This window comes from Mustela putorius, unplaced genomic scaffold (assembly GCF_011764305.1).
Source record: "Mustela putorius furo isolate JIRA1106 unplaced genomic scaffold, ASM1176430v1.1 tig00001012_pilon_pilon_pilon, whole genome shotgun sequence".
Lineage (NCBI taxonomy): Eukaryota > Metazoa > Chordata > Mammalia > Carnivora > Mustelidae > Mustela > Mustela putorius.
In genome coordinates, this window is record NW_025421531.1 from 4,955,834 (window position 1) to 5,199,626 (window position 243,793).

Sequence of the window (243,793 nt, forward strand, 5' to 3'; positions counted from 1 at the left end):
AACAAATTATTATCAGCTGAGGCAGTCTTTAATGAGATTTTAACAAAAGAAATCTAGCCGCATTCCTCCGGGGCAAAGAGATTTTTATTATGATGTGAATGATGAAGCAGGTAAGCCGCCCTCCCTCGGCGCTTCGAGAAAATATGTGTGAGCCCTGTGTCCTAGCACTCTGAGGGCTCCTGTTCCAGATGAAAAACTCTTGGAGAAAAGGACCCACAGCGCATACTGTTCCACGGGAAGTTTCAGTTTGGTCCCCGGCCTGGTGAGCCAAGCAAGACTTTTTAGGAAATATGCCCTGGGCCTGTGTGTTGTGATTCCAATACTTCGTTGTGGCTTTGGTTAGCCTCAAGGGCATCCTGACATCCTCCAGAGCTTCGTGAGTCAGAAGGCGTAGAGCACTCATTCGGAAGAACAAGCAGGCGGGCTAGAGTCGGACCCTGTGGAAACAAGGGGGTTTCAGAAACCAAGGCGCCGTGAGTCTCGGGGTTCAAGAGAGGAAGGAGAAGAGGCTGCACAGAGTAGGTTAGAAGGAGGGAGGAAACAGGCAGTTCTGGGAAGGCAGCGGGCTCTGCTCAGATGTGCGGGACCACTTGCATGGAGTGAATTTTTCTTTGTACTTGTTAATTTCTTCTTACTTCATGTAGCCACTATATGCAAACTTACAGGCCGTCCGAAATGTCAGGGAGGGGGTCGCAGATCCTGAAGGAGAGTGATGGAATGATGTCTGGACTATGAAACAGCGCCATTCCTTAGGAAAGGGCCATGGGCACCTAGAAGGATGGTGAAGGAAAGGTGAGGAGGTGGTCTCCCTCTCACAAGGATTCTTTTCTGATCAAATTTAGTCAGGCTCCTGGACCTTCTCCAAGGCCCATCTGTGCACTTCCTGGTAACATTCAGTTTTAGCAAGAACCCCTGACCCTTGTTATCTGATCAGGTTCCTCATCCTCTAGCATCCCCCAGGCGAAGTCCGATCGCTGGGAGCTTTCTTCAGCAGGAAACCTGTAAGGTCATTGGGTCAGAATCCCCCAGCCCCTGATGTTTCTGTTAGTAATTTTCCATCCACCCACTCTGACCCTGATCCTAAATTTCCCACTTGCCTCTGCTGTATTTGGAATTGAGCCTGGTCCTGTATGGAGGTCCCTTTCTCTTTTTGTAACAATCCTGAATAAACTCTGTCTGGACCACTTGAACTGGACCACTGTTCAGCTCTGGTTTTCCTCACGGCCTGACGATGAGTCAGGGGGACTGGTCCCTCAGCAGCTGGGGCCTGATGTAAGACTGTGTCACCTTTTGTGGCAGAATGACAACCAGAATGGCTGTGGACGTTGCTAGTCATACTCCCATTGGGACCAATGGCAGACTCTGGCTGTTAAACTATTCAGTGTCGGATATATATGATGAATGAACAAGAAGTACAGTAGCACTTCCCTTAATGGCTCCCACTGTAGGAAAGAAATTTAACAGAATTGAGGATGAACTTTAAAATGACATGGAAGATAAATCTCAGGAACATATGTCTTTGGGATAGATAGCTCATTTTGTTAGGCTACAGCACTCACTATTATTGCTATTAGCTGACATTTATTAAGCATTTACTAAGTGCCAGGTGCTTTTTTAAGTTCTTCCCATATTGTCTGTGATGACGTGTTGGTATGTTTTTAAATTTCCTATCTGTCATGGACAAATGCTTTTGTAAAAATCAATAAAAATTAATTACTAGGAAAGTTAAATTTCAAAAATAAAAGCAAAATTCAAGGTCAGGTGTTTGATTTTTTTTTTTAAACTTTTGGTTTGCTTTTTGTTTTGTTTTGTTTTTCCTGTTAGGGTTAACAGATTTAAAATGACTCTAGGAAATGGCCATAAAGCTTCTAAATGATTTTTCTTAATTGCTCTACTTGTCTCCCCATGGACCAGTAACAAACTTTCACAGCCTGACATTTACGAACCATATACTGAGGAGTTGTATTACTTCATTTAGCCCTCATAAAAATCCTAGGATGCAGTTAATGCCTCCATTCTGCAGATAAAGAAACTGAGGCACAGAGCAGTTATCTTACTAATGAGGCCAAATGAGATCCTTTAGCAGTCCATTAGCTTTGCAACAGAAGCATCTCTATTTTAGGACCATGGAAGTATAGCCCATCTATCTAGTCCTGGTAAAATCATTAGTAGCTTAAGAAAAGCCAGCCTTGATGAGAAAGTATGGAGACCTCTGTTGGGAAAACTATTAAAGAAATGGGCGAAACAGGAGTGTCATCTTTGCTATAGTGAGGTATTTAAGAGTGGGGTTAGGGGTGAGACTGCCTGTGTTGTTTGCTGTGTATTGCCTGCGTTTTTGCTCTGTAAACTTCTTAGTTCCTACCTAAAAGGATGGTTGGGAGGAATAACTATGTTAATATATATAAAGTACTTAGAGAACTATTTAGCACCTAGTATGTGCTCAGTAAATATTAGCTATTATTTTTTGCTTTTGAAAACCAATCTACTGAAAAAACTTTGGGCTCTCTAAATGGCTTCATCTATAACGGCCTGACTTCAGACTGTCAGTCCTCCCTGCCTTAAACTAAACCTCCTGGTAGAACCCAAAAGTGCTATGGTAGTCACTGCCCTGACTCTCTTGCTACTTCTCCATTCCTGGCCAGCCCTCAGCATTGCCCACCTAGGACACTGGGAGAGGCTTCTCCTTGGACCAGCAGGCTCCAGGCTCTCCCGAGGCCCATCATTGTACACATTAATGTCACATTCTTGTCCTCAAACAGCACTCGACCCAGGGCTCAAGTCACTCTTGAATCCCTCACTATTCCCCATCACAAAATCTAAACTAAGTGTCACCCTCTCTCCCTGCTCCCCACTACGCAGCCCCCCTCTTCCCCTGTCTATCTTCCTAATCTTCATACTACATGTTGCTTCTTGTCCCTTTTTAAACTAAAATGCAATTTCTTGTGCACATCCTGTTCTTTTCTGTCTCCGCCCTTGGCTCCAGCTCTTCATCTCCCTGGGACTCCCTTCCTAAATCCGCATAAATCTTACTTCGACCCGTCCTTCAAGACATGCTTCACTTCCTTCATGAAGTCAAATCTCATCCTCCTGGTTAATGTGTGTTCAATCTCTCTCTGTCTCATCTCTGAGCTCCTATAACACTGTATTTATATCTATGTAGGCATTTATATCTTTCTACCTTGCATCATAAATATCTGTGTACTTAATTTATTTCCCTCAGCAGACTGGAGTCTCCTTAAAGGCCCAATATGCACAGGTTGATTTATCTTTGTGTTTTCCATGGGGCCTAGTACAATAAATATTTATCTGGCATATATAGGCCACATAAATGACATTAACCGTCTACTTATTTATCCTTCGTAGGACTTCTATCTACTTATTTATCAAATTAAATTTGACAGTGGTTAAAAAAAAACAAAACCTAGCATACCATAGCAGCACAAAGAGAGTCCCTATGACAACACAGATTCATAAAAGAAGCACATGTACATCAGGAGTGGGTGTCATATGAACAGCTTCACATGTGCGTGTGCACGTGTGAAATCATACAGGACTGGTTTCCTACCCTAGCTCTCACCCTTGATAGCTATGGACCTTGGATGACTTATTTTGCATATCTTCTTTTCTTCACTTGCAAAATAGAGATAAACCATACTTTATCATGTTCCTAAGAGCATCATTTATTCATTTCATGAATAAACATTTTACTGAGTCTTCACTATTTGCCAGGTTCTTAGGAGAAAGAAAGTAATATCCATATATTTACCAGAGGGCCTGGCACATTAAATACTTTGGTATGTTTGGTATGTAGCCTTAGAACAATTAGAGGACTATTAGAGCAGCTACACTCCTGCACATACCTGTGCATATGGCTAGAGAAAGCTATAGGTTCCAACTAAGAATCTTCATTTTTCTGGACAGAGGGTGTACAGTTTCATTCTTTAGCCAGAATTTTTTCTTCCCCTGTTAGTTTGAATATGTTTTTTTCTCTTAGTATCCATACCTATAGAAAAATCAAGAGACATTAGTAATGCCCTTTGTCAAGGGCCTACTATTTGCTATCGTCTTTTTTTTTTAAGTAGGCGCCACACCCAACTTGGAACGCAACCCGCAACCCGTTATAAGTGAACTCACGATCCTGAGTTGTGACCTGAGACCTCAAGCGGACATCAAGAGTCATGTGTTTAAGTAACTAAGCCCCTCTGGTGCTCCTGTTTGCCATGACTCTCCCAATAGCTCTCTAAGGAAGACAGCTGATTTGCATTTTATCAGTGAAGAAACAGAGAAGGTAGTAGCTTCCAAGGGGAACACAGCCTGTGAATAGTGGAGTCCTCCTCCAAATACCACCCTTTCCACCTGCTCAGGGTTCTGCTGGGGAGGCGTCCTAAATACTAGGCCAGGCTGAGGAACCATGACTGGGACTATCAATTTCCCAGAAGTTCTATCATTACTTCTTCTGGGTTCGGAGTTCTCAGAAATTTTGAAACCAACATTGTTTCAAATTCTGTCTAAAGAGAAAACAACCTTTTCTGTTGGAGGGGAAGTTCATTTGACTCTCCCTACGTTCTCATCTGCTCCTAGAGGAGGACATCCACCACCTGTCCGAGTCTCTTCTTTCTGCTAATTCCTTCCCAGTGAGGGAAAAATGATTAATTCCTGACTTTTCGTGGGGAGCAGGGTTACGGGCTTCAAAAGGAGGAATAGGCGCACTAGGTCATCTGGCGTCGGTTCCACATCTTTCTTCCTTCTGGGTGAGGGAGAGCCCATTGCATTTCCCTTGTCTGCATGGTGAGGAGAACCGGGTTTACCCTGGTCATGATGGTGTGTGTGATCTCCAGTGTTCAACCCTGTAGCAGTTTGTTGAGTGAGCGCCCTTCAACCCAAGTCCCTATCCTATCCCTGGGATGGCTCGTCCTGAGGCCCAGATTCCAGCGTGGAGGTGAGAGGCCCCACTCTGACATCAGGTCTCAACAGATTTCTCTTTTCTAAGTTGTACCATAGATCTTCACTCTTGACAAGCCACTAATAAAGTTGGTATTTTTGTTTCCTTTTGCCTAGAGGTTCCTATAAGTATATATTATTTAACGGTCAGAATCCAGAAGGAGAAAAAAGGTCATTTTAGGGCCAGAACACTGGCTCCATTACTAGGTCAGGGGCTTTCTGCATCACTTTCTGCTTCTTTGTTCTCCATCAAAGCTAACCTTATTTTCAAAGATCAGCTAACCTGCAGGACTCCTCAGGGCTTTTAAGCTATGTACACAAATACCGTTTTACAACCTACAGAAGATGGCCTGTCACTGGAAGCTTATTCATTTTACAGTTGACAAGGAGTAAGACATGGTGATATTTGCTTAAGAGTCCAGAATTCAAAACTGAAACTGCTTATTCTAATTTTGTCAGAAATAGCTCATACACGTTAACCAAGTTAATTCTGACAAAAGTCAATCTAGGCATTTTTCCTTACATCTCTATTCACCTTCTTAAATATAAAGTTTTAGCCCCAACCCCACCACCGAAGTCCTGCAACTTGGACAATGTCTTCTTCTGGGCCTCAATTTCCTCATCTGAATAGTGGGTGTTCTAATCCAGACCATTTTCTGACGCTCTTCCTTCTCCCACATTCTACATATAGTTAGTATTTGGGCCTGGGTTGCCTTCAGGGTGTATTGTGGGTTCTGAGAGGTTTGGGGGGAATGAGTGAGTTTAGAGGAAAAATCTAATAAATAAAAAGGGAGAAACTTGCCAGATGCAAAATGGGAGTTTATTCCAGGCATATTAAATTATCATGAAACACATCCATCTACACTTATTAAGAACAGAAAACTCATCTCTGCTTGCCTAAAGCCCTCATTTCCAAAGCATTAACAAATTATTCATTTCCTTCATAAGTTTGTTAGTCCTTGGGGTATTTAACACTAGGAGTTTGACCATATTATCACTTATCCTCATAACACGTGATAAAGATGATGCTAAATATTTTACACAAATGAGAGTGGATATGGCTTATGGATCCTCATTAATTTCTTTTGCTTTTAGCATTAATAGCTTAATACTTTACCATAGACCTTTTTTCACCCAAACAGAACAGATATGTCTCAGATTTGCAGTATTTTTCATAGATAGGTACCACTGACCACATAACAAAAAAATTATTTCATCCAAATATGTGTCAAGGACAATTGAAATAAGAAAGTTTTACTGTCTCAGCTCCTTAAAAAACAAGAGCTGAAATCAGGCCATATCACTATTTAGCTGTATTCTCTGTCTTAGTCTTCTAACGTTGCTGTGTAACATACTACCACAAAAATCACTCAAAGCAACGATCCTGTTATTAGCTCCTACTTCTGTAGGTGAGGGTCTGTGTGATCTCTACAGATTTTTCCACACAACAAGGCCCAAAATCAAGGGACCTGGGCAAGAATCTGCTTCTAAGCTCTTTAGGTTGTTGGCAGGATTTGGTTCTCATTGTTGCAAGACTTGGGTCCAATTTCGTTGCTGTCTGTTGGTGAGGAGAAGCTCTTAGTTCCCTAATGTTGTCCACATCCTTGACAGATGGACCTTTCCTTCTTCAAGCCAGCAATGGTATGTCAAATCCTCTTTATGTTCTGAATCTCTGGTATCTTCTTTTGCAGCTAGCTAGAGAAAACTCTTGGCTTCATCTTTTGGGTCAGACCCACCTGGATAAGTTTCATATGTCAAGGTCAACTGACTTGGGGATTTTAATTACATATGCAAAATTCTTTCTTAGCACTACCAAAATTAGTATTTGAATGAATAACCAGGAGGCAAGAATCTTGAGGAGCCCTTTTTAGAATTTTGTCTACCACATATTCTAACACAATTAAGCAAGTTACTTAACCTCCAGAGGCCTGAGGTTTTTTAGAATCCTACTCTGAGAGCTTTGATGACTAGACCTACCAAGGAATTATACTTACTATAACTTTATAGAACCAGCCAATTAAAAACAAAACAAAACAAAACTACAATCAAAAAAACCCTCTCTTGGGGTGCCTGGGTGGCTCAGTGGGTTAAAGCCTCTGCCTTCGGCTCAGGTCATGATCCCAGGGTCCTGGGATCGAGCCCCGCATCGGGCTCTCTGCTCAACGAGTAGCCTGCTTCCCTTCCTCTCTCTCTGCCTGCCTCTCTGCCTGCTTGTGATCTCTGTCTGTCAAAATAAATAAATAAAATCTTTATAAAAAAAAAAACCCTCTCTTGTAACTGGGTCTACAAGATAGCTAAACATACACATGAAAAAGAGTCAGATTTGATTATTATTGGTTAGCTCATTGGTATTTCCCCAGCCCTTACAATAGCAGCCGGCACAAAGTAGGTCCTCATTAAATATAGAGTTTGCTGAATGAATGCATATAAAGCACTAATCAGAGCCCTTTAGTTAATTCTTTATCAGATGCTTTACTGCACACAATACATTTGTGCTAAGTTCAGTGAAGAATACAAAGACTCATAAAACTCCATCTTCTATGATTGATATTATGTGCCAACTTAGCCAAGCTTCGGTGCCTAGTTGTTAGTCAAACACCGTTTTAAAAGGTTGCTGAAAGTGAAAGTATTTTTTAGATGTGACGAGCATTTGAATCAAAAAAGACTGAGAAAAGCAGATTACTCTGCATGACATGCGTGGGTCTCATCTAATCAGCTGGAGGCCTTAGGAGAAAAGACAGGAGTCCCCAAAGGAAGAAAAAGTTCTGTTGCCAGGCTGCCTTCAGACTCAACACTACAACATAAAGAGACAGAAAGAGCGAGACTATAATATCAACTCTGCAGAGTTGGCCCTGAAGAACTGAGACTTGCTAGCCCCACAAATTCCGTGAGCCAGTTCTTTAAAATAAATCTCTTTCCATGTATCTATATTTATATATCCGTAACTATATGTATATCTGTATCTACACACACATATCCTATTGCTTCTCTTTCTCTGGAGATCCCTGACTAATAATACCACCTTTAAGAGGTTAGAATGGGAATGGGAAGATTAAACTGTGTACAAAGGGAAACAATGAATAGCAGGTGATTACTCATAAACGGAGAGGAATAAACTGTTTTGGACTTAATGAAGATGCAGATCAAAGGAGGCTTTATGAGCATAGCGGGGTTTAATCTGGAGCTTAAAGAATAGACGAGCACAGGCAGAAAACAGAAAACATAAGCAGACTTTGGGAGGTAGGCAGAGAATGTTATGTTGTGTTTACAGTGGGGAGAACAGCCCAGCTGAAGAGCCCTAAGGGCAAGCTCTCGGCTCTCCATCTTCATTCCCATCTCAGAGCCACTGCACTCGTCCCCTCTGCCCAGAAGGACCTTGCCCCGGGTCTTCATATGCTGGAGCCTCTTGTCCCAGACACTGGCTCAGTTCTAGTTTCTCTGAGAGGCCTTCCCTGACCACCAGCTCAAACAGTGCCTCCTCCAAACCTATCCTATTGCCTTGATTTATTTTCTCCAGAGCACTAAGTAACGAGTAGAATGATTCTATTGTTCTTCCTCCTCAGTTGCTTGTCCCCGCCAAGAGAATGTGGTCTAAGTTCCATTCGGGATTCATTCACTCACGGGACTCATTCACTCTTTGTCTCTGGCCCCTTGAACAGTGAGGAGTACATACCAGGCACTGTCTCTGTAAACACGAACTGAATGAATAAAGGTTGACTTTAAGACTTGTTCTGTCCTTGCTGAGTCACCGAAAGCAGAAAAGAGACCGAGAAAAACAAAGAGGCCATTCATGAAGTACAGCAGAGATGCCTACAGCTGTCCTGTCCGGTCCCAGAGACTTGCTCGTTGTCTTCTTTCCCTTTCTCTCCAAAGCAGCGGCCTCTCCGGTGCTCTAGTGAGGTACCAGTCTTGCAGGATAAAGAGCCCCTCACTCAGATTCCCCACCACATCAGTTTCCAACCAAACTCCTCCCCCAAAGACGAACCCTTGGGCTCCTCTCCTCAGATTTCCCTCTTACCAGAGAAACGGCAGGCCGTCTAAGATGAGCTGCTTCCCTGGCCTCGCTTTAGTTGGCTGTCCTTGCTCATCAACGGTGTTTGGTTTTTATTTTTTGTCAATAGAGTTTTATTGGAACATCGCTATGCCCACTCATTACCAGTCGTCACGGCCGCTTTCACGATGCAATAACAGAGTTGAGAAGTTTTGACAGACCATATCACCTGCAAAGCCTCAAGGGTTTACTGCATTTACAGAAGATTGTGAGAAAAAAAGTTGGCAGAAAACTTTGCAGAACAAGTTGGCAAAACTCAGAAGGTTCATCCACAAAGAAGTTAAAGTTGAGGGGTTTTTTACTGCATTTATTTACCACCAACTCTTCATTTTTCCCTTCCTGCTTTAATAGAAGATGCGTTCTACCTCCATTCAGAGATTTCCTTCTTCATTTGTTCTGCTCACCCCTTCCCCGGTGGCCTTTCCCTGCTTCCCACGTCCTTCACATGGCTGTCCAAGGATCCTCACGGAGCCACATCTTGTGTGGCTTTCTTGTTCTAACCCCATCCCTGGCTCCTCGAGCTCAGATTCCTGAATGTGGCATTCAAGATCGTCCTGGTAAGCAAGGTCAGCTTTCTTCTTCCCTCTGCTTTCTTCTGCCTCCCAGGCTTACACCGGTCTCAAGGCGTGGAGGATATAAGTCATCGCCCGAAGTTTTAATGGAGTGAAGCAGCTGGCCTGCAGCTGTGACCATGAGACAGGTGACCACAGGGAATGTGATGTAAAGGCATCTGGCTGAGCGAGGTCCACCACGCCAGTGCTCTTATGTTCTGGGTATGTGACTGCATTACTGAGAATATAAAGCCTTTTGAATCAGGGACTTGGAATTTCAGAACTGTCAGTTATTCTGTTTCAGCCTGAGCCCCTGTCCCTGCATTAGCATGGGTAACTGGAAGCCAGATAAGTGTTAGAGGGGCACAAGGTGAGAAATTCATTCAACAAACGTTGAACAAATACTTAAGTATGTAATGTATGCTCCAGAGAGTAGCAGAGAATGCCACTTTTGTGTATTGATTATATTGAGCCAGAGAGTTTTTTTAAAAAAACCAATAGACACGGAGCACCGGGGTGGCTCAGTTGGTTAAGCAGCTGCCTTCAGCTCAGGTCATGATTCCAGGATCCTGGGATAAAGTCCTACATGGTGTCAGGCTTTCTGCTTAGCGGGGAGCCTGCCTCTCCCTGTCCTCCAGCCTGTGCTCTCTCTTCCTCTCTCTCTCAAATAAATAAAATCTTTAAAACAACAACAACAACAACCGACACAGGAAGAGAGCACTCTGACTTCCCCTTCCCTTTCTGAAAGCAGGAAATCAAGTGTGCATGTGGAAGCTGCGTCCCCTATAGGAGAAGGAAAAGAACATTCTTATCACCAGAGATGGGGAGTTGAAGCCAAGAGAAATCTGTGCAACGGAACTTTTCAAAACCTTATCTTCCTGTACCCTTCCCATATATTTTTGTTACTTTGCCACAATTACTACTCTTAGTTTAATCTAGTACATAAACACTTAGACCTAACTGCTTTTTGGGTCTTCATTTTCCTGTGAAGTCTCATGTATGTAAAAATAATACAAGTTGTATGCCTTTCTCCTCTTCGTCTGTCCTATATCAACTTAATTCTTGGGTCTAGCCAGAGACCCTAAGAGGATATAGGTAACATTCTGCCTCTTCTACCCTATGTTGAGACACTCATAAGAAGGGAGTGAAAACATGTACATGCTATTATATCAGAAGAAGAGCTGCTATAAAGGCTTCTGCCGTATCATCCACAGGGAGGGAACAGAGAGATGATGCCTCTTTCAGAGTGTAAAGAGGACAGGGAAGGCCAGGTGGTGCCAGGACACAGAGGGTGTGAATCTGAAGCAAGGCTAGAAAGGGAAGTAGGTTTTCCAGATTTCAACTGTATTAGCAATATAGTTTGGGTAGTGTTTTAAAACTTCACAGCAGAACACAGTTTTTAGTGCATTAGTTTGGTCGTTCCAAAGGATCATTGCATGCTTTTCTCTTCCTTTGATCTAAGTGTCAACAGAAGTTTGCAAGCAGGGGCGCCTGGGTGGCTCAGTCCGTTAAGCCTCTGCCTTTGCCTCAGGTCATGATGTCAGGGTCCTGGAATTGAGCCCCACATTGGGCTTTCTGCTCAGCGGGGAGCCTGCTCGCCTCCCCACCCCGCCTCTCTGCCTACTTGTGATCTCTCTCTGTGTCAAATAAATAAAAAATAAATAAATAAATAAGTAAGTAAGTAATCTTCAAAAAACAAAAGGAAGTTCGCAAGCAGCAGCTGAAGAACGAGCTGCAGGGTATTAGGGTATGAGGATGGAGTTTTGACTTTGAGGCTTCCAAGCTGTGCTGAACATGGCAGTCTTGGAAGGCAGTAGCTGCACTTTTGCTAAAGCTGCGAGACAAAGAGAAGGAATCATGGCAGGGCGAACGGAAGGGAAGGGCCCAGAACACACCTCATGCTAGAGAGTTGTAGGACTGATGCCAGAGCCCTTCAGGGGATTTTTAAATAGCAGATCCATCATGATATTTCTGGAAAAGCACATAATTCAACTGAGAGAGCCCAGATACTTATTATAAGGCTAAGTGATTAGCCACATAGACAAGGAGCTAGAGGAAAGGTACGTCCTGTTAGAGGTTGGCTGCATAACTCCCGTGTAGCAAAATGCCTCCTGGTTCATTTGCAGGACTCAGGGCAAAGAGTGAGAACAACAACACACCAGGCATGGCATTCTGGGTCAGACAATTTTGTTGCCAAAGGACAACATCAGGAGTAACTGCCCCGAAGATTAGCGTCTCGGGTGGTAGAGGTATCCTGTACATTCCTAACGTCTGGCTGTACATTTCAAGTTTAAAGTATTGAACCAAAAGAAGTAAGCATTTAACCCATTTTTGATAGCCTTCCCATATTGCTTTTCAGAAGGGCTGACTGTATTGGTTCACCAGGCCACCGGCAGCAGGCAGACTGACCGCAGCCTCAACTGCACTTAGCAGAAGTAAATTACTGAGTGAATAATTGATGGTCAAGCATATTTAAACATTGGCTTAAAACACACTTCTTTGATTACTGGAGTTCTCTCCTTAGGCTGGCACAAAGCCACTAACAGGTTTTCAAGAGGAGATAAGGGCATTTCCATTTGAATGGGGTGTCTGTTTAATGATTTCTGCCTTTACTTCATCCTCCAGAGGAATCAACACATGAAGTCACTGAGTTGTTTTTTTTTTTTTTTCCAAATTCCAATTAGTTAATGTAGAGTGTAATATCAATGTCAGGTGTACAATTTAGTGATCAGTGTTTCCATACAACTCCTGGTGCTCATCCCAACCAGTGCCCTCCTTAATCCCCATCACCTGTTTAACCCACCCCCCCCCAATCCATCCCCTCTGGTAACCATCCATTTATTCTGTAGGGTTAAGAGTCTGTTTCTTGGTTCTCCACTCACTTTTTTCCCTATGAGAGTTTGTTTTATTGCTTAAATTCCACATACGAGTGAAATCTTATCCTATTTGTTTTTTCTCAGACAGACTTATTTTGCTTAGCAAAATTCTCTCTAGCTCCATCCATGTCATTACAAATGGCAAGATTTCATTGTTTTTAGGGCTGAGTAATATTCCATTGTGATATATATATATATATATATATATATATAATCAATAGATCTCACATCTTTCTCCATTCATCCGTTGATGGACACTTGGGCTGTTTCCAGAATTTGGGATTGTACATAATGCCGCTGTAAACTTTGGGGTGCATGTATCCCTTTGAATTAATATTTTCATATTCTTTCATAAATACCTAGTAGTGCAATTACTGGATCATAGGGTAGTTCTATTTTTAACTTTTTGAGGAACTGCCATACCGTTTTCCACAGTGGCTCATTGAGTTCTTTTTATTCTTTATTTCAAAGGACTTTTAACACCTGTTCATCCCATCTCTCTTTTATTCCTGCTAATACCATCAGTACAGTTCAGGTCTTTAAAACTTAAATTCCATGCTACCACAAGTGTCTCCCATGGGTCTCCCATCTTTCCTATGGTAATAATCATAACCCATCATGGAACAGCTATTATGAGTTAGACTGCTAGGAGTTTTATAGACTTTATCCCGAAGGCAACCCCATAAGGTGGATATGATTAACTCCATTGTACAGACAAGGAAACTGAGACATAGAAAATTAAGATAATCAGCACACTTCAGAACCACTAAGCAGAAGAGCATACATTTTTTTTTTTAAAGATTTAGGTATTTACCTGAGATAGCAAGATCAAGAGAGCAAGAGCACGGAGGAAGAGTGAGAGCACAGAGAGAGAGGGAAGCTGACTCCCCGCTGAGCGGAGAGCCCCAAGCAGGGCTCCATCCCAGAACCCCGAGATCATGACCTGAGCCAAAGACAGCTGCTTAGCCAACTAAGCTACCCAGGCACCCCCCAAAAGCCAAAGCTTTAACCTGAACCTGATTCCAGAACCAATGTCCACATTGGCACACTTTTCTCAGAAGTCTTTTTGTATACATTTCTGTACTTGTTACCGAGTCATTATTTCTGAGTTCCAGACCTACCCTTTTATGCTCTGCTGCGTGGTGCTGGGGCTGGGAATTCTGCAAACCGTATGCTGTTTGGCCGGCTGGCCCTGCGTTGGGCTTCATCAAACGGGCAGTAGGGGGTTCAGAACCCCAGGCTGGATGAGGGAGGAGCGACTGTCCCCCTCCCACAGCAAGTCCTTACGTGCACCAGCCTCATGGCGCTTCTCCACCCCAGCAGCGGATCCTTCTCACAACAGCAGCTAAATTCATTTGGCAGTTTTCCCAGCACTTAGAGAAACAAGTTTATCATATCCCCCCTCAAAGACTCCAGCATCAGCAAGCAAGCTCCCCTTTTGTGAGGTTTGGGTCCCAGCCCCACAGAAGCCCTCTTCCCAACTCAGAGGCCCAAAGCAGTGTCCCCTTCTCACAGTCCGAGCTTTAGATGCTCAGAGTGGCTCCTCTTCAGCTTCTAAGATTTAATGACCCTGACCTCTGGCATTTGCTCCTTTAGCCCTCGGGCAATGCCGATTCGGGCTGTGGCTAACTCCGTGATACCGCAGAGTTCTCTTTCACTCCTTTAGGTACCTACCTAGCAAACAACTTTACACCTTTTAGCTCGGGAGAGGCTCTGGCCGGGGAGAGCTTACTGTAGGAAGCAAGTGAGCCTGAGTGACCCAAGGAGGAAACATGAGCGTTGGTTCTCCCAGATCGCCTCTTTGGGGCCAAAGCTAGGATCTAGCAGAGGCCAGGAATATCTGCAGCTGACCTCGCAGACCTGTGTGCCCCAGGGAAAGAGCCTTCAGCTGCAGGGAACGGGCATGCCCAAGTCTCCATCACTTGCTAGAGCTGGCTCATGCCCATGACTGGCTGAATGAGGGCATGTAAAGGCCAGCCCTCCTTGCCTCCCTGGAGGATCAGCTGAATCTTCTGGAGCTACCTCATCGTGGGAAGCTTTCTCCCTCCGCTCCATCCTGCTTTCCTCAGTTTCTTCAAGGTATGTCTCTCTAATACTTTGAATAAACATCCTGGAGGCAACTGTCCATCTCAGTTTTTCTATAAGGTATTCCCCATATGCCAACCTAAATTAATGATGCCTGGCTCTAGGGTCTACAGGAGCTCAGGTGGGCACCACCATTGAGCTTGGAGTGGTGGAGTGCAAATACTGAGAAGAAACTATAGCTCGAGGGTCCTCTCTGACCTGCACTGCCATAAACCCAAAGTAAAACAAAAACAGAGTATAGGATTACAATGCATAAGAAACACCCAGTGTGCATGGAGTGTGTGGAGGTTTCACACTCCAGCCCTGAGGGGCTTCTTTTTCGGCTTTAAGAAGTCAAATTGTGGGGGCCCCTGGGCTGGGTAAGCAACTGCCTTCGGCTCAGGTCATGATCCTGGAGCCCTGGGATTGAGTCCCACATTGGGAGTCTGCTTCTCTGTCTGACCTCTCCCCTCTCATTCTCTCTCTCTCTCAAATAAATAAATAAAATCTTAAAAAAAAAATAAAAAAAGGAAGAAGTCAAATTGCCTCCCTTCCCTGAGGCCTGCCCAGAACACAAATGCCAAATTGGCCCCCCCAAACGGCACATCTTATTTTTCTTTTCCACTGCTGATATTTCCATAAAAGAGAAAACAATGCATGAAATCGCAATTTATTTTCAATTTACATTATATAGAAAAACATTAACTTCTGGTGAGAAGGAATCATTTTAAATTATTAAAGCCCTAAAAATGCTAATGAACAAAATAGTCATCTCAATAACATTGAGTATTTTGGGAAGTTGCTACTTGAGTTTTTCAAAGCCTTGTTCATGGATTGATTTTCTTAGTCTGCAAATAAATGTAAGTGTTCATAAATGACATTAAAATTATATCCTCTGGTTTTGAAATGCTATCCAATTAGTTTTTAATGAAAGGAAATTTATACAAAGAGGATAAAAAAATTCTCCAATTAATAGTATGAACGATAGTTCAACGATGAATAAAGCCTCCTTGGGACACTTCGACCAAGAGAATGCACATATTAATTTTATTTCATTTTTTATAAGGATTTATTTATTTATTTATTTGAGAGACAGGAGTGGGGCGGGGGGGCGGCAGAGGGAGAGACCCCTCAAGCAGATTCTCCGCTCAGCACAGAACCTGATGCGGGGCTCAATTTCATGACCCATGAGACCATGACCCAAGCCAAAAACCAAGAGACACTCAACTGACTGAGCCACTCAGGTGCCCCTAGTTTATTTTAAATATCATTATAAGTTATAACTACATTTTGTTTCAGAGAGATAAAAGCTTATAGCAACTAAGTGTCTGGTTGAGAGAAGTGTGGTTATCTGACCAAATTAAGGATGAGGAATATCTAAAAATATCACTTAAAATGAAGAACTTATTGGGACAAAGTCTCAACTAAATCCCAGATATAATGACAAATTCCATGTGTTAACCCAAGGTACTATGACTAGAGCCTTCCTTAAGGCTTTAAAATAGTGCCAGGAAACAGTCTAATCTGGGGGGCCTGGCTGGCCCAGTCAGTAGAGCATGCGATTTTGGAGCTTGGGATTATAAGTTTGAGCCCCATGTTGAGTGTAGCGATTACTTAAAAATAAAATCTTAAAAAAAGAATCTAGTCTAGTCTGCTTTTTTTTTTTTTTTTAATAAAATATGGCTCCGTTGGTTAAATATCCAGCTCTTGATTTTGGCTCAGGTCATGATCTCAGGGTGGTGGGATCAAACCCCAACATGGGCTCCACACTGAATGTGGAGCCTACTTAAGATTCTCTCTCTCCCTCGTCCTCTGCCCTCCCACCCCCAACACATACATGTGTGCACACATGTGTCTGCTTACTCTCAAAGAAAATCTGCATTTTATTGGAATGTATTTTATGTGTGCTTATTTATACCAATGCTCTGGAACTTTCCATTTCAAATTTGATTGTAAGTGTCCTCCCAGTCATACTTTCTTGATTTTCTTCTTTTCCATTGTTTTCCATTTTCTCTTCGCGATAACCGCTCACTCCCTTGCCTTTGTGGACCGTACAGACAGGAGGACTATAAAGTGTGGGGGGAGGAAGGAGTCCAGGCAGAGGCACAGTGGCCAGTGGAGTATATTTCCTGCCATTTAGTGTCTTCACCACCTTTGAGAAAGGTGTGGGAAGGCAGCTACTCTTTCAGAGAAGGTTGACTCCATATTAGCACAGTTTCATATTTTAACCCCACGAACCGAAGCTTCATATTTTAACTATAGTTTCATATTTTAGCCCAGTGAAAACTGAATATATATGCATACACAAGATTAATATGATTACTTGTTAATAGGCCCCATGGCAATTTAATTAAAGTAGTATGATTACTTGTTAAAATGCTACATAGCAACTAGGCCTCCTTAGCAACCTGCTAAGAAGTACATACAAGTAACTTGTTTGAACGGTGTTGATTCCTTGAACTATGCTTAAGGTATATTGCATGTGTCTGTATTTTTACTGCCTCAGTCTACAGTAGATTTGAGGACCTTTTCCAGAATCATATATACAATGGCAGGACGAGGTTGAATTAAACAAACAGTATGCTGGCGTTTGCGGGCTGATAGCACCCAGTCCCCTCTAAATGGCTATATGGGTATAACACATGGGTATAATAATATCTATGTGGTTTTGGGTGTTGAATGATGCAGTACATGCTAGGTGTTCAATAAATGATAACTATTATTATACTCAACTAAAAAATAAGCGTATCACAGCGTATCGCAACCCCCCTTCCCCAGGCCCCAGGAAGGACTATGACCAACAGGAGGGATAAGGTCTCATGGTTACTCTGGTTGTCATTAGTAAGTCTCTTGCCGTGGAATTTGGGGACGAGCACTATAGGGCCAATGAGTATGATGTGAAGCTTTTCTAATATTTTATCCATGTCTCACAGAATACAGCTGCACACATTTGGAAGACAGATTGTCAAAATCCCCTGTGACTACACAGTAGGGTAGTTTTGGTTCATTATTTCCATGGCAAAACATCTTATTTGTAGATCTTTTATTTATATGCATATTTGCTGGAGAGCTGTGGATGTTAGCAGAATGAGGAGGAGAGGGGATTATCAGCACTGATGCACTTTTGTTTGTTCCTCCTGCTGTCATAGTATAAATCGCTAAGGAAGAAAGACAAAGGCGCACTTCCAAGAAGAGTCTCTTAATTTTCAGTTGTGTGGTGTGATAACAGGTTGCAGAATATTCAGGTAATTAGAAAAATCTTTGTCCACAGGGAGCATCCCTTTATGATGTATGTTGCAATGACGATTAGCCCCCAAGTATTCGCTCCCCTCTCCTCATCATGGGATTTTTCAAGAATTTCTTTTGTAAAATGTATAGGGTGATTAAGTTCATGAGAAGAACTTTAAAAAATATCAATATTTTAGGGTGCCTGGGTGGCTCAGTGGGTTAAGCCGCTGCCTTCGGCTCAGGTCATGATCTCAGGGTCCTGGGATCGAGTCCCGCATCGGGCTCTCTGCTCAGCAGGGAGCCTGCTTCCTCCTCTCTCTCTCTGCCTACTTGTAATCTCTCTCTGTCAAATAAATAAATAAAATCTTAAAAAAAAATCAATATTTTAGAGAAAATCCCCAGAAAAAGAAAACTCATAAAGAGAACTGAGAAGTGGCAAGCCTGCTGAAGCAGCCCATTCCAGTGTTTAGGAACTAGCCCAGTTGCCACCCACAAGGAGTTATTCCCTCTTCCTCTCCTGCCTGCTAGGGAATCATTAGACTTCACGTTTGGTATGCTCATTTATAGATATATTATACCTGGAAAGGGAAGAACGAGATTTAACCTTGAAAAAGCTGCAAGAACTCACTGGTATATACTGGCAGGTGCCAGGGTGCTTGATTAAAGAAGCCAGGAGCGCCTGGGTGACTCAGTTGGTTGAGCAATTGTCTTCAGCTCAGGTCATAGTCCCGGAGTCCCAGGATCAAGTCCCTTATCGGGCTCCCAGCTCCATGGGAAGTCTGCTTCTTCCTCTGACCTTCTCACCTCTCATGTTCTCTCTCACTGTCTCTCTCTCAAATAAATAAATAAAATCTTTAAAAAAAAATAAAGAAGCCAGAAAACAAGACTGGGCAAGCAAGAATTCATTGGCTTGGGGACATTTCTCAGTGGCAGAAAGTTGGTTCTTAGACACCTGGAGAAAGAGGTAGTTCATACATAGAGAAGTTGAAATGTCCGAGTGGCCATGGCAGAAAGTGACAAGAGGGATTTAAAGGCTCAGGAAGGTGAGCATGTTGGCAAATACATATTATTGAAGCCAGAAGACCCACCAGAGAATTATGTTCTAGAGGAGGGCCAAGAAGCCACATCATTTACCAAACTATCAGGAATGTGCTAATGAGACAGGCACCAGACTCGCCAAGATGAGTCCTGGCTCTTCTCTGTAGGCCAGGGCTGATGGTGGGTGATGCAGTCATAGGACAGAGCTCATCAGTAGCAGTGGGGCTGATGGGGTTCTGAAACAGCTGAAGCCAGTTGGTGGCCCTTTGCAGCCAGAAGCCAGAGAAAACAATTATGGTAATGACCAGTAAATATGGAGACAAAGCTGAGGAGACTCAAACAACAAAGGAGCTATGGAGATGATTAAGTGAACAGGGCATCCTTAGAGACAGGGTAAATGGGAAACCAACAAGGATGTTGCTCCATACAATCAGAAGAAGGCAAGAATGGGTGAGCTGAAGGCTGAGGGCAGTTGCCCCAATAAAAAGTTGTGATCCCTTGCTCAATTCCTAAGCCAACTGAGCCTATGTCAATTTTCAGACCCCAAATCTTTTGATAGAAAATGTGAATAGGTCCCCAGGAAAAATATATAGTAACGATTCTTCTAGTCCATCACCAAAGGGCCTTTAGGCATTTACTCAGAGAAAGGAGAATGCCCAGACATTTTGGGGGATTACTGGAGATAGGAAGTTAACCTGGGAACCTAAAGTGTCTTTGTGGCCCTCCACTGTGGCATAGCCAGACTCATCAACATGCATTCAACATGGAAGGGACACTGAACAACCTAGTAGACAAAATGACTTGGCCAGTTGACCTTAGCCAGTCTCTATTGTCAGGAACCTCAGAACTGGCACAATGTACACATGAACAGAGTGATAATGGTTTAAGATAGAGTTTATGCATGAAGTCAAGAACATGCAGTCCTACTTACCAAAGCCTATCTAACAGCTACTGCTTCTGAATGTCCAACCTGCCAGCAACAGAGAGTGGTATTGAGCTTACAGTATGGCTCCATTTTTTGAGAGACCAATTTGCCACTCAGTTTAATATGTACCATACTGGGCCAGTAATTCATTCTTACAGGAAAAGAAATTTATTACAGTTATGAATTTGCCTTTTCTGCCTACAGAGCTTCAGCCAGCACCATTATGACATTCCTTATGGAGTCCCCAATTCACAAGCATGGAATTGCTCAGGTTATCCATGTGACTGGGAGTCAACTACATTATCTGACCAGGGGATTCACAGCAAAAGAGCTGCAGGAGGATGGGGGAGCCATGACTTTGGATCTACTGGTCACTTCGCTTATTGCACCATCCAGAAGTAGCAGGTTTGAGAGAGCACTGAATGACCTGCTGAAGTCAAACTGAGTGCCAGTTTGGAAAAATATTTTAGAAGGATGAAGTATACGTACTATAAGACATAATATATGTCCTCACTTACACTGAATCAGGTTTCCATATATGGCTTGGGAACCATGAAGTGGAAGTGTGAGTGGCTCCATTTACCACCATTTCTAAAGACCCACTGGGGAGCTTTGTGATTCCTGTCCCCACAGTTCTGGGTTCTGCAGGGTTATAGGTTTTGGTCCTGAAAGAGGAAGCATTCCTGCTAATTTGAACCACAACCTAAAACTGCTACTGGCTACTGTGGACTCCAGTGTTCAGGGATAAGCAAGAGAAAAGAGAGTCACCATCTTGTGAGGGGTTTCAAATGGACACACCAATGGTGAGGCCTTCCCGGCTTGTGTGTTTTTATGACTCAAGTTAATAAATCTTCTTTTAAAAAAAGTTCTTTTACCTTTTTTCTTTTAAAAAGAATCAAGTTTATGTGTACATATTTAAAAAGTGGAACAGTCCTACAAGTTTTGTAATAAAAAGCAGCACCCTTTGAATTCTCTCCCACGATTTCTTCCTTCTAATAGTCATTTATTTCCCCTTGTTTACCTGATTATTTTGGTGTCTCTCTCCACGTCTCCAAATAACATGGTTGTATTGTTGTTACTTACTTAATTTTTCCATTTTAGTCATGATCTATTCCACAATAGATGATTAGGACTTCCATCCCCAACTCTTACCACTCATACGCACACTTTCCATAGTTTTTATACTCCAAAAGTGTTAAATTATACTCTGGTTAGATCAATATTCAGTGTTTACTTGTGATGAATATGTGATTGCTCTTCAGAGTTAAGCATTGTAGTGACTATGATTCCATTTATTTCCCTACAAATTGAAATTAATCATTGCTTTTTTAAAAAAGATTTTTTTAACTTATTTATTTGACAGAGAGATCATAAGTAGGCAGAGAGCAGGTAGAGAGAGAGGGGAAAGCAGGCTCCCTGCTGAGAAGAGAGTCTGATGAGGGGCTCGATCCCAGGACCCTGAGACCATGACCTGAGCCTAAGGCAGAGGCTTTAACCCACTGAGCCACCCTGGAGCCCCTGTTTTTTTTTGTTTTGGTTTTTTTTTTTTTTTTTTTTTTTTTTTGTTTTAAATCTTTTTAGTTCTTTATATACCCATCACTAATTCAAGCCCATGTATCTAACTACCCTCTTAGGTGCCTGGGTCGCTCAGTCAGTTGAGCGTCTGACTCTTGGTTTCAGTTCAGGTCATGATATCAGAGTTGTGAGATCAAACCCTGAATCAGGCTCCACACTCAGCATGGAGTCTGCTTAAGATTCTCTCTCTTTCTTGCCCGTCTAGCACGTCTTGCTAATGTGCTCTCATGCGCATGCTCGCTCTCAAAAAAAAAAAAAGATACTCTCTTAAGATGCTGAGGCACATTATGTGTTCTATCACATTCATTTTCATGAAGAAGTCTTTCTCTTGGAGCCTTCTGACTTGGCTTATTAGAACTCATCACCTTCTAAGCATGGGGGTCCAGATGTTCCCCGGCTCTTCCCTTAACATCTTCCTGGGACTCCCAAGAATTTCTCTTACATGTTCAAGCTCCTATTTCCTATAACCTGTTGTCTTTCCCTTTTTTGGTTTCTACAGTTAGTGCATTGGAAAACGTTTTCAAATAACTTTTTGAAAAAGGGTGCATAGGAAGTGAGATGTTGGGACGCCTGGGTGGCTCAGTTGGTTAAGCAGCTGCCTTTGGCTCAGGTCATGATCCCAGCATCCTGGGATCGAGTCCTACATCGGGCTCCTTGCTCCTCAAGGAGCCTGCTTCTCCCTCTGACTCTGCCTGCCACTCTGCCTGTGCTCGCTCTTGCTTTCTCTCTCTCACAAATAAATAAATAAAATCTTTAAAAAAAAAAAAAAAGAACAAGAGGAAAAAAAAAAGGAAGTGAGATGTTTCTGAGACCATAGATGTCTGAAATTGTCTTTATTCTATCTTTTCATTTTACTTTTAACTTGGTTGGATATAGAAGTTTGAAATTAATTTTCCTACAGAATTCTGAAGGCATTACCTTATTGCCTTCTAGTTTATAGTTTATGGAGCAACTGTTATGTATCAGATTGTGCCATATTTATCCTTGTGATATATCTGATATCTGATCTTCTTGCCATCAGGTATTCTAAAAAGTCATGAACTGTATTTTGGTGTACAGGGCATTCAATTATACTAGGGCATTTGAGTACTCCTTCAATCTGGAAAGTCTTGGCCTTCAAATATGGGAAATCTTCTAGATTTTTTAAATGATTTCTACTCTTCTTCTATTTTTATGCAACTCTGTTTATTTGTATGCTGGAACTTTTGTGTTACCTTATCTTCTTTCCCTATTTTCTACGTCTTGGTCATTTTACCCAGTTTTCTGGGAGATGTCTTCAACTGTATCAGCCCTTATATTGAATCTTAAACTTATATTCTTTTTAATTTAAAAAATCTTTTTTTGTATACTCTAAATGTTCCTTTTCATCTTGTTCTTGTTTCACCGTTGAAATATCTTCTTTTATCTCAGGACTAAGTTAAGACTGGGACTAGGGCAGCTCTGGAGATGTTGGTGTCAAGTGCTCTACCCTAAGATGATTGGTTCCAACTCTGGTGGTCTTTTGTTTTCTCAGTTCAAATGACAGAAAGTGGTTGTCTGGGATTGATTGGTCCATCAATTAGACCCAATCATTAAGTATACTACACTTGACTATACCATACTTGACTACACCAAACATAACTCCCAGGTTCTCACTACTGATAGTTGGTAAAACTGTCTTCAGGGGAGATGTATCATAAGCAGGAAGATTTGTTTCTCTGGTGTTTCTTTTCTCTTTCTTTCTTTAAAGATTTAATTTATTTATTTGATAGAGAAAGATCACAAGTAGGCAAAGAGGCAGGCAGAGAGAGAGGAGGAAGCAGGCTCCCTGCTGAGCAGAGAGTCCGATGCGGGACTCGATCCCAGGACCCTGAGATCTTGACCTGAGCTGAAGGCAGAGGCTTTAACCCACTGAGCCACCCAGGCACCCTCTTTTTTTTTTTTTTTTAAGATTTTATTTGTTTATTTGACAGAAAGAGAGATCACAAGTAGGCAGAGAGGCAGGTAGAGAGAGGGGAGGAAGCAGGCTCCCTGCTGAGCAGAAAGCCTGATGCAGAGCTCCATCCCAGGACCCTGAGGCCATGAGCTGAGTCAAAGGCAGAGGCCTAACCCACTGAGCCACCCAGGTGCCCCATTCTCTGGTGTTTCTTCTTGAGATACTTTTTATACTTGAAACACTTAGTATGTGTGGGACTACTGAACTTAAAATCATCTATAGAGGGGGAAATACTCTACATTTAAGATAGTCTTTGTGGGGTAAAGCTTTGTTCTACGTGAAAGTCCCTTGGAGGGGTTGCTTTTTAAAGGTTCTTATTCATTTGGTATGAGATGGAGCATATTTGTATATTTAACAACTCCTGGATGTTACTGACGTAGTATTAAGAACCACACTTGGAGAAACACCTGAAGAGAAGGCCTTCTTTATGCTTGTTCCAAAAAAAATCTGATTTATTTCAGGAGTCAAGAAAACACATGAATTCATTAAGGCATATATATAAAAAGAAAGACTTAAGTATTTAATACCTTATTGGGGGATACTTTGCTTAAGTCACTACTTTGGATGGCTACCAGAATAAATTCTTCTTGGCAAGAGTTATGAGGTTGCTGCCAAAAGTTCTTAGTGAAAAATTCAAATTCAGAATTCAGATCAATGAGGGCATCGCACAATATCATAATTATTACATCCACCTCATCACCTACTGTCCTAATCAATTTTCTGGGAAAAAGGTTTCTTATCTCTTAAAGAGAAGTCACATATTTTTTAATTCTCTGTGTCCTCAAATGTATCAATGTTATAGCAATGACACTGGACTTAAAGTTTATGAGCCAAGTGCTCTATACGCTATCATGTAACTCAGAAATGGGATCTGTGGAGGAAATTTTTAAAAAGTTAATCCACGTTGACTTAGCTTTAGAATGAGTTAGGATTCAGTTTCTTCCTTTTCCTAGGTTTTCATAATTGTAATGATACATCACTAGGATTTTTATCCTGCTATCCAGTCACACCCATTTAGATATATGAAATGACTACCTACTTATGATTTTGCTGTGCCCCACATAGGTACACACAAAAATAGTTATAGTACATGGTAGTTTCTGTGTTCTTTAATCATTATTTTGGCTTTAACCTGGTTTAACCTTTGTTATAACAAAGAAAAATAAAGTTAATTTGAACTAATTACCAAATTACATTAATAAAGGATATGTGTGTTCGTAACAATTTCACATAGGTTATGTACAAAATAAAAATAGAGGAAATGATAATCTCCTTACAGTGTAAAAGCCTTGGTATTCTTGGTAAAGAACCTCTGGAACTAGAAACAGCAAACTGGTGCTGCTAGAATGTGCTTTCTGTCTGGATGATAACTACACTTTCTGGGTATTTTCTACAAGGCTGAGGATAAGCAAAAGTCTGGATGTCACACAACTATAGCTCAATGTGTATAGAGAAAAACTGAGTTTGGCCTCCAGTTTAAATTCAGCCACTCTCAAGGAGGCATTCTTAATTGTCCAGCTGGGGTAATATGCCTATTCTTTGGACCAATCACTGTGGATCTTGGAATGCTGTACTCTGGGACTGGCAGTCGTATTAGTCCATGTCCTCTAAGAAGCAGATGCCCAAATGGGATTAAATGTATCAGGATTTTTAAAACCTTTTTAAAAATTTAAATTCAATTAATTAACATTTAATATATTCCTAGTTTCAGAGGTACAGGCCTGTGATATATCAGTCTTATATAATACATGGTGCTCACCACATCACATGCCCTCTTCAATGTCCATTACCCAGTTACCCCATCCTTCTCACCCCCTCCCCTCCAGCAACCCTCAGTTTGTTTCCTGAGATTAAGAGTCTCTTATGGTTTGTCTTCTTTTCTGGTTCTGTCTTGTTTACTTTTTCCTCTCTTCCCCTGTGATCCTCTGTTTTGTTTCTTGAATTCCCCGTATCAGTGAGATCATATAATTGTCTTTCTCTGATTGACTTATTTTGCTTAGCACAATACCCTCTAGTTCCATCCATATCGCTGCAAATGGCAAGATTTCATTTTTTTAAAGATTTTATTTATTTATTTATTTGACATACAGAGGCCATAAGCAGGCAGAGAGGCAGGCAGAAGTGGGATAGGGGAGGGGGAAGCAGGCTCCCGGCTGAGCCAGAGAGGCCAATGTGGGGCTTGATCCCAGGATCCTGGGATCATGACCTGAGCCGAAGGCAGAGGCTTTCACCCACTGAGCCACTCAGGTCCCTCAAGATTTCATTTTTGATGGCTGTTTAATATTCCATTGTGTATGTGTTTTTAAAAATATAAATATATATGTATGTATGTATGTATATATATATCTCACACATGTATCAGGATTTTATTCAGGGAAATGCCTGTATGTAAGGGAAGGAGCTATATATGGCTGAGAAACCATTAGACCATGATGCAGCCTGACCCTGAGTGAAGGAGAGAGAGAGAGAGTGAGTTGGGCCCAAGATTGCTGTGCAGTCTGTGGAATGTTCAGTAAACCCCTCGGGTAGTTCGCAAGCCAAAGTTGGATGAAAAAGGAGTCTCTTTTCTCCTTGTCACCCAGGAACAGATCTGCCTTGGTATTTCAGTCATAGTCAGTGGCAAGAAAATCCTGTAGGAAGCGTGACCTCCTTGCGAACGTGGAGTTGAATTCAGAAACACAGCTGCTGGGGTCCTTAGTCAGTTGTGCTCCTTGCAATAGGAGGTTGATGAGGAGTATTATCATGGCTGCACCTCAGTCTTTTCCAGGATCATGTGGTTGGAGTGGGAGATAGGCAGCTCCTTAGAAGAGAGAGAGAGAGAGAGGTTCTTATGGACTGATAAAACAACAACATCTAATTCAATAAGTATTGTCAAAATTCTTCTAACATGCCTCTACAACCCAACTGTTCCTGTTTATTCCCAAACCTGCTATCATTGCCCATACTTCCATTATCCTGTTCTTGGATTACCAGAGCATCTTCTAATTAGTTTCTGTCTTTCTTCTTAACCCTCTTCAAATAACCCATACTCCACCTTATAATTTTCTGACTAGAACATCACTTTGAACATATCACTTTCTTACTAAAGGCCCTGTGAGATTTCACGAGAGTCTCAAATTCTCAGTCTGGCATTCAGAACCTTCTAATATGACTCTTACTATTCCCTAATATAACTCCAGTATCTTGCAAATATCACCACCCTTCAAGCACATCACTTCCCTTTCCACCCCAGATGTGTCTTAGAATTACAGCATCTCAGAGAAGAAAAGTCTCTAGATGATTATCAGTCGGTCTACATTCTAGCTTTTTGACCTCCACAAGACTAGAGGTGAATCTTTGGGGATTAAATCAGAAGTATAAAAGAAGAGAGGGGAAGTGAGAGAGCGAGAAAGAGAGACAAAGTGAGAGATAAAGGGGGAGGGATAGTACAAGGTCTAAGGTCTGGACCTTGTGACAAAACCAGCATGTGGTCCTTAGGATTTTGGAAAGCAGGTGTCTGGGATGAAATGAAGACTACTGGGGATCTGGGCTGTGTGAGGAGGAGGAATGGAGAGCATGGAGTGGGTTTCAGGAAGGAACCCCTTGTAGCAAAAGGAAAACCCACCTAAGAAAACCTCATCATTTCCAACTATCTCAAGGGCCTCCACTAACATAGAGTGAAGAAAGAAAAGAAAAGAAAAAGAAAAGCCAAATAAGTATGAGGGGAAAGGGATGGAAGAAAGGCGGGATGACAGCTTCCCAAATCTTCCATCCATCTAATGTTTTTGTTGACTATGCCTGTTAGCATATTTCTGTTCCAGTAGAGCTTGTATGAAGGGTATGATTACAATCTGGTTTACTGAGGTAAGAAATCCAATTATTTTATATACTAAACCAAGAGGGATTATTTGTAACAATAATGATCTGGGCATCAGGGCTTATTAACAAGCCAAGATCTGTTTCTGTGCAGCTGCCACCCACTGACTTTGGCTCTAACTCTTATGACCATACAGAACAAGCCTGATTCTTTTTCATCTGGCAACCATTCAAATATTTGAAAACAATTATCATGGAGTCCCTGAGTCATGTCTTTTTCAGACTAAACATTATCAGCTTTTTAACCTTTTCTTGTAGAATGTAATTAGAAATATCTTGCTGCTGAATTCACTCCAGATATTTTCTTACTAGGGCAGAGGAAAGTGGGATTATGGCTCTCTTTGTGCTAGATAATAGATATCTAAAATTACAGCTTAATGGGATGCCTGGGTGGCTCAGTTGGTTGAGCAGCTGCCTTCAGCTCAGGTCATGATCCCAGCGTCCTAGGATAAAGTCCCACATCGGGCTCCTTGCTCGGCAGGGAGCCTGCTTCTCCCTCTGCCTCTGCCTGCCATTCTGTCTGCCTGTGCTCGCTCTCTCCCCCTCTCTTTGATAAATAAATAAAATCTTAAAAAAAATAAATAAAATTACAGCTTAAAATTACCTTAATAATTTTAGTAGGCTCCTATATATGAAAGTCAAACTTACTGTCAATGAAGGCTCCAATCCTTTCCATTTGTGCTGCTCCTGACGTAGGTCTTCTCTCTGCTCTGTTTTCTCTCATTTACTGGAGGACTTTATTGATGACCTCTTATTAATTATGTTTTCACTAATGAGGGATGACCATGGGCTTGGCACTGGGGGTGGGAAAAATGGATTACTACTGATTGCTGTGACCCAGGGAAACTAGAGATGGCAGGATCCTGAGTCAGGACTAAAAATGAGGGAAGCAAAAGGTCTAGGATGCAACATTTAAGGAGACGCTCTCAGGTTTGTACAAGCATGGTGGTACAGGTGGTGTAGCATGCTGGACAGAGTTCTTATCCAGTCTCCTCTCTAGTTTATTGCTTTGGATAATCTGAGAACATAGATCAAATATGTTAGTTCAAGTGTCGGCCGTTTTAACTACAAAACGAAGTTTTAGAGTTAGTACTTTTATAGTCTACATAAACAACCATGCAAATATATACCATTTTTTAATACACCAAAGGGAAAATGATAGTCATTATGTGGAATATGGTCAGAGCAAGGGAATTTAGAGTATAAGATAGGGATTTTTCCTAGATCTTCCCATGACAGTAAGGAGAGAGAGGAGAAACATACAAATTCAACCTTTGTCTCCAATTTGGACAGTTGGAGGTGTTTATACTCAAGTGTTTCCTCTGGGCTGTGAATCCTTCCTATCACTGTCCAAATTTTTCTTTAAAATTATTGCTTGGATCTAGAATTTCCCATTCTAGAGAAATATAGCTCAGAACATTAAGTGACTTCCCAATGGCCAGCACCAAAAGTAAAACTCTCCACAGGAAATTTGGAGAAAATGAAAGAATTTCAGCTGTGATTATATAACAAACCCTCAGACATAAAAGGAGGTGAAATCAAAAAGGTTCCTGACAGCAGTAAAACCCTTTCCAGAAAACAAAGCAAAGGAAAGCACAAGCAAAGATGGATTGAATGCGTATCTCCTCCCTCAGGTTAGCTTCCCCTGTCCAGCTTGAACCAAATCTATTTGAGGAATTCCCCATTTTAGCTTTATCAGTGAAAAGGGACCAAGAAGATGAATGAAACAGGGTGAGTATTAAGGACTTAGTTAGGCCCTATTCAATGATGAACGGATACTCTAAATTTTCCAATGTATGTCAAGGCAAAATGTCAGGAGAATTCTTACCTCTGATTGGGGGAGAGGGGGTTGGAAGGAATCACAGAGAGGGGAAGGAGCCATTTGAAGGTATATTTTCAGAGAATCATTATACACTTTTAATCTTAAATGTTATTCTTGCTAGTTGTGCAAAATTCCAAGACCATGGAATGATAAAATATAAAGTAGAAGTCTATTCCATGCTTTTGGCTCTCGAGAGGAAACAACTGTTAATAGTTTGGTATAGATCCATTCAATACTCCTGTGCCTTAAAAATATATTATTACTTATGTATTAATCTGGGTTCTCCAGATTAATAATATAGTATAATAATATAGTATAACTATATCTATATCTATTCTCTTTATATGTATGGAGAGAGTGAGGGATTATAAGGAACTGGCCCACATGATTATAAATTCCCAGTCCCCAGATTATAGCCTTTTTTTTTTTTTATGTCTTACAGCTGGCTATCTGGAGACCCAGGAGAGCTGATAATGAAAGTTCCCATCCAAAAGCTGGCAAGCTGGAGATCCAAGGGGAGCTGATGTTTCAGTTTACATTCAAAGGCAAGAAAAGACAGATGTCCCAGCTTGAGGCTGTCAGGCAAGAAGAGTTCCCTCTCACTCAGCCTTTTTGTTCTATTCAGGTCTCAGACTGTTTGGATAAAGCTTTACTCAGTCTACCAATACAGATACGAATCTCATCCAAAAACACCCTTGTAGACACATCCACAATAACGTTAGACCAAATATCTGGCACCCCAAGGCCCCATCAAGTCACATCACATGTTTATCATATATAATAAGTGGGATCATAGAATATAAACTGGCTTGTAATCTATGTGCATTACGGCATTGACATTAAGAACATGGGCTTCTGAGTCAGTGGGTCTAGGTTTGAGTTGTGACCTCGATGAGTCACCAAATGGCTTTGAATTTGCTTCCTTATTTATAATACTGCTCTAATAACATGATATAACTTACAGAGTTGTGAGGAGAATTGAATGAAAGGTGGCAAATAAAATTGTCTACTGGAGAACAAGCCCTAATATACTGTGGATATTGCTGAATGTCAAAATGTGGCTCCACTTTATCTGGTTTGGGTAAATGCATAGTATTCTGTTACAGGGATAAATCCTAATTTATTTAACTGACTCTTATTGGTGGACATTTAGGTTATTTCTAATTTTTTCTGTTATAAACAAAAAAAGATATTCTTACCAACCTATTTATTCAGGAGAGATTCATAAAATTAGAATGGTTGAGTAAAAAATATACTACATATCTTTAATTTTGATTGAGATTGCCACATTGTTCTCCAGAACTGTTGTACCAATCTATCCCTGCCACTCTTCACCCCCACCCCCACATCTGGGGGCACGTCCAGTTGTCCATACCCTTGCCAAACGGAGCACTATCAATCATGTACATCTTTGCTGATCTGATAATTACAAGATGTCTCATTTGTTGTAATTTCCATTGTCTTTATAAATTGAACTTGAACAAATTCATATATTTAATACCATTAGTATTTCTTCTTTGACCTTTCTTAGCTATAACCCCTTTCCTACTAAATGCTAACATATTGTATTCTTATTTTAAGTGCTCTTTAAAATTTTCAACAATATACTAATACCTAAAACTTATATGCTACTAAATATATGTCAGGTGCTGTTCTAAATGGTTTACATGTACTAATTCATTTATTCTTCAAAAGCATCCTATAAAGTTGGTACTATCATTATTCCCATTTTACAGAGGAAAAAACTGTGAGGCACATGCAAGATACATAACTTGCCCAAGATGTTGCTGCCGGTGAGTGGGAAAGTCAGTGGTTAGTAGGAGTTGTTGGAGTCCATGCTATACCTATTTCCTCTACTGCTTTCCAATCCTTTGTCATATATGTTGCAAATCTTTCTTTTCCCAATTTGTATTCATCTTTAAACTTTGTTCACAGTATCTTTCTCCCATGTAGAGGTTTTAAATTTTTATGTAGTTGAATTTCTTTTTTTTATGATTTCTTGTTGATCTTATTCTTCAATATTGATTAGAAATTTCCCCAGCAAAGTAGATCCCTATCTTCCATTTTAAGACAGAAATGTCTTAAACAAACAAACAAAATAAGAGACCAGGGCCAGACAACATCCCAGAGAATCCCAGCAAACATTTAAAGAAGAATTAATACCTATTCTCCTGAAACTCCCAAAAAATAGAAATGGAAGAAAAACTTCCAAACTCATCTTATGAGGCCAGCATTACCTTGATCCCAAGACCAGACAAAGACCCCATAAAAAAAGGAGAATTATAGACCAATATCCCTAATGAACATAGGTGCAGAAATTTTCACCCAAATACTAGCTAATAGGATCCAACAGTACATTAAAAGGATTACTCACCACAAACAAGTGGGAGATTTTTGATGACTGTTTCAATCTCCTTACTGGCTATGAGTCTGTTCAGGTTTTCTATTTCTTCCTGGTTCAGTTTTGGTAGTTTATATGTCTCTAGGAATGCATTTATTTCTTCCAGATTATCAAATTTGCTGGCGTATAGTTGCTCATAGTATGTTCTTGTAATTGTATTTCTTTGGTGTTGGTTGTGATCTTTCCTCTTTCATTCATGATTTTATTAATTTGGATCCTTCTCTTTTCTTTTTGTAAGTCTGGCCAGGAGTTTATTAATCTTATCAATTCTTTCAAAGAACCAGCTCCTGGTTTCATTGATCTGTTCTACCGTTCTTTTGGTTTCCATTTCATTGATTTCTGCTCTGATCTTTATTATTTCTCTTCTCCTGCTGGGCTTGGGCTTTATTTGCTGTTCTTTCTCCAGCTCCTTTAAGTGTAGGGTTAGGTTGTATATTTGAGACTTTTTTGTTTCTTGAGAAAGGCTTGTATTTTTACATACTTTCCTCTTAGGACTGCCTTTGCTGCATCCCAAAGATTTTGAACAGTTGTGTTTTCATTTTCATTTGTTTCCATGAATTTTTAAAATTCTTCTTTAATTTCCTGGTTGACTCATTCATTCTTTAGTAGGATACTCTTTAGCCTCCATGTATTTGAGTTCTTTCCAATTTTCCTTTTGTGATTGAATTTGAGTTTCGAAGCATTGTGGTCTGAAAATATGCAGGGAATAATCCCAATCTTTTGCTACCGGTTAAGACCTGATTTGTGACCCAGGATGTGATCTATTCTGGAGTGTTCCATGTGTACTAGAGAAGAATGTGTATTCGGTTGCTTTGGGATGGGATGTTCTGAATATATCTGTGAAGGCCATCTAGTCCATTATGTCATTTAAAGCCCTTATTTCCTTCAATAAGCATTTTTTAAAATGTCAATTAATTTTCCTTGTTCTTGGATTTTCCTCTACTTATTCTTTCAATAAGTAGATGGCTTGTAATATCTTTCTGAAACTCTCTGAGTTTCCCTTGGGATCATTATTCACTTAGGTTCTTTCCAAATGTCTAGAGATCCTTGACTCTATTCATATTTTTAAATAAAGGACCAGATTGAATATATACGTCGATAGTGTACCGAAATATTGAGAGTTTATCTTAGGGTATCAACATTAGGAGCCTTACCTCTTCCTAGACAGATGTTAAATTTCTTTAAAGTTTTCTGATTTTATCCTAGATACAAATTCTACCTCTGGGGTTTAATTGGATGAATACTTAGCAATACGGTAATAAACTCAACCAAGTATATTTTGGTTGGGGGAGGAGTCAGAGTGGAGGAGAAAAAAGACAGGGCTTAACATCTGTAAAAGTACACTTTTTCCTATGTAGATTGATCACAATAAAATGCAGTGGACAGGAAGCTGTAGAAGTAGCAAATAACCCTAATAGATATATTTACCATTTTTACATAACCTTTTTAAAAAATGTATTATTTATTTATTTATTTATTTGACAGAGAGAGAGAGAGAGAGAGAGAGAGATCACAAGTAGGCAGAGAGGCAGGCAGAGAGAGAGGGGGAAGCAGGCTCCCATTGAGCAGAGAGTCTGATGCGGGGCTCAATCCCAGGACCCCAGGATTATGACCTGAGCTGAAGTCAGAGGCTTTAACCCACTGAGCCACCCAGGTGCCCCCATAACCTTTTCTACTGAAAGTTAAAAACTATATGTACATGTTTTTTAGGAGAGAAATTGGGTTACTTAGGGAGTTACTAGCAAGTGTTTTTTAAATTAGGTATTGTGGGGCACCTAATTGGGGCTAACTCAGAAATTGTACTCCTACAAATCATTGCTCTAGAATTAATTGTTGCAGCCCTTCTTTTTGGATCCTCAAAAGATGTCCCATAATTTCTTTAATAAATTGTTCCACCATATAATAAAAAACACCTATAAACTTTTTTTTTTAATGTCAGAGCATGACATGTTATATCATGTTAAACTCTGTGGAAATTTCCCCTTTCTTTCATAATGATATATATATTTAAGCAAAGAGAAAGTCTATATCGGGGAAAAATAATTGGGAACAGTAAAAGTTCTTAATGACCTTTTCTGAATTGGGCCCCCCATTTATAGTTATATAAACTAAGGAGATTTAAATGACTGTTTCCAGTCAAAGATGATTTTCTCATCTAACTCAGATTATTAATTGATTTTTCTTAAGTGTAGTATTGTTTCCTTCCTACATTTGTACATTCTTGAGGCCTTCTATAAGTTGCCTCTTTCTATGTGAGAGGTGGCTGTATTTATTGGTGTGTGACACATTTATGACATTTAAAAGATTTGTGGCATACTTTTTGACCTTTGAATGAAAATTGTTATATAACTGTCACTTGTCATAATGGGAACATCCAGCTGTGAAACAAGGTTTTAAATATAATCAAGTACTCCTACTTAGAACAGAATCATGTATTTCTTTGTTGTGAATAAGAAGGTTTAGCGATTGCAGCTTGTATCCTATTAAGCATGTACTTGTTGGATGTTTTGTATTAAATTAGTCTCTATGATTGGAAATTCTGTGTACTCTTCCACTCTGACAGGTCAGCGTTGTGCTATGTTATAGTTGTCTCAACAAACCACAGGGTTTGTTCCATGCATTTAGTCAACAAGCAATACCTTCACTGATCAATAGGAAATTATAACAGAGATTATACAGGAACATATCATATTTAGAGAGGAAAAGGAAGAGAGTGTAGGTGGACCTTCAGTCTGCATGAAAGTCTTCAAAGATGATAATAATGGCAGGAAAATATAGGGTAACAATTAGTCTATGCTATTTACTCTCTCCTTTCTTTTCTCTGGTAGAGCTTCTGCTCTCTTTAAAGCTTTAGGTGGCATGAAGGAAAAATACCATTTGACCTAAGTGAATAAAAACAATTCTAGAATGTTCCATGTTTAGTTTTTTCTTGCAGCTCTTGCTGTTCTGCCTATAGTGGGGTAGGGGACAAATCTTGAAGAAAATAATTTCTGGAGGAAATGAAAGAGCCAAAAGAATTATCCAGATTTCTGTTTATTTTTATATTTTTCTTCCCATCTCAATCTTATTTACCTCCACACATTTCTTACTGTACCAGGTCATAAGGTAGAGTATCCACACAGGGGAAATTCCTACTGTCCTCCTCCCATCATAGATATTACAATTAATCCCACAAAGTACCTATTAAATGATGTTCTTTGGCAGTCCCTCCCTGCACACCACCATGACATTTCTGTCGCTTTAAGGCTGTGTGGTCCAATACAGTTAGCACTAACCACATGCGGCTAGTGGTTGCTGTATTGGACAGCACAAATATAGAAAGTTTTCATTTTCACAGACAATTCTTCTGAACACCTCTTCTCTAAGGGAGCCTAAGGGAAATATGTTGAGATAGAGTACCCTTGTAGTCATCACTCACTATTTCTCGGTATGGGAATCCTCTCCTGGGAACTATCTCCCCCAACCCTATCATCCATATAGGTCCCATGGGGACTGCTTTATTCTTCCATGATCCTGTCATTGTAGCCACAAAGGATCTTTTTTTTTTTTTTTTTTTTTTTTTGCACCTGACCCAAGCTGGGTCAATTTTAGCACCTGGCCTCCTGGTTGGTTTGGGGCAGGATACTTTATTTAAATAATGCTTAATGACACCCCACCTTTTTTGGAATTTATGGACTTGGGCTCCAGAAAGTTGGCAGAATCTGTGAGCCATAGAGGCTGGAATTTCTCAGGGGTCATATTTTCCACCATAGGTATAAATGAAGCCAACATGCAGAGATGGGTAGAGAAAAGAGGCAGATTCAGGTATGCAAGTCGTGACGATACTGAGGCCCAGCTTTATTTCTATACTTATATCTTTATAATTAACTTTCCATTTTCCTTAAGCTAGTTTAAGCTGAGTTGCTCTCATTGGCAAAGTTACCAGAGCAAATAACGAATATTATAACTGTTTCCATGACATTATAATTCATGAAAGAAATACAATATTAATGGTTTTAACTAGATTTTTCATTAAATTCTTATATTCAGCTACATCTCAGAATCTCAGATAATTGCAGCTGCTAACAAAACTTAAAGTTTAAAAATGTCTCTCTTGCTCAAAGACTCAAAATCCCTGAGTAACATAATTTAATGCCTACTGAATTTTCCAAAACATATTTTTATATAGGTAATTGTTAAGTTGTCTCCACTTCTATATATGCAACTGTATATTGCTAGACAGTATTTTGTTTTCATTCTTTTAGTGACTTTGGTTTTTTCAATTGAATGGCTTAAGTTAAATTTAAAAAGGTTCCAACTTTAAAATAATTTGTTTCTGAAGAGTGAATTGGGAAATAGGAATACACTTCTCCATCAAGATATTATTGCTGTTAATAGTGGTAGGTAATTTTGGTTGGCACATGAATGGTACTTAACTAATGCGGGTGAAGTTACTTTTCACTTTCCCTTTGAGTTGGCCTTTCCACATAATTCACTCTCAGTACTTTCTTTCCTAATGTTTTAGCCACACCACTGGAATACATAAGCTTTGTTGCCCTCCTAAAAGTCGACTATCATTTTAAATAATATTTCTGTGAAATATTAAGCTGAACCTTAAAATACCAAGAACATATTTATATTTCTGAATCCCAATAAAGGGAATTATTCTGACTTCTTATATTTTTCTTTTCCCATCTAAACCCCTATCTCCACAACACATGGTAGGGAAATTGGGTAGTTGCTTGAACCACATGTTTGGAAACTATTTGGTAAGTAATTTATTAATAAAGAAGAATGAAGAATTTAAAATGCAGTTCTTAAATATCCCTTAGTGCATAAAGATATATAAATTAAACATAGTCTAGAGGTATAAGGTCAAAATTAGAAAAAATGTCAATAGGCAGGATGGGTAATTAATAAAATATAAAACATTTAAATTAAAATTGACACCCCCAAAATTAAAAGTATCAAACCCATAGTATACTTTAGAAATAAGAGAATATATGTATAAGAAGATAAATCTCAATTCCAAGTGGCCACTAAGCAAACTTAGCAGCTATATGAAATGTTGGGAATTTAAGGTAAAGCTATGTATTATTGTTTATGACTACTTTCATAGAAAACTTCCAATTAGAAATGTGTAGAACACTGTTTTGTTTTGTTTTGTTTTGTTTTGTTTTTTAAAGGTAATGTTGTCAGGGAGAATTCTGTATTCTAATCTGAGGGAAAATGTCATCAGTACTGAGAAGCTTTCATCTAAATTCCTGGATCTGACAAGTTTGAAACTCAAATTCACTACACATACACAAATTAATTTTCCGAGCAAACTGTGGTGATTTTAACCTGGGTATGGAAGCTCATATAACTTCATCATATAAACAGTAACTTGTGTGTTGGTGATGAAGTAACAATTAAGTTTTCCTAGCTTCATATATGAAATTCCTAGAGATTGAACAATTAGATTACTCAGAGCCAGCCAGAAACCATGAACTCAGAACTGTCAGTTTCAAGTTCAAAGTCATGCTTTGGACTTCAAGACTTTTTAAAAGACAGTTACCTGGAGAACACATCTTTGGCACTATACATATTTTACCTGTATCTCACAGAAATCTATGGGAAACACACACACAGAGCTTTCATGAAATATAGACATTTAAATATTTTCTGGGTCAAATTCATTTATTCCTTCAATAACAACTCTTGCTTGTAACCAGCTTTTAGCACAGTGCCTGGTTCAATAGATATTCACTGAACTAATGAAAATGATAAAGAATGAATGTCTATTGAGCATAAGCTGTGACTGAGGGAGAGATTATATAAAAGCAATGGAAGACAGTTTCTGCTCTAGATTTACAGTCCAACCTCACTTACATAAGTGCAAAATCTTGTCTTCTTTGTGTCATCCCCAACATAGCTAGGGGACCTAGCATGCACTAGGAGTTAGCATTTTATCTGCATGGTAGAATCACTAACTCCCGTTCCTCAGTGTTGGTGATTATCCGGATCCTCAGAGTTACCAAAGAAGTTGTGAGTTGCATAAATGGTTGAGTGTTTCAGGTACCTCAGGCAAAAATTAAGGGGCCAATTGTTGCTGTGTTCCAAGTTGGCCTGTGACTATTCATGACACCCACAGGTTTAAAAATTTAAAATCTGTCAAAACATGTCTGGTCCCTACTTTTGTATAGCCTCAAATGTGTGTTCATAATGTGTAGATAAATGTCAACTCACATTTCCAAGGGGAAAACTAAGCTCAGGGTGGTGACAAGTTTTGTCAGGAATTTGTGTGAATGCGTGCACACACATTTATGTGTTTACCATAGATATCTAGGAGATGCAGGTAAAATATGTATAGTGCCAAAGATATGCCCCCCCCCCCCCCTAGAGAGAGAAAGTGAGAGTGAGTGAGGGAGAGCGAGACAGAAACTAAGAGAAACGGAAGCTGCTGTCCTTAGGATGCCTTTCTCCTGTTTGGTTTTTGCCAACTAGCTATCTCTTCACCACACAGAGAGATTTGAGGCGAATACTTGGCTGACTCAGGCAAAGCAAAACAAAACCAAAACAGACCTTCAGATCACTGAAATAAGGAGTCACTGGGTGGGAATCCCTGAACCCCGTCTTCGAGTGAGGAGACCTGTCCATGGTCCTGACCACATCTTTTTCCCTACTCGCCTCGTTCGTCGACTACGGATGCTGCCAGCACCCGAGGAGCGGACGCCTCCGCCGTGGTCCAGGGCCCCGGGAAGCCCCGGGCCGAGCAGGTCAGAGCCGCCCGCACATGCTCAGTGCGCCCGCTCTCAGGCGCCGGTGCCCCGGCTCCCCGGACTGGGCACCTGTTTTGAATCCCGGCGCGAGGCTCTGTGGGGGTGGCGAGGTGGGGGCGGGGCGGCGTCACGTGCTGGCGACAGCGGCGGCGGCCGGGGAAGGTTCCATTTCTTCGGCGGCCAGCAGTCGGGCGCACGGGGAGCCCCTCCTCCTCCTGGCCCCAGCCCGCCCCGCCCGCGGCTCCCCTCCGGGCCGCGCAGCCGGGCGTTTGCGGGGCCGGCCCCGCCCCTCTGGCTGGCGGACTCGGCGCGTCCTCCGCCCGCACGCCCGCTCGCCGCCCCCGCCATCCAGTTGGTGCGGTCCATGGCGAGCACATCATGGCGATTGAAGGTAAGTGGAGGCCGGCCGCGGTGTGGGAGGAGGGAGAACGCCCAGAGAGCCGGGTTCCCAGGCGCCCCGGAGGCCGTGGCGCGGGTGGGGCACTTGCCTGCGGGCGGGGAGCGGGCGGCGGAGGCACAGGGGTCCCGACCGCGTCTCGGGAGACGGGTGGGCGGAGCGGCGCCGCGGCTCCGCCGGCTCGCTCGCTCCCGCCCCGGCGGTACTGTCGGCCTCAGCCCGTGCCCCAGCGCGGGGAGGAGCCGGTCCGCCTGACAGGTGCCGTGCCTGGCGGCGCCGAGTGCAGCTCCGGTGCGGCCCTGCGGAGCCCGCGGGACGGGTCGTGGGACTTGGGGACTGCGGGGCGTTCCCTCTCTTCTGAGCTCCCTTCCCCGCACCCCTGCTCCCGCGGAGCCCCCCCTTGCTACCAAACTGGGAGTCCAGTTTTGCTGTCCCAGTCGTAACCCTTCTTAGTCCCTTCTCTGGAGCTGACGCTGGGTTGCACTCTCCGTCCATACCCTTCTGTTTGCTGTTGTAGGGGGCCAGGAAATTTGGGATGAGGTTAATTTCCTCAGGCGTCCCTGCCCCCCCCCCCAGCACTCAAAACTGCCTTTTCCCCCCCTAAGAAAGAGAAGTGGATACATCTGAAATAATAAACGCACACTTAGAATCCTGCATGTATTAGCAGTCCACTAAGTGTTATAGTGTCAACAATACTCATATTTTCAAAAAGTAGCTTAGTATTTACTGCCCAGCCAGAGAAGGTGGTTGGCATCAGAGTGTATTTTCCTTTTGTGCCAAAAACATCTATCTGGTCTGAAGTATCTATATTTTGCTTTGTTTTTAAGGAGGATATTGTGAAAATTAACATCACATGTCTAGGATGTTTATGTGAAAGACTGCAGCATCTTCCAGCCCCTGTGAGACTCTTAGCTTAACTCAGTGAAAGTAGTTTGTAATATTTACCTGTACGGGCGCACGTGTGTACAGATTCACATCATCTCGTACCTCTGGTATATCATCATTAGCTTAAATTTTATGTGTCTTCCTCCTAAGTAAAACTTTAAAGAGGACTTCCCATCTTGATGCCTGGCTAATCACCAATAGCTTGTATCTCTGGGGATTCCTTTTTGTCAGATGGTTTGGTCTTCAAAATAACTTGAGCTGTGTGCTTATTTTTATTTTGTTACCTTAAGGGATTGATTATCTGTTATATGCAAGACACACATTCAGACACATTTCAGATAACTACTTTAGCTAACCTGGTGGAAAGCACTTGGGAGAAGATCTACTTATAATCTTTGATATTCCTGTTATCCAGAGTGGTACTTTCAAACTCTTCCTTACTGTGCTTTTAACTAGAGGAAACCACATCCACTGATTAATGTTTTGTTCTTTATTTCTACAACCGATTTGTTGTAGTATTTCTTAATGATGTGGTAAAGCTAAAAAGTTTATGCAGACAGTGAGGAAGAATTAGCCAGATAGCATCTGGATCTAACCCTGTAACTTTTAATTTCTTGAAATATTTTACATTTTTTTCTCTTTTTCTCAGTCCTCTCCTCCCTCCCTGCCCTGCACAGTTAAATGTGATCATTTATGTCATTATGTCAGCCCGTGGCCCGGCTGATGATATGTGATCATTTGTTTATGTCAACTGATGGCTTTTTGCTCTGCCTACTACTACTTACACGTTTAAAGAACAAGATTTTTGAAATTTTCTTATATTCTAGAGATTCTTCTGTGTTTCAGATATTCACATCAGTAACGCAAGCGTTCGTTAAAGTTTTCATTAATATAAAGAAGTTGAATTTGATGTTTTCTAGTTTGGTAAAGAGACTAAAGTTAATATTAGCATTTCAGATAAAGATATTGGGTCAGGTTAATCTAACTGTGCTGTTTTCACATATCAGAGCCCATTATTTTTTAAATTATTATTTATTATTATTTTTTAAAGATTTTTAATTAATTTATTTATTTGACAGAGAGAGATCACAAGTAGGCAGAGAGGCAGGCAGAGAGAGAGAGAGGAGGAAGCAGGCTCCCCGCTGAGCAGAGAGCCCGATGCGGGACTCGATCCCAGGACCCTGAGATCAGAGCCCATTCTTTATACATACCATTCCCTTGCTGTGTTATGAAGTGAAATGAGCTCTGGATGAGGACTTTGTACTAGGCACATCTTAGAATTTTAGGGGCCCAAGGGGGCATCGCATTCAAACTTCTTCCCAGTGAAGTGGCTCATAAAGCATTCAGCCCCTTTTAACTGTTAGTTCAGCAGCCTTATTGAGCACTAGCTGTACTTGGTGTTCTGTGCGATTCTGTGGGGCCATAAAGATGCCTAAGACCATACTCCTTCCCTCAAGGCGCACATGTTCTAGTAGGGGAGACTGATAATTTTAGCCATGCAATTATAATGTAGTGTGAACAACAAAAGATGAATCACCTTTTGTATAAAAACATTCAATGGCATATAAATTCAATGAAAATCTGCCATTCAGTAACTTCTATCTACTTATCCTGGGTCTGCCTTCTGGAGCAATAAATTAGAAGTCCACTCTTCCCTGTATGTATGACATCCCTTCTACCATTTGAAGACTGTGATTGAACATTTTCTGTTGTAGACAAAATATCCAGTTCTTCCTCTGGATGGTATGTAGTTGTATGTTTTAAAGTTTGAAATATGGTAGTGAGCCATTTCATTCCAAATGTATTGTCGAGTAACATAGCCTTTTTGGAACTGCATGTTGGCTCAAGATGAGGTTGAAATCAACTAAAACCATGGAATCTCTTCCAGCTGGACTACTTTAAAATCAGGTGTCTTCAATCCCTTGCATAGCAGATCAATCAGAACAAATCATTTGGATCTGTTAGGCATGTTCTCATTAGCTGTAGCAACATTTTACCCCCTGAGTTTAGATTTTTAAGTAGTAAGGGTTACTTTTATTTCCTCATCTATGTAAAACCCGTATTTTACATAAAAGTAATCATTCATTTCTTCCTTTAATCAGACAGGTAACTGCTGATCAGGACTTCAGACAAAAATAAAATGGTCGTGTTATCACATTGATCTAACGTAATTCCAGTTAGAGCTGAAGAAGTTAGCCTATCTTAGTTTAAGTTAGGATTTTGAGAAAACATTTTGGAATATTGAGTAGTTTACAGAACCGTATTGTTACCCTAGAGGTCCAATGATAACCAGGTTGGGAATCATTGCTCTACCCAAGCCTGTCAAGACCTATAGTTGACATCCAGTGTATTAACTCTTTTAATGTTGGCCTCCATCAATCAGACATTGTTAACCATTTCTTGTTTTGTTTTGGGTTTTTTTTGAAATTTTCTCCTCCTCTTTTGATTACCTACTTCTTAGTCTTCTTTTCATCTACATTGCCTAATGTTCTTTGTGCTTCCATCTTAACCCTGTTCTCATCCTCTTTACATACTTTTTATACATACTTTACATACTCTTTACATACATGCTGCTGTAATCGCACACGTTGAGTAATTTTATAATCGTTTGTTTGTAATTTGTCCTCCCTGTCAATTCCTGGAGAGTAATGTTTTATTTTTTTACTCCTTATATTTTGTGCAGTATCTAAATATAGTATGTACCCAACAAATATATTTTGAATTGTTATAATGGAATTCTCTACCTTAGCTACATTGATTGCATCCATTCCCCAGGTATATTTGACCCAAAACCTGCCATTCAGTAACTTCTATCTATCTGCTCACCTCAGTTCTGCTTTCTGGAGCCAATAAATTAAAAATGCAGTATTTTTTAAAAAAGATTTATTATTTTAGAGAGAGGGAAGGAGTGTGCGCACACATGGGGGGTGGTGGTCAGAGGGAGAGAGAAGATCTCAAGTGGAATCCCTGCCAAGCACAGAGCCTGAGACCATGGCCTGAGCCAAAATCAAGAGTCAGACACTCAACTGACTGAGCCACCCTAGACCCCCAAATGTGCACTATTAACACTTATAATGAGAACCAACTGTTGTATGGAAGTGTTGAATCGCTGTATTATATACCCAAAACTAATATTACACTGTATGTTAACAAACTGAAATTTAAATAAAAACTGGAAAAAATAAAAGTGCACTATGAATAAAAGTACACAGAATTTTCATAATTTTCAGATAGTAGCTAGATATCTTGCATGTTCCACAGAAATCCAAAATATTTAGTTTGGGACATTCAGAATGTCCCCAACTGAAGTTGTCACCTCTGTACTCCCCACTCCACGCAGATTTAGTGAGTGGTATTTTTAAATAAGCAGGTATCTGAGCTAGAAATCTGGAAATCAGCCCTGTCTTAAACGCACTCCCCCTTGTTGATCAGTAAGGCCTGCCAAGTCTGCATCTCCGTGATGCTTAGGGCTTCCACTTAAGTTTTTTCCCTCCCATTAATAGGCTTGTATCAGTTTTCTAAGCTAGTCTTGTTTTGTTAGCACTAGTTTTAGGGTTCCTTCCAACCCATTTTCTGAATTCTTGCTAGTTTTCTTTGTAAAATGCAAAACTAGCATTTAAACCCTCAGGATAGAGATCTTTAAGGATCTGCTCTGTGCTCGTCCTTGGTTCTGTACCCGTCTTTCTGACCCTCCGTAAGAACATCAGAACACTCTTTGTGAAACTTATTTGCTGAAGTAAAAAGAATCCACCTTTATTGTTATTGTGCTGTATATTTGACTATTTAATCTCTCTGAGTAGTATTTTTTAAAAGCTGTAAAAGAAGACTGTATTAGAAGGAATTTGTGTGTGTGTAAACATGTGTATGTACATATTTTTATTCATAAAGGCACTCTGTAGTTTACCACATACTTCCACATATGTATTTTTTAAATCATCAGTACAGTTCTGAGGTGCTCTTGAAGACTTGGGACTCTAAGATCTCCAAGGCAGAATTTGGACTTTTGAAATATTGAATTAAAAACTCAGTACAAACCTATCCCATTCCTAGTGCTGAGGGAGATCATCACACTCCTTTCCTGCTTTCCCTGTTACTGTTGGAAAGAGATCATTGGGATATAAGGGAGGATTATAGGATGAGAAAGGCCAGCCTGTGCGCAGTCTGTGGCAGAGGGAGGCGATTTACTGAATACTTTTTTTTTTTTTTTTTGAAGATTTACAGTTCAGTTCAAGCCATAATATCCCCAAAAAGGATATTTTGACTTTCATCAGGAATAAAATTTCTAACACTTTGCAGAGATTTTGCACAAAGTTAGATAAGCAGTATATTTGTTCAGAGACCTCTCTGTAAGTACTTTGGAGGGCTTTATCTACTTACGGGTTGTCTCCTAATTCGCTAAACAAAATTAGGAAAAAGGAGGGATCAGTAGAGAAACATTTGAACTAAGAAACATTTCGGGTTTTGTTGTTTTAGGTAATTTTAGAATGCGACAATGCCTGCCATTGTAGAAAGCAAGAGAACCGCATGTTGACTTATTTCTTTGTTGAGTAATGCTGTTTGCATTATTGCTTTCTTTAAAAGTGATTATAATGTTTGTCCATAGCATATGTGTAGGAGCGTCGTAGAGTGTCTTCCTGGATTTGATTTCCGTTTAGCTGACTTCATTCTTTCCCTCCCTTCCCCAATCCTGCCTCGTTTATACCTAACAAGAAAGGGCCTATACAGGGAAAACCTTGGATCGAACCAACTGCTATCAGTAAAACATTCGAAACTTTTGAGTAAGGTAATTATGTGTATATTTGGTATGTCTGTGCAGTAAAATCTTAACTGAAACCCAACAATTTGGAACCCTTGATTTACCTTTTTTAAGGAGGAAATAGTGACAATACAGTAAACTTTCATCTGGAATTTATTTAAAAACCAACTTCTAGGATTCATATGTGCATTCAGAACATTTTCTTTCATATTTTAGAGCTGTAGTAGAATTGATATTCACAGTAATATTCTGAATCATCAGGAGAAAGTATTTTAATGAAAAATTATCTTCAGTATTCTGAACTTACTAATGTAATAATGCATATTAATAGCTTTAACAAATTATCTGGTGCAGCAGTCAAAACAAAAGGTGTTCTCATTTAACTAGAAAATTAAATTAAGTAGAATACCTTTTTATGAGCCTATATTTATTCAGAGTTTTAGGGTATTATCTTAACGAGCTTCTAAACAGTCCAAAACATAATTAACTCAAAAACCAAATTAAAAGTTGCTCAGAAGTAGGGAAATGGATTATGTTTATGAACAGTAAGTTTACTTTTATAGGATAAAATTTGCACCTCTTGGAAAAAGTTGTTGCATAAATTCATAGGAATTTATATGGATCAAAAGCTAATACTGTATTTAGCACATGGTTTGAAGATTATAAAGTACTCTAAGATATTGTTATGAAAACAGATATAATTGGTTATTCTGTGAGATGCCAGAGGGTGGCAAGTATGTTTCTCAAAATTCAGGCTATTGTATAGGCATATTATACATAAAATGAGCTTGTAAGAGTAAATACAGAAAGCACTTACTCAGATTAACTCTAGTAATTACACAGCAACAACTAAAAAGTAAAGGAATTCTGATTTGGAAAATTAACTCCCAGGTGACTGGAGGCCTAAAAGATTATTATTATTATTATTATTTTTTTTTAAGAAAAATTCTCAGAAGGGGCACCTTGGTGGCTCAGTCAGTTAAGTGTTGGCCTTTCAGCTCAGGTCATGTCCCAGAGTCCTGGGATCAAGCCCCACATTGGGATTCCTGCTCAACAGGGAGTCTACTTCTCCTTCTCCTTCTGCCCCTCTGCTCATGCTCTCTCTCCCTCTCAAATACATTAAAAACAAACAAACAAACAAAAAACAGAAAAAAACCCCAAAAATCCTTAGAAAAAGAAAAATTCAAAAAGAGCACAAATTGAGGACTATAAGAAGATTGACTTTTATTTAGGAATATTTTCATAGGAGAGTGTTTGAAATTAACTGACAAGTAATACTGTAGAAGAGAAGAAAACATACACAGTCTTTTCTGTCTCTAGGCGTAAGTCCAAGTTTTCTTTGAATTTCATGTTCTACTTGTGAGGAATGCAAAGGGAATTAACATTTTTTGGGTGCTCGTCATGGGCCAGGCATCATCTATCCATCATCTTAGTCATGGAGAGCAGATGCATGGCGAAGCTTCTTCTCTTGACTACAGCAGACATCTGTTTTGTTAAAGTATCTTTTCCATATCTCTGCCCTACCCCATGTGGACTTAGTTTTAGCATTCCTCTCGACATTGCCTTCCACCCCCATTCCAGCAGCTACTTTTCTTTTCTTTTTTAAATTTTTATTATTTTTTAATTTCTTTTCAGTGTTCCAGAATTCATTGTTTATGCACCATACCCAGTTCTCCATGCAGTATGTGCCCTCCTTAATACCCACTACGAGGCTCACCCAAGCTCCCACACCCCTCCCCTCCAAAACCCTCAGTTTGTTTCTCAGAGTCCACAGTCTCTCATGGTTCACCTCCCCCTCCGATTTCCCCCAACTCACTTCTCTCCATCTCCCCATGTCCTCCGTGTTATTCCTTATGCTCCACAATTAAGTGAAACAATATGATAATTGACTCTGCTTGACTTATTTCACTCAGCATAATCTCTTCCAGTCCTGTTCATGTTGATACAAAAGTTGGGTATTCATCCTTTCTGATGGAAGCATAATACTCCATAGTTAATATGGACATATCTTCCTTATCCATTTGTCTGTTGAAGGACATCTTGGCTCTTTCCACAATTTGGCAACTGTGGCCATTGCTGCTATGAACATTGGGGTCCAGATGGTCCTTCTTTTAACTACATCTGTATCTTTGGGGTAAATACCCAGTAATGCAATTGCAGGGTCATAGGAATTTAATTCTTAAGGAATTTTAATTTCTTTTTTTTTTTTTAAAGATTTTATTTATTTATTTGACAGAGAGAGATTACAAGTAGGCAGAGAGAGAGAGAGAGAGAGAGAGGAGGAAGCAGGCTCCCTGCTGAGCAGAGAGCCCGATGCGGGACTCGATCCCAGGACCCTGAGATCATGACCTGAGCCGAAGGCAGCGGCTTAACCCACTGAGCCACCCAGGCGCCCAGGAATTTTAATTTCTTAAGGAATCTCCACATTGTTTTCCAAAGTGGCTGGCTACTTTTAATCCCTGAAACTGGTATACTAAAATGAAAGCCATTTTCCATCTGGGGTTACTATTATTACTACTCAAGTGAATTTAGTTACTTTTCTTTTTTCTTCTAAGTACAAGGTTCACAAAGAAAATACTAGGTGATACTGTCTTTAAAATTGAAGCTTGGGGGCGCCTGGGTGGCTCAGTTGGTTAACCATTTGATTTCAGCTCAGGTTATGATCTCAAGGTCCTGCTCAGCAGGAAGTTTGCTTGTCCCTCTTCCTATATATGTCTGTACCCTTACCCACTGATGCACTTGCTCGCTCGCTCTCAAATAAGTAAATAAAATCCTAAAAAAAATTGAAGACTGGCTCAGTTCAGAAATCATGATCTTTCCATAACACTCTGCTTTCAGTGATTATTCCAGGGCATCTGGGTGGCTCAGTGGGTTAAAGCCTCTGCATTCTGCTGAAGTCATGATCCCAGAGCCCTGGGATCAATCCCCACGTTGGGCTCCCTGCTGAGCTGGGAGACTGCTTCCCTTCCTCTCTCTCTGCCTGCCTCTCTGCTTACCTTTGATCTCTGTCAAGTAAATAAATAAAAATCTTTTTAAAAAATTGAGATTATTCCTTGAATGACTTAATTAGGATCAAAACTGAAAGGTATCTAGAGATTAGTGACTTTGGTCTAACTGGGTTAAATTGATTGTGGGAGGAGAGTTGGCAACATTAATAGGAAACATTTACTATTTCATGCCTATTATAGCATAGATGTCTGCTTAAGAATTAACTATAACAGAGTTATAAGTGACACAATTTATTTTTTGAACCACTTTAATGCATATGTTTCAGTGACATCTTTAGATAAGGTAGAATTTAAGGTTTTTTTAAAAAAAAGATTTATTTATTTTTTTAGAGAGATGGAGTATGAGTTGGGGGGGGAGGGGAAGAGAGAGAGACAGACAGACAAGACTGAGGGAAACAGACTCTCCACTGAGCTAGGAGCCTGAAGCAGAGCTTGATCCCACAGCCCTGAGATTATGACCTGAGCCGAAATCATGTGTTGGGCGCTTAACCTACTGAGCCACCCATGTGCCCCAAATTTAAGGTATTTCTAAAGTAGCCTTGTGGTGTTTGAGAAGAAATTAATAGAGCCTGTAAATTGTAGTGACTTCATTTATTGGTCAAAATTTACATGGTAGAAAAAATAAAGTCAATTTTAAAAAGGACTCCTAGTTCCATTTTAAATAAACTGTAAGTCTTTAGGTTTAATTCCATTTTTGTATAACTGGGCATATTTTGATGGGACTGTAACATCACTGCCCATGGCATATGGAAAAGTACATACATTATAAATCCCTATGGCCACCCCCCCTCAATCCCTGCTTAAAAAGAAAGTCCTGTTTCCCAGGTACACTCCTGGTCATGTGCATCTGTACACACTCGTAGCATGTCTGCGTGTGCCCACACACATTTATTTCCTCTTAAACTGTGTACTTAACGCCAATTGTAGAGGATTCTGCTGGTTTACATTATGCTCCTACATGGGTTTGCCTGAGGGAAAAGATGGTAACTGTGACTAAGCTTGTCATTTTCTATTTCTCATTTCCATGTTACTGAGATGATTATTTCAAGAGCAAGGCTGGTATTATCTCTAAGAATAGTTTTGAGAAACTTACTTTTATTTAAATTACCTTAAAGGATTAGAAAACTATTTCATAATTTTTATTTTTTTTCATAAAATGAAGAAAAGTCTATTTTTAAATTCCTTACTATAACAGCCCTAGGGTCCTAATTATTTTTTCTGACAATAAACTAGTGATCCTGAGCAACTTAATGTTTAGTGCCTCAGTTTGTTTATTCTAATGAGCTAGACAACTTTATTTCCAACTTCTGATCGCTTTTTATATTCTGTCGTTCTCTTAAGGTCTCCCGTGTTTTCATTAGTGTTAATATGTTTGCAGTAAATTTGATGTGTGAAAAATTGTATTTATATAAGTGTTCATTTGAGGATGATTATTCATTTTAGTAGAAGACTTCGCTCTTTCTAAAAAGACTGACTAATTTATTACTTTAAATAATCATTCCCCCAAATTGGTTCAGCTACTGTGGAAACCAGTATGGTGGTTTCTTAAAAAAATTAAAAATAGAACACCGTAAGATGCAGCAATCCCCCAGCTGGGCACATAGCTAAAAGACATGAAAAAAATATATTGAAGAGATATCTGTGCTTCCATGTTGATTGCAGTGTTATTCACAACAGTCAAGACACAGCCCAATTGTCCGTCAGTGGAGGAATGGGTAGAAAGGTGGTATATGTATATACAACGGAATATTATTCAGCCCTAAAAAGATGGAAGTCCTGCCATTTGTGACAACATGGATGCTAAGTGAAATAAGTCAGACACGAGTGACAGTATATGGTATCTCTTAAATGTGGAATCTAAAAAAGCTGAACTTGTAAAAACAGAGAGTGGAATGGTGATTACCAGGGTCTGGGGGAGCTGGGGGAATTGGGAAAATGTGAAGGGTGAAAACTTGCAACCCGTAGATAATTAAGTCCTGGCAAGCTAATGCGCAGTACAGTGGTTCTAGACAACGATACTATATTATAAACTTAGAAGTTGCTAAGAGACTGGATCTTAATTGTGACTACCACACACAAGAAATGATAATTATGTGATGCCATAGAGGTGTTAGCTAAGGCTATGGTGGTAATCGTATCGAGATATATAAATATCAAATCAACATGTATACCTTAAACTTCACAGTGTTCTATGTCAATTCTAACTCAATAAAAATGATCAATAATCATTTTTCTATGCATTTGACTTGCATATTTGTTATATACTTATATCAAACTATCACAATGTGTGCTTTAAATATCTTACAACTTTATATGTTCAGCTATACCTCAATAAAGCTGAAATTTTAAAAAATAATCATTCCCTTGTACATTATACTCTTAAATTCAGTAAGCCATTTTCTGAATTGCCACCATATCTAAGTCAGGATATGCCTACTGTGACTTGCCTTTTGTTTACAAATTTGACTCATTTGGAAACTTTTCAGACTTATTTTTAGAGGTTTTAGAACAAGGCATGAAGTTTGTACAAAGTTCACTGTATCTCTGATTGAAAAATTATTTAAGCCTTTTGACTCCCAAACCTATTCATTAAAACCTATACTTTTAACATATAGAATGCATATTTTTTCCTTAACACTCTTAACTGGTCTCTGAAAGGATTGGGGGGAAAAGAAATATTGATTTCAATGTCCAGTAATAAAGTTTATTTAACTTTCTGTGTTTCTTTTATACTTTTAAAAGGAAGGTTTTTTCCCTAAATTTCATTTTACTGCCTGGCATTTATTTTTTTAAGATTTTATTTATTCATTTATTTGACAGAGAGTGGGCACAAGCAGGCAGAGTGGGAAGCAGAGGGAGAGGGAGAAGCAGGCTCCCCGCTGAGCAGGGAGCCCAATGTGGGACTTGATCTCAGGACCCTGGGATCATGACCTGAGCCAACGGCAGACTTTTAACCAACTGAGCCCCCCAGATGTCACTGCCTGGCATTTATTTATCCTTAATATTCCTTTTCATTTCAGTAATGATAGTGATTATTCTTGATTTCCACATGTACATCATCAGAATCTCACCTGGTTAGAATTTTGGTAACAGATGCTAGGAAGAGTAGAGCTCGATCTCTTTTTTTCTAGTTATGTGATTTTTGTGCATACTTGGACAAATTTGACAATTATAAATTGATTCTATAAATTTAAAAATATAGCAATTCCTTGACTTAGCTTTTTATTTATGAAGTTCTTTCATTTGATATAGATAAATTGAATACTTTTAAAAGTGGGAGTTAGCTTTCATGGTCATTTTGTAGTTTTGAGAAAAATCTTATATAATATTTTTATTGTTACTATTAATACTAAGCCTGCAAAAAACCATACACTTATATTTAAGATTAGTAGTGTATGCCAAGACCTAACCAATTTACATTAAATATAGGGAAAGTCCAGATTTAATTACAGGCTTTAAAAAGTACAGTCTTACTAACATGAATTAAGTACAGGAGGCAAACTGCGTTATACTACAAGTGTTATCTTCTGGAGAATAGGCCTTAATGACCATATAAGAAATATTTTTATGTGGCCTCTGAAAACATCAGTGATGGCATTAGTGTGTGTTATAGTTATGTTATTGTTAATTTTATGATTCTTCCAAATTTCTTGAAAATAGTTTCTTCTGTAATTTGGTAAATTTCCTCTTTCTGGTTTTTTATTAGATTCTTCTCAGTATTAAAGCTATGTGGTGTGTAGTTGTAGCTCATTCTTGCCCTTCAGCAAGTGATCAGTGGTTGCCCATTGGTAATATTCCAGTTAGTAACGTCTCAGTACATTTACACGGAGGTTTGCTGAATGATGGTTGTTTCATAATCATCGTTTTAGGTTAGGTATTTCTTCTTGCTAAGTCTGTCTTCCTGATAACCAGTGATTAGTTTGTTGTGTTGATAATAATAACAAACCTGGCGTTGTTACAACCAAGTTGGAATACAGATCTAACCTACTTTAGCGATAGAAATACTGTTTTGTATTTTTTTAGCTTGCTTCTCAGATGACCTACTTTTTTTAGTGGATATCATGGCTTTTACCTCTCATGTTACTGCTGTAAGCTATTTCTATTTTTTATAAGTGTTATAAGATACACACTTAACTGTTCATAACTGTTCATAATCTTCTGTAATGAGTTAAGATTAAATTATTTAATATTTCTATTATGCAAAGTTTAAACATAATTCACAGTGTAATTATAAGGTCATGCATATATAGAATACAACAGAGTTTCATTTAGTTTGCATTCATATAAAACAGTGGCATTATGTTTCAGAGTGAAGGAAATGCTTATTTGTATAGAGACTATCTTATTTTTATTTACTTTTTTATTACTTTTATGATAGAGTGATTTTAGTCATTGTGGTTAAATTTGTTTTTATCATTCTATTTATAAATTTTTTTTTACAGATTTAGAAGAGTGGATATTCTTTTTTTCTTTTTAAAAGATTTTATAATTTGACAGAGAAAGAGACATTGAGAGAGAGAACACAAGCAGGGGGTGTGGAAGAGGGAGAAGCAGGGTTCCCACTAAACAGAGAGCCCAGTGTGGGGCTCAGTCCCAGGACCCTGGAATCATGACCTGAGCCAAAGGCAGACGCTTAACAACTGAGCCACCCAGGCGCCCCAAGAGTGGGTATTCTTTAGCTACCCAGGGAAAAGATTACATTTCATTTTATACCATATGAGTATATATGTGATAATATATAAATAGGGCCTTTACAGGGTTGACCTTTCCATATTAACTTACCTGTGTATATTAAACCTCAGATACGAAAGTGGCTTTTCTCCTACAGTGGTTCTTTCTAGATGATGTGAAGAGGTCCTTAGGAAATGGTGATATGATATCTGCTCTTGAGAAGATTGCTATTAAAATAACAGGCTTGGCTTGGATGAAGTCTTTATTACAAGACTTTATAAGATCTTAGTTTATGGGTTCAAGGAAATTCTGGACAGCAAGTTATCATATAATTGAATTTAAGGAAGATTAGGAAACTCTTTCTCCCGAGGTCATTGGTAAAAGCTAATTTAAAACAGTTTTTTATAATAGTCAAACTCACATTATTTCCTCTTTTTAACTTCTAACAAATTTTTTTTAACAGGTGGAGAAAGAACCTGTGGAGTACATGAACTTATCTGTATTCGAAAAGGTAAGTCAATGCTCTGCATGGATATTTCGATACAAAACGAATACTTCACAGCATATATTAAGATGGCAGGTAATTTGCACTTAGAATAAAATGTAATAAGTACTAATATTTCTTATTTGTATTATAGACTTAAGTATCCATAAAGTGCGTATTGTTTATTATGTGGTTATTGAGAGTTGTTACTTTATATTTAGTTTTTTTGGGCTGATAAAGCCTGGTTTCTAGCATATTGGTTATTGGACATGGTGAAGAGGCACAGAATAGAGGGTTTGATTTTTGTTCCCTTTCAGAATCTGGAATCTGAGTGCATGCTGATCTCCCATTGACTTCTGTTCTATTACTGTACCCCATCAGAGAGATGTGAGGAGTTGGTTGAAATTCAGATCGGGACCATGTCCAAAGACCACAGCATCCTTTGACACCAACAACTGTCTATGCTTCCTTAGAAGGAGCCACCTGGCAACTGGGTGGTTCAACAAGGTGGCCCCAGGAAAGGTAATTCAGTTATTAGGTGGGAGGCAAGGAATCAGATCTTCTCTAGATTTGCAAGAATCAGGAGATCCTTGGGAGTTCCCACATTCACGAGTAATGAGAAATCCGTTAAATGGTGTGAAGAAAGGAAAAGATGCATCTGGGGAGGTCAGGGGAGGAAATCCTCATAAATTTAGTACTCTTTTCTCTTTTTAAACTTGGGAGACTTTGTTTTTCTTGCATCTCTTTTGAAAACTGACTTGGCCCTCCTGAGTCTGGCCAGCGAGCAGCAATTGTCCCCACTATTTCACCCTAAGGAGGTTTGAGGCGGCATCTGTATTTGTGATACCTGTTCGGTGTGCCAGGGAAATGTCAACATATATTCAGTAAGTCTTCAGCAGGTCTGAAAAGCCTCAGCTGCTTTAGAGTTGAAAAAATTTCTAATCCTTCTAAGGTGAATTTGTGTGACCATTATTAACATGGTCATACTACAGTTTATGTGTCACTACGGGTGACGGCTGTACATTTAAAAACACCCTGCCTCCTTGATTAAAGTGTTGTTTATATACCTTTCCTCTGGCAACATAGAGGAGAAAATTGAGGTCCATTTCCCCAAATCTCAAATTTTTTATTATGATTTTCATGCTATAATCATTGTCAATTGATACTTATCTAATATGGGGGGGGGGACAGATGTATACATTGTTTTTTTCCTTGATGTAAACATTTTTAAAACCTTTATAATATATTAATCTGGAAGTACTAAAAATGTTTTAAATAATTTTACAGTTATTAGCCTTTCCCACCAAAACTTTTTGAAACACAGAATTTATTTGGTGGGATAGAAGACACTGTACAAATCACTTGGAATCAAAAGTTGTGAAAGCTGTGGGTAGGCGAATGAAAAGACCAGAGCAGAGACCGCTAGAATGGAAGACAGTAAATGCGCAGAGGCTCTTTTGTGGCTATGATGGGAACATAAAGCTACAGCAGAGAAAATAGTATACACAGAGATCGGTGATGATCTGAACACACCTTTTTAGTATGGGTTGTCTTCTTGTTCTGTATTGCTGTTTTAATTCCAGTCCAGGTAGTTCACAGACAATGCCTTGCCCAGATTTCTACTAGTCCAGCTTTTTCACTTCTTTCTGCTTTTCTGTAGAATTTTAAATGTGTGATTAAAAGTTTAAAAAATGATCACACTGTAGCCACCTTGTGGAAAATTTCTGAATCTTTGTGTGTGCTGTCGGCACTTAGTTCAGTGTCCTCTTCTAGGGGATTGATGTTCCATAAGTTTTTAAATATTTCAAAATTAATGCTCAGAGCTAAAGCCTTTGCATGCTAAGCTGGACTTCGATAGCCGAGAGCATTGAAGGTTATATGAAGCCAAATAATTGTAATTAGTATCAGGGATTCTGGTAAAATGGCATCTCTGATGACATATCCGGCTTCTTTTTACCTGTTTGGCTGTTCCTTCTCTTTCTCCTTTCCTGGCTTCTCGCTTCTCTCAGAACTCAAATACTGGAATGTATCAGAGTTTGGTGCTAGACTTGCTTCACTTTTCCATCTTTTCCCTCTGTTTGGTTTTATTCAGTTCTCTCTTAAATGCCACACATATTTGTAAATCCAGCTCTGAGCTGTCCTCGAGCTCCCTGTTCTTCTATCCTGTATTTACTTGATCTTTTTATCTGGATGTCTCCCACAAACAACTTGGCATGTCTAAAGAGCAAGTCTTAGTTTTCTCACATGAGCCTGTACCTTCCTCAGTCTTCCCCGTCTCCACTAATAAAAAGCCCAGTCTATCCAGTTGCTCAAGTCGACCTTAAGAATAACTGTTATTTCTCTCCTTCTGTCTTTCCATTTAATATACTAACTGGTTCTGTCACTTCTACCTTCAAAATAGATTTTGAAGGCATCGTCTTTCTTCCATCCTGCTGTTATCCTTGTAGCCTGCGTTCCTGTCTTCTCTTGCCTACACAACTCCACAACTCTAATCATTTTCTAACTAGTTTCCCTACTTCCACAATTCTCTCCTTTAGTATGTACCAGTGAGCCTTTTTTTTTGTTTGTTTTTTTAGATCCAGTGGTCTTTCAAAATATGAATCAGGTTTACATGCATTAAATGTAGATCAGATTTTAAATATAATGTCCACTCCTGTGGATTCCCATTATACCTGGAATAAAATCAAAAAGCCTTACCTGGGGCGCCTGGTTGGCTTAGTGGTTTAAGCCTCTGCCTTCAGCTCAGGTCATGATCTCAGGGTCCTGGGATCGAGCCCCACATCGGGCTCTCTGCTCAGCGGGGAGCCTGCTTCCCCCTCTCTCTCTGCCTGCCTCTCTGCCTACTTTGATCTCTGTCTATCAAGTAAATAAATAAAAATCTTTAAAAAAAAAAAAATCCTTACCCTGGTCTACAAAGCCTTACATTGTAGCATCAACTCCAAGTCCAAAACATCATCTAAATATCATCAACTCCTCATCTAAAATCATTTGTATTAGGTGTGGGTGAAACTCTGGGTATGACCCATCATGGGTCAAAATTCCTTTCCTATCTGTAGACCTGTGAAACTAGAAAACAAATTACCTGCTCTCCACATACAGTGATGGAGGAGGCATGGGATAACAGAGACATTTCCACCCGAAAAGGGAGGAAATGGAAGGAAGAAAGGAGTCACTGGTACTTAGCAATTTTAAAACTTGAAACTGGGGAAAAGCTCTAGGTTTCAAGATCTGGGAATCACATTGTCTAGCTCTTGACCCTGAGGTCTGAAGCTCCAACCCTCTGGGTTTAAGACTCTACCATTGGAGTCCTCTTTCCTTTTTCATGGAAGGTAGTGTGTGTTTGCACCAGTTTTCTGCCTCTAGAATTTTGGTAGTCCCTCAGTCTTCTTGTATTTCGTCTTCTTGACCCTTTCGGTTCCGACTGGAAGGGTTTATATATAATATTCTCCGAAACCCCGTGAGTCTTTTCTGTCTGTCATCGGGATTCATTCTGGTAGACAAGGTGCTTCTCCACAGGTCTTTCCTGGGTTATTCCATCCCTTTTTTTTTTTTTTTTTTTTTTTTTTTTTTTTTTTTTAAAGATTTATTTATTTGACGGAGAGAAATCACAAGTAGACAGAGAGGCAGCCAGAGAGAGAGAGGGAGAGGGAAGCAGGCTCCCTGCTGAGCAGAGAGCCCAATGTGGGACTCGATCCCAGGACCCTGAGATCATGACCCGAGCCGAAGGCAGCGGCTTAATCCACTGAGCCACCCAGGCGCCCCATTCCATCCCTTTCTTTGGCTTTTGCTCAGATGAGGGTAGGAGAGACCCAAGAGTGGTAGGTTTAATCCCTTCAGAGAACTCTGTGTCACTGAGTTGTGTTCAGTTTGAGACACTGACAAAAGGTTGTCTAGCTCTACCCTTGGCTCCAGAGCCTGCTTTCTTGACGTTGAATCCCTAATTTTAGTGTAATTCACAATCTGGATATGCTGAGGATTTTCCAAATCATGAAGTCCTGCTGCGTTTTTACTTAAAAGTTTTTCCCTTGATTTATCTGTTTCCTCCCAAGGTTTGCTAAAAACAGCATGAATAAACCCAGCCACCCTTTCAGCAGATTGCTTGGAAATCTCCTTAGCTAAATATCCAAGTTCATGGTAATTTCCATATAACTGTAAGACATGGTTTAGCCAGGCCCCCTGCCACTGGGTCACAAGGATCTCCTTTCTCCAGTTTCCAGTTTCCTGCTCTTCCTTTCTTTCTGACTTCTCACCAGCAGCACTTTTAAGTTTATGTTTCCACAGTGATCCCTTTGCCTGTTTAGGTCTTCTAGATCTAAGACCTGTATAAGGTTTTTTTCCTACCACGTGCCTCATTTTTTTCCCTCAGTCCTGACTAGCAGAATCATTAAGACCTATGTGTCTCCTAAAAGGCAATAAATATTTCTCAAGGCACTTTAGGCTTCTTCTGTCATGCTCCCCAGAATTCTTCAGATTTCTCCCCAGTACCTAATTGCAAAGCCACTTCCCTATGTTAGGTATGTGTTACAGCAGCTCCCCACTTTCAGTTACTAAACTCTGTATTCGTTTACTACGGCTGTGGTAACAAATGACCACAGCTTTGCTGGTTTAAAACAACACAAGCTTATTCTCTTCTAGTTCTGGAGACCAAAAGTCCAAAGTCAGTTTCACTGGGCTTAAGGTCAAGCTCTTCTTCACGACATTGGAGGGGAGGCTCTGCTTCCTTATCTTTTCCATCTAGAGACCAACTGTGTTCTGTGGCTTGTGGTCCTTCAAAGCCTGTCACTCCACAAACTCTGCTTCTGATGTTCTGTTTTTTCTCCTACTCATTCTGACTGCCTCCCTCCCTCTTCTAAGAACTCTGGGGATTACATCAGGCCTACTAGTAGGATAATCTGCTGTAATCTTGCCATCTCAAGATTCTTAACACAACAAAATATGCAAAATCCTTTTTGCCATTTCGGGTGATACATACTGGCTCTGGGGATTGGGACATTGACGTCTTTGAGAGGCCATTACTGAGCCTGACACACTGTTTGAGCCCTGCCCACTTCATGCTTTTTGTTTTATGCTTACTATCTTTTACTCACTATGCCTCAGCCACATTAGTTTTATTTTTCTTCATTAAATGTCCAGGCTTGTTTCTGGCCTAAGATTTTATTACAGGCTATTTTCTCTGCCTGTAATACTCTCCCCTAGCAGCTCTTGGAATGACTGACTCCTCTAATCCTTTAGGACTCATTCCAAGTGTTACTTTCTCAATCACACATTTCCTACTGACCATAGATAAAGTAGCTCCTTCTATTCTTTAATCTTAATGCTATCATCCTATCCGTTTAGTAACATCTATCTTAATTGGCATTTATCACTTATATTGTTAATTATGTTTTGCAGAAGAACTCTATGCCCCTCCATCATATAAGCTCTAATTGGGTCAGAGCTTTGATGGACTTGTTTACTGCAGTATTGCCAGTGCTGAGAATTACATAGGACATATGGTAGATATTTAATAAATGTTTGAATTAATGAATGAATGATTGAATTGGATTTAGCTGAGTTGATCTTGAATAATTGTATTCACTGTTTACCACATAGGAGGCATTTATAATACTTTCTCTATGCAAATACAATTCTAAATGTAATGATGGTGAAGATTTCTTTTTTCAGTAATGATTTAAACTAGATAATATAAAATTTTCTGCACTAAAACACCTAACAACACTGGAGAAAATATTAGCACATATACCTTTCAATGTATTTTTAAGCCCAGAGAAAAGTTAGGGAATCTCCAGAGTTAAAAATATGGAGGCTCATCAGGGAAGGACAAATCTAAACCATGTTGAGATACCATCCCACTCCCACTGGGATGGCTAAAATAAAAGGGACAATAACCAGTGTTGATGACAATGTGGAGAAACTGGAACCTTACACACTACTGGTGGGGTCATAAAGTGCTGCAGCCACTTTGCAAAACAGCTTGCCATTTCCTCAGCAAGTGAAACATAGCGTTACCGTATGACCCAGAAGTTTTATTCCTAGGTATATAACCAAGAAAATTGAAAACTTATGTTCACACAAAAGCCTGTAATGTAATAGTCATAGAATTATTATTTATAATATCCAAAGTAGAGAAAACCTAAATGCCCATGAAGTGATAGCTGAATAAACAAAATGTGGTCTATCCACACAATGGAGTATTAGTCAACAATAAAAAGGAATGAGGTATTGATACGAGATAAAATTATGGAGAAACTGTGAAAATGTTGCCCTTAGTGAAAGAAGGAAGACCTAAAAGGCCACGTAGTCTATGGTTCTATTTATATGAAATGTCCAGAACCAGCAAATCTGTAGATTAGTGGTTTTCAGGAGCTGGGGGATAGAGGGAACGGAGAGTGACTGCTATGGTACAGAGTTTCTTTTTGGGATGATGAAAATGCTTTGAAATGAGACAGTGGTAATGGTCACACATCTCTGTGAATATACTAAAAACCACTGAATTATACTTTAAAGGATGGAATTTTTGGTGAATGGTATGTCAATAAAACTGTTTTTTTTTTTTTAAACCCGGAAGTGAAAACTTGAGCTGTAGATTCATAGCCGTAGACTTCTCATATGGTGGCCAATGTTCTAACATAAGGTAGATACTGTGTGACTTATTAATCCACCCTTAGAAGGAGGCACATGGTATCACTTCTGCTCTGCTGTATTGGCACAAGCACTGGCAAGCCTGCTTAGGTTCAAAAGGAGGAGGTTCTTAATGGGAGTGGTACAAAGAATTTGTAACCATTAAAAAAAAAGTCAGTGTCCTATATGCTTATGTTAGAAGAGAATGAAATTTATGACACAGGCATTCAGAGTAAGAAGTTAGAACTATCTTCTCATAAGCTCAGAGTAAGTAGAAAGAAGGAGAGACTAAAGATAACAAAAAATTAATCAAATAGAAGCAAAGATACAATAAAGATAAACAATCAAAATGCCACTGCTTTGCAAAGTCTTATGAAATAGTTAGATCTCTAGTGTCACTAATTAAAGACATAATATAGAAGCCACAAGTAAATAATGTTAGCCTTGTAAAAGGGGTATAATTGCACTTGTAAGTGAGCTTTCAAAAAACCTAAAAGCTTTAATAACTTCTTATTTATTTATTTATTTTTGCTTTAATGACTTCTTGATAGTAAATTTGAAGTTGTAGATGAAATGGACAATTTCAGAGAAAAATAGAATTTAAACTGATAGTAAATTTTAATTAATTAATTAATTGCAAGTGGGTTTTTTTTTTTTTTTTAGGCAACTTGTCATTCAGTCTTCAAAGAAAAAAATGACCCAACCTTATGAAAACTGTCCCAGAGACTAAAAGAAATGGAACATTATCCCAAATTACTTCATAAGACTGGAATATAACCTTGATAGTAATCCAGAGTAATACAGTCTGAGAGAGGGAAATATATGCTGGTCTAACTTAGGAACATGGATATAAGAATTAGCAAAACAAATCCTTCAATGGTTTGAGGAAAACATACAAATGTATGACAAACTGAATAATTACAAGAATGTTGCATTGGAGTCTATTCAAAAGGTGTACTATGTTGATCATGTAAGCATCTCAACAGAAGCATTTGATAAAATTTATCATTCATTTATAATAATAATGGCTCTTTTTAAAAAAATGTTTTATTTATTTTTTTAAAGATTTTATGTATTTACTTATTTGAGAGAGAGAGAGAGAGTTAGAGAGAGCATGAAGAGGGGAGAAGGTCAGAGGGAGAAGCAGACTCCCTGCAGAGCTAGGAGCCTGATGCAAGACTCGATCCCAGGACTCTGGGATCATGACCTGAGCTGAAGGCAGTCGCTTAACCAACTGAGCCACCCAGGCGCCCTATAATAACAGCTCTTACACTAAGAATACAAAGAAACTTCTTGAACCTAAAAAGGGTATCTGTCAAAAGTAAGTTAGAAACTATTAAATGGTGAAATATTAGAAGCATGAATGTTGCTATTCAGCATCATATTGGACAGTTTAGCCAGTAGTAAGCCATGGCAGAGAAATAGAAAGTTATCAGTTCAAAAATAAATGGATAATGCTAATATTATTTATAGGTGATGTTGATTATCTACATAGAAAATCCAAGAGACTTTATAAACAATAGAACAAGAGAGTTCATTAAATTTGACTAATGCAAGATCACTATATAAAAATAAGGTACATTTTTTTTTTTGCTATAAAAAATTCCCAAAAAATAAGGTACATTTTTATATGTAATAGGCAACAAACAATTAGAAAATGCAATAAAAATCTCTTTTAGAGTATTGTGATATCCATAATATACCCAGGAACAAATTGAACAAAAGATGTGTATGACTTTTATGGAGAAAATGAAAAATCTTTATATACAGACATAAAAGAAAACATGTAAATGAAGAGATAAATAATTTTTATGAGTAGAGATATGCAGTATGTTTAAATTGGCAGTACTCCCCTAAATTAATCTATAAATTTAATAGAATTCTAATCTAAATACCAGCAAGAATTTTCAGGGAATGTGCAAGTTATTTCTTAAATGTATATGGCAGAGCAAACAGCAAAAAATAAGATAGCTTTTGGGGCACCTGGGTGGCTCAGTGGGTTAGAGCCTCTGCCTTCCGCTCAGGTCATGATCCCAGAGTCCTGGGATCGGGCCTCGCATCGGGCTCTCCCCTCTGCAGGGAGCCTGCTTCCTCCTCTCTCTCTGCCTGCCTCTCTGCCTTCTTGTGATCTCTGTCTGTCAAATACATAAATAAAATCTTAAAAAAAAAAAAAAAAGAATAAGATAGCTTTTAAGTAAAGGAATGTAGTAGGGGGGTGGGTATGTATTAATTAAAATATTCATTTAGTTGCTTTATCAGAGATTCAGTGACTGAACAAGAAAGGTTTATTTCTCTCTTAAGGTAGAAGTCTAAGCTGATAGGCAGGATGGAGTTTGCTGATTCCACTTAATGAGTTTCTTCTGTCTTGCTCTGATACGCCTAGGATGTTGTCTTCCTTGGCAACCACGTCCACATTCCAGCTGCCAGAAAGGGAAAGGGAGAAAGCAGCTCTTTTTAAGGCTGTGATCCAGAATTGCAAGCATGTGACTTCTACTTGCATGTCATTGGCCAGAATTTAGTTACATGGTCATATATGGCCAAGGGAAGCAGAGACCAGTTCTGCCAGGTGGCCATTCATGCTGAATCCGGGACGTTGAGTCCGTAACTAAACAACAGAAAGAATTGACATTGGGCAGCAGTCATCTCTGCTTCAGGGATTTGCCCTGTTGATATCCAGAGCCTCTTGTAAAGTTACAGTAATTAAAATAGAATGGAATTGGGCCAGATACAGGGAAATAGTCTAATGAGACACGTTAAAGAGAAGAGAAGCAGTCTCTTACACAGGGAAGCTTAGTTTACATCAAAGGCGGCACCACAATTCAGTGGAATAAAGATGGACTACTTAGTAAATGATGCTGAGAAAATTGGTTATCCATGTGAAAAAAAGTAAAAGTAGGTCTGTGTTTCATGCTGTGAACTGAAATATTGTTTGGATTAACTTTAAAACTTTTAAGAGAATATTTAAAATCACTCTGATGTCAGTGTGGGAAATAAGTTTTCGAGTCACAGAAAGCACAGCCTCTGAAGGAAAAGATTGATAAATTTCAGCATTTTTGAATTTAAAACTTTTGTACAAGAAAAGCTACTAGAAGCAGGGTACACAGGACAAGTCACAAAATGGCAAGTGCTGTTTGCGTTGTGTACAGTCAGTGAAAGTTAGGGTCACAGTACATAATGACCCCTGTTATATTCTTTTTTTTTTTTTAATATTTTATTTATTTGACAGAGAGAGAGAGATCACAAGCAGGCAGAGAAGTAGGGGGGGGGGGGGGGGGGGGGAAGCAGCTCCCTGTTGAGCAGAGAGCCCGATGGGGGGCTGGATCCCAGGACCCTGAGATCTTGACCTGAGCCGAAGGCAGAGGCTTTAACTCACTGAGCCACCCAGGCCCGCTCCCCGCCCCCCACCCCCGTGTATTCTTAAAGTCTCCTGACGTGTATGTGCACAGCCCCGTTCAAGGTGCTGGGAGTAGAATAGGCAGAAATGGCCTCCTGCATGGAGCTTACCTTCTGGAGGAGGGAGACTGATGATAAATAAGGAGAGTGTTTGTGAGTAAAACATATACTGTACTAGAAGGTGATAAGTGATATGGAGAAAGATGAATCATGGAAAAGGAAATAGGACTTGCAGCTTACCTCTTCAGCAGTTTAGGGTGGCGAGGGAAGACGTGTTTGAGAAAATGAAAATGAATAGTGATTGGCGTGAAGGGAGTAAGCCAGGCCAATCTACGAGGGAAGAACATTCCAGGCAGAAGGAAGAGGGAGTATGAAGACCCTGAGGAGGGAATGATCTTGGCTGGCCTGAAGAACAGAAAGAAGGTCAGTGGGTGGCTGGAGCAGAGTGACTAAGAAAGGAATAAAGGCAGACAAGTAATAGAGGACTAGATTGTAGAGGGTCTTGCGAGGCCTGAAAGTGTTTTGACACTTTGTAAGTGAAATGGAAGCCATTGAAGGGTATTAATATGTCTTGAATTATATTTCTCTTTCATTAAGTATGACAAATATCCAATATATAGAAAAGAGGTTACAGTAGTTAACCCACATGGACTCCCCACCTAAATTCAAAAATTACATTCATTTTCTGTGTTTGCTTCAGTTATGTATACTTTTTGTCTTAACCTAGATTCTAGAATGTTTCAGTTAGTATTTGTTTATGTATAATATAGAAAGATATATAACATATATATTAAAAGGTATATGTAAACATATATAAAAAGTATATATAAGAAATATATGGTGTATAAATAAGAATTATGCATATTTCTCCTTTCTACAAAAGGTTCAGTACTATATATGTTTTGTGTTTGCCTTTTTTTTTCTTTAAACTAATTATGTGCGTCAGAGTGAAATTCAAATTAGAATGTGGGGATCTCTCGGTCTTTTTTTTCTAGCTGCATTGTACTTCATTATGTGACCATACCATAATTCATTCAACTGATTGCTTGAAAATGGAAATAGCTTGTTTAAAATTTTTTGCTATTAAAATAGTGTTATGTGAATAACTTGGTGCATGTGTTACTGCTTATTAGTGGTCTGTTTTTAGGTTTAGATGTAGATTTTAGATTTAGATTCTAAAAAGTGGGATTTCTGAGTCAAAGAATAATTCTTACTTAATTGTACTACAAATTGCAGAAATCCTATCCTTATGCATTGTATTTGTTGACTTTGAGATACCTGTTTATTACAGATATCAGGAAGGCAGTTTGTTGGTTACCTAAATTTGGAATTCAGAGGCAAGGTCAGGTTAGGAGACATAAATCTAGTGGTATGTAGTATTTACAGCCATGAGATTATTTGAGATTACCCATGATGTGAGCTTAGGTAGAAAACAGAAGATGACTGACCAAGTATAACATTAATAGGAATATAGACTTACATGTAAAAATTAAAGGATATTTATGTTGTACTTGTTGAACATGATTAGTAATTTATCTTAATGTATTATCTTTGGAATTAATTTAAAAAGATAATAGTTTTCTTGCATTCTAGTAGGGATAATTGTTTGATTTTTGGATAATTGTTTGACTTTCTCACTTTCTCACTTAAAAGCATCTTGCAGGAATAAATGAATGTTCTCAGTTAATCTTAACATAGTGGTTCTTTTAGAGATTTTGACATCTGAGTAGGCAAAGTAAGAAGCTATATTCTATATAGGAAGAGAATAGAAGAACAGTATAGTTGAATGCACCTTAAAGTATTCTATTACACAAGGAACTTGTGTTAGTTTGCATTTGATCCACTTTTAAAATCTGGATTCATGCAAAATTATGATGTATGTAATATGTGTCTTAATTATTTATTTTCTTTAAAAGTGAAAGCCCTGATTTTTAAATCAAAGTAATACTTTTCACACAGTTACTAAGCTTTCTCCTAGCCCTTCTGTCCTTCATACTAGTCCCACTCCACAGAGGCAAAAGACTTTCAACCCTTTAGCTGTCTTTTTTTCCTGCTTACCTTGATATTCTAAATAACATTTCTCTATTGTTTCTTGATTTTGAAAATATTTGGACATCTGTTGTTTTTCTGCTATGGTAGGTAAAGAGTTAGTTTTAGTAGATCAGTGTAATGGTTAGGTATGTGGTTCTTGACTCAAGACTCCTGGGTCCTATTACTATCTTTCTACCACTGATTAACTTTGTGACCTTGGACCAGTTACTGAACCCTTGTGTATGTCCCTGTTCTCATCTATAAAACAGGATAATGGTGTTTTTTTTTTATTTAACATATAATGTATTATTTGCCCCAGGGGTATAGGTCTGTGAATCATCGAGCTTACACATTTCACAGCACTCACCAAAGCACATACCCTCCCCCGAGGTCCATCACCCAGCCACCTTATCTCCCCTCCCACCACCCCCCAGCAACCCTCAGTTTGTTTCCTGAGATTAAGAGTCTCTTATGGTTTGTCTCCCTCCCCTGTCCCACCTTGTTTCATTTTTCCCTCCCCTCCCCCGCCTCTCACATTCCTCATACAGGATAACAATATTGACTTGGTCAGAGAGAATGTGTACATTTGTTGACTAAAACTAAATTATAATAAAATTTAATCGTTGTAATCATAACAAAAGTAATACAATATTACTTCATCTTCCTCATTTGTCTACATCGCCCACATCCCTTTTCTCTAGTATAATTGTATTTCAGTTTTAAATCAGTTTTCAGAATTTACATTTTTATGATCAGTGTTGTTTGCAGTAAAGCCTTGTTATATACCAATTATATTTTCTTCTTTGTACAATTTTCACCTTTCTTCTTAAAATACCCTCTCTCTTGTCCACTTTCAGGCACCCACTTCATTAACCCATTTCTCATTAACCAATTTCAAATCCATAGGGATTTCTCTGTCATTCAGATTTGATTTCTGTTATCACCCTTCCTTCCATGTTGACCTATACCTCTTCTCTGTCATTGGTCATTGAAGTTTTTCTGCTACCCTAGGAGCTAATTAGCCAGTGTATTACTTCGACTGCTCTTAGCTGCTATACCAAGCAAACTCCAAACAAATAATGACTTGAACAGGATAAAGGTTCATTTTTTCACTTGTGTGAAGTCTAAATCAGGTATATCAAATGGCCACTCGGCACTCCTTTGAACTTCTTTGAACCAGGGATCCAGGTTCCTTCTCTCTTGGGGCTGTGGCACCTTCATAGTGTGGTTTCAGAGGTTGCTGGATTCATCTGTGTCGGCGGAGGGTGGAGGAGAGGGACTGGGAAATGAGAATTGTGCCGCAGAGGTTGTTATGGGCTAAGCCTGGAAGCAGTGCACATTCCCTAGGACTCATATCCCATGTCAGTAATTCAGTCATGGGGCTGCATCTGACCTCAGAACAGCCTGGGAGGTAGTAATGAGCCAGCGAAACTGAGAAGTACAGAAAGTACATGCTCTCATTTATCACTTAATCTACCTTAATGTATATTATATGTTCTAGGCTTACATGTTCTGTTCATGTTAATGATAACCATCTGGAAAAATTCCCTGTAGATGTAGTTGTATAACTGCAAGATGTGACTTCAGTGGAAGAATTTCAGGCTAGGTAAAAGAGGCTGATGTGGAAAGATAAGAGTAAAGCTTTTGCTGTATTTTGTTTTGGCCTGGAGGGATTGCGTATCCTCTGATTTTGTGATTCTCTGTTTTCTTTTCCCCTTCGCTACCCAGTTGCCTGAAAGCCTTCTCTCTCTGCATTTTTTTCTCCTCCAGGAAGTATAAGATACAAAGACTGTCCCTTTAAATCATGCTTGCCCCTTTAACTCACATGCACTTCGAAGTTCTTTCCCTGTGCTATAATCTACTCAATTACTTATTTTTTAATGTTTTCAGATTTAGGATGAACTTATCTTTCTGTCAGTAGTTCTAGATCAAGCTTTGTTCTCCTTGCTGTCTTCTGTTTTCTGTCTTCTCAGCAGTTTTTCTGTCTTCCTTGTGCTCACAACAAGACCTTTCAGTGGGGTTGGAGTGGGTGGGAGCACGAGAGATTATGCACTACAGTTTGGTTAAGTTTTGTATTTTTGCTATCAGTTATTTTGAAGTTTCAGTGTTCTTTGTTTTCAGGTTATTCTGAGGACATAGGGGTTTTTTTGTCTTTGTTTTTTTAAATTCTGTTACATTAGTCACCATACAGTACATCATTAGTTTTTGATGTAGTGTTCCATGATTCATTGTTTGCATATAACACCAGTGCTCCATGTGATCTGTGCCCTCCCTAATACCCATCACCAGGCTCACCCATACCTTCACCCCCTTCCCTTCTAAAACTCTCCATTTGTTTCCCCAGAAACAAATGTCTCTCATGGCTCCAAAATAGGTTATTACGTAGATTACTTTTCCCTTCTTTTGCATAGTTTAGGGAGGAGAAATTAGGAGATTTGGAGCCAGGTGGCTTCCATTTTCTTTGGATACTCAGAAGTATCTATGGTGTTTTGATGAATAAAAGTGTAAATTTAGTCTGACTTCTAAATACATTCTTTGGTTTCTTTTCATTATTTTCTTCCTCTCTTTTCTTTTCTCCTGTCTCTTTCTCTCTAACACTTTTTGAGACTTTTTGAAGGAAATTCTATATTATTTTTAAAAGTTTAAAATCTTGCCTTAAGGCTTAAAGTTCTTATTTAAATTATTGATCTATCTGGGATTAATTTTTTATGTGGTTGAAATAAGAACCCAGTTTCACTTTTTCTTTATGGATAACCAGTAGTTCCAATACAATTTACTAAATATTCCAAATATTTCTCACTGATTGGCAGTGCTACCTTTGTTATGTGTCAGGTTTCTATTTATGTATGGGTTTATTTCTCTGCTCCTTCTTTTTGTTCCATTAATCAACACTTACCTATTCATTAACTGTACCTCCCTATTCTAATTAATGGAGCTTGTTTGATTCTGACTGTCTATTAGGGCAGATTCTCCTTCTTTTTCTTCTTCAGAGGTGTCATGATTTTTTCTGGGCCTTTGTTTTTCTGTATAAATTTTAGAATTAGTTTGGTTTCTTAAAAAGATCTTTTGAAATTTTAATGGGATTTACGTTGAGTCTTTACATTAGTGTAGAGTTAATATTGCTATAGTACCAAAACTTCTTGTTCTTGAACATGGTGTATCTTTGTACTTGTTTAATGCTTTTCAATAGAATTTAACGATTTTTCTCTATAAAGATATTGCATGTCTTTTATTAGATTTCTATATAAGATATCTTATATATTTTTTGCTATTGTAAATGAAATTCTATAGAGATCCAATTAATTTTTGTATATTGATTTATATCTAGCCATATTTCTGAATTATTTAAATATTTCTATAGATATGCTGGGTTTTCTTTGTAGACAGTCATGTCATCTGCAAATAATGATGTATTTACTCCTTTCCAGTTATACTTTTTATTTCTTTGGCAGCTTCTAGGGAAAAACATAATAGAACTCAAAGGATACACTATAGTCCTCTTCCAAATGCTTGATTAAAGATGTTGTAAAAATTGATAAGTGTTGGTGAGGATATAGGAAAATATAAATTCTTATGTATTGTTGATGGAAATGTAGAATGGTGCAGTCCCTTTACAAAACAGTTTGACAGTTCTTAAAAAAGTTAAAAGTATAGTTACCAAATGACCCAGCAATTGTACTCCTAGGCATATGTATATACAAGAGAATTGAAAACTTACGTTCATATAAAACTTTCATATGAATGTCCATAGCATCATTTTTCATAGGAGCTAAAAAGCAGAAACAATGCACATATCAGTCAGCTGATGATTGGATTTAACAAAATGTGGTATATCTATATAATAGAATATTATCCATCCATAAAAAGGATTGAAATATTTATATAGGCTATAACATGGACAGATCTCAAAAACATTATGCCAAGTGAAAGAAGCCAGACACAAAAGGCCATGTATTGTATGACTTGTTCCATATGAAATGTCCAGACTAGACAAATTCATAGAGACAAGGTAGGTTAGTGCTTGCCAGGGCTGGGAGCTGAAAAGAGCAGGGAGGTACTGCTCACAGATTTGGGGTTTTCTTGAGGAATGGTTAAAATGTTCTGTAATTAGGTAGTGGTAATGTTTGCACAATTCTGTTAATATACAAAATCCAATAATTGTGTACTTTAAAATGGTAAGTTTTATGGTATATGTATTTTATCTCAATTTTAAAAATACAGTGTAATTTTAGTCTTGGAAGCTACTCTTCTTATGCAAAAATTTTTATCATCTGAAATTCTGGTTCTTTGATGTGTATTACTTCAGATATTTTATGTCTTTATGAGCCCCTAATTAAAATAATGACATGCCTGTCATAGGTGAATATATATGTTAATATGTGTTAATATGTCCAAGTCCTATTAACCTGGAAGGTGGTGTCTAGTTTTATGATGCAGAACTCTCTGGGTGGTCCCATATGTAGTATTTTCTATATATTGAAGATGTCTTTATGGCATTACTGAATTAAGTGTACAAAATCAACATAATATCCTTGTAAAAATTACAGTCTGTTTGGGAAATTATAGGAAAAAGTTATTGTAGTGGCTAGAGAATAGGAGATCAGTGGTAAACCTTTTTTTCCCTTAACCTTTAAAAATGAAAATGCATTTATTGAGTCCATGGAGAAGATGTGTAGATATGTGAATTTATTACCTGCATATTTTTTTTGACTAGATGAAAATCATTTATTTAAACCAGTAAATTATGAGTACCTGATCATACTTGAAAAATTGTAGCAGAGATAGCTTACTAATCTTTTATCTCGTTTGAACCAGACTGTCTTGAAGCTAAGTGGTCACCTGTCGTTTTTTGTGTCACGCTCATTACTGCTCTAGGTGGCCTTCATGATTTCTTACAAGTACAACCGTAAATAATAATTTAAACTTAATCAATTAGCATCTTAAGGGGAGGAGTCATCACCTATCTTATATGTTCTTTGACAGAAGATTGTGCTTATTAGTGCTAGGTTTACAAATTATGGGCCTGGCTTACAAAGCATCTTGAATCTGTTCAATTCTGATAGTTTCTTATCCTAATACAATCTTAAAGAGAGTGAGAGCCATAAGAAATTAGAATTTGGAGATAGCTAGAATACTTATAGTTTAATAGAGCTAGCTGGCGAAGCTGAGCCTGGTGCTACTTTCCCCAGTTTATGACAATTAAAGGAGGGTTTCTGAATGTGTTACTTTTCTTCCTCTGAGGTGGGTAGCTGCTCTTGCTTTGTGTGCATTGAATGATCATTCACTTGTTTACATCTTTTTTTTTTTTTTTTTTTTTTTTTTTTTTTTGCCTGTGGCCTCAGATTCTCTCTTTCAGCCGGGAAGACAGATTTATTCTCTTTCTTTCTCTTCCTCCTTCAGTTCATCTGTGGGATTTCCCATCTTTTGGTGGTGTTTTTTGCATCTCTTTTTAGGGAGGGGAACATGAGATAAGTATCTGATAATGTAAATGATAATTTTGTATATGTGCTACCGAAGCGAGCACTAAATGATAATTTTGAATATAGAATTTGCATTCTCCCAAACTATGATATATATAAATACAGGGAGTGAACTGTATTTTGCCGTTTGCGGGGCAGGTATAGGGTAGGAATTTTTTGGTTAGTGACCAGACTTGACTTTCAGATCTTTTCTGGCTCTAACGATCTAGAGTAGAAAAATAATAAAGTACTTCTTATTTCTGTTATTTGGTGGCGCTAGTATTTAGTAGAAAGATGACAGGATTTAGAATCAGGAAATTTGGCCTAAGTTTCACAGTTTGCTCCATCTAGGTGGGGCAACTGAGTGAGTCACTAAATTCTTGGAGTCTCAATTTCCTTATATATAAAGTGGAGATAGAATTAATGCTATCTATACTAATCTCACAAGAATTATGAAGACTGATGAAATCAAAGTATATGAAAGCGTTTGTAGCAAGTAAACTAGGATTTTGGGTTTTTTATTTTTATTTTTTTTAGGATTTTGAACATGCAAGAATTATTAGTGAGTTGTAACATGAGTCTTCCAAAGTGTTCCAATAATTCATGTTTGATGTTAATGAATTGATGTTAATTCATATTAATGAATGTTGGCATGTAAGCAGACCTCTATATTCAATTTCTAAGCAAATCCAATAAAATTATTATTTTATTGTTAGATCAACACTCAAATGTGAAATAACTAGAAATCATGTAAAAACCATAAATTCTTCCCTCAAATTTACTTTTGTTGTAATTACATAGTATGTTATAAATAATGTGCTCTTTTTCTAAGTATATAATTTAGTTTGAATTTGTTTTTTTTAAAATGCCTAGAGTTGTAATAGTTCGTCCCATTTATTCTGTGTGAGTTGAACTGAGGAGACCCTGGGCCCTAGGGCCACAATCCAACCCATCCCAAAGATGTCACCGAAGGCCCCTGGTCTAGTCATGAGAAGAATTCAAGGGCAGACACAGCATAGCAAAGGAGAGACACAAGTGGGGAAAGTTTATTAAGGTGAAAGTACATTCTTGAGATGTGAGAATGGTGAACTAGAGAGAGAGAGAACACATGCTGTGTGCCCTGGGGTTGGGGTTTCTATCTTTTAGTGACAGTTTTTAATTAAGGCGTGAAATATTCATTACTTGAGGTGGGATTTTCTTAGAAGCAGGGTTTCCTTGCCTTTTCTTCCTTATTTGGTGAGGGGTTTCCTGTCATGGCACCCACCATCTTGGACATGTCTGGTTTGATATGGCTTCTTGTGGAGTGCTGCCTCTCAGACTTTCCTAAGAGCTGGCCATGACTTCCTCTTTGCTAGCTGGCTTCCAGGTATCCTGTTAAACCTAACTTAACTGCCTGCTCTAATAATAACTATTTTCAGTTCTCCTTCTTAGGATAGCTATCTTTCCCTTTGACATATAGCTCAGTGGCTTCTAGAAAGTGCTAATAAGAGATAGTCTTGAACTGAGGGGACCAGATTTTTGTAGCTGCTCTGTTAGAATACATTTTAAGTGTTTGTTTTTTTTTTTTTTTTGTCTCTGGCTCAAGAATTTTCAATTAGGTTGTGAATTTATAGAGCCTTGCTGGTAACAAAGAATAGGGCGTTTGCTACTATAATTACAATGACACTTTCATTTACAATTTAATAGAAGGTGGAAATCATGGCACTATATTTTCTTTGATTCATTCTCAGCTTCCTTGAACTTCTTAATGAGAGGTTTATGTGTACCCAGAGGGAAAAGAGCCTACCGCATTGACTGCATTGACTCATACTTGGTATTTTTAGTTTTGTATCCAAATTGAGGCTGCTGCACGTTAGTATCAGCATTTAAGTAAGTAAGGCAGACCCTCACTGTTGGAAGCGGGGGTGTCTGAATTTCAGAAGACAAAGGGAGAGAATACATTGTGAAGGTCATAGGAGTACAGGAATCTGGAGTAATCATCATAAAAATGGAGAGCAAAGTCCTGATGAAGACCATGTGAGAGCCAGTCCTGTACCTCACCAAGTCCTACCTTCCTCGAAATACTTTTGTCTACATTTTCTCTCTTCTCCCCTCATATCTTTTTCTAAAGCCCATATTAGTTGGAGTCCTGTGAGTGTAAAACTGAAGTATTTGAAGAATGATATCTGTGGACCAACTTCTGAAAGCCAAAGCCTATTTTAGTTCTTCCTAGCCCATAAGCATGATTCAGCTGTGTTCTATGCTCTTTAATAACTGACACTGGGGAGGGAAAATAAATTCATTTATTTGGTGCCAGAACAGAAGGACCAGAATGTTTTTTGCTGCCCATTCCTTGGTGCAAGGGAAGTGGTCTGTTCATACTTTTGCTCAGAGTAGATGACTCACTGATCTGAAACAGAGATGTCTAGATAGAGTCTCTGTACCTAGGCTTTTTTTTAACCTTTGAGAGAAGAGGATTAGGGATGGATTCCTGATGTCATCCTGACAGAATTGATGTCTTACATGGCGGAGATTGGATATGTACTAATTAATTTAATTTTGGTTTAAGTACTTGTTTTACTTAGTGAATTTCATGCATAAAATTTATGCGTATGTTTTCATGCATAACATAATATGTTATTATGGGGCGCCTGGGTGGCTCAGTGGGTTAAGCCGCTGCTTTCGGCTCAGGTCATGATCTCAGGGTCCTGGGATTGAGTCCCGCATCGGGCTCTCTGCTCAGCAGGGAGCCTGCTTCCCTCTCTCTCTCTCTCTGCCTGCCTCTCTGTCTACTTGTAATCTCTCTCTGTCAAATAAATAAATAAAATCTTAAAAAAAAATATGTTATGGCTGGGTTCTTTTGATCAATAGATTAAATTTTCTTGCTATTTATGCTGGCCTACAACCATTTTCAAGAGGAGGGAAAATATCCGCAGAGGACAGTTTCCATACATGGGCTAAAATACGCTTCATCTTTTCTACCTTTCAATCCCAGAAGATAGATAACCATAGAGGAACTAAAGTAATGTTATCTGGTGATACGGCTTTGGTTTGGAGGTGATTTCCTTAAAGAATCCATTGTTTAGCTCAATTGTTCAGCTTAGTGTAAAATGTGAGTGGGCATCTTTGGTCCACTTAGAATTTATTTCAGTCTAAGGTATGGGGAAAGGCTCTAGCTTTACATTTATCTATAACTGATTAATCAGTTATGCAAATACCAGTTATTGAATAATTCATCCTTTCCTTGCTAATTTGAAGTACCACTGTTATCGTATACTATACTGTACATATGTGGGTCAGTTTCTGTATTTAGATTTTTTTCTTTCACTGATCTGTCTTTTTTGGAACAACTAGAACAGTGCTTTTGTTATTGTGGCTTTTGTTACCTGGTAGAAAAGGGCTTCTTGCATTAATGTTTATTTAAAACTCTTCCTGATTATTCTCCTATGCTTATTTTTCCAGATGAACTTTGGAATCACCTTGTCAAGTTTCCCTCCTATAACTTATGTCCCACTCCCTTCCCCTAAATTAATCCTAATGGGATTGGGTTAATTCTTATATACATCTATCTTACTATATGTTGGCTAATTGAATTTAGATAAATGAAAAACATACATTTATCTTTCTGTTCTCTTGTATCTTCCAGTTCAGTTTTATAGGCATGCACATTTCTTATTAAGTTCTACTTAACTGCATTTTTTATATATATATAAAATTATATATATATAATTTTGTAAATGGGGCCTTTTATTTCTATCTAGTCATTTTTTGCATATAAAAAAGTTAATATTGGGGAGGGTATGTGCTATGGTGAATGCTGTGAAGTATGTAAACCTGACAATTCAAAGACCTGTACCGCTGGGGATAAAAATACATTATCTGTTTATAAAAAATAAAAAATAATAATTTTTTAAAAAGTAAATGATTTTTTAAGAGATTTTTTATTTCTTTATTTAACAGAGAGAGAAATCACAAGTAGGCAGAGAGGCAGGCAGAGAGAGAGGGGGAAACAGGCTCCCCGCTGAGCAGGGAGCCCAATGTAGGGCTTGTTCCCAGGACCCTAAGATCATGACCCGAGCCGAAGGCAGAGGCTTAACCACTGAGCCACCCAGGCACCCCAAAAATTAATGATTTGCATTAACTTTTTGTTAATTTTGTAACTGGCCATGACTATGGAAGAATGCATAGTTTGCTTAGGAAAATCAAACAGCATGGTATAGTGTTGATTTAATACTTTTTTGTGTTATAAGACATTGAGGGTCTGCAAGACCCACCTCTGTATTTGAGGATTTCCTAGGACTCGTAGACTTAACATGTAGTTGTACTCATGGCTAAGATTTATTACAGCAGTGTAATAAAGATGGTAAGTCAGATCATAAGGAAAGAAAGGACATGGATAGAATTTGGGGGAATCGAAATCGACGTGCAGCCTTCCTTATGAAGGATGTTCTTTGCACAGTAGAGAATGTGGGGCAACATCAGTGTGATGTTTCTTTTTGTCTGTTAAAAACTCCAGTGAATATTCAGAGCTCAAGGTTTTTATATGGGACTGGTCACATAGGCACCTTCCGTCTAGCTAGTAGCAAAATTACAGACTCCCAGAAGGAAAGCAGAGGTTCAGCGTAAAACAGTGTCTACACAAATAGTCTTGGCACAGGGAACCATTCTTACCACTTAATTGTGGATTGGAAGCACTCTGAGAGCCAGGTTCCGAAATGCCAATCAAGGGCCTGCCTTGCAACAGATCTTTCCAAGGATAGTAGTCCTAAACCTGCTATGTTAGCTCTTCTCTATACAAAAAGTACTGAAGAAGGGTATTATTTTGAAGAAAGCCATTTTGAGTTAATTTTTGTATGTGATGTACTATGCAGACCAGAGATCACTTTTTCCATATGGATATCCAGCTGTTTCAGCATCATTTGTTGAAAAGATTTAACTTTCTCCATTGAAAATTCCTTTGTCCCTTTATAAAAAATCAACAGATCATATATTTATTGGCCTGTTTATGTATACTATCTTGCTCTATTGATCTATTTGTCGGTCTTGTTGCTGATACCAAACCATCTTGATTATTGTAGTTTATTATCACCCTTTTTAAAAATGGTTATATAATTAGGGGTGCCTGGGTGGCTCAGTGGGTTAAGCCTCTGCCTTCCACTCAGGTCGTGATCCCAGGGTCCTGGGATCGAGCCCTGCTTCAGGCTCTCTGCTCAGCAGGGAGCCTGCTTCCCCCTCTCTCTCTGCCTGCCTCTGCCTACTTGTGATCTCTCTGTCAAATAAATAAATAAAATCTTAAAAAAATGGTTATATAATTAATGTAGACCACAGTAGTTTCAGTTGTACAACTTTATAATTTGATAAATGTATATATTGTGAAGTGATCACTACAGTAAGTACCAGTTGGCCATCCATATGTCTTCTTTGAAGGCATAGCTATTCAGATCTGCCCATTTTTAAAAAGTGGGTTGTAATTTGGGGGAGGGCTATTGAGTTGTATGAGTTCTTTTTATATATATGTGTGTGTGTGTGTGTATATGTATACATATATATATAGTTTATGAACCATTTATCAAATATATTATTTGCAAATGTTTTGTTCCCATTTGGTAGGTTAACTTTTCATTTTGTTGATGATTTCCTTTGCTATGCAGAAGCTTTTTAGTTCTTACATTTTGTTTTTACCTTTTTTGCCTTTGCTTTTGGTGTCAGATCCAATATATCATTACCAAGACTGTTGTCAAGGAGATTACCATTTATGTTTTCTTCTAGGAGTTTCATGGTTTCAGGTTTTATGTTCAAGTCTTCAATAGATTTTTGAGATGATTTCATGTATGGTGTGAGATTGTGGTCCAGTTTTATTGCATGTAGTTGTCAGATTTTTCCAAGACTATTGAAGAGACTGTTCTTTCCCCCATTATATGTTCTTGCTTCGTTGTCATAAATCAATTGACTGTATACAGATGGGTTTATTTCTGGGCTCTCTGTTCTGTCCCACTCATTCGTGTGTCTTCTTATGCTTGTACCATACTGTTACATTATAGCTTTATAGTATAATTTGAAATCAGGAAGTGTAGTACTTCAAGCTTTATTCTTTCTCAAGATTGCTTTGGCTATTTGGGCTCTTTTGTGATTCCATACAAATTTAAGGATTATTTGTTCTAGCTCTGTGAAAAATGACATTGGAATTTTGATAAGGATTGCATTGCATCTGTAGATTGCTTGAGCAGTGTAGACATTTTAAAATATAATTCTTATATTACATTAGCATTGAGTATCTTTTCATTTAGTTGTGTCTATTATTGATTAGGTAGGATAAGTCTTCCAGTTTTATTCTTCAGTTTAAAATTCTTTTGGTTATTCTAGGTCCTTTGCATTATATTATATTTTTAGTTTGTATAGAAAAGCCTCATGGCTTTTTGAACAGGGTTGTATTTAACTTGTAAATATGGGAAAAATTGATATCTTGATTATATTGAGTTGATCTGTGTGTATATTTAGCTCTTTAATTTTTTCTGATAATTTTATAGTTTCTGGTATGTACATTTTATTGTATATTTTATTGGATTTATCCCAAAGTATACTATAATTTTTAATCCTTCTAAATAGAATTTTTAAAGTTTTTAACTGTTCATTGGAAATATGTAAGAACAAAGCTGCTTTTTGCATATTGATCTTATATCTTACAACCTTGTTGACTTGTTTATTAGTTGTGGCAGCTTTTTTGTAAATTCTAAAGGAATTTCTATGTAGATGATCGTGTCAGTGAAGAAAAATCATTTTACTTCTTCCTTTCCAATCTAGATGCCTTCTCTTTATTTTTCATGCCTTACTGTAATAAGTGGAACCTCTAGTGTAGTATTGAATAGAAGTAGTAAGAACAGGTCTTTGTGATTATCTGGCTTGGAATGCCAGATGGTTGCATTCATTTCTTTCAACAACTTTGGGAACAGATATCTTCACTTTGTGTTTGGAAGGTTTTGGCCATTATTTCTTCAAATATTTTTTCTGTCCTTTCTCTCTTCTTTGGGGATTCCTGTGATACATATGTTGGCACACTTGATAGTATCCCATAGATCTATCCCATAGAACAGGCCAAGGTTCTGTTGATTTTCATTCTTTTTTTCCTGCTCCTCAAAATGAGTAATTCCAGTTGTTTTGTCTTCATCTTCAAAATTACTGTTTATTTTCTTTTAATAGTTTTAATTTCTTCTTTGACATTCTGTGTGTGTTCAAACATTGTTCTGTCTGTTTTTAGTTCTTCCCCATTGTTTCCCTTAGCTAATTGAGCATATTTAAAACTGTTGATTTATTGTCTTTGATTAGTAATTCTTATCTCTGGGCTTCCTTAGAGGTAATTTCTATCTATCAGAATATTTTTTCCTGTGAATGGACTATATTTTTGTTTTTTATATTTTGTTGAGAACTGCTTATTTTGAATACTGTGGCATGGTAGTGAAATCAAATTCTCCTGCTTTTGAGAGATTGCTGATTATTGCTTGGTGGGGCCTGCGGTTGTCAGTGTAGTGCCTTTCCCACACTATTTTTGAAAAGTCTGTATTCCTTTTTATGTGTGGTCACTGATACTTCTTTTCCATTGTATGTGAAATCTGTAGTCAGCCAGTGACCTTACAGATTTTTCCTTACATGTCTGTACCTGAAATACCAAGCAAAACAAAGATTTGTGTCTCTTCATATCTTCTGGTAACTGTTCTCAGGGAAGTTGCTGTAGCTTGAGGAGGCCAAAACAAAGATAAGCATCTATCCTGGTCCTTCAGGGAATTGCTAAAATAACAAAAATGCATAACCCCAACATTTTGGAGGACTCAGTCCTTCCTGGTAGCTTGAATACCAACCAGGTTCTCTCTCTACTGCCACAGCAGAGCTGACGGTGGAGGATGATCGCTGGTTTTTTTCCCACGTAAAAGTTGTTTGAGTGGAGGAACCAACTGTTGTAGCTTCCTAACTCCATCATTTCCTGTGAGATAACTCTTGATTATATTCTAAAAAAATTTAGGTAACAAGACAAAAACTATATTTACCCACACATTTACAAATTTTTGGTGCTCTGTATTCCTTTTTTGTAGATCTAGGTTTCCATCTGGTATCGTTTTCTTTCTGTTTGAAGGACTTCAACATATCTCATAGCAGGTTTGCTCCGTGACAAATTTTTTCAGCTTTTGTGTGTCTCACTTTTTTGTTTTGTTTTGTTTTTATCCTTTTCAAAGATATTTTTACTAGTAAATTATCCTAGTTCACAGTTTTTTTCCTTCTTTAATACTCTCCAGATGGTGCTCCATTTTTTTCCTAGCTTGTATTGTTTCTGAAGAATAATTTGTTACTGTTAATCGTATCTTTTTTTCTTTGTATGTATTTTTTTCCTGTTTGCTTTAAAGATTTTATCTTTATAACTCGTTTTAAGCAATTTGAGTATCATGTCCTTTTAGTAATTTTCTTTGTGTTTTTTTGTACTCAGTGTTCAATAAGCTTTTTGTTGGTAGTTTTAATTAAATTTGTGAACATTTTGACCATTATTTCTTCATATATATATTTTTTTTTATTTTAAAAAAAAGATTTTATTTATTTATTTATTTATTTGACAGAGGGAGAGCGCACAAGCAAGGGGAGCAGCAGAGGGAGAGGAGAAGCAGGCTTTCTACTGAGCAGGGGGCCCGATGCGAGGCTTGATCCCAGAACTCTGGGATCATGACCAGAGCAGACACTTAACTGATGGGGCCATATATTTTCTTGATTCCTCTTTCTCTGCCCTCATTTTTCATGGACTCCAGTTATGTATTTGCCCTCTTAAAGTCCCACGGTTTATTGATTTTCTCTCTCTCTTTTTTTTAATCTTTTTTTTTCTCTGTTTTATTTCAACAACTTTTTATTGATGTTTCTTTTACGTTGACTAACGTTTTCTTTTGCTGTATTTAATCTGCTAATGATCTCTTCTGGTGTATTTTTACCTTGGAATTTGATTTAGGTTTTTTATTATCTTTATTTTTTGAGAGAGAGAGGGGCAGAAGCAGAGGGAGAGGGAGAGAGAGAATCTCAAGAATCTTAGGCAGACTGTGCGCTGAGTGTGGAGCCTGACATAGGGCTTAATCTCACGACCCTGAGATCATGTCTTGAGCTGAGGTCAAGAGTTGGAACTCAACCAACTGAGCCACTCATATGCCCCTGGAATTAGGTTTTTAAAAATGTGTTCCTGTATTTCTTATTCACATATGCAGTCTTCCCTTTAGCTTCTTGAACCCAGGGAATAGATCATAAATATTGTTTGTATTCTTATCTACTAAGTCTGTCATCTTTCTGAGTCAGTTTTGACGGATTTATCTTTCTCCTCTTTTTTTCCCCCTTCTTCATATGCCTGACAATATTTTATTGACTGCCAGACATTGTGAAGTTTCCCTTATTGTGTTTTGGATATGTTTGTTTATTTCCTGAGCTTTGTTCTGAGATAAGTTGTGACTTAGGAAAATATTGTTCATTTTGGTCTTACTCTTAAAGTTATTTAGGTGGAACCCTACCTGCATTTACTGTAAGGTTAATTTTTCCTGTCTTCTGGGCAAGATCCTTCTTAGTACTCTAATCAGTGGCCCCATCAGGTTTGAGATTTTAAATTTTGGTTATCGAGAGTAAGCACTGTTTCTTGTCTTTGTGAGATGGGCCACAATCTTCCCTCTAATTTTCAGTGGGGGAACAGGGGAGGATTCTTTGCCCAACCTCTGAGAGTTTCCTCACGTGGATGTCTTGAGCAGTCCTTAGCTGTATGTATACTCGTAGGTGACTCAGTGTAGGTATCTGGAGTTCTCTCTCTGCTCACCTTTTTACTGTCTGGATTTGAGCCATGCAGACTTCAGCCCCCCCAGCTTCTTTGTACTCCAGAGTTCAGCTCCTCAGCTCAGGGAGAACCCTGGGTCCTGCTTGGGTTCCCTCTCCCTTTGCTGCAGCCTGGAAACTTTGTCCAGGCAGTAAGCTTGGAAAATAATTTTTTTTTTTTCTTCATCAGTGATCACTCTCCTTTCTTGCCTGTGTCTGGTATCATGGTGCCATTGTTTTATATATTTTGTCTGATGCTTAGTGTTCTAGGGTGGTAGGGTAAATCGTATTCCTGTTACTGTATTTTAACTGGAAATGGAAAAAGGGATAATCAGAATGGGGTCACTTTTGGTATGTAAATAGATGATACAAAAATCTGGAGCAGAGGATTTTAGGGTAGAAACCAGGAATCTGCACTTCAAAGAGAGAAGAATTGAGATTCTGGATTAGAAAACAAGATATGATGATATATAGCTAAGAAGAAAAGGCAGAAATTTAGTATAAGAATTAGAAACTGGACAATGTACATTTATGAATGAAAAGTCAAAAATTTATTAAGGTAGAAAATTAGCTTTATTTTAGATTTAGCTTAGAGGAAGACATTCTCTAGCCATCTGACATTTAACTTTTGAATAGTTGTCTTAGAACATTGTAGTTTGATTTCTGGGATGGGATTATTTAATTTAAATAATTACTAATTTTCCAGAAATGGTGATAAAAATGTAGTCGTTTATCTTTTTTTTCATTTTAAAGCTTAAATATTAATCATGATAAAAGATAACATGTACCTTATGTACTTAAAAGTCAAATGTATTTTATAATATTTAAGCATCTGGGGAAAATTAGTTTAGTATACTAAACTATGTTAACTAGTAGATATATGGTGCCATCTAATGGCTAATATGAAAATCTGTTTAGTAAATAGCGTAATGCTTAGCTGTTTGTTTATATGCTAATTAAATTTAACACTGAAATCTTTGGTGCTTTAAATGTCCAGGGTACAATTTGATTTAAACACTAAGGTATAGTTTCATTTCAATTTATAGTATTTTTATAATTCAACTATATCATGTCTGATTTTCCTCCCATATAAAGGCCTATGTATAAATTTTGCATATTTTTAAATTATGTTCAATATCAATTAAACTTATACATGTAAAACCAATTATAACAAGCAAGTCAGGTTTACAAATCTTCCCATCCGCTCTCTTTTAAAATTCTTGTTCACTCTTCCTGGTCCCACTGTGTCCTCACTAATTAATGCCTTACAGAACCTTACTTCTATTGTAGACAGAATTCACTTTTCCTCCCTCCCTCCCTCTGTTTTTTTTCTGTATTCTTTACAAAATACGTTCAGAACAGGAGAATGATTGATTAGATTGTCAGTCTTTAAGTTGTTCTCAGATTCTTAGATTTCTGTGAAGTCACTCTAGAGGCTGTCATGGAGATGACTTAGGCTAGAAAAGTTAGAACTTTGAAGTCCTGCACTGAGGAAGACTCCTCAACTCTGTTCAACCCAGTATTTCCTAAATATATTTCATAACAGACCCTTGTTTTCCTTTTTAAAAAAAGAGACACATGTTACAATCATGTTGATCTTTTGCTCTTTACCCTTACTTAGGAATTGTTCTATATTTTCTTTTTAATAATAAAGAGATCTTTCATGTGTGTATATATATACACACAGAGACATATATAAATTTCTTTTTGATTTAACAAAACAAATTTTTTGGGGGGCGCCTGGGTGGCTCAGTTGCTTAAGCGGCTGCCTTCAGCTCGGGTCATGATGCCAGTGTCCTGGGATTGAGCCCCGCATCGGGCTCCCTGCTCCGTGGAGAGCCTGCTTCTCCCTCTGCCTCTCCCTCTGCCTGCTGCTCTTCCTGCTTGTGCTCACTCTCTGTCAAATAAATAAATAAAATCTTAAAAAAATTTTTTTTGTTGTTTTTTTCTGGTGGTATAAAAATGCTGTTCATTATCAAAAACTTAGAAAATGCAAAGAAATATTTGGAAAGTGTATAAGATGCATAATTGTACCTCCCACAAGTGACAAAATATTAATACCTAGAATATTAACATATAGTCTTTTTATATACATATATAAGTAATTTGAACACAATAGGTTTCACATTCTGTTGATTGTTTTTTATCTAGAATTTACACCTATATGATATTACATATGACCATTATTATTGACCATTTGTCATTTTGTTTTATTGTTTATCTGATTTCTAATGATGGCATGGTTTTCTCTTGTATAGGCACATTATTTTTTATTAGCCAGTCTGCTATTTCTGGAATTTTAAATGTATAAATTCTTGTGCTATTACTAATAGTGCTTCAATGAGTATAACACTTCTATTATGTTTGTAATAGTTCTGATTATTTCCTTAGGGGGAAAATCATCTTTTATATATATAAAAGATGTGTGGAAATAGCCTATCTGGGTAAAAGAATATCTTCATTTTTTAAGGTCTTTTTTTAAAAATTTGTAACAGTTTACATTGATAATCAGATACACAACTTTTTTCATCATTTGGTTAAAAAAAACTTTGTGAAATTGGTATATTATTGTATATTGCATTTCTCAGATTACTGTGAGGTTGGATATTATTCGTGTTAAATAATGACTTAGAATTCTTTGGTGAGTGTCTGTTGGAAATTACTCTTATAGTTTTATGAATTTTCTTTATTTAAAAATATTAAGGATATGTTAAGAATGATAACTTTTTAAAAAGTATTTTTATTTATTTTTGTAAAAGAGAGAGAACGAGAATGAGCAGGAGGGAGCATGAATAGGGGGGAGCATCAGAGGGAGCGGGGAGAAGCAGGCTCCCCAATGAGCAGGGAGCCCCATGCAGGACTCAGTCCCAGAGCTGAAGGCAGCCGCATAACTGACTGAGCCACTGAGGTACCCAAGAGGGATAACTTTTCCTGGCCATATATTAATTTTAGCCCTTCTTTGTTGTTTAACTTAGAAATTTTTGTTATCTTTAGATCTAACACGGAATTTTCATATTTATATGTAGGAGAAAACTATTAGTCATTTTATTTAGTTTCTTTATGTTTATAAATTTTACCTAAAATAAAATTCCATTTAACTTAACTTTTTTCAAATAGTAGTACATATTTTTCTGGTTACAAAACAACTATATATTCACTACTAAATATTCGGGTGACAGAGATTGAGAAAAAATTAAAAATCACGTGTAATTTCTATACCCAGAGGTGACAGCACTGTTTATTGAATAACCAGTAAATTCATGTTTTCTGTACTAATTTGAAATTTCTTCTTCATCATATACAAACTTGCCATGTATACTTGATTATACTTTTTATCTAGTCTATTTTGTTACTGTCGTACTATTTAGTTGCAGTTTGGCAATATATTTTAATAACTGGTTCAGCAAAGCCTCTTTATATGTTTTAAACATTTTCTTTCTGTGTCTTACCATGTATTCTTATAAATAAACCCGCTATATCAGGACAGTGGGGTAGCTCAGTTGGTGAAGTGGCCAGTACTTAAATTTGGGCCAGGTCATGATCTCAGCGATCTGGGGCTGACCCTTGCACTGAGCACAGAGTCTGCTTGTCCTTCTCCCTCTGCTCCCCCCTGCTCAAGTGTGCACGTGCCCTCTCTCTCAAATAAATAAATTCTTAAAAAGAAAAAAGCTCTTATATTGATAAATACACTTTCACAGTGACCTGAATGACATTTTTAATCCCTAGTAACCACTAATCTGTTTTCTGGCTCTATAATTTTATAATTTCAACATTTTATATAAGGAGAATTATACAGTATATGATCTTTTTAGACTGAATTTTTCACTTAGCATAATGCCCTTGATATCCACCCAAGTTGTTGCATGTATCAATCATTTGTTCCTTTTTATTGCTGAGAGTGCTCCATGGTAGAGACATACCACGGTGTTTTAACCATTCACTTGTTGAAAGACATTTGTATGCTTTCTAGTTCGGGGTTACCACATATAAAGCTGCTGTGAAAATTCTAGTACAGGTTTTTGTGTGGACATCGTGGTGGTTAATTTTGTGTGTCAGTGTGGCTAGTCTGTGGTGCCCACTTTTGTCAAACATATATATTGCTGTCAGACATATATATTATGTGTTTTAAAAATGTGATTAATGTTTAAGTCATAGTCTTTTAAGCCATGCAAATTACCCTTCATAGTATGGATAGGCGGCACCTAACCCGTGGACGGCCTTAAGAGAAAAGACTGAGACCCAGCCGAGAAGGAAGGAACGGTGCCTGCGGCGTCCTCGGACTCAGGACTACAGTATCAACTCTTCCCTGGGTCTCCAGACTGCTGGCATGTCCGGAAGAGCTCATATTTGTCAGCCCCTATAATCAAAATAAATCTCTCTATAAATATATCCTGTTGGTTCTGTTTCTTTGGAGAACTCTGACTAATACAGACTTTGTTACTGGAGTGGTTCTAGAGGAACAGAGTCTTAAGAATGATTTTTCTGAATTTGTTCTGGGGTTTCTCCAGTTCATTTCCTAATCTGATTTGATTTAAAGCGGTGGACTCTGTTTTCAGTAGTAAAGAGGGGATTGATAGTCCATGCGTGGCATGACGTGGCGACAGTGATAGGCAAAATCTCACCATTGTATAATCAGATACTTTTAAGAGGAAAGGTTCTAGGTGACCATTTATTTTGATACCTTGGAACATTTTTGTCAAACTAATGCATATAATGACATTTGCTTATTGCTCCTAAAATGAGCAAAGAAGGGGATGAATTTGGGGATTGAGCTCCGAATTTAAGTACCACGTAAATTACCACAGAATTCCTATGTCTTCCCAGAAAGAGATCCCTATTTTTTGTAATCAGAGGTTGAGCTTGCTGAAAACCATATCCAAAGTCACATCCCATCAGTAGGTGAATTACAGTGCAAACTGGATTCCCAACTTCATAGAATATTTGTTGAAATGAAGGCACCGATTGGCCGGGAATGGGATTCTGAAAATTAGAATAGGGACATAGGGGAAAATTTTGATGAGGTTACGGCATTGAACTCCCACAGTCTACTGAGTCTTCTTTGTTAGTAAAAGCAGCTGTTGTACTCTCATCTAAGGAGATTAGCGGTGCTTGGCCTGAAGAAACTGCAGTGGCCTCCTCTTGAGGGGGCTGCATTTGAGGCACTCCTCATTCTCCTTAGGGCCCACCCCCACCACCCTGCTTTACCTCTAGACTTTTCACTAGACTCAAGTCTCAGCAGGCCCCTAAAGATGAGATACAAAGTGTGACCCATGAGGAGATGCTCTTTAATCCAAAAAAACCCTTTGTGATTTTTCTACTTAATATAGACAAATCTAGGGAATGTGTGTGGGAATGGATAGAAAGGTGTGAGGTAATGGTGGAAGGAACATAAAGCTGAATCATGCTGAATTTTAAATCTTGCTGAAATTTTGATAGAAATTATAGTAAATCTGTCTATCTGCTTGGGAAAATTGTTTTTTACTGTGTTGGATTTTCTAAATCACTAACATACTCTCTCCATTTATTTAGATTTTAAAATCTTTTAGCATCATTTTATATCCAAAATATAAGTCCTATATATATTTCATTAGATTTTTTTATTTGTAAGTAGTTTATATTCTGTGGAATGATTATAAGTGGCATTGTATTTTAAATTTTGGTTTCCATATATCCATTGCTAGGAAATGGAAATATAACTGATTCTTCAGTGTTAGGCTTATATCCTGTGACTTTGTCAGACTCAGCTATAGTTGTAGGTTTGGTTTTGTTTTATTTTCATTTGTTTTGGATTTTCTATGTAGAATAATCTACAAATAGGGACAGTTGTATTTTTTCTTTTCCAATATGTATTGGTAAATTCTATTTGCTTATGTTTTGTGAAAGATTTCTGTGCCTCCATTCATAAGGGTTATTGACCTATAGTTTTCTTTTTTTAACAGACTTTGTCTGGTTTGGTATTAGCACAATCCTGGTATAAAATAAATTGAGAGGGATGCCTGGGTGGCTCAGTTGGTTAAGCAGCTGCCTTCGGCTCAGGTCATGATCCCAGCATCCTGGGATCGAGTCCCACATCGGGATCCTTGCTCCGCAGGGAGCCTGCTTCTCCCTCTGACTCTGCCTTCCACTCTGTCTGCCTGTACTCGCTCTCGCTCTGACAAATAAATAAATAAATAAATAAATAATCCTAAACAAATAAATAAATAAATAAATAGAGAAATATTTTCTCCTCTTCTGTTTTCTGGAAAAAATTGTGTAGAACTGGTGTTCATTCTTTAAATGTTTAGTGTTCTCCAATGAAACCTTTCTGGACTTGTAGATGTCTTTCTCAAGAGCTGTTTATATTATGAATCCATTTCTTTAGTAGTTGTAAGTCTATTCAAATTATTTATTTTATAATAATGTGTAGTGTGTACTTTTTGAGGAATTGGCCCATTTCACCATGTTGTGAAATTTATAAGGTTGTCTGTAACATGCCTTTTATTGTCCTTTTGATGTCTGCAGGGTGTATAGTAATATCCCTTTTCAGTCCTGATAATGGTAATTTGAGCCTTCTCTATTTTCTTTGGTAATTATAATTTTCTTGGTAATTATACTCTTTTATCCGATTAGAATTACACATTTATTTTACCTACTTGACTCTGAATGTATTTGCGTTTTCACCCCCTAATTTATAATATTTTGTGGGGTTCTTTTTGCATTTTTACCCCCTAATTTATAATATTTTGTGGGGTTCTTTTTGTCCAATTTTATTATCAGAATCACGCTAGCTTTGAAAAATAAATGAAGACGCTTTTCATCTTGGGTCCTAGAACGTATTAAAAAACTTTTTAAAAAATCTTTTTAAGCTGTTATTTTTATTTAAGGTGGTTTTTGATATTTAAACTGTTATATTTTATTCTTATTTCATAGACATTTGGAAAAGTGTGTGTTGATTGGTCTTTAAAATTTTAAATATCTCTGCTCACATCCTTGTTCTCCTGTATAGAATTCTGGGTTTGGTTTTTTGGTTTGTTTGTTTTTAGTATTTTGTATTTTGTATTTTTAAACAATATATTGGTTCAGGCAATGAGATCTGAGTTAACTAAGGCTTTGTTTGAATCCTGACTGTGCCACTTAAAACTCCATGAACTTGGGCCAATTATTCAGTCATCAAGTTTCAGTTTCTTTTTCGCAAGGATAGGGTTGTGAAAGTTGAGTAAAATGCAACCTGTAAAATACTTGGCATAGTGCATGATCAGACTGAACCATGAATTAATGTGAGCTTGATTAGATTTGTTAAGGTTTGTATGTTTTCTTTTAGCCCCCTTTCCCCCTATACACAACAATAACTGAAAAAAAAAGTTCTTAGATTCTTCTATCGCTTTTACCTAATTTAATTAATTGATGCTTTTATCTTAATTGTTTGCTCCTCTTTCTTTAGGGCTTTTTTATACCATCTTTTCAAAACTTCTTTAATTGAATGCTTCATCATTTTCATCCTTTTGTGATTAAAAACAGCACTTAAGACTAGATTGTGTTTTCATTCGCCTCCAAAAATGAAGTTTAATTGTTTAGGGTATTTGTGAAATAAAGGAGATGGGATACCATACAAGATCAATGATTCTTCTTTTCACTGAAACTCAAGGAGACTAGAAATTAATGTTTTAAATTTGAGACATCCTAAGATCTCCACTTCAATTCTGAAAGTATGCTGTGCTAGCCAGCAGCTTTGCCATGTTCTTAATTTCAAAGTGAATACTTTTGGGTTGTAATGTATTATCATTCATTTTGTTTGCTGTATATTTTCGGTAGATTCTCTGTGTCAACTTTGTTTTGATGTGTTTTTTTGCCCTGTATTTCTGGATTTTTTAAAAAAGATTTTATTTATTTATTTGAGACAGAAAGATAAAGAGAGTGAGAAAGCATGAGCAGGGGGAGAGGAAGAGGAAGAGGGAGAAGCAGACTCCTCTCTGAGTGAGGAGCCCGATGTGGGGTTTGATCCCAGGACCCTGGGTTCATGACCTGAGCTGAAGGCAGAGGCTTTAACCCACTGAGCCACCCAGGTGTTCCCCAAAGGCAGACGTTTAATCATCTGAGCCACCCAGGTGCCCCTTGGATTTGGTTTTAATATTAAATTTTTATGTTTATGTTCATAAACCTAGAGATCAACTCTTGCTGTAGTAATTTGACGTAACAATCCATCCCAAATCTCATGTAAAAATAACCACTTATTTTCACAGATGTGACAGTCCTCTGTCTTCTTATCTTTTCTGAAGTTTATATTCTAGTTGGGGAAGAGAGATAGTAAAGAAAGAGCAAAATTAAATTACTTGGTATTTTGAAGATTGATACAGAAAACAGATCGAGGAAGAGGAGAGGAGTGGGTGGTGATGGATTGTGTTTTTAAATAAGAAGGACAAAGTTGCTTTCACGGAGAAGATAACATTTAAACAAGACTAGGAGGAAATGAAAGAGTTCTCTATGTGAATAGCTTGGAAAATGCCATGCAGCCAGAGGGAACACCATGGAAAAGCAAGCTGGCTCGTATTTGAGGAGTATTAAAGCATCCTGTGTGACTGGAGCAGAATGAGCTAGCAGGGAGGTGGTAGGAAGTGAGGTCAGAAGAATAATAGGCAGGTCATGGAGGAAATGGGGAGCCATTCCAAAGTTATGAGGAGAGGACAGTTAATTCTGAGTGTTGAAGGCTCAGTCTGGATCCTGTGTGAGACTAGACAAAGAAGGACAGGATGGGAAGTAGGCAGGCCAGTTAGGAGCTCTTGCAGAACTGAAAAGATTTATCAGGCATCACCATAACTAAAACAAAATATAATATAATAAAACAAAAGATTTATCAGGCATGCCCCAAAGGACTATTCATTATGTTCTGTTTTTATTTGAAACATAATGGACATAAAAAATAGTATTTAAAGTAAACACCTATGTAAAGAAGTAGAATGCTTCTACTTCTAGAAGTAGAAGTCCCAAGTAATCTTCCTGGTTACCACCCTCTCCCTGTCTGCTCTTGGGGTAGTCACTTCCTTTTTTCTTTATGCTTTTACTGCCTAAGTGTTCATCCTTGGAAGAGCTAGTTAATATCTCCTATTTTGAACCTTACAGTGGAACCTTGCAGTATGTACTCTTCAGCCTTTTCTCGACCTCACATTCATGTGGTTCATTTTGTTGCGTGTAACTGGTTCATTCATTTTATGGCTGCATCATATTCTCATGTGTGAATATATGGGTTTTCTTCAGCATATAGTGGCATTACATCCCAGTAAACCCATCATAAGTTGAAAATATTGCAAGTCAAAATGCATTTAGTACACTTAAACTACTGAACGATTTATCATGAGACCAGAAAAGATTCAAATTCAGAATTCAGAGTGCATCCTGAATGCCTGTCACCTTCATAGCATCATAAAGTTGAAAAATCATAAGTTGAACCATTGTAGTCAAGGACGTCTGTACCTTGATTCTTCTTTTTTGTTAATGTATTGTTACGCATCATCCCATTTTGTCTGAAAGCTTTCTAGTTGCTCCACTTTACTGTGAATACTTGGTATGGACAGACTTAAATTTTGGTCATTTTGGAATAGTGGTATTGCATCATGGTTTAATTTGCATTTTACTGGTTAATAACAAAGTCAAAGAACTTTGCATATGTCATTGGCCATTTGTATTTCATCCCTTGTGATAAGTCTGGTCAAGATTTTGTCTATTTTTATTAATTATGTATATATACTTACATATTTATATTTATTATTAATTTGTAGGCATTCTTTGTGTATTTTAGACATAAGCCTTTTCCCCTTCATATGTGTTGCATATCCCATTCTTCAGCTTGCCTTTTCATAATATGATATTTATTGATGACCAGAAATTCTAAATTTGAATGTGGTTATGTTTATCAGTATTTTCTTTTGTAGTTCTTTTTGTATCTTGTTTCATAAGAAATCCTTCTTTATCCTGGGATTGTGAAGACAGATCTTTGTACGTTTTTCTAAAAGACTTATTAGCAAAAGCTTTTTGCATTAAGATCTTTATTCTACCTGGAATTGATTTGTATGTAAGTTCATTTCCCCCTCATATTTGCAGCTCAGTTGTATTGAAAAGATGATTTCTGTCCACTGTGGTGCAGCCATTTTCCTCAGACGTCAGAATCCCTGTGTGCATGTATCTGTGTGTGTGTGTCTGTCTGTCTGTTCTCTAGGTCTGTTGTCTGTCCCTGTACCACTACCACTTCATTTTAGTTTTACGTTCAAATTCTTGGTGTTTGATAAAGCCTCACCAGAGAGGTTTTTTGTTCTGTGCTCACCTTGCAACTTTTCAGTTTCAACTTTTTAGGTATTCTGATACCAGGAAGGTGAGAGTCCTAATTTGACATTCTTTAAACACTCCTGTTATTCTCAAGAGTTTTGACAGTGTAAGTTCTAAAAGTTTGTTCATATATCCTATCCACATTTGAATTTGGCTGCTGTGTACCAGAATCTGAAAGATTGATAGATTGTCTCTATGCCTATTTTGATCTTTTTCCTCATATAGGACCTCTAGCCCCTGGTAAAAGACAGGCTTTTGACTTCTCTAAAAATGAGGACAAGATATTAGACAGTGAGCAGGATCCTGAAAAGTATGAGATTCAAATTAGCCAGGTCAAGTGAAGAGAGAGGGGAGGCAGAGAAGGACAGCTCTATCAAGTATGTGGGGAAACTTGGAGTGAAAGAAGAGCCTGGGACGTGTTGGAAGTATTATAACACTTTGTGTAAGTCAGTAATACTGTCTTAGAAATTACCATTCCTTGGGAGAAGATACGTGCAAACAACATAGCTGATAAAAGGTTAGTATCGAAAATACATAAAGAACTTATTAAATCAAACCAAAACAAATAATCCAATGAAAATGAGCAAAGTTGCCTGGGTGGCTCATTCAGTTGAGTATCCAGCTCTTGGTTTTGGCTAGGGTTATGATCTTGTGGGTTGTGGGATTGAGCTCCTCTTCAGTCTACCTGCTCAGAGATGAGTCTCATTGAAGATTCTCTCCTTCTGCCGGTCCCCCACAGTCTCTCTGCCAAATAAATAAAAAAAATATTTTAAATGAGCAGAAAACATGACAGACCTTTCTCCAAAGAAAACATCCTAATGGCCAACAGGTACATGAAAAGATGTTCAACATCACTTCTCATCAGGGAAGTGCAGATCAAAATGGCAGTGAGATAGTGCCTCACACCTGTCAAAAGGGCTAAAATAAAAACTGCAAGAGATAAGTGTTGGCAAGGATGTGGAAAAAAGGAACCTTCTTGCACTCTTGGTGAGAACTGGTGCAGCCACTGTGGAAGACAGGGTGGAGGTTCCTCAAAAGTTAAAAATAGAGCTAACCTATGATCCAGCAATACCGCTACTGGGTATTTACCCCAAAACTACAAAAACACTAATTCAAAGGAATAAATGTACCCCTATGTTTATTGCAGCATTATTTACAGTAGCCCAAGTGTCCACCAGTAGATGAATGGATAAAGAAGAATGTATAAATATAGAATGTAAAAGAATGTATAAATAAAGAATGTATAAATATAGAATGGAATATTATTCAGCCATAAAAATAATGAAATCTTGTCATTTGAAACAACATGGATGAAACTAGAGAGTAATGCTAGGAGAAATACCCCAGTCAGAGGAAGACAAATACCATAGAATTTTACTCATATGTGTCATTTAAGAAATAAAACAAATGAACAGATGGGGAAAAAAACAGGCAAACCAAGAAACAGACTTTTCACTGTAGAGAACAAACTGGTGGTTACAGGCAGGAAGGTGGGCAGGGGAATGGTTTAAATAGGTGCTGGGGATTAAGGAGTGCCCTTATGATAAGCAGTGGGTGATGTATGAAGTGTTGAGTCACTATATTATACACCTGAAACTAATATAATACTCTATTTTAACCATACTGGAGTCAAAATAAAAAACTTTTTAAAAAAGAAATTTTGATTAAAAGCCTGGGTGGCTCAGTTGGTTAAGCAGCTGCCTTCGGCTCAGGTCATGATCCCAGCGTCCTGGGATCGAGTCCCACATGGGGCTCCTTGCCCCATAGGGAGCCTGCCTCTCCCTCTGACTCTGCCTGCCACTCTGCCTGTGCTCGCTCTCTCTCTGACAAATAAATAAATAAAATGTTAAAAAATAAAATAAAATAAAATAAAATAAAAAATAAATTTTAAAAAATGTAATATAAAGGATAAATTTTTTTTTTAATTACCATTCCTGATTTGTAGGGAGTAATCAGCAGTTTATCTTGGACAGTTAGTAAAAGCTATTTTTAGTTTTTAACAGTGATTTTTCAGGGTCTCTGATTCTCTTTTTTTTTTTTTTTTTAAGATCTTTATTTATTTCAGAGAGAGAGAGACACAGTGAGAGAGGGAATACAAGCAGGGGGAAGGGGAGAGAGAGAAGCAGGCTTCCCGCCAGCAGGGAGCCTGATGCGGGGCTCGATCCCAGGACTCTGGGATCATGACCTGAGCTGAAGGCAGAGGCTTAACGACTGGGCCACCCAGGTGCCCCCAGGGTCTCTGATTCTCTTAACTGTAAAGACTATTTGCCTATAAAACATAGTAAGGAGTTACTACACTATTATATACCCCAGGCCCTTTTATCTCTTGATCTTCCCACTAAAGATCCAGGGGGATAATGTGGCAAAGTTCATTAATAATTAACCTCAGTCATCCATTTAACGAAAAGATGTGACTTGTCCAAAGTAATATTCTAAAAAGTATCAAAGGTAATTAAAATCTAGTTCTCAGAAACCTTCTCCTTCCTTTAGGAATATTTCACTGCTTTGAAACTAAAGGCTAAGTAGAATATAGTCTTTATGTGTTGAGAGGAGCAACAAAGATGGCAAATAATTTTCCAGAGATTTTATAAGGTTTGACTGTCATGCACCTGAATTTGGAGAAGAATAAAGGGAAGAGGCTTAAATAAAAGAGGAAAGAATATGAGGCAGGAGGAGTTGATTCCCTCCTGTTAACCTAATGGTCAGAGTTGTTAATAGACCTGACCTGGCCTTTTGGGCTTTGTTTGCACTAGCAAAGACCTCAGACTTTATTTAGTTTAGACTCCCAGCAGCAGCTGTTCCAAATTGCAAAACGTTTAGTTTTTTAGAATATTCTAGAAAGAATATTCTGTGAAGTGAACCATATTGCATCTGTATCCTATTGTGTTCTATGACATCCAAATCGGTTGCCCCCTAAAATTCAGTAAATATTGCCATATCCTTACAAATACCAGTTTTCTTTATTAATATATTTTCTTTTGTTAATTCAGTTTCATTGACAAAATTTTTTTCTGTTTGTTTTCTACTGCCTTTTGATTTATTCCTTATTTGAAATAGTTTCCAAATCCACTGTGTACTTTTTAAAAACTTTTCTGAGTTATTAGATCCACTTTAGTGTTTTTATACAGTTATAATTATCATCTGTCCCCACTAATTTATTTCTGAGTTTTGAAATTTCTCAAAATTTCTTTTTTAATATCTTCACCACAGTAACCTTAGCCATTTGGGATTTATTTAAAATAGGATCTTCTTAAGCAAATTGTTAATCTCAGTCCTATAAATTTTATATTCCTCTAGTCATTCTTGATAGCCTGTTTCAATTCTTAATCCTCACAGATAAATAGTATTTCTATAATGAACTTTTTAGATTATCATGAAGGTTCACTTTCTTTTTTATAATTGTAGAGTTCTGCATTATATGGTCCAACTCACCTGTGTATACTAAATCTTTCCGTAAACACGTTTTTGCCATTTCTTCTGCAGTATAAAGTAATTTCACTTTTGGCATAAGGCTTTTAATATACGTGTAGTGAATTTAATTGTTCCTCTCTGGACCTTTTTAGTGTTCTCAGTTATATTTTGAAATTGGAGATCATACTGCTTTAATAGAAATCTGATAGCATAATAGAAGGCTTAATTTTCACCTGTTAGAAACATTTGTTCCTGACACATTTTATTGAGCCAGTATTTTCATTAACCTTTATCAGTGTTTGGCCCCAACTGGGGTAGTAACTTGAAATTATCCATATTGATCTTCATTTTGTTTTGATGTATTACTTCATTCATATATTGAGGTCCCTTGTGTATGTTTGTTTGAGTGAATTAGTAGCTGCGCCCAACCTAGTTCGTAGGACCTTCTACAAAATTAATGAACATATTCTCAGTTCCTTCATTCGGGTTAGGCAAAGGTATTAAGTAACACAGTTTTATAGAGTGATTGTCTTTAAGATGATTATGAGTCTCTGAGTTTAGAATGCAATCTTGCATCCTTTTGTATATATTCATTCTGTCAGCCTATCAAAACCATCACAGCTGTTGGTTCTTCTCTGACTTCAAGTCGCTGAGCCAGAAAAAGAGAATATTTAGTTAGGGAATGATTCAAATGACCTCTTTGGCATTAGACCTGGTTACCAAAAAGGCAAATGTAATAACCCAGAAAAGTTGGCACAAAGTGAAAAACCAGGTCTAATGCCAATGCTTGCCTGAGAGAGAGCCTTGGACTTTCAAATCTTTTATCTAGAATCTAGATCCTACCTGTCAGTTTGTTGGTTAAACTGAAATTTCATTTTAGAGAAACTTGTGAGATTTATTTAAGGAAGCTAGACATCACATGTGTTTTCCTTGTCTGCATGAGTCATTCTTTCACAGAAAGAAATTAACAAGTTATCTGACATATTTTGTTGAGACATACAGATTGCTCCTTAGTATCCCGTGTTTTGTAGATAATTGAAAGTATTTTGATAACTTGTGTTAATATTTTCTTATATAACTGTCATGGTTCTTACAAAACAATAGCTTTTGGCATTTAACCCACAGTCTATATCTCACTTGCTTGCATATCGATCTGATTTTTATAGAAGGAAGATTGTTTACTAAAGCATGTGAGTGTACTGCTACCTTTTCAAAATATTCATAAGATCAATAAGTAATTTATTATGTTAGATTGTGATACAGTGCCATGAATTCTGTCACTTGAAATAGAAGCATTACTGGAGCAAGTACAGGGAAAGCTTTTTAACATTAATACAGGACATTATGTGTGTGTTTTTGTATTTACTAGTTTGTATATGAGACAGCCTGAAAGGTAGGCTCTAAGAAGACCCTTTCTTCCACCATGTTCAGTTGAGGCACCTAGCATGTCAGGCTATCATCATTTCCCCCTTGGATTACTGCAGTTACTTTATAAACTGCCTCTTACTAGTCCTTCATTCCTGTCCTGACTTGTACACCAGAATGATCTCACATTTCCATGCTGGAAATATTTTGAGTCCCCATTGCCTTCAGGATAAAGTTCAGACTCCTTAACAATTTTTACAAGATCCTTCATGATTTTGCCCTTGCTTACTCTCCTGCTTTATTTCTCTCTTAACTACTTTATACCTTTCATTCTGTTCCCTTAGTTGTGTCATTATCTCTTGCCTCTGGGCCTTTTCACTATAAATACTCTTCCTCCTCCCTCGCCCCCCCCCCCACTTTGCCCCCTTCCTCTTTGGTGTTCTAGATTCTTCATATTTCAGTTTAAGAGTCACTTATCCCAGGAAGTCTTCTCTATTCTCCCAAGTCAAGATTGGGTGCCCCTTTGTACTTTATTAAGCCTCTAAGTTCAGGAACTACATTTTGTTTTATTCAGGCTTCATTCTTATTGCTTAGCATTAATTGAATAAATTAATATATAGTTAGTCCTTCTCAGACTTTTCCCTGACAGAAGAGAGAACATCTGTCCCTCATGAATACACAAAGTTCCTTGCTAAAAGCATGATGGTTTCTTAAAGTTCTGCATTTATTTTTTAAATTTCAGAAAAATTTATTTTGCTTTATTATCAATTTAATTATATATTTCCCTAAATCTCCAACTAAAATAGACACTACTAAAAGATGTGTTGATGTAGACATTTTATTTTTCAATTTCATCATTCCGTTGCTTATCTTTTCTCTTTCTGGTTGGCAGGGTTTTTTCTTCAGCTATATGATTAATGCTGATTTTGTTACAGGTGATTGGTAAATTTGCAGCACCACCTCTTATTTTTTTGAAATATTTTAAGTTGAGGTTATCATCTACTTAAAGGACTTGAAATTTGCATTTACAGCCCCTGCGGACCAAGACTGGGGCTGCTTCCTACTTGATTCTGCCCCAGTGCTGCCATCCTTGTTCGGTGGCTGTTATATTAACACTGTCTGCAGCCAAAAGTAGAGGAGTGTGTTAGAGCTCTTTCACGAAGCTTTTAGAGTAATTTTCTTTAAAATTTCAAATATCTTTGCTGTCATAATATGTGATGTGATGTGTGTGTGTGTGTGTGTGTGTGTAAGGGTGGAGATCACTTTGAAAATGGAGCACCACATTTTTTATTCAGTGTGCATTGAGAATGCAAGTTAAGGATTAAAGAACCCTTAACTTGCAAATTGCTGCATGGAAGTAGGAGCATCATAGGATGTTGAGCCCTTACAACCACTAATTAAAGTGTGATGGACCTGTTCAGTGGTAATAAAACATTACTGTGGACTTTTGATTGCATACCAATGTATTCAGATATAGTAAATCCGTGCCTTAAACTGTAGAGTGTTTTTGGAAAAGGCTGGTCTTCTCAAACTGGATCAAATTTAGGGTGAAGAAAGATGTTTTTAAGATGATCAAAGGATGAAAAAAAAAAAGATGATCAAAGGATGTTTTAATCACTCCAGGAAGAGAAGTAGAGAGACTGACCTCAGCAAGATAAGGAACTGGGAAATCCCAACATTCATGCCCCAACAAAAACAATGACTAAACAACTACTGATGAAAATAGCTTAGGACAGCGGCGCCTGGGTGGCTCCGTGGGTTAAGTCTCTGCCTTCGGCTCAGGTCCTGATCTCAGGGTCCTGGGATCAAGCCCTGCATCGGGCTCTCTGCTCAGCAGGGAGTCTGCTTCTCCCCTCTCTCTCTGCCTGCCTCTTTGCCTACTTGTGATCTCTCTCTCTCTCTCTGTCAAATAAGTAAAATCTTAAAAAAAAATAAATAGCTTAGGACAGTTCTAGAGTACAGTAGAGAAGCAGGAGCCGTCCAGTGGAGCACACAACCTGACAAAAGCATAGGAAGCATTTTACCAGCACGTAGAAAAGCATAGGAAGCATTTTACCAGCATCACCCCATCTTCTAGTTCAGCAGAGCTCAACACTAGGAGGGATCTCATCCACTGTGACCTCCCCTCAGAGGGGAAGAGAAGAGCAGGAAGACTTCAGCAGCTTTCACCACTGCTGGTGAGGAACCTGGTAGTCCTTGGCACTGTCATGGACTCCCTTGGTCTTTGCCACTGGGGACCTCCAAAATCTTTGCCAACACTGACCTCAGCTGATGAAGCTGCCTGGAATTTACCCCACTGTGTCCCCTCGGAGTAGTCACTTCTCTGTCTCTCTCCCAGCCCCCAGGAATAGAGTCACCTCTTTGCTCCTACTGGAGTCACCAATGTCTCCTCCTCCCAACACCTCTCTCACTTCCCTGTCCCAGTGCTGGTGTGTTCATGTGCCTTTCCATGTGTATGTGGACACTGGCACTGCGGCTAAACTGCCAGAACCTGCACTGCACCCTGAGCATTGGCATCGCCATGTATGTGCTAGGCACACCCATGTCCTGGACACCAGTCCCACTGCTGTAGTCATGTGTGTCCCAGGGCCAAGAGATACCCTTGACTGCAGCCTTCCCCACAGGGGATAAGGACAGCAATATATGAAATTCTCCAGGGAGAAGGAAAAGGTGAATAACGATGAAGAAAGTCTGTAGGATTTATGAGACACCATCAAGGGAAACAGGATATTCATTATGGGTGTTCCATATGGAGAAGGGTGGCAGCTGGACGTGGTACAGAAAGCTTATTTAAAGAAATAATGACTAAAAATGTTTACATTTGAGTAGGGAAATGGACATCTAGATTCATTAAGCTCAGATGTTCCCAAACAGGATCAACCCAAAGAAGACTACAGGGACACATTATAATCAAAGTGTCAAAAGTCAAGGACAAAGAACATTTTGCATTCAGGAGGAGAAAAGCAACTTGTCAGATAGATGAGCACTCTCTCCCCCCACCACAAGGATGATCATTAGATTTCTCAGCAGAAACTTTGCAGGCCAGGAGAGAGTGCAATGATATATTCAAAGAGCTTAAAGAAAAAAACTGCCAACAAAGAATACAATACCTGAAAAAGTTGTTCTTTAAAACTGAAGACAAGATAATGTTTTTCTTGGATGAACAAACCAAGAGAGTTTGTCATCACAAGATGTACTATAAGGGGAGGTGAACCGTGAGAGACTACAGACTCTGAAAAACAACCTGAGGGTTTTGAAGGGGCGGGGGGTGGGAGGTTGGGGGAACCAGGTGGGGGATATTGGGGAGGGCACAGATTGCATGGAGCACTGGGTGTGGTGCAAAAACAATACATACTGTTACGCTGAAAATAAATTTAAAAAATTTTTTTAAAAATTAAAAAAAAAAAAAGAAAAATACTCTAGGGAGTCCCTTGAATTGAAACAAGAATTCACTAAAGTATCAACATAAAAATATATGAAAGCGTAAATGAAAATTTTATTAATGGATACACCATATAAATAGCAAACTCTGACTTTAAGAACACAAATGGAAGTAAAAGTATGTATTGTATGTATTTAACTTCAATTGTATGCCATTGAAGTTAAATTGTTAACTTAAAATAGAGATTCTACTACATGATATTTTATGCTAACTTCAAGCTAACCACAAAAATAAAACGTGTAATAGATATGCAAAAAACAAAGAAAAAAATTAAAGCAAATTACTACAAAAATGATCAGAGAGCAAAGGAAGCCACTAAGAATGGAAGATAGGGACAAAATATCTGTGTGATCAAAAATAATAACAAAATTTCCATAGTAAATCTTTACTTGTCAATAATAATTTTTAAGGTAAATGGATTAGACTCACCAGTCAGAAGACATAGAGTGGCTGAGTGACTAAAAAGGCAAGATTTACAATATGCTATTGACAAGCGATTCACTTTAGATTTAAATGCACACAGAAGGTAAAGAGATGGAAAAATGTGTTTCATGAAATACTAAGCAAAAAAAAAAGCAGGAATGACTATACTTGCATCAGACAAAATAGACTCTAAAACAGCCTCTCAACACAAATTTCATTATATAATGACAAAAGAGCCTGTTAAACAGAAAGAAATAATCATAAATATACACACACTTGTACATTGATAGTGGGAATGTAAATTGGTACAGACACTATGGAAAAACATGTGAATTTTCTTTACAAAATGAAAACTAAAACCACCTTTGATCCAGCAAACCCAATTCTGGTTATATATCCAAAGGAAACATGCCCAGGATCTCTAAAAGACATCAGCACTTCCATGTTCATGTCAGCCTTATTCATAATAGCCAAGGTGTGGAAATAGCCTAACCATCTATCAGCAGATGAACTGATAGAGGAAATGTGGTATATATATATATACCACATGGAATATTACTCAGTCTTAATAAAGAAAAAAAATCCTGCCATTTCTGACAAATATGGATAAACCTGAAGGACATTATGCTAAGTGAAACATTTCAAACAGAAAGACAAGTACTGTATGATGTCACCTATATGTGAATCTAAAACAGTCAAACTTATAGAAGCAGAGAATGGCGGGGCGCCTGGGTGGCTCAGTGGGTTAAGCCTCTGCCTTTGGCTCAGGTCATGATCTCAGGGTCCTGGGATCGAGCCCTGCATCAGGCTTTCTGCTCATCGGGGAGCCTGCTTCCTCCTCTCTCTCCGCCTGCCACTCTGCCTACTTGTGATCTCTGTCTGTCAAATAAATAAATAAAATCTTAAAAAAAAAAAAAGCAGAGAATGGAATGGCAGTTGTCAGGGGCTGGTGGGTAGGAGGAAATGGGAAGATGTGGGTATAAAGTTTCAGTTGTACAAGATTAATCAGTTCTGGAGATCTAATGTACAACAATGTGACTAAAATTAATTGTACAAGGGATCTTGACATTGCTAAGAAAATAGATCTTAGGCGTTCTTACAACAAAAAGGAAAAAAGATAACTATGTGAGATGATGGATATATTAATTACCTTGATTATAATTATTTTACAATCCACGTGTATATCAGATCATCAAGATATACATTACACATACATAATTCTCCATCATTATACATCCATAAAGTTTGAAAAAAATATATAAGAACGAAAAAAATTCTTAAAGGGGAAAACTATTGACATAGCATTAGAATTTAGGAGGAAAGTGATGTCTCTCTAAGAGATTAGAAAGAAACCAATTTGCATTTATCAGAATTTGATGGCTTTGAATTAAAGCCTGAGGTAAGCATATCTGAAGCTTGTTTGACGTCATAAATTGGCTTTACCTAGAAGATTCTTCGGCAGTTGGTGTTGACTTTTCAAAAATCTTATTTATAGGAGCTCAGCAATGAAGAACTTACTGAAAAGGAAGAGTGAAGAATCATTGGCAAAGTTTAGGACAGAAAGAAGTGACCCTCTATTTGCCTGTACCATTTATCACTCAGATAATTCTGGAGGAATTCATACACATTAAATGGAAATTTTGAGACAGTTAACCCTAATTTGTTCAAAAGAATAATTCTGTTTTGTTCTATGCAGATTTGCCAGGAAAATAAGTTTGTCTTAAACTAAGCTTCATTGCAATTGTAATTTGAAGCCTCAATCAAGAGCATACTTGAAGAAAAATAACTTGCAGAGAATGTTTGACAGAGTTTTTATTTAAGTATTTGTTTTAAATATAAGTTTGTTAAGTGCATGTTAAGTATATTATTATCAAGTCCAAGTATGAGGCATATGTTTTAAATATGTTATGCATTTGGTTTCCATACTTAATAAACGTTTAGGATTTTTTCCCCCGGTTTTCTTATAGACTGATTTAGGATTTTTCACTGTTGTGATATTTTAATGAAATTTCTACTTATTATATGGTACTTATAGGAAATACTGTTTCAATCTATTGATGGTTTGACATTTGAAACAAGTTGGATATTATCTGTTTTATCAGCTCTGTCAGGGGACTTTCTCCCAGAGGGCAGTTTTGTTTGTAAGATTTGGGGCACTGTCCCACATCACTGCCATCTGTGCCTTCCTCTCTTATTGTCCCTTGAAGTTACTCAGCAGTGAATTATGAATTATGTCACTTAGGAGTGAATGCTTTTTTCGGTTTTTTTTTGTTTTTTTTTTTTACTGATTTTTTAAAATGAAATATAAAGTTAATAGTTATGTATCATTATATTCCTTTCTTGATTTATATATGTCATCTTTCCAGTTTTGTGTTATTTACAGCATAATATAAAAATTTCAGGGAAGGTTTTATTTGTGGAAGCAACTGAGCTATTATACAAGGAGATTTAAGCATATCAAATTAATCTTTTATTTTCCTACATTGTTTCTTAGAAATACTGATAAATTCTCTATTAATGTCCAAACCAGATCAACACAAATTGTGGAATTTTCCTATTAAAGTATCAGAAAAAATATTCAGGACTTATTAAATAGTAAGCAAGTATTTCTTTTAAAACGAAAGTCGATTTCTTGTATAGTTCACGTTTTGTTCAAGAGATAGAATTACAACTATTAAATGAATTATTAAAGCCTCCATGACAGGTAGTTAGAGGACTAGTGTTTCATACCAAGTAAGACAGATCAGCAATACAGACGTTATAATACAAACTGTAAGTGGTTCTCTTTTTCTTTTTTAAAGAATTATAAGAAGCATGGGCTCTTTTAAATTTAATTTTGCATTTACAATATAATTAAAAGAATAGTTTGTAAAATTTAATTTACAGATATAAATCTAACATTTGTAATTAATTTATTTTGATATAAAACTTTAGAGAAAAGCACAAATAACTTAATATTGAAAATACAAAAGCTCAATAAATAAATATCTCCCCTTGTATTTATGTTTATTTATATCCTAGTATTTTTCTCATAAAACTTATATAGAAATTGTTTCCTTTGTGACAAAATGGAAAGTAGAATTCTGTAATACATTCAGAGTCAAAATGGATTTGCTCCTGCTTTTATTTTTTAACAGTATCATTTCATCATTTTCTTCCTATGAACAATTTATCTGTAGAAATTAAAATGAATTGTATTACTATTATTGAAACTTGAATTTTGACAAAAAGTGTTTTTTCATCTTTTGTAAATATATATATGTTCATTTCTAAATGTATAGTAAAGATAACTATAAAGCCAGTTAACTATATGTAACATAAGTAAGTAATCATTAATCTTGGATAAGCTAAACTTTTTGTATTTCCTGGTGAGACAGTATGTCTTTTTACTTTGCAGTATAATCTTTACATACTTCATATAGGGGGTCATCTAGCTCACAGAGACCTTATAGGACTACATACAGACAGTGTATATATTCAATAAGCGTTACTAATGAATATCAACCTTATTCTATGGGATACGTTACGTTTTTAACTTTTCAAACATGGCATATAAGGATGTACCGTTCATTTTAGTTTCTAAGCATACTTCTATAATTTTAGCTTATTTAGGAAATTACCTTGAATAAAAAATTATTGTATTTATTGTATTTGTAATTTATATATTTACTTTGAGAAAGCTTGAATTATTGCTATTCTTTAACATATATGAAAGCCAAATCATACAATGTTTTCCCTTAATGTTTATAGTGAGCTCTAGAACCTTGACGACATAGCGTTCCCTTTTATTTTATATTGCAGGTTGGCATACAAGGAAGCAGTATTGCTTGATGTATAAGAACACGGGCTCTGCAGTCAGAATATTTGGGTTCAAATCCAGGTTCTACTGTTTCCTATATTTGTGACCGTAGACAAGTTAATTAGTCTCTGGGCCTCAGTTTACTAAAGATTAAGATCATGTGGAGTACTTACCTATTATAAAGTTGTTTTGACCATTAAGTTTTAAAATAAGAGGGATTACAGCAATGCCTGGCAAATAGGAAGCAATAGGGATTAGTGTTTGACATTTTGGCTCAAGAGTCATTGTGCCTGCCTTCAAATCAAGACTCTATCACTGAATAATAATATTAAGGTCTTGAAAATTCTGCTTAACTCTTGCTGAGCGTCAATTCCCATTATCTGTAAAATTGGGTTATTGTGAAGAATCAGCTGGATAATGCTTGTAACTCCTAAGTGTAATGCTTAAAACAAGCAAAGAGAAAAAAAGAGAACGAGAGAGAGGTGAAACCGAGAAACAGACTCTTAACTATGGAGAACAGACTGATGCTTACCAGGGAGGTGGGGGGGCGGTGAGATCAGTGATGGGCATCAAGACAAGGTTGCTGTGATGAGCACTGGGTACTGGATGGAGATGCTGAAACGCTGTATCGTACACCTGAAACTAATACTACACTGTATGTCAACTAACTAGAATTCAGATGTTTTTTAAAAAGCCCTTAGCAAATAATAAGCATTCTTAAATATTTCGTGTTGCTAATATCGTTATTATTTGGTCTTGGTTTTATTGTTTTCACATGTGAATTTTACAAATTTGGATTATGGGGAAATAATGCATTAGTGTATTCTGAGTTATCGTTAACTCAAATTCGATTCGGCAAATTAAATTCTTCAAATGTATGATATTAACCTAAACTAATTATCTGTTTGCTGTTAGATTTTGAAGCTCCTCCTTAAAAGGTAATATGCAGTTTGCACTAGCGTTTACTTGGCTTGCAGTGTCTAATCTAGAACTTGGGGGAAGAGAAGGTTTATGTATAGATAATTTAATCAAAATCCTAGGAATACCTGTGCAGACTGGCTTTGTAAGCAGGTTCATAATATATATATGTGTGTGTGTGTATAAATATATACACACACACACATATATATATAAGATTTTAGGCATAACTTCTTTTTTAAAAGATTTTTATTTGAGAGAGAGAGAGCAAGCAAGAGAGAGCATGAACAGTAGGGAGGGACAGAAGGAGAGGGAGGAACCTCCCTGCTGAGCAGGGAGCCCGATGTGGGGCTCCATCCCAGGACCCTGAAATCATGACCTGAGCTGAAAGCAGAGGCTTTAACCCACTGAGCCACCCAGGCGTCCCCAGAACTCCTCCTATTCTGAATCAAAAAACAAACTGAGGGTTCCTGGAGGGGTGAGGGGTGAAGGGATGGCATAACTGGGTGATACACAATGAGCACTGGGTATTATATACAGATGATGAATCACTGAACTCTACCTCTGAAATGCATAATACATTATATGTTAATTAGTTGAATTTAAATTAAAAAAAAAAAAAGAACTCCTCCTGCATTGCCACCAATCACTCCCTACTATATTGCAGTTTCCTAAATGTTTTAAGCAATATAGCTCTGCAAACACAAAATCTTTAGGACGGTTTTCAGGTTTCTTTGACATTTTGGATCTTGCTTTTATGTCCAGCCTCAGGTCCTCTGGTATATTCCAGATCTTCCCTGAACACACATTTATTCGTTTATTCATTTACAGATATTTATGTAACATCAACTATGTGGCCTTGTGCTGGGTGCTTTGAGAACATGGAGGCCAATAAGACCCATTAGCGCTTACAGAATGCCATGCGCACCGCTTTTGTGTCTTTTACCGTCTCTTTCATCTGTCCCTTCACTGCTTGATAGAGTCTTACTAATCTTTCATGCTCTACTCGAGTGTTAGCTCCTTTCTGCAGCATTTGGAACTTCATCAGGTAGTGTTTCTTTGTGTTCCAGTAATACTTTCTATTCCTGCCTCTATCATAGCACTTACTGTATTATCCTTGTTTATAGTTGACTCCCCACCACACCACACCCCCAGTTGAATTCTCAAGTGGGAAGGAGGGAGATGAAAAGAGAAGGACAGAAATAAGGCCTGAGACATGAGATAGGAAGAGGCAAGAAGAGGAGAGAAGGAAGACAGGAGGAGCCGTAGGAGTAGTGGTTAAAAGCACAGACCCTGTAGCCAGACACGGTTTTGAATGTTGACTCTTCCACTTACAAACTGGGCACATAATTTAATATCTCCATATCACAATTTATAATTAGGATAATAGTCTAATTGTGAATATTTAAGAAGTTAATATATGTAAACTGCTTAAAACAGTCACTGGTATGTAACATATGGTATATGTATTTGGTGCTATTTTTATTAGTAATAGTTAGCTTTCTTAAGTGAGGTGAGCTATGTTTTCTCTCATTTAGTCTTCTAAGAGATGGGAGATTTTCAGGTTACATATTATCTATCCCTGTGTGTTCACTTAAATGCATCAGATTTTCAAGTGTGCTTTACAAGAGGGCTAAAGGGGGAGCTCCTATACATATGTGACTACAGTGTAACATTGAATATAAGTTGATTGAGCATTTTGCCTTTTTATACCAGGTCCTGTCCTGCTTCTTACTTCTCTAGCTATGAGAATTGCTGAAGATAATTCTTCTGTTTTCATTTTTGCTTCATCCTTTAGGCTTGATCCATAGCACTGTTTTTGGTAATATAGCTTGGATTTTTAAGTTAAAATACTGTTCTCTTTTCTGACTGTTCTCCAGCCTGAAAAATGAGACAGGGGTAAAGTCTGGGCATAACATCTTGTTTCTAGTAGCGTGATCTTTTCATCAACCTGATATTTAGACTGGATTTCTACCGTTCAGTCTCTCCCCTTTTCCCTTTACAATGTCACTCTGCTCTGTCCTGTACCACAATATTGTTGATCCAGCCTTGAATAGACTATGTAATGTCCTAGAACGCCTACACCTGGGGATGGCTGGCTTTCACAAATAATGAAAAGCTAGTAGATAAAAACAGTTATCATTGGGCTGGTTGGTGAGTTCATTTTAAACCAGTGAGTTGTAGATGCTAATTGCTATGGCTCTTCTATTCAAGGAAGAATCTTGGAGGAGATGACATTTTAGCTGCTACTTGAGCAGTGGGAGAAGAAAGAGTAGATTGCAGGTTGTAGAGGATATTTGAGGCTTAGGATTCATTCTCACCTAATACCTGAGTATTAAATATAAGGCATTAGGCATAAAAAATTTAGTTCCTATTTAACTCCAAATGACAGATATAGTGACAAAGCAAATGTTGAAAGACAGATTGCTGAGAATTAGAGAAGTTACAGATTTTTTTATTGTTGTTCTCACTTTGCAAAGCCTCCATCGATGATTTCATGTATTCTCTTGAGATCAGAGTCTCTTGAAATCAGATTCTCTTGAAAATCTGGTTTATTGTAACAAAGTTCTATTAAGTTTCTGGAATATACAGTGATTTCCTCTCTTTGGACCTTTTTGCACTTGCCGTTGCTTCTGCCTGGGATAGTGTTAATTCTTGATAATTCTTAGATTATAATCATGGAGGCCATCGCTTCTCGGCCTTTTGGCTAAGATCAAGTGTAGTATCTGTTCTTATCAGTTTAATAATCATGGAGGCCATAATTTTTCAGAAAAGCCTACTGGATCCTTCAACACTGGCTTAAGTGTTTCTGTGGCTCCTAGTCCCTGTTCTTCCCTACTCACAGCCTGTACCACGCTGTGTTCTAGTGTTTCACCAGCCTGTTCATCGAAGGCAGGACCCATGTATGTGATAATGCCTGGTGTGTGGCTGCTGGTCCAAAATATTTGTTGATTAAATGAATGAGTGGGATATGGTAGAAAGCAGACTCGGTTATTCCAGGCGATGGGAAGAAAATAAACAACAAAGACAAGGTGTATGGTAATGCATATAGCTGATTCGGAGGCAGTGAGTGGAACCATTTGATTAGAGTATAATACTGGAAAGAGAGGCTGGAGCTTTGGATGCCAAGTTAAGAAGTCCAGAGTTTCTTAAATAAAATGGGCCATTGAAGCTTTTAGAGATAAGAATAATAATATATGTTCTTAAAATTTGGTTAAATAAGATACCTGTGTGTGGGAAATAATTTTTTCTAATTCTTGTACTAAAATTTTTTAATACTCTTAAGTGGGCTAGGTTTATAATTGTCTATTTTATAAACTCCTGTATTATAAGATTGCTCCAACAGAAATTATACAGAAAATTTTAGGTTTGAGTAAGTACTTTTGAGTGAATTGAACAGCTCATTAAACTGTGCCATTTGTTTTTCTCATAAACCTATGTAAACTATGACAATTAAAAAGTATAATTCAACTGAGGCAGTAATCTAATGTATGTGTGGGGGTTTCCTTCTTCTTATCTGTAGCTTAAAGAAGAATAAATGCTTACAGCTGTGACTTTTTTTTCTCTAGTATCTCCAGAGGCAGTTGGATTTTTGTCAGCTGTTGGGGTGTTTATTATCTTGATGCTGCTCCTTTTTCTCTATATTAATAAGAAGTTCTGTTTTGAAAATGTTGGCGGGTTTCCAGATCTTGGTTCAGGATACAGTACAAGGAAGAACTCACAGGATAAAATTTGTAAGTATCATCACTGCTTTTCTTGTTTGTTCTTTTTATCTATACCATTCTGTTATTTTTTTTAAACATATATTGTAAGGTTGGTTTTGACATACTATAAAGTAACATTCGAGCCACTTTTCTGTGAGAGTAAAAAAAAAATCTATTGAGTAAATTATGTTCAATTATCTTTATGTTATTCATGAATTGCTAATATACCACATAAAGATGAATTGCATGCTATCAGAAAACCACGTTTTTATTTTTCACACATAAGGTATGCTTTTGAGCCTGTAGTATGAGTAGATATGCTTTAAGAAGGAAGTATCTTTCTGCTCTTTACAGCTTTAATCTTACTGTCCAAGTGACTCTCTGGAGAGCTTTCCCCCATATTCCCCTAGAAGGCTTTGAAAAGTATTCACCCTTTTTCTTTACCTCCTATTGAATTCTCAGCTGATGGATAATTTTATTATTTGGAGAAAGTGGTTTGGAGAAAGTAGAGAAAGTGTACAGATAAAGTCTGGTTGTAAAAATTAGTGTTCCTTTCCCTCTGCTGGTACCATAGGCATTATATCACTTTTTGTCACTTAAAACTACAAGAGACTAGAAGACACGAGGGCTGTAATCTTGTTCTTTCTTCCATGAAAATTATTCTGTGGAGTTAATTCTTTCATATTATGATAAAATTTCTTTATTAGCTCTTTCCAAAGATTGGCTTATATAATTTATATAAATATATTATATATTATATATATAAATGATAGCAGAAGCAAGCTGAGAATTATAAAGGCGAGGTGTTACTTTAGAACAGTATTTCAGAGCATTAGCAGAAAAACCTTGCTCTTCTTGTTTATGTTGAAGAGATGTTTTTCTCTTATTTCTGGTAATTAAAAAGTGATAGCATCATTTATAAAAATCTATGGGTTATTGAATTACATCTGTAACTTCTGCATCAGGGAAGAGTAGTACTTTTGTGATTTTGTTTGAAGTTTAGCATTTCTCATACTTTACTCTTGCTTCTTGATCATTTGTGTAGAGTTGAACTGGTTATAGGTATCTCTTTGGGCAGCCTCCAGGAATCCCCTTGTTCACCTTATCTGGTTTTTCTCTGGTCTAATAACCCCTTTACACTCTTAAAAATTATTGAAGACTCCAAAGAACCTTTGTTTATGTGAGTTATATCTATTGTTAAAGTACCATATTAGAAGTTAAAACTGAGAACATTTAAAAATATTCTTAACAATTACTGGTCTTAAAAAAACTTGTTGTGATGAGCACTGGGTGTTACATTAAGTGATGGATCACTAAAATTTGACTCCTGAGACCAGTAGTATCCTATATATTAACTAACTAGAATGTAAATAAGAACTTGGAACAAAAAAAAATCCACAGAAACCCGAATAAGCCTATTACATACATGTTAAAAATAAGTAACAGTTTTTTTAACTTAAAAAACTTTGTATTTTTTACTCCCCCCCCCCCCAAAAATGGTGAGAAGAGTGCCATTGTTTTATATTTTCTACAAACCCCTTTAATGACTGACAAAGAAGAACCAGCTGTTATTCTCATGTCTGCTTCTGCATTCAATCTGTCATATAGCCTCTGGAAAACTCCAGTGTTCATTTATGAGCAAATGAAAGTAAAAAAGTTAAACATCCCCTCACTGTTACTATAAAAATAGTTTTGACCTTGAAGATCCTTTGGAAAGGTTTTGGGAACCTTCGTACTTTCTCTGAGCCTTTTTTTTTTTCCACTTATGAAATAAGAAGAATAATATTTACCTCCTAGAGTTACTGTGAGAACAGGTATGATACAACTTGTAAATCACAATGCCTTGCACTGTGCCACTCGGCAGATGTTGACCCCCTGCTCTTTTTTCTATCCTGACCTCTGCATAGATTGCTCATTTTCTCTTTAATAGTTGTCTTAATTTGAAATGATATTGGTAGTTTGTTAGTAATATAGGGTAGTTCCCCTACATAGACTATTAATAAATAAACCAAAGTCCATAATAAAAATCCTTTTTATACTTCTTCTTGCAGGTATAGAATAAAAAACCAATAGTATTTGAGGGGAAAATATTGTTTTGCGGCTGGTATGATAGCTATGGAGAGGGAAAAAATGTCATTACATGTAAGCCAAGTGGTTTGATTTTTTTTTTTTTTTTGGAAGAGTTTTTGCCTCAACGTATTTCTTTCAATGCATAATGCATTTACAGAAAGATTAAAAACCACAATGCAAAATAATAATATCAAGCTCATGAGTAACAACATTTAAGTACATTTTAAATTCAAATTCCTAAGCGGTTGATATTTTGAGAAGAGAAAATTCCATTATTGCATCTGTTAGGAATAAGGAATTAGAAAATGGCATTTTTCAAAACTTTCCAACAGAATCTGCCTTCAGTGTCTTCTCTGGTGGACACAATCAGTAATGCTGTAGAAGATTTAACCACTGCTGTTGGGGAAGTCAGCTATGCTTTAACTGACTCGGTTGCTGAACAGGTAACAAGTATGATCAATGGCTTTCGCCCAGAAGAAGAAAGCTCTGCAGCAGCAGAAGCAGAAGTAGCAGAGACCCCTCAACAAGCAAGTACCAGGTCACCAGAACTCCCCAAAGACACTAACTGTCAGAAAACAGAGTCCAGTTTAGAGCACAGAGCGAATCGAATCAGTTGCTACAATACTTCAGTTTCACAAAAGCAAGATCACAGAATGAATGAAGAAAGAGGATTCAAACATATTAATGACAAGCGACAGACTCTATCAAAATATCAAGAAAGCAATAATGCTGGTGGTGATTCTTTGTTAAAAGGTCCCCTGAGTGATGGTGGGACATCAGTTATCAAACAGAATGCAAGGGCTGGATCTGATTGTCAAGAACTTGAACATCCTGACAGATGTAAAAAAATTGGATTAGGAATGCCCAATAAGGGTAAGAGTGACTTAAAAGAGGTAAGATATCAAGAAATGAAAGAAGATCATTTAAAGAAAGCTGAAAAACATATTAAAAGTAAAGGATCTAAAGGGAGTGAGTGGTCAGGAAAGGAGTGTTCTCCAGAAGATATTTTGGCAAGCAACAGACATAGGATACAGAAACCCATTAGGAAAGAAGGCATACATCCAGCACCATCAGCTGATTCTGAAGAGAAGTTACACGGAAAAACCAAAGAACAGGAAAGTCCAGCAATGTGCTACAAATTTAAAGGAGACATAAAAACAAAGAAAAATGAAGCCATTTCTGCCCACAAAGGAACAGCAAAGAGTAAAGATGAAAAGTATTCTAAGATAATACCAGGAAAAGGTGAGGTCTCCTAGTGTGGATTTGAGTGATAAACTTTTCTCTTAATTTTTTAAATTAAGAAAACATCCAAATTTCTAAACTTTCCTATACAAACCTATCTAATTTAAGGATTTTCTTGAATCCTCTTACCGGGAGACACTTTTAAGGTCATTTATTTTTTTTCTGACCATCATTTTGAAAGCAATCACGTTCTTTGTACACTAAGTTAAGTATTGGCCCTGGTCCCTGCATTATTTGGCCAGTTTTTCAGTGGCTCTAATTTTTCTTAATGATTGTTTATTCACCAACCAGAAACCCCATAATTTTAAGTAGTGCACATTCTCTAGTTGGAGTGTATTTAGTGTGCTATAGTTGAATTTAAAATTTTCTATTTTTGTGACTAACCCCTGAGACCTTTATACTGTGTTTCCCTTGGAATCTATCCCAACAAGAATCTGTATCAAGTGTTTTTTATTTTTCCTTTAAAGCAATAGAATTTTATTTTATTCATTTATTTTTAAAGATTTTATTTATTCACTTGAGAGAGAGAGAGAGCGTGAGCAGGGGAGGAGCAGAGGGAGAAGGACAAGCAGACTCTGTGCTGAGCTCAGAGCCCGATGAGGGGCTCCTTCCTCTGACTCAGACCATGATCTGAATGGAAATCACAAGTCAGACAGACGCTCGGCTGACTGAGCCACCCAGGCGCCCCTAGAGTTTATTTTATTGAATAGCATGCTTCAGGATAGGTATCTATTCATTTAGCCACATACTAAGAATTTTACATCAGTTCTGTATCTATAATGAGTATATGTGAACAATGTATTATTTTTCATGAGTTCTTTATATAGAATTAAGATTCCAGCTAATCATTTACAGTTTTTGACAGCAGGATTTGTGACTGTTTTCAAAAACATTGAGCCGGCAGTTAGTTGGTTTGGCTGCAGAATGGCTTTTACTGCTGGTGATTACTTCTGGAAATTCTTTTGGCCTTTTGATCAGATCAGCAACAAATGGAAATGACTAAAGTATACTAGCTTTTACTTAAAAATATGTATATCTGACATTTTTCTATACATTTAGATTCTCATAAAAATAACAAAAATCTGAGTGACAGTAGAAATGAGGAAGACTTTGAGTTCTGCTGTGTGAATACATATATAATGAGGATCTTCTACTTATCAATTATAGGAATGATTTTTAGATGATATCATAGAGGCTGATCCAGGGTGGATCGCCTAATTAAAAACGAAAGCCAGTTTTTGGAAATATGTCCCTTTTGGAGTCTTTTCAGTTATTAAGTTCAGTAGTTTTGGATGGCCTTAGTTTAGTTTCGTTAGCCTTATTAATTGAAGTAGCAAAAATAAAATAAAGTAGAATACATATGTTATTCAGAAAATAACAGAATAGGCAGTAGTCATAAGTGCTACATACATAGCAGTATACAGTTAATTTTGTTTTGATTTGTTTTCATTCAGAAGCATGCTCGTCCCTAAAAAACCCAAGTATTTCAGGCATTATAGATTATAGTCCAGACTAAACGTAAACATATTATGTTCTAGAAATCATTTGAAAATCATTTGACCTGTGGATTACTTCTTCATAGAGCTGAGCTGTAATGCTAATTAGTTAGTAGTAATATAGGTATTACTAGTACCTGTGTTCTAGGTTCGTTCACAGAGCCTGTAGGGTATAGAAAGAGAAGGAAGAGTTCCCTTCCACAGTTCTGAATGCAGGACTGCCATAGGTAATATTTTGTAATAGGTGAAGTGGGATGGCAGAATTTCTAGTGAGCCCCCTCAGAGCTCTCCTGCTGCCAGAGACCACCACCGTGGTAGCCCACGAAGTGCTAAGCTCTCACCAGGGGGTCAGAGGGCCCCGGTTCTAGTCCAGATCTGCCGTCACCCCAGCGCCAACTAACGGCACTCTCTGCCATGATGGGAAAGTTCCAGGTATTCCTTGTGGTAACCACTAGCCACACGCACATACTAAGCACTTGAAATGGAGCCAGCAGCACTGGGGAAACTGGGTTTTAAATTATTTTGTTTTAAATCAGATAGCTGCGTGTGGCTGGTGGCTACATACTGGGTTGTGCAGAATAGGACACTGGTTGTAGTTTTACCTCCTCGTGGCTTTTTCTCACTGATTTAAAAAGGAGGACCTACACTAGTGACGTCCAAGTTCCCTTCGTTCTGACTCTAAACATACCATTTCTCTCCCATATTTTTAAATTACTTAGTCTGCGTCTCCCCACCTGAATTTCAGACCTTGATTCCTTTCTTGCAGATGATTTCAAGTGTTTATAAAGAAAAAAAAATCTCGACAGAACTAATAAATTCTACCTGCTGTGGTCTCTTTATCTTTCCAGAGTTGTTTTATTATTCTGAGAAGGCTCATATTAGGCTAAGTGAACTTCAACATAGTGAAGTTTCAAAATTTTTACTTTAAAAAAATGTTAACAACTAGTTACTATTATACTAGTTAACTATTATTTTAAGAATCATACAAGTTTTATATGTCCTGAAAAATTTATTTGAAATTTAGTTATACTTACGTAAAATTTTCTTAGTAATTCTCCCTTTCACAGAAAATAAGTGTGTATCCTTCCCCATATTTTTGTATGTGCCTACGGGCATCCGCCACAAGTGTGTGTGTGTATATTGCATGTGGTGGGGGTGTTTAAATGAGAACATAGTATGCCTTCTGTGTCACAACCTTCTCTTTTCCCATAACGTAATGTTGTAGCTGCTGTACCCTGTGAGCACCTGTGAGTTCACCTTCTCATTTGTAGTGACTGCATACTCTGTTGTTGCCTGGATACATCACAGCGTTCTTAACTGAGGCCCAGCAATGGACGTTTAGATTATATTTTATTTTTGTTTTCTGCTATCTAGCACAGTGCAGTGAATTGTCTGAAATACGTATCCTTGCTCACCTGTTTTTAATTATTTTCTTAGGCCGAATTCTTGGAAGGAGTTGGTAAATTCCTAGAAATGAATACAGACTGTGCAGATTTAAAGTTTGATGTGTACTGCCAGATTGCTCTCTAGAAGAAGTGTACCAGTCATAGTTCTACCAGTAGTATATGTCTGCCCATTTCTCTGTTCTCCTAGAACTAAGCATTATCATTTTGAAAATTTGGACCCAGATGATAACTAAAATGTCTCTAGTCACATTCTAGTTTGAATCAGGTCCATATGCATTGGCGATACTTCTAAGTCTCTTTGTGTGCTACTGATCCTTTGAAAATAATTGTGTGAGATAACAAGTTCTGTTATCTCCTTTATCTGTAACTTGGCTGGAAAATCCCTGTGACGAACATTTTTTATAATTAGAATATATAAATTGATCTTTTTCTATTAAAAATATGAAAATCTAAAGCTTTGGGGCTTCTTAAATGAAAAAATTGTTTATTTAAAGTTGAAAATTTGCATTGGGTATGTATCTGTATATTCATGTGTATATGGATATACGTGACATATATCTCTCTGTGTGTATATGTATGTATGTATCAAATTTGTCATACTTTATTGTATTAAAATTTTGATTTGCTCTCCTGTCATTCCAAATAGATAATTCCTACATGGACAAAGATGAGCACGGTTCTTCCTCTGAGAGCGAAGACGAGGCACTGGGTAAATATCACGAGGCCTTGTCCAGAACACACAATTCCAGGCTACCATTGGCAGATTCAAGACAAAAGAACTATGCTTGGGAAACAAGACAGAAGTACAGTCCTCTGTCTGCAGAATATGATGGCTACAGTAGTGAAGCATCAATAGACGAAGGTAACACAGATGACTTATTTTATTTTTTTAGATCACACACTATAGTATTAGATTATTTGTACCCCAAATTCTAGCCATCTGTGGCTGTGTGATAAACAAGAGATAAACAGAGTCACATTTCTATGAATATAATTTAGCAAAATTCAGATCTTTGGACTGAAGCCAAAACCCCAAACCCCTAAAAGTAAAACACCAAAAAATTTACATACCATAGTAATTCTGTTTCTCTTTATACAATGTAAGAGTGAGGTAGAAGATGGTAGTCTGATGTTCTCTCACTTTGGAATCAGTCTCCAAACACCTGGCATAGGAACTGGCAGAGTCTAGGTCTCTTATAGTGTTAAACTTGACTCTGGTGTGTCAGTGTATGCTTTTTCATTCATTGTGGCCCCTAAACAGAAGCCATATACTTTATGTGGCACACAGCAGGAGAAATGGTGATCTGTTCTGTGGAGGAAGAAAGTGTCCAGGTTGGATTGAGAGCTCATACTGTATTACACTTTGCTTTAAGGGTGAATCTAGGAATTTTTAAGGATAACTTTGTCTCTAATTGATCTTTGCTTCACGTACTGACATTGACTTAAAACTTAGCCTATATACAAGATACATGTCCACTCTAACATGTTTTTACATCTTTCTATAAGGGAAATTAATTGCTATTAATTAAGGCATATTTATTTCCATGTTTTCTGTAGGTTGCTCACATGCTTGATAGAATGTATCCTATAATAATTACTCCTAGTAATTATTATCTTTATACTCAGGTATGAAGAAGGAAGCAGTTTATCTTAGACAGCAATTTTTTATTACATCGAACACAAACTGTCCTTCATTTTATAGCCATGGTTTGTGTTTAAGGGTCTTATAACTATTGATTATGTAAAGTCTTACCCCAGCTCATAGAGTTGTCAAAGGAGCTAAGTCATCTTTTTGTTTTTTTAATTTGGCTTAAGGCTAGCTAATGACTGAGGTATGTACCTCCTTTTTATTTCTACTAGGACACAATTTATAATAAGAAATTAATCAAATACTGAGTAATTACTATATAGGAAACTTATTATGAGGTGGTGGGGAAGAAATAAAAAATATTAGACTCTACACACAAAAATACCTTTCTAATACTAGAGAAAAAAAAACACGTGTTTACAAAGATAACCGAGTGATGTGAAGCAGTAAAGCCAGTCTCCAGCCCATGTCCACCCCTTCCACCGGCATGTTAATAGTAGAGCTGCAAGAGAATGGGCTTTGAACCTGATCCTTGTTTACATTCTGGCTCTGGAACTTAACATACTGACCTAACATATTAGCTACAAGCCTTGGGCAGGATAGTTAATGGTTTTCCGATTTGTTTCATTGTCTCTAAAATGTGGATCATACCTTCCTGATAGGGTTGTCATGAACATTACATGGTATATGTGGTAGTTTTTAGCAAAGTTCTGGCCCCTGTGGGCGAGTGACCAGTAAATGGTCATTGTGGCTGAGGGTGTGGATACAGTGGTGGTGATGAGCGTGAGCGGCCGTGAACGAGGCCTGCACTTGTCATCTGTGACCCTGGATACTTTCCTTTTTGCAGCTTCAGTTTAGGGTTTTTATTTTTTCCTCCTCACTGCTTCTTCCCCCTCACTACCTACACTTCTGTGCTGTCTTGATGGCTTCCCCATGGTTCTGTTATCATAGCAAGGCTCTAGTCTGGGAGAAGAGCAGAGAGGAGAGAAGCATAACCTCACTAGTTTTTTTTTTTTCTTGCTCTAAGCTCTAGAACTGGGGCCGATGTCCTGGAGTCACCTTTTCTTTTCATTTTACCTATATATTTGGGACCCATCTCTACTTTGCTACCGTTTCTACTCTCTATTAATTGATAAAGCACCCAGGCTAGAATGACTTTAGGCATTCTGAAATTAGATTTATTTCATAAACATTTGTCGAAAGCTTTCCTGTGCCATATTAGATACTGTGGATGTAAAGATGGATAAAACAAGCTTGTTTCAAAGAATCCACAGGCTAGAGGAGTAAGACCGTAGACAATATGTGTGATACAATATGGTAAGAGGTCTATTAGTTTCATGAACAAAGTGCTGTAGACATTCAGAGAAGGAGGTGACTCTGTTGTTTGGGAGGTGGGGAGATGGGGAAGTGTAATGTAGTCTTCACAGAGTAGGTGAACTGGACTTGAGTAAGAACTGTTTCAACAGCCATGGAATAGAGATTGCATGAAAGCAAATGAGAGTGTATTTTAGTGTCTTTAGCTTAGGATCTGTGTTTGGAGAATAGGAAGGTGATAGGTTTGAACACCATGTTCAGGAGTTTATTATCTTATAGGAAATACAGAGTCCTGTAAGATTTTTAAACTGGACGACATGGAACTTTTAGAAATGTATTTAAGAATATTTAACTATTGTAACGGAAAATGAATTGAGGTACTAGAGGTAAAAAGGACCAGTTAGATAAACAATGATGAGATCTTCATTGGAAGTGAGTTTGGAGACACAGATTTCATAGATTTTAAGATGGTCTCAATATATCTTGAATGATTGAATATGTGCAGTGAGTAAAGAATCAGGATTTTTAATTAGTTCAGAGTATTAGGGAAGTAAGTTTGTGTGGGAGGAGGTAATTCAGTCTCCATCATGCTGAATCAGAAATGTCTGGAACATCCAGATGGAGATGGATTTCCTTATTATTAAAATGCTGTCATTGAGCTTTAGGATGGAGAGATGACCAAGTGATAATGTAGGAAAACAGTAGAATAGGAGAATAGTTTTGTATCATATGTTATTGCTTATTGAAAAGTCAAAGCTGCTTTGAGCTCAAAATAGATTCAGTGAAATGGGGTAAGAAAAGAGAATTTGATTGGAGGGGGAGACTGATTCAGAGTTCATGGTCTTAGGTAAAAGTAATTTCGAGTGATAGTAAATTCTTGACATGCCCCCTCACAAAGATGCAGAAGTACATACAAGATTCTAACCACAGGATTCACCTTCACCTTCCAGCCCAGCAGTGGAAACCCTCCTCACATCTGTTTGGGAAGGGAAGGGATTTGGTGGTCGTTCTCTGTATAGCTAACTCAGCAGAAATACTGCTCACTGCCTGGCTGCTTGCCTAAGAGGACTGCTGAGTATAATTCTCTTGGTAGGATTTGGTTCACTTTTTTGAGGTACATGTAAAGGGATAGATACAGTAGTTTGTGTTTCTCTTAATTGCTCTGACCTTTTATTGTGCATATTCTGCAAGTTTATAAGGATCAGAGTTAACTGAGGTGTAAGTTGAGATAACTATAAAGGGAACTACAAGGTAGAAAGGAAAATACTTTTAAATGTCCATTTTTTACATGACATACTATTACCTCATTAGTGCTGGTATAAGGAACCATTAGTTTATTTCTCAATACTGAATAATTCTAGTAGAGAAGCTTTGGAATACCCAGTGCTGGAAATACCTGTAAAATTAGAAAGGGTTAGGGAGGGCCTGGATAGGCCTAGGAGAGAACAATATAGAACTTTCTGACAGGGTAGTAAGAACTACCATATTGAGCTCCTATTGCGTACCTGACTGTTAGTTTCTGTCCACACCATACTACTTAATCTTCACTGCAAATCATTGTGGTAGATAAGATTATCCCCATTTTGCACAAGTGAGAAGAGATTTTAGATAAAGTAGGTAATTTTTAACTTAAGGTCACATGGTAAGTTTTAAAAATTCTAGTTGTCAGGTCCACTGCAAACTGAATATGGTTTTAGCTTCTGTTAGGTCATCCCTGCTACTCTAGTATCCAAACAAGGTCTCTTTCATACATGATTAACCTCTTCAGTTGAGCCCTTTAGAACAGTTTATCTATATAAAGCTGAAATACAGATACTCTAGAAAAAGTAAGAAATGTGATGACATATTTGTTATCATGTTTTCTCCTCTAGGTGGCCATATTAATCTTCCATTTTTTTGAATTACAGAAGGAAAGGATATCTATAAGAAATTTTTCCAGGAAAAATAAACATTAAATAATATATCCAATTTCCCTTGTTCACAGTTTTAATTTTATCTTTGCTGTGTTGTTCTTAAAATTAAAGACATTTTCTGATAATCCTATTTTATTTTTAAAAAGGTTTCAGAGTTAAGTAGTAGGCTGTGGCTATCTTGTTCAAGAGTGATAACTAGAACCTCTGAAATTCCATTCATGCATTTCTATGTTAGATAGGAGAAGCCTATTAAAGATGACTTTATAAGTAAAGAACAAATTTAGTGTAAAATTATTAGAATGTCTGTTATTCATGACTTTTCATTTTTAGTTCACCACAGAGATTACCAAGCTATATTTACATATTGTGGCATAGCTATAGAACTAGAACCATATGTTGTGTTTTTAGGGTGAGTTAACTGAAAATGCTTTTTAAAATAATTTCCAGCCCCACTTATTTCTTTGGGGTATGTGGCCCAGACATATATACACACCTGTCATTCTCTTCCTTATGGCTGCTTCACAAGGTTCATGCTATTAATTTTGATGTTATATTAAAATTAGGAGCATTAAAACATATTGACTTATACATTTTATTTAAATGTTACTTTTAAAATAATTTAATACTCAACAAATTATGTATACTTTAGGTGCATTTTTAACTGCTTTATAAAGATTATTCTGTGAATTTTCACAATTTCTTTGTGAAGAAGGCAAATACAAAAAAATTCTGTCTGCATTTTCCAGATGCTTTTGTCACAGAAATGTTTCGTGTCTTAGAGCAGTGAAGGTCATATATATTACATGGTTTGTTCAGATTCTTGGTAAACTTTTTCTTTGATTTCAGGTTTTTGTTTATGTACATTTTTTCCTCTGAAGACAGAGAGACAGAGTCTGTGTGTGTGTGTGTTTGTGTGTGTGTGTGTGTGTGTGTAGCTTTATATAGGGCCAGTTTGAAGAGAAATTAATATTAAAGACTTCTCCATCTTTGTGTTTTGAAGGTCTTTCTATGTGATGAGATCAGTCGCTTACAGTAGTATAGAATTTTTGTATTGTGCTACTTCTGCCGGCAGAAGTATAAGGTGCTATAAAGTGAGATGTCTTTGTGCAGTTCAGATAAATGTCCAGCCTGCTATGTGTACAAGTTAGAAAAAGGTGTACATCATGGGTAGATAGCACCTATATAAGAAGAACCTTACAACCTCCAGTTGTAAGGTTTGACAAATCCCCAGGTAACTTTTTGCAGTGCACAAACTGCACAACCATACACAGGGCCCTGAGCACCTGTGTTTATACATTTCTAATATTAAAATGGTAGAATTTCTGTGTTTTCTGTGGTGAATCTATATTGATTGTTCACATTCCTTTTTTTTTTTGTCCGAGATATTTGTCTGGTAGTAGGTAGTTAGAATGATAGAAATTAAATGGTAGTCTTTAAAGGTATCTTTGATTGATTACAAAACTGAAACCCAGAGACATGTGATTTTACTAAGATCATAAAATTCATTAATGGCAGAACTGAAGCTGTAAGTGTTTGTAACCAGAGATCAGGTCAATGCTTTTAAAAAAGGATTATTCAGACAAAGAGAAAACCAACAACAACAAAAAAGAGAAACAGATTCATAAATATAAAAAACAAAACTGTTGATTACCAGAAGGGAAGTGGGTAGGGAGATGGATGAAATAGGTGACAAATGTGACTCACAGTTTGAGTTTTGAGAAGCAAAAGGAGAAGAGGCCTAAATGGACGCAAACTTTTATCGGGCCACGGGGATTGACGCCGACAGTTGAATTAAAAAGACAGGGATAGGAGTTACATGTCATGTAGATACTCCTGCTTCATTCATGTTAAATAATTACTGAGCTGTTTCAAAGAGGTGAATACCAACTTAATTTAACAGCCTTTGGTGAAATGAAATTGAGGTTCTGTTTTAATTTTAGAATTCTGAAAAATCCCTCCTGTAAGCAATCTCAATGTGAGGCTCTCATTTTGAGAGCTCTCATTCCTGCCTGTAAGAAAATAAATTACATTAAAATCTCTGATGAATGAGTCAAAAATTACCTACTGAAGCTGAGAGGTATTTTGATGTCTTGGTGTATCTTTTTCCTTTTGTTTGATAAAGATAAATATGTTCTTAGAAAGTTTGGTTATATTTAAGTCTTTGAGGATTTCAGTAATGCTGTCAACTAAAACTAAGATAATTTAAATGGATTCTAAGAATTAGTATGGTAGTTATTTAAGGTCTAGTTAGTTATGAAGTCCTTTCTCTTTTACAGTTTATACTATCTTTTACTCATTGTGCCTTGTTTTAGTAGTTAAGGAAAGAACACTGTAAGGGAATTTGGTCACTGGTAACTTAGGAAATTCTTCTTTGAGTATAAATTTAATTAAGCATCAGCCATCCAGATAAAAAGTATTTACAAAATTTTTTATCTTTTAAAAATTTTTATAATGAATACCTTTTTCAAGATGATAGATTAAAATATTTTTGAAGTTTGAAAATCTGTATTTTGAGTATACTGGTAACAGGTTATTACAGTTCCATGAATAACATCAGCTGTAATAGAATGAATGATTATAGACTAAGCACTATTTTAAGCACTTTTTATAAATTAAGTCTTTTCACCCTCACAATTACCCTAAGACCCAGCTTTTGTTGGTGTCCCTATTTTCCTGAGAGGACACTGAAGCACAGTAAGGGTAAGTAACTTGTCTGGGGTTATATAATAAGGATGCAAGAGAGCCAGGATTCAAGTGTCAGAGCTAACGCACTGCACTTCTCCCCTGAAATACCTTGGATGATGTCCTGTGAGAAGATCTGCCTTTTTATGTAACTTTTATACCTAAACAAATTCTTTATTGCTGTTTTTAAAGTGTAAATAATACATGTTCATTATAGAAAAATAAGAAATTACACATGACAAAAAAGAATAACTACTCATATTTCCATCATGAGAATGCCATTGCTTCTATTTTTTGGTATCCTTTTATGGACATTTTTATTTGCATACGTATTTTTAAAATTAAAATGGGTTTCTTACATAGCGTTATAATCTGCTTTTGTTCCACTCAAAAATATCTTTTCTTGCCAACGTATGTACTTCACAACATCACATACACAAATTATACAATATATTATTACATGGGTATACCATATTATTCAGCAATTTTTAGTTGTGGATATTTAGTTGGTTTCTGATTTTTTTCCTGTGGATAAGGTTGCTCTTAATAATATCTTAAAATAATTTCTTTTCTGCCACGTTCTCTGACATTTTCTGTCTCTGATTCAAGATTCTGACTTGAATCTCAAAGGAGTTCTTTTCATTCTGTGCTTCTGTTCTTTGGGGCTTTTTTATTTGATTTTTTTTTTTATTTATATATTTGACAGAGAGACAGAAAGGGAACATAAGCAGGGGGAGTGGAGAGGGAGAGGGAGAAGCAGGCTTCCCACTGGGCAGGGAGCCTGAGTGGGGCTCATCCCAGGACCCTGGGATCATGACCTGAGCTGAAGGCAGACACTTAACAACTGAGCCACCAGGCTCCCCTGTGCTGCTGTTTTTAATAAGAGGTCAGGATGTGATTTGTGCATGTTTGTGCTTTGTACTCTGTAAATAAGTCAAGGTGCTGTACATTTGTGAGGGCGTTATATGGACTCAGGTAACATTAAAAATATTTAACAAGTGGTATGAACTTGTATAAACTGACATATGAATAAAGAGTAAATAAATTGAATATATTTATTTGTTCTCTCACTAAATTAAAGTTCATCTATAATAAAACTAGTTACTGAAGGGTATTAAGTTGTAGCAAAAGCTATGAAATTATTCTAGTGATTTCAAAATTGTTTATTTTTAGAAATCATTGCGTGATCTTTGGTTTGCTGCTAAGACTAACTACATGAATATGCTTTTCTGAGCCGTGATTTGACATTGGGAACTATTTCAAACTCATCCCGTTATTTTTCCATTCAATTTGTAGTCATTAGTTGACTTGCAGTGACAATAACTAGAAACTTTCTTAAATAGTAATAATTTTGTTCACAGTACAGAATCCTTTATCAGCGTCTGCTGAACTGACCAGTTAACATGAAAATGTTTTCTAACCTGCCATACTGGCAGGTGTCTTTTTGTATATTCACTGTCTCTAGTAACATCAAATGCAAAAAAAAGTAATTTATTAGAATTTCATATTAAATAAGTTTAGACTTAATGAGAGAAAGAGAAAGATAGAAAAAAAAAGTGGTGAACTTGGGCTCTGTTGTTGAGCTGCTCGGGCTTGATTCCTGACTATGCTAAAGTTTTCTTTTCTGGTAAATGGACATGATGATAATAAATATAATAACCAAAATAAGGTAATATTTATTTATAACAGTTCTATTCACTGAACAAATGATGGGTAAGATTAGCTGTTATTTTTATTGATAAAATTAATATTACTATGCTGACGTTAGCTGGACATTCAGTGATGAGTTTGTGAAACTCAGCACAGTATTAAAAAGGGGTTACCTGTCCAGGGCATCTTCCCAGTCTCAAATCTTCGAGCTTCCATGGTGTCCTGCCGTTACGGGATTGCTTGTGGTATTGCAGAGCCAGTCCTATAGAGTCTGTGGTTACTAGAAGGAGCAACTGGAGGGGATGTAGATAGGCAGCAGGTAGCTACGGCCTGGGTAGACCTGAGAATTTGTCTGCTGGACTGCCATTGCCAAGGCTGTCTCCTTCTGTGGGCATATGTAAGGATAGGGATTGAGCACTAGTGGGTGCTAGAGCACCTTTTACGCATGGCTCCGGATGGAGCCAGATAGGAGGTCTTCACTCAACCCTCTTCAATCCTTGCGGTGTGCAGGAGGTGGGACTTGTGGTGGCTCATCGCCCACCTCGAAGAAGTTTCTAAACGAGGAAACTAAAACTATACTGGAACCGTATATCAGCCCTAAGCTGATCACTGACTATGGTTAGGGCTGAATGTCAGTCCTCAGCTGATCAATGATTAATTGGTGAAGTAGGTGATGCCCTATAATTTACCAAAAATTATTTCCTAGAGGAAGGGTGTATGGTGGGGCGGGGGGGTTGGCAATGTATGTGGAGGGGGGCTGGGGGGGATGTGTATGCAATATATGCATGTCTCACATTTACTCTTCTATTGAGAGATGTCCAGCATATATTAAGTGGGGGGAAAAATCAAGGTGCAGAAAATTTTGTGTGCTATATAATTTTTAATCTAAAAATGGGGAAATAGGTTTATATTTGCTTATATTTAAAATCAGTGGAAGGGAAAACAACTTCTAAAAATAGTTATCTAGTTATCTGCGAGGGAAGGATGGAAGGAATTTCTCTGACAAACCTTATTTTACTTAAGTATAAAGAAATTTATATTGGAAACATACTTTCTAAAAACCAGAAGCACAATGAATCAGAGGAGACTATGGATTGTTAACCCTAACCATACAAAGAGAGATGTTTGATTTTTTTTTTTTTTTTCAGAAGGGGAAGTTGTGTTGATAGGAAGATGCTGTTACTGTAATCTAAGCAGCACATCATACTTTTCCTAACAGCAGGAACAGCACTGGGGATAGAAGCAGCGAGATTTGAGACATACTTGGGAAGGAGCATCAGTAAGTTTGGGGTTCAGAATGAAAGTAACAGAAAGTGAGAAATCTAGGATAGATTCCTGGGGTTTGGGATGATCAGTGAGGATAGTATGAGAAAGAGTAGGACAGGAATAAAGATTTTGTGGACACGTTCAGACAACTTGGAGATACCCGCTTAACGTAGCACATTGATAGTTCACTGGATGAGTCTGATTACTTAGGGGAAAAGTCCAGGCTAGAAATGTGATTTGGGGAATCATTTCTGTATATAGATGGGATTTAAAACCAGGGGCTCTTTCAGTTTTGCTTGTTTATTATATATTCCCCTTCAACCAAATCTGCCTGACCCACCATTCCAGATTATTTGTTAGGATAATATTGTCAAGGTAAATTTCAGGAATGTAGCACTTTCTTTTTTAAATCTTATACTCTTTTTGTTTAGACCTCCCTACTTAAAGCATTTCTCCTTCCTCTGGGAACTCTCAAAGTTCTAGGGCTGGACCCCCAGCAGCTCTGTCTGTATTTCACAACCTTACTCTTGCTGCCATGCTTGGTGGTTGCAGTGTTCTAAAGAAGAAGTGCATAAACTTCTACTTTTGGGTCCTTGGAAGGGTCCTGGTAATGCCTTTTTTTTTTTTTTAAAGATTATTTATTTATTTATTTATTTGTCAGTGATAGAGGGAGAGAGAGCGAGCGAGCACAGGCAGACAGAGAGGCAGGCAGAGGCAGAGCCAGAGGGAGAAGCAGGCTCCTGGCCGAGCAAGGAGCCCGATGTGGGACTCGATCCCAGGACACTGGGATCATGACCTGAGCAGAAGGCAGCTGCTCAACCAACTGAGCCACCCAGGCGTCCCCTACTAATGCCTTTTATGAGGCTTAGTTTTGTAATGATTTCTAGGATCATGTTCTGTATATCTTTGTATTTTCTTGTATATTTATTTTCTTTGGCTTATGGTAGCTAACTGTTGCTAACTAATAAAGAAGTGTTTACTTCTTTATTAGTAGCAGTCTTTGTGTTTTACTGTATAAACACTTCTTTATTAGTAGCAGTCTTTGTGTTTTACTGTATGTATCTCTATAAGGAATTTAGTTAGATTTTTTTAGATCCCTTAGAAAGTGTACCTCAGTTTTTTTCCCCATTTAAGCCATTGCTGGCTTCTATCCTTTTGTGGAAATCTGTTGTTGAAGTGGTCTTTTAGTGAGTCAAGGCCTTAGGATTCTTTTGCTTCAGTTTTAAAACTTACCAGGGTGCTGCTTCTATCAAATGTGATGGACTTATTCTTTTTAGATCTGAAAGTGTTGATATTAAAGATATCTTGCTGTTCAGACATGTTCATTCTAAGGAAGGATAAAAGTATCTTAAAACTTTTCCCCTTCCTTGGAATTTCCTGTAAGTGATTCTCTAACTAATAGGGCATCTTCCTATTGAATATTTATAATTTTTATGTATTAGATTTTAAAATAATAGCATTCAGTGCTACACACATTTAGCTGAAAGCTTTTAAAACAGTAAAAATTGTGGAAATTAATTTCATCAGTATAAATTAGTCTACAAAATATTTTCCTAATGTATTACAAAACCTTGTCAAATGAAGATCTGTTTATTCAAAATAGGGCTAAATACAAAGTAAATGCTTTTCCCAAATTAATTAGATTTCTATAAAAAATATATGAGATGCTTTGAATGCAGTTAATTTGAAGTTCATTTACTTCAGAACCTTACATTTCAAATTAACACATTTTAAAATTTATAAGTTTAGTATACTTTAAGGGAGGACACATTCTGTGTGGGTTCTTTTTTTTTTTTATTTTTTGCATTAAGATAAAATATACTTTAAAAACAGAATAATGCTACAAGCATTTTTGAAGGAATACTCTTTCCTCTGAGGTGAAGCCTTTGAAAAAAGATTCCTCTGGCCATTTCCCATCTTTGAAGTCATAGTGAAGTTCCATTAATAAACAAGAAGGGATTTTTACCAAATGAAACGTGATTTCTCATCTTCTGATCTTTGGTTTAGAATAGAATTTGGATGAGACCTACCCTCTTAATAAAAATTTCTTCACGATCTCCTGTTACAGTCTTACCCCAAAAAAGGGGAAGGGGTGGGGGGCAAAAGGGAACTTTCAGAGGTGGTGGATATGTTTATTACTTTGCTAGCGGTGATGGTTTCATGATGTATACATATGTCCAAACTCACCAAATCGTATCCATTGATATATGCATGTTTTAATGTATCAGTTACACCACAAAGCTGTTTGAAAAAATTAAGATTAAAATAGTAGAATAGCATTTGTAGTTCCTTTTTATTACTGAGTTGTATTTCATTGAAGATATACCATATATTCCCTATCCATTCATGCATGGATGAACATTAGCACATTTCCGGTTTTTGACTATTACAAACAGTGCTGCTATGAACGTTCTCGTGCAAGTCTTTTATGGTAAGATCCTTTCATGTACCTTATACTTTAATCTTTATAACATCTCTGTAACTTAGTTATATCATCCCCATTTTACTCTTTTTTTTTAATTTTTAATTTTTTATAAACATATATTTTTATCCCCAGGGGTACAGGTCCGTGTATCACCAGGTCCACACACCCCACAGCACTCACCAAAGCACACACACCCCCCAATGTCCATAACCCCAACCCCCTTCTCCCGCACCCTCCCCCAACAACCCTCAGTCTGTTTTGTGAGATTAAGAGTCACTTATGGTTTGTCTCCCTACCAATCCTATCTTGTTTCATTAATTCTTCTCCTACCCACTTAAGCCCCCATGTTGCATCACCACTTCCTCATATCAGGGAGATCATATGATAGTTGTCTTTCTCCACTTGACTTATTTCACTAAGCATGATACGCTCTAGTTCCATCCATGTTGTCGCAAATGGCAAGATTTCATTTCTTTTGATGGCTGCATAGTATTGCATTGTGTATATATACCACATCTTCTTTATCCACTCATCTGTTGATGGACATCTAGGTTCTTTCCATAGTTTGGCTATTGTGGACATTGCTTCTATAAACATTCAGGTGCACGTGCCCCTTCGGATCACTACGTTTGTATCTTTAGGGTAAATACCCAGTAGTGCAATTGCTGGGTCATAGGGCAGTTCTATTTTCAATATTTTGAGGAACCTCCATGCTGTTTTCCAGAGTGGTTGCACCAGCTTGCATTCCCACCAACAGTGTAGGAGGGTTCCCCTTTCTCCACATCCTCGCCAGCATCTGTCATTTCCTGCCTTGTTGATTTTAGCCATTCTGACTGGTGTGAGGTGATATCTCATTGTGGTTTTGATTTGTACTTCCCTGATGCCGAGTGATATGGAGCACTTTTTCATGTGTCTGTTGGCCATCTGGATGTCTTCTTTGCAGAAATGTCTGTTCATGTCCTCTGCCCATTTCTTGATTGGATTATTTGTTCTTTGGGTGTTGAGTTTGCTAAGTTCTTTATAGATTTTGGACACCAGTCCTTTATCTGATATGTTGTTTGCAAATATCTTCTCCCATTCTGTCAGTTGTCTTTTGATTTTGTTAACTGTTTCCTTTGCTGTGCAAAAGCTTTTGATCTTGATCAAATCCCAATAGTTCATTTTTGCCCTTGCTTCTCTTGCCTTTGGCGATGTTCCTAGGAAGATGTTGCTGTGGCTGAGGCCGAAGAGGTTGCTGCCTATGTTCTCCTCAAGGATTTTGATGAATTCCTTTCTCACATTGAGGTCCTTCATCCATTTTGAGTCTATTTTTGTGTGTGGTGTAAGGAAATGGTCCAATTTCATTTTTCTGCATGTGGCTGTCCAGTTTTCCCAACACCATTTAGTGAAGAGGCTGTCTTTTTTCCATTGGACATTCTTTCCTGCTTTGTCGAAGATTAGTTGACGATAGAGTTTAGGGTCTATTTCTGGGCTCTCTATTCTGTTCCATTGATCTATGTGTCTGTTTTTGTGCCAGTACCATGCGTCTTGATGATGACAGCTTTGTAATAGAGCTTGAAGTCCGGAATTGTGATGCCACCAACTTTGGCTTTCTTTTTCAATATCCCTTTGGCTATTCGAGGTCTTTTCTGGTTCCATATAAATTTTAGAATTATTTGTTCCATTTCTTTGAAGAAGATGGATGGTACTTTGATAGGAATTGCATTAAATGTATAGATTGCTTTAGGTAGCATAGACATTTTCACAATATTTATTCTTCCAATCCAGGAGCATGGAACATTTTTCCATTTCTTTGTGTCTTCCTCAGTTTCTTTCATGAGTACTTTATAGTTTTCTGAGTATAGATTCTGTGCCTCTTTGGTTAGGTTTATTCCTAGGTATCTTATGGTTTGGGGTGCAATTGTAAATGGGATTGGCTCCTTAATTTCTCTTTCTTCTGTCTTGTTGGTGGTGTAGAGAAATGCAACTGATTTCTGTGCATTGATTTTATATCCTGACACTTTACTGAATTCCTGTACAAGAAGTTCTAGCAGTTTTGGAGTGGAGTCTTTTGGGTTTTCCACATATAGTATCATATCATCTGCGAAGAGTGATAATTTGACTTCTTCTTTGCCGATTTGGATGCCTTTAATTTCCTTTTGTTGTCTGATTGCTGAGGCTAGGACTTCTAGTACTATGTTGAATAGCAGTGGTGATAATGGACATCCCTGCCATGTTCCTGACCTTAGTGGAAAAGCTTTCTGTTTTTCTCCATTGAGAATGATATTTGCGGTGGGTTTCTCATAGATGGCTTTGACGATATTGAAGTATGTGCCCTCTATCCCTACACTTTGGAAGAGTTTTTATCAGGAAGAGATGCTGTACTTTGTCAAATGCTTTTTCAGCATCTATTGAGAGTATCATATGATTCTGGTTCTTTCTTTTATTGATGTGTTGTATCACATTGATTTGCGGATGTTGAACCAACCTTGCAGCCCTGGAATAAATCCCACTTGGTCGTGGTGAATAATCCTTTTAATGTACTGTTGAATCCTATTGGCTAGTATTTTGGTGAGTATTTTCGCATCTGTGTTCATCAAGGATATTGGTGTATAGCCCTCTTTTTTGATGGGATCCTTTTCTGGTTTTGGGATCAAGGTGATGCTGCCCTCATAAAATGAGTTTGGAAGTTTTCCTTCCATTTCTATTTTGGAACAGTTTCAGGAGAATAGGAATTAGTTCTTCTTTAAATGTTTGGTAGAATTCCCCCTGGAAGCCGTCTGGCCCTGGGCTTTTGTTTGTTTGGAGAATTTTAATGACTGTTTCAATCTCCTTACTGGTTATGGGTCTGTTCAGGCTCTCTATTTCTTCCTGGTTCAGTTGTGGTAGTTTATATGTTTCTAGGAATGCATCCATTTCTTCCAGATTGTCAAATTTGTTGGCGTAGAGTTGCTCATAGTATGTTCTTATAATAGTTTGTATTTCTTTGGTGTTAGTTGTGATCTCTCCTCTTTCATTCTTGATTTTATTTATTTGGGTCCTTTCTCTTTTCTTTTTGATAAGTCTGGCCAGGGGGTTATCAATTTTATTAATTCTTTCAAAGAACCAGCTCCTAGTTTCGTTGATTTGTTCTATTGTTTTTTTGGTTTCTATTTCATTGATTTCTGCTCTGATCTTTATGATTTCTCTTCTCCTGCTGGGTTTAGGGTTTCTTTCTTGTTCTTTCTCCAGCTCCTTTAGGTGTAGGGTTAGGTTGTGTACCTGAGACCTTTCTTGTTTCTTGAGAAAGGCTTGTACCGCTATATATTTTCCTCTCAGGACTGCCTTTGTTGTATCCCACAGATTTTGAACCGTTGTATTTTCATTATCATTTGTTTCCATGATTTTTTTTTCAATTCTTCTTTAATTTCCCGGTTGACCCATTCATTCTTTAGAAGGATGCTGTTTAGTCTCCTTGTATTTGGGTTCTTTCCAAACTTCCTCTTGTGGTTGAGTTCTAGCTTCAGAGCATTGTGGTCTGAAAATATGCAGGGAATGATCCCAATCTTTTGATACCGGCTGAGCTGATTTAGGACCGAGGATGTGATCTATTCTGGAGAATGTTCCATGTGCACTAGAGAAGAATGTGTATTCTTTTGCTTTGGGATGAAATGTTCTGAATATATCTGTGATGTCCATCTGGTCCAGTGTGTCGTTTAAGGCCTTTATTTCCTTGTTGATCTTTTGCTTGGATGATCTGTCCATTTCTATGAGGGGAGTGTTAAAGTCCCCTACTATTATTGTGTTATTGTTGCTGTGTTTCTTTGATTTTGTTATTAATTGGTTTATATAGTTGGCTGCTCCCACATTGGGGGCGTAGATATTTAAAATTGTTAGATCTTCTTGTTGGACAGACCCTTTGAGTATGATATAGTGTCCTTCCTCATCTCTTATTATAGTCTTTGGCTTAAAATCTAATTGATCTGATATAAGGATTGCCACTCCTGCTTTCTTCTGATGTCCATTAGCATGGTAAATTCTTTTCCACCCCCTCACTTTAAATCTGGAGGTGTCTTCGGGCTTAAAATGAGTATCTTGGAGGCAACATATAGATGGGTTTTGTTTTTTTATCCATTCTGATACCCTGTGTCTTTTGATTGGGGCATTTAGCCCATTAACATTCAGGGTAGCTATTTGAGAGATATGAATTTAGTGCCATTGTATTGCCTGTAAGGTGACTGTTACTGTATATGGTCTCTGTTCCTTTCTGATCTACCACCTGTAGGCTCTCTCTTTGCTTAGAGGACCCCTTTCAATATTTCCTGTAGAGCTGGTTTGGTGTTTGCAAATTCTTTCAGTTTTTGTTTGTCCTGGAAGCTTTTAATCTCTCCTTCTATTTTCAATGATAGCCTAGCTGGATATAGTATTCTTGGCTGCATGTTTTTCTCGTTTAGTGCTCTGAAAATATCATGCCAGCTCTTTCTGGCCTGCCAGGTCTCTGTGGATAAGTCAGCTGCCAATCTAATATTTTTACCATTGTATGTTACAGACTTCTTTTCTCGGGCTGCTTTCAGGATTTTCTCTTTGTCCCTAAGACTTGTAAATTTTACTGTTAGGTGACAGGGTGTGGGCCTATTTTTATTGATTTTGAGGGGCGTTCTCTGAACCTCCTGAATTTTGATGCTCGTTCCCTTTGCCATATTAGGGAAATTCTCCCCAATAATTCTCTCCAGTATACCTTCTACTCCCCTCTCTCTTTCTTCTTCTTCTGGAATCCCAATTATTCTGATGTTGTTTCGTCTTATGGTGTCACTTATCTCTCGAATTCTCCCCTCGTGATCCAGTAGCTGTTTGTCCCTCTTTTGCTCAGCTTCTTTATTCTCTGTCATTTGGTCTTCTATATCGCTAATTCTTTCTTCTGCCTCATTTATCCTAGCAGTGAGAGCCTTCATTTTTTATTGCACCTCATTAATAGCTTTTCTGATTTCAACTTGGTTAGATTTTAGTTCTTTTATTTCTCCAGAAAGGGCTTTTATATCTCTCGAAAGGGTTTCTCTAATATCTTCCATGCCTTTTTCGAGCCTGACTAGAACCTTGAGAATTGTCATTCTGAACTCTAGATCTGACATATTACCAATGTCTATATTGATTAGGGCCCTAGCCTTCGGCACTGCCTCTTGTTCTTTTTTTTGTGGTGAATTTTTCCGCCTTGTCATTTTGTCCAGATAAGAGTATATGAAGGAGCAAGTAAAATACTAAAAGGGTGGCAACAACCCCAGGAAAATATGCTTTAACCAAATCAGAAGGATCCCAAATCGTGAGGGGGGGAGAAAGGGGAGGAAAAAGAGGTTCAAAAAGAAAGAAAGAAAAAAAAAAGAAAAAAAGAAAAGAATTTTAAAAAGAAAAAGAATAAAGAAAAGTATAAAAAGAAAAAATATATATATTAGAGAAACTAGTTAAAAAACGTTACAAAAGAAAAGGGTAAAAGTTAAAAAAAAATTTAGCAGAAGAAGAGAGAAAAAATGAAAAAGAAAAAAATTAAATTAACTGCAAGACTAAAAAATCACAGGGAGAAAGCCCTGAGTTCCGTGCTTTGCTTTCTCCTCCTCTGGAATTCTGCTACTCTCCTTGGTATTGAAACCGCACTCCTTGGTAGGTGAACTTGGTCTTGGCTGGATTTCTTGTTGATCTTCTGGGGTAGGGGCCTGGTGTAGTGATTCTCAAGTGTCTTTGCCCCAGGTGGAATTGCACCGCCCTTACCAGGGGCTGGGCTGAGTAATCTGCTCGGGTTTGCTTTCAGGAGCTTTTGTTCCCTGAGCACTTTCCGTAGAGTTCTGGAGGACGGGAATACAAATGGCGGCTTCCTGGTCTCCGGCCGGAGGAGCCGAGAGCCCGGGGCCCCACTCCTCAGTGCGCCCTCAGAGAACAGCGCCCAGTTACTCCCGTCTGCCTGACCTCCGGCTGCGCTCCGAGCTCACCGAGCCAGCGGCTGGTTCAAGGTAACCCCGAGCTGTGATCTTACTGTCAGCTCTGTCTCTGTAGCCGGCTTTCCCGTTCTAGTTCCCACAAGCTCTGCGACACTCAGACACCCCCCATCCTTCTGTGACCCTGCGGGACCTGAGGCCACACTGCCCCCACGTGGGCTTCGCCCCGGTTTAGCCTCTGGAGGGATGTCCCTCAGCGGAACAGACTTTTAAAAGTCCTGATTTTGTGCTCTGTTGCTCTGCCGCTTGCCGGGAGCCGTCCCTCCCCCCCCCCCCCCCGGGGGTCTATCTTCCCGTCGCTTTGGATTCACTTCTCCACCAGTCCTACCTTTCAGAAAGTGGTTGTTTTTCTGTTTCTAGAATTGCTGTTCTTCTTCTTTTCGATCTGCCGATGGATTTGCAGGTGTTTGCAATCTTTAGATAAGCTATCTAACTGATCTCCTGCTAGCTGAAGTAGTCTCAGCCTGCGACTACTCCGCCATCTTGACTCCTCACCCCATTTTACTCTTTTTAAAAGATTTTACTTATTTTTTTATTTTAGAGAGAGAGTGAGCACCCAAATGGGGTAAGAGGAGGAGGGAGACAGACTCTCAAGCAGACTCTGTACTGAACGTGGAGCCAGAGGTGGGGCTCAGTCCCGAGACCTTGAGATCATGATCTGAACCAACATCAAGAGTCAGACGCTTAACCGACTGAGCCACCCAGGCACCCCATCCCCACTTTACTTTGGGCCCAGGATTCAGCCAGGCAGTATGATTCTAGATTCCCTGTTTTTAATCACTATATTTTCTACGTCTATAGTTAATCAATTAATATTTATTTTATATTACTGTGGCCTCATTATATTGATTGATATAGTTAAATGATGATTCTAACTAATTTAGAACCAACATGATATAGTCCTTTTAAACTAGAATTAAGGTAAATATTCTTTTTCATTGGATTTATTAGGATTTGAAATTTTTGTGAAAAGAGTTAAAGTACCTTGCCATATTCATCCTCGTTTGCTTAACACCTGTCAAAGCATAGCACATAGAAAGGTATCCTATGGGGGCACCTGGGTAGCTCAGTGGGTTAAAGCCTCTGCTTTCGGCTCAGGTCATGATCCCAGGGTCCTGGGATTGAGCCCCACATCGGGCTCTCTGCTCAGCAGGGAGCCTGCTTCCTCCTCTCTCTCTGCATGCCTCTCTGCCTACTTGTGATCTCTGTCTGTCAAATGAATGAATAAAATCTTAAAAAAAGAAAGAAAAGAAAGGCATCCTATGAGTGTGTATTGAGTGAACGTAGGCAAATAAAAATTTTAAATTGTTTGTGTTTTTCTGTAGTCTAGCTTTAGTATAATTTTTCTGCCTTTATTGTTTTCATTTGATTTCTGGTTACATATATTGAGAATACCACAGGTGTTTGAAAATACAAACATAGATTGGCAAACTTAGGTTAACTATAGCTCAAGAACTGGGAATGCTAGTTACATATTATACAACACATGAACAACAAAGTGCTCACCTTTTTCAGGGTAATGCTGTTTTGTAGGACTACTTAGTGGATGAAGGATCCTCATTGTATCACACTAGAGGCCACATGATCTCAGTGTATCTCATTATTGGTGCCACTCACTTTGTTTGAGTTAAATGGGGCATTGTCCACAAGATTGCTTCATTTTAAAAGATCCTTTTCCACCTCTCATGAGTAAGTAATTTCTTGGTTGTACATTGATAGCGTGTGAATATCCTGTTCACCAACACCTAGTAGTTTTAGAATTCTTCAATGATTCTTGCCTAAATCAATTACTAAGTATTTTTTATTAGCACTCATAGGTTATTTTTATATTTATTGTTATAATCCATTCCTGTTGTTTTTCATTTGGATGCTCAAATTGTTCCAAATTTGGCTCTTGCTCTTGACTCCTTTGTCTTTTTCTTTGCAAGTTTTTATTTAAATTCTAATTAGTTAACATACAGTGTTATATTAGTTTCAGGTGTGGAAATTAGTGATTCAACACTTCCATACATCACCCGGCACTCATCACAACAAGTGCCCTCCTTAATCCCCATCACCTATTTAACCCATCCCCCTGCCCACCTGCCCTCTGATAACCCTTGGTTCTCTATAGTTGAGAACTGTTTCTTGGTTTTCCTCTCTTTAAAATTTTTTTTTTCGTATTTGAGTATAGTTAACACACAATGTTACATTAGTTTCAAGTGTACAACAAAGTAATTCAGCTTCTCTATTAGACCTTATGCTATGCTCATCACAAATGAGGTGCTGTCACCACACAACACTGTTGTCTTGGATTTGCTTTTGTAAGTAGTGCTGCAGCAAACATAGGGGTACACATATCTTTCTAGACTTAAATAGACATTTTTCCAAGGACAACATAGAGATGGCCAACAGACACATTGAAAAGATGTGCTCAACATGACCCATGTATCTTTTCAACATGCCCCCACCAGACCTTGAGCACTTTTTAACTTTAAATATATTTTGGTAGAAGAAATTCTATTTTTCTGTTATATTTTCCTTAACTAGCCCAAGAATCAGTCATGTTTTTAAAGTAGACCTTGATTTTTTTGTGAGGAGTGTTAATTTTTTTAGTGTATGTTTGAAATTTTAATTTGTTTGAACTTCCACAAAAGGTATCATGTCCTATATGTGCTTTTGCTTTTGTTTTGTTTTGTTTTGTTTTTACTATGTTCAATTCAAGATCTAGATTACTTGTTACCAGCAGCTGTCATTGCTTCTGGGCCTTCAGTGGATAGAGTTCATTCTGATACCACAGCTTAGAATCCAACACCACAGAGTTCTCCTTTCCCCATTCTGAGGCTCTCCCCCCAACCCATAGTAGGAACTGTGATTCCCAGCACCGTTCATGCATTTATTCATTTGCTCAGTCCTGCGATACACACAAAACAGCTTAGGCATTGCTATACACATACTACTTCTGACAATAAACCTATTAAATAAAATTCAGTTTTTACATTCTAATTATTCATACAGTAAATCCCACTAAGGGCATATAACTGCAAAAGTTACCTGGATTAATTCTTTTTATTTTCTTGATTGTGGTTATTTACCTATTTGGAATAAATGTAATTCAGTTTGTATTTTTTTGTTTCTATGTTATGTTTTACAAAAATAAGTGTGTGTGTTTTGTTATATCCCCTTTGGTGTTATATACAAGGTAGTATGCTGTATATAAGTATGTATGTATGTATTATCTGTGTGTGTGTTTTTTCTTTTGTATCTTCCTTTTGCAACTTAATTATCTTGGAAATCACTCCATGTGAGTTCATGGAGATCTTGTTTTGTATTTGCAGGTAAGGTATGCTTTCTTTTTCTTTCTTTTTTTTTTTTAAGATTTATTTATTTATTTTAGAGAGAGAAAGAGAGAGAGTTGGGGGTGGTGAGGGGCAGAGGGAGAGGCAGTGAGAATCCCAAGTGCCACCCAGGTGTCCCAAGATACATTCTTGAAAAGAGGAAGCACCTTTCACTACTTTGTGTAGAATATTAATACTAAATTTCTTTGAAAGACTAGCTTTGCATTTGTTACTTTGTTTTCTTTGTACTTAATAGGATTGAGACTATTAACTCTCTCTTAGTTGTTTTTAGCAGATTATTTAACTTTCTTGTGGTCTGCTACATTTGTTAACATTTGGATCCTTTTGCTTTTATACAGCCAAATTTCTTGGTTTGTATTCTGAGCTGAAAGTCATTTGGAGCATTGTTTCAGAGAAATTGCTGACAATGATTTACTGAATTCTTTTCAAGCTCTTGCATGTTAAGTTACTCTTTAGGACCAATTTATTTGAATTCTGATTATAGAATTTTCAGTATATTCAGGCCCTTGAGTTCCCCTTCATGGTAAACTATTTGGAACCAATTATAAGTATTAAAAATTCTCTAAGCCCAGAAACAATGGCATTCTTAGGCAATTTAGGAAATACTAAAATGTTGACAGGCAGGAAGCATTATGAATGGTCAGAGATCCAGTCAGCAGATTTTTAATGGGAAATTAATGAGATGTGTTAATTAATTAAAAGATAGTTCCACTTGTCTATTTAAAGTTTATATATATATATATATGTGTATATATATATATATTTTTTTTTTTCAAAGATTAGTTAGTTAGTTAGTTAGTTGACAGCATGAGAGAAACTACAAGCAGGGGGAGCAGCAGAGGGAGAGAGAGAACCTGACTCCCCACAGAGCAGGGAGCCTCACAGGACCTGAGCCAAAGGTGCCCCAGTGCCCCCATATTTCCCTTTTTAAAACTTTCAGTCCAAAGTTACCTTTGCTTTAGGTGCAACATTAAATGCCTTAGTCTCTTCTCTTCTCATTTTCTTACAATTTCCAGTATTACAGTTTTATACAATGTCAGTTACATGGCTGGGAATCTTCCTTTGTTTATTTTCATATAAATACATAGCCCTGATCAAAAAGGGCCAAATTGAGGCACCTGGGTGGCTCAGTGGGTTAAAGCCTCTGCCTTCGGCTCAGGTCATGATCCCGGGTTCCTGGGATCAAGCCCTGAAGCGGGCTTTCTGCTCGTCGGGGAGTCTGCTTCCTCCTCTCTCTCTGACTGCTTCTGTGCCTACTTGTGATCTCTGTCTGTCAAATAAATAAATAAAAATCTTTAAAAAGGGGGGGGCAAATTATGCCAAAATGGGTAAATTTGATATCCATACATACACTATAGAAAGAACATTTTTGGGCCACCTGGGTGGCTCAGTCAGTGGAGTGTCCGACTCTCGGTTACAGCTCAGGTTATGATCTTTTGAGTCGTGGATCAAAGCCTGTGTTGGCCTCTGTGCTCAGTGCAGAGTCTGCTTCAGATTCTCTCTCCCTCTCGCTCTCTCTCAAATAAATAAATAAATAAATTCTTCAAAGTAAAATGTTTTCACTTAACTTTTTATGTTGATACATACAGGATATGATTATATGGTAGTAGACTCTTTTTTTGCTCTTTTACTACAATGAATTGCTAATTTATGCCAGAGTATTTTTTGGAATGCCAACTGTGCTGTGCATGGAGATGGGGAAAAAAATAGCTTTTTAAGAGAAAATGAACTTATTTCTGTTGCGTCTGAGAAGCAGCAGGTGGTCATATGTGCCTGGAAGAGCCATTGTAATGAAACAGGAGACTGAAAAGGTAGGTTGGTAATAGATCATTTAGGTCTCAGCTGCTGGGCCAAGCCGTTCAGACTTCTGTTTTAGATCTGAAGAGCAATTAGAAGAGTTTTTGAAATGGGAGTGTTACATGACCTGACATTTGTTCTAGGAAGAGAACACTGCAAACTCTATGAAGAATGGATTAGACATGTGAGAAATGGGAAGTAGGACGCTAAGGCAACTGTTTAGGCAAAAAATGTTTGCTTGGTTCAGAAACAATAGAAATTTTGTCAAGTAGCTAATTGTAATAATTCCTAGCATGCATTAGGCAGTTCTGTGAATGATGTCTGTAGAATGAGTGCTTTTTTAAAAAAAAATTTTTTTTTTTTAAATTTGACAGACAGGGATCACAAGTAGGCAGAGAAGGAGGCAGGGAGAGAGAGAGAGAGAGGAAGAAGCAGGCTCCCCGCTGAGCAGAGAGCCCAATGCGGGGCTCGATTCCAGGACCCTGGGATCATGACCTGAGCCGAAGGCAGAGGCTTTAACCCACTGAGCCACCCAGGCACCCCTAGAATGAGTGCTTTAATGTTCAACTTCTGGTACCAGTCTCACTAAAATCTAAAACCATTAACCATTATTCTAACCCTGGTCTTATCATCGGAGCACCTCTTAGGTTTTATGAAAGTAATTCGTATAGATAAGTGTATAACAAATCAGCAGGCTTCTCTTTTGGTTTATTTTCTCATTTTGGTATAGGACATATCTTCCAGTAGCTTCCAGAGAATTGTTACATTGAGGGCAAGCTTCTTGAAGTACTCTACTTATGAAAATATTTTTATGCCGACTTCCTAATTGATTGTTGGTTTGGTGAGGTACAGGATGCTAGTTTGAAAATCATTTTCCCTTAGGATTTTGAAGACATTGCTCTCTTGTCTTCCTACAGTTGCTGTAAGAAACCTGTGCCACTTTGATTCTCAGTCATTTTTAGATGATCTATTTTCTCTGGAAATGTATGGGTATTCTCCTTCTTTTCTGTGTTGTAAAATTTTATAATGATATACTTTGGGCACAACTTTATTGTGAGCTACAGTCTCCGAAATCCTTCAAGTTTTTCATAAGAAGCTTCCCTCATCCTTTTTTTGGTAGGTGTGTGGTATAGACTGCCAGCATACTTGGAGCTAAGGAATAAAACATACCTGAGCATCTCACCATTCACCATATAGATTTCCACTTATTTCTCTGTTTTCAGTATGATGTCTCTCCTTCTCTTTTTCCTATGCCTGAGCTCCCTGAGGATGCTTGGGTGCTTAGTAAGAAGGATGTGACTTGGGGTCCACAGTGTTGCTAGTTGCTTATTATGCAGGCTTTTCTTGGTGGGGTTTTTTTTTTTTTTTTTTTTTTTTTTTTTTAGCAGACACACCTCACCCACCATCTTCCATAGTACCTGAGCCTTTCTGGAGCTCTGTGGAGTGAATTGGTTTGTTTCTTACCATATTCTGACTTAGTCACACAGTCAGGAAATGAACACCCTGCGGAAAAACTGAATTCAAATTGATCTTTAATTATTATCATCTGTGTGACAGAATTAACTGTTCTGAGTTCCTCTTTGCAAATGCAAACCATAGCTAATAAAACCTACCTAAAAGAGTTACTCTAACGGCTAGAAATTATGCATATCTTTGGATAGAATCATTCTGAGTAAATGTTAGCTATTAACATACCTGTATATATGAAAGGTCTTTACATATATAAAATTAAATCACATAGTTATGCATTGCTAATTATTTGGAAAAAGAGAGTTTGCAAACTTCGAACTACCTAAAAGCATTGTAACAGATGGCTTTTATTGATATTTTATTAGTCAGATGGACAGAGCATCTCATTTTTTCCATATCAGAATGTTACTCTTAGAATGGTCTTCTGTCCAGAAAGTTAATTCCAGTTACAGCTGTCGGTTGATAGCAGTTAAAATTTAAATTGAGCTCCCAGTGACCATTGCCACTTCACCTCTGACAAACCTTTCAGAAACCACTTCTAAAAATGGTGTCTCTCTTCATACAGAATATTTTAAAACACCATATAAATAATCAGTGCTGTCTTTTAAAAGTATTCGCTCTTTTGCCTGAGAATAACCTGTGTTTGGGTAAAAAGCTCTGTAGTTGTACAGGTAAAAGCAAAGTTTGCTTATTTTAAAGTCATCTAAATATTGACATGTGAGACCCAGAGCCTTATTTGCATGAAGTTTATGTTCTTTAAAATACATCTGATGACATCTTTGTGTTACAAAAGTTGTAGTGACAAGAATTTCCGACATTTAGCCTTGTGAGGCTGATGTGTCTCAAGAACTTGCAGTGAAACCATGAGTAAAGGAATCTGTAGGGTATGATACTAGATGAGAACTGGAACGACTGGAAGCTAGCTGAGACCCAGAGCATATGACAGCTCGAAACCTGTGCTCCATGAACTGGTCCTGTAGGTCCTGGGTAGCAGTTTCCCCAGGAGTCAGACAGAAAAAGGTGTGGGGAATAAAACGAGGAGAACAGAGACCCAGCAGCTCCTTTTCTCTTTCTCTTCTCTTCTTCCTCCTTCCTTCCTTTCTTTCGATTAAAATGCTCACTTTGATGGGGAGTCTAAAAAACAAACGAACAAACAAAACAGACTCTTCACTGTAGAGAGCAAACTGACGGGTGCCAGAAGGGAGGGAGGTGAGGCGGTGTGTGAGATAGATGCAGGGGATGAAGAGGAAAACAGGAGAAAAGTGCATGTCACATTTTGTCTCCCACTCCAAGTTCTGCAAGCAGAAGCATACCTGGCCCCCTTGGGAGCGAGTCACGGAGCTCGGTCCGGAGCAGGCACTGTTTGAAGCGCTTCAGCTAATTCACTTAATCTTGTAACAGGTCAGTCGGCTATGGATTGTTATTAACTCTCTTTGACAAAACTGAAGGTATAGAGTCGAGATTGGAGTTTGACCTGGGAGGATAGAATTCGAAAATTCTACAAGCTCGAGATTCTTCACTAACAGAAAGTGACTGAGAGTGTGAATCCTGCCCTAAGGTCAAATCAAGGAGACCATGGGGAAATTCAGTTTCATACAATTTTAAAAATAGGGATTAGAGTGAAAATGAAGCTGCTTTGCATCCTAGTCCACGGAACTGAGAATGTTTAATAAACTGCTTATATATTTAAAGTCAATTGGATTTAGCTTTAGTGTATTTAAAATTAACATACATAGTATATCATGAAAAATCAGCTGTATTAAGCTATAATTAGTGAAATACAGCATTAGAGTTCTATACAGCATATCGTATTCTTACTTTGTGAGTGAAACTGATGGTTCGGAGTTGATAAATTCACCCTTGCTTAACCTGTTGAGAGAAACTGTGCGTGCGTCTGTGTCTACGCCTATATAGATAACCCAGACATTGACAGATTTCTTCATCATGTGAACCTGAACAGAATCACATTAATATTAATGTTCAGATCTTAAAAGTGTCAGCTTTACCTGCTCGTGGAGACTCTAATCTCTTGTATATCCCATTCCTTCCACTATTTCAGGGAGCTCTCAAGGGGGGCCGTTCATCAACTCGCAGATTTGGCCAGGTGCTCCCACCTGTTCTCCCTGCGCCAGTCTGCCTCCCAAGACACCCTCTCAACGCTGCTCCTAAGGACTGGGCGGCCTCTGCCAGTGGGGCGCTAGGTTATGGCTGAGACCTGAAGCTCAGTGTGCTTTTGCAGGCGAGGAAAAATGAATTCTCCTCTGCTTTAGGCTTCATTTGGGGAATCCTGTGCCAGAGTTCTGAGCTCTGCAGTGTTCACAGAGTCCAGAGAGGCTTTATTTCAGGTCATGCGCCGGCATGTAGTCTTCTCAGAGCGGGAGCACATGGCCACCGTAACTTGGCAGGGCGGATGCACTAACCAGCTATCACTGGCCCCTGAAGCTTCTCCTTTCTCTGATTCACGCCCTGCAGCCTAGAATGGCTTTCCAGGGCAGATGTCTCCTTCCCTTATTGAGAGTGCCAGGAGTGTTTTTGCTCCTTCAAAAATTGTGATTGTCTCATGTGCTTTATTCTCCTATATACCGGACATGCTTTCATGTAGTCTAGCTTGAGATGTTTTCCTGGGAGGCTTCTCACCCTGCATATAAATCACTATGGAAAAGCAAGGGGTGTAGGTAGATCTGTGGGGGTGTGTGGAGAGTGGGAATTGAGGAAGCTGGGTGATAAGAGGTGGCATCTAATTTCATCTATGAGCTATACCTAAATCTCAGCTCTAGTCTAACTTTGGCCTCTGTTATATCTATATTACCTTTAAAACTTTACTTGCACATTCATTATTATTATTATTTTTTTGCCCAAGTCTACTTCGTGTAAGTGGCTAGAGCCACCCCCATGTAGGGTCGAACAGGTCTGTACCCAGCAGCCCCATAAGTGGTAAACATGGCTTCTAATCTTACCCTTTTTTTCTAGACTCTTACTTTGGGCATGTCACAGGCTCTCTGTGCTTCCCTTTGCAGTAATGATAGACTTGGGAAGAATGGTCTAAGGCTCATTCCAGATCTCGCATTTTGAGTTTGTATGTTCCTAAGTAGAACTGTTAAAAATTCACTTTATTGCCTTCATAATTTTTAGTATAATAAGTTATGAAAAATAATGTATATATACAGTTTATAATCATTCTTACAGTTCTTTTTTATTGGCTACTTTTCTAAAGCCTATCATTAGCCTCCATGTCAAATTAATACAAAAATACTTTCTCTCTGAATCTTTGTGCTCTTTGAACTATTATGCTCAGTACCACCAATATTCTCCAAAGTAGGTTTATAAATAAAGGAAGAAAACTCTGATCAAATAATTGACTTATCTTTGGAGAGCCTTAAAAATGTTACATGGTGATAACTGTGGGCAGGAACTATGGAAATTTAAAGGGACATATCCTGAGAAGAAGAGAAAAAATTCAGTCCATGGTTCATGCCACTATTATGACTGAACTTTTTTTAGGGCAGCTTTTCATTAGCTATTCATATTATAATACTGAATTTCTGTAAATCCATTTCTTTAGCATTAATTCATAGTTGAATTACTATCAAACTTTTTTCTGCTACTTTCTTACAGAATAGTTATTGGACTGATGTGACTAACAGTGTTATCTATAAGCTCCTAATTAAATTCAAGTCTTAATCAATGAAGACATCTTTGATTTATCCACTCTGTCTTCTGAACTTTTGTTTAAATTTTTCATCTCTACAAGAAAACTGAAAAGATATACTCTGTATACCTGAACTAGATTCTCTGTCTTCATTGGGAGGACTTCCATGCCTTTACCGTATTTCCCAAAGGTCTGCCATTTAATCTTTTTTTCATTATCTCAGATACCATTGAATCCTTTCTCTCTATCCCATTAATTTCATCCTTCATATTACTGCACCTTGACATTAATGGACTGTCATTGTAAAGGATATTATGTTTGGTACGTCTGTGATATTGAATAGGACTAATATGAAATTTTCATAATTGAGTTGAGTTGCCTGAGTGGTGATGTCGTTCATATCTGGAGGGTTTCTTTAACTGACGAGTCAAATCTGAAGCTTCCGAGAGGAAAAATTATCAAAATATATATATTTATTCATATTAGAATTTTAATCCAGATCAGTTATGTGTCACATTTCAAGTAATTGGTAAAAACTTATGTTTTTAGAAGCCTTAAAAGTAGACCTTTGTAGATAAGACCCACTATCTATCTTTTCTTATTTAAAAAAAAAATCTAATCTCTACTGTAAAGGTAACAGAGACTAGAGTCTGGTATAGTAGATATTCAGGGCTGTATCTCAACACACTTAGCCAATAAACCTCAATTTACATTTGATAAACTCAAGCTTTTCGGACCTAAACCATTTCTAGACATATAACTAGTTATAGAAATTCAGTAGTGGAGATTGTATTTAAAGAATTTAAATGAAACTAACTTTACAGATATTAAAACTGTAATCTGAATGTAAGTGTAAAAACTTCCATTTCACAGTGTAACTTAGATCCTTGGTTTTGTAATTTTATGTACATTCTGGTTGTTGGCAAAACTTCATATAATCGATTGTTATATTGTGAGCTTTGCTATTTGAATCTTGTTGAGTTTGAACTCTTTCACTATTAGGAATTAATTTCCTAAGACTACTGTAGCTGCCTTATTTATTTTTTCAATTATCTCTTTTTTCAATAGCATAAAAATCTATTATACAGTGGCTTTGCATTTTTGGCATTCCATTGCAGCAAGTATCAATTTGTCACATAAAAAGAAAAATTAGATATACTTTATTCATGTTAAAGTCACACCCTAGCTTTTTTAAAGGCAGCCTTGACTTAGATTTGCAAGCCTGAGGATATTGATTTGAATTATGCATGACTGTCTGGTGTGCAGTTGCATTAGCCTGCTGGATGGATAATGTAAACATGTTCTGAATTTTAAGTACATGACACTGTATGAGTGGCAGGTTAAAAATAGAACTAATAACCAAGTGCATATTTGGAAATTTGATTTTTACAGTGTAAAACTGTACAGGGATAATCTCTGCAAATGGTTGACTGCCAATATAATATAATAACTTGTTTTGTATATTACAAATATAAAAGATGCTATCTAATAAGGTCACTAGGTCAGTGATGTTTTTTCTAATTTGTTGAACTTTTGACAGTAGAAAACAAAACACAGCAATGTGCAAGTGAATAAGGATTGCCTTTCACAGATTATGAGTTGACTGCTCAGGCATGCGGTTTCTTTTTTTAAATAAATAGGCGGCAAGCTTTTTGTTGCTAGTTACAGCACCCTACCATCAGCATGTCCATTTTGAATTCTAAAATTGCAGTGGGTACAACTAAACATTGTAGTTTACAAGTGACATTTGACATTCTAGTCTCATAAAATCCTGTACCTTTCACTCCCATGGAAATTGGTGGGGGGGTGGGGGTGGGAATCAGTCAATTAATTCTAAGGACAATTCATATCCTTGACACCTGTATTTTATATTATATTTCTAAATATACATTTTCCATGAAGCTGTAATAGCTCTTAAATCATGAAAAGAATAGTTCTGGAATTTGATATTCAGTGTTTGGTTTCTGTAGTTTACATGCTTATGTTACGTGTGTGTGTATCTGGATTTGTTTGTGACTATGACTCTTGGCAAATTTGACTCATTTTTCTTTTGCACTGAAATTTTTCTTACTAATTCATAAGAGATTGTGGATATTAAGAAAATTAGCCTTTCGGGGCACCTGGGTGGCTTAGTCGGTTAAGTGCCTGCCTTTGGCTCAGGTCATGATCCCAAGGTCCTAGGATCGAGCCCCAAGTCAGGCCCCCTGCTCAGCCAGGAGTCTGCTGCTCCTTCTCTCTCTGCCTCTCCCCACACCACTCATGCTCTTGTTCTCTCTCTCATAAATAAATAAAATCTAAAAGAAAGAAAATTAGCCTTTCTTTTATGTTAATAAATATTTTTGTAGTTGGTTTTTCCCTATTATTGATAGTGATTTTCCAACCCAGAATTTTAATATTATGTTGATTGAGATTTTTAAGTTTTTTAATTTATGGCTTCTGGATTATGTTATGTTTAGAAAGACCTTTCATATTTTAAGGTTTGCAAAATTTCCTGTTTTCATCTAGTGTTTTTGTGGTTTCATTTTTTTTACATGTAAATCTTTGATCCAGCTGGGATTTATTTTGATGCAAGGACTGAAGTGGTAATTTAGCTTTCTTCTTTCAAATTACCAAATTTCATTTCCAAATTTATCACTTATTTACTGAAAAATGTAATATTTTAACCATCAATTTGACATACTGCTTTTATCAGATGCTGAATTACTTTCTGGATTTATGTCTATTTCTAAACTTTATTCTGTTTCAGTTACTTCCTCTGTTACAGTATCTAATGGTATACTGTAACATTATTTTTTGTGAAATTTTTTGTGGTTATTCCTTTATATTAATTCTTCCAGATGAACTCTAGAATAGTTTTCATGCTAGTTTGACTAGAGTCACATTGAACTTTTATCAAAGATGTTTCTTAATTTCCTTTTAACATTGACTTTAATTAGCAGTGTGAAGTTTTTCAGTGCCCCTCCTTTGCATATCAAAATTTTTTATCTGTCATCTCTACTTTATATTTTAGGGGTCAAATCAGTTTTCTTTGCCTTTGCTACTTTCTCCATTTGGCCTTAGCTGGGATGTTACCAACAATCACTTATCTTTATTTATTGTGCAAGTTCATTCTTTCCATGATTACCTTCCTTCCTTTTTTTTTTTTTTTCTTGAGCAAGAGCATACTTGCACATGTGATGGGGGGGATGGTGCAGAGGAAAAGGAAGAGAGAGAATCTTAAGCAGGCACCACGGCCAGCACAGCCTGAGGACACAGGGCTTGATGTCTTGACCCCAAGACCATGATCTGAACCAAAATCAAGAATGGGATGCCCAGCTGACTAAGCCACTCCCTACCTTTGATTCTTAAACATTCCTGGGTCTCCCTACATGAACAGTGTCCATCCTTCTAATCTTTGTCTGTGTGGGTTTTTTGTTTTGTTTTGTTTTTAGATTTGAGTTAACATCCTAATCTTTTGAGTTATCAGGTATTAACACTCTCTTTGCCTTCCAAGTTCTCCTGGAGACTAGTTAACAATACCTGCATATCTGCAGGTATGCAGACTGGTTCTTCCTTCCAGTTACTTGGGGCTGGCTTTCCACTCTCTCACTCTAGTGAAATTTTTTAAATTTAACTTTGTTATTGTGATAAAATGAACACAGCAGAAAATTTACCGCATAGAAGTAGGACTTCATGTAAGTGGAATCATGGAATCATACAATTTTAGTCTTTTGTGTTGGTTTAGTTCATTTAGCCTAGTGTCTTTAAGATTCTTCCCTGTTGCATCATGTATCAGAATTTCATTCCTCTTGATACTCCACTCTGTGTATGTGTGTCTGTCTGTCTGTCTCTCTCTGTATATAGTACAGAGAGTATATAGGCAAATTATTATCCAGCAGCTTTGCTCATTATTTCTAATAATTTGTCTCTAGCTCTGGCTAGGAACACCTGCACAGTGTTGAATGCTAGTGACTGCTTCTTGTTCTTGGTTTTGTTTTGTTTTTTTAAAGATTTTATTTGTTTATTTGACAGAGATCACAAGTAAGCAGAGAGGCAGGCAGAGGACGAGGAAGGGAAGCAGGCTCCCTTGCTGAGCAAGAAAGCCTGATGCAGGGCTCTACCCCAGGACCCTGGGATCATGACCTGAGCCGAAGGCAGAGGCTTTAACCCACTGAGCCACCCAGGCGCCCCTCCTCTTATGATGTTTGCTATGAGCATTTGGAAGATATAATTTATTGAGTTAAGGAAATTTTCTTTAGTTCCTAGTTTTTTAAGACTATTTTTTAGTCATCAATTGATGTTTAACAATATCAGTTGCTCTTTCTGATTTTATCAGGTCACATGGTTTTTAAGTTTTGATCTGCTTGTTTTGTAAATTATATTTTTAAAATACCTATGTTAAACCAACCTTGCATTCCTGCTATTGAATCAAAGTTGCCATGCTATGTTTGGCTTATTCTTTTGTTTCCCTTGGGATTTTTACAGTTATGTTCCTGAAGGAGTTTACCGTAAAAGTGTCCCTTCTCATATTGACCTTGTTTGAATCCTAGAATCCAGGTTTTACTAAAATCGTAAAATGAGTTTCACATTTTTTCCTCTTCCTCATTTCTCTAGAAATGTTATATGAAATTGAGAGTATCTGTTCTCTAAATGTTTGGCCTAGCCAATTTGTAAAGTCTATCTGTACTGTAGAATTTTTTGTGGGTAGATTCTTATTCAGTACCCAAATGTTATGCCAGTAATTGGGTTCCCCTATTTCTTCTTGAGTCAGTTTTGGTAAATTATATTTTCCCAGGAATTCTCTATTTTATAAGTTTTCAAGTCATGGTGATGAAGAATCATAATCTTTGCTTAATCTTGTTAGGGTTTGTTTCTCTTTTTTCCTAAGTTTTTTTCAAGAATGCTGGTTTGGGTTTTTATCAATATTCTTTATTGAATATATTTTTAAATCTCATTAGTTCTGTGTTCTTTATTTTATTTGTTTTCTTTAGATTTTTCGTTTCTTCAACATCTTGAGTTATATAGGTTGTTATCTTTTTTGTGTTCTAACATGTGCACTTAAGGATATACATTTCTTTTTATTGTTTAACTATAACACACATTTTAGTTTATAGTATTTCCATTTCCATTTGTTTTTATAATTTTCCTAATTCCTATTGTGATTTTAAGTTATGCCATGAAGTTTAAAAAATATCCAGACATGGCAAGATCATGGCTACTTTGTCAGCCTGGGAGCACCCTTCCTAGTGACTATAATGAGATACCTCCTGCCAACAGGCAAAGGATATATAGCATGGGTGAAGAATAAACCCCTGTTGTTTTAAGCTGCTAAATAAATAAATATTTTAAAATATCCAAACATATAGAAAATTTCTAGAGGTTTTCAGTAAAAAAAAAAAAAAAAAAAAAAAAAAAAAACCCTCTTCCTGTTCCTGAGTTCTAAGTAATTGTGTTGTGATCAAATAACAGATATTGACTCTTGCCATTTGTTAAAACTCGCCTTTTTTTTAAAGATTTTATTTATTTATCTGTCAGATTGAGAGAAATCACAAGCAGGGGGAGTGGCAGGCAGAGGGAGAGGGAGAAGCAGGCTCCCCGCTGAGCAAGTGACCCGATGTAAGACCCAATCCCTAGATCCTGGGATCATGACCTGAGTGAAGGCAGACACTTAACTGACTGAGCCACCCAGGCGTCCTAAGACTTGCTTTTTTGTAACTAATATATTTATTTAGGAGGAAGGGGAAGATTGTCAGTGTTGAGTGTGCCCATCAAAAGAATATGTATTTTTAAATTCTTAGTTTCAAGTTTCTGTGAATGGCTTTTAGTCAGCTTACTGTGTTCAAATCTGCTGTATCCTTCCTAAATACTTTTCTGCTTCACCTTTTATTCATGAGGAGAGATGTGTTAAGTCTGTCACCTGTGATTGTGGATTTGTCAGTGTTTTTCTCTTGGGATTCTCTCCATTTTTCTTTAATTATTTTAAAATTATATTTCAAGGGACTTACATGTTTACAAATTTATATAATATTATATGTCTGATAAATCATCTCCTCTATCAGTACATAGTATCAACCCTCTTTATCCCTTTATTTTTATGCCTTTTGAGAAAAATCTCAAAATCTATTTCATTTGGTATAATATACTCACCTACAGAGTTATTTCTGCTGATACTTGTCAAATATGTCTTTTTCTGTGCTTTAATATTCAGCCTTCCTGCATTCATAGTTCTAAGTATATTTCTTAAACTTTAGTGCCCATGTATTTATTGTAGTATTTATTATAGTTATTCATATGTCTGAATTCATTTCTGCCATATTATTTTTCTATTCACTCCCCTTTTTCTATGCTGCTTTGTCTTCCTCTTTTTGCCTTTGTCTGACGGGACTTTTATAGAACTGTAGCAGCTCTTTTCTCCAATCTCCCATTGATTTCACAGGTGCTCAGAATGATTTGAAACAATCTAGCTGAATTCCAGGGGCCAGATGGAATTAGGGTCACCTGCTCCTCCACCATCTTAACTCCTCTTTCTAATGGGGTTTTTAAGAGTGTAATGTAGTGTGCAGAAATTTTTGGTGGTCTTTTTACATTTGTTGGCATCTGTGTCTCTAGAAATAGCGTCAGAAAAGGGTATATTTGTAAATGTTCTAAACAACTTTAGGAATTTAGCCGCAATCATAGAAAACACTGTTCACATTAAAATTGAAATTACTGATGAGATCTAGAATAGTATTAGTGTAAAATGCTTGCAGAATTTAATGGTCACTTAGGTTACTTGCTATAAACATCTTGTTTTCAGGAAGGAAAAATGTTTTTATTTTTAACTCTTTTAATTTTTACAACAACTTCTCATGCCCTTTTTACCAAGTCCTTTTGCATTGTGCAATCACCGTGCATTTAGGTATTGAATCACAAACCAGATAGGATCTTGAGAGCTAGTAGTTATGTCTCAAATATCAAAAGGTAAAACCAGAAAGGAGATTCTCTAGTTCCCTGTCATAGTTTGTTGCATCATTAGTTAAAGAAGTATTGCCTTCTTTTATTCCAGTTCCAAAATGGAGCTGTTAAATACTGCAGATTCATAGTAGTTAAAAATGCAGGGATCTTTCTTTTATTGTCATTATTGCATGGATCTTAGTGATCTAACTCATTCTCTTCCTTTTATGAACATAGGCCTAGAGTTTGGGTGCTTAACTTAGCTTCTTCGTAGAAGATCATGGACTCAGACCCAGGTTTTCTCCCTTACTCTTCAGTGTTTTCCTCCTTATCCCTGACATAAAAACTTCACAAATTAGGTTTTCTTCTGAGTGCCAGTAGCATTTTAGTACATTCTGTATTGCCTACCGCAAAATTGGTACTAAAATAAATGCATGTTGTTTACCTTCTCCTGGGAGAGGAAAATAGGTAAACTTGGAATTGCTCTGTTTTAGGCAGTTTTCACTTCATTAACTTGGGCAGAAATGAGACACACTGAAATGAGATGGATGCTTTCAATAGAGGCCTATGTGTTATTTCCCCAAACCAGTCTTAGCAGAACGTGGCTTTAGATCTCTTGCACTAATCATGACAGAAACTGATTTAGGTGGATAAGTTTTATCTGTTCAACTGAATTCAACAAGAATAGAGTATGTTTTCCACAGTTCTTAGTGATAAGGAAAACAGGTACTAAAAATTTCCTTTGAGTCCTTGTAAGAATTTCAGGGGCTCCTGGGTAGTTCAGTGGGTTAAAGTCTCTGCCTTTGTTTCAGGTCATGATCCCAGGGTCCTGGGATCGAGCCCCCATCAGGCTCTCTGCTCACCCGGGAGTCTGCTTCTCCCTCTCTCTGCCTGCCTCTCTGCCTACTTGTGATCTCTCTCTCTTTCTCTGTCAAATAAATAAAATCTTTAAAAAAAAAAAAAAGAGTTTCAGAGATGTATTATTTTTCCCTCAGCTAATTTTGATTTAAATGAAGTAGTCCTATTTCCTTTAACTGTTCTTATGGTTTCTCTTTGGAAACTGTATAATTGTTCAGTAACTATAAAAGATTCTTTCCCTTTCTACAGATGGAGAAATTGAGGCATTATGAGGTTTGACTTGGAACCTCTATGTGGAATTCACTGTATCAGACTGAATGTGTAACTTATATGTAATGCTTGTAAATTCCAGAGCTTTCCCTTAGTAAGTTATATATTCACATATTAGACAAGAAAAACATTGTGTTTGTTTAATCTTTATGATCTTTAAGTCACAAGTCTTTAGATGGAATAATATGTATTACCAGATTGAAGTTTTTTCATCATTAAAGTTAGAATAATTAAACATTCGTTTAAAGGACATATCTATCTACATTTAATAATGTAATTCTTGTGATTTATATTGTTTGAAGAGAATGCAGCTTATGGCTGTGTGTCTACATTTGTTTTAAAAAATAAAATTACATAACTCTGATAGGAAATCTGTCTCACCATTCCTTATATATTTATGCCGCTTTTTAAAATGTAAGTCACAAAAGGAGATGCTGAAAATATTTCTTGTTAGAAGTCATGTTTGATACTCAGTTCTTGATTTTTTAAAAAGTTGTTTAATAAAAGGTTCTAATTTATTAAGAAAAATCAGATTGCTACAATAAGCCAAAAGTACAGATAGAATGAGATGATTTCTGATATAGATTAAATAATTTTTACTGGTGATTTTGCCTGATACTTAAAAAAAAAGGCATTGTATTCAATTTTGCAAAAATAGTTTTGGTAATAGCCAGCAGTTCACCCTGGACATTCTATATGTTCTCATGATGACGACTTCTGACATTTGCTGTTATGGGTTGTATGATACAAGTGTCCCTGTTATATATTGTCCTTAATATAATTAGGAGTTTCCATTACTGAAGATCTCAAAGCCCAAGTTTATTGTGGGTTTCAGGTTTTACTTTGGACCCTATGAATCGCTGATGGACTGCTCTACTGATCTGTTTTAATGTTTGTACCTTTTCTTTTATAACCTCTTATTTTTTACCCAGTGATTTACCCAGTGATTTGATGTCTACTCACATTTATTTTTTTCTACTCAGGTTTTTAAAATAACTTGCTGGTCAGCTGCTTTGTTTAAATATATATTTGTATTTTTTTTTCTAAAAAGCACAAATACTAGTACAATTAGAAATTCATGGTGTCTAGATGGCTTGATTCCTGCCATGTCAGTTTTCTTGTGTTTGATGAGACACATAAAGCAGTTGTGGGAGAATGCTTGTCACTGGTATCCATGGTAACCCCAAAGATACTTTGGAACTCAGATGGATAGAGTAAGCCACAGTAATAGGTCTCATTATAAGGGCAAAATACATAAAAGGTTCAGGCATATGCTTTTAATTAGTTTCCAAAAATAGCTAGGACTGGAAAGGATGCCATGAAATAATAGAATAATATTTTTCATTGTTAGAAATAATATGGGCAGCATATGAAATTTAATGCTTGTCTTTCTTTTCTCTTACTAAAGTAAGGGAGATGTGCACTCCAAATACTCACAGTAGTGTAGTTTCTCAATCATAATTTGGACAAGGGAGTGCACATTGATAAAAGGGAGGAATAGTTTCATATTGATTCAAATGTTGAATTTGTTTATTGCTCTTAATTCTTATTCCAACAAGACCCACTATGCTTTTCTTTATAGATTCTAATGGGCCTAGGAAACATATTCTTTCTATACAGTGTGTAAGAATGAGTCCCTGCATTTTTATGTTAAAACGCAAATAAGACAGTAGCCAAAATTCTTACTGTTCAGGTATATTAAATTTTCAGTCTTTTTTGAAACATATTAATTTGAATGAGTTAAAACAGGATTCAGGGGAAGTAGACTAGAATAATTATTTTCTTTAAGAGAATTATGATGGATAAAAGATTAATAACTCTTTTAAGACAAAATTCTTTAAAGATTTTCTTTTGAATTGCAATCTGTAAAGAATAATCTTGTATTGCATTGCAATTCAACACATTATTTCTTCCTGTTGCTATAGAAACTAATTCTGGTGCAGCTGTGATTGCTAATCAAAATTCTAACATTATACAACCTTTTTCCCCTTAGTGCTTCATTTTATTTTTAGTTACAAAATAATAAATTTCAGTGGTGAGTTCATAACAATGGTCAAAACATTAATGCAAAGATTTTTAAAAATTTAAGTCCTTTTCTGTGAAAATAAAGAGGTATTCTTATTGTATAGTTTCAATATGAGTAACAAGAAAACAAAGCCTTTTTGCTGAATTACAAAGGTCTATAATTGCTATATTACATCAACATTGTGAAGCACTTAACAGCTTCATAATCCTAAATTGCTACTATTTCAACCATCTATTTTTGAAATGTCTGGTTACTGGTGTGATAAAAATGAAAAAATAAAAAGTCCTAAGAATGCCTGAAGTCTTTTAAAACAAAATGGAATGAAAACTGCCTTATTGTTTTATCCTCAAAGAATTAAGATCACATCCCCAGTTTATGTCATAAGTAAAAGCTACTTAGTTGTTCTCATTCTTGTCTTTATTAGTATATAACCACCACCCCACCCCCACCAAACTGCACTGCTAATAACATCATCCAGTGTAAATCTGTATATTTTACAGGCCAGAACTGAATTACATTTTTTGTCTTTCTAAGAATATTGGTTCTTTTCTATTTCATAAAACAAATATAAAAACGTCTCACCAAATTATTCATAGCAAAAATTCTAATATATAATCTCAACAGGGCTTAAGCTGATTCTAAAATTAAATCTTTGGTATGTGTTATAATATCAATTACAGTATATTATTTGCATATATAGCACTTACAGAATTATATTTTCTGATTCAGTACATCAGATAAGACAAAGCTTATAAAATATATTATTTCAGATTATTGTTTGGTTTAAATTAAAATTCGTGAAAAAGCTAATGGGAAATGTAGCAGATATGATTTAATAAGATTTAATAAGACACTTGTATTAATTTTTTAACTTATACTTTTTACCTTATTTACTGATGTGCATATTTTATGTGTGATTAACAGGAGCATATAAAATTATAAAAGTATATAAATGTGGGAGACTTGAGAAAGTACCAGATATCGAAAATTTGAACGTGGAAATAAAGCTGGCATATTTTATTACATTTCTTGCATCTCTGATGTAGTTTAAACACCATAAACCCCTGGCTATCTATATCCCTCAAAAATAATGGGGAATTCATTCCTTAAGCATGAGAATTCTTTAATTTAAATGGAAACCTTTCTGATTTGTGTTTTATACTTCGCTTAGTGAAATCTTTAATGATAATTTTAGGGTCACAACTAATACTGATTACTAGGTCAATCCAAAATAAAAGCTGTAAATTAAAATGTTCAAATCTAATAAAGAAGGCATGGAGTATATATATATCGCTAAATGACATGAGATGAGCAGTAATCCTATATTTTGTTTTTTGAAAAATCCTTGTTTGGTTACTTTTTATTATTCTCTCTTTTTTATAATATTAGAGTAAGGTGACATGATGTTCTGTACAGTTTAGCAGAGTAGAGTTCCTGCGAAATTTATCTGCAAACAGATTTAGAAGTCCTGTTGCTTTTTCTTAAGAATACTAAAAAAAAATGAAAAATATCTAGGTCTAATCCATTTACCCTTTCTAGATTCTTACATTAATCACACACTTAAACATCTCAGTTAATTTTCAAAAAGTCCCAATGACATTGGTGCTAATATATCTAATTATCCCTAACTTACAGATGATGAAATAAAGGCAACAGAAATGTAAATAAATTTCCCATAGTCACACATCTAATAAATGGCAAAAGTAGAATTAGAATCTGGCACACTAAACCCACATTCTTAACTATTTTTTTTTTTGGCAGACTAAACCCACATTCTTAGTATTTTGTTTTTTGTTTTTTTCTACATTCTTAAGTATTAAGTATTAAGTTTTGTATAGACCATAGATTATTTGATTGACTCCTTTAGGTAAGTCATAAAAATAGAATCATACAGTATTCTTTTTTTCTTTGTTTATTTCATTTAGCATAATGCCTTCAAGATCTGTTCATTTTGTAGTATATACTAGAATTTCATTTGTTTTTATGGCAGAATAATAATTTATTGTACGTATTACCAGATTTTTATCAAAGATTTATTTAGGGGTGCCTGGGTGGCTCAGTGGGTTAAAGCCTCTGCCTTCAGCTCGGGTCATGTACCAGGGTACTGGGATTGAGCCCCACATCAGGCTTTCTGCTCAGCATCAAGCCTACTTCCCCCCCTCACTCTGTCTGCCTCTCTGCCTACTTGTGATCTCTCTGTCTGTCAAATAAATAAATAAAATCTTTTTTAAAAAAAGATTTTCTTTATTTGAGAGAGTGTACTTGCACACAGGAGAGGAGCAGAAGGAGAGGGGAAGGAGACTCCCTGCTGAGCAGAGAGCCTGATGCAGGACTCAATCCCAGGACATGGGGATCATGACCTGAGCCAAAGGCAGATACTTGACCCACTGAACCACCCAGGTACCCCTGTATTACTAGATTTTTATGGTTTTAAAACAATATATATATATAACACACACATAAATACGTGGTAGACACTATATGTAGCCATATAGTTTGTTACCTTATGGTTTGTTACAGAAAGTCTGTCAGAAAGTCTGTGCATGGTTTAAATATGCCCATTAAAAGGTATAGGTTGTGAGATGAAAAAAATTTTTTAAAGCAAGACTACATATAAAAGTAAGATCCATGTATATGGAAACCTAATTTAAATATAAAGGCATAGATAATTTAAAAGTTAAAGGACAGAAGGGCGCCTGGGTGGCTCAGTCAGTTGAGCATCTTACTTCTAATTCCAGCTCTAGTCATGATCTCACAGTGAGATTTAGCCCCACGTTGGGGATTGATTGCTTGAGATTCTCTCTTTCCCTCTGCTCCCCCCCAATAAATAAATAAAATCCTTTTTTGTGTGTGAAAGGATAGGCAAAAATGATATACTATACAAACACAAATTTAGAGAAAGCTGAGATGTCTATATTTATATTAGACCAGGAAGATTATGGGGCAAGTATTATGGGGATAAAGAAGAACATTTTCACAATAAACAGTCAACTCATCAAGAAGATATAACAATCCTAGGGCATCTAGGAGGCTCAGTCGGTTGAGTGTCTGCCTTTGGCTCGGGTCATGATCCCAGAGTCCAGGATTGAGCCCCACATCAGGCTCCTTGGCCACGAGCTTGCTTCTCCCTCTGCCTGCTGTACCTCCTGTTGTATACTCATGTGGGCGTGTGTTCTCTCTCCCCTTCTCTGAGAGATAAATAAAATCTTAAAAAAAAAATAAGTAAGAAGAAGACCTAATAATCCTAAATAACAGATACAACAAAATTGAAGCAAAGGAGGCAGGCATTTATAATTATATTTAGAGATTTTCAGTAATTCTCTCAGTAACAAATAAAAGTAGAAAGAAAATCAATAAGGAGGCAGAAAGAAGACTTGAGCAGCAGAATCTACCAAATTTTAGCTGACATTGATAGAACATTCCACTCAATGGTAGCAAAATGCACTTTTTTTTTTTTAAGATTTTATGTATGTATTTGGTAGAGAGAGTGCAAGCAGGGGAAACTGCAGGCAGAGGGAGAGGGAGAAGTAGGCTCCCCACTAAACAGGGAGCCTGATGTGGGGTTGATCCCAGGATCCTGAGATCATGACCTGAGCTGAAGGCAGATGCTTAACTGACTGACCCACCCAGGTTCCCCACAATTTATACTTTTTTTAAGTGTGCCTAGATATTTTCCAAGAAATGCCATATTAAAGCATTTTAAAAACTTATAAATATGGGTCAAATAAGCAATCATAAGGAAAATTAGACAGCATTTTGAGCTGAATGAAAGTGAAATTACCATATATCAATATGATTTAGCTGGCAGTGCTTAGGCAGAAATTTGTAACATTAATTGCTGATAGTAGAAAGGGAAAAAAGTTGAAAATCAGTCATGTCAGTTTTTCCTATAAAAAATTAGGAAATTTAAAGAACACCTAAACATAAGAAAGGAAATAATAAAGTGAGAGTAGAAAACAAATAGGTATATGAACAAACAAAAGAGAAAATCAATGAAGCCAAAAGCTTGTTTTTGAAAAAACTCCATCAAATTTATAAGTCTCTACCCATATTGACCAGGAAAAAAAGGAAAGACAAATAATCAACATCAAGAATGAAATAGGGGGTGCCTGGAAGGCCCAGTCAGTAAGCGTCTGCCTTCGGCTCAGGTCATGATCCCAGGGTCCTAGGATCGAGTCCCACATTGGGCTCTCTGCTCTATGGGAAACCTGCTTCTCCCACTCCCACTCCCCCTGCTTGTGTTCCCTCTCTCACCGTGTCTCTCTCTGTCAAATAAAATCTAAAAAAAAAAAAAAAAAAAAAAAAAAAGAATGAAATAGGTACATTATTGCAGATCCTTCAGATGTTATAAGGACTATAAAGAAATATTATGAACAACTTTATGCCAATAAATTTAACCTAGTTAAAAAGACACAAATAACTAAATCTTCCTGAAGAAGAGAGAGAACTTCAGTTGCCCTATATTTATAGTTTAAAACTCTTGTGAAGAAAACTCTGGGCCCAGCTACCTTCATCAATGAATTCTACTAAACATTTTTAAAAAGAAATGTATTGGAAGGGATGGTGAACCATGAGAGACTATGGACTCTGAAAAACAATCTGAGGGTTTTGAAGGGGTAGGGGATGGGAGATTGGGGGAACCAGGTGGTGGGTATTAGAGAGGGCACAGATTGCATGGAGCACTGGGTGTAGTGCAAAAACAATGAATACTGTTACGCTAAAAATAAATTTTAAAAATTAAAAAAAAATGTATTAACAATTCAACACAAACTCTTCCAGATAATAAGAAGAGGAGTTAACATTTCCCAAGTTCTTGTGAGTTCAGAATTACCATGATAGCAAAAACTGGCAAAGGTATTATAAAGAGAAAAACGTCAATGTTACTCATATGCAGAATCTTCTAAAGATACCAACAAGTTAAATCTAGCAGTAAAAAAAAGAATAAGAATAACTTATCATTACCAAGTAGGGTTCGTTTTAGCAATACAGATTTAGTTTAGTATAGGAGGATCAATCATTACATTTCTCCACATAACAAAATAAAGTAGAAGGTCACATAATCCTTCACTACACTTGAGGAGAAATATTTGACCACATAATCCTTCACTACACTTGAGAAATATTTGACAAAATTCAATTTCCATTCATGACAAAGTTCTAGCAAACTTTCTAAATCTCTGATTACAGACTTTAACAAAACATAACAAAAATTTTTAAAATCCCATAAGGCTAACACTTTAGTGGTGAAATTTTGAATGCTTTTAAAAAAAAATCCACTCTATGGCAAAGATTCCCTCTGTTTTATTGGTGTTTTATTCCAGGGTCTAGCTGGTGTAATAAGGCAAGAAAAAAAAATTGCAGAGATTGGAAAAGAAGAAACCAAACTATCTTTGTTTGCAGATGACATGACTATGTAGAAATTTCTAAGAAACCTATGAAGAATTTTTAAGATACCAGATCAATATAAAAATATCTAGTTTCTGTTTACTAGCAAAAGTAATTGGAAAATACATTTTAAGAAATTAGCATTGGTGGTGGTATCATTAAACAAGTCTTAGGAATAAGAATAATAAGCAATCTCTTTACATTGTAAACTACAAAACTTGAGATAATTTAAAGAAGACTTAAATGTATTGGTATATCATGTTCATTGATTAGAAGACTCAATGTTGTTAAGATGTCTGTTCTTCCCAAATTTATCTAAAGATTGAATATGATCCCAGGTAAAATTCCAGGAGTTCTTTCTTTTCTCTCTCTCTCTCTCTCTTTTTGTATCCTATGAAAAGCTAAAATATTTATGGGAATGAAATTGGCAAAAAGTCAAAAATGTTGTGGAAAAGAATAGCAAAATAAAAGAAAAACAAGACAAGATGAAGTCAGAGAGAGAGACAAAACTTAAGAGAATCTTAGGAAACAGACTGAAGGTTGCTGGACGTGGGTGTGAGGTTGTTGGGGTAATTGGGTGATGGGCATTAAGGAGGGCATGTGATGTAATGAACACTAGCTTTATATAAGACTGATAAATCACTAACTCTTCCTCTAAAACTAATAATACTCTATGTTAATTAATTGAATTTAAGTTTTAAAAAGTATAAGGCATGTCAGAAGAATTACATGTCAGAATAAAGAATTACAGAGGTTAAAAAAAGGCAAAAACAAAAAGAGGATTTACACTATCTGCTTTCAAGATTTAGTGTAAAACTACAGTGATCAAGAAAGTGTGGTATTGGCACAAGGCTAAACAAGTAGGTTAGTGAAAGAAGGGAGAGTCCATATGTAAAGCAGACCCACACACATGACAATTAATTTCAGCAAGGTGCCCGTTGAATTCAGTGAGGAAAAATAGCTTTCAGTCAGTGGTGCTGGAATAACTGGAAATCCGAAGAGAAAAATCAGTGCCAAGTGTTGCCTCACACCATACACAAAAACTAATCCCACATGGATTGTAAACCTAAGTGTAAAAGCTAAAACTATATAATTATGAGAAGACCTAGAAAATCTTCGTGACTTTGGGGTAGGGAAAGATTTTCTCGATAGGAATCAGAAGGTATGAATCATAAAAGAAAACTGAATTGATTATGACTACCTTAAAGTAAAAACTCTCTTCAAAAGACACTATTTAAAAAATGAAAAGGCAAGCCATAGACAGGAAAAAGATATATTTTATAAAGGGCTATATCTATATTACACAGAGAACCCTGATGAGTCAATTCCAAGAAATGAACAACCTAAAAATGTGCACATTTTCGGACATATATGTCCCTGGAGAAGATTTATGAATGGCAAATAAATGCATGAAGATATGCTCAAATCGTTACTCATTTGGGGAATGGAAACTAAAACCACCATAATATATAGCACTACACAGCCAGAAACATGGTTAAAATTTAAAAGACTAGCAATACCAAATATTGGTGAATGTAGAATAAATGGAACTCTCATATCTTGCAAGTTTGAATGCAAAATTGTAAAGCCTTTTGGAAAATAGTCTGAAAGGATAAATTGTATCCCTACAGTAGAAAACAGTTGCTTCAGATGTTTTGTCCAGTTTTGTAGTTGTTTACAGGAGGAAGACTGACCAAATACCAGTTAATCCCTCATGCATGAAAACAGAAATTGCTTGATAAGATTTTTAATCATTCACTAAAATTAAATATTTTCTGTAGGTAAAATTGAATGGCATTGAACACAAAAATAAAATGAGAAAAGTATTGATTGAAATTGACATTGTAATTTTGGGGCATGCTTTCCAAAATTCATCTAGGAGTCTTATTTACCAAGACTGTTGCCTTTTTCAATTTGGGAAAGACTTAGACTTAAAATACATAAGGTTAAATTTTAGAAGTTATGGTATTTTCTGAGTGTTTGTGTTTTAAGTTGTATTGGAGATGTAAATGTGTTCAGGCCGCAGAGCCAGCCTGCTAGTCTCTGCTCTCAAGTCCTTACATCCAGCCAGACCATTGGCAACCCAGTCATTGAGATCAACTCTTACTCTAAGCAACGTTGAAAATCAAACAGGCTACTAAGAATTCTGTCCACTGAGAAGATTTTCTTTCCATGTCGTTTTTCAGGGCCTCCTCTGAAAGAATTATAATATCAGAACATTCCACTTCTAATGGTTTTGGCATATCACTAGACATAATGTTTTGATTCTCAGTTAACCTTCAGTAGTCCTACTGTACTCACATGGCAATGCATGCAGATTAAGTAAAATACAGCAGGCATACCTCTACTGCCTGCCTGTGCCTTCAGAGCTTACTGGGTCCTCATCCAGTATCTGTTCGTTTCCCTTGATGACCGAGTGCAGCTTGATACTCCCAACTTTATAGCTAGATGAGCACGTGCTATCTCTTTCCTACGGGGCAGTTTGGATCACGTAGCTACCTGGCGTCCCTTGATCCTCCAGTTAGTTTCTGGTTGGTATTAACAGTAGGCCAGGAGTTGTTTCTCAAAAACCAACAAACCACTTCTCATTTCACTTGAACTGACTATGATCTTTAACAAAACCTAAGAATCAAGAAATGGGAGACCATAAATTGATTTTCCACTCAGAAAATAGGTGTACTGGGTAAGATTATACTGGTAAAAAGCAGCTATATGTGAAATATAGTTTGATTCAGAAATTATTTCAAACCACCAGAAAAATAAGGTGAGAAAGATTAATAAAGAGTTTTAAGGCATGGTACAAAAATAATCTAAATACTATCTTGTAATAAAATGTATTTGGAGATACAAAAAATCATAATTTAAAAATTCTGTTTGGGTCCTCTGCCCATTTTTTAATTGGATTGGTTGTTTTTTTCATGCTGAGTTCTCTTAAGTTCTTTGTATATTTTGGCTATTAACCTCTTACTGGATAGGTCATTAGCAAATATCTTCTCCTGTTCAGTAGGTCGCCTTTTTGTTGACGGTTTCCTTCACTGCACACAAGGTTTTATTTTCGTGTAATCCCATTAGTTTAATTTTGCTTTTTTTTTTTTTTTTTTTTTTTTTTTGCCTAAAGAGACATAATCTAGAAAAATGTTTCTATGACTGATCTCAAAGAAAGTGCTGCCTGTTTTCTTCTAGGAGTTTTTTATGGTTTCAAGTCTCACGTTTAGGTTTTGGATTTTCTGTTGTGGTTTTGTTTGTTTGGTTGGTTGGTTTTGTTTTGTTTTGTTTTTACCCATTTTGAGTTTATTTTTGTATGGTACAAGGAAGTGGTCCAGTTTCATTCTTTTGCATGTAGGTGTCCAGTTTTCCCAACACCATTTGTCGAGGAGACTGTCTTCTCCCTGTTGTATATTCTTGCCTCTTTTGTTGTAGATTAATCAACAGTGTAAGTGTAGCTTATTTCTGGGCTCTCTGTTCTGTTCCATTTATCTATATGTCTGTTTTTGTGCCAGTACCATACTATAGCTTTGTAGTTTATCTTGAAATCTGGAATTATGCTACCTTTAACTTGGTTCTTCTTTCTCAAGATTGCTTTGGCTATCCAGGGTCTTTTTTGTTTCATACAGCTTTTAGTTTTATTCTAGTTATATGACAAAAATGTTGGTGTATTGATAGGGATCGCATTAAATATGTAGAATGCTGTGGTCGCATAAATACCAATTATATATGAACATTGTACTTAATATACACTGAATGCTATAGCACTTCAAAGAGGTTACTATCTAGTGGGGAATATAGAGAAAATATAAATGGTTGATAAAGATGTGCTCCTCCTTACATACAAGGGAAGTGCAAATTAAAACAAGATACCAACTTTTACCCATCAGATTGGCAGTAAGATTTAAAATCTTGGAAGCAAAAATATCAGCAAAGATATGGCCAAAAAAAAAAAAAAAATCTCGAATCCTCCAATGCAATTCCACCATCAGGGCTTCTTAATACTTTTTTAAGTGTCATCACCTACCACAGGCATTTGAAGACTATTTGGTTTGCTTAGTCTTTAAAGGTCAAGTATAAAGCTTACCATACCATACCATACCATACCATACCATACCATACCATACCGTGGATATCTGTTGTTCTGGGTGCCACTCAAAGCTGAAAAGCTTTTTATTTTACCTTGTAGATGGCTCAGAGCTGCATACTCAGATATGGAATGTGCTGCTTTCAGAGTGTAAGAAGGCCAGCCAAACTTCTTGTCTCCTTCTTAGTGGAACATAGACAAAGGGTAGGAAATTCTCTTTGACATTGGGAGGAATATTCTATCATACTCCTGTATTTTCGGGAACTTCATGGAGGAGGCAAGCCCTTGTATTATCATCAGATTGAGTTCTCAGTCCTGTCACACATGTACATTTTACCAAGGCACTTCAATCCCTCAACTCTTCTACTCTCCGGGTCCTAATAGCTTGCTGTCATTCGGAGGAGGATCAAGGGCATGTAGCCTGGAATGTTGAGGCAGCCAGGGTCTCTGCAGAGCAGATTGTGGCATAGAACAAGAATATTTTATTATATTTCCCTGAAGCTGGGAAGTAGCAGTATTGCTTTGGCAGGTGAAAACAACATGTTCCTTTTGTTCTCTCTGGATTGTTACAAAGGAAAAAGCATTTGCTACATAAAAGCTACATATCAAATACCAAGGCTGTTTTAATTTGCTTAATAAGGAGACTCCATCTGGAGTGGCAACTCCAGTTAAAGTCGTCTTCTAATTAGAAGTTTATTAATCTGCCATCATTTTTCAAGCTTATTAATTTTTGCAGTGACCAAACTAGTAAAGACATTCACTAAACTTGTAATTCTCCAGTCTCTGATGGTAGACTAATCTCTCCTGTTCTCTTGGGATGACTTGTTGCTAGAGAAAGGAAACTAGTGGTTTCTAGCAGTCCCTTCCTACACCATATAGACATTGCTTAGAAAGCTGAAGTGTGGGGCACCTGGGTGGCTCAGTGGGTTAAAGCCTCTGCCTTCGGCTCAGGTCATGATCTCAAGGTCCTGGGATCGAGCCCCGCATCGGGCTCTCTGCCAACGGGGAGCCTGCTTTCTCCTCTCTCTCTCTGCCTATTTGTGATCTCTGTCTGTCAAATAAATAAATAAAAATCTAAAAACAAAAAAAAACTGAAGTGTGGATTCTGCCAATTGCTAAGAGTATATATTTCTAATTATAAGCCCCTAAACTGGAAAAATAACAGCAAAGTGATTTCCTCAATTTATTCTTAGGTATTTGATATTATCTGGTGCAATTGTATGGGGGATTGTTTTTAAATGTCACTTTTTAGTTTTCCATTCATGTGTGTAGAAATTCAATTGATCTTTTTAGTATTGATAACCATATTCAAGGACCTCACTCAATTTGCTTACCAACACTAATAGATTATCTCTAAAGTATTTGGGGATTTCTATATTTCAGTCATCATCTGAGAGTAATAACAGTTTTGTTTCTTTTTTTTTCCCAGTTCTTTCACATCTTTTTCTCACCTTATTGCAATGGCTAGAACTTTTGATACATCGTTGAATAGAAATGCTGATAAATAGGCATCCTTGTCTCATTCTCAATACCAGATATAAAGCTTTCAACATTTCACCATTAAATATTATGTTTGCTGCAGGACTTTCAAAGATTCTCTTTATGGGTAAAGGAATTTGCCTCATTTGCACAGAGCAGAGATTTTATGAATAATGAATTTGTCAGATATTTTTTCAAATGCTTTTTAAAAATTGATTACAGTTATTACATTACTTTTTACCTTTATTCTTCTAATGCAGTAAATTAGATAAAGTTTCTAATAGTAAATCCATCTTGCATTTGTACAGTACCTTTATATTCCTAGTGTAAACCTAAGTTGGTTATGATGTAGTTCTCTAAGACTCTGGGTTTCATTTGCTAATATTTTGTGTTGAATTTTTGTAGCTATGTTCACAAGAGGGATTGGCTTATTCTTTTCTTTTTTTTTCTTTTTTTAAGATTTTATTTATTTATTTGACAGAGAGAAATCACAAGTAGATGGAGAGGCAGGCAGAGAGAGAGAGAGGGAAGCAGGCTTCCTGCTGAGCAGAGAGCCCGATGCGGGACTCGATTTCAGGACCCTGAGATCATGACCTGAGCCAAAGGCAGCGGCTCAACCCACTGAGCCACCCAGGCACCCCCGGCTTATTCTTTTCTTGTAAGATATTTTATCAGGCTCTGGTAGCAAGTTTATGCTGGCTTCATAAGACAGTTTTACAAGTGTTCCCTCTTTTTTTTTATTATCTAAAATATTTTGTATGAAATTGGTGATTTTTCTTCCTTAAATGGTAAATTTCCCTGGGCTTTCCTTTGTTAAGAAAGTTTTAAAATAGGAGTTCAATTTCTGTAATAGATTATAAGATTATATAATTTTCCTGTTTCTTGGCTCTGTTTAGGTTTTATTTCTTTAGGAATTTGTATCATATGATTTTCACATTTTCAAGAGAGATGACAATGTCTTTTTTATGGGGAATTTTTTAAACATCCACAAAATTAACAAAAGTTGTAAAAACAGTACCCAAAAATAGTGCAAAAAATAGTACAAAATCCTTTTTACCCCTCAAGCTATTTCAGAGTAAGTGGCCCTGCTGACCTGATGCTTCATCACTCCTAAATACTTTAGTGTGTATTTTCTACAAACAAGAATATTCTCTCACATAACCACAATACAACCATCAGAATAAAGACATTAACGTTGGTTCATTATTGCCATCTCATCCTCAGAATACATTCATGGTCAACAGTTGTCCAGATAATGTCCATCATAGCAAAAGGATCTAGTTCAACATCATGTGTTGTCCTGTCTCTTTTAGTCTCTTTTGAGTCTCCTTCAGTCCAGACCAGTTTTTCAGTCATTTCTTTTTGAAGACTACAGGGCAGTTAATTTTTAGAATATGTGCATTTGTCTGATATTTCTCGTGACTAGACTCAGGTCATGCACCTTGAACTGGAGGACCAAGGAGTTGGTGCTTATTCCTCTCATCACATGTTACCAGGTGATGCACACTTTGATTCGTCGTGTTATGTTACTCACTTTGATCTCTTCATTAAGGAAGTATGCACACTTCTTTTTTAAAAGATTTTATTTATTTATTTGACAAAGAGAGCATAAGTAGAGAGGTAGGCAGAGAGCCGGGAGGGAAGCAGGCTCCCTGCTGAGCAGAGAGCCAGATGCAGGGCTCGATCCCACCACCCTGAGATCATGACCTGAGCTGAAGGCAGAGGCTTAACCCTCTGAGCCACCCAGGCACCCCAGGAAGTATGCACTCTTGGTAATAAAGTACTTTGTAACTATGTACCTAATCTGTTCCTCAGAGGTCTTTCAGTTTATTCATGTATTTATCTATGTCTAGATGGACTGAAGTTTTCCTTTTTTTCTCAGTATGTTAGAATCACTTACTTCGACTATTTATTTTGTAGCTCAGATTCTGGGGTTTGTTCAGTGCAAACCCCGTCAGGCTGGCCTCTTTGTCTTTTTGGCATGCCCCCCTCATTCTTTGAATACATTCTTATTCTCATCTTCTTTTCCTAGTCGTGAAATTTGCTGTTTCTTCACGGAGTCCTGGTTCCTTTTTGTGAAGAGTAAATTTAGAAGCCAAGATCTGGGTACTAAGGGTGTACACTGCTACTGAGGTGGCATTCTCTTTTTTTTTAAATGGTAGTGCCCTAGGGTTTATTAAACCGTTCCTTAGTATAGGCACTGGGGCTTGCCCATGGTGCTCTCAGTGTACAAAGCCTGGACATTCTGCCAGTTCTACTTGGACAATGACACCAGAAAATTGACAGTTAAGTGGATGTTGTACATGAACTAATCATCCGTCATCCTCACATGGCCAGTGGTCACTGCCAGACCCAGCACCTTCTTCCTCAGGAATTTGATGGTAGACTTCACTTCATCCACTATGGCCACCATGTTGTCATTGGGTCAGCAAGGAAAGGAACTTGCCAGCCTTATTCAGGCCCGGGCCCAGGATTCATGGGATCTCCTTGATCAGAGATTCTGAAGCCAAAAAGGCATCCTACTTCTTGGCCAGCTCCTAACCACGCTTCTTGAACACGGGGTTTGAACTCACGACCCTGAGATCAATATTTGGACACTTAACCAACTGAGCCACCCAGCAGCCCCTACTGAGGTGTTGCTCTTAAACCCTTTCAGAGGACAGAGCTAGGATAGTTAGGAATGGGTGTGTATGTGTGTATGCATATTACATGCATATTGATGTTATAATTTACTTACTATTTAAAAACTGAGCTCACGCTGATATCCTCAATTCTAATCCGAGACCACAGTTTTAGATTTTCCCGCTTCCATATTTGTAACTTCTTTTTCCAACACAGAGAGAGAAAGAAACCTTGCTCCCATTAAACTTAACATATTTATCATTCAATTAATCGCCTCCTCTTCCTATTTGGGCTCTATTTCTGTCCCCTATAGACTTTCCTACTTGTGGGTGTCCTCATGACCCTAAGAACATGGGTTCTGACACTCCAGAGCAGTTGCCATCCACACTGGATATCCTTACCAAAGCGCTCACTTCCTGCTTGGGGTCAGATACATTCCAGAACTTCCCCTTTTCCCCACACAGTTGCATTCCTCACCCACCTGGGCTCTAAAACCACACTCCAGGTTGCCCCTACATGTGGAGACCTTCCCCATCTGGTTTTCCTGTGTCAGGCAGCTGTTCTCATACACTTTCACAGGTGCACCCCCGTGTGGGTTCCCTCTTCAGCCTTCCTGGGCTTCAACAGCCCATATCAGTTCCCCCTCCATGGCTCTGATCCTTCTCAGGCTTTGACTCCCCTTTCCCTCATTATAGACACACTGCTCACCCTTTTGGGGCTTTGTTGCCCCATGCCAGCTGCCCCACTGTGGGGAACCTTCTTATCCTGACTCTGGCTCTCCGCGCTGGGCATTCCTCACCCAGCTTGGGCTTCAGCCTGCTGTTTAGGGGCGCCCCATGGATGGGTGCCCCCTTTACCCTCTGTGACCTCTGACACCTCATGCTAGGCTGTCCCTATATGGACATGGGTGCCCTTCTTGTCTCTCTTGGGCTCCCAAATAGTATGCTGGGCTTCTCCCATGGGTAGACGTCCTCATCCCACCCACGCTCTGACATAAGCCACTACCAGAGCATGCCGCTGCCTCCTTCAGCCCCGCTGATTAGCTTTAGGACTGAAATTTCCAAAAAAGGAAAGAATGAAAGAAAAGCTTGCTATCTTTTTAATGTCTGGAGGGTTTGAAATGATGTCCTCCTTTGTGTTCCTGATATTAATAATTTATACCGTCTCTCTTTCTCTTCCTAACTAGTCTCTTCCAGCAATTTATCACTTTTATTAGTGTTCTCAGTGAATTATATTTTGGTTTACCAAACGCTGTCTTTTGTGTGTATATTTTTTGTTTTATTTCTGCTTTTTATTATTTCATTCTTTCTGCTTTCTTTGAGTTAACTTGTTTTTTGTTTGTTTGTTTTTTTAAGTTTTTAACTTCTCAAAGTGAGTAATTAGGTCCTTGTTTTTTGCCTCACTCCCTTTCCTTCCCCAACACATGCACTCAGGCCTGTAAATTTCCTTCTAAGTATTTGGCTTTAGCCACATTCCACAGGTATTTATACAGATTTTTTTTTAAGATTTTATTTACTTATTTATTGAGAGAGAGTGAGATCACAAGCAGGAAGAAGGGGGAGAGAGAGAGAATCAGATTTCCCACTGAGCAGGGAGCCCGACGTGGAGCTTAATCCCAGGACCCTGAGATCATGACCTGAACCAAAGGCAGATGCTTAACTGATTGAACCACCCAGGTGCTCCCAGATTATTTTTATTATCCTCATTTTCAGTACACTTTCTAATTTCTATTTTGATTTCTTCTTTGACCCATGAATTATTTCGAAGTGTGTTTTGATTTCTGGTTGTTTTATCTAGATTTCTATAGTTTTTTAGTTAGATTTTTATTTCCAATTTCTAGTTTAATTTCACTGTGGTCAGAAAATACCTTCTTTATGCTTCCTGTTTTGTGGACTGTATTAAGCCTTAACTTACTACATGGTATGTGATCAGTTTTGGCAAATTTCTACAGACACTTGAAAACTGAATTCTGCAGATGTAGAATGTTTACCACTTTTTAGAGCTGAGGTTCTCAAACTCAGAAAACCAGTCTCAAATATGTTAAAAATCCCAGGTCACATTCCAGATATGCATGCATCCCAGGTTTTTGTAAGGTTGAAACATACTTTGTCTTCTTTTGTGGGTACTGTGCAATATGCAGATGGTAACATGCTTAAAATATTTCCATGCATGAATCCTTTTATGGATCTGTCATTCCCACAAAATAGGGTATGGAATTAGGTTGTAAAATGAGGGAAAAAGTAATAATATGTTATCCTCACTTTGGCATTTGATAGTTCAACAAGAAATCTCCCCTTAAAGTTGAACGTTTACAGTGTAATTTAACAACTGTAGAATAAATTCTTATTTTATAGAACAGTTGTATTAAACACTTTCCAATATCCATTAAATTTTAGCCAACTTTTAGTTTTACTGTGCATATGATATGAAGTAATTGCCCGTTAGAGAAAGAAGATATTGTTGCAAAAGAGTGAAAAAGGAAAAATCTTCGTTAACTGAATTTTTTAAAAAGATTTTATTTATTTATTTGACAGGCAGAGATCACAAGTAGGCAGAAAGGCAGGCAGAGAGAGAGAGAGAGAGGAGGAACAGGCTCCCTGCCAAGCAGCGAGCCGGATGCGGGGCTTGATCCCAGGACTGGGAGACCATGACCTGAGCCGAAGGCAGAGGCTTAACCCACTGAGCCACCCAGGCGCCCCATAACTGCATTTTATTTTTAATGAAATTCCTATTCTGGATACATTTGCGTGTTCTTCACTTTGTAAAGTAAAATGCGTAAGTAACGTGAAATGTGAAACACACGATATTTTTATTTTCAAAACTTGAAGGATTTATATAATACAATTATAGAAGTATATAAATAATAAAGTTTACATGTTATAAACTTATGTATTTATATAATTATAGAGTGTTATATAAATATATAATAAAGATAAGGTATTTATATATTTATGATTATTAATGTATAGTATATATTATAAAATATATGTATATAATTTATTTATCCTGATATGTATATTCCAAAATTCACAGTTATAAAATTGTTTCTCGAGGCACCTGGGTGGCTCAGTGGGTTAAAGCCTCTGCTTTCGGGTCAAGTCGTGATCCCGGAGCTCCACATCAGGCTCTCTGCTTGGCGGGGAGCCTGCTTCCCTTCCTCTCTCTCTGCCTACTTGTGATCTCTGTCTGTCAAATAAGTAAATAAAATCTTTTAAAAAAATAAAAAATAAAATTGTTTCTCTCAAATCCAGAAACACTAGTGAGGTCTGCTCATGGAACCTACTTAGTAGTAAATATCACTAAATGTCTTTTGGGTAACTTACGCCTTGGTTCTGGAGCATGGCTACACAGAGGCTTAACAAGAGCCAGGTGGCTGGAGCTCAGCTGTGTAAATAGATCCAGGTTGGCTGGCAGCTAAACAGGGACCTGATGTAAAAAGCAGACTAAAGGAAGTAACGTATAAGATTATTACCAGACAGAAGTTGGAGTGTGTTGGTTACATGACAAGGATTAATACAGTGAAACCACTTAAAGAAGAAAGAGCCACAGAGAGAGAAGATACTTTAATAGAGATGAAAACTGAAATCAGGGAAGGATAAGGAGGGCAAGGACTTGATTGTGTTGGTTTTTCTAGCCAATGTCCTTTATCTTCCTTCGTCCTGACCCTATTTTCTTTAGATGTATATTCTTTGGGTTTGTTTCTTTGTTTTGGTTTCATGTATATATGTATTTGTATACATAAGCTTTTAAAAGGAAAATGTTTAGTCTTTCTTTTCTTTTTCCAGTTTTGCTGAGATATAATTGATGTATAACATTATATTAGTCCAAGGTATTTTTTTTTATTTTGGTCCAAGGTAATTGCACAACATAACATGTGATAGATACACTTATTGCAAAATGACTGCCCAGTAAGTTTAGTTAACATCGGTAACCTCACATAGCTACACATTCTTTTTTCTTCCAGTAAGAACTTCAGAGATCTTCCTTCTATTGCTAACTGTCACCATGCTGTACATTTTTCTAGGACTTACTTGTAACTGGAAAGCACCTCCATCACCACCTCTAGCAATAACCAATCTGTTCTCTGTATCTATGAGTTCAGATTTTGTAGATTCCACTTATGTTACATACAGTTATTTTTCTCTCACTTCTGACTTATTTCACTTGCCCTCAGCATTCATCTGTGTTGTCACAAATGGCCGGATATTCTTCTTTTGTTGTGGCTGAATAGTCCTGTGTGTGTGTGTGTGTGTGTGTGTGTGTGTTTATCCATTTTTCCACTGATGGACACTTAGGTTGTTTGCATGTTTTGACAATGATAACTAATACTTCAGTGAACACAGGGTGCAGGTATCTTTTTGAGATAGTGATTTCATCTTCAGATAAATACCCAGCAGTAGAATTGCTCAATTGTATGGTAGCTCTATTTTTAATTTTTTGAGGAATCTCTATACCGTTTTTAAACTGGCTTTACTAGTTTACATTCCCACCAACAGTACACAAGGGTTCCATTTTCTCCCCATCCTAGCCAGCATTTGCTATTGTCTTTTTGATATTAAGCATTCTAACAGGTGTGAAATACCTCATTGTGCTTTTGATTTGCATTTCCCTGATGATCAGTGATATTGATCTCCTTTTCATGTACCTGTTAGCCATTTGGATGCCTTGTTTGAAAAAGTGTGTTTAAAAAAAAAGAAGATAAGAAAAGAAAAAGTGTGTTTAGTTCTCAGCCCATTTTTTAATCAGATTGTCATTTTGCGGTTAAGTTGGAGGAGTTATTTATATATTTTGAGTATTAACCCTTATTAGATATATTATTTGTAAATATTTTCTCCCATTCCATAGGTTGTCTATAATTTTTTGATGGCTTTTTATGCAGAAGCTTTTTATTTTGATATAGTCCCACTTGTTTATTTTTACTTTTGTTGCCTTTGCTTCCAACATTATCAAGACCAGTGTGAAGGGGCTTCTTCCCTATGTTTTCACTTAAGATTTATAGTTTCAAGCTTTATGTTCAAGTCTTTTTAATCCATTTTGAGTTGGTTTTTTGTTTAAGATGTAAGATAGTGATTCAGTTTTATTAGTTTGCATGTGACTGTCCGATTTTCTCATCCATTTATTAAAGAGATTATCCTCTCCCAGTTGTGTATTTTTCACTCTTTTGGGATAGATCGATTGGCAATATATGTGTTCATTTCTGGGCTCGCTATTCTGTTGATCCATGCATCTGTTTTTATGCCAATGCCATACCATTTTGACTACCATAGGTTTGTAATATAATTTGAGATCAGGAAGCAAGATATCTCCAGATCTTGTTTTCCTTTTTCAAGATTGCTCTGGCTTTTGGAGTCTTCTGTGGTTCCATACAAAGTTTTGAACTATTTTTTCTATTTTTATGAAAAAAATGCCAGTGGAATTTTGATAGGGTTCACTTTGAATCTGTAGATTGCTCTGAGTAGCATTTAACATTTTAACAATATTATTTCTGCCAATCCATGTTGCGTAAAATATCTTTCCATTTACTTTTGTCTTTTTCAATTTCTTTCATCAATGTTTTACAGTTCTTAGTGTACTATGCAGATAGATCTTTCATCCCTTGGTTAAATTTATTCCTAAGTATTTGTTCTTTTTTGATGCAGTTGTAAATGGAGTTTTAAAAAATTTCTTTCCTGATAGTTTGTCATTAGTATATAGAAATGTAACTGATTTTTTTATATTGATTTGTATCCTACAACTTTACTGAATTCATTTATTAGTCCTAACAGTTTTTTGGTGGAGTCTTTAGGCTCTTTTTTATATAGAATATCATGTCATCTGGAAATAGAGACAGTTTTACTTCTTCTTTTCCAACATGGATGCCTTTTATTTCTTTTCTTGTGTAATTGCTCTGGCTCAGATTTCCACGTGGTAAGAGTCAGCATCCTTGTCTTGTTCCTTATCTTAGAGAAGGCACTTTCAGCTTTTCACTGCTGAATATACTGTTAACTGTGGGTTTGTTGTATATGGTCTTTATTATGTTGACTAATCTATTCTTTCTACCCAGTTTCTTGAGCTTTTGTCATGAATGGATGTTGAATTTTGTCAAATGCTTTTTATCCTCTTTGTCAAATGTGATTTTTATCCTCTATATTGTTACTGTGTTGTATTGCATCACTTGATTTACAGATGTTGAACCACCCTTGATTCCCTGGAATAGTTTGCGATCGATCATGTTGTATGTTCATGTATTGTTGAATTTGGTTTGTTATTTTGTTAAAAAATTTGAATCTATATTTATTAAGGATATTGGCCAGTACTCTTGTAGTGTCCTCGTCTGGATTTGGTATCAAAGTAATGCTGGCCTAGTAAAATGAGTTAGGAAGTGTTCCCTCATCTTCTATTTTTTGTAAGAGTTTGAGAAGAGTTAGTATTAATTCTTTAAGTTTTGGCAGAGTTCACCAGTAAAGCCATCTGGCCTAGGACATCATTTTTGAGAGGTTATTGATTACTGGTTTAATCTCTTTACTAGTTATTGGTCTGTTCAGATTTTCTATTTCTTCACGATTCAGTCTTGCTAGCTAGTATGTTTCTAGAATTTATCTGTTCTTCTGCATTGTCCAGTTTGTTATATAATTGTTCATAGTAATCTCATATGATCTTTTATATCTGTGGTAATGTCTCCATCTTTGTATCTAATTTTATTCATCTTAGCCCTCTCTCTTTTTTTCTTGATGAGTGGCATCTACTCTCTTCCATGTAGATATGGACATTGAAGCTGACGCCATCCCCAGCTTCACTTTGATGGCTTCTGATGAAGTCAATTGTGATAATCCCATCGCCCCCCCTTCAGAGATGGTTTAAGGAATAGATATGTACCCAGTTCTCTCCAGTGTGACCTGTGAGATACTCATATGCTGAGCATTCAGTCTGAGCTCTGAGAAAGATGACCTCTCTTTAAAAAACAAATAAAGTTAAAGGAAAAGATGGTATGCTGATTTCTAAAACCACTACACTGAGAAATTTTTTTTTATTAACATATAATGTATTAGTTGCTTCAGGGGTACAGGTCTGTGAATCACAAGCCCCCAGCAGCCCTCTTTATTTCCTGAGATTGAGTCTCTTATGGTTTATCTCCCTCCCCAGTCCCATCTTGTTTCATTTTTTTCCCCTCCCTACTCCCCACGACTCCCCACCCTACCTCTCAAATTCCTCATATCAGAGAGACCTTGTGATAATTGTCTTTCTCTGATTGACTTATTTCATTTAGCAAAAAACCAGAAACAAAAACAACGAAATCTCACCATTTGCAACAACATGGATAGAACTAGAGGGTATTGTACATTGAGAAATTTTTAATTGACTTCATGTTATAGCAAATGTTAGGTATTACCATTTAATTTATAATTCAATGGCCAATTAAATATACATTTTTAATGAAGGGAGGATATTGGTTAAGTAATTTTAAAAGTGTCAATAGAGAATATATTTGGAAACAGAAAATCCAGCTGTCAGTGTTTTGTTGTAGTTAATGTTTTTTAACCTAGAGGGATTTGTCTGAGGATTCAGAAGTTTGGAGATGGCTACTTAGTGATATTTCAGTTGCCCAGTTACTCTCCATTTTTCTGCTTCCTTATCCTTAGCTTTCATTGTCAGGCTTGTTACTTCACGGTTACAAGATGGCTGCGGCAGCTCCTGGCCAGAGGAAATAGAGAGGACAAAAAATGCGTGCCACTTGAGTCTGCCTGCTTTTATCAGGAAAACCAAAGGTTCCTGGAACCCCCTCTCTGAAATCTGGATATTTATTTGGTACTAAGTGCAGTGTATCAATTTAATCTATCTTCCCTTCTCAAATTTAGCTTCAAGTATGTTAATTCAGTAACTTTTTTATTTTTGGTTTATGTTTTATAAACTAAAGTTGGTATGTTAGACTCACGAGGTAAGACATTTAGTTTTCTTTTTCTAAAATTAGGGCTTCTGAGCCAATATGTAAATTTGTGCTAAGTTCATGCAAATTAATATTTTTCATTTGAACCAGGCATTGTGATAATTTTTAAATGAGCTTTGTATTTCTTATGTAAAGTTTTACTGTCTTAGGAAGAACAGAAGACCTATTGAGCATTTGAACTAAACTCCATTATAAGAATTATAATACAAAATACCTTTTTTCGGGGCCCCTTTTAAGAACAGAGAGCCACAGTCCATTAAAAGAAAAAATGAGCAGTGTTTAAATTTAATACCTGATATTGCATTCAGGATTTATCTTCAGAGACTTAGGTACTCTTAAATTGTAAACTCAACTCTATTTTTTTACATCCCCCTCCTCCCCCCATCTCCTGTTCGCAGACCTATTTATTCCGAACTCCTGAAACAGATCATTGAGGTAAAAATTGAAAGGATAATTTAAGACTGAAAGAAAATGTAGTTTCAGATTCCTTGCTGGAGGTAGAGACGCCTGCTGTAGACAAGGTGGGGCCGTGTACTTTAGGAGGGATGCAGGGTGTCTGGGGCGGGGAATGGCCAGCGGCTGATTGCAAACACCCACTGGAATGCAGCGTTCTGCCTCGGCTTATCCGGCTTATCCGTGAGGATTTAGGCCAGGATTCACAGTGTGCCTCATTTTAGGATTCTGGATCTCGGGTGGATGTGGAGGAATCGTTTCTCACACAGCAGAACGGAATGCTACTTTCAGTCCATCTCAGTAGCTGAAGAAAATAAATGAAGTGCTTTTGTTCATGTACCTCCTGTACTTGTACCCAGTGTGGCTAGAGAGGCCACACATCATAGGGGAGCAGGCAAAACATGCATATGTTTCCAGATTGTTGTGGAAAGAAAGAACTCAGTAAGTAGGCTAGTTGCTAGTATTTCTCGCTCTCCCATCTTTATGGTCTATGACAGCATTTTTCTGCATATGTGACTTTTATTTTTCCCAATCTTATGAGGAGAGGAGTGGGAAACCAGGCTGTTTTATTTCTGCGTCTCTCCGTTAGGGAAGAAGGAAGCTCACGAGTGAATCTACTAGTTACATTGCCACAAATTTCTTAATCCAGTTTTTTTTAAAGTTATTTACAGTAATTGTGGACTGTACTGCATGTTGAGACTAATTGGAAACAGTGACCAGATTCTTAATCATTGTCAGGAAACTGCATTCAGAGAATGAGAAGAACGCCCCCACTGGATGAACTGCAGCCACCACCGTATCAGGACGACAGTGGTTCTCCCCATCTCTCGTGTACGCCCTCAGAAATTGGGGACAGTAAATGTGAATTTTCCCACTGCAGCAACAGTCCAAGATGTTCATATAACAAGTGCCCAAGTGAAGGAAGCACAGGTCATGAACTAGAAAGCTTTCCTAATAAAGGATATGAAGAAGATGTTCCCAGTGACAGCACTGCAGTCCTGAGCCCAGAAGTAAGTAACACAGCATGTAGAGCTTTCTACGTGGATGTTATTGGGGGATGATAATAACCCTGTGCTTCTCCTCTCGGTGAAAGGTTTTATCACTGTCCTGTCCTTGGTGGCTGACAGTACCTTTGTTATCCTTGATCTCGTCTTTATCTGGCAGACTTACCAGGACTGTCCCAATCATTCTCCACGCGCCACCCTCCGTATTCCCCAAAAGGAGGACGGGTAGCTAAAAATGAGAGCAATTCACAAGCTACTGAAACATACGACCTTCCCCCGGTTTCAGCTTCAAGAGAGGTCTTTTTTATTTTCACATTTTTTACAAAACATTCTGGAATTACTTATCTGTTTCTTTCATCTTGCGGTTCCTATTTATGTGCTTTTTATTTTTAAAATTCTTTTATTTAGGATATTTTTACTTTAGGGAGATTGCTCATTCGTGTTTTATAGTTTTTCAAAAATAATGTTTTCGCATTTTCAATTCATGGGATATGGAAGAGATAAGTAATGCTCAGCTTTACTAATGAAACTTGAATGCATGGCGACATTTGTTCAGAGTTGTTGGTTACATTTTATTTCCTATTTTGAAGCATAAATGTGAAAATGACAACAAAAATTGGTATGTTGAACTTTTGAAGTCTCTCTATGTTCTAAAAAGGATTTGTTTTAATGTCCCTTTTATGATGAAAATGGAAAGGTAATTTAAATGTTTCCACTAGGTAATACATACTTTTACGGTTTTTTTTCCTCTCACATTGCAGGTTTTTACAACTTTTGTCCCAGACAACATTTCATAATCCTGCAGTGTGTCAGTGTTCTTACTGGATGAATTTTCATCCTCCACTAAAATTAAATAATGAAAGTAAAGCTATGAACAGAATTCCCTTAATTTTAAGTTTTTCTTATACAATTTCTAAAAACACATTTTATCTGTTATTACTTTTCTACTATTTCTTGTATTCTAATATAGTATCTAACTTTGAAGAAAATTTTCATTGGTATTTTAAGTTTAATACAACCAGGAGTCCATGATTTTCTACACAGAATCCTGCCCTGTGCCCTGTGCCTTGTGCCTGAACTTATTTGAGACCCCTGTTCCATAGGCTTGCTTACCCAAGAGACCGCCAACAGGCTGGCAGGGAAGCCTGGGTCATGGAATTACCCACGATAGCTGGCAACGAGTATGCCAGAGATTTTGCTATAAGCTTTACAGTCAGCGTATTCCCCATTAGTAACCTCATCTTCAGGAAGTTATTCCCATTTTACAAGTGAAGACCTTGAGACTCAGAGAGGGAAACAGTTTGCCTGCCTACCAGCACCTCCCAGATGATGGAGCTGTCATCCAAACCCAGGTCGGCCTGACTCACACACAGGGCTCTTACCCACCATACCCTCCTGCCCCTCTTGACCTAAATCGTTGTGTGGGAAATTCCTTTGATGCTTTGGTACCTCCCAGTGCACCACCAGGCAATTCGGAGGACTCATGGACCAAATTCAGATTTGTGTGTTTTAATTAGATTATGTGTGTTTTAATCTATTTCACATAGATAGTAAGAAGTGAGAGGAGCAAGATGAGCTAAATGAACACACTCAGGATGCCTGTAGGTACAGGTGACAGGAACACACTGTGTGAGCCTTGATTTAGGGCATGCCCATATGTCCCTGTCGCTCTTCATGCCCCATCAGTGTTCCCTTTATATGGTGCAGCAATAAGGGCAACAGTTGAGTTTTTTGTTGTTGTTGTTGTTGTTTTAGGTAATCTGTACCCCCAGTGCAGGGCATATACTCACGAGCCCCCAGATCAAGAGCCACATGCTCTACCAGCTAAGCCAGCCAGGCACCCCAAGAGTTGAGATTTGAACGGGGGTGCCAAGGGCCCAAAACTTTGTTTTCTGGAAGAGATTCAGGGACAAGTACTCCTGGTCATCAGTGAAACTTGCCAGTTTAGCCTTTTTATACGCACTTCGATCTAAGGAGCACACGGTTGATACAGCTGCTACTAGCTCAGAGGTGACGTCATCATGGCTTGGGCCTTACGTGCCTTTCTCAAGATAGTACTCATTTGTTCTAAATATTTTTGATTTATTATGTCTCTTTTGGACATATATTCCATGTTATTAACTTAGTTACTATCTGTAGTTACTGTACTGTACTGTAGTTACTCTTCTGAATTTTGCCTCTCAAGTTACTTCCTGATTCATTATTTATAGTTAATACAGCCTTTGCGTTTTTACCCATATTTCAGAAATCGCCAGCTTGCTCTGTTAACACTGATGAGTCTCTTGTATGCTGCTTGCTTTTGTGCCTCTATAGCAGAATTTAATATATTCAAACAAAACAGCAAGTGCACATTATATCAGTATCTAGATGCTTTGATAGGCTCTGTTAGTATAAAGCCCAATCTTGTGTTTTTTCAAGTTTATTTTGCTTCCTACTGTTCCTTTGATAGATATTATTTATCAAATAGAAAATTCTTACTTTCCTTTGGTTTATCCAGAATATAGCTATGTTAGAGCTCATTCACATACATGACTGAACTGAGATAGGACTGAGGATTCCGGAAAGTTCCCTGACGAGGAGGTCACAAATTCTATTGACAACTTATTACTAGCTAGCAATGGTTCAAAACTTTAATTCAGACTCCTTGAAAGGAAGAATTATTTTCTAGCTGCCTGTTACAGAACACAAATAGTAGTTTTTATCTGTAAAGGTCCGCCTTTTAGCCCTCTCTGGAACCTTATGAAATTTCTTACTTCCTTGAAAATCCTAGCTGTTATGATACTATTTTAGAAAGTATTTCTTTGAAAAATCAAAACCATGTAATTAATCATCTTTGATTGCCAATTATGAAGTGGCATACATTAAAACATTTTGCTCTAAGCTGTCAGTTTTTTTGACAGTAAGAATATGTTTACCCTGATTTCATCATATTCCATTTTAAAAATCCTGAATTCTTCTTTAAGAGTTTGTTGCCTCTCCCCAAGTATTGTTCTTCGTTGGTTATCTCTCTTTTCATACATAGTACCACGCAGGTCACCATAGGTAGACATGTCAGATTTTACGTAAAAGACCTGTTTTTGGTTCTCTACAGAACCCACACACGCACCCAAAGTATAGCCAGGCTCATAGTATAATAGTTAGGTATGTGTTAAGCTGCTGTAATAAGAGACCAGTACAGTGGCTAAAAACCACCAAAGATTGTCTTTCATTTAAAGACAGTTCAGGATGAGTAGGTGACGTTGCTCTACAATACCATTCAGGGGCTCAGGGTTCTGATGTCCCTGTTGTTGGTTTTTGTCACTCTGCCGTCCCCTGATGTACTGTGCTAGTCCGCAAGGTCCAGGCACACATCCTAGGTGTGTATCTGCTTGTGGGAAGACTAAGAGAGTGAAGGGCAAGTAATATCTTATGTAAACCTGATCTGGAAGTTTCAGGCATAACTTCTGTCTGTTCCCCCATTGATGAAGGCCGAGTCTCATCAGCATGTCTGCCATAAGGCAAGTTTTCAAATATAGGCTCTTGCCATTCAGTGTTTTTCTGCCTAAAACTTAGGCGGTTCTTCTCAGAAATGGAAAAAGGGAAGACTGGGACTAGTAGTAGTGACGCTACCATAGGCACTAGGGACAAGTTCAGAAACAGAAAATTGTAAAATTGGCCCACGTTTCAAAATTAAAGACATTTAAGATTTATTAAAATACTTGAAGGGGCAAAGTGGTATAGTTAAAAGGTCGGAGACCTGGGTTTGGCACTGTTGGTAACTAGCCGACACTCCTGGAACATTCCAGAGAGTTAGACTGGCAGGAATTTGAGATAGCTCCCAGTAGAATGAGTATAATTTCTTTCAATCTCATAATCAAAATGTATAGTTTCAGCCCTTCTTGAACTTTTGAAGTATGTAGTCAGCAATTTTCAATAGTAATTGACTTTAGAAAGTAATACATAGTTTTAAATTCAGATTAGAAGTCCAAGTGTAAAGAGTATGTGTGTGTGTTATGGAGAAGTGGAGTTTGGCTGTATTTCTGAAGCCTTTGGATTTATCCTTTCATATTTCACATTTTCATTGATTTCCAATCCTTAATATGTTTGTTTACATTCTATTACAGATGTGGGCGTTTTAGAACAAACTGAAAATGGGGCCACATTTTTCGATCACGTTACGCTCGTATTTATGTTCTCTCTCTCACCAGCCTCATATGGAGCTGGCAGTTACGTTGTTTTTAATGTTGGAAATAAAATGTAGTAGTTTCCTACAAAAGGAAGAGAGATACACATTGAAATATATATTTTCAATTCTCATCATAAAGACATAGATCCAACTTTCTTAAAATTGGAGGATACTAAATTCTTTGTCTTTGTTATACTAAGTTTTTGAGTTAAAGCTACCACTTTTACTGTCCTAGTCCTGTAGAGTAGCTTTTGATTGTAGTTGACTGTTAATTACTATTTCTTTCTTTCTGACAGCAAATCAAGACAGTTTCCATATCATCTTCCTAAAGAAATGTCAGGTATTTATTTACATGCTACTTTAAATAATAGAGCTAAAAACTGAAAACATTTAAATTTGCTTTTCTCAGGATATGTCAGCTCAAGGATCTTCTTCACAGCTTCCTAAACCTTTTGATCCTGAGCCAGAAGCTAAATATGGCACACTGGATGTGACTTTTGACTATGACTCCCAAGAACAGAAGCTTCTGGTAACAGTGACAGCTGTCACAGATATCCCAACATATAACAGGACAGGTGGCAACTCATGGCAAGTACACCTTGTTCTTCTACCTATAAAGAAACAGAGAGCAAAAACCAGCATCCAGAGAGGACCATGCCCTGTCTTCACAGAAACATTCAAATTTAATCATGTTGAATCTGAGATGATTGGAAATTATGCTGTTCGGTTTAGACTGTATGGTGTACATCGCATGAAAAAAGAAAAGATTGTGGGGGAAAAGATTTTTTATTTAACAAAATTGAATCTTCAAGGGAAAATGTCATTACCTGTGATATTGGAACCTTCTTACAATCATTCTGTGAGTATCTGATCAAATAGCCTGAATACGATTTATGTCGTGGTATGTAACATCCATAATTTTTAAAATCCATGATCAAGCCAACAACTTTTTCAATTTTTTTTATGTAATAATCATACCTTTACAAAATTTCTAAGCCCCGGATAGGTAGGTATAATTTTTTCTCATTCTATAAAAGTTGCCCTTGAAGATTATATGTGATTCATTTTATGTATTTTATCCTTCACAGAGTCAGGTCCAGAACGAATTACATGTTCATTATTGTTAAATATTTATTAGATGATTGATTATGACATCAAAGTGAACTCCTTGCAGAATTTGTTTCCTTTCCAGGTTAAGACTAAGTGATATAGCAAGATCTAGCCCCATATCTTACTTACTATACTGCAGAAATTATTTGCTTTTTTAGACTACGTACTACTGCCGAGCTCATGACTGATTATCTTTCCAGAGCTCTTATGAAATTATTTTTAAAGGTTCAAAAGAAGACCTGGCCTTGTTATGCTCTGCACCCTTTTTAAAAAAAGATTTTGCAGTATCTCTGGGAGAATACTTAAGTTTGGTCTGTGAGTTGTTCTCCTTTTCTTTTTCCTTTTTTTTTTCCCTCCAGGTTCTTATCACCTACAGCTCTCTCTGTCTCTCCATATTTGTAACTAACCTCCCACAAGACATTGCAGAGCACAGGAGAGCTGAACTACTTTAAACTGGGAAGATACACTATGCCACGTAGTTATTTAGATATTGAGAAAAATCTGTGATAGGCTATAAGTATAAATTATGAATTATATTTATATAATTAAATATATTTAATTATATCTATTAAATTAATTATAATTTAATATAATTATGAATTATATTAATTGAATTAAGAGCATTTTTATAATACAGAGATTTTTAAATGGATGTGTGTCTTTAAATAAAAGTGTATTTTAGAGTTTTTTAAGCTTTTAAAGCACAAGTCCAGAATCAGAGCCTCACTGAATTTATACCAGACAACATTTGATCTTATAGGATAGTCATTCACAATAGTTGGTTTTTTTTTTTTCACTATCCCGTTTTAGCTAGATGATTTTAAAACATATTTAAAACCAAAAGGTGATAATAAATATGGTATATCCCTACTGGTTTATAGGATAATAGTTAGCCTTTATTGATAACTTGTTATAACTTTAAATTGCAGACTAACCATTTTGGAGAAATGTCCTTTTTAAAAATATAATATCAGTTTATCAGAGAAGGAAATAAGGAAGTCCAGGCAATATTCCAGAGGGGAAAAAATAATTTTTTTTTTAATAAAATTGAATAGTCTGCAGTTCTTAATAGGATTTTAAACTTTCTCATGATTTGGTCTGAGTGATGACTAGTTAATCTGTGGAATACATTCTTTTAGAGAAATACCTGATTTAAATTAGAAGAGAATGACTATATCATCACGAGGTATGTATTTTGTGTTTATTTACTTCAAATCATCTGTTCCCAATTCTATGTTAATTATATTCATTTCACAAAGAAACTGAAGCCATAGAAAATAATATGGTTTTATCTGTGGTCAAACTTAATTATTTCTGTACATAACATGTATTAGCTTATGACCATCAGTTCTGTGTTTCTGACAACTGGGACAGTAAATTTGAGGCATGGTCACCAAAAAACGTGCCGGACAGACAGCTTCTAAGACATAATATTTAAATCTGAATAAAACTATCCATCTTCTGCTCTTGGAGAATTTTTTTCTCTACATTGTCACACTTTTCAAATTTAATGCTTGTATTTAATTGTTCTTCTCTTTTGTCTTCCTTCCTGTTGAAAAAATGAGTTCTTTCTACTAACTAGTTGTGGTTATAACCTTGGATAAATGATCTAGCCTCTTTAGGCATCAGGTTTCTCATTAGTAAAAGGAGGGCATTAAACCAAATGTCCCATCTATCTCTGATACTGCAATTCTACTAAATTATATTGGGAAAGATGTTAGGTAAGAACAGAAACAGGTGGATTTCAGATGAGTTTTATGTGCTAAATGTGTTATGTTTTGTTCAGGCATTGATTATGTTTTCTTACTCTTCCCTATCTTTTCAACCATCTTCCAATGTCTGAGAAAGCCCCAACTACTAGTCCCACCCCCTACCTACAGGTAAACTATAAAGTTCTCTCCCAGTCTGTCTGGTAGCTAGAGCAGGAGCCATGCTCCCTGGGCTCTGCGACTCTGACTCATTTCCAGGAAAACTCAGGGCAGACTGAGCAGAGAAGCAGGTGCTGCGCACCCCTCATGCCGGCGTGAGGCCGATGGTGGAGGAATCTGGTCCTCAGGGTCAGTAGTAATTCCCAAACAGCTGTGCAGGTGCAGAAGCAGTACTGGTGCTAGACAGCGACAGTTGCAGGAGTTGGGCACGTAAGTGTCCAATGGGGGCGGCAGCACGATGTCCTCCCAGGCCAGTCCTGCAGGATGGCTTTCGGTTTTGTTCTTCAGAAGCTTCCCCATAAGCCTGTTCTCTAGTCGTCCCGATTCCTTTAGGACATTGCTATTCCACTGAGACTTAGCTGCCAGTGATTTCAAACAGAACCCTGACTGAAAAATGTTGAAATAGCCATACAGTCTATTGTTTACTTGTTTAAGTGATCTCTTAGGCCATACTCAACAGCTGGAGTGTAGGCAGTTACCCTTCCTACTGTGGTGTATCCCTCTTAGAACTGGAATTTTTCTCTTATGCTCAGCGGCGTGCAGATGGCACTTCTCCCCAGGGGAGAACCCCGTCACTCTCTTCACCTGCGTTTTCGGCTCCGCGTTACCACCGTGTGTACCAGTTGTCTGCGGCAGCCTCTCCTCCTTTCCTCAGCCCAGTCGCATTCCTCATTCAGCCTCCCAGATTTCTCAACAATGATCTTCACTCTGTCTCTCACAGGCATTCACAACCCTTCCTTGCACAGACAGTATTTAGTCAGCGTAATGTACGCGGGGCGACTAGCTAGAAAATGGGGGGCTCTGGTCCCACAACTGCAAAGCACTGCATTCAGCTAACATCTTGAAGGAGCTAGAAGTAGATGCTCAGCCAGAGCCTTCAGGTAAGAATGGCCCTGCCCAGCCGAAACTTCGATTTCAGTCTTGAGACACACAGAAAACACAAGGAAACGGAAGTTGTAAGGCTAGAGCTACTTACTAGGTGCTTTTTGACCCTGAGGCATTTCAGGTGTGAGGGTGTGACCAGGAGAAGTCTACAGCGGTTGATGTATCCTCAGAGAAGAGTTGGATTTGGGTTGAAGTAAGATATTGGGGTTCACAGAAGAAACTAAGGTTCCGGAGGAGTTTATCATACATCAGGAGGACCAGAAGGCATAGTGAAAAAATTCAGAAAAGGAGGAATGTGATGGCAGTTTGTGGTAGTGAAGAAATACAGAGAATAACAGAATGGCAAGAGACCTGGCCAATGTCATGAGGGATTTGCCTTCATTAAGATTGTTCTAAAATGTCAGTCCCGATTATAATTTGAATCTACTTAAATCTCAGATGTTATTTAAAGTCTAATTTAAATCTCATCTTTATAGAAATTTGTTAGACTGTTTCTAATACAAATTTAAATTAGTTGATCTTATCTGTCTCTGTAGACCAAGTAGCAAGTACTGGTTATTGCTGTGTGAATGTTGGTTAGATGAGTGGGTAAGTGGGTGCGTGTGGTACATGTTATTTCTCAGTTATTGCCTCTGGTGCTTGTTTCTGCGGCTAGTCATACATTTTCTTGTTATTGAATTTGTTCTATGTCATCCTTCTAGATTTTAAGTACTTTGAGAATAGAGTCTGTCTGTTTGACTTAAATGATTTTAGTTATACTTACTTTTCACAGAACCTAGAATATAGGTGTTCAGTGAATACTTGTTAAATTGATTTCATTAACGTATTCAGGTAAACCTGATAGTTCTGAAATTCTTACTAAGACCCATACCCTGGTAAGTATCAATATCCTTAAAATAGCTCTGTTAGGAATCTTTTATGACCTAGAATCCAATAATCATGATCTTAGAGTAACTAAGTAGGAACACATCACAATGTATTGCTTCTAAATAATAATCAACAAAGGACATATATGTTAATATAATTCCCCATTCAAGAGTTTAATGCCACAGTCTTGTAGAGTGATCAGCCTTCCTCATGACTTACTGAAATGAAGATCTTCTTTTAGATACCTGCACTTTCAGTCTTTAATTCCTAAAATTTCCTGTATCTCAAAAATAGCCTATCTTTTTTTGTTGTTACTAGACTGAATTAATTTACTTTGGTATTTATACTGTGACTTTTATTTTTAAGACAGGTAAATTATTGCTTATACTCTGTAATTGAAATGTGTGTCCCTCTAAGAATCATACTTTAGTCTGTATTATTAGCAAATGTCTTTTAAAACTTGGCTTCTCCTATTTTCATATTCACTACATTCACATCCTACCTTGTCAGAAAGTTACATTTTCTCAATGTAGATTACACTTCTTCATCCTAAAGCAATTTAAAGTAGATACTTCATGATAAACTAATGATCACAGTTAACAGTTACTACGTGAAGGAGAAAGCTGCATGTGTGCAATTCAGGTCCCTAGACGATAACACTTACACGATTCATGGCTCACTTTAGTATAAAACTAAATAGTTACAGACCTATTTAGAGACAGTTATTCAAAGTAGTTGAGCATATATTATCAGTGGAGAGGAATAACTCTAGTCTCACATTAAGAATTGTTACCAGGTAAATCTTTCAGTGAAAGAAGTGAAATTAGAGCCTAAAAGGAAGCTTTTTGTTTAAATCAGATTCTTACTTTATATAAAACTGAAAAGAAGTCAAGTTTAAATCCTATGTCTCAAGAAATTTTGAACATGCAGGAAAATTGAGTGGGAAAAACTGAGATCTCAGTGGTTAAACTATTTGTTCTGTATATTGAATACAGGGAATAAAGAACATCAATTCAACTGGGATTCATTTCATTGAACCATCCAAGACTAAACTATAAACCACTGGACCAATACGTACTTCATTCTTGTTTCATGTTTGTTAGTTGTTTGTTTTTTTAAATAAGCCAGAAAATTAAAGAATTAGCTTTAGATACATGTATTATATTCCTTTCTCCTGTATTTTATTTTATGCAATTAACTTTTCCAAGATACTGATTTCATTTATTTGTAATACTAATGAGAGAAATTAACAAATGCTTTATGGAAAGAGGGTACTATTTGATCAATTTAGAGTGGCATGAGGATTATGACAGATAAATTTAGGTTCAAGATGGCAGCATATTCTATAATTAAGAACATTCTAAAGTGCATTAGCAAGAAGGGGTAATATAATGTACTTTACAGAAACATCATGGAAAGATACTTAACATTCAAGTTATAAATATTGACCACTAATTTTAAAAATAATTCTTTTGGGGTGCCTGGGTGGCTCAGTGGATTAAAGCCTCTGCCTTTGGCTCAGGTCATGATCCCAGGGTCCTGGGATTGAGACCACTTCAGGCTCTCTGCTCAGCAGGGAGCCTTCTTCCTTCTCTCTCTCTCTCTGCCTGCCTCTCTGCCTACTTGTGATCTCTGTCAAATAAATAAATAAATAAACAAACAAACAAACAAATAAATCTTTAAAAAAAAATTCTTTTGGAGAGTCTAGGTAGTAGACATCCTGAATACATACCTTCTTCATTAATGCCAGCTGGGAGTTCCATGTACTTCCCTTTAAAGTTGCACTTTAGTACATTATGATGAGGAAGTCCCTTTTTTCTGGGTTGTTGAGCACTAAGAGTAGAGTTGTATCCACTGTGCTGTTTGTTTATGTGGTAGGAGGCTGCTAAGTAACAAACAGTAACATTGAATGAGGTCGTTCTTGGGACTTACCACTTACAGACAAAAGAAATAGCCAACAGAAGCAGCCTTTAATTTTTTCTTAGTCGTTTTCTCCCATCGTGTTCCTGTTACATAGCAGGATCCAGAAAAAAATCTCCACTTGACAGTTACATTTTACTTCATTCTATTCAAAGCAAAGAATAATTCTGGTCCCAAAAAAATGATAGTACATGATCAGCCTGAATCAGTTCCTGATGCTGTTTCTATTAGGCATATATGTTTAAGTGATTTCTATCACTAAAAATGAGCATGGTCGTCCTGCACATGCCGTGTGTGCTCACTCATTACTCCTGTTTAAGTGAACTGCATATTTCTAAGTGTTGAGCATGCAGAGATATTCTCGAGAAAAACCTAATTCTCCCTAGTGTACATACATGTTAGCGCCGGGGACAGGACGGGAGTATGTGACCTGACTGCTTCACAAGGTGAGGATGAGTAAATGAGTGAGCTACACGAAAACCTGTAGACTAGAGATATTAGTTGTTAACTTGAAATGAAATGGGTTATCCTTAATTTGAATCATTCTGCCATTACTTACTGTTTTTTAAAGATACACTCATGGTGCCTGGGTGGCTTCCTCAGTTGAGCGCCCGACTCTTGATTTCAGCTCAAGTTGTGATCTCAGGGTCATGAGATCGAGTCCCACCTTGGTCTCCACGCAGTGGGGAGTTTGCTTCTCTCTCTACCCCTCCCATTCACGCTTGCTCACTCTCTCTTTTAAAAAAGGTACTCTTGTCTTTAAAAAAAAAAAAAAAAGTCTTATCATTCCTTTATCTAGACTTAGATCTACAATTTTCTATATAGGCTATATCTTACCCGTTTACAGTGGTCTTTTCATAGTCTGTCACTTTGGGCAACAATGACCAGAATAGTACTGATCACATTTTTTTCTAGCAGAAAATGCTGATCGAGTTGACAGGAAGTGAAAACTGAATAAGTTTGGTACACACAGTTTTTGAATTATCTCATGTTATATCATCAAAGTATATAATTTATATAATCAAAATTCTATATTTCCTAATATTTCCTTATTCTATAATTTAAAATAAAGTGGACTATTTAAACTTTAATTGGTTCATTTTTCAAGGAATTAGATCTGGTTCATGGAAAATAGCATGTATTATTATAAGTACATTTTTCATATTAACTTAATTTGGTGGTGGGATATATTTTACTTTGAAATGAAAGCTGGCATTGTCCCTGGCGCTGTATTCACATTATAAAAAATGTTTCTTTATACTAACTCGTTTGTGATTCGTCATAAAAGATTAAAGAATTACCAGATAGTAGAAATCTACAGTTTTAATGTCAGAATTGTTAGGCATTCATGACCAAGTTTCTGTTTGCCTTTGGGTGGGTTGGTGTAGCATTGAGGTTGGGAGCATGGAGGCTGTGCGGTCACATCTTGGTTTCCCACTTCTTCCTGACCTGTGTCCTTGGAGGAATACTCAGCCACTCTAGACCTCATGTATTCATTCATAAACAGGGATAGTAACAGTATAGCTGCCTCAGAAAATGTTTGTGAGAATTAAAGGAGATAATTCATGTAAAGAATTTAAAACATCATCTAGCATATAGGAACTTGACACTGTTAACTAATTTGGTTTGTTTGGTCTTATTCATGTGCGGATAAATTTACTGTTTTAATTCAGTAGCAATCTTCATTAAGTGCCAGTCCATAAGAAAAAATTATTGCAGTGTGTTTTTCAAATTTCAAAATAAGAAGGAACATTAAGCAATCTGGAAAAGAGGAAAGTAAAAGTCCTTTTTTTTTTTTTTTTTTTAAGAGGGAGCACATGCATAAGCTTGGGGGCAGAGAATCTCAAACAGGCTCCACACTCAGTGCGGAGCCAAGGCAGGGCTCCAGCTCAGGACCCTGAGCTCATGACCGGAGCCAAAATCGAGTAGGACACATCACCAACTGGGCCACCCAGGCGCCCCAAAGTAAAAGTCCTTTAATCCGATGATATAAAAAGTGTTTAACCATACAAATACCTAGTAAAAGAACTCTTTTGGGAACTAAATATAACTCAGCCCTTGAATGTTTTTAAGATACAACTTTTTCTAAATATATTTTGAGTGATTATTTAAAAGTCTGAATTATAAATATTCTTTCCATCAGTGCAGTTTTATTGTTTTCAGTCACATGGGGGGACTCGTATGTCGTTAGTGAAATGTCGCCAGCAGTTGCTACCGGCTTACTCTGAGTCGGCCTCTAAAGCTGTAATGGCTCGTACACATCAGAGGTTCCTTTCTCATTGAGCTGTGTGTCTGCCGGAGCTCGGCTGGGGCTCTGTTCTGTGCTGGCGTCACTCTGGGATCCAGATGGCTGGAGGAGGTTCTTTCTGAACCGTTGCTGGTTGTCAGAGGATGTAGCAAACGAATCCCTGTTCCTTCAGGTTTCTGCCCCAGATTAACACATGCCACCTCCACTGACATTTCAGTGTCTAAAACAGTGGTCGGCAACCTTTCTGTAAAGTGCTCAAGGGCTCATTTGTTTTAGGCATTACAGGCTGCAAATGGTCTCCCCTGCATGGTCTCTCTCTCTCTCTCTCTCTATTCTTTGAGAACACTTTTTAAAAATAGAAGCGAGGGGCAGTGAATAATAGTGAACAATATTTCAAAAAAATAAAAAATTTTAAAAAAATAGTGAACAATATTTCATACAAAGAATTACTAAGGTGTCAATATTATCTGTAGATTAACATTTATAATTGCATATCAGTAACTTATAAGTCAAGTTCTGCTTTTAAGTATAAAAATTTGCTCTCTTGGGACAAATATTCTCTTTTAAGTCTTATTTAAGTAATAAGTTCGTAAAGTCTTTCCTAAATACTTATCCAGTTATCACAATTCTTTTTTAAAGATTTTGTTTACATGAGAGACAGAATGAGAGAGAAAGCATGAGAAGGGAAGGTCAGAGGGAGAAGCAGACCCCTTGCTGAGCAGGGAACCCGATGTGGGACTCGATCCTGACACTCCAACATCATGACCTGAGCCAAAGGGAGTCGCTCAACCAACTGAACCACCCAAATACCCCAGTTATCACTATTTTTGATTCCAGTTTCTTAATTTATGAAAATACTATTGAACTTGGGGCACCTGGGTGGCTCAGTCGGTTGAGCATTGGAATCTTGATTTCAGCTCAGGTCATGATCTCAGTATTGTGGGATCCAGTCCAATGTGGGGAGTCTGCTTCTGCCCCTCCCTCCTGCTCGCATGGGTGTGCACACGTGCATGCACGCTCTCTCCCCTCTCTCAAATAAATCTTTAAAAATATTATTGAACTCAAAATGCTTAAATATATGACAAGTCTTAGTACATATTAAACAAGTTCACCTAAACCAACAGTATCAGGAGGAAATGCAAGGAATGGTTTGTTTATTCCTAAAGATAGTGTATTAACCACATATGTTTATTTCTTCTTCTTCCTGTAATCTCCAATGATAGTACTTTGGTTAAAGAAATAAATACACACACATTGACGTTTGTACCCACGAGCTCAAAGAGGGCATCAGCAGGGGTGAGAGCTGAGGCTCTGGAAGGCAGTGTGGGTGGAAGGTGGCTGCTGCTTCAGCAGAGCAGAGGAGAGCTAGGGAGGGGCTCACAGAAGGCAGGGACTGCTGTGAGCCACAGAACCAAGCACACTTCTGAGGACATCAGAGGATGGCGTGATTTTGTTGGCTAAAGATGAGTCACTAAGTCTGTAAATTCCCTTCTGGCCTGAAGAACAGAGTCAGGCTTGTGACTGTATCTGGGCAGTAATTATCATAGGTTGCTTCTCTGGAAAAACTCAAGATTTCCAAGCTAAGACCCTACCCTCATAGTGATGTTTAGGAGTTCCCCAAGGAAATTGCCTGGTCCCCATCTAATCACATGAATGCCAATCGAGGAGCAAACTGTGTTTAAATGTATGGAGTTTTTGATCAGCTTTTTAGTGACGCATTTTTAAATAGGAGCAGGCAAGCATAGTTCAGGAGACCCTAAGGGAAAACCTCCAACAGGAAAGAGAAAACCCAGGATAAACAAATATTTTTAAAAAAATTTTTACCCTCCTGGAAGAGTACATATTGCAGAGATGGGAAGAAAAGTAAAAACTAATCCTGATTAGTATTTTCAAGAAGATATGATAACCTGTTATGTACGTTTCAAAAAGACCGAATATTCTAAAAAAAAAAAGAAGAAGAAGAACAATCACTGAAGAAAATGCCTTTGTAAATTACATAGTTTGGGAATGCTGTTGAGGATGTAACCAAGAGCGTTCACTGTGGCTTACAACCAAGGATTTTGGTTGCAGGCTTAAACCTTACATGTTCATGAGTTCACATTTATGTGTCTAACCTAAACTTATCTTCCTGGGAGAATATTCATAAAATGAATGATTTTGCCTTTAAATCTCTCCCTTCTTTCCAAGTTAATAATATTTCATATTTAAAATCTGATTATCAGGGGTGCCTGGGTGGCTCAGTGGGTAAAGGCCTCTGCCTTCGGCTCAGGCTGTGATCCCAGGGTCCTGGGATTGAGCCCTGCCTAGGGCTCTCTGCTCAACAGGGAGCCTGTTTCCCTTCTTCTCTCTCTGCCTGCCTCTCTGCCTACCTGTGATCTCTGTCTGTCAAATGAATAAATAAAATCTTAAAAAAATAAAAATAAAAAAATAAAATCTGATTATCAGGTCCTGTTTATGACCATTAATTATTTTAAGGAGATTTATAAATATAGACTGTTCTCTGGGCTCAACACTAGATCCCCTGAACCACATCTACCGAATCAGAATCACTAGGAAGCAGCCTCATAATCTTTCTTTAGAATAATTTTCCCAAGAGGTCATTAAATACACTAAAATTTCAAGGCCACTGGTATAGAAAATATTTTCCAAAAAACATTGTGGATACAAGTGAGTTGAGGGATATGCTTTGGGGTGAGTTCAGAAGTTATACTTTTGTCTCTTTTCTGTATTTCATGAGATCGTTTCATCTTTTATTGTCTTTGGTTTCCTTTTCAAATATCTAGCAATTCTTTGGGCATTCAAAAAAAAATAACTCAGGGGAGTAGAATTATGAAGACGTGTCTGTGAAGTTATAGTAAAAATATGAGGAGAAGTTTCCTTTTTGGAAAACTCCACCCCCTCATTTATTAACTGAAAGTACCTAAGAAAAACCAGAGATTATGTTGAGTAAATACTTGCTTCTGTTAAGATGCCATCAGTTTCAAGTGAATACAGACTATTTCAAAATAGCTTGAGTGGTCACAGACCATGCAGAGAGTAGGTCTGTCTTCAGGCTTAGCTTGATCCAGTGACTCAAATAGTACCACCAAAGTCCTGGTTTCTCTCTCTTTCTACCCTTTCCACCGCCCTTGCCCAATCCCCTCATACGCTGTTAATATCATAATCATGTTTCACATCATTGCCCTCTTGAAACTTCTTGTGTCTCACCAGGTTACCTGCCCATCCCAGAACCAATCACAGAGGTGGGCTCTACTGTTTAGCTTAAGCCCTAGAGTTGGGCAATGGTCCACCTCCCATATTATATTAGGTAACAAATGGAAAGGAGTGGAACATTCACTGTTAGAAGGAAGTGATGACTGGATACTAGGGAGATAACTAATGTCCAATATAAAGTTTGTTTAAATTTCTTAAAAATAAAATTCACAAGGGGCGCCTGAATGGTTCAGTTGGTTAAGCATCTGACTCTTGATTTCAGCTCAGGTCACAATCTCAGGGTTATGAGCCCTGTGTTGGAAGCCTGATAAAGATTTTCTCTCCCTCTACATCTGCCTTCCCCCTGCCCCAAATAAAATAAAACTTTAGTGATTGGACATACCATGGATGAAATCCTTTTTTAATCAATGTGATAATACCTTAGAATTAGGCATACTTTTCTGTGTACTGTTTTAGGAATCTTGAGTTCTATGTTAAACAGTGATATGCTTAATTGGCTATGAGCTAAATTCTGAAAATTATGATTCTCAATCCTGATTACATTAGTATGACTTGGGGACTTTTAAAAATAAAGGTGAATAGGTTCCCATTTCTTGAATCAAAATATTAAAGGAATAGGGCCAGGTTCTTCATATCTTTGAAAAGCTTTTGAAGCTCTACAGCAGACACTAGTACCTGAATAGTATTATCATTGCCCTATAGAATCTATCTTATGTCCACATCTTACTCTTTCCTGTTAGTTCCCGGGTAGATGTAGGACTAAAATGAGTCCTTGCCAAGTTTTGAAACATCTGATAAGATTTAACAAGAAACTAACCATATCATTAAGAAAACTCTACTGTAAGACTTGTTAATAGCATAAAATGCTTCTCCAAAACTATCTGCTCAAATTGCAACCAACTAAACTATTAAAATTCACATTTAATACAGTTTTATTGAAAATACTTGTAATGAGAATTGTATTCTTATAAGCTATTTTGAAATAAGCCTGAATAGGAAGAAATGGTTATACACACTACTAAGTGTAAACTTTCATTGCCTTTGGCTTCTTTCAAAACTTTATATTTCAGATCTATTATAAAATATTAAAATTATTGATCCCCTTGATTCATTAGAAGCTTGACATATTTTCAGAACAGAAAAAGATGGAAAATGTCTTAAAGGGGATTAAAGTCATTACGGCCATAAGAAAAATTATTTTATAAAAAAACATTCATTATATGTAACCTTAGAATATTATAGATTAGATTGTCTTTGGATTCAGTTTTATTTAAAGTTTGTCATGGCATGGAAGACATTAGAAGTAAATTTTCAGAAATAGGCAAATTCAACACTTCCTCACTGGACTTTTAGGAACATGAATTTGGGAAAATATGCCATGTGGCCTATTAACAGCCCTCAAGGCCATCTTTTAATGCAGTCCCACCTAGACCATCCTGAAATCACACTGTGAAATGGAAATAGTATGAAAAAATGGTACACTTCGTGATAAAGTGAAATAAAAAAACACTGCTATTTCTATAGCTCTTAACATTTCATTTCCTAGGAACTGCTTTGAATGCTCTGTGAGGATATGAACAAAAAACAGTAATAACATCGTGTGAAATAACTCAGGTAACTGGAGAATTCACTGTAAAGTTGCATTAAAGACTCTCGGAAAGATCCTTCTATGTTCACATTATAATGAACATATAAATCATACCTTGCTGTTTCATGTGTCACTGAATTATTTGTAACATTCAGCATTAGAATCAGAACCAATCTTCAGATAGTCTGTTTTGTGGCATAAGAGAATTGTTACTACCATTTTAAAGTTTAAGAGAGGAAATTTGAAACATGAAGGTGTTCATAAATTTAAACCAAAATCATTATTTCCTAATGCTGTGGGGCCGGTGTCTCTAAGATTTTAATTTGTATAAAGCAGTTACACAGTACCTGGGACTTAGTGCGCACTCAGTAATTGTCAGTTGTACTAATGTGATCGTAGGTCTCATCAGTCCCTTACTGCTGCCATTGCCACTTCTACTTTACCTTTTACCTGTTTTTTCCATAAGAATAGAGTAGTTTAATTTGGTTTCCTGTTGATGAGAAGCCACAGTTCATTACTTCCACAGTCCATTTTGTCCGTGTTAACATTATACACAGATGATTTTTTTTTAATTCTCCTTTTGACATGGATAGTTGTGCTAATACAGAAGTAGAACTTGTTATAAAATATGAAAGAAAGGTAAATTTTTGAAGTTCTCATTTTACATTAGTACCATATAAACCATGCAAAATAGCTTTCATCGTCTACACCACTTTCTCATCGAGGCAAGATGTATGAAATACTCTATTCTCTTTTTGAGTATTATTACTCTATTAGTATATGTGTTTATGTCTCTGCATGGATGCCCTCATCCTGCTGAGGCTCCGAGAGCCCATTCTGTGTTACCCTTCAGTGCTTCAGCAGGATGTCCTCCTTACCTGTGTGGGGAGGAGCACTCTTACAGCCCCCACCAGGCTGCCCAGGCAGGATCCCTCTCACTGCTTCATATGTTCTGCAGGTACGCAGTCCTCATGTTGTCCAGACTGACATGCCATTCGTCCATGATGAAGCCCTCCTCATCTTGCTTGGATATGAAAGATTTTTGTAAATAAATGATCACTTGACAGTCCCTTAGTAATGGTGATGCTGTTAGCAACTAACTTATATTGGCCAGTAATACATCACATATGGCCATTCTGTATGTCATAAATGATTGAGATATTAATCTTTTCCTAGTGTCTGTAAAATGGCCTCCAGGTATAAAAATCAGAGTATTGCAACTAGGTATAATTTCTGACCTGAGATTAGAGAGAGAGAAACCAGTTGAGTCACGGAACTATCCATGGTACCAAGAATTTCCTGGCCCCTCTCTTGGATTCTTGTTAGCTGGCTTGAATCTTATTCTCTGTTACAGATCTAACTATGCCTGTTACCTCTTGCTGAGATTTTTGTCTTGGGATTTGTTGGGATGTAATTGTCATAACATGTAAGTGTAAGACATACATCGTGATGATATGATACACACATACAAATAGTGCAAAATGCTTACCACAGTAAAGTTAATCAGCACTTTTTTTTTTTTAACTTCGTGTACTTGCAATCTTGTTGGTGCTATGGTGAGATCATTAAAGCTCTACTCCTCCAGCAGCTTTCAAGTATACCATAAGCTGTAGTCACCACGCTGTACATTAGGTCCCTGAAAAGCATTCATTTTATAACTGAAAGTTTGTATACTCTTGGACCAACATTTCATCATTTCCTACACCCCTCCATCCCTGGCAACCACCATCCTACTGTCCTGTTTCCATGAATTCAATGTTTTTAGGCTCTCTATGTGAGATTACACAAATACATGTGTATATGAGGTATGCCTGTATCCAGTTTTCCCGTAACCACTTATTAAAGAGACTGCCTTTCCTTCATTGAGTATTTATGGCTCCCTCATCAAATATTAGCTAATTATAGATGTTTGGGTGTATTTCTGGGTTTTCAGTTCTGTTCCTCTGGTCTGTTTTTATGCCACTACCATACTGTTTTAATGATTATAGCTTTATAGTATAGCTTGAAATCAGGAAGTGTGAAGGCTTCTGTTTTTCTCAGGATTTCTTTGGCTATTTGGGGTTTTATGATTTTATGGTTCCATATAAATTTTAGGAGTGTTAATGGTTCCATATAAATTTTATGGTTTATAGTTCCATATAAATTTTAGGACTATTTAAAATGCCATTGGAATCTCGATAGGATTGCACTGAATCTATAGATGGCTTTTGGTAGTATCAACATTCTAATAATAACATTCTAATTCAACATTCTAACAGTAACATTCTTCCCTTTCATATTATTCATATACATGTTACTCATATAACATTATTCCCATTCAATACAAGATACGTATCCATTTTTTTGTCTTTGATTTCTTTCATCCATGTCATGTAGTTTTTAGATTAGAGATCTTTCACCTCCTTGGTTAATTTTATTTATTTATTTTTAAAGATTTCATTCATTTGTTTGACAGAGAAAGACACAGCGAGAGTTGGAGCACAAGCAGGGGGAGTGGGAGAGGGAGAACCAGACTCTTTGATGAGCAGGGAGGCCGATGCGGGATTCAATCCCAGGACCCTGAGATCAAGACCTCAGCTGAAGGCAGATACTTAACCACCTGAGCCACCCAAGCACGCCTATGTATTGTATGTCTGTTATTTCAAAGAAGGATACTTAAAACAGAGATGTTCTGTTAACCGTAAAGAGGCTGAGAATTTGACCTACTTCTAGCTGACAAATTAGCCCACCACAGTGTAATGGGTGCTGTCAGTGGAGGACTTGATTATCCTTGACGTGGTGGAAACATTTGCATCAATAGTCTGCATTGCTTCCCCCACCCCAGGTGCACAGGGGCCATGCAGACAGACCCAGACGGCCACCTGCCAGTGAGATCAGAGGGGGAGCCTCCACTCCGCATGTGCATCTGGGAGTCCATTTTCGTTTCATGGTGTTGCTCTGCCCACCTATCCCCTAGCACAGAGCTCAGCAATTTCTTTCTGTAAAGGGCTAAAAAGTAAATATTTTAGGCTTAGCCAGTGACCTAGGATCTCTGTCATATTCTTCCTCCTCATCTTTTTTTTTTTTTTTAACAACTTTAAAAAATGTGAAGTCTATCCTTAGCTTCCAAACCATAGATAAACAGGCCACAGACCAGATCTGGCCCACAAACTGTCCTTTACCAACTTTTACTGTAAGGCATTGTCGTGCAGTTGTTCAAAGCTGGATCTCCATTGCTTCCAGGTTCCGAGTGATGAGAAGGAGCAAAGGCGGACAGAGAGGAGGCTTGCCCAGTGTCTTAAGGTTCAGGCCTGTGTCTTTTCTGCCTACATTCCATTTTCAGTCACGGGTCCAGACCTGACTCCAAAAGAAGCTGAAAACGTGGAAGACTTGCACCCAGAATGAAGTGGAAAAATAGATTTTTATAGACAATTAGCTGTCCTGTCACAACTAGAAAGAAGAATAGCAAAAAAGGAAGGGAGGGAAGAAGAGAAAGAAAGGAAGAAAGGAGAGAAAGAGAAGAAGGAAGAAAGGAAGGGAGGGAGAAAGAGAAAAGAAAAGGGAAGGAGGGAGGTATCACAGAAGCCAGGACTGGGTCTCAAACAGAGAGTAATTGGCTGTATTGAATGTGACTGCATGGTTAACTAAGATGACGCTCACCTCGGTTAGATTGAACATGAAGGTCTCACTAATTGATCTTCATGAGACTCGTGTTGGTGGAGCAGTGGGAGCATGATGAGTTCAGGAATGAGTGGGAACGGAGTATACGATGCTAATGTAGTCAAACTCTGTAACCACGTCTGACACCGAGTAGGGAAGATAGAAGAGAAAGGGGGAAAGAGAATAGAGTATCTGGAAGAAGGTTTGAAATCTAAAAAAAAAAAAAAAATGTTTTTTTAAATATGAGGGAGATTAAATATGGATGAGAAGAATCCAGTAAAGAGAGATATTTAGGATATGAGAGAAATAGAAAGACACGCAGTATTTTTTTAAGAAAGTTTGAGGACATAGATTCAGACATGGAGAAATTGGTCTGAAATAGAGATACTCTGTCGTACAACAATGGTGAGAAAGGAGCAGAGGATTTAGGTATAAGAACGTTTGCAGCTCTTTCAGAAGAAAATTAAGGTAGATTATACAGGGTGTGTGTGTGTGTATTTGTGTGTGTGTATGGCAAAAATAAGGAAGGAGAAAAGAAATGTGGTCAGCTGATTTTAGAACAGAAGATTTATAATCATTGAGAAAATGGGGAAATAAATTTATTAGAGAAACATAACAAGTTTATATATATAACCAGATGCTGGCCCAGACAAGGTTACAGTCCACTCCATTGAGTGATCATCTCCCCAGTACAATGAAGGAGTTGTCAAGGTCATCCAAGGTTAGCATTTTGTTATCTAGTCAAGTGTGTTGAACAGATAGATAAACAAGGAAATTTAAGGCAAGAGAATGATTGAAATGAATCTTGGGCAGTAAAGTTCATGGAGGAGGAAGTGAGGACAGAAAGGGGCTGATGAAAATATGGTGCCAGGATTCTGGAGGTCCAGTCACAGCGACATTGTGAGTGTAGCTGAGTGATCAGATCACATGGATAACAGCTTGTACTTAATTAAGCACCTGGAATTTTTACTTCCTAGATTTGGTGAAGACCTAACCACAGCCTCCGATGATGCTAAGTCCCAAGAAGTAATGAGACTGGAAGGAAGAAATCAGTAGGGATGAAAAAAAATCAAATACCTTAGTGCCCAGGGGTCATTCCTGTAGAAACTGAATGCACCAGAAGTCAGAGGTTGGGGTGAAAGGGCAGTCTGTGAGCCTGGGGAAAATCTTCAGAAAACGAGCAGGCCTTACTAGACTGTTGCTACTTGAAAACACGCAGAGGGGGAAAGAATGGTGCAGTCAGAGGGGAGGAGCTTTAGATGAGACATGTACACAAGTGCTTCAGGGATTCCAGAACTACTTCAGAATTGTATAAAAATAAATTTGTGTTAAGGCGCCGAGTGGCTCAGTCGGTCGAGTGTGGGACTCTTGGTTCCAGCTCGAGTGTGATCTCGGTCCCAAGCCCTGCATCAGGCTCCGTGCTCAGCAGGGAGTTCGCTTGGGATTCTCTCTCTCCCTCGGCCCCTCCTCCCCCTAAGCTCATGTGTGCTCTCTTTTTCTCTAAAATAAATAAACCTTCAAAAATAAATAAAATTTGTGTCAGTGTTATGGGCAGGCTTGAGGGGACTTTATCCTTTTCCATTATTTTTACCAGCCCCCACTGAAAGCCATCTCAAATAACAGGAACTCTGAGGAAGAGGCTGTGGACCCCACATTTGAGAGGGAAATGCACAGGACACAGCCTGCAGCCACTGTGTTTGCTTTCTTGATGAGCTCTTGGTGCCCCCTACCAACGTCTCCGTCCCCATCTCACCAGTGCTCGCCCAACAATTGCTCTTCATCTTCTCCAGTAGAATTGTTGGGACTTCACTACTCTTAAAAATTGTGGAGGAGATGGGGCACCTGGATGGCTCCGTCATTAAGCATCCGTCTTTGGCTCAGGTCATGATCTCAGAGTCCTGGGATTGAGCCACGCATCAGACTCCCTGCACCAGCGGAAGCCTGCTTCTTCTCTCTTCCACTCCTCTCTCACTGTCTCTCTCTCTCTCTCTCTGTCAAGTAAATAAATAAAATCTTCAAAAAAATATTAAAATTTAAAAATTGTGGAGGAAAAGATTACTAGAATAAGGCAGATATAGAGATCCTTGAAAACCAGAATGTAGAATTTAGACTTGGTAGTTAGGAGGTGACAATCGTACTAAGAATCCTGAGTTCAGAGTCCTGAACGTGAATTTGTTTTCTGTAGGATAACTGGATATAGAAGTTTGGGATATTAAATATTTAGCCTGACTTTTCCAATCCTTCAGATAAGCATAATTAGGTAAATAGGTGGATTTGAACCATATTTTATAGAAACACTTTTTGGATTCTGGAAACATTTGCTTCAGATTTCTCTATGCAAGTGAGGCCACCTTGGTGGCTCAGTCAGTTGAGCATCCAACTTTTGGTTTTGACTCAGGTCATGATCTCAGGGTCCTGAGATCGAGCCCAACATGGGACTCTCTGCTCAGTGGAGAGTCTGCTTCATCCTCTCCCTCTGCCCCTCCCCCTCCTCATGTGTGCACATGCACATGCTTTCTCTCCCTCTTTAAAATAAATAAATCTCTTAAAAACAAATTTCTTTTTAAAATGAGAATATAATTTAAGATTCTAAAAAATCAGTGCAAATATGTGTTACATACTCAGTTTTAATCCAGTGGACATTATTAACATGTTAACCCACACTATGTACTTTTTCTTCCCTATAGATTCACTAATAAAGCTGCCATATCTCTCTCTATTTGAAATTCCTATAATTCTGTCCTTGCTTAGGAATATTAGAGCTTGGTATTGATATATTGCTTAATTTGGTCCAATCCATGTCTACCCATAACAATTTGACTAAGTTGATGTATTACAGTCAATAATAGTCAGTGCTTTTGTTATGACCTAGTTATCAGGTAGCTTTAATGATCTGTGTAAATTTAGGGTAATCATTCTTAAAGATACCATTAGTGACAGAACTTGAGAAGTTTCTTTAACTTTCCATAACTTTATCTTTCCATTTTCTTGGTCAGTTTAATGAATTAATATTCTGAAATTGCAAGGCACAATAATTCACAATTTATGTGGACTTTATTATTATTGTACATAAAATGAAACACAAACACTGGGTGCCAACCTAATCCATGACTGCACTGTGGCCCACATTACTGTCAAATTTTGTTTTAATCCAAATAGCCTGTTGTAAATTAGAGCTAGATAATAAGCGCATTCCAATATAATGCTACATATATCTGTTTCACATGTTTGAACTTGGAATAAGATTTTATTTTTTTCAAAGGGTACTGTTAGATTCAATTTCTTTGAGGTTCTTTCTAAAATTATTTCATGCTGATATATGGAGCCCTTAAATAATTTTTCATAACAACTGTATTGAAATATAATTCATATACCAAGAAATTCCCCTTTTAAAGACTTTTCATTTATTTAGGTTGTCTTTAATTTCTTTCAGAAAATGTTTTGCTGCTTTCAGTGTGTAAGCCTTGCACTTCTTTTGTTATATTTATTCCTAAGAATTTTATTCTCGCTGATGCTATTGTGAATGGAATTGTTTCTTAATTTCATTTTCAGATTATTCATTTATATAGTATACTTTATGTGTTTAGAATATTCAGAGATGTGTAACATCATCACTATCTAATTCCAAACCATTCTTAAGAGCTAGAAAAAAACTCTATGTCCATTAAAAATCAGCCCTTTGCAACCACCAATCTGCCTTCTGTCTTTATGGGGTTTTGCCTTTTCTGGACATTTTATATGAATAGAATCATATAATATATGGTCTCTTGTGTCTGGCTTTTCTCACTTTAACGAGATGTTTTCAAAGTTTTTTGAAAACATGTTTGATGTATCCACCCTTCTTACTTTTTTAGGGTTAATAATGTTACTCCATTTTATGAATAGACACCATTTTGTTTATCCGTTCATCATTCAATAGACATCTGAGTTGTTTGCATTCTTGACTATTACGAATAATGGTGCAGTGAACATTTGTGTATAAATTGTTGTATGAACATATGTTTTCATTTCTCTTGAGTATATACCTAGTTCTAGTTGCTTAACATTTTTAAGAAACTGCCAGTTTTTCAAAGTGGCTGCACTGTTCTACTATCCCACCAACAATGTGTAAGAGTTCCAGTTTCTCCAGAATCCTCTCTTTAACACTTCTTACTATGTATGTAGTAAGTGTGTGTGTGTGTATATATACACACATACACATATACATATATATACATATATATTATATATATGTATAGATACATATATTTTATATATGTATTTGTATTTATTTTATATATATATATAGAAAGAGAGAGGCCATCCTAGTAGGTGTAAAGCAGTATCTCACTGTGGTTTTGGTTTTTATGTCCTTAGTTACTGATGATGTTGAGCATCTTTTCCTGTGCTTATTAGCCATTTGTACCTCTTCTTTGGAGAAATTTCATTAAAATCCTTTGTTCATTTTTAAATTGGCTTATTTGTCTCTTCATTATTGAGATGGAAGAATTCTTTATATATCCTAAAAAACAAGCCATTTATCAGAAAAATTATTTGAAAATATTTTCTCCCATTCTCTGTGCTGTCCTTTTACTTTCTTGGTGATATCCAGTGAAGCAAAAATGTTTAAATTTCAGGAAGTCCAATTTATTTGTCCTTCTGTTGTATGTGCTTTTAGTGCATAATCCAAGGTCACAAAGATTTACTCCTATGTTTTCTTTAAAGGATTTTATAGTTTTAGGTTTTAAATTTTGGTCTATGATCCATTTTTAGTTCATTATGTTAAATGATGTAAGATAGGAGTTCTAATTAATTCTTTTGCCTGGGAGATATCCAGGTGTCCCAATACCATTTGTTGCGAAGATTACTCTTTTTCCATTTAATTGTGTTGGTGCTCTTCAAAAAAAACTTTACCACAAAAGTAAATTTTTATTTCTGAATTCTCATTTATATTCTGCTGATCTCTATGTCTGTCCTCTGCCAGTACCACACTGTCTTGATTGCTGTAGCTTTGTACTAAGTTTAAAATTAGAAATGTGAATCCTTCCAAGTTTGCTCTTCTTTTTCAAGATTGTTTTAGCTATAAGTCCCTTGTTTCACATGAGTTTTAGAATTGGCATCTCTATTTATGCAAAAAATATCATTGGATTTTTGGTAGGGATTGCACTGAATCTGTTGATTGCTCTGGGAGGTATTAGCATCTTGTAATGTTAATAAACCTTCCAAGGGGTGCCTGCCTGGCTGGCTCAGTCAGTTGAGCATTTGATTCTTGATCTTGGGGTTGTGAGTTCAAGTTCCAGGCTGGGTGTATATGTCAAAAATAAGTGAATGGATAGATGAATGAATGAATGGTGGAGTTCATAATTTAAAAAATAATAATACAAAAATAAACCTTCCAGTATATTAATAGGAAAAGGCTTTTCATTTATTAGGTTGTCTTTAATTTCTTTCAAAAAATGTTTTGTTGCTTTCAGTGTGTAAGTCTTACACTTCTTTTGTTAAATTTATTCCTAAGAATTTTATTCTTGCTGATGCTATTGTGAATGGAATTGTTTCTTAATTTTTTTTTCAGATTATTCATTGTTAGTATATAAAAGTACAGTTGATTTTTGTGTATTGATCATATATCTGCAGCCATGCCTAATGCATTCATTGGTTCTGGTAGGGTTTGTTCTGAATTTTTTGGTGTGTGTTAGGATTTACTATATTCAAGACCGTGCCATCTATGAATAGAGATAATTTTACTTTTTTTTTTTTTCCAATATGAATGCCTTGACCAAGACTCTCACATTGAACAAATTTTAAACAGGCTTCCTGAGCCCTCTTTTCAGCTAGCCTTCAACTTGACGCTGGTCCTATCTTTGACCAGCCTAGCACAATCCAGTGTTAGCAGAGAATCCTGCTTATTTACTGTGAATCCCTCCACCTTTCATATCTGATCAAGTTTCTCATCCCCACCTTGGTGTAACAACCTTCAGTAGAAATGCTATTAAAAGTCAGTTTAGCAAGAAATTTCCCATCCTTGTGGTCTCTGGAAATTTTCACTCTATTTATTGGCTATAAATCCCCAATTGGCTCTGCTGTATTTGGAATTGAGCCTGAAATTCTTCCCCAGTTGCAGTAGTCTTGACACCTGTTGTGGCAGTCTTGAACTTTGGCATACTTCATTTTATTGCACTGCACTTAATTTTGCTTTGCAGATAATGCATTTCTTACAAATGGAAGGTTTGTGGCAGCCCTGCAGCAAGCAAGTCTCTTGGCACCATTTTTACAATAGCATTTGCTCACTTTATGTCTCTGTGTCACATTTTGGCAATTCTCACCATATTTCAAACTTTCTCATTATTATCGTATTTGTTATGGTAATCTGTAACCAGTGACCGTTGATGTTACTACTGTAATTATTTTGGAGTGCTGCAACCCACACCCATATAAGACCACAAACCTAATTGATGAGTTTTGTGTGTGTTCCGACTGCGTCCCCAACCTGCTGTTCCCCCATCTCTCCCTCTCCTCAGCCTTCCCGTTCCCTGCAACACAACAGTATTGAAATTAGGCCAGTTCCTAACCCTACAGTGACCTTTCAGTGTTCAAGTGAAAGAAAGAGTTGCACATCTCTCTTTTTTTTTTTTTTTAATTTAAATTTTAGATAGTTAATGCAATATTGGTTGAATGGCTCTCATTTTTACTCAAAAGCTAGAAAGGAGCAGACTCAGTGAGGAAGGCATGTCAAAAGCCGGGAGCTTAGGCCTCTTGTGCTAAATAGCCAAGTTGTGAATTCAAAAGAAGAGTTCTTGAAATGGAAAGTGCTGCTCCAGTGAATACAGGAATAGTACGGAAGGGAAGCAGCCCTGTTGCTGACAGGGAGAAGGTTTTAGAGGCCAGGAAAGAAGACCAAAGCATCTACAACATTCCCTTAAGCCAAAGCATCATCTACAGCTAAACCCTAACTCTCCTCAAGTCTGTGGAAGCCAAGAGAGGTAAGGGAACTGCGGAAGCAAAGTCAGAAGCCAGCAGAGATTGATTCGTGAGGTTAAGGAAAGAGATTGCCTCCAGAACAGAGAAGTGCACGGTGAGGCAGCGAGGGCTGATCTAGAAACTGCAGCCACGTGGCCAGATCCAGCCAAGAGAATTCGTGAAGTTAACACCACTGCACAACAGATTTTTAAGGTCCATGAGACAGCCTCGTCCTAGCCTTGTCATAGCTAGAAAGGAGAAGTCAGTGCCTGACTTCGAAGCTTCCAATAACAGGCTAACTCTCTAGGAGCTAATGCAGCTGAAACCACTGTGCTCGCTCACCATTCTGAAAACCCTGGGGCCCTTCAGAATGATGCTGAGTCTACTCTGCCAGCGCTGGATAAATGGAACAACGAAGCCTGGATGACAGCACATCTGTTTACAGTGCTTTACTGAATATTTTAAGCTCGCTGTTGAGACCGACTGCTCGGGGGAAAAAGATCGCTTTCCAAAATACTACTGTTCATTCACAGGGCACCGGGTTACTCAAGGGCTCTGATGGAGATGTCCAGTGAGATTGATCTTGCTTTCATCCCTGCAGACACAGCATCCGTTCTGCAGCCCATGGATCAAGGAATAATTTCGACTTCAGGCATTATTATTTCAGAAATACATGTCATTAATCTACAGCTGCCACGGAGAATGATTTCTCTGATGGATCAGGGCGGAGTAAATTTAAAACCTGGAAAGGAGTCATCATTCTAGGTGCCATTAAGAACACTTGTGATTCATGGGACGAGGTCAAAATATCAACATTAAGGGGAGTTTGGAAGAAGTTGATTCTAATCCTCACGGATGACTGTGGAGGAAGTAACTGCAGATGGGAATGGCAAGAGAACTAGACTTAGGAGTAGAGCCAGAAGCTGTGAGTGAGTGGCTGCGATCTCACAATAAACCTTGAAGGGATGGGGAGCAGCTTCTTATGGAGGAGGAAAGAAAGTGGTTTCTTGGAATCTGCTCCTGGTGAAGATGCTGTGAAGATTGTTGAAATGGCAACCAAGGATTGAGAATATTACATAAATGCAGTTGATAAAACAGCAACAGAGTTTCTGAGGATTGCCATCCAATTTTGAAAGCAGTTCTACTGTGGGTAAAATGCTGTCAAACAGCATCACATGCTACAGAGAAATCAGTCATGAAAGGAAGAGTCATAAAATGATGCTGCAAACTTCATTGCTTCACTATCTTATTTTAAGAAATTGCCAGAGCTGCTCCAGCCTTTGACAGCCACCACCTGGTCACTCAGCAGCCATCAACATCAAGGCGAGACCCTCCACCAGAAAAAGATTGCCACTCTTTGAAAGCTCAGATGATGGTTAGTATACTTTAGCATAAAGTATTATTTTCGTCACATACATTGTTTTCTTAGAAGTAAAGCTATATAGCACACTTGATGGACTACAGTATAGGGTAAATATAACTTTTACATGCATTAGGAAGCCAAAATATTCATTTGACTTACTTTATTGTGATACAGCTTTTTGCAATAGTCTGGAACCGAACCCAAGGTATACTTTTACATACAGGATTCCTTGCTCTATTAACAGGTGTCAGAATAATTTTTATCAGCATTTGTTTCTTTTTCTTACCAATTGTCCTGACTAGATACTCCAATACAATATTGAATTGAAGTGCTGAGAACAGACATGGTTTTTTTTTTTTTTAAAGATTTTATTTATTTATTTGACAGAGAGAGAGATCACAAGTAGGCAGAGAGAGGGAGAGAAGCAGGCTCCCCGCTGAGCAGAAAGCCCAATGTGGGCCTTGATCCCCGGACCCTGAGATCATGACCTGAGTCAAAGGCAGAGGCTTAACCTACTGAGCCACCCAGGCACCCGAGAAAGATATTTTTATCTTATTCTTGCTCTTAGGGGGAAGCATTCAATCTTTTGACTACTAGGTCTGTTGTTAGCTATAGATTTTTCATATATGCCCTTTATCAAATGAGAAAGTTCCCTGTATTCCTAGTTTGTTGAGTGTTTTTATCATGAAAGTGTGTTGGGGTTTTCAGATGCTTGTTCTACATTTATTGAGATGATCATGTGGCTTTGTCCTTTATATTATGACATTTTACATTGGCTGATTTTGATATGTTAAGCCAACTTTATATTCCTAGAATAAATTTCACGTAATGAAGATGTACAATCCTTTTTATATAATGCCAGATTTGGTCTTCTTGTATTTTATTGAGGACTTTTGTAATATCATAAGAGATCTAGACCTGTGGTTTTCTTGTGATGTCTGTTCCTGGCTCTGGTATTACTGGTCTCAAGGAATGAACTGGGGAGTGTTACCTCTTCTTCTATTATCTGATAGACATTTTCAGCCCTTCAAGCCCTTCACAGTGTGTTAGTTTACGAAGGCTCCCTACACCAAAATATCACAAACATGGTGCCATGAAACTACAGAACTTTATTCTCTCAGAGTTCTGGAGGCTGTTCTGGAAGTTCAAGTCCAGGATGTTGGCAGGGTTGGTTCCTTCTGAGGACTCTGAGGGAGAATTTGTTCCATGCTCCTTACCTGGTTTCTGGTGATGGCCACCCTCCTTAGCATTCCTGGGCCTGAAATAAGTGCTTTGGTCCAGTCTCCTCCTCTGTCTTCACAAGGTGTTCTCTCTGTGTGGCTTTGTGTCTCTGTTTCTTTTCTTAGAAGGACACCAGATATTGGATTATGGATCCACCTTACTGCAGTATGACCTCATCTTAACTTACATCTTAGTAAATCTTCAGAGACCTGTTTCCAGATAACTTTACATTTATAAGTAATAGTCATTAAGGTTTGCCCATTCTATAGGGGCCACATTCAGTCGGCTGCAGATAAAATTTACCAGTGAAGGGATCTAGGCCTGGGCTTTCCTTGGAAGGAAGTTACTTTACTTTAACAAGCCTTTACCTTTTTTAGGTGTATTCATATTTTCTACTTCTTCTTCAGTCCATGTTAGTAGTTTATGTCTGTCTAGGAATTTTTCCATTTTGTTTAGATCACCTAACTTGTTTAGTTGTAGGTAATACTCTCTTAAAATCTTTTTTACTTCTAAAATTCATTAGTGATGACCCCTCTTTTATACCTTTTTTTAGTACTTTGAGTGCTCTTTTTCCTTGGTCATTCTAGGTAGGGGCTTGTCAATTTTGTTGATCTCTTCAAAGAATAACTTTTTGATTTTGTTGATTTTCTCTATTATTTTTTCTAGTCTTTCTATGCCCATCTTTATGATTCCCTTCCTTTTCCTTGCTTTGAGTTTAGTTCCCTCATTTCTAGTTTCTTAAGGTAGAAAGTTATATTATTTATTCTTCTCGTACCCACTTAAGCCCCCATGTTGCATCACCACTTCCTCATATCAGGGAGATCATATGATAGTTGTCTTTCTCCGCTTGACTTATTTCGCTAAGCATGATACGCTCTAGTTCCATCCATGTTGTCGCAAATGGCAAGATTTCATTTCTTTTGATGGCTGCATAGTATTCCATTGTGTATATATACCACATCTTCTTGATCCATTCATCTGTTGATGGACATCTAGGTTCTTTCCATAGTTTGGCTATTGTGGACATTGCTGCTATAAACATTCGAGTACACGTGCCCCTTTGGATCACTACGTTTGTATCTTTAGGGTAAATACCCAATAGTGCAATTGCTGGGTCATAGGGCAGTTCTATTTTCAACATTTTGAGGAACCTCCATGCTGTTTTCCAGAGAGGTTGCACCAGCTTGCATTCCCACCAACAGTGTAGGAGGGTTCCCCTTTCTCCGCATCCTCGCCAGCATCTGTCATTTCCTGACTTGTTGATTTTAGCCATTCTGACTGGTGTGAGGTGATATCTCATTGTGGTTTTGATTTGTATTTCCCTGATGCCGAGTGATATGGAGCACTTTTTCATGTGTCTGTTGGCCATCTGGATGTCTTCTTTGCAGAAATGTCTGTTCATGTCCTCTGCCCATTTCTTGATTGGATTATTTGTTCTTTGGGTGACACCCAAAGTTATATTATTGATTTCAGGTATTTCTCCTTTTTAAATATAGACATTTACTGATATAAATTTCCCTCTACAGTAGCTTTCACTTCATCCCATATGAGTCAGTATGGTGCGTTTTTGTATTTATGTAAATTTTTCTCATTTCTCTTGTGATTTCATCTTTGGCCTATTGATTATTTAGGATTATGTTGTTTAAATTGTACGTATCGGTGAATTCAAATTTTGTTTATATTAATGATTTCTGATTTGATTCCTTCATGGTTCAGGAATATAATTTATATGATTTCAGGGCTTTTTGAAAATTTATTGAGACTTGGTTTTAGTCTAAAAACTATTCGATCCATAAAGAATTGTTCCACGTGCACTTGAAAAAAATGTTCATTCTGTTGGTTAGATTGTCCCATAGATATCTTTTGGATGTTGTTGCTTTATATTGTTCAAATCTTACAATTCATTTTTGATTTTCCTGTCTAGTTCTATTCAGTATTGAAAATGAGGTGTTGAAGTCTCCAACTACTATTATTGAATTGTCTGTTTTTGTTCTTAATCCTAATCAGGTTTTGCTTCGTATATTTAGGGTTGTGTTATTGGATGTATACATGATTTATATCTTCTTGATAGATTGACTCTTCTATTACTATAAAATGTTTTTTGTCTCTAGTATTAATTTTTGTCTTACAGTCTCTTTGTCTGACATTGGTAGAACCACACCAGCTCCCTTTTGGTTTCTGTTTGCATGGTAGGTCTTTTTTAGTCATTTTACTTTCTTTTTTTTTTTTTTTTTGAGATTTTATTTATTTGACAGAGATCACAAGTAGGCAGAGAGGCAGGCAAAGAGAGAGGAAGGGAAGCAGGCACCCCGCTGAGCAGAGAGCCCAGTATGGTGCTCAATCCCAGGACCCTGGGATCACGACCTGAGCCAAAGGCAGGGGCTTTAACCCACTGAGCCACCCAGGCACCCCAGTCATTTTACTTTCATTCTGTTTGGATCTTTGGATCTAACATGTGACTCTGTAGACAGCATATAATTGGGTCTTGTTTTTTTAAATCATTTTGTTAACCCCTCCCTTTTGATTGGTCTCTTTAGTCTATATCAGTATAATTGCTGATTAATAAAACAGCCATTTTACTATTTATTTTCTATATATCATGCCTTTTTTGTTTTTCTATTTCTCTATTTTTAGTTTCTTTTATGTTAAATAGTTATTTTCTAATATACTGTTTAATTGCTTTGTTTCTTTGACTCTCTTTTTTAAGTTCTTAGTGGCTTACCTGGTGATAAAAATTAACATTTTAACTTTAAATAATATATAAAGGTATAATTTATATGACAATAATAGCATAAAGGAGGGAGGAAGGGAATGGAACTATTTATTAAGGTTTTTATATACTATTGAAATTAAGTTGATATTAATCTGAACCAGATTATACTTATTCTTTATTTCATGTCTTTTAAATAAGATAGTGAAGAAAAGAGTTAATGAGTTATATTACTATTACTACTGTAACAAATTGCTACAAACTTAAAACAACAAAAATTTATTATCCTACAGTTCCAGAGGTCAGAATTCCAAAATTTATAGGAAGGGCTGTTTTTTTTCTGGAAATACCAAAGAAAGATCTTCCTGTCTTCATTCACTCATTCATTCATTCATTCATTTTTCTAGCTTTTACAGGCCATCTGCATTTCTTCATGGGATTCCTCCATTTTCAAAGCGGGCAACATAGTGTCTTCACATTTCTTCCTCTTTCTTGACCTCCTCCTCTCCTACCTCCCTCTAAGGACCTTGTGATTATTTGGGGCCTATTCAGATAATCCAGGATAATGTCCTTATGTTACGTAACCCCATCTAAAGTCACCTTTGTAATATAAGGTAAATATTCATAGGTTCTGGAGATTAGAATATGGACCTCTTTGTTAGAGGCATTATTCACCCTACCACCACTTTACAAACTAAAATACTTTTATACTCTCTTCTCTTTTATACTCTCTTCTCTTCTATATATATATTTACCTATGTAGTTACCTTGGCTAATTCTCTTTGTTTCTTCGTGTGGTTTGAGTTGTTGTTTTTTAGAGTGTGTGCATGAGTTTTTGTGGGGGGAGGGGGGAGGCAAAGAAAGAGGGAGGGCCACTGAGGTCTGTTCAGTTAGATTAGTTGTCAGCTAATGATTGGACCAAGATTTCCTTAAATGCCTTGTGTAAATCTCCCAGCCATTGTCAAGATTTTCTTAAATGCCTTTATAATATCTCCTAGCATTTGTGTATTTGGCATGCCTTCAGTGCTCCAGCAGCAAATTTACAATTGTGCCTTATCTGTCACTTCATGCATGCGCCGAGCCTCAGGGTCAGTTCGAGGTGAGGTTAGGCCTTCCCGGGTCTTTCCTGGGCATGTGCATAGCCCTACATATGTGCACGGACTTTTGATTCCTGGGAGTGTTTGAAGCTTATCATAGCCTCCTATGAACTTCTCATTCCCAAGACTTTTGTTCCAGTGTTTTCATCAGCCTCTTGTTAGCCCTAGTACTAGTACTAGGTACTAGTACTGCTTTCTCAGCTGACTGTGATTTTAAGCAGTTGCTTAAAATTGTTTCCACAAATTTCCTTTGGATACAGTGGTACTGAACACATTTATCAAGCTTTGAGTAAGGTCAAATCAAAACAAAGCTTGAGAATGGAGCTTTTCAGGGACTTGTCAGACAAGTCGAGTAATACTAGTTCTCTGGGATTCAGGCTTTGGGGAAGCTCCAAACCTTTTCTTATTCCTCCACTGTCTGTTCAGTTGCTGTTTATCACAGCTAACACAGGGTTGTGAGACTGTCGGTTTTCAAGGCCACCATGGAACTGGGAAGTGGAAGACGGGAAGAGGGTAAATTCAAAATGCCACAAAGCTTCTTCTTACTGGTATTCAGCCATTTCTCTTGCACAAACAGTCCTTGGTATTGCGAGCTTTTGGTTAACTAGGAGTTCTGAAAAAGTTGTTTTTGACAATTTTTACCAGTATTCTTTTTGCTTTTATAAAGGAACAGATTGTCAGATGTCCTTACTTCACCATTCTGCCTTTACCTGTATTCAAGAAGAGTTGCATCACCATTAAAACCAATTTTATAGAAGTCTGGTTTATTAGTGTCTGATGTCTTTTCCTCTGGTATGGAGATTGGTGACACAGAGTGTGGTAAGCTGCCTTAAAATGGTCATCCAATTAAGTAAGACCTAAGAACATTACAGAGGAGAGTTTTAAGGCCAAAGTTCAAAGACTCAAAAGTAAGTAACACATTGAGTGGACAGTGTGGTTGACCTAACTGAATGTAGAAAATTTCTTATCTGTCTGCTTTCTCCCCATCCTTTGCACCCCTCACTTCCCACTCCATATATCCATGGCAGAGTGCATAGATCATGGCGTACAGAAAACATTAACATGAGGAAGAGCTAACGAAGATGCTGTTGCATTATAGAAATAAAGTTGTCATAGTGATCTATTTTCAAAGCACTTATATGTTAGCTTATGTAATCTTATTACTGGCTAAAATATGAAAGGGAGTCTCTCTTTTATAATGAAGAAAAATGAGAATCTCAATAGGTAAGTTACCAAACATCTTGAAGCTAACAGCAGGTAACATTGCTCTTAGCTCTTTTGATTTCTTGTCAAGTACTCTTTGCACTACTAGGTGATAAGCCTCTATTAGAGGAGCTTTTGTGTAAGGATGAGCCAATTATGAGATGATTTCTGCAGGAAAAATCACCAGGATGTGACTGGTTGGATATGTGAGATTAAAAGAAAGAAGATGCCCAGGGTTTCTGGCATAGAGTCGTGTAAATTTAGTACTTTGGTACTAGTCAGAAGACGAATGCTATCTAGTATGAGGAAATGAAGATCAAGCTGCTGTTCATTCAGTGAAAGAATCGGGGAAATAATTATTGAAGATTTAAATTAGGACAAAATGTATATATTTTGCTAATTTTCCACAAGGCGTCAGCAGCACTTAAAACAATAGCAATTATAATGGTTATTTGGAATGGGATCTCTAAATTTGTTAAAGATTACCCAGTTAGGAGAGTATATTATTATATTTATTTGTTCCCACCATGAGATTGTTTGTACTTCAGTATCTTGACAGACTTCATATATTATTTAGAGCTATATTTAATATTTTACCATCTGCATTATTATATAGTCTTCTAGCTTACCTTAGGGTTACTTAACTATTATAAAGTATAAGTTTTGATTTCCACAAGTCTCAAAGTATGTTGGAGAAACCAAGTCAGCAGGGGGCAGCACCGTCTTACAGTGTTTAAAATTTGGTCATTTGAATGGACCATTCACAAACAGAAGGATAGAAAGATAGTGTTCTATGTGGTTTTCAGGATTTTCAAGCATTCACACCCTTTATTTCAAATGAAATATTATTTATAACCCAATATATAAAGCAGATAATAATGATACTTTACTAACAGAAATCTTATTTTATAACGTATACTTACGATATCAAACACTAAAAATCATGAAGCTGTTTTAATAAGCAAAAATTTTAGACAAAAATTTTAAGGTAGTACTAGTTCCGTCTTCCTTTTACAGATAAGGACATTGAGTCTCAAGCAAATTGTAAAACATGTCCACAGTCACACAGATGGGAGATTGTCGGGGAGGGAGAAGCCCAACCGTCCTATTCCAGAGCACCCATACCTACAGTTACACAACTGCTGATGATACATTTTAGTCTTCCCTCTGCTCTGAACCCACTTTAGTTCTTTTTTTCAGATTACACCATGTAGAGAAGAGGTCCATTCACATAGATAAGGAGTTGGAAATGATTTCTCCCTTTCTAAAGAGCCGACTCTGCAATCTCGGATACTTCTCAGTTAAACAGAAATGGTCAGTCCAAAATACAGTGTTGAGTGAAACCTGCAGTCCAGATACAAGGCTGGTTCTCTTGTATGTTACCAAGCAGGAGAACTAATAAGGAAGTAGACAGTTATTTCATGTCTTTTAGGTAAACTAAAGCTTGGAGATGCTGAAGTCTGTATCCAGAAGTCATAGTCCCTTAACTGATGGACCCTGATTGCCTCTAAAGTTTCCTTCCCTTACCAGCTCATTGTACTGCCTCTTTATGTTAATACTCCTTTATGTGCCTGTGATGTTATTTTTACCCTTGGGGGGCAGGGAGGGACCGAGGGAGAGGAAGAGAGAATCTTAAGCAGGCTCCACTCCCCTCGGGGAGCCCACCGCAGGGCTCGATCTCAGAACCCTGAGATCGTGACCTGAGCCGAAATCCACAGTTGGACGTTCAACTGACTGAGCCACCCAGGCGCTCCTGTTTTCATTTTTAAATAGATAAAACTATATTTTAAAAGTGAAATTCAAGAAATTCCACTAACCACAGTTGGAAAACCAGGAGCCTGTGGTTAATAGAATACAATCCCAAACTTGGAAGACATTTAGAAACAATTTGGAGCTGTTATTTTCTAATTATCGTTCTATTTAGTCTTCCAGTAGTTAAGAAATATATCTATTTCTATTAAAAACATAGATTTGAATCCTCTCATTTAAAACAAAGTAAAAGGAACATTCAGCACATTTGGGGTACACTAATTCACACAGGAATAACTACAGTTCTAACACTCTGTAAGTTTAGTGACCAGTTTTTAAAAGCTCACACCTCCCCCCAGATATATACGTGAGGGTATTTCTGCAGTACAGCCTTTACTACCTTAGCAACCCGATATGTGTTGCCAGGGACTCAAACATCTCAGAGGAAGAAAGCTTTTGCCTGGTACACCTGGGTGGCTCGGTTGGTTAAGCATCCAACTTGTGATTTCGGCTCAGGTCAGGACCTCAGAGTTGTGAGACTGAGTCTAGCACTGGGCTGTGTGCTCAGAAGGGAGTCTGCTCCTCTCTCTTCTTCCCTCCCTCTTCTCCTGCCCCTCCCTCCCGCCCCTACTTGCGTGCTTCCTCTCTCTCTCTCTCTCTCTCTCTCTCTGAAATAAATAATAAAATCTTAAAAAAAAAAAAAGCTGTTGCAATTTTCAGCCGTGTGATACACCCTAAGAAGACAGGGAAGTCAGCTACATTCATTGTGAAGCAAAAGTCATAGTTCTTAATATATGACTGATCTGTTAGGGTACAAAAATCTTATGTGATTACTGCCACTATAACATGTTTCCATGTTATTATCAATTACTATAAATCAGATTTTTTTAAAGTCTCATGTTTTGCTTCAAGGTGAAAAACTGCAAATTTTTGCTAAAGTTGTAAAATGTACACAAAGACAGCCCATGAGTCGGCTCTCAAGGAGAGGCTTGGCTATCAATAGTGCAACAAAATAAATCCTGCCATCAGCCCAGGCACTCAGGCCTGCCACGTGTTTGGCCTTTGGTTATTTTTCTAAGACACAGGCCTAAGCCTGTTACTCCCCACTTCAAAATGCCTCTCCCGCTTCCCACTGCTTAGAGGCAGGTCTGGTTTTTCTGGCCACCACGTTTCATGTCTTTCACAATTTATTCTTTCATTCAACAGTATTTATTAAATGCCTGCTGAGTGATATTCGGGGACATACAAAGATGAATAAAACAAAAGTTCTGCCCTCAGGGGACTTACAGTCTGGCAGGAGAGACAGACAAAGCAAAGGTTACAGTGCAGTGTTACAAGTCTCTGATAGAAATGGTGCTCAGTGAGTGAATTTGGCCTCAGCCCTCCTTTCTAGCTACATTTTTACTTCTTTCCCGACATACGCCAGCCATACCAGATCAACTGACATTTACCAAACCTGTTCTCTGTATTCCGGCCTTAGCTCACACTCCGTCTGACATGCCATTCCTCATGCCTGTTGAAATCCCTTCAGGGCCAACTTCAAATGTCTCTTCTCAGGAATATAGTTTCTGATTTCCCCGAGTTAATCGTATCCACCTATATTCTCCCATAAAGCCTCTCAAGGCATTTTTTATAGTCTGCCTTGAAATCAGTTAATCTCTTTCCTAGTACAGTGCCTTGAATAGAACAAGCAGTCAATAAACATTTATACTGCCATTCCTTTAAGAAGAGAAAACAGTATACGCTGTATATAATTATTTTTGCAACTAGCCTAAAGTCCGCTCACAAATAAATCAGGATTGTGAGATGAATATGAGTGATTCTGAAAATCATTAAACAAACTGAGAATAAAAATATTAGGTCTGATGGTGTTATGGGCACTGTTGGTTTTCTGCCAATATGCTGTCTCTATTACTTCTTACTTCTTTCCTTAAATGATGTCCTGTTTTGTTTAGGTAGCCAAACCTAGACGATACAGAATTCCTACAGAAAAAAATAATCCCCCCTGAAGATTAACTCACATGTAAAAAAAATATAAACAATAAGAAATGATCCAACATGAATGATAGTCTGTAGACCCCAGAGGTAGGTATATTGGCATCTCTAGGACCTAAACTAATAGAACACTGTGAAAGAGAGTATAAAATAAATGCACTTTAAATGAGTAAAGAGCTAAAAGAAGTAATAGAAACCACAAGGAAAGAATAAGACAATATGGGAAAAGGAGGCAGATTTAAATAATGACCATATGGAACTTCCAGAATGAAAAATAGAGTCATTAAAAATAGAATCAATGAAAAATATGAGTAAGAGGGTAAGGAAAATGGAGGGTAGAATGAAAATGTGAAATATATTTTCTTAAAAGAACTGCAGAATGAGAGACCACAGAAAATGAGAGGCAGTGTTTGAAATACTTGGATCATCAGATTGAGAAAACACATGGCCTAGACAGGATTATCAAAATGAATGCGAATGCACACCTATAAAAGCTACAGTAAGAGGACAAAACCCCAAGACAAAATGATGGATGTAACCACAGAGAAAATGAAAGGGAACAATAGTTCAGCAATTGTTGAAGGCTTCTCAACAGTGCTGAAGACCAGAAGGCCCTGGTATAGTAACCTTAAGGTGCCAAGGTAAATGAACTACCAGCTTAGAATATAATTGCCACCTAACTTATCTCTTAGGGGAGAGGCCAAACTCCAGATATTTTCAGGCAAAGGCCAAGAGAGTTTGCCACTCATAGATCATTGCTGGGATAATCACTAAAGGATATATGTTGAATGTTGAATTCAAGGGAAGAAATAAGACGGAAGAACTGATGGTGAGCCAAGAGATTGTTAAACACTTAGAAAATTGAGATAATCAGGAAGATACAAGTAAGGATATGGCAGATTTGAGTAATACTTAACAAGTCTGATTTATATACGAGACCTCTACTTAATAAATGTAAGCATATGTAGAACCGTTACAAATGTCAACCATATGCCAGGCCACAAAGGAAGTCTCCACAAATATCAAAGAATCAATATCATATAAACTTCTTTGACCACATTGCAATGAAATTAGAAATTCATTCAACATAGATCTATCACATATGTCCTTTGCCAGATACTGTTCTAGTGATTGGGTGTACATTAATGAAAAACAGAAATAAATTTTGACCTGCATGGAACTTAATTAATTGTGGGAGAGCAGGAAGGAGAGAGACAACAAGCATAATAAATAAATATAAGTATACAGTATACGAGATGGTTATGAGTATTATGGGGGAAAAAAAGAAACAGGATGAGCAAAATCAAGAACGCTAGTGGGAAAGGATAAGTGTAATTTTTTAAAAAGTTTTTATTGAAATTCCAGTTAGAAACATACAGTGTAATAATATTTCAGGTGTACAGTACAGTGATGCAACACCCAGTGCTCATGATAGCAAGTGCCCCTCTGAACCCCCATCACCTGCCCATCCCCCCACCCATCTCCCTTCTGGTATCCATCACTTTGTTCTCTGTAGTTAAGAGTCTATTTCTTTATTTGCCTCTCTCTCTCTTTTTCCCTTTTACTCATTTCTTTTGTATCTAACATTCCACACATGAGTGAAATCACATATTTGTCTTTCTCTGAATGACTTACTTCACATAGTGTAATACTCTCTACCTCTGTCCACGTCACTGCAAATAGCAACATGTCATTCTTTTTTATGGCTGAGTAATATTCCATTTTACACACGCACGGGCATGCACACATGTACATTTACATGACATCTTTATCCATTCATCACTTGGGCTGTTTCCATAACTTGGCTATTGTAGATAATGCTGTTATAAACATAGGGATGCATATATCCTTTTGAATTAGAATTCCTGTATTTGTTTGTTAAATACATAGTAGTGCAAATGCTGGATCATAGGGTAGTTCTATTTTTTAACTTTTTGAGGCACTTCCATACTGTTTTCCAAAGTGGCTGCACCTGTTTGCATTCCCACCAACAGTGCAAGAGGGTTCTCCTTTCTCCACATCCTCGCCAACACTTGTTATTTCTTGTGTTGTTGATTTTAGCCATTCTGACAGGTGTGAGATGATATCTCATTGTAGTTTTGATTTGCAGTTCCCTGATGATGAGCATCTTTTCATGTATCTGTTGGCCATCTATATGTCCTCTTTGGAATAATGTCTGTTCATGTCTTCTGCATACTTTTAATTGAAGTTTTTTATTTGGGATTTTTGGTGTTGGTTTTTGTAAGTTTTTTTAATATGTTTTGGATACTAACCCTTTGTCATATACATCATTTACAAATATCTTCTCCCATTCCACAGGTTGCCTTTTTTAGTTTTGTTGATTTTTCCTTTGCTGTGCAGAAGCTTTTATTTTAATGAAGCCCTAGTAATTTATTTTTTATTTTGTTTCCCTTGCCTCGGGAGACCTGTCTAGAAAGCAGTTGCTGCCTGTGTTCTCTTCTAGGATTTTGATGGCTTCACATTTAGATCTTTCATCCATTTTTTTTTCTTTCATCCATTTTGAACTTATTTTTTTTATGGTGTTAGAAAATAGTCCAGTTTCATTCTTGCATGTTGCTGTCCAGTTTCCCGACACGATTTGCTGAAGGAGACATTCTTTTTCCCATTGGATATTCTTTTCTGTTTTATCATAGATTAATTGACCATATATAATTGTGGGTTCGTTTCTGGGTTTTCTATACTGTTCTGTTGATCTATGTGTCTGTTTTTGTGCTGGTACCATACTGTTTTGATTACTATAGCTTTGTAATATCACTTGAAGTCTGGAAATGTTATGCATCCAGCTTTTTCTTTTCTTCAAGGTTGCTTTGGCTATTCTGGGTTTTTTGTGGGTCCATACAAATTTTAAGATTGTTGGTTCTAGTTCTGTGAAAATTGCTTTTGGTATTTTGATAAGAATTGGGTTAAATAAGACAGTAAACAACATGTGTTGGAGAGGATGTGGAGAAAGGGGAACCCTCTTACAGTGTTGGTAGGAATGCAAGTTGGTGGCAGCCACTTTGGAGAACAGTGTGGAGATTCCTTAAGAAATTAAAAATAGAACTTCCCTGTGACCCTGCAATTGCGCTATTGGGTATTTACCCCAAAGATACAGATGTAGTGAAAAGAAGGGCCATCTGTACCTCAATGTTCATAGCAGCAATGGCCACAGTCACCAAACTAGAAAGAACCAAGCAAGATGCCCTTCAATGGATGAATAGATAAGGAAGATGTGGTCCATATACACTATGGAGTATTATGCCTCCATCAGAAAGGATGAATACCCAACTTTTGTGTCAACATGGATGGGACTGGAAGAGATTATGCTGAGTGAAATAAGTCAAGCAGAGAGAGTCAATTATCATATGGTTTTGCTTATTTGTGGAGCATAAGGAATGACACAGAGGACATGGGGAGATGGAGAGGAGAAGGAACTTGGGGGAAATTGGAGGGGGAGAAGAATCATGAGACACTGTGGACTCTGAAAAACAATCTGAGGGTTTTGGAGGGGAGGGGATGGGAGGTTGGGTGAGCCTGGTGGTATTATGGAGGGCACATATTGCATGGAGCACTGGGTGTGATGCATAAACAATGAATTCTGGAACACTGAAAAGGAATTAAAAAAACAAATAAAAATGTTTTAAAAATAAATTTTTTAAAAAGAATTGGGTTAAATATGTACGTTGCTTTTGGTAGTATAGACATTTTAACAATATTTGTTACTCCAATCCATGAGCATGTCTTTCCATTTCTCTGTGTCATCTTCAATTTCTTTCATCAGTGTTTTATAGTTTTCAGAGTACAGAATACACCTTTTGTTAGGTTTATTCCTAGGTATCTTACTGTTTTTGGAGCAATAATAAATGGGATTGAGTCCTTAATTTCTTTTTCTGCTGCCTCATTATTGGGGTATAGAAATGTAATAGATTTCTATACATTGGTTTTGTATCCTGCAACTTTACTGAATTTGTTTACCAGTTCTAGCAGTTTTTTGGTGAAGTCTTTCAGGTTTTCAATATATGGTATCAAGTCATCTGCAAGTAGTGAGTTTTATTTCTTCCTTACTGATTAAAATGCCTTTTATTTCTTTATGTTGTCTGATTGCAATGGGTAGGACTTCCAGTATCTATGTTGAATAAAAGTGGTGAGAATGGACATCCTATCCTTTTTCTGACCACACGGGAAAAGCTCTCTTTCCCCACTGAGGGTTATATTAGATGTGGGTTTTTCATAGGTGGCCTTTATTATATTGAGGTACCTCCCTGAAAAGCTCCTTTGTTGAGGGTTTTTATCATGAATGGATGTTGTATTTTGTCAAGTGCTTTTTCTGAGTATATTGAAATGATTATCTGGTTCTTATCCTTTCTTTTATTTATTTGATGTATCATGTTGATTCATTTGCAAATATTGAACCACTCTTGCAGGAATAAATCCCACTTGATCATGGTGAATAAATTTTTTTAATGTATTGTTGGATTCAGTTTACTAATATTTTCTTTTTTTTAATTATTTTTATTAACATATAATGTATTATTTGCCCCAGAGGTACAGGTCTGTGAATCAGCAGGCTTACACATTTCACACACTCACCATAGCACATACCCTCCCCGATGTCCCTAACCCAGCCACCCTAGCCCTACTCCCTACCCGCCACCAACCCTCAGTTTGTTTTGTGAGATTAAGAGTCTCTTATGGCTTGTCTCCCTCCCGATCCCATCTTTCTTGAGAATTTTTGCTTCTGTGTTCATCAGGGATATTGGCCTGTCATTCTCTTTTTTAGTAGTGTCTTTATCTGCTTTTGCACCAGGGTGATGCTGTCCTTACAGAATTAATTTGGAAGTTTTCCTTCCTTTTCTGTTGTTTTAGAATAGTTTGAGAAAAATCGGTATTAACTCTTCTTTAAATGTTTGGTAGAATTTGCCTGCGAGGCCATCTGGTCCTGGACATTTGTTTAGTGGAGTTTTTGATTACTGATTCATTCCTTTGCTCGTTATCAGTCTCTTCAAGTTTTCTATTTCTTCCTATTTCAGTTCTGGTAGTTTATATGTTTCTAGGAATTTATCTGTTTCTTCTAGGCTGTCAAATTTGTTGGCATATAGTTTTTCATAATATTCTCATAATTGTATTTCTGTGGTGTTAGATGTTATTTCTCTTCTGTTGTTTGTGATTTTATTTATTTGGGTCCTTTTCTTTTCTTCTTGATAAGTCTGGCTAGAGATTTATCAATTTTACTCATTTTTTTTTCAAAGAACCAGCTCCTGGTTTCAAAGACCTGTTCTATTGTGTTTTTTTTTCTTTTTTCTCTCTTTTTTTTTCTTTTTTTTTTTTTTTTTTTTTTTTTTTTCCTTAGCACAAGTAGGCAGAGCAGCAGCAGGGAGAGGGAGAAGCAGACTCCTTACTGAGCAGGGAGCCCAATGCGAGGCTTGATCCCAAGACCTTGGGATCATGACCTGAACTGAAGGCAGCTGCTTAACTGACTGAGCCACCCAGGAAGCCCTATTGTTTCTTTATCATTTATATCTGCTCTAGTCTTTATTATTTCCTTCCTTCTCAATCAAGAGTTAGGCACTTAACTGACTGAGTCAGTCAGGTGCCCCTTGTGGAAATTTTAAAATCATAAGGAAAATAACTCTAGGAAAACAAACTTGGAAACTTTTTGGAATGAGCAATTTTCTTGAAAAATGAAAATTCCTAAGAAGAGATTTAGGGATCATAGAAAACATGAAAAGACTTAATATCATTAAGAAATTCAATCAGTAGTCATAAAGATTCTCATTTAAAAAAAAAAAAGAAAAAAAAGATGGTTGAATTTCAGAGGCAAGTTTTACCCAACTCTACCCAACTCCAATGCACAAATAACTCTCCCAGAATAATGCCTATTTGATGAAAAACATATATGTGTATGTATATATGTATATGATTACATATGTATATGTGCATAAGTATATATATTTTTGTTGAATTCAACTTAACAATGTCTAATTTGAGATTTCTGCATATATGTTTATAAGTGAGATTGGCTTATAATTTTCTTATGTTCTTCTTGTCTAGTTGGTGTCAAAATTATACAAGTCTCAAAGAGAAGCTGAGTACTTTTCCTTTGTACTCTTTGAAGTAGTGTATATGGCATAGAGTTACTAGAGAGCATGAGAAAAATCTATGAACTTCATAAGCCAGTCTTACAAACGTATATACAAGAATCTCAAATTAAATATGTTCTTATTGAACACAGCAAGAAAAATAACGTGCATTTATGTGCATTCATGTATATACCTAGATATAGGAACATCTTAATCGAAGCAGTTTTGTGTGACCATTTCTACATGATATTGTAGTGCAATATTGATAATATAAAATATTTTGTTTCTATTTGTTTTACAATTAATATTTCCTCATATATTAAGCTTATCAGTGAGGTAAGTTTTCAGTGTTAATATCAAAAAATCTTTGTGAAAGAGAAAGCAAGAGTTTACTACTCTCTCCTTCACTCTCCATTACCCAACGTGGATGGCAGAGCTGTGCTCCTGGAGTAGACTAACCATCCCTTCCACTGAGCTGTCTTTTCCTCCTCCCTGGCTCTTGCGAGGCTGATAGCTGCAGAGCCAACCTGGCAAAGACCATGAGGGAAGTAGTCACAGCACAAGAGCAGCCCCAGGAGCAGCCCCTCAGTAACGTGGGTGGTCGTCCTCACAGAGGGCCACGCGACGTAGCATCCATACCTTCCCCCTTGTAGCCACAGTTTGCAGATTTTGCTTGGGAGACCAAGCTGCCCCTGTGCTTCTGACGAGGTGACTTTATCCCAGAGCCCCGGAATTAAATCTCATGGGTCCTAACACATAAGTTCTGGAGTTTTGCTTGAAGAGGTCAGCATGCTGTCTCCCTCTTTCCTACGGCTCTCAGGACTGCTAAAAACGATCTGGCAACTAGGAAGGAAGAGTCTACCTGAAAATAAAGCCAAATTTGGGAAACACACCTGCAAAATGGACAAAGAAAACTCATATCTAGAGACCTGGGTTAAGATGTGGGTCGGTGAGTCCCTGAGGCTCCTCTTGACTCGCTGTTGGTTACAGAAGCCAGTGCACTCCCTTGAGCTGCTTAAGCTAGTGAAAGCCGGAGGTTCTGCCACAGGCAACGGAAAGGATCCCGCTTCCAACACTACTTGAAATTTAAGTTCTCCACCCATCCCCACCTCCCTTATTAGTTATCCTTTGGGGTCACTCAGTAGCTCTACCCCTACTCAGACACAGAATGCTTCTCCTTCACCCTGGACTAGGGTTGGAGTGGGGCACGATTTGGAGCAGTTATGCTGTTCTTGCTTTCTCTTCCCTGAAATGGCCTCTGGTTATCCCTTCCTTCCCTAGCTGGTAGCAATTGAGACCTTGAGGCTGGGAAGGGGCCCCGAGGAAAGGAAGCGATGACACCATGTGGCAGTTCCAACACCGCAGCAGTGACCTCCCTCTTGTCACACTGCAGCACCCACTGCGTCCTCGTCGTCCTGTTTCCAGGAAAGTGTAAAAAGCATTTCATGTGTAAATTACATCAAAAACCAGAGAATATCTTCCAGCCACCGTGAAAATAAATTCAACAAACTATTCAAATTTATAGTAATTATCATTGCACAGCTCAGCAGTTTCACCTTAAAAATACTGACTCTAAGTGGTTACAAGTAAGGTAGAATCAATTTAGTATTAATAAAAAGCCCAGTACATTTCCTTAATAGGAATTATGTCATATTTTTAATCTTACAGGTTTTTTCCTCTCTATTTGCAAGTTCCCACCACCAAATTTTAACCTATTAATACAATTAAGGACATGGAGTGGGGTGTCATAAACACAAAGTCTGCTTATGGTAAACATTATATAGAGTTTACTCATTTCTCTGAAAAATTCAATAGACTTCTTTCTACTTTCACAGAATTGCTTATAATCCTCCACCCTAGGGCAGAGGACTCAGGAGGGAGGAGAGGAAATATTAAAAAGATAAAAGAAAAAAAAGACTGTGTTAGATGGAAAGAAGATACACTTTTCCTTTGGGAAGCCTGTGGGACTATTCCTTTAAGTAGACCTAATTATGATTGGGATTTGTTTGACTTTGGGTTAATCACCTGCAGTTACTGCAACCTAGGTGAGCCCCAGTTACAAATTAATGATGGGTTCTGCAGAGAGAGGAGACATTCCCGAGTATACACCAAATGGATCAGCATGCCCTGAGGAACAGTCAGAGGAAAGACGCCACTGGGGTATCTAGGATCTGTATTTAATTTGCCTTTCCTGCCATTAATCTATTTATATAGTTATTCCACACTGTTTCTGTTGTGCTCTCCTAGCTCCTTGGAATGCCACACCCATGCCAGCCTCACAGGGACTGTGGGAAGGACAAGAGCCAGGCACTTTTTCTAAGGGGCCAGAGAAATTCACAATGAATTCCTTTAGACAATAGTGTTTCCGTGTTGCGTGTTTTTTGTGTTTTGTTTTCCTCTTAAACACTACTATATTTCATCAGGGCTTCCTGAAATAGAATGTGATCATCAAGGATCGTATCACTCTTGCTTTTTTGTTGGGCTCAGAGACAAGGACATTTCTTGCAGCAGTGAAGTGAGGACAGAAGTTGGCTGTTTTCCCTCAGAAGCAAGAAAGGTCTTTCTCAGGACTTTCTTGGTACATCACTTTGTGGCTCAAAATAGGCAATATGACCTCTGTGTTAGTAAGAAAATATTAGATTCCTGTGTTATTATCTGATAGTAGGTTAATGTGAAAAATACTATATTATGAAAAATGTATTCCACAATATCCTAACAGATGCTGCTAGTATAATAGCCTAATGTAGCAAATGCACCAAATGTGCCTGAGCATGTTTTTGACACTATTTTCATAAGTGATGATATATCCTAATTGAAACTTACTAAAATTATGTTTTCTCCTCCAACTGTCATGAAAACATACCAAACTATGTGTTTTGTGTACCCATGATTTAGGAATATAAGATGTATATTCCCTTTGGCTTTCTCCTCTGTGATTTAGAATTAGATCTGAAAATATGAGATTTTGTCTCTCTGAATACCAGTCCAGGGGGTTAATTCTGTTCCCAGGTATACATTAATTATCCTTAATCACTTAAAAAGCCAACTGTAAATGCAAAGATTTGTAGAAAACATTTTTAGACTTTTTTTAAATTTGAAAAATCTACATCTAAAATGTTTTAAATCTAAAAATGCATTATAGAAGATAGTGTTATCTTTTTTTTTTAAACTTGTGGAGATAATTCCCTTAGGAATCTCCAGAGAAAGTTCTAAATATTTCTTTTTATCACCATACATTAATTTGTGCGTATATTGTATCCTAGTATTAGGTAATCCCTTCAGTAAGCCTTTTATCTTTTGAGATCCAACACACATTAGAAAAGTATGGAAAACAGGGGCACCTGGGTGGCTGTTTGTTAAACATCTGTCTCATGTCATAATCCTGGGGTCCTGGGATCGAGTCTCACATCAGGCTCCCAGCTCAGCAGGTTGTCTGCTTCTCCCTCTCCCTAGGTCACTTCCTCTGCTTGTGCCTTCTCTCTCTCTCTCAAATAAATAAATAAAATATTAAAAAAAAAAAGTATGAAAAACAAAAAAAGTACAACCCATGTAACCACAATCCAGGTCAAGAAATAAAACGTTACCAATACCCCCAGACACCCCCATCATGCCCTTCCCAATCACTGAACCTTCTCTCCCCACCCCTAGAGTTAACCACAATTTTGACTTTTACATCGATCCCTTTCTTGCTTGATTTACAGTTTTACCACCTATTCATGCGTTTGAAATACTGTGATTTAGTTCTCTCTGGTCTTTGGGTTTTAGCTTGGGGTTTTTCTGTGGTTGCTTTTTTTTTTGAAATTGACATAAATGGAGTTAATACAGCCGAGTGTCATTTTAGGTTCAACATTTTTCGCTCAAGTCATGTCCGTAAATGTAGTTCTAATTAGTTTTCATTGCTCTGGAGTGTGTATAGTATCAATGCTGTATTACATGAACTCACCCAAATTTATTTATCCATTCTGCTCTCTGGGGCTCTTGGGAGCAAAGCTGCTACGGACATTCTTTTGCATGTCTTTTGATAAACATCGCACATATTTCTGATATGGTATATACTGGTCATAAGGTATGTGTGTTTTTTTTAACATTTTTAAAAACCATATTGCTTTACCATCAGAGGGCCCATAAACATTCCCATTGCTCTGTGTCCTAGCCACATGATTGTTTCAGCCTGTCTGTTGTGTAAGGATACCTACATACCTGCATTTCCATTTCTCTCATTACTAATAAAGTTGAACGACACTTCATATATTTATTGGCTATTCTGTAAAGTTGCTGGTTCAAGTGTCTGGGACTTTTTATATTGTGTTGTCTTTTTTCTTGTTTGATTTCTAAGTGTTCTTTACATATTCTGGATTTGAGCTGATTGCAGTATATGTGTCGTAGACCTCTCTCACACCCAGTTGTTTGCCTTTTCACCATCCTAAAGATTCTGCTGAATCTCAGAAATTCTTAATTTTAATGTTTTCAGATTCACCAAGCTTTTCTTTTTTTTAAGATTTTATTTACTTATTTGACAGACAGAGACCACAAGTACAGAGAGGCAGGCAGAGAGAGAAGGGGAAGCAGGTTCCCCGCTGAAGAGAGAGCTGGACGTGGGGCTTGATCCCAGGATGCTGGGATCATGACCTGAGCCGAAGGCAGAGGCTTTAATGCAGTGAGTCACCCAGGTGCCCCATCAAGGTTTCCTTTATGATTAATACTTTTCTGTCCCTTTTAGGAAGTCTTTCCCTACCCTAAGATCATGAATATAATCCCCAGTGTTAACCTATGAATTTATCATTTTGCTTTTTATATTTAAATTCAGAATTGACTTTTGGTATGTTTTGAGGTAAGGGGTTGATTTTCATTTATTTCTGGATGGAGAACCAATTGTCTTCGCATTATTCATTAAAAAGATGATCCTTTCCCCACTGCTTTATGCTTCCACCCTTGTTGTAAATTGAGTGTCTGTTACACCTAGGTTAATTTGTGGGCTTTCTATTCTGTTAGTGTATTTTACATTGTTTCTGTCACATTGTCTTAAATAATGTAACTTTGTGATAAATTTTGATGCTCAGTAGAACAGGGCATTCTATTGTGGTTTTTTTTATTTCATTTTATTTTATTGTGGTAAGAACATTGAACATGATATCTATTCTTTAACAAATGTCTAAGTGTAAAATACAATATTATTAATTACAGGCACACACGGTACAGCAGATCTCTAGAACTTGTTCATCTTCTATAACTGTAACCATGTACTCCTTGAACAGCAATTCCCTGTTTCCCCTACCCCCACCCTTTGGCAGCCAACATTCTGCTCTCTGCGTCTGCAAGTGTGGCTATTTTAGAGATCTCATTTAAGTGGAATCATGCAGTATTTGTCTGTGCCTGGCTTATTTCACTCAGCATCACGTCCTCCAGGTTCAACCATGTTGTCACATATGGCAGGATTTCCTTCTTTTTTAAGGCTGAATAGTACTGCGTTGTATGTATAGACCACGAGCACTTCGGGATTAGCCTGTCAGGCTCCACAGAGAAACCCTTTGAGATTTCGACTGTTGAGATTTCGACTGTTACTGCATTTAATCCTTAGGCCAGTTTGGCGAGAATGTTACAAAATTGGGCTTTCTGATACATTACCATAGTACATCTGTGTAGCACTTCTCAGTTTACCTGTATTCATAGTTTTCTATGTAAAGACCTCAGGTATCATTTGTACATTTATTCCTAGATATTTGATATCTTATGCTCTAATAAATGCTAATTTATATTTTTTTTTCAATTTTTATTTTAAGTTGGCTCCACACCCAGCAAGGGGCTTGAACTCACGACTCTGAGACCTGGAGTCGTACACTCTATCAACTAAGCCAGCCAGACACCCCTAAGTGCTGTTTTTGAATAAATTTTATTTTCAGATTTATTGCTGATATATAGCAATGTATGGACTTAAAAGTTTTACTTTTGTATGTAACTGTAATTCATCTGAGGACTTTTTTAGATTTCTTTTGTACCTAATTACATAACCTACACATAAGTACAGTTTTATCTCCTTCCCTTCCAAATCATTATATATTTTATTGCATTGCATTGCATTGCATTTAGTAAGGCAAGGACTTTGACTAGCTGGAATTGCCACTGCAGTATTGATTAGAAGTAGTCAAGTTGGCACTGTTTGTCACATCCCCAATTTCAAAGGGGAAACATTCAAAAGAATTTCTTTTAAGTATGAAGTTACACATTGCTAGATATGGTTTGCCAATCATTTAATTTAGGGTTTTAAATCAAAGCTCATGAATAAGAAAATTCTGTAATTTTTTTTATAATGTTGTCAGGCTTTGGCTAGATTCTTAAAGTGCACTGGAGAGTGTTTCCTCTTTCCCTACTATCTGGAAGAGTGTTCATAAAACTAACAGTATTCATTAGAATTCACGAGTGAAGGGGTGCCTGGGTGGCTCAGGGGGTTAGAATTCACCAGTGAAGCCCTCTAGCTGAAGTTTTTGGGTTTTATATTTTGTTTGTTTTGGAAAGATTTTTAATTATGAATTAAATCTCTTCAGTAACCCTGTTCAGATATTCCATTTCTTCTTGTGTGCATCTTCGCTCGTTGCAGTTTTCTAGGAATCTGTCCATTTCATCAGAATTTCAAATGTGTTGGAAGAAAGTTGTTTTTACTATCCTTTTATGTTTTTGTGGTCTATAGCATACGTGGTGATGTCTCCTTTTTCATTCCTGATATTTGTTACTCATGTCTTCTCAAATTGGACTCTCTAACATTTATTTATTTTTATTACTCTTTTCAGATAGTTTGTTTTCATTATCATTTATTTACCATGAGTATTTCCAAATATATAGGCATTGTTTTCTTTATTAGAAGCTAGTTTTGATTTCTAGCTGATTAAAAGACCTATTCTGAATGACTTCTGCCATTTGAAAATCTTTGCTATTTGCTTTATTTTTGTGAATAGTTTTATGAAAATACCACTATGTGTTTGAGAAGATGTGTATTTCATAGTTGTTGGGTATGGTGCTCTACATATTACCATTAGGTCAGTTTTGCTTATTGTGATATTCGAATCTTCTACATATTTACTGTATTTATTTGTCTGGTCTGTTAGAGAAAGAAAGGAGGCTAAAGTCATCCCCCCCATTAGTCAACTAATTGTTGTAGATTTGCCTATTTCTCTTTCTGGTTCTGGCAATTTCTGCTTTCTATATTTTGAGCCCATGTTACTAAAAACATGGAAATTCGGGGGTATTTTATCTTCCTGGTAAATTGAAAGTTCAAACTGAGTTTACCTCTTTGTCTCTAGTAATGGTTATTGCCTTAAAGCTAAACTTGACTGGTATTATTGTAGCTACACTTTTCTTTTGGTTATTATTTGCATGATAAATTATATCCCACCCTTTCCAACTTTCTGTTTCTCAGTGTTCTACACACTGACTTTTAAATAACAGATAGTTTTGTTTATTTAATCAGAGTTTACCAATCTTCATCATTAAAAACACAGTGAGGACATTTACACTTATTGTAATTGAGTCTGAGTCCATGTCAGTCTTTAAAGGTTATTAAGGTTATTAAGTCTTTAAACAACAATTTTGCACATTTCAAAAATAGCTCATTAACACCTATGAGTTTAAGAAATTTATCCCCTCTGATTTGTATACAAATGTGTAGGGATTTGTGAAATCTTCTCATATCCTATTATTTCTTTGACTGCTGTATAATGAAAAGAGATCCAGGGACTAAAATACACTAAGAACAACATATCTAATTTAGCACTTTGGGAATTTTGCCTGCAGCTCTTGTCTTTATTGTGATTTACCTAATTCCAATAACACAGAATTAACAATGTATCTCTTAATATATCACTTTTACAAAATACTATAAAGACTTCATTCTTGATTGCAGGGCTGTGATTCCCAAATGAGTGTGTCAGAAATGTCCTGTAGTGAAAGTACATCCTCATGTCAGTCTCTTGAACATGGCTCCGTTCCAGAAATTCTCATTGGCCTGCTTTATAATGCCACCACTGGAAGACTATCAGCTGAAGTGATAAAAGGCAGCCACTTCAAAAATTTGGCAGCAAACAGACCACCCAGTGAGTGAAAAAAAAATTTTTTTAATGCTTATGTTTTCTGCACTTATGGGACTCTCAGTGTTAGGGGCCTCAATCCTATCATTTAGTCTGAACCGATCAAAATGAAATGGTATAATCATCAGCTAATCTGTTTCATGTTTTCTATTTCCAGTCATTTGGGAAGTAGAAAAATTTGAAATTCAAAGTATTAATTGTAAGGTGACAAGATTTTTAATTTTTCATAGTATCTGCCGAATAAATTATCCCTATCATAGCCGTTATCTTCCAATGGTAGAAAAAGTTAGAGGATTTTTTAAAGTTAGTCCTATTCTACAGATATGGTCAGGAATATGTAGAGCTATTGGTATCAACAGAAGAATGATGTGGTGTTTTCAGTCTGCATGCAGTACTATGAACTAATGCAGTAATTCTCTTTTCTCCAATAAGAATTTAAGAAGAAACTGTTTCTTCACATTTTTTTCTCCTTTAATATTATAAATTAGTACTGCCAGCAGAGTCTCTTCTTAAATGGCTTGGCTTTGCCTTTACCAGGACAAACAAAATAAGAAATAGTTTGATATTTCCCCTAGGTGCGAAGAGAGGAAAGCAAGATGGCGTACCCGTGCCCTGGTCTATATGCCTGTCACTCCTCCCTCCTTAACCCTCTTCCTGCTCCTGAGGATGGAGGCAATTATGGGATTGCAGAGAGAGTGTTCCTCAGTAAACCTCCAAAACCGTTTGTCAATCTCTGTGGAAATAAGTCGGGAACATAACAGCTTCTTTATACTTCTCTGAAATTAAGGCTGTTAGTGCCCTAAGCTCAAAATTTGAAAGGAAATCTTGAATGGTAATGGCCACCTTAAGTTTGCTCAAAGATTTCTCACAGAATCTTTTACTCTGAGTCTCAAATAATTATTGGAGTGGAAACTTTTTCCTCCCTTGAATTAAGTTAATTCATTTACCTCCAGATGTCCTCCACATTGTCTTTTTAATTCAAGTGAAAAGTCACAAAAATATAGCTAAGTATATAATGGAAACCTAAGTAATAATGGAAACCTTGCTTCTTACAGGTATTATGAAATGTATCTATTCCTGAATTAAAAATCAGAAGGCCAAAATTATGTGTATTTTTCTACCCTTGGATGAGTAACCTAACTCCCCTGAGTCTGTTTCCTCGTATGTAAAGTTGAGGTTGTGTCTGTCACAGGGTAACTGTGAGACTCCAGTCAGGCGAAGGTGCATCAAAGAAGGATGGAATTATTATTGTCCCCTTTCTCCTTTCAGAAGGAAGAATTCAGAGGGAGGAAAGAAGCAATTACTAGAATAAACAGCTTTGGAAATGGGACCTTGGTTCTCTTTATTGATACATACTTAGAATGCAAACTCAAATGGCCTGGGAAGTTACTTACATGAGCAGACTTGGCGGGTGAAAGATACAGAGCGTGAGGCAGTGACAAAGGCAGGGGCGCACACCCTGCCTCAAGACACTCCGATTCGAAACTTCTGAACACTGTAACGGATCAACAAAATATCATGTGGGGTCACATCCCGCCAGCAGCTCTCAGCTTGCCATTCCTGCTTTAGCTAACAGTTTAATTTTTGAACAAATATTTAACTTGAGATGCTAAAAGCCAGCAGAATGGAATGATACACTTGCCTTTCTGTCCTTGCTCGGAACCACTCTGACAGAAACAGAGAAACCAGAACTAAAATGAAGAGAGGGGGTGGAGGCAGGGGGGATGATAAACGGGTTGAGAGATTAGCATTCGCAGCTTAGAGTAGGTGTTTTCAGGTTAAAGAGCAAGTTGGAGAGATTACCATTATTTTAGAATCAGATCTTCAGTATCAGGGTAGTTAATGGTGTTCCCTGGGAGGCAGCTAGTAGGTAAATATAAGTTAACATTAAAATTAATTGTATGAAGAGGAGTATTTATAAAGCAAAATAGAATACAGTTTTATCAGTCTGTCTTATACTGTATATGTTATACAAGATTGTGACCCTTCATATATGCCTAATTCTAGGCTTTGAACTGTGTTATCAACTGAAAAATCCAAAGAAACCATGGGAACATTCAAGAGCAAAAATTTTGATAGTCCTATTTTATTTTGTTTAACTTAATTTTTTATATTACATTGAAAGCAATAGAAGCATTTGAAATATTTAATATTGCATGGAGAGACTTCAAAACTTAGCATAATAGTAGTTTGATAATGACTTTTATTCAGTCTTTTATATAGTCTAATAATTTGCATGATTCTATGTTCAATGTGCTTTAGACCAAGAGGCTATCATTATAAAGATGTTCCCCCTTTAAAGAAGTGTAATTTTTGTTTAAGATTACACAATGACCTTAAAAATTCGCATTCCATGAAATTTACCCAACAACCCTTTTGTTCAACCCCTCTACCTGAATTAAAATGCTAAAGTTTTGTGTTCTTCCAACTCCAGTGAACAGTGTTTCCTCTTTAATTCTAACCTTTGACCCTCTTTCACCCAACAATTGACATCTGGTCATTATTTCTTTTACTGCTTTCCACCCCCTGTTGTCAGATGGACTGTTCTGTTGTCTAAAACACTTGATAGGTGGACAGGTTTATATAATCCGAGGTGAGTTCCTGTAGAGGCTAATTGGATGTTGTCTTTTCATGCAAAAACAAAATACCCTAAAACTTGCCAGCAGTGAAGCTGTCCACCATGTTGGTTTCCAAAAAAAATGCACATTTATTATCTGTGGTACTTTAAATAAAACTAACTTAGAATTTATCTCTGATTATGGATGATGGTATTCAGAGTATGTAAAAATAAGCAAAACTTTTTAAATTAAAGGTTTTATTTTTCATGTACTATATTTTGATTCATACAATAGATATTTCATAAGAAATATTGCGATTTTCATTAAAATTAATTGAAATTTTAATATGAAGTACACATGATGGATCACCGTGCTGAAGATCATTTGCATGAGTCTAAAGAACCTGAAAACACAGATGTTTGAAGAGAGGGTTTATCTCCAAAATAATCAGGCAATGAACTATTATGTTTCACTTTGTACACTAAACATTACATCAATTTTTTTTGTAATTCATGAAAACAGTTAAGAATACCATACTTTAAATTTCACATTAAATTCTGCCAAAAAAGAATCCTGTAGTATTTATTTTAACAATCCAAAAAGCACATTAAATGTATTCTTGCATGAAACCCGGAGAAAGTTTTACTTGATTTGCTAAACTTTGAGCCCTTAATGCATTTGGCTTCATTTTGGCCCTTTCAGATGTTTTTAAAATATATTTAAAAACCACATCCATGCAGAGATTTTTTTGACATTTCATCCTAAGCTGTTTTGATGTCATCTTTGCATTCTTGTCTTCTTTTCCTCTTTACCATTTGCCTTCATTTCTATTTGTTTGTTTATTCTTTTTCTCTGAAAACACAGTGGAATGCTTTACAGTGTTGTGGCTAATTGAGCTTGCTAAGTGTTTATTAATGCTATGGTGTCCCATCCCCAATTAGTGAAGCTAATTGGGGATGGGGTTGGGCAGGGGTGGTAGTGGGAGGTCAAGGATTGGGGGTGGGAGAGTGTGGAGGAAGGATTATGAGGTATACCTTTAAATTCTAACTATGACGTAGAAATAGTGAGGTTGAGATGTTGTGACCCACAAAAGATTTGCATTCTCTGTCCTTGTCACATTTTATAAGCATCTACATCAAAATGGAATTCATTGAATTTCCATTAAACATGGTATACACCATATCCTTATAAAGACTCAGTGTTCTCAGCAGATGTCACAGGAAAGGTGTTTTGAGTTTGTTTAAAATGATATCTGTGGTATGTTGTTCTTTTTTTCCTGTAGATACGTATGTCAAATTAACTCTCCTGAATTCCATGGGTCAAGAGATGTCCAAATGCAAGACTTCCATCCGCAGAGGGCAGCCTAATCCAGTATACAAGGAAACTTTTGTTTTTCAAGTGGCCCTATTTCAACTTTCTGATGTGACACTCATACTGTCTGTGTATAACAAACGCAGCATGAAAAGGAAAGAGATGATAGGCTGGATTTCTTTAGGTCTCAACAGCTCTGGAGAAGAGGAGCTCAATCACTGGACTGAAATGAAAGAGTCGAAAGGACAGCAAGTGTGTAGATGGCATGCGTTACTAGAGTCATGATGAATAGGATAACTGAGCAATTACAATCCGAGGCAGCATTATCTCTGATTGCAGCATTGCTATTTTTACCTAGTCACCATTAGAAGAGCTGTTCTCTGAAGCGTCATCCTCACCATTCTACCCGAATGCTTTAAGGTCTGTGGAAAGAGCATCTAACACTGACATCAAATGAAGAAACAATGTGTCTCTGGTAGAGCTTCTTGGGGAAATGAGACACTTGCATCATCATTGTTAACAGTCCTCCAGAGCTTTAAGAACGTGCTTTTGGTTTAAAGTTAAGTTTACTTTAGCAAAAGAGTCAGTAATTTCATGGAAAAAAAATAATAAAAACTGTGATTTTTTTTTCTTTAAATCAGAATTTTTAGTCGCAACACTTTTAGGATTACCCTAAATATTAACCAGGAAACACATATTTTGACTGGCTCATCCCTAGTGTTGGAAATGTTTCTTAATCTGAAAAAGTACATGTCCAGCTCAATCATGAGGCACATCTAATGGTAAAGGGTTTCAATTACACAGAAAATTGTTTTATTTCAGATATTTTCCCTTTGTGCACTTAGTTTCATTGTGCCTCAGTTCTTCTCAATGGCACTCAATTTCAAGTGCAAGCAAGTGTTCATTTTCATAAAGTAATTTTTTTAATATTTATTTTTAAAAAAATCTCATTTCTTCATTTGCCTCTGCTTTCGCCTGATCCAAAGAGACCCAGTCACTGGACTGGTCCCTTGCAAGTCTTTTAGACAGGTTGTACTGTAGAACCACGTAACTTTCTGTTGAAAGCACTTCCTGTATTCTTGTATTCCAATGTAGGAAGCTAATAGAGCAGGACTTTACTTTAAAATTTCTTTCAACAATTGATTCTTTAAAATTGTAGTAGTGTGAAAATACATTTTTTACAAACTAAAAAAATATAATAGATAAGCTGTTGAAAATTGAAAACAGCTCAAGTTAAAGAAAATGTTAATTATCTGCTCTGAGAATGGAGTGACCAACACTGCATAAAGCAGGTAGTGTTCTGATAAGAAACTGTTCTCTCTAAATCTTCTTCAGTCTTACTTCAATTTGTACTTGTGATCTAAAGACTCTCCAGTTCTCAGTTTGAATCAAAACATCACGTTAAAAACAGTTCTGAGATTCCTTATGAAATTTCTAGTGACCTGTGACTAGATTTTATGAAACTTACAGATCCGTTCTTCAACGTGACGTCATCCTGTGCCTTTCATGTAAGTTACATTTGCTCATACAGCTTGAAAGTTGTATTTGCAAAATTAGGCCTTCGATTTTTATAAATGTAAAGATTCCTCAGAACAGTGTCACAAGATCTTTATTTCCTCTGAAGTATGTAAAAGTTGTATAATGTGCTAATTTTTTTAAATGGCAAGGCATTTTCATTTGTTGTTTTTATATTTAGGAACTCTTATTAATCAGGAATATTATAAGCTGTTTTCTTTTTAATTTTGCTTCTTACCCAGTATATAATTTTTTGCATAATACTTTATTAAATAGAATGTTTTGTATATATGAAAAATACTTTCTTTCTTCGCTTTCTAATTTCTAATTAAACTAGACAAAAACATACTATTTACCAGTTACTAAAAAGCAGCATACCATTATTCCTAGTCCCAACTAAGCACTATATATTATTGTAAGCAAGGACTTGTTATTACCATGATAACAAAACCATGCATAGACATTATTACTTCAGCTTGGCTCTACTGAAAGGCCTTAAAAGAAATCCAAAAAGACCGTGAACTAAAATTTTTTCGTTTAAAAAATGGCAGCTCTATGCACTCATATACACAAATTATAAGATAACCTACAGATGCTATATTGGGTGGCATGAGGTTTAAGAATGTGTGTTACAGAGTTACATGAAAGAGAAAAACCCATTCTTTGATTGTTACACTAATGAGCTTTTTCCAAGGTTTTTTTTTTTTTTATAAATTAGTTAAGTTATAAAGCTAGAATGTGCATCAAATAGTGAAATATCTCATATACATTATTTTCAGCGACAGTATGGAAAGAGATTTGAAGGTGGGTTGTAGACCTTCGTGAGAAATTGGATTTAAGCATTTGAGGCAACAAGGGTCTTTACTGGCTTTGAAACAACTGACTGCGTTGCTAGGAACTGGGATCTTCCTAATGGAAAGAGTTAGTCTTATTCGTAGCTGTAACAAAGACTAATCAATAGTCACATCATGAGACCAATGTAGTGCTTTCTCCTTCGGTGATGAAAGGACCTAACTCGCTGTTATTTGATAAATCTGGCTTTCTTCAGACTTTGCCCAGAACTGTGTGTGCTTTGGTACATCACTATGAGGTTATCTGGTATAGATATCAAATCCAATATGGTTTAAAAATTAATCAAAATATTTAAAGGTTTTCAAGAAGGACCCTACCTCCACCCCAGCTGCCAAGTTCTCAAAGATTAAGAATTTATGTGTATGCATATCTGTATACACACACATGCCTACGCACGCACCCACACACGTAAAGGTGAAGGTGCCCTGGCTTTTTCAGATAACTAATTAGAGAACCATTTATCAAGTTTATGAATTATTTTTCTCCTGTATATATTTACTAAAAATTATATTTGGTTTTGGGTGCTATTTGCTACCATTCTCCTCCACACACAGAAAAATATGTATCTTTTTATCTTGTGGATTGACACAACTTAGAGTAATTACTCCCCCAAACTTGTCTATTCTTTTAGAAGAAATTAAATAGGTCTCAAGAGACCCACTTCACTCTACTGAATCTAATGTACAAGACAGTACTACTGCTCTTTTGTGTGCTTAAATTTGCATGAAAGCATAAAGGCAAAATCCTATATCTCAGCAATTTGCAGCAAATAGGGGCCCACTGGTGGGCAGCAGGTGCTGTCTCAGAAACTTGAGAAAGACAACCCACTTTCTTGTTCTTCTCTTAAAGTCCCCTAAGTTTTATAATAAAATAAGATAGTCCGAATATGGCAATTGACTGGCATTCATGGGAGCTCCTGAGCCTGGAATTACAGGCTTTATCTGTCTCCCAAATGAGCTGCAAAATGTAGTTGTTTATTACTGCCCGGGAAACAAAGAGTATTTCAAATCAGAAAAGAATTTGTTTAGTAAAATATCATCTTACCTTTCAGAGGCTTTCTTCTATACTCTCGTGTCTTCTGTACTATCCACATTTTGTGTGAAATCCATTTATTTGTCTTCTTACTGTGCATTCTGTGTATTCTCTGTAATGTATTTAGTGACAAAAATAATCAGTCAAACTACAATTTTAAAAAGGAAAAACCAGTAAGAAAATATTGAAGCTACCTCGATTAGTACACACATGTTTAAGTGTAGGGCCTGGTAGGGTGGTTTCATCCAGCCTCGTGCAAATCAATGCCCAGGGCTACATGTTAAATCATTTTCTTGATATACCGTCATTATTTTCATTTACTTAGCAAGTGAATCAGAAGCACAATCCATGATTGCAAGGTAAGACAGCATCCGAAGGATAAGAGGTCATAGAATTGAGGGTGTTAAGACAAACAGCTCTTCAAGTGAACTGAGAGGCTATTTGAAGATTCAGATGAAGTAAGAAAAGTAATCACCAACAAATTTTTTTCCTGACATAAAAAGAAATAACACAAATCCACTGGCCTAAAATTGCCATTTGCCTACATGGACTAGATGGCTGATTCGTAGATTTTTCTCATCGATGGTCATTACATTATTTCACACTGATTGTTACCATCCAGAAGTTTTACTTCTTGTGTTTCTCCATTCACCACCCCCCAGTTCACCCTGCACTCCAGCCTGCACTGGAGGTAGCGATCATTATCCCCACCGGCGGAACTCAACGTTGAGCAGAAAGTTAAATACACAATGAAACAGTTTTTAAATTAACTTCTAAAACATCATCTGTGCCCACAAAAAAATGTATAATAGTAATGATGGTAACTGCTATAATTTATTAAGGTCTACCATAATAATTTATTATTTTGATTCTCACAATAACGCTGTGAAGCAAATAATCTTTACAAATTTTATGATGAAGAAACTACCACATAGGGGTTAAGCAGACTTGTCTTAAGGTCATCCAGTAAGTAAATAGTAGAGCTAAGATTAGAACCTAGGTATAAATTACTCTAACGCCTATACTACGCACATTGCAATTGAACCCGTCTGTACCAGTTGCAAGAAAAACAGGACAACATTGTTACTTACCAGTAATTCCACCCACCTTAATGGGATGGCAGAACTAGAAAAGAGAAAGAAAAATCAGATCTTGGGAAAGAGAAACAAGACAAAGAAGAAAATGAGATCAGAGATCTCCCTTCCTCCCTGCCCCAGGACACAAGTGGTACTTCTGTGTAATACTCTGTAGATGACTTTTGATTTCCAGAGACTTGGAGACTAATTTACTCTACAAATGTAGCCTATACTTACATTCTGAAAATATGCTAAACAATATATTCTGCTCCCTGTCTACTACTTCTGGGAATCCAAGGTATTTTAAGTGTATCTGATCACCTTTCTATGAAGGACGTATCTTGTATCCTTTAGCAGGTATCTTGCCCCTTTCAGTGGTGAGAGAAATGACCCTGTCTTCCTCTGTGCTCTTCTTGTAATTTATGTTTCTTACATATCTTTTATTAAGGCTTAACTGGATTACATGGATTTCTTTCTTCCTTAATAGCAGTAAATGCCTTGTCTTGCTATCTTTATGTACCCCTTGCTCATAGTAGGCATATAATAAGTACCGAATCAAACTAAATTTCTTATAGAAGAAGTCAATAATACTGTTATATAGGTCTTAATTTTATGACTCTTATGTAATGCATGGATTTATTTATTCCTTTACTTTGTATATTTATAAGGGCACCTACTATGTGTCATGTATTGTTCCAAGTGCTACAGATGCAGAGGTAGTGTATGAGAGAGACAAAGTCTTTCTGCTCTCATGGAGCTTGCATTCTAAAGTGGGGAGACAGCCAAAGAAAGATAGGCATTTAGTAGAGTAAAACTTGGGATCAGAATAATCTTTTGGAGAAGGTTACCCTTGAGTTGGATCTTAAAGAACAGACACAAGGAATATATTTTCAAAATTTGAAGCAAATGTAGTATGTCCCAAACTATGGTGTTGAAGAATTATTTCGAGAACTTAATTTGTATTCCAAAGCCCCGCCTCCAGAGATGTTTGTTTCATTTGGTCTGGAGTGGAGTCCACAAATCTACATTTTATTAAGCTTTCCAGGAGATTCTGTGTGAGATACCCCGGTATAGAATATTGAGCTCAATACTGATAGCATTGTTTCAGTGTCCATAGATTAAATTTATAAGAGTGATAAATAAGAGTGAGATTATGACTGGCATTAGTGCTATTGATCTTTTATTTGTGCTTTCTTAAAAAGGAAAATGTTTAAAAAAAACATTAAAAGTGATATTTAATTATGAGTTCCTCTATATTCTCATCCAACATAACGTTTTCAGTGTTCCCTGGTATAATAAATACTGTTATGTTGGTCTTATGATTCCTGAAAAGTGCTTTGGTTTATGGCTCACATAGCCCCCCTGTAAGCTGTCCTTACAGTGATAAATAGGAGTCAGAGAGAGAGTCTGAGGAGCTATTCGCCGAGTGTCTGTCTGTCTGTCTGTATTCTTGGTGGAGTTGGGCTGCCTTGTAGGTAAGTTTGTAGTAACAGCTGCAGATGGTGGCATTTTCCATTCCTGTTGTAGTACGTTTGTTGCCTTTGGGCTTCATGGTCTGTGGCTTCTCTGTCTTCACTATCATCACATGAACTTCATTCTTGGCTTCCTCACTAGCCACACATTCCTATCCCTTCTTCTCTGATCTCTATTTCCTTGCTTCTTTCTGCTCTAAGGATCTTTTATTTCAAAGAGCAAATTAATATAGCAGGCTCAGGCCTTCCTCTTTCTCTAAGAATAAATATTCTGTGTGGAGTTCATCGGGGTTTCCTTCTCCCCTCATTTAAAACGTAGACCTACCTCCTCTTGTGGAATACTTCACATGGATAGATTTTACATTTGGAAACATCTTTCTCCCCCGACAAAGATCTGTGATTAACCCACTGAAAAGGGCGGTTATTTGAATACTGGGAGTGCTCTGGTGTGAAACTGGCTGTTTTGGAACAACTGCTGCTATATCGTTGTATTTGCTCTGGTTATAACCCGAGACCTGGTTGATGCAAGTTTAACGTGAAAGTGTGGGATGGACTGGAATTATGAGTCCCATATCAAAAAGGAGTCTTGCTTGCTCTTTTTTGTCCCTATGTAGACAGATGCGTGTCTCTTTACAACCCTTTCTTCTCTCTTCCTCCCTGCCCTTTTGCCCATTCGCATCCATGCGCACTCACACCAAATACCGCAGTTCATCAAAGCCGAATGAGATCTACTGAAAAGTGAGACCCTGACTTTTTTTCCCCCCCTTCCTCACATGGACCAGACAGTGGGAGGACCAGTCGGGTTTTCCCCACCACTAGAGGGAGCAAAGCATGGCGCTCCTTCCTCACTGGAGGTCTTGGTCACTCTGGTGATCAGCGCTGTGCTTCCCTCCGCTACTGGGAATGTCGTGGGGGTCGGGAGCGGAGAAGGAAACGAGTATGAATCTAACGCAAGTTTGGCATACTTGTATTATAGAATCTCCACCCTTAGCACATAAAAATTCCTAAATAACTGCAAACAAAGTCACCGCTGTGGCAGTCGTTTTGCAAGATATTTGGTATTATTTCCATGTCAGTTTGTCAGTCTGTATCTTCCATTGCCCTACTAGTATACTTTCCATCTTCACCTTTTTCTTTATTATTCTAATTAGTATTTGATGCTTGAGCTTGTCTCTTAAATATTCAAGGCTGCCTTAAAAAGAACACCCTTACTACCTTTCTGTTTATACCTTTAACATGTGATCTCCCACCTGACAAATTGTTTTTAAAAATGAATACCCAATAGATGAACTATAATACTCCATTATACACCAAAACAATAATTTTCTGAAGTTTGTTTCTATATTCAGATATTGCTAGAATGCTTATTTCCATAAATCTAAGGAGATAATATTATTTTTTCTTGAAATTTTTATTTAAATTCTAGCTAGTTAACATCCAGTGCAGTTAATACTAAATGCAACTATTTTGCTTAATGAGAAAGTAGGAATTTCCCCATATCTCTGAGACTGATTGTCTTGCCTCACATCTGGCTGAAGGGGGATGGTTGTGAGCCTCTTACCAGCCCTTCATCTGTCAGTTTCTGAGTGTACTCAGCTCCTCCGCACATATTGTTTCCAGTAACAACCGAACCTTTTCAACCCTGAGGGTAGGTCCTCCACAATGATCCTTTTCCTAACCTTCACTAAGGCGGATGGGAGGACTTACATGAGCACCAATAGGAAGAAAGAACCCCGAAAGCCTAACGGAACAGTATCTTAGAGCCCTGGCATGGCACTTTAACCCAAATACCTACAGGTGATTCTAGTCATAACAGAGTAGAAACCAACTTCCCAGAAGTGAGATTTTAGGACGTTACGTCCTATCCTAAATTCCCTCCTTTGGGGTATCTTCTCTCTCTTTCTTTCTTTCTTTCTTTCTTTCTTTCTTTCTTTCTTTCCTTCCTTCCTTCCTTCCTTCCTTCCTTCCTTCCTTCTAATTTTGTGAGGAAGTCTTAAAAAGCAATGGTTTTAAAAATGTCAAATGTTGACCTAACTGGGCAGGATTTCAGAAAAGGGAAACTGAAGTAAAGACCATAGAGTCATAGGAAGGCTTGTGTTGGGAGGGAGGGGCAGATGGCATTTGTTTTTCTTTGGGGGGTCCTTCTGGACAAATACTGAGAACATTTACAACATTCTGTGATTATGTCACATTTGTTTTGTGAGGGGAAACCAGGGTAGCTTTTGCCTATTAATCAGCTCACTTAGTACTTAAGTATATTTAAACAATTATTTGAAGCACAGCTAGAATATAATGGTGACACTTCTAACAGTATTTTGCAATTATAAATATTACTTTAAATTTACTTGAGAAAGTTTCCAATAGTAGCTTGCATTACAAAATTAATTTATAATGTTTCTGCATAATTTTAATTAGATGATTTCTGGTTTTGTGGTGAAAATATAGTGGCAACAATTTTGAGGAATCTTTAAAACTGTAGTAGAGAGGACAGCCAGACTTTTGCTGGGTTTTTATTAGAATTTTGAAACAAGAAAGTGTTATCAATGTTCCTTTTCAGTTCAGTTAGTCTTGAGGAAGAACCAATTGTATGAGCTTTAAGGTTCTTGATAAATGTTAAGATCTATTTTTTTTCTAAAACTCATGATGCTCACCACTGCTCAATATTCTTACATTGTGTTTTATTTCTCAAAATAATGTAATTTTTATGGAAAACTCAATTAGTGGAATCTTATGTTGAATATCCCCTTACTTTGCTTCTTTCCTTTCTTCCTATTTTCTTCTCTCTATTCTTTCCTTTTTCTTTCTTTCTTTCTTTTTTTTTTTGGAGGCAAAAAGACTTCCTTAATAGTATAGTTTCTACAGAGCTTTCTTACTTATTTTTCTAATAATGGATATAACAGTGTGATGAAGTTTAAATGCTCTGTGAGCAAAACTCTATTAAACAACCTGAAGAAAATGCACTGCTGATTAACATTTCCCTTGGTCTTCAATTGTCTCCAACATATTTTCTAGTGACTCTACACCATTAATGGATCTTATTAATATATATAAATGTCTTTATGTTTATCAACAGTGTTGTACTATCGTCACATATTCATTTGTGTTTGGGGTCAAAAATATAAACAGATGCGTGCGTGAAACGACCTATTTTATAGAATGAGCATATATCTAATCATTTTCATGTAATTGAAAATGTGCTATATGTGGCATTTTATTCTCCTATCTACTTTTCTACTATCTATACACCGATTGTCTCGGTGCATTTTTCCTTTTGTATAATTGTATTATGTAAAAAATCGCTGACCTCTCTGTAAACAATATAAGAACTGTTAAAATTATTAATCCAAGGAGATTTTAATGGCAGTTTGATTTTCCAGAGAATAAATTTTTGTGTGGGTTAAAAGTTTTCTTTTCTTCACCTTTCCGTCAAAAATCTCCTCACGCTTTAGCATTCACTTGAATGGGTAAGCCTCCATCTTCGCAGATGAGGATACACAAAAATCAGCCCAAATTCTTATCCTTGACAAGTGTAGATGTGTTCCTTGCCCAATATAATGTCGATTGCATAAGCAAATATTGGATTGAGACATGGAAATGTTGTTAAGATATCAGGTTTAAAAGGATTGCGTTTCAGCATGCTGTAAAATATTGCTATCACAATGTTTGGGTTATTTTATTTTCTTTAATTCTAAGTCAAATGTGACCTCCAAAGAAAACAGACTACAGCAAATTTAAACATTTTAAAATCATCGCCTTTAAAGTTCACAAATAAGTCAAGAAGGAAACTAGCTTCACAGTGATTTCAGTATCTCGAGCTGAAACAAGCCTAGCTTACTGGGAATGTGTCCTAATTCATATCGGTATTGTCATTCTACTTAACAAAATCATTCTGTATTTGGCAATAGCAGTTTGTTGATTTCCAATCCTTCCTTATTAGGCATTTATAATATTATTTCCCAAAGACCTTGAGTTTAGATATATTTTTCATATTTTATTTCCCTGTCCATTTTATGTCCAACAACAAAAATTTTTAAAAAACAGACTTTACAAGTACTGTTTTCCATATTGAAAAGAATTTCAACTTTTGGTGCTCTAAAATTGACAGAAATTAAAGTTGCTACTATACTATCTAATCTCTGATTGTCTTCGAATCTTCAGTTCCATAAGCTAACCAGAAGCCTTCTTTAGTTAACTTTTTTAAAGAGTAAAACACCAATGCTTGATTTCTCTGGCTTAATTCTTTTCATTAAAATTAAATTTCAGTAGGGCTACCTCTACTGAAACACAAAATGTGAAACAATTTTGCTTAAACTAAATGGGTTCATAATTTAATCTCCAACTAAGTTTAAGGAAATTGTATCCCTTCCCAGTATTTGCGGCTGAATTCATCCCTCCCCTGACTCCCCCAAAAAGGTTAAGTTTCCACTATTAAGACATTTAAGGTTAAAGAAGCAAAAATAATAGACTTCCTTATTCATTTACTCCAAAAATAAGTGATTGTCTGTCACAGAATTGCAATTGATATAAAGTGAAATTTCCAGCAGAAAATACACACACCTGCATTCTAACTAGAAAATCATTAATTTATGTTTTTATTGTTGTGGATGTATTTAGGTAGGTAGTTATTCATCATACCATATTCTATATATATATATACATAATATATACTCGATTGTTTTCATTGCAAATTGATTGTAACCTTTGATCTCCAGTATGCAAAATATTTAAATCAGGGTTTTTTTCCGTAGATTTTCAAAATATTCCATAATGTTTCCCATTTGAAAATAAAGTAATTCTCGATTTAAAAATTAAAGTTCTCAGGAAAT

General features: G+C 37.3%; 1 protein-coding gene and 1 non-coding gene across 4 annotated transcripts; both read left to right on the forward strand.

Moving 5' to 3' along the window:
- Nucleotides 1-38,283: 38,283 nt before the first annotated feature.
- Nucleotides 38,284-233,956, forward strand: SYT14 (synaptotagmin 14). 3 transcript variants are annotated; one of them, XM_004775309.2, is made up of 9 exons: nucleotides 38,284-38,433; nucleotides 52,223-52,270; nucleotides 106,769-106,933; nucleotides 113,764-113,979; nucleotides 174,891-175,162; nucleotides 179,731-180,180; nucleotides 228,968-229,157; nucleotides 231,688-231,744; nucleotides 232,992-233,956. In XM_004775309.2, exons 1-9 carry the CDS (start codon nucleotides 38,421-38,423, stop codon nucleotides 233,303-233,305), a joined length of 1,725 nt encoding a protein of 574 aa, XP_004775366.1. In that variant the 5' UTR covers nucleotides 38,284-38,420; the 3' UTR covers nucleotides 233,306-233,956. The 3 variants fall into 3 exon arrangements, with proteins under 3 accessions (XP_004775366.1, XP_004775367.1, XP_044942997.1); XM_004775310.2 differs by lacking the exon at nucleotides 231,688-231,744; XM_045087062.1 differs by lacking the exons at nucleotides 38,284-38,433; nucleotides 52,223-52,270 and adding an exon at nucleotides 52,641-52,765.
- On the forward strand, nucleotides 105,887-106,076 carry LOC123393826. Its single transcript, XR_006608642.1, has one exon. It is a non-coding gene; the product is annotated as a U2 spliceosomal RNA (small nuclear RNA).
- Nucleotides 233,957-243,793: the final 9,837 nt, after the last annotated feature.

Excerpts from the sequence above, each read along its gene's own strand:
- SYT14 (XM_004775309.2), top strand. Across the intron at positions 52,271-106,768 it reads ACTTATCTGTATTCGAAAAG|TATCTCCAGAGGCAGTTGGA; the intron begins GTAAGTCAATGC and ends TTTTTTCTCTAG. Across the intron at positions 231,745-232,991 it reads ACAGGTTTATATAATCCGAG|ATACGTATGTCAAATTAACT; the intron begins GTGAGTTCCTGT and ends TTTTTCCTGTAG.